General features: G+C 45.6%; 3 protein-coding genes and 1 long non-coding RNA gene across 8 annotated transcripts in view; 2 read left to right on the plus strand and 2 right to left on the minus strand.

Annotated features, from left to right (window-relative positions):
- Positions 1 to 45,228: 45,228 nt before the first annotated feature.
- Positions 45,229 to 176,092, plus strand: CTBP2 (C-terminal binding protein 2). Of its 4 annotated transcripts, none has more exons than XM_053983266.1 (10): positions 45,229 to 45,328; positions 121,294 to 121,453; positions 167,552 to 167,706; positions 169,212 to 169,356; positions 170,807 to 171,013; positions 171,587 to 171,801; positions 172,186 to 172,316; positions 173,196 to 173,323; positions 173,926 to 174,043; positions 175,603 to 176,092. In XM_053983266.1, exons 2-10 carry the CDS (start codon positions 121,396 to 121,398, stop codon positions 175,781 to 175,783), a joined length of 1,338 nt encoding a protein of 445 aa, XP_053839241.1. In that variant the 5' UTR covers positions 45,229 to 45,328; positions 121,294 to 121,395; the 3' UTR covers positions 175,784 to 176,092. The 4 variants fall into 4 exon arrangements, with proteins under 4 accessions (XP_053839241.1, XP_053839242.1, XP_053839240.1 ...); XM_053983267.1 differs by lacking the exon at positions 45,229 to 45,328 and adding an exon at positions 106,778 to 107,186; XM_053983265.1 differs by lacking the exons at positions 45,229 to 45,328; positions 121,294 to 121,453 and adding an exon at positions 136,286 to 138,323.
- Positions 176,093 to 177,561: 1,469 nt separating this feature from the next.
- On the minus strand, positions 177,562 to 221,834 carry ZRANB1 (zinc finger RANBP2-type containing 1). 2 transcript variants are annotated; one of them, XM_053983269.1, is made up of 11 exons: positions 221,732 to 221,834; positions 209,918 to 210,015; positions 208,347 to 209,197; positions 197,558 to 197,745; positions 195,891 to 196,044; positions 193,467 to 193,538; positions 192,173 to 192,371; positions 187,625 to 187,745; positions 186,655 to 186,784; positions 182,679 to 182,908; positions 177,562 to 181,607 (listed from the first exon to the last, which is right to left on the minus strand). In XM_053983269.1, exons 3-11 carry the CDS (start codon positions 209,158 to 209,160, stop codon positions 181,389 to 181,391), a joined length of 2,127 nt encoding a protein of 708 aa, XP_053839244.1. In that variant the 5' UTR covers positions 209,161 to 209,197; positions 209,918 to 210,015; positions 221,732 to 221,834; the 3' UTR covers positions 177,562 to 181,388. The 2 variants fall into 2 exon arrangements, with proteins under 2 accessions (XP_053839244.1, XP_053839245.1); XM_053983270.1 differs by lacking the exon at positions 221,732 to 221,834 and adding an exon at positions 221,437 to 221,608.
- A 300-nt stretch (positions 221,835 to 222,134) lies between these two features.
- On the plus strand, positions 222,135 to 224,340 carry LOC128810751 (uncharacterized). Its single transcript, XR_008438123.1, has 2 exons — positions 222,135 to 222,746; positions 222,872 to 224,340. It is a non-coding gene; the product is annotated as an uncharacterized LOC128810751 (long non-coding RNA).
- Positions 224,341 to 250,639: 26,299 nt separating this feature from the next.
- Positions 250,640 to 253,748, minus strand: part of ABRAXAS2 (abraxas 2, BRISC complex subunit) — a 15,456-nt gene continuing 12,347 nt past the window's right edge. Inside the window, exon 9 of the mRNA XM_053984113.1 lies at positions 250,640 to 252,875. Coding sequence (XP_053840088.1) covers positions 252,406 to 252,875 — 470 coding nt within the window. The 3' untranslated portion in view covers positions 250,640 to 252,405. The remainder of the gene's footprint in view (positions 252,876 to 253,748) is intronic.

Genomic DNA, 253,748 nt, shown 5'->3' on the forward strand with positions numbered 1-253,748 from the left:
TGTGCCCTGCCTCTGCAAGTCTGGGAGGAAAGCCAGAACCCCAGCCCAGGGGTTGTCCAGGGGATGGTTATTCCACTGCATCTCAGCACAAGGAACCCCAGGAACACTCATGGACTAATTGATATCTTATGCATGTTTCTCCTTACAAATCCCAACCCCAAATGTCTCTGTCACGGGGTGGGGAGAGAGGTGGCAGCCCTGTCAGTCTCTAGTGTGGGAATGGGCAGATCTAGCCCATGGGATTGGCCCTGAGGCTCAGTCCCATTCCCGGGGATGAGTAAATTCACAGAATCACAGAACCGTTCCAGGTTGGAACAAACCTCGGAGGTCATCCAGTCCAAGCTGTGCCCAATCCCCCCACCTTGTCAACCACCCCACGTTCACTCATTCCTCAAACACCTCCAGGGATGGGGACTCCACCACCTCCCTGGGCAGCCCCTTCCAATGCTGCTCTTCTAGCACCAGGAAAGTAATTTTTTTCCTTCTCTCTCTCTCCCCCATCTGCAAAGCTGGGTGATGATGATACTGCCCTGTTTCATACTGCTCTTGGAGATTTGCAAATGAGCAGCGATATCATTATTAATGAACCTGTAAATCTAATAATTCAGTGCTGTGGCAGCACAATAGCACACAGTACCTAAAATACAGTCCTTAGGTGGCTGTATGAAACATATGCTGTTGTTATTTTGACTTCTTTGTCTATTTTCTAAATTCCTCCCTTTTGGTAAGAACAATTATGTTACAAAGTTTGGAAACTGTGAAGAAGCATGCAGCGTAAATGCTCAGGAATGACTAATTTGGAGAGTTTTTTGCAACAAAGAAGTTCAAAAAGCAGTTAAAGGCCTAACTGTTAACAAATGAAAAAAGTAATTTGGATACTACCGGCAGTGCAGGAGGTACTTTTATTAGGTAAAGCAATGCAAAAGTTTGGCATGGGTTCAGTAATAATAAAAGAGCAACTATAAAGAGTTAATTATCTCTTATCCCTAAAGGAAGTATATCTTTCCTATCATCATTGAGGCCCTTTGTAGTGCAGTGTTGGGAAAAACAGAGCATTTTGGCTGAGAGCCCAACACCTGGCCTGGGAATCATGTTTTACAGTGGCCAAAGATCATCAGCTTCTCCTAGACAGAGTGCTAATAATGTGAAATTGGGGCTGAAGTTACCTCATTAGGGGCACCACTAATAAACTCCATAGCATTCTTTTATGGGGGGAAAAAAAGGGAAGAGGTTTGGAGTCCTGGTGTTTGCCTTGCTTTGATCTTTAAATAAAAAGTGTCAGTGTTGTTTCCTAAATAAAAATAATAATAATAAAAAAAGCTATGGCTGTTGTTGGCCTAACCTTTCCTTGTCAAGTCGCCCTCACTGCAAAAATGGGACATAAAACCATACAGGCTCATTGTGGTACAAAAAGGGAAATCAGGAAGGAAGAAAACCCTGTAGAGTTATTTGGGAAAAGCTCCCTCTTCTACCATTCACTCCACTGAATATTTCTAATGTTTTTTGCCATAAAACCAGATATTGGTGGAAGATTTTGATTCCTACAGAGCCAGTCCCAGTGGTGCTGCAAGAGCAGAGAGACTCCCCACGCCTTGGCAGCCTGGCTGGGGGCAGCCTTGGTGCTTTCTGCTCCACAGGGATTTGGAGAGAAGACTTCCATGTGCATGGATGAAGCAAAGGAAATTTGAGAGAGGAAATTGTCTGTAGAGCAGGCACACAAATCCTGCCCCAGCCCTGGAAGTGTCCAAGGCCAGGCTGGATGGGGTTTGGAGCAACCTGGGATGGTGGAAGGTGTCCCTGCCCATGGCAATGGGATGAGCTTTAAAGGTTCCTCCCAACCCAAAGCAGTCTGGGATTCCAACTGCATATGAAATGCCTAACAGGTTTAAGCATTATTTAAAAAATGGATTATAAAAATATAGATTATAAAAATAAACATTAGACAAATATACTTCTATGGACACTTTTTGCATTTTACAAGGTGTTACAGTTTGGGGATTTCACAGGCTTTCCCCAGCCCAGAAGGGCTGGAACCTCTTGGCTGAGAACAAAAAGCAGAATATAAAGGAAAGCTGCATGGTCCTTTGCTAAGAAATGGCCTTTTCCCCCCTGTTTTCCAGCTGAATGGTCTCATCTTGCTCATATTACCAGGAAAGTGATTAACCTGCAGTCTTCTCTTAAACCTCCCCTGTGTTGTGGCACTGCTGGGAGGCCTTGGGAGGCCAGAATAGCCAAGGAAGGTTTAGCAAGGCTGAGGATCTCAGTGAGGTTCACACATCTCCAGTAGGGACCAGCAAATCCAGGGCTGTTTGGTCCTCAAACAGGACTTATCAGTTTAATGGAGGGAAAATTAAAAAAAAAAAAAGTAAAATAAAATAAAATAAAATAAAATAAAATAAAATAAAATAAAATAAAATAAAATAAAATACAATAATAAAATAAAATAAAATAAAATAAAATAAAATAACATAAAATAAAATAAAATAAAAGTTTCTTTTTTAAAATGTGACAAATATGGAAAACAATTTCTGTAGTCATTTGCTTTGTTGAACAGTAAGTCTTTCTTTCAAATCAAATGAATAAACCCCAAAACTTAAATTACACACCTAGAACAAATCCTTCCCAAAACAGTGTGAAATATTTGTGTTTGGTAAAGTTTTCACTTATCCTGCCCCTGTTCAGAAATTGGAGTTGGAAAGCAGGGCCACCCTTTATTATGTATGCCAGGCACCCAGTCCTTCCATCCTTTAATAACTGTGTCACAACACCTTTTTCAGATGCTTGATGGTGTAACGCAGAGGTTAATTGCTTATGGAAATGGCTGCTAATGTTAGAAGGATGAGGGTAATTTGTTCCCCCCGAGCGGGAAGAAGACGTGGCAGCAGCACACGAGGCACTGCAGCCCTCCAAAGGCTGCTGTCCCTGCTGTCCCCACCACTGTGGTCATGGGATGCTCCCCTGGTGACTGCCCCCCTGCCCCAGGCTGCCTGGCACTGCCACCAGAGGAGGGGATTTCGTGTCTGTGCTGCTCAGTGCCTCCCAAACCTCCTGAGAGGAGCAGCTGAGCCAGGCTTGCATAGGCCCCCATCCCTGGGAAGGAATTCCAGGTGGCTGCATCCCTCCTGCCCGAAATCAGCCCCATGCCCACGCTCTGGGGATGGCAGTACTGCTTGCACCTCATCTGCCAAGGGCATGCATTTAAGGTCTGCTCTGAACTGCTTTCAGAGCCAAGTTTTCCATAGGGAAAGTCCTCCAAATAGGCATGAACAACAACCAGGTGCAACCTGGAAGAGTTTGGATGCTGTTCTACTTCTTTTGGTATTTGTATTTCCTAAGGGATGTCCTCCCTGTGCTATTTTCAGGTGTCCATGCATGTATCAGATTCACAGAACAGTCTGGGTTGGAAGGATCCATAAAGATCATCCAGTTCCACCCCTGCCATGGGCAGGGACAACTTCCATCATCCCAGGCTGCTCCAAGCCCTGTCCAGCCTGGCCTTGGACACTGCCAGGGATCCAGGGGCAGCTACAGCTGCTCTGGACACCCTTTGCCAGGGCCTGCCCACCCTCCCAGGGAAAAATTCCTTCCCAATATCCCATCTAACCCTGCCCTCTGGCACTGGGAAATCATTTCCCCTTTTCCTGTCACTCCATCCCTTGTCCCAAGTCCCTCTCCAGCTCTCCTGGAGCTCCTTTAAGCACTGGAAGAGTCTCCCTGGAGCCTTCTCATCTCCAGGCTGGACACCCCCAGCTCTCCAGCCTGTGCTCCAGGTGAGCAGTGCCCAGTCTGGCTCTGCACTGACAGTGTACCCTGTTCTGGGGAGATCTGGTACACCTTGAAATCCAGCCTGGTTGGTCACTGTCCCTGGCCCTGACCCTGGGGTCAGTGACTCTGGGCTCTCCGTGAGGGAGGATGCTCCGTGTCGGGCCTGGGGGAGCTTCTCAGTGCCACAGCAGGGCTGTTGGTGGGAAGCATGGCATGATACACGATGGCCAGGGCAGCAGAGGGGTTTGGAGGGGCTGTCTGGGCAGTCTGGACACATCTTGGTGCTGCTGCCCTGGGATTCACCAGGGCTGCTGTTGGGGTTAACACCATGCTGGAACAGCAGCTCCTTAGGTGGGAAGGAGCACATACCTGACCAACTCCTGTGTGCTGTCCTCCCCCATGGTTTAAATCAGCATCCCAAGTGCCAGGAGTGCCAGCTGTACTTCATTCCTGTACTGCATTCCACAGCCTTCCCTGGCTCAGGAACAGGGAGGTTACCTTGGCAAAGGGAGAGTTAACAATCCCCACAGACCTACTTATGTTTATAACATCCTCGTCCAAAGCTTTTAACCCAGAATAACATTTACACGAGGGCTGCAGAGCTCCATCATGCTGCTAATGCTTACAAGATTTCCCTAAATACTTTTCCGGAAGCTCTTCTTACGGAGAGAGCCCAGAGGGAAGAAGTGAGCTGGAATCAGGAATTCTGCTCCTGCACGTGTCCCTCCCAGTGAGCCCCTTGCTGGCCCAGCCCGTTTGGAGCCCCTCACCTGCAGCTCTCATGGGTGGGGAGCTGGGCGGTGCCATGCTCCAGCTCAGGCTGGTCTGGGGCAGGGGGAGAGGCACTGGTGGCTGATCCAAGGGGACAGTGACACATCAGCTCATTGGATCTGTGCACTGGGGAGGGGACAGGGAAGAGGCAGATGCTTGAGACTTCACCAGCAAGATGAAGAGCTCTGCAAGTGCCACCCTTCCAGGGAGGGACAGGACTTGCACAGTGGAGCTGCATGTATTTTCCCTCCCTTACACCTCCAGTGAAAAAAAATGAAGGCTCCTGCCATTTCATTCATCCCTTTCAAACTGACTGAATAAGGCTCCTCTTTCCTCCAGCTTCCTCATTCCCCAGTCCAGTAAATAATGTGCCACTTAAATGTCTGCCTTCCCCTTGTTGACAATTTATTGCAACAGAAACGCTGTTAATTTGGCTGCCTGGCTCCCAGGTGGGGCTGTGCTGGGGCAGCCTGTGCTGCCAAAATCCCTCTCTCCCCAGCTCCAAGGAAATGAGCTGGCACCCAGCGAGGCATCACATCCCTCCAGAGAAGCAGCATCCAGCCAAAAACCTCAGCTACTGAGGGTGAAGTTTGTAATTTCTAACTTTTTTGTGCCTTTGAGAGCTCTAGACATTAGGTGGCAAGGCTGGATCTCTGAATCCAAAATGCAGGGAGTGTGGATTGCTGCAGTAAAACCAGGAGAGCCAGCAGGATTTACATTAACTGAGGATCCGGCCCCCAGCGTGTACTCCAGACCGTGGTAAATTCTTACCTGGAGGCACCAGCATATTTAGTCCTGACATCATGGGAACATTACCTACCTGTAGCAGCTTAATTTACACACTCCCCAACACCTTTAAGATGTTTTATAACCTTGAAAATCCCCTGATAACAAATACACTCTGCTAGCATATGCCAGCAAGGAAACGGTGCAGTGTAGCCATACCAATTAAGCCTGAACACTTCATGTGTCCGTGGTATTTTTTTATTGAGGTACTGTCTATCTTTTTAACTAGGTTTGTTTTTATTGTAGTAAAAACCTGCCCTTTCAGATGAGCAGGCTAGTCTATCAGAGCTGACATTTAGTGGAAAACAAAGTGCAGGCATGAGAAGGTTACAAGAGCTGGCACATGCTTTTGCCCAGATTAGCCCATAACAGAACTGGACTCGTCTAGTTTTGCTTTCAAAGAAATCCTTCTGTCCATAAATTCTTTTCTGCTTGTGAGCAGAGTAGGAGGCCAGAACAGCAACAGTACTCGACAGCTGTTGAAAATAAGGGTTTGGATTTATTCTGTGACACACAGGCCAGAATTGATAAAAGAGCCTGGGGCTGGCTACAGTGGTAAGCTTGGTGGGTAAATCAGTGGTGTCTTTTTTTGCACCAAGAGGGAGCAGATTTGGAGGCAAGGATGGGAGCACTGTCCCCTCTCCAGGACAGAGCATTATTCCCTGTGTCACCCCTGCTGTCCCACGCCCCATCACCCCTGTCACCCCCAGGGCAGTGCATTAGCTCTGCAACCTCTGCTCCCAGCAGGATTCGGGCCCGGGGAGCAGAGCACGTCCCATCATTAGGCCTGGCAGGATGTGGTGCTGCTGGCTCCTGAGTACAGCAAATTTGGCCACAAAACCGTGATCCGCTCCTCGCTCTCTCCCTGCAGCTGCCATTGGGATTGGCTGGAACTTTAAGCTTTCTTAACTGTGGGTTCCTAATGGCCTTTTTGGACCGCTGTAGGTAAGCAGGTTTTATTATCCATGTCCAAATAATACTGAATTAATTATGCAACCTAAACTAGTGCAGTTGATATCTGATTGTATCCTGACATTTACTAACCACCGGGGAAGACTTTTCCTGGCAAGTTCTTTGCGTCGTATGATCAGATATTGGCCCCCAGCTGAAGGGCAAAGCTCTTTTCTGCTCAGCACTGCCCAAAGATGAAGAGCCTGTCCTGATCCCAGCAAGCTGAAGTGCAGCTTTGTGTGGAGATGAACCAGCCAGGAGAAAATCTGGATTAATGGCAGGAGCGTGGCTCTGAAAACCACAGAGCAAGTGGGCTTTGCACGGGGACCTGCAGGAGAACTGAGGGAGAAGTGTTTTCTTCCCAGGTGTTGGTAGGATGTTTTTCTGCAAGTGAAGGAGTTCTAATCCCCAGGCTTTGGAGCTATCATCACTAAGCAGTGTAGTATTTTTGTGTTTGAGAGGGCTTGGCAGCAACACTCCACTGCTCAGTCCCACGCAGGGTGAGATGTAGGCTCAGAGCATTCACACCTTCCTCTCAATGGGGCAGTGGCTGCCTGGGTGAACCCTGTTCCCCAAAAACCTGGGCTGCTCAGAAACTCACCAAATCCACAGAATAACAGTTCTTAGGAAAACATTTCCTTGCCTAAAATTTCAAGTCTGAGTGTATTTGCTTTATGTACAATTATAATTATTTGCTGGCAAATAGCGGAGATATTTAAGATGAATGTTTGGAGGCAAAGCTTTCCCTCTGCAGTTCAGTGCCTTTATCTCCCTATTCATAGACCCAACTTAAAATTCTTTACTCTTAACCATCATCTGTTGTCATAGAAACTATTGCAATACATAAGTACTCTAAATGACTGCAACTTGGTTGAATGGCAAGGGATCAAGATGGACTGTGATGTGAGAACACTTAAAACAGGTACATCTATGGACAACAACTGATGATGAGAAGAGTTGCTCAGACTCTCAACCAAAAAAAAAAAAAAAAAAAGAAAAAAGATACAACATTCATTTTCAGGCCAAAAAAACCCACAGAATGGTATTTATTGAACCTTTTTGTTTATTTTGTGTATTCTTTCCTATGAGACATATAAACCAGGAGCTCTTTGTTTTCTTTAAACAAATCTGTGCAGTCCAGTTCTGGACTAATTTTACCGGGCTTTCTCAGTGAAATTTCCTATGGAGAGTCAGGATTTACGTTCCTAATTCCTTAAGTTTGTGTTTATTTGTACCTTGCTAACAAAGAAATAGTACATCTGCTTGGTTTCCTGTGGCTGAGAAAACCAGCACTGAGCTTTGAATTTCTACACCCATATTCCCTTCAAATGATTGGTGAAATTACAGCCACCAGAGCCAGTTAGGCTTTAATTCTACAGCAATTTATATACCTCCAGTACAACTGCAGTGCTTTAAGTCCCATACATCCCTCTGAAGCCTGTGCAGTTCTCAAGGAGCAGAACAGAAGGTCAGTTACAAGTTACCATTTTTCCCCCTTGCTATAGCTGCAAAATGCCAGAAGAGCTTCAATTTGAAGCCTGAAGAAACTGTTATTCCTGCATCATCTCAGTGGAATGCAAAGCTCAGACAGGTCCTTAGGATGTGTAAATGTCACAGAGATTCAGTTTTGCAGAGAAGTCATTGACACTCCAGTGACAGCACAGCAGTATTTTGCTTCTGGTTCAGTACAAATTACAGACAACTTGACATTAGAGACCTTCAAATGCAAAAGCAGACTGAAATCCTACATGATCAACTGACTTTCCCTATTTGCAACAACACAGCTTTCATTTAGACATCTCTTTGGGGACAAATTGATGGGATGGAAATGGAACGGGGAGAAAAGCCAGGGAAGTTTCTGATTTGTGTGGTACTGCTTGCTCCACGCTGAACCCTCTGAAGTCTGGCTGTGCCTCTGCCTTGCAAGATGCCTCATGTGAGTGTTAGTGGCACATCCTTGAGATCTGCTCTCTGAACTCCCCCTGCACAAAGCACAGAAAGCCAACAGTTAAATAAGGAAAAGACCTTAGCAGCCCTTCCACTCCTTGCTAGTACTGTTTATTCTAGATGACTATCTGTGTTCATATATGTTGTTTGGTGACTTTGCAATTATTCTCTTATCTATCTTTTTACACTTAATAACAGCCCCGTGACCTCTCTGTTAAGGTGGTTGAATGCAGCCTGATTCTGCATTTTAAAGAAGTCATTTGCTGAAAAATAACACAAGGGAGATCAAACTCAGCCAGAAACCCCTGCAGGCCATGGGTTAAAATAATTCTTTGGGCTCTGAGATGAACTAAAGAGCCCAAATGAAGAGTGTTTTGTGTGTAGAGGGCTGAGATACTGGGCGGATGGCAAAAAGACTGGAGCAATGGCTTTAACTTCCTGTGGAGTGAAGATATCATGACGTTCACCCAGCTGAATCTCAGGAGTTCAAAAGACCAAATATTGCTTCAAACAGCACACGAGGAAAAGGGTTAAGAAGGAAAAAAAAAAAAGTGCCAGAAAAAGTGAAGTGTGCTTTTGTCCTAAAGAGCCACTCTGTGACCTCAGTTTATTTTGATTCCCATGTTCAAGAGCACCTGTGCAGGTCCAGGGACACCAAACCCATAACCAGGGATGCAACTTAGTGAAGAAAGTCATCACAACTTGTGGTGCCTGCCTAGCAAAGCTCGGGCCAATCAGGAAGCAGGGTTTATATTGCCTAATTAATTCAACTGTCAGGAAATTAAACTATCATGTACTTTGATATCTGTCTGTTTTCTCAGGTGCAGTTATATTTGAAGAAACCCCACGCCTGTTTAGCTGTGATCCCTTTTGGAAATAATTGGCATGGTTTTGATTGATAATGTGTATTCCTCTTTAAAGGAAAACACACTATTTTTCATAATCAGAGGCTGAATGCATAATGAGTGCTCTGGTGCTGCCTTTAGCATCAGGTCTGTCAAACTGCACAGTTATTTCCATATTGATGCAAACTAAGATATTACACTCCCTCATTACATTGACATGGCACATCTTTCAACAGTCAGCTTCCAATCATACGTTCCTTGCAAACAAAATTACCTTCATTTTCTCTTTTGCTACAGAAGGAACTAGCAGTGGAAATGTGCCCTAACAAGCTAATCAACTAATTTTTAGAATATGTTTGAACCATTTAATATTCTAAAAGAAAACAAGAAAAAGTTGCTAATGGGTATGCTGGCATAAACAGAAATAAATAGACAACTGGTTGACTGAACATTAGCATACTTAAGTTTTATCGAAGTCACAGTGGAATTCATTTTGCAAGTCAAAAAAGCAAGATCTATTTGTATCCATAAGCTGAACCACCTCATTTACTCTCTACATTCTTGAGCAGATAACCTTGGTTATGAAGGTAAAAGAAAAAAAAAAAAAAGGAAACTACCCTTTTATGAGCCAAATACTCCAGGCAATAAATTGATTTTAGTGGGACCAGTGTGTAGGGCTACTGATAATGGGTTGTGTGATGCTAATGGCCCTGCTGCTAGGAGAGAGCAGCCAGGCTCTGGGTTATGGGCTGCCATCCACGGGGTTGGCAGCGAGAGAGGGTGTTTCCAAAGCAACATCCAGGGATGGCAAGAAGGGAGAGGCAGCTCTGCATCCGGAAATCCTAACTCCCGTCCCAAACAGGCAACTGACAGCAGGCAGAGTTGGTGTTTTAAGTGACCCAGTGCAGTGGAAGGGGAAGGGTTGTGGTGAGCAGGCTGAGAGGGACCAAAGGGGAAGGGTGTCGACTGTAGAAAGCATTGCTGAGGCAGTGACACCATGCAGGGTACCAGTGACAGGTGGCCTGAGGCCTCAAAGAGCCCCCCATCCATCCCTGGGAGTTTCCCAGGGACCTTTCCATTCTGTCAGGAGCACATCATTTGTTTTGCTGCAGGAGGGGTACAAACCCTGTGCAGAGATCCTCATTCTGCCTCATGTTGTAAGGCAAAACGGAGCTGAGTTTCATTTCCTACCAAGAGCCAGCTCTGCATTTATTACATATGTTAATTTGCTCTGGAAAAATCGCAGAAAAGCAAATTATTGTCCTGATACAGTGTTTAGGCAAACCTCCAGTGTCTCCACACTCCAGGGTCTGAGTGTGGAATCAGTGACAGTCCTCCCCTGTGGGTGTTTAGGGCCATAGTGGTCTGGGGCTGGCTGTGCCTGAGGACAGCTCTGGGCAGCACCTTCTCCTGAGGCAGTGCAGGAAGCAGCTGAGCCCTCCTCACCTGAGGCAGAGAGGGAGCTGGGGATGTTTAGCCTGGAGAAAAGGAGACTCAGGGCTGACCTCAGCACTCTCCACAGCTCCTGAAAGGTGGCTGTGCTCAGGTGGGGTTGGGCTCTTTCTCCAGGAACTGACAGAACCAGAGCACACAGCCTCAAGCTGCACCAAGGGAAATACAGGTTGGATATTGGGAAAAAGTTTTTTACAGAAAGGTGATAAAGTTCTGGAATGGCTGCCCGGGGAGGTGGTGGAGTCACCATCCCTGGGTGTGTTTAACAAAGCCTGGATGTGGCACTGGGTGCCAGGGTTGAGCTGAGGGGATGGGGCTGGGTTGGACTCGATGATCTTGAAGGTCTCTTCCAGCCTGGTCATTCTGGGATATTCTGTGACCTGCGTGTCCTGTGGGTGCTCAACATCCTCAGGCTGAGCATGGCCACTTCCTACAAAAGCTCCTCTCTTCCCAGACTCACACACTGCACAGGACATGGGCACCACAACTCCCATCCCACTCTGGACCGGGGATTTGCTTCTGCAGTACTGATCACACCCAGATTTTATTCAAGTCATGTGGACTTTGAAGCTTGTGAATTGATCCTGAATATTTCAATGGCCAAATTAGAGTTGTTCCATGCACAGATCACTGTGAGGAATATATGGGGTGATTTACACATCTGAAACCATAACCTTGTAGCAGATCCCAGCTCTATGTCTAAAATTTGGGTACCATATTTTCCTTTTATTTTCCTATGCAAGATTTTAGAATTCAACCCTGAAGGGCATTAAATCAGCGTTTCTGTAAAGCCTTAACATTACTATCAGCTGCATTTTCCTTACACATCCAGGGCAAAATACCTTCCAAAGCTGACAGTTGCACGGGAATGCAGCAGACTGCTCCCTGACGTGGGATTAAACACCATACTGTGCAGCAAGGGAAACATCTGTTTGTTCTCGAGCTGAGCAGCGACCCGCTCGGCTGAGGGTCCGGAAGAGAAGGAGGATGGCTCAAGATAAAAGCTTGCACTTCAGCTGTTGGGGGAAGGAATACATCCCTGGTCCTGTAGGATATTTCTGCTCCGTCATAAAAATCAAGGCAGTGCTATTCCAGCAAATACCCCGGCACCACTGCGGCCTGGCAGCCAGCAAATGGAACTGGAATTGTTTCCATCACAAAAGCACGTCCTGTGAGTCGGCAAGGCGGGCTAGAGAACAGATGTCCCAAGATATGAGAGTGGTTCCTATCCATTAGGGATGTCCCTTAGTCTGGACAACAAAAGGGGTGTCTGGTGAGGAAAGTGGCTGTGGGGAAAAGAAGGGTGGGAGAAGCTCTGTATGCCACCAATCCAAGCATGAGGATGTGGAAGGGAGTGGCCCGTAAATCTGAGGCTGTGAGAGCCGGGCAGGGAGGGGGCTCCATGGATAATGAGGGATCCTGGGTGTGGAGCAGCCAGGCTGCTGTGGGGCATGGCAGCTTCCCTCCCACCCGTCCTGCTTAAGAGGTTCCCAACACGCTCCTCAGCTCGCAGATTTAGATACAAATTTGTACAAAGAAGTGTGATAACTCTCCCTGAAACCTGATTTGATTTTCTCCCTTCGCTATCTTATCTGGCACAGAGGAGATTTAAGCCATGCCAGATTATGAAGTGTTATCCTCTCTACTCAGCCAGAGTATCTGCAGACGGTCAGGCTGCCAGGGCTCAGCTTCAGGTTGCCTCTGACTGCAAGTTTCAGTTCTGAAGGTACTTTTTACCTGATTGCTGGCTTGAAAGAGAGAAACACCAAGTCCTACAGCTGGTAATTTCTTTACATAAATAACAATTCTGCAAAAGATCCCTTTAATGACATCAATTATACGTAACTAAGTGTGCTTTAAAGACTGATTTCTTTTTTTAGGGGGTTGTTTTGAAGCATCTTTGAATTCATTAAGAGTCATTTTCTTTATAAACTGAAAAGCAAATTTCCCGTAGACACCAACCCCCCTGACAGGTACATTGTTCCACTTTCATGTCTAGTTATTTACTTGCCAAATGCATCAGACACAGAGCCTGAGATCAGCCACACAGACATAAAAATACACAAATTACCCTTCCTCTTTCTCCCAGCAGGTGGTTGTGGAACTGTGGGCAGTAGATGGGAAAGAGGATGTGCCCCGTTGGGGGTGTGCTGGGACTGCCTTCCCCTCCAGGGGCTCCCCTGGTGCTGCAGGCTGTATTTAGCCCAAGCTGCCCAAACAGTGAAAGGACAGAAAAAACTGAGAGTAGGAATTACATCCTTTAAAGGTTAAATTTTAAAAGGTGCAAAGGTTAAAGGCTTTGTGCTGTCCCTAATCAGAGCCTCTGATAACAGACCCTTGGTAGGCAGTGGTACATCCTTTATTGAGGTCATGCTCCCCAGAAACATCAAGACCACCTGAAAAGGCAGCAATTTGAGTTTTAGCTCCTGACAGTTTTCCACACTCTGCTTGGAGCTTCCTGCATCTCCTGACAGCAATAGGAGGTCCTGTCCAGACAAAGAGCTCTTTCCCTTGGCACGGCAAAGGAAACCTTTCTCTTGGATTAGGAATGCAAAGCTTCATTCTTGGCCAAAGATCTAAACCTCGACTGTTTGTGCTACATTGTGAGAGGTTGTTTTATGTTGTCCCCATTCGCATTCCCTCTGTGCAGGGAATGGGGACAGTCCTCTGTGCCAGCTCACACAGACGGTGCAGGAATAACAGCACTGAGGGCATGAGGCACTCAGAGCTTATGGACATCTGGATATCTGCAGCAGAGAGAGAAGATCCCGACCAGAGAATTCCCTCTGCCATGTGAACTACTGTTTCTACTTAAAATTTCACTGGCAATCTAGAAAAATGCCATTCAGGCAGAGCAAGATGCCTGTGCATGGAGGATTGCTGGAGAGTATAAAGTAACAGCCAGCCAGCAGCTGATAATCTGCTTGTAAACTCCTGTTTGGAAATAAAGACAATCCCATTTTACAGTAACCAGATGTTTTAACAGAATATTAGTATTTACAAGGGCCTCAGGCTATTGTTTTATACATGTCTGAAGAGGGCTTACAAAACTGGAAAATCACAAGCAAGTGTGCAGTTCAAAGGCCCCTCGGAGCTGTGACGTTTGGTGTGATGTGGAGAGATCCCCTTTTGTTTGTGCCTGGGATATTGGGTGGGATTGATTGCCAAATGTTCTTCCATAACTTACCTAACCAAGTTCCCCTCTGCTCCAATATTTCCCTGTTCTTTATTATCCATAATTGGATAAGTTCTCCAATTTTCTCCTTGGAACACTGAAGATAAGGTTTCTGTTTAATCATCCCACTTTAAGTACTTGCAATCAGACAGGATATTGCTGCTTTTAAAATAAGACAATGACATTTAATGACTTTCATTTCTTCCTATACAAAAGATTAATTTATATGCTGGAGTCATCTTTTTCATTTGAAAATTCTCCCCACTCTGTTTGAAATTATTCAATCTGATTAACAACTTAATTCTCCTTTTATACTTCTGATTTTGTGGCTTTCACTGCCAGCATTCACTTGTCATCTCTTTACCAACTCTAATTCAGCTTTTGTTTCTGAATTAGTCTGAAGTTAAGAAGCCAGGCAAGCTGTGAGGTGTGTGAGTGCAGATGTGCTGCCCCTGTGGCTGTGGTGTGAGGCAGGAGCTGGGAAGGACATCTCTGTGCTGAGCTGATGGAGCAGCACCACACATGGAAACATCACCAAAAGCTCTGGGAAAACAGAGGGATTCCCCTAGCAGCCCTTAGAGGCTCTAAGGACTCCAGGTGAAGGACTGTGGGGTCAGTGTGTGCATCCCTGGGAAATCAAAGGGCAGATGCAGCACTGGGGAAGCAGAAAACTCCTCACTGCTGCTTTCCAGGCTCTTGGGAAAAGCCCCGTGTCAGGAAGCTCTGCAGAGAGGACAGAGGTAGGAGCCAAGAGCTGACAGGGGAAAAAAATCACGTTTTAGAATACACCTTACCTGGCTGTTTTAAACTGCAAACCCACAGATTTATCCTGCCAGCTTTAAACTGTCTCCTTGCGGTGTTCAATGAGTGCTGGTGGAAAGAAAAGTTTCATGCAGGTGCTATGAGCACATTGTCTGGATAGCTCTGAGTACAGATGTGAAAGTTGTTCAGAGCTTTGACTTTCTGCATCATTACTGGTGATTTGATGGTTAGTAACATAAATTGCAATGCAATCTTTACCCTCCAACAAATGAATTGGATGACCTTTAGCAAGGTCAACACCATTTTTAGGAATTTATTTTGGTTTTCTGCTAATATGCTTTAAAGAAATTATAATTTTCTTTACTCTGCTGATCATTGTTTTATTTTTGGACCTTTTCTAACTTGTACTTTGCTTTATTTAGCATCTATAACTTCCTGATTTATAATATTTTATTTTTGTGGTGTTTATTTATGTTCTCATAGCCTCAGAAACATCTTCTCTTTCAAATCAAGCTTTAAGGCATCCCTGTGGCTGTGGGATTAGGATTTTCCATCATAAAGGAAGAGGTACTTGAGCATAACTATAATAAATTTATAAGTTATCTTTATTCTGACAAAACTCTTACATATGCCCAACAGATTTAGCCCCAGTTGTTTTCTGGACTGTAAAACCAGTCCTTCTAACAGACCAAATGTATAAATACAACATTGAAGGGGGTTAGCAGAACCCACTTGGCTGTGTGAGAACTTTGCAAAAGCTCTAATGGCTTTCTCTACATTTCTCTGTCTTTATATGAGACCAGGGGGTGAGCCCAGATGCTTTTCTTTCTCCCAGTCCAGTCTCTGTCCATGCATGGGATGCCCTTCCACCATGTAAATAACACATGCAATGTGGTTTGCATGGAGCTGGAGCTGTAAGATCACATTTCCATGCTCATTTTAGTGCCACACTCAATTTTCCCTTGTGCCAAGATCCTGCTCCCTATCTGTGCCATTGCTACCGAGTGGCAATTCCTTCTCAGTGAAGTGGCATCTTCGTTTTTTGGAGCTGGCACTTTGTTCCCAGCTCATGTGTTATTAATAAAACCTTCGGTGGGGCTCCTGACACTGAGAGCCCCAGAGCAGCTGGAATGTCAGGTGGGATGTTCCTGCCCTGCCCCACACGCTGGTGCTGGCCCAGGGAAGCCCTGCACGTGGGCTGCAGCCCCGCGCCAGCCCTGCCTTGCATGGGAATTCCTTGGGAAAGGTGGACAGCCGTGTGCAGAGTGCCATCAGCAGATGCTAATGGTGCTTCCCATCCCAGCACTGTGGAGCATTATAAGGATGCTTTAACACAGCTCAGCAATCAAACTCTGGAGTGTAATGAAAACAGGAATACGTGTTTAACAGAGTAGAAAAGCATGCAGGGAACAGAATGAAAATGATTCCTCACTTAAGGGCACACACATGTAAATACACCTACATGTCACTCGGCTGATCCATGACACAAACACAAACACCAACCCCACTGCAGCCACGGGTGGCAGTCATACGAAGGCTAGATTGGATCCACTTTCCAGATTAAGATCCTAGTCTTGCAAACAACTTCAGGCTGCTGAAATCTGACAGCCATGTGATGCTCCCCATGTGGCATCTTCCATACCCTGCTGGGGATCGGCTCTGCCCCCGTGTCTGCCCTGTGCCCCTTCCCACTGGGATCACAGTGGGATGAAGCAGCACACTGGGAATACCACAGTGCTGGGCAGCACCCAAGCAAAATGCTTCAGGCGTCAAAGATGATGACAAATAATGAAAAGCTAGACCAGGGTAGGAAAAAAGTCTGTCTCTAGTCATTTCACCCAGAGCATTGCCTCTGCTGTTGGATTGGTTTTGCTGCTGGAGAGGCAGCTTTGATGCTGTTGGTACCCTGAGAGTAGCTTTGGCATGGCCATCTTCTATAAGAAAAAACATTACTGTGAAGTGAATGAGAGTTGACATGACAGATTGTATCTGCTGCGCCTCTTGGCCCCAAAGGCAGTCGTTTGTGGTTTAAAACTCAGTAACTATGGATGTACACAAATGTTTCTAATGGGCCCCAAACAGTCAGAAACACAGGCACCATCCCAGACCGCTGCACAGCAGATTGAAATTAAATAAACACGTGAGGAATGCAAGGTTCACCTGTGTGGAGAGAAACCTCAGACTGGGGAGCAGCCACAGGTTGTCCCATCGTGAGGAAGATCTGAAAAGTCTGGCTGTGATGAAGGAACGAAACCCACACGGAGCTTTACAAGGCGGCTAGAGGGAGGTGTCCCTGCCCATGGCACGGGGGTGGAACCAGGGGGTCTTTAAGGCCCCTTCCAACCCAAACCATTCCGTGATCCCGTGGCTCTGTGAGGACTGGCCAGAGGAAAACCCATCTCCCCCAGCGCCGGGGCCATGCAGGCAGGGAGCTGTTAAACGCACAACCGTGCCCTGTGTGTGCCTTAATCTGCGTCCTGCCTGCACCGGGGGTGTGGGCTGGCTCCAGTGTGGATTTTTATTCCATTCTGAGCGGTTGATTCCTCTCTCAAAGCCCAGCAGAGACCCTTGACCGGGCAGGATGGGCTGTCGAGGCACGCCTGGTTAATGAACCACCGCGGCACCTTTGTTTCTCTGGCTGCCTGGTGCCCTGCTCTCTCTTGTACAATTATTACAAAAATCAGACAGAACGTTGCCTTGAGATATGATTTTCATAGTGGGATAGATTTTATTATACCAGCCGTACAATACCCGCTATTATCATTTTGATTATATGCTCCTCTCATTTGCACTATTGGAACATTATCTGTAGTACATTCATTATTACTTTATAAGAAACCGAAACTACATCCTTAAGATGAATTGTAAGGGAGGATTTCTATTTCCTCAGATAGACACTTTGGCTGAGATCATTAAGTGGCAAACATTATTTGTAAAAGTTTATTTTATTTTATTTACGTAAACTCTAAAAGAAAGAAATAACATAGATATTTCTAACAGACAGAAAAGCCTGCGGCTAGTGGCAACAAATGACTGCAATTTAGAATTCATGTACTATTAAGAAGTTCTGATTAAATTGTAAGTTCCTTTGGAGGAAGGAAGTTGAATAAATGAGAATCTGGCCCAGTGAGCATTGATGGGCTCGCAGGAGCCGAGGGGTCAGCAGCGACTCACAGGTTCCCTCTGCCCCACAACCCGAGGTCTCTGAAGGTCAGATCCATCATGAACCTGAGGGGAGAGGGCAGAAGGCCTGGAAGGGCTGTGTTTAATAGCCCAGCTGGGTTTAAAGAGGTGCTGGATCACCTGTGTGGCTGGTGAGCATCCCTCATCCCTCACTGGAGCGCAGGATGTGCCCATGGGGGAGCCACCCTGGGCTCTGTGTCCACAAACAGGGACGGAGGAGTTTGCTCCCCATCTTTTCTCGGTGTTGTCCTCACCATGCAGGAATCCTCGTCCTTTTGCACACAGGGGAAGAAAAAAACACCAGCCACAGGGACCTTACCCAGCTCTCTTGGTCCAGATCCATCCCTGCCTCCAAACCAAGCTGCCCAATTTCTGCTCAAAGTGCCTGGGCACAGATCCCGACCTTGTTCAAGGTCTAAATCTTCCCACAACTACAATGCAGATTTCTACAGTTCCTCTGTGTGAACAGTGGCAGGAGCACCTGACTCCTGAGGCATTCCTTATTTCTGTGAAGATATCCCTGCTCAGTGCAGGGATATTGGACTAGATGACCTTTAAAGGTCCCTTCCAGCCCTGTGATTCTGTGATTCAAGGACTTGGCAGAGCTGCTCAACTGCCATGGCCAAGTCAGACTTGCCACTCGTATTTAATGGACACCTCTTGTTCCAGCTGCAACAGTGTAGTTAAACCCCAAATTGTGGGTGCAGCTGGACCATCCCAAGGAACCTGCTGATACGTGAAGCCCATTGCATCTTTAAGAAAGATAATTTGTGTCTTCACTGGAAGAGATCACACTTTGCTGTGTAGATAAGTACATTTTCAGGTTGATTGCAAATCATAAATATTTGATGTACTGTAATTACTAGTCCTTAAGTATCATTTTCCAAATTATTATTTCTATTAAATGCATAGAAACTTGGGATGGAAGAGTGAGTTAATGCAAAAACACTTCAGCATTGCAGTTCTGGGTTTAGGGAAGATCATAAGTGAACTTGTCTTTTGTTTCTTCCCACCTACCTGTCTCATAGACCACTGCAAACAAAGCAGAATCAGGTTGAGATAGATGATCTTTAAGGTCATTTCCAACCTAAATCATCCTGTGATTCTATGAACTAGTAGAAACTGAAAACAAAAGTAATTCCCATGAGAATAAAGGTTGGGGTCCTGCTATGATTTTATGCTCCCCTTTACTCCACCTGGCTGCACCATCATGTCTTTGGGCAAATGATCTAATCTCTGTCCTTGCTCAGAGCCATCAGTTAAATGGATACAATTCTTCTCTCCTGGTTGGCTGATGTCTGCAATGCACACTGAGACCTCTGACAGGAGACATCCTGCACAGCGTGTTCACCTTCAGGCTCTTCCAAGCAGGACACAGACAGGGATGTTGCTGGGGGATGAATCACCAGGGGTTCTCAAGGTGCAGCCCTCCTTCACTCCAACAAATCCAGTCTTGACCTTCTTGACAGCCAGATCTCTAAATTTAGTTATTTTTCCATATGCCCCGTCCACCCAATACCAAAATTTCCCCACTTGGTGATGTTGGGCTTGTATTGTAAACGCAGGTGAACCCAGTGGGAAGAAATGCTGATGTGTGACTCCAGTTCAGAAGGCTGAATGATTTCTTTATTATAACTATGCTATAATACATTAATATTTAAAGGAGATACTAAAGCTACAAACCTTCTTGTTCTAACTCCCATATCTAACTCACTCACAACTCCTGACCCTCTCTGAGGGTCCAGCCACAGTGGATTGGATTGGCCACCAGGCTCAAACAATCCTCACCAGAATCCAACCAAGCAATCACCCCAGGTAAACAATTCTCCAAACACATTCCACATGGGAAAAACAAGGAGCAGAAATAGAAATAGTTTTCTCTTCCTTTCCTCTGTGCTGCTCTGTGAAAAAATCCTGAAAGAAAAAAGAATGTCCCTGCGACAGGCTTGGGCTGCTGGTGGTGATCCACGGGCTGCAGCTCCTTCCAAGGCATTGAACAGTGTCCTGCAGCCCCACCCCAGGCCTGGGCAAAGCAGTGGTGTGTCCCCAGTGGTGGCAGAGGTGGGTGGCTGCAGTCCCCCTCTGGCCAGGGGATGTGGATTCCTGGTGTTTGGCTGTTTCTGTCTGACCCCTAGAGCTACCTGAGTGCACCTATGCAGCGGCTCAATCATCACTTACATGTTGGCAAACAGAAAGAAAATATTCCAGCTAATCTGGAATAAGTCAGATATACTTTTTTTCACCTCTGGGGAGATTTTCAACTACAACAATGTAGCTTTGAGCTTCTGACAGATGCTAATGAATTGTTGTTTACATGTTTGATTTACTGCCTAAACAAAGATAAGACATGCTCTTGAAAACACATTGAATGCACAATCCAAACACATCCATTAAATCTGTCACAATAAACATGACAGCTTTCTTCTAACCTAACAACTGGCATGCCTCATTTACATATTAATGAGAAAACTGGGATCAGTCTGCACAAATTGCTTCTATCTTGTGTAGGGGAAGCACTGACTGACAGTGCAGCTCTCCATGGTGTAAATACAGCAAGTAAATACCTCTGCCATCTTAATGGATTTTATTTTTATTTGCCTATTTGGTTCCACGGTTATTGATTAGTTGTCTCTTGTGAACTGCAGTGACAGACTTTACAACTACAGGGACAGGCATTATAAGAGTTCCTTCAGCTTCCCTGGTGCCTGGGGTGTCTGCTGGGCTTTGGGGTTGGCAGCTCCCAAAAAGGCTTGGTTAAAGGCTGGATCAACCTCAAAGTTCTCTATCCCCACGGGGTGCATGTCCCAGGGCTGCAAAGTGCTCTGTTGTCCCTAAAACACAACTTACCCTTCTGAAACCTCTGGGGGATGAGCATTCTGCAGGTGGGAGTACAAAGCACAGAGGGGAAACTACCAAAAAGCCAGCCCTGTGCTATTTCAAGTGTGAATTGGCAGCTAAACCCCTGGAGTTACTTGGATTCCTAATTGTGCAGAAGGTGTACCAGGATACACTTACCCCCTGTGCTGTGAGCCTGACAGTGGCATCTCAGCTGCATGGAAATCTGAGATTCAGGCATAGCAGAGACCTATAAATGAGTTTTTCCTGGGCCCTGGAAACTCTGAAGTCACATCAGCAGAGAGTTACACACCATCTAATGCGGTGTTTTCATTATCTGACCCTGCACTACATTTTAGAATACTTAAACCTCTAATTTACGTGTCTCTAATTGTTTACAAGTTGGATATCTGTCCCACATGGATGCCTGGGCTCTGTCTGTGCCAGTGGAGAAATCTCAGAGCCTACACAGGGCAGACCATGTCACCTACATCCATCACCAGCCTCAGGAACCTTGCTCTCTGCTGCCTGTGAGGAATCCCAGGAAGCCTGGTCTGACTTTGGGACAGCTAAGGGAGATAAGATGAATTGCCCCTTCAATGTCACTGACTTTCCATCAGGCATACATTCTGAAGTGCTCAAATCACCTTCCAGAATGGCACTCAGCTTTTGAAATCAGCAGCTGCTTCTGGCAAATGGACTTGGAGTGTGTATTGACACAGCCCCACACGGCCTCGTGCTGGGGAGAGGCTCCCAAGGCACCATCCATGCTCAGGATGCTCACAGGTAGATGCCATGTAATGGGCCCTAGATGCAGTGTCAGTAAATATTACCAAACTGGGGATCACTCCATTGGACACTGCAGTGAGCCTGAATTTTCCAGAGATGAAGGTTCTTGCAGCAGGGACATGGGAAGTTGCCTGCTCCAGGTCCAAACCAACACAAATCTGAGGTGCAATCCTCAAATCCAGCCAGAACCTGCTAGAACAGGAGGAATACTACATGTTTCCAACAGAAGCAGCTTTGCAGCATTAGAGGCAGAAGTTGTGACCATCACGTGTCTTTCTGAGGGCACTGGGGAGCTCTTTGATGAATTTTGATCTGCCTCTGGTTGTACACATAAGACATAGCTTGGGCTTTGGGTACAGGGAAGTTTCCTCTTGTAATAGTTTGCTCTAAAAGGCTGTATGAATAACACTAGAAATGATCCAAACTGTTCCAAAGGACTCCAGGGAAATTAATGCACTCCTATGCTTTTGTTTTGAAGTTAAATTTTTTTTTTGGTCTCAATGAACTATTCCCTCTCTACAAAATTGTGCACACTGCTTTATTCTTCTGAGGCCCACAGAACCAAACATTTCAGAAGACTAATTTATCTCCTGGAATTTACAGTCCTATTTCTAGATTAAAAGGGCTGTGTTCAGTTACTCTTGGATATAGATTCCTCCTCCTCCTCCTCTCCATGACTCTGTTATCTGACTCATGTCTCCAGACGTTACTGGTTTGCCCCTGAAGTAGTCTTTCATCTGTTTATGGTTGAACAGTTTGTGTGCTACTGGGGCACGGCATAATAACTGAATTTATATTAAATAATTAACATCAAATGAAACAGATTTTTGCTATAAATGTTATTCCAATCCAGTTTTATAGAACTGCATTCAAACAGCTGAACGTGCCCAGAGAAACCCGGGCAGCCTCCTCCAAAATAAAACAAGCCCCCAGCCCCCAAACTTTCTCTGGTGACAAAGACCCTCATTCAGATGCAGAGGCAGAGCAGCCCCGTTCAGGAGGAGCTCTCCCTCACAGGGAGAGGCTCTGGGGAAGTCCATGGGGTGGCTCACAGAAGGAGCTATTGCTCAACCATGCTGAGCACAATTAGTCGTGTACAACACACAAGCAATGAACTGATTTAATTTCCCTGTCAATCAGCAAGGAAAAAGGGCCAGCACAACGCAGAGAGTCGCTTCTCTTCAATCTGAGAAGAGCTTTGGGGGAAATATTGTAAATGTCATAATACAATATGTTAAATATAGTAGTTAAAATACTGTTCTGCAGCCAAATCGTTTCTTAGACGCACACACAACTCCCACTGGCAGGAACAGGAGTTGTGCAGTGTAGCCCCAAATGAGGAAAAGCTGTTCTGGGGAGGGAAGGAGGTTGATCTGAGTGTGTGTGTGTGTGTGATTGTGCCCTCTGATGGCAACAGGGACCTGTGGATATGAAGATATTCTGAATAACTTTGAAGGCTAATGAGGAACAATTTTGGAAGAGTTGTCTAATCCTGTGCTCCAGGACACTGGAATAAATCCTTGGTCAAAGCCAGCATTCCTGTCCCTCTCTACGAACGACTGTGGACTAAGGAAGTGCAGGAGTGAAGCCAAGAAGACCCCAGCCTTAATCCTGACTTTGACACTCCCTGTTTGTGGTGGCATGCAGAAGACCTAAAGCTGCTTATCCCACACTGTGTGAAACCTTAAACATGCGAGTGCTGATAAGGGCAGCAGCTGTGCAGAGGCTGAGCACAAGGACTGTGCTTCCCATGTTCTGCAGTGACTCCTTCTCATCTGAACTTACAGCAGCTGCACAGGCAGAGGTTTGCTCCAGCTACAGCCATTCCTAACCGGGGAGCAGGGACACTGCCAGGTCCCTGACTCTAGCACAGGATACAGCTTTGCTGGGGGGCAGTTAATAAATACAATTATAATCATAGAAATGTGGAATGGTCTGGGTTGGAAGGGACCTTGGAGCCTGTCCAGTGCTACTCCTGCCATGGCAGGGACACTCTCCATCATCCCAAGTGGCTCCAAGCCCCGGTGTCCTGGCCTTGGACACTTCCAGGGATCCAGGGGCAGCCACAGCTGCTCTGGGCACGCTGTGCCAGGGCCTCATCTCCCTCACAGAGACTAATTCCTTCCCAATATCCCATATAATCCTGCCCTCTGGCAGTTTGAAGCCATTAGATACAAAAAGCCATTTATGTCAGGTAAAAACAATTAGAGATTTTTTCCCCTGGTAGTGATGGCTCCAGGCTGCAGCTTCGTCTTCATAACCACCTTAATCTTTGTAACCACAAAGAGATGATGGAGTCTCCATCCCTGAAGTTGTCCAAAAAATGGCTGGATGTGGCACTCAGAGCTCTGGTCTGGGTGACAAGGTGGTGATCAGTGACAGGTTGTACTCAGTGATCTTGAAATATTTTCCATCCTCAATGACTGCATGATTCTGTGTAGTTATGGAAAAAAACTATCATTTTGGGACACCAAATGTGTCCTCGTGCACACTTCTCCTTCCTTATGCCTGCTCCCCATGAGGAGCTAAGGCCATATTTTGACATATCCTCCACATTTGATCAAATTCTTTAGCCACCAGCAGGAAACCACATAAAGCAGAAGCTGCACAGTAATTAGAGAGCCCAGAGCAATCAGCAGATGTGGACACTGAAGGAGGTGTGAGACCACTCTAAGGAGGAACAAGTCAGTACAGCTCAGTATAAACAGAGGAGTGGAAAGAGGAACAAAGAGGCACAATCCATCCTTTGGACTTTTCCCATGTAAGTTTGTCTTATCCCTTTAACACACCTTATCCCTTTGACACACCAAGGCAAATTAACTCCACAATTTAAGTAGGTTTTATGTGGGTGAAAAAAAAAAAGGAGTTCCTGCTATTTGCTTTAACTGCTCAGAAGTTTCATGTGGCAAACACTTACTCTTAAATTGAGTGCCACATAATCGCTCCCATTACACCTCCTCCATGCCACTCAGGCTGTTACAGATCTTTATCATATTTCTCCTTCAATCATCTCATTTTCCAGGCTGAGGGGGATTCAGGGGAACTGCACACAATATTCAAGAGGTGAGCACACATGAATTTATCTAGTGGCATAATGATGTTGTCTGGTTTAGTGGTGTTTCCTGCAGTTGTGATGGTGGAAGGATACAGATGGGTCAGAGCTCATGGACAGATGTAGCACCTTTTATTGCACCAGCTATACAGCTGGAAAAATTAAATGAGCTTTCAGGCACACATGCCTATAGATTCTAGTTGGCTTTTTGTCTGCCTAGGAGCTTTGACTGATGTTTCTTCAAACTATCAGCAGTGGCTCTCAGATCTCTTTTCTAAGTGGTGAGAGCTGAAGAGGAGCTCATCAGTGAGTACACAGAGACAAGGCTGGGGGCTTCCCTTTGAGCTTGGCAGAATTGAATTCAATCTGCTGTTTTGCCACAGAGTCCTTTGGCACCATGGGACCCTCTGCAGCTCTCTGATGGCTTTGCCTTTGCCTTTTGCACCATTTTGTAACATCATTTCATTATTCCTCTGTTTTTGGGAGGAAATTTGTAAAAGAAGGTGAATAAAACAGAGGGGTAGAAATATTCTGTTTTTCTTCTGCAGTCGGGCACAGGTATTGATGGGCTCAATAGCTATTCAGGATGAACAATCTCTCCAACATAAGAGTTTTTACTGAGGCATCGTTGGCCCTTTAAAATCCTGGTTCCCACAGACTTTTTTCCTGCTGGGTCCCGATCATTACCGTTTCCAGCAGTGCAGCTGTCAATTTGGGCTTACCTTGCTTCCAGGATCCCAGTTGGGAAAGCCTTGTTAAACTCTCGCATTGCAAAGCAATCAAACATGTTTGTTTGATTGTTTGTTTGTTTGTGATGATTTATGCTGTGATTAGGCTTTTGATATTACACTGGTTGGGGTAAGGTGCAAGCAAGCTCTTGAAACAGTGCCAGCACTAAGTCAATATTTCATTAAGACTCATTTATGAGAGAGCTGATGAAGGACTAGAGTGAGGTTTCTACACGTTTCACATTCATCTATTTGGGTAAGGCAGCTGATTATTTAAAATACATTTAGATACTTAGTGTGGTTGTAACTGATACAATTCCTAATGTGGGAACAGTCATAATGATCAACAGTGTCTTTTATGAACAAAATTTAATCTGCCTCCCTATAAAAATTAAAAGTGATTATAAATATGAGAGAGTAAAGACACTTCTGTTGCTGTGGCTGTGTGGCTGTACAGAAAAGTTTGAAAGAAGAGCCTGGGCATTATTGAGACCAGGCTGGGCTGCCTGTGGCAGGATTTATTGATAATATTTTTGGCAAGGCATATATTTCCACCCTGGATTTTCCCTTCCACTCAATCTCTTTGCTATTACACATAGCTAATCCACACTGTGGGACACTCACTTGCCAAGGCTCCTCCGTGCCCCCCACTCAGCCCAGGCACCAGAAGAGTTTTTCTCCACCTCAGTAGCACCGTAAGACGCCCTGTGGGGGAGAGGCACACAAGTCACTTTTTGGCCAGCTGAGGAAACATCCACACAATGAATTCCTCAGCCAGTGCCCACTGACAGGGAAGGCTTGAACACCACAGAAAGCCTCGTGTCAAAGTGAGGGAATGAAGTGAAATGTTACTCCAGCCCTGACAAACAGTTGGCACCGGTGCCGCCAGGGAAGATTAATGCCTCCCTTCTCCTTACCTGCACCGACATGATGTTCTCTGACACTCAGATCTAATTGTAGGAGCTGAGGTGTAGGAAGTGTCACCCTCGCTTAAAATGTTATCAGGCAACGGGTCTGTGATGATGTGCAGACAAACAGGAGGTTAACAGATAGGTCTTTATCTCCTGCATGAGGAAGGAGGGCGGCGTGTCTGCCGCGCCGATAGCGATCGCTGCGGGATGTGCTTTCCTGTGCTGCGAGGGAAATTATACATGGAGGTCAACACACTCAATGAGATGCTGCCAAAATATGTATTTCCTTTCTGCAGACCTTTTTTGAAGAAAGGTCTCATGCTGGAGACTGTAATTAATAAAGGAAATATTTATACAGTGTCACAGAATTTACCAGTCACTCTATAAACATAGATGATCCATGTTCCCTGTCCCAAAGCACTTACGGGCTAAAAAAGGCAAGAGACGTGGAGCAGTTTAGATGGGGGAGGGAGCAGGGATTATTAATGGTGAGAAGAAAGAGGATGAGTTGCAGGGAAGGCTTTGGGAGAAGGGAAAGCTTCATCATGGAAATCCAGATGGTTGTAAGTCCAGGATGGAAGATTGAAGTTGAAGATTGAGGCAAAAGTGTTTCGAAGGGGCAGATGCAGATGTGGGCACATCTGGGAGCAGAGGTTCCGCTGGCAATGCTGGTGGAGTGACTGGTGAGAAAACTGCAGAGGGGCTCAACAGCAGATGTGGAGTAAAGGCCCTTCAGGATGTGGGCTGTCATTGCCTCAGCAAAAAGGATGAGCAGAGAGCTGGAGCTCCTGGTGAGCTGGGAAAGTTGCTGGAGCAAGGAGAGCTCAGGGCAAGGTGGAGAGCCAGCGATGGAGAAGGGGAAAAAAAGCATTTCAGAAAACGCTGAATGAATGTGTGGTGGAGCCAGGAGAAGCACGAGCACACCGCTGCAGAGAGGAGGGGAAGTGAGATAAAGGAAAGGAAGTTCAGGCAGCAAGAGTTAAGAACTTTACCATTGATTCTGAGGACAAAGGAGGAAAATAAATGATAGAGAAGTGAGTGGGATTAGGGGAAGTGCTCAAAGATAAGCATGGCAAGAAGGTAGAAAGCAAAAGACAAAGGTAAGCAGGCAGCACAGGGGAAGAATTAATCAGGGTCAGGCGACTGGAGGGCACAGTTAAGCAGTCAAGGAGCTTGTCATTTTTCTCCTCTGGTGGGAAAAATAAAAAAGAAATTAAGATGATTTTCAAATACCTGGGCAATAAAAGTGAGGCATTGCAAGTCCCCCCAGCTTGTAACTGCTTGATTCAGCCCCACTTGTGCGTTGGCTGGGGCAGCACTGGGGTGGGGTTGCAGTGGGTGCTGTGAGAAGCGACGCTGCAGCTCTGCTACGCTTGGTGAAATCCGTCCTCATCCGAAAAGCGCCGAGTTCAGGCAATTCAAATATTCAGTAGTTTCCAATATTCCCTTGGAGAGATAAAGTCTACGTATGCCTGGGTTTTGAAGTAGTAAAATGCCATAGTATTTTTAGTCTTTGTTTGATCAAAGAAAAATGAACCAGATAGACAAGTGAAAAATTACCCAGGAGCTGAAGTCACTGGTGATGTCTTTTATTGCACTATCATACAAATAGGAAGGATGTTCTTTTCATCTGACATAATGAAAAATGTATACCCTTTTCAAACTCACTGGTATTCATTCTGAAGTTAGCCCTCCCCCGCCCCCCCCCCCCCCCCAAAAAAAAAAAAACCAAAACCTTGACGTTACCTAGAACTTGACAAGTTCTGATTAATTTAATAGGAAAAAATCTCTTGATATCAAATACCAGCTACTGTTCAGGAGAAGGAGAAGGGAATATGAATTTTATTTTAAACTCATCTATTACGTACAAGTAATAATAAAGAGCAATTTTCAGACTTTTCTCGTACTAATATTTTTTGTTCATATTACATTAATCAAGACAAATATTCTCAGAAGAGTTAGGGATGGTTCATCCCTGAGTAGTTACAGCTCTGAGCATTATCCAATCAGGTAGGCAAAATAAGGTTTTTTATACCATGTGAAAAATGTGTTCTGCTCCAAAATTCCAGTGCTTTTCCATCACAGAGGTGTCAGCCAGTGCTGGGACCACATTGTGCAAAGTATGTGGGGCACTTTAGGAAGACATCCTGCATCTTCCCTTGCTAAAAGTCCATTTTGGGACCAGAAATGAAATGGTGGTGCTGGAGTGTGACTGGGGACAGACACCCACAGTTCAGCGATGTTCCCAAGGTCGCAGGGGAAGTCTAGGGCAGAAATCAACCCTGAAATCTGATCTCTTGGGTCCCATCCAGTTCCTTAACCAGAAAACACTCTTACCACATCCTGTGCAAGCAAAGTCAAGGCAGTTGTAGCAGCCCCTGCTGAGGTAACAGCAGCTGTGGCTCTCCTTTGGGGTCTGACTCCACACTTTTTAAAGCTGATGGAGAAAGTCCTGCTGAATTGAAGGGCCAACAGTCAGGTGAGGTGAGGTGCTCTCATGCTGGTTATGTCTTTCATTGGATTTTGCACAATGTCAGTGAAAATGCACTCCCAGCACACAGCCCTTTGTGGGTTTGAACCAGTGGTGGCCACATCCAGCTCAGGTTTGTAGCCTCACCTTTGCTCCAGATCAATGCACCTTTACGCTTCCATGAGGAGAAGGACTTGCTTTCACTCCAGATTTTATGGCAGCTCATAAAGGCTGCATTGGAGCTGCTGTTTATCATAAAGCACGTTAGCAGTTAGTGGAATTCTGAGCTGAAACTGGGATGCAAAAGAAGATCCTTCCCAAAATATACTTTAGGGATATATGACTGTATCCACCAAGTGTTCCCAAATCAATGGGACAGCTCCTGGCTGTGCCACTGGGTGGTTTGTGATGGAGGGGCAGCCAGAGAGATCCTGGAGGAACTCTTCTGTCTCTTGAGCACTTCTGTGTGCTTGAATGACTGTTCTGCTGCTTTGTAAGACTAAAAGGTCTGTCTGTTGAAGCTTCTTTTGTCAGAAGAGTCTTATTCCATGCTTTTCCTCCCCTTATCTCAACCAGAATGAGGGAAGTGACAGAAGAGCTTTCTAGGAATTACACTGCACAAACCTTTCCTGTCCACAGGCAGTTTTACCAGCAGATCCTTATCCCAGCCTCTGGGGTGAAGGTTTCCTGCAGGTAGTTGCAGAAACATAACATTTGTGTATTTCAAAGACAAGAGATATTTTTCTTTTCTATCAGTTTTTATGCATAATCATAATCCCCACCACTTTGCAGGATCCTTGTCATAAAAGACTTCTGGGATGGATTAAACTCCTTGGCACCTCCTCAGTGATTAATCAATCTCAACAGGCATTTATTGCTTTGTTCACACCAGCACAGGAGAGATTATCCCTTAAATATACTTGACTCTTTTGGTACCATTCAATTACACCAAAAAGAGCCCCAACACATACACAATTATTTTGAACTGCTTCTCCAGTGAGGAGCAATTGATCTTTGAGAGTCTCTTCCTCTTCTTGTTATGCTGATTAATAGCCTTGGAGTTAGTCCCTGAGAGGAAAACATTTCCAAAAATAGATGACAGCTTCCATCTTCATATTTTAATTCCTCAAGGGCCCTTTGCATCCACAACGAAGCCTGAAGGAATATTCCCATTTCTCCCCATCTTTTTTAACCTTGTCACCTCCATGATGGAGCCACCCAGGTCCCAGTGCAGGGGATGGGAACGGGAAGTCTTGGTGCCACTGAGGGCCACCCCGTGCGTGCCTGTGTCCCACGACAGGCTGTCAATGTCCTCTGGGGGTGCACCGTGGCACGGAGTGCCTCAGAAACCACTGGCTGTGTCATGGGAGAGCCCAGTGCTTCCTGGGCAGCTCTCCTCCAGTGCTGAGGGAAGAGGAGCGTCACCCTCACCTACAGAGGTGGAAATTCCTGCGTAAATCCTGACAGAAACCCTGGGAAGGGGAGAGGGCGGCTGGTAAACAGGGGGAGGACAGTGCCACGAGTGCAGCACGTGGCCTGGGGAGCCCACCTTCCTGCTGGTGACAGGTTGATGCATTTTCCTGCTTTTCAACACGAGCCTCATGGCTGATGCTGCATTCATAGCTGCCCTCGTGGCGAGCACATGAGCCTGCAGTCATTTGGAGATGCCACAAGGCACTCTCATCCTTGGAAATGTTTTTAATGCTATCCCATCCAAACACAAATAGCCAGAGGGAAGAGATGACTCAGAGGAACCTCAGGACCCCTCCCATCAAGTTGGACTGGATGATCTTAGGGGGCTTTTCCAACCTAAAGGATTCCATGGTTCTGTGAAACACCAGGAGAGGAGTGGGGCTCTGTGCCTGGGCTCGGGTCTGTGATCCTGGCGCTGGAGCTCCACATGGTTTCCCTTTACAGGAATAACATGGGGTTGGTTTGCAAAAAAAAATAATGATCTTTTCTCACTTTTCAGGAAATGACTTTTAATATAGTTTATTGAAGCGAGGGGAAAACAATTTAATTGTGAGAGCTGCTGTGAACCATATTTAACCCCCGATGTACTAAAAAGAGGGTTTTCAGATAAGTTATGGTTTTTAATCTAAGTTAAACCATTATGTACATAAGCACTATGTTTTTACTATTCTAATAACTGCCAGCTTGGACTTACCAATTCTTTTTTTATCATCTTTTTTGTCTTCCAAGACAGACCGCTACATTTGAGCTTTAAGAAATATTTTATACTTTATTTATCTTAATTTCTTTTCTACAGTGCGTGGTGCAATACTGAATCCTTAACTCTGGGCATGATTTCCCTCAGCATATGTGTAAGTTACTGACTTTCCTGAGAGGTTTGAAATGGCTGGATAAAATTCCTGCTTTTAAGAAGTGCATGCAAGTGGTCACATCTCGTCTGTCCTGGATGGCATCCAGTGATCTGTTGTTGGTTCAACCTTCTGATTAATAATTTACATACACTTTACTAGCACTTGAAATGAAGTTTCTTCCCTGCAATGATTAATTACAGAATGAACAATATTGAAAACATATTATTCTCATCATTCATTTGCCGAGATAATCTTGGTAAAACATGTAATTAATTATGTGACAGCCACAGAGAGAGCTTTAAGATTTACACTGATTTTCTGCTCCTTGAATAATAGTCCTTAGGTTGCAACAAAACCCTCTACAATTGCAATTATGTATGTGAAATTTATATGTTTAAAAAAAAGGCCATTTTAAGAAAGAAAACTTGACTTTTAAATTCTTCTGTACATAAACATCACATCATTGTGCTCCTTCCCTGTACTTCATGTACCCGTCATGCCTTTCCTGCCAAGCCCCAGCAAAGCTTTACAACCTGAATTAATCAAAGTTTCCCAACAGCCCTGGCCATAGGTTGGGTCACAGTGCCCTGCTGCAGCAGAGCCAGGTCGGGCACAATTGGGTTAAGACAAGGAGGGAAAGGGCAAAGACAAGGGAAGAGCCCTGGAGATTTTTGCAGCTTCACCCCACTCCCAGCCAGGGCATCCTGCAAGGATATATTAATATAACTCCTGTTTATTCTCACATCCTTTGTTATTAAAAAATACATCAGAATCACTCTGTTCCCAGCAAACAATAACCCACAGCAAATTTCAGCAAAACTTATTTTCTCAAGCATTTTATCTACCTTTCCAGAGAAATGAACATTTCTTCCCACTCTAACCTCTTTTCTGACCACTTTTCAAGTGCACTTCAAGGGATGACCATGGTGCTTAGTTCCTGTCCCACTGCAGCACCAGCAGCTACTGGCATGGCCCAATAAATGACAAAAAAAATCTGGTATCACTTCCAAGCCCTCCTCTGTGGGATTTTGGGCCAACTTCCACCTCCAAGATCCCACTCCTCTCTGCAGTTCTGCAGTTCTGTCAGTGGTAGGTAGACAGTGTTTCTCCTTAGGATGAAGTTCCACCTGCTTCAGTTCTCTCCCAGGCATGTTTTAAGTATTCTTAGTCCCCAAAAGATCTCAGACTTTTTTTAAATCTGTGCCATTCAGCGTCCTTCAAGAATGTTATCGTAGCCAGTGATGGTTTGTTTTGAGTTGAAAGGGTCTTGCAAGCAAGACAGGATAATGGGACAGAAAAATTGGTGCTGCCTAAAAAGATTGCTGCCCACACAGGGATTTATCTCTGGGACATGATCAGTAAAAAAATCTATGATGAAAAAAAATACTCTCTTTGGGACTAAACCCATAAGTTTCTAGACTCCTCAGGAGGCTGGAGCCCAGGGACACAACCTAAGGGAAGAGAAGTCAGCGCTGCAGTCGTGTTTCTGCTCTGTGAGTCAAACAGGCTTTGTCCTACACAGCCTTTTTCCACCCTAAGGCAGCTTATGACAACAGTTTCCACCAACAGCAGCCGTGTCCTGGCAGACTCCCTGTCTCTTGCTTGCAGATAAAGATTACAATAGCATCTGGGCGGAGGCCTGGCCGAGGAAACACTTCCCACAGCATCCCCGGGGATGTTCTCCGGAGCCCTGGCAGGGATGCCTGCAGTGCCGGGGGCAGCGAGCACAGCAGCCCCTGGCTCGGGGCAGGGCAGAGCCTGTCTGGGGCAGGGGGGGACCCCAGGGGCAGGGGGGTGACCTGAGGGGCAGATGGGGACTCCAGGGGCAGATGGGTGGGTGACCCCAAGGACAGGTGGGTGACCCCAGGGGCAGGGGGGTGATGCCAGGGGCAGGTGGGTGACCCCAAGGGCAGGTGAGTGACTCAAGGGGCAGGTGAGTGACTCAAGGGGCAGGTGGCGACTCCTGAAGCAAGTGGGGACTTCAGGGGCAGGTGGGTGACTCCCCAGATAGGTGGGTGACCCCAAGGACAAGTGGGTGACTCCCCAGATAGGTGGGTGATGCCAGGGGCAGCTGGGTGACCCCAGGGGCAGGGGGGCGACCCCAGAGGCAGGTGAATGACTCCAGGGGCAGGTGAGTGACTCCAGGGGCAGCTGGGTGACTCCAGAGGCAGGTGAATGACCCCAGGGACAGGTGAGTGACCCCAGGGGCAGGGGGGTGACCCCAGAGGCAGGTGAATGACTCCAGGGACATGTGAGTGACTCCAGGGGCAGGTGAGTGACTCCAGGGGCAGCTGGGTGACTCCAGAGGCAGGTGAATGACCCCAGGGACATGTGAGTGACTCCAGGGGCAGATGAGTGACTCCACGGACAGGTGAATGACCCCAGGGACAGGTGAGTGACTCCAGGGGCAGCTGGGTGACCCCAGAGGCAGGTGAATGACTCCAGGGACAGGTGAGTGACTCCAGGGGCAGCTGGGTGACTCCAGAGGCAGGTGAATGACTCCGGGGGCAGGTGAGTGACTCCACGGACAGGTGAATGACCCCAGGGACATGTGAGTGATTCCAGGGGCAGCTGGGTAACTCCAGAGGCAGGTGAATGACCCCAGGGGCAGGTGAGTGACCCCAGGGGCAGCTGGGTGACTCCAGAGGCAGGTGTTGGCTGCAGGGCTCTGCCACCAAACCGGCTGGCACAGGAGCACCGAGGGAACTGTGTCTTGTTGCTGCCATTTATAGCTGGAAAAACAGAGGTGCTGTGTTGGGATTTGAAATGTAGGGAATTCTTAGAACTTTGGGTCTGTAAGTCAAAGCTTAGAATTAAACACAGGATTTGATCTAAGAATTTGGAAAAGGTTTTTAAACTTAGGTGATAGAAGCGAGAATGTGGATTTACAGTTTAAAACTGAAACATGTTAAGAAGAGGAACTTGAGAGTTTTAGAGTTTAAGATATAGAAAAAATAAAAGCAGTTTTAAAGGTAAACAAGAAGTTTAGAATGTAGTAATGTAAATTTGTTATTATAACATGATTATAAGAAAGCTTATACTGTAATATGAGTCCATAAGATTAAATATTTAAGGATTGGGTTAAAAACATAAATTTCTTTGTTGATAGTGTTTTATTAGTCAATAAATCCTTAAAAGGTTTTGTAATTAGAGGCCTTGTGACCTTTTGAATTATGTGGTGAAGACATAAGTTGAACTCACACTTTTTACTTATGTAGAAGATAAAAAAAATAAATCATATAATTTAAAGTAATTTAGAAGACCTGTTTTTAATTTATTTAAAATTTCTTCATAATTCCTCACAATGCTGAAAGAGTGCAAGGTCATGCCCAGCCATGAAGTACTTGCTCCTGGTTCATGCTGAGTACTTTTTCCAAACCCACCAGTCCTTAAGTTCCTGTGGGAGCAGCCCCAAGGAAATCAGCAGGATTATTCCTGTCCTTACAGCTGAACCACACAGGAGTGCTTTGCTGGCCTGGAGCCAGGAGACTCCGTGCTGTGGGACCTGGGGAGGAAATGCTGAGCCACATTCCAGCATCCCCAGGGGCTGCTCCCCAGCCCTGAGCCCCGCCGTGGCCGTGGCTGCCCAGCAGATAAAGCAGTGCCTTTCTCAGGTTTCTCTGTCTCAGTGCCCTGCAAAGGTTTGGGAAGTGCCTGGCTGGAGGAGCCATAGGACCCCGTGGTGCCTGCCCCCAAAATCCAAACTCCTGTCCTGGTCAGGTGAGTGCCACCCCACACAGAAACTCTCCATGCACTGCTTGTCAGTCCTGCTGTCACATATGCTCACAGTGCACTGTAGTCACATTTTTCCCTCCCTGACCCTCAACATCTCAATTTTCTGTCTGCCTTTGAAATCCTGGCTAATTAGGAGGCTACATGTTCCCTGTGAGACTGGCCTTTTATGCAGAATTTGTAATTAGAGTGACTGTGCAGTGCTCTATTAATTGCAAGAATTGTGATTTTTAGATTAATGAGTTAATTGCTAATATCTGCATACGACATTCCCTCAAGATGTATTACATTACAGTAAATAAACCTTGTGCCTGGAATGGCAGGCATTAAAGGAAACTGCCGTGATTAGTTTGAATACTTTAGATAGCTAAAATAATATTTACTCAAAACACAATGTGTGTGGATTTTAAAACTGGATTTTAAAACTGGATTTTAAAGCTCTTTTTTTTCCCCCCAGCCTCCCTCACTAGATAACATTTCTATTTGATAGCTGGCAGCCAGGAGCTGCCAGGATGCTGCTCTTCCCATAGAGATCCTCCAGCCCTGCCCAGCTCCACCTGGGCTCTCCATCCAGCCCTCCCTCTCCAACTACACTTTGAAACTCCTTTGGACTTCATCCCAAATGCTGCACCTTGTCCTTGCTGCCTCCTGAAGGATGCTCCAGAAGCAGTTGCTGCCATCCCTGTGCACATCCCCAGTACACAGGAGGCAGGGAAAAGCTGAAGCTGCAGAAGTTGCAACAGGACGGGGGGAATTATCCATATTTAAACTCCCAAGCTGCTCCTGCTTAACTGTTGTAGCAAAATCCCGTTGGAAATGTAACAGCCAGAGCTAGCCAAGACCTTGGTAACAGCTGAGTGATTTTCATCAGACAAGTAGCTGTTTGCTGAAAAGTGTAATTTTGGGACAGCTGAAACTATTTGCAAATTCATCATGATTTCAGGAAATAGCCTCCTGTAGAATAAAAGCCCCAAATGAAAAAGTTTCCCAGTCTCCCAGTTTGATATTTTCTAGATTAAGTGCCTCTTTTTGTTTTGCAAATGAAATTTGATTTAGATATTTATCTAAATTAGATAAAAACCTGCAGAGGATGAATGCCAACGTTGGTTTGCACGACACAATCCCTTTGGGGTTGGCTCTGAGTAGTTCTTTCCTTTTTGTACTTTCTGTTTATTTGTTTAAACAAAACCTAGGCCCTACCCAAAACAATTTCCCAGGATTTTAGTTTAGGCTGAGCTATTCACAGGAGTTATTCCCATACTTGCTACTGCACAGCAATAAAGGCAGGATGAGTTAATTCCTGTAATGAGCAACTGCTTAGCTCAGGATCCATACCCAACAGACTTCTCAGAGGCGCAGAGAAAAGTTTATCTGGAAATCACATTGCATTTGTGTTTTATAAAACTCCTGTTTGCTCACACTGCTGAGAGCCACAGCAGCTCAGGGGCATTGCTGCTGCTCCCCAGCTTCTCAACAAGAACCCCTCCAGACTCAGCCCCTATAGCTTTAGGTGCTTGACTTTTCAATGAGATGCTTCATTACACGAACTAAAATTTCCTTAGAAAACAGCATTAATGGCAATTGAAAAATCCTCTTCACTTGTCAAAGCATTTCAGATTTTTTGAGCCTGGCTAGTGAAGACTTCTGCTTGCTTTCCCAAGGAGAGCAGCTGTCCCTATTGCTACAAAATGTGTGCTTTGAAGAGAGGAATTCTGGTTGGAATTCTGCATGGAATTCTGGTTTGGGAGACGTGCCTGTAGCTCAGATACCCACCCAAGTACTGCTGCACCTCCCAGGGCTCTTCACGGTGGTACTGGATGCACTCACCAAAACCCTGGGGATACAAAGGGATTGAGCAGAGCTCATACAGGGGAGCAGGAGGAAAAGAAAGACATTTTCCACACAAGGAAAGATCCCAAATCAGAACAGTCTACACATACAGTTGGTACCTGCAATATATTGCATTATATTATATTATATTATATTATATTATATCATATCATATTAGCTGTCACCATGGAATCCACAGTGCTTCTCAGAACAGGATCAGAAACTTCTCATCCTGGAATCTCCCCCAAACCATGGGAGGAGATGTTAGGTACTAAAAGGCAGCAGAAAGTTGATTGCATTATGGGCATTTCAAAAAGATGCTGGAGCAAACAGGAGCATCCATCCTGTCTCTGTGTTTTGGAGATTTTTTTTCTGACCACAGATCCTGGGAATTGAAGTTTCCTGAGGATTTAATGGCAAAGACTGAAGGCATCTTAGAGGTCTTTTCAAACTTTAATCATTGTCTGATTTCTCTGTCTGCTGTGTTCTGAAGTTTATTCAGGAAATAGGAATGTAAGAGGCCAGATCTTCTGTGCCTTTGATCTTTCTCTTTAAAGAATCGAATTCCTACAGCTTGTTTACTGCCAAGTAAGAAATGAAAATGCTTACTTAGAAACTAAGGACTGGTCTTCACCACAAAAGTCTCTTGCTTTGATAACGTTGCTGTTAAAGCACCAAAAATCCTCCTGGGGACACAATTCAGTTGCTAAAAGAAATGCAGACACCAGTGCAGCTTCTTCCAGTTTGGAAAGGAAAATAGGTACAGGATATGTTTACACCAGAGTAATTATATAAAAAAAGGACTTCCAATGTACAACTGCTTCAGTTTAAAAACCCAGAAATCCTGTCTGTAGCAGTCCCTGCTGTGACAGTGGCTGTTTTCAGGTGGATTGTCCTGTGCCTCAACACACACAACAGCTGGGACTGCTCTGTGATTTTGTGGTTCTGAATTAACCTGGTGACGAGCAGCTTTTGGCAGGGCTGGCTGAGATTTGGCTACAGGGCTTTGGTTTCCCCATAAGAAACCCTTCAGTCCAAATGCAGAATCGGAAGGCTGAGTGCAGGTACCTTTGCTGCCCGTGCATGGGCAGAATCACTCCCAAACACCCAACTGACCTGTGGGACGATGTTCCTTTTTTAAATTCCCAGCCAGATGCAGTGCCAGTCTCATGTGGTGGTGGTGCCCTACACAGGAGCCTGTGCTGGGTGGCCCTGGGTTGCTTGGGTGGCAGTGGAGGGTACAAGGCTCACCCAGCTCAGTCCCCTTTGTACTTGTGTACCCACACCGCCTTATCTGCATTTCCCTCGCTCGCTCCCGAGCTGACACCACGCTTGCTACATCTCTGGTGACCACAGAGATTTAAGACACAATTGTACTATCAATGAAATGCAACTTATGCCTTCCAGGCACTGAAATCCTTGGAGGGCCTCGTGCAGGGCTGCACTGCTTCAGTTTTATGCCAGGAAGTTCCTAATTAGCATAGGAGACTGCAGGCTCTGCTGAGGAGGATGCTGGCCGGGAAGCAGCTTCTCCTGCCTGCCCAGGGACTCTGCACTTCATCTCTGCTCCCCAGGTACCTCTCTGACTCACCAGCCTGCAGGTGCTTTGGGACTGGGATGATCTTCCCAAGGACAGCCAGCACAAGGAGGACGAGGTCAGAGCTGCTGGCTGGGCCAGCTTTGCTCAGCCTCACCCCAGCCCTTGTCTCTAACAGGGCTGCACTGAATGCCCCAGGGCAAATTCTGAGAAACAGAAATATCCCTCCCAGATCCCAGCAGCATGAACCCAGAGACTGTGCCTAGATGGCCCTGGGCAGTAACCCCCGATGGACCTGTATACAAGATTATTTCAGCCCCATGAGCTGATTTGGCTCCGCAGCATTTTGGGTGCACCATTTAATTTTGTACCACAAGAAATGAAGCTCAGATATAAAAGCTGGTACGTAATGATGATTTGATAGATTCTCGTGTTATAAGAATTCATCCTCGTTCCCTATTCCCTCTCCCACACCCTTGAGGGTTTCAGACATCTGTCATACCCCCTTTGGCCAGCTCTTTTGCAGACAGATCTCAGATGATGCCCCAGGCGTGACTGTAATTCAAACAGTGAGTGACAGAGAGAATAAGGCTCCGTCAGTCGGGGCTGAGGAACACAAGCCCACGTTTCACTGCAGGCACCAGCAATGCCCATGCAGGGGCATTCCCAGTGTCTGGAATGCCCAGTCCACCCTTTCATTTTGTAACCAGACAGTTTTCTGTCAATATTAAAACGTTAAATCTCCCCATAACTAATTTACAAAACAATAACAACTATAGAATTAGAGGCTGGGTGCTGTAGAGTTCCCCATTAAGATATTACAGGATGTTGGAAACAGAGGCCATTGAAACAAGCTGGAGTTTATGGAAGGTAAAGGTTGAGGAAGTCCATGATAAGGGAGAGGGAGCAGGAAGTGTCTTTATCTGATAACTATTTGTTTAGAAACACCTGGCACATACATCAAATTAGGGCATCCAAATGCCCTTCAAACTTTAAACCAGACAGATTGATTCAAGCACCTTTCATTAAACTTTCCTGGAAAGATTAAACATCAGCCCTGTGTTCTATCAGCAGAACAATTCTGCTCATGCAGCGATGACATTAAGATGTTTTATGGAGGGGGTGTACAAATGTGCATGCACTCTGCGAGGCTTTTCTCCAGACCTGTAAGAATATAAACTGAAGAAAATGGGAATAAAAATACCCCAACAGTTCTGCCTAGTGATTTCACACACATGCAGGGGTAAAAAAAACCCACAACAGGATTATGAAAAGAGAATTTTGTTGTATGTTGGCATCCTTTTGCTCATATTTGCAAAGGGAAATGGATTTGAGAATTTCCCACCGATTTGAATTCAGTGGCTGTAGTAGGGCAGAAGTAATATGTATTGCCTCGTTCTAATCATTGATTCAATTCAAGAGTTCTCAGCATGGAAATCTTTTTCTTTCTCAATGGGAGTAAATTTTCCAAGAAGGGATAACACCAACATATTATATAAAACATCACCCAGCCCCTAAATTTGTGCAACTTTGTGGAAATCACTCAAAATCTATATTTAATTTGATGTGAGGAAAGTACGATGCCGAGCCCAGATTACAACACAACTGCTACTATTACGATCAATGTAGTGCTGCACTAAATTGTTTTAGATATTGTATTAGGGGATCCCAGGTGTTTTGCTTGTCTTACAGCCCACTTGTTGCTGCAGTCGAAGCTAGGAAAGGCTTCATAAATTCTGATATGATGTGTGGGTACCCCATTTCCTGCCAACCCGTGCTTATCTCCCCACCACAACCACATGCCTGTATTTAAAGGAGAAACGTGGACTCCACCAGGGCCTTTTCTCCCCCAGATCCTGCAGAATGCAGCCCCATGGTTCTGTCACCTCCCCTGCACGGGGCACAGGCACAGTAATACATTAACACGAGGTCATAGCCTGACAAATGCTCCTCAGGCAGCATAACCAGTGCTGCCACAAACCCAGCCCTGCTCCTGCCCCGGCTGCTCCTTCCTCCCACCACAGCCTCTCGTGGCGTGAGCACCCATCCCACGAGGCTGAAGGCAGAACCAGCCTGGGCAACAGATCCAGCTGAAAATAAGGTGTTTTTTTTGGTTTTGTTTTTTTTTTTCCCACTCCCCCCTTCTTTCCCAGGATTAGTGCTCAGCTGGATCCGTTCCCTGATCCACTTCACCTTGCAGCTGCACAAATGCTGGTGCTGGCAGCAGGAGGAGGCAGGGAGGGCTTGGGAGCGCGTGGCCGGGGCCCAGAGGAGCCAACTGCTCCTGGAGGCACTTGCAGCAGCAGCTGAGCAAAAACGGCTATTTTTTTTTTTTTTTTTTTTTTTTTTTAGCGGGCGTGGTTTTCTTTCAAAATTAGGGAGAGCTGAGAGAGTTTTTGCCCAGGCTCCAAATAACCCACACTTTCCCAAGCAGGAGCTCAAAGCCCAGCGTGACCCCGCAGCAGGACATCGCCAGGGATGTGCAAGTCCTGCTCCCAGAGGCAGAGGGCTGGAAGGGCAGGACCAGGGAAAATTTGGGGTCTCAGGACCCTTATGGAGCACACTGACCACTCACAGCAGTGTGGGATCACACATGGGGACCCAGCATCTCAAGCACCAAGGCAGCAAGAGGAGTCATCTCCCGTAAGGAATCCACTTGAGATACTCCCATGGAATACTGAGAACTGTAATTCCTGGCAACTTTCATGTTGAAACCTGCCTTGGCGGTTTCTTTTTCATGATGACAAGCAAGATACACTGTGCTTTTAAAGCAGAAAAAAAAAAAAAAAAGATAAATGCATCTACCCTTCTTCCCACCAAGAGCTTGTGGCATGAATGAGTTCTTTTCACTTGTATTAAGTTACTGTTGTGATAGGAAACTCCAAGTCTGGGTTGAAAATCTTTTAAATGTGAAACAAATAGTGTTGCAGTAATTAAATTCTAAAAACTGATCCTAAAATGGAGGGGGAAGCTGCTGATCTAAGATGATACACTGCCTTTAAGAGCAATTTTTTTCTACCAGTGCAATCCCTCACACTGGATGACACCCTTACAGTAAATAATATAAAAAGTGATGTGAACCATCCTCCTAATGAACTTGCTTTCACAAGACTGATACCAAATGTTGGAATTTTGGCTCCCCACTAGAAGTAATTGTTCTTGATGGTGCTTATACACTCGTGTCAGTCTGGTGTGAGATCAAAACTATGAGAAAAAGAATGCTTCTTCTAAATTTTCAGGTCCAGAACAGTTTACCAAATATGTTTTGGAACAAATCCATCTCTGGTTTGCATCAATCACAGTGAAATGAAGGATGTGCTTCTTTCAATGCATTTTCAAGTTAAAATAGGGTGCTGATATTAAAAGTGGTGTACGTGGGAAAATAAATCAGTCAATTTCTCCATTGATCCAAATTTACACTCACAAAAGCCTTTAAGGAAAATGCCTTACTGTATTCATATTCCTGCTTATTGGAGTTGTATTACAGGCAGATGAACCAAACTCTTGACTTACATTTCTAGAAAACAAGTGTTTCCTGCCACCCATTTGTAAAAAAACCATGAGCACCTTCTCAATTATTGTAATGATTATCCATTATAACCTAGCCAGCGTATCTGCTCCAAACCAGTTACCTTTTTAAAAACTGGTAAAAAATAAATGGGGTATTGATGTTGGTGCTGGATACTCGGTGTTCCTCGCATCCAAATCTCATTTCTAACGATCAAATGCAGCTCAGAAGGATGGAGGCAGGATTTGTGTCTGCCTGTTCCTGCCTAGCACCGAGTAACTAAGTTGCACAAACACTTGGAGCAGTAAAATAACTGGTCTATTCTAGTCAACAGATACTCTAAATCTGCAGGGAAAGAGATGCTGGCACTGAAATTTATGCACTGAGAGTCATCCAGCTGAAGTCACCGCAACTCCTCGCGCTACATAAAAGCGACGCAGGAGCATCATCTTTGCAGGATCAAGGCCCACATTTGCATCTGCAAATCAACCCTTTTATGAAAAGCAGGCTGTAAATTTTATTTATTGTTATTATTTTCTTAGTTCCTCCAGCCGTAGCAGTGCAGCAGGAGGTGCTGCTCCCAGGCTGACGTGTCGGTGAAGGGTAGAGGCAAAGTGTGATTTGCTCCCGGTTGGCGGAGCCTCGTGTGATGGGTGCTCAGCTGCTCGGAGCCAGCATGTGGGTCAGGAAACAATATCCCGACATCACCACTCCCCTGAATCCCCTGCTCAGGGAAAACAAGTTATTCACAACAGAAGCATGTCATCCCTTACTAAAAATAATTACAAATTCATCAAATAGAACCAGTGCAGACACAGGGGCTGCAAACTTTCTGTTATGTTTTAGTGGGTAAAGCTGCAACACTGGGTGAGCAGCATTATTCCAGCAGGGGAGGTGAGCCCTGGCTGGCAGGGAAAAGGGGCATTGTGGAAATCCTGCACCCCAAACACCCAGTTCTCATACTGGAAGAGATTGTTGGAAGCGCATTTTTAAAAGTTCATTTGATTTCACAAAAAATGATGCTGGAAGAGCTTGGTCCTTAATTGTTACCAGGAACTTTTCAGTATAGCTACTGATAAATTAAAATAAATGGAACAGAGGAACAGCTTGGATTTGCTTTGCAGGCATCCCTCAGCGGGACTGTTTTTCTCCTAGCAGGGATTATCAGCACAGCCATCCCCAGTTAGTCCATAAGCTTGGGTGCCTCCGAGATGTGTGGAACCTTTCTTTTCAGTAACTGCCTGAAACATCAGGCCAGAAGTTGGGTAAAAATCTAGAAACAACCTGCAGGAAAGAGGCCAGGAGAGAGGTCTGGTCTGTGCCTGCACACAGCAGAACAATCCTCCTCTTGGGCTGTTAATTCTTCCACTTGTCACAGAACTGCTGCTCCCAAGCTCTGGGAAGCCAAAACACCTCACTCTGAGCACACACTAAATTTCACACGAACCAGTGAGGCGCTGGAGGAACTGAAGCTCCTTCAAGGTTGGACAGCAGCTGAATGGAAGTTTTAAAAGCTGCAATTTGAAGTTAAACCCCCGTCGTTCCAGGCCTCCCACTGAACCCACTGTGTATCTTCTTTCCGAGCATCTCATTACAAAGGCTATTTCACACTTGATGAATGTTCGATCGCAATCCAAATAGTTTGAAGAAAAATCCACATGCCTGAGGATTGCCCCCTGCTAAACTCGAAGATGTGTAGCTTCAGAGCTTTCTCCTTTACAACCTGTAACCTAATTGCTCTGGTAATGAAATAATTATTTGTATCTTTGGCCTCAACTTATGTCAACTGCCTTTGTTTACATCATGAACTCAGGGTTATTTATTGGAAGCAATTGCTGTGCTCCTGCCCGGTACCCCCATACAATTTGTGTGGAATGTTTAACAAAGCAAATTGGGTAAAGCAAAGAGAGAGCAGGGTTGTGGTGTACAAAAATCTCCACTGCAATGCCAGGAGCAAGGCCTTGGTCAGTGCAAATCCCTTCGTCCACTGCAGCCCACGTCCCACGTGCAAAGGAGCTGCCCACAATATTTTGACAGTTAGCAGTGCTGCCCATGAAGGAAATGCAAGAAGTCCCAGTAATACGGAAATTGTGATTTTCATGTTGAGGTTTCCTCCAGGCAAGCGGAGTTTTCCCTTTGGAGGGACTTTTGCCAAAGGGAAAAGCGCAGAATCAGACGCATCTTCCAGCTGAAAGCTGCTGAGTTTTGCTAAAATCACCATTGAGGTGCCTGGCTGTACCCACATCGTGCAGAGCCTGGGTGTCACAGGGTGGCCACAGCTGTGGCCATCTCTGCACTGTCACCACGGGGAATCCTGGTGAGCCGAGGCCACGTGAGGCTCCAGCTTCTGCGGGACAGTGGCAGCAGCCCCTGGCAGCAGGTGCTGGGAGGACAAATGATGGACGTGGTGTAAACATCCACTGAGGACGCACAACGTGCTCATAAGAATCAAGATCTTTAGGCCCTTAACCGTGTAATTCCACCCACAAAAACTGAAGCTAGCTTATTTATTGTGATGGACAATTGAGCTGGTTCAAGGGTTTTATTTGAGTGGAAAAGGAATGTACTGTTTCCCAGGCTGATTGAGAAGCATGGGATATACACATATATATAATGCAGGAGGCTCGATGATTATACAACAAAAAAGATGGGATCACCACCTGCCCACATTCCTGTGATAAGCAGATGAAGAACGTCTGTCAAAACATTAATTCCCAAATCTACGGGGTAACGCGGAACACAAACAGATGCAGCGCCGAGCGCGCTCTCGCTCCCTCTCGCACCCGGCCGAACGCCCCGCCGCGATTACACCGCGCTCACAGCGAACGGGGGGGACGCGGCAGCCCCGCGGCCCCGGGGGTGTCAACACACCCGGTGGCCTCTATTCCCCGGTGGCCTTCATCCGCCGCGGCCGCGGCGCGGGGCCGGGATGCGAGCGCGGCGCGGGGGCCGAGCCGGGCGTCCCCCGGGGCCGGCGGCGGTGCCCGCGCTGCCGCGGAGCCGGGCCGGGCGCGGGTGGCCGAACAAAGGCGGCGGCGGCGGCCGCTGCTGCCCGGCCTCCCCGCCCCTCCGCGGGCCGCCGCCGAGCGCAACAGGCGCCGCGCCCCGCGGAGCCCCTTCCCCGCCCCCGGAGCCCCGCCGAGCCCCTGCCCTGCCCCGCACGGTCCCGGTGCCGGCCCCCACCCCCGGCGCCTCCCGCCCCCCCGCCCCTCGCTCGCTGCGTCTGTTTGTACTTTAGCTGATCCACTAATCCCCCGAGAGAGCCTATTTGTAGTGAAGAGTATCTATAGGGGGCGAGGCTGGTCCATGTGGGTTTGTGTCATTGGTTTGCAAAGAGAGACCCCGCCTATTGCCAAAAAAAAAAAAAAAAAAAAAAAAAAAAAAAAAAAAAAAAAAAAAAAAGAGAGAAAAAGAAGAAGAAAAAAAAAAAAAAAAAAAGCGAGGCAGTGAGAGCCTCTACCTCTCCTCGCTCTCCGCTCACCCAGCGTGGCGAGGGGGAGCGGCCGCTCCGCCCAACGCCGCCCGGGCACTTTCTGGCTTAAAGAAAACCACAAAAAAACCCAACCAAAAAAAAAAAAAAAAAAACCAAAAAAAAAAACACAAAAAAAAAAAAACCAAACAAAAAAGGGAAAAAAAAAAAAGAGCAGGAAAAAAAGAGGAAGAAGGAAGGGGGGGGGGGAAGAACGGCCCTCCCCCCCAAGTTGCAATTAGCATCCTCTCCACTGCTGCTGCGGGGCTCCGGTGCCCCCGTCCGCTCCCGGCGCGGCGGCGGGCGGAGCAGGAGAGCGGGGAAAGGGGGGGTGGGGGGGAAGGATTAAGTTTTTTTTTTTTTTGGTTTTTTTTTTTTTTTTTTTTGTGCGGTGTGCGAGCGGGTGGCGTTTTTAAGGTGGATCTCCGGCTAGCAGAGCCCGGCGGTGGATGCGGGAAGGGATGCGGCGGTGAAAGCGGCGCGGGGCTGGCGGCGGCCGGGAGCAGGTAAGGGAGCGGCGGCGGCTGCGCTTCCCGGCGAGGAGGACAAGGGAAAAGCGAGGACATCTTTGCTTTAGTCAGCCTCACCGGCGAGGGGGACAGAGGAGGCAGAAAAAAAAAAAAAAAAAAAAAAAAAAACGAGGAAGGGAGGGTAGGTGGAAATATGATGGTGGAGGGAGGCGGCCGCGCAAGTTGCGCGGGTGGGCGCGGAGCGGCGGGGTGAAGTGGGAAATCTTTTGTTGTGCCGGGCCCCGCATTGTTTACTTAGTGCCGAGAGCCGCCGACAACATCTGCCGGGGGATTAACGGGGCGGCGGCGGCAGGAAAGTTTGGGCAAGGGGGGAACCCCGCGGTGCGGCGCGGCCGATGCTCCGGGGGACGCGGAGCAGCCGCCGTCTTGCGCTGCGATTTTAATTTTTTTTTTTTTGGGGGGGGGGGAAATAGTGTATTTAGTTATTGCCTTTTTTTTTTTAAAATCTGAATTTTAGGTAGATTACGGGGGGGAGAATTTGGTTCAGTATTTTTATTTTTTTTTAATTTCAATATTTTCAAAAATTATTTTATTACTGCTGAATAACCGCGCTCGCCCCTCAGTCACTTAGCAACTCTCCACGCTTCTAACCCGCGGAGGTGCGCGGTGTCCGCGGGGCCGCGCCTCGCTCCTTCCCTCCCACCTTGTACCCCTCCGCCAGAGCTCAGAATAATTTCCCCACTATTTATTTATTACGTATATTCCCCCCCCCCCCCAACCTCGATTTGGCCATTTTAAACCCTTCCCTGGTATCACCAGAATGGAAAATCAGAGGGGGTGCGTGGATTTAGGCGCTGAGATTGTTCTTTTCACACCCCTCCGCCCCACGATAAAAAAAAAAAAAAATAACATTTCCCCCCCAAAACTTGCAGGACTTGCTGAGGGGGAAAGAATAGCCTTTTGTCCTGCCGAGGGACGTGCCCCTAAGGTAAATCCTGGCTGGAGCTTAGCGCCTGGTACTTTGCTGGGTCCCAGGGCTCTGGCTGTGCTGGGGAGGAGGAAAGTAGGAGATGGAGATCTCAAAGTAGTAGAAGTAATTTCTTCTTTCAGCTACACTTCTGCGCTGCCTTTGAATTGCCTGCGATGAATGTACGTAGCTCTAATTGAAGTACTTTAATCATTCACACTTGATTAAGTATACCGTGACCAGAGGAGAGGAATACACACGGCTCCCCAGAACGGGAGGGATGGGATGACATTTTAATCCTGTGTTTTAAAAAACATTAGTGGGGCAGGAAAAGAAGCGATCGGCGGTGACGGCTCGGTGTAACGGTCCCTTGTTTCCATACAGATGGTGCCTTTCCTTCGGGATGAAATCGCAGTTATTGCAGATATTTGGGGAGGGGGGAGGAAGAAAAGGCACGTACTTTTCGGTTTGTTTAAGCAGAGTGAGGAAAATAATGATAGACGAGATGCCTGGTGACAAAATGCTTTTGTTCCTGTTTCCATCAGTGCATAAGGGCGCCGACCTGCTTTAGCATTCTTTAAAGGTCTCTCTTTACCAAGGAAAATTGAAGACGGTCTCATTATAGGAGAGTGTGTTTGGAATACTATGAGGTATTTATGAATTCAGAGGTGAATGTTGGATCTCAGACATTTCAATTACGCATCCTCTAGTAAAAAAAAAAAAAAAAAAATATTTGTAGCGATGTGTTCTGTAATCTGTTACTTCCATAAAGCTGATTTGTGCTCGAGCTCCGGAGCTGGCTGAGGGAATGGGTCCGTCCACGGGGCTCGAATCTTAAACAAGGATTTCTGTTCTTTGCCTCGCAAAACTTTCTGCTGCAGGGGCAGCCCGAGGTTCCCATAAAAGCGATTGTTTGGGAAACGTCAGCTATGGTCAGTATTTTTCTGGAAAATCTGGCGTTGTGAATGCAGGGTGGTATTTTTAGAAAGGAGCTTTTTATTTTTGGAGGCGTTTGTGAAACCCACCTGTTAGCCATTAGGGGGGACAGAGGTTGGCTTTCATCGTTAGCAAGCTCGGGCGCATCTGGGGGCTGAGGGCTGTTCCTCACTTGATCCAAGCTCTCTCCAGTCATGGGCAATCAAAATATCTTTCCCTTTCAAAGTTACAACCAAGTGTTTCTAAAGCTGAACAGAAAATAAGGTGGTTCAGTCAGAGTGGTGGCACTCTCCTGTGTTTAGGAGCACGGATTGCAGGAGCATTTGACTCTTCCTTTCCCTCCTAGAATTTCAGACTGAGATGCTTCCCTGGTCCAGGGTTTTATTGTCAATTTTATAGTGTACAAGTCATAGATGACATTTTCTTGCTGTCAGCTTTTTAAGGTAGTTTTCCAGCCCACGTGGATCTGGGGGTTTGGCTGGCAGGGTGGCTCTGGAGCTCGATGCCCTGTGGAGCTGCCACCCCAGAGCCTCTTTGCTGACAGCTCCCTCTCATCCCCCCTCTCCTCTGAGGGCAAAGTTGTGCCCTTCTTTCACTCCTGCTTTAGATGGAAAGCACTCAAAGGAATTTCCCCACAGCAAGAAGTGCAGCACAAACTGTCATCTTTAACGCTGGCATTTCAGTACACAGATTTGTCACTGGGGTCTGGTGATAATGTTCCTTGTATCAGGAAAAACATCAGCCTCATCAGAGGTCCCAGGCATGGGCTGGGAGTAACATACTGATGCCTTTGGCCAGAAAAGTTGATTTATCCATCAGGCTGGCTGCAGTTCAAATAAAACTTCTTCAGTTCAGCTGACTCTGGCAAGAATGAAATATACTAATAAAAAAAAAAAACCCCTGAATCTGGGTTTGCCCAACCATTCAGAAAAGGTAGGTTAATTTTCCCTGGGTGTTTCCCTGTAAGTTTCCCTGGCTGTTCACTAGCTGTGGGAATTGAAAGAGACTTCGTGTTTAAAGCAAAAGAAATTGAAAAGCTGCTCGGAGCACAGCACTGGCAATTGGCAAGTGTTTTGTTAAGATCTGGTGGTTGATGCTGTCTCATAAAACCTGATGGGTGTCACATTTACTCCTTACATAGATCTAGTGAGTGTTCCTGTCTTCGCTTTGTATTTTGGTTGTGGTAAGTTAAAGAAGTAAGGAATGGAGCTTCTGGTGAGCAGCTCTTCAATTTGGGCTGATGACTTACACCTGCCTAGAAATTGTTGTTTTGTTTTTTTTTCAGATCCATCTGTCCAGCTGTAAGGGTATTTAGATTATAGACTCTGAAAGGAGAAATGGTCAGGGCTCACAGGTGAATTAAAGGCTAGATAGAGAGGGTGCAAGATGATTTTTGGGGTCCCCTCTTGCAGGGAGCACTGAAAATTTGGAGGGGAGGCTTTGGCAAGTCACTGCAGGTTTTGCTCTGGTTACAGGGATAACTACAACTGTTTTAGGCAGGAGTTGGTGTTTTCTCCATTGCTGTTTGTGGTGCTGGAAGATGTAACTTGAAATGCAGTTTGTCACACCCAGTATGAGGATGTAATTCTAGAATGCAGCCTGTCACGGTCAGATATGCCTGGGCCACCTATCATTCCTTATGCCATGTTCCCATAGTTGGGTTTTTGCCTCCTTCTCCTTTGCCAAAGGAAACAAGATAAGATTTAGGTGAAAGCATGAAAAATGTCATGACCATCCTCTGCAGCAACAAGGTCTTGGAAACCAAATCTTCTCATTGTACCACCCACATATTTTCTCCTTCTGCTGTGCCCCGTCATGGTGAGGAGACTGAGATTTTGGCATTTTACCAGGGAGTCACCACATAACGTTCTGTGTGAAGTCAGCAGGAGTTTTGGTGACAGAGCACAGAAGAATCAGTGTCACTTGTTTAGTTCTGCAATGGTGCTTTATAAGGGTGCTCTCCCCTTTCTTGCACCATGAGCCCCAGAGATTTTTTAAGAACCAGCAATAAACATCTGGAGCTTTTTAGTTTTTGTTTCTTCTCTCTGAAGTGATAATGCAGGTGGAACATTGGAGTTTGCTTTTTGTTGGACTTGATCTGCTGAGGAGGGAGCATGGTGGTGCTGTGTGGGAAGGTCATGGGGGCCCTCCCACCAAAACTTGTTTTTTTTTTTTTCCTCTGTAATGTTTTCATAGAATCACAGAATAATTTGATTTGGAAGGGACCTTAAAGCTCATCCAATTCCAACCCCCTGCCATGGACAGAGACACTTTCCATTACACCAGGTAGCTCAAAGCTCCCCCCAGCTTTGCCTTAGACTCTTCCTGGGTTGAGCTGTGATTTATTAGAGCCTGGTTATATGATTTGGAACTTCCATAGGATTATTAGAAAGAACTAAAGCTGGAATAGTTTGAGGGGAAAAATGTGTGGTGGAAAGTTTTGCACCTGCGTGATCTGAAAGTCAGTGTGGGTGGGATGGAGTTTGCTTTGCCTGGTCTGAGGTCTGTAGTTGTGTCCTGTGTCAGGAGAAGCGTGGTGAAGAGCAAGGGCAGTGTTTTGGGGGAAAACATCAAAGCTGGGGTGCTGCAGAGGATGCCCCAAAGTGCTGTGTGTGGGTCGCTGCCTCGTTCCCATTGATGGTGTGACTCTGGGTGTTTCACATGTTTTATCCAGTGGGAAGATGAGTGTAGCTCCCAGAGTGTGGGTAAGGAGCTGCTGTCAGACCCCTGCAGCAGCTGTGGAGGGGGCTCAGCACGCTTGGAACCAGATTTGATGGACCCACCAACCCTTCCCTGAGGTCATCGGTGCTGCTGCCTGGTGGGGTTGCCAGTTTTGGGGGTTTTGATGGGACTTTTTGCCCATCCTGAAATCCCAGCCAGGAGCAGAGCATGCTCTGGGGGATCGTGGATGCTTGTCCCTGCTCTGTGGTTCTCCCAGGGCTGGGCAGTCCCTGGAATCCCTTTTAGAGTCCCTGTGCTCCAGAGCTGGCAGGAGCTGTGTGTCCATGCATGCCAGGGTTATTTGGGATAATTCAGCTTTGTTTTTCACATACATGGTCTTCCAGGCTGGATCAAGGTAGGCATCTTGATAGGCATCCATAAAATCCCATCTGTTCTGAGACTTCATGTAAGATTTAAATAAAACCCGAGTTACTTGAATGCATCAGTTGTAAATTTTAATTATTAATGATTTGCTCCTCTAGCCTTATCTGGCAGTGATTTCATGTATCCTTTAAGCCAATAAAAAACACTGGTCCTGCTGAAAGTACATGCCCTGTGCTCTTTTCCATCCCTCCTGATGGAAGTAGGTTTTATATAGTTTAAATAAACCTGCTTGGTTGTTGAGTTTTGGGTTCTGCTTCACCCAGGTCCTCTCCACCAGCAGCAGGAGCAGTGTGGGATTAGGAAGGATCTTTGCCACCACAGTGGCCAAACCAGGGTTTACCAAATCCCACCATTTTTTTTGGGCCCGGGTGTAGAGTGCAGGGTTCCTTGGCTGGGCGTTTTTTGAGGTGCTGTAGGAGCCTGGTGGAGCTGATTTCCACAGGAGTTGTGCTGCAGTTGCTCCTGTGAACATTCACTGGTGCAATGTTGACAGACACTCAGCCACTGTTTCTGTGCAACAACACACACCAATTATTACAGAAATAGACCCCTGAAGCAGGCTCGGAGGGAAAACGTGGGGATTACAGACACAATATTTACAAAGAGCCAAGTCTTTAATGAGACCAGGAATAATGCAGATGGATTTTCTGTTGCTAAATATAACAGATATGTAATGGATGCTGTCTATCATCTTTTTTCTTTTTTTTTAGTGATCCATTCACACTGAAAAAAAAAGAGGAGCTTGTGTGCTGAAGAGGTTGGCACAAAATTGTGGGATATTCCAAAATTAGCCTGGCTTTTGGTTATTACTGTAATGCCTATAAACATGTGGCTCTGCAAGGTGTGAGTGACCCTGGCTGGGAGCATGGACGAGCCCCTTTGAAATGCTGGTGGCCTTTGGGATAGTAACAGGTGTACAAGGACTGCAGGATTGGCCCCAAAAGAGGCAGAGGGAAGAGATGGAAATCTGTAAATCCAGTATTTTCCATGCAGCTGGCACAGTGCTGGAGCTGGTAACATCATTGTTGGGTAGAAAATCAGCAAAACCAGCTGCAGGGGTGTGGGGAATGTCCTTTGCTGGGGTTTGCTGGACAGAAAACCCTGCAAATAAATTCCCTTTTAAAAAACAGCTGAGGCCAAATAGAAGAGATGCTGGTTGTACCTGTAGTCACACAGTGTCAAGTTTTTTGTCATTTTTATGTTGAAAAACAGGTTTTCCTTGAGAGGGGATGTTGGAAGGAAGCAGTAAATTAAGCAAAGTAATTAAGCTAAATAGTAGATGTTACATTTAAAAGTTGAGAGCCTTAAGCTTTGCTGTGATTAGTTGTGGATGAAATTAATTTCAATTCAATATCTGGAAAAAAACCCCTTTTTCATTAGTTTTCATTTTCTCATAGTTCTCAGAAGTTTCATGATCCTGCAGCACAAGCTCATGTAGATTTTTTATTTGCCACTTGTTTGAGATCTTCCCTTTTTTTTCATACAGAAATGGTACAGTGAAGCATCAAACCTGGAATTAGGGTGTCCTAAAGCTTAAAACTGGAATGAATACCTGTGCTGACTTCAGCTTCACCCTTTGCTGGGGTGAGATCTCGCTCTGGTCTAGCCACAGGCAGTGAGGTTGTGGCCACTGATTTTTGTTGTGGTTGTTTCTGAAAAAACTCAGTTGAATGATGTGTCAGGAGGGAGAATCTGGTCAGGTGTCTCTTGCTTGCCTGTTCCACCTTCACCCATTCCCATCCCAGCTGGGGCTCTGGGTTTTTTAAGGTGCTGGCTGCCAGATTGGGGTGCTCCAGCTCAGACCTTGTCTGCACATCCAAGTGCCTGACAGGGGAATCAGTAGCAAAAACCAGAAATCAGAGCTTACGGGAGAGGGATGGAAAGAAAACTGTGGCTGGTAGTGATGAGAACAACAAACAGTTCTGTAAGATATTAGAAATAAAACTGGGTTACCATGTGGGGTTAATAGAAAAATCATAAATATTGCACTTTATGATGGGGAAAAGTAATGATATGTTTAGTCCCTGTGAATGTTGTGGTAGAAGTGAATGTTGAGCAGTCACTGCTGTAGTCAGACCTTCGTGCTATCAGCCCTGATACCTCTCACTGAAGGGGTTTACAGAGTAAACTGAGCCAGTAATGTGTATTTTTTACTAATTCTTGAACTACTGAAGAGTTCCTGTGAAGTGTGGCCACGCTCACCTTGTGTTATTCTAGAAAAGCAGGAAATGGGCCAGGCTGAGCACCACAGACCTGTCAGCTCCATGTGAGTCCTGGGCAAGCATTCTGAGGATTTATTTGATGATGGAGGCAGGATGGTGATGCACTCGATTCCCACTGGCATGGGTTTAGGGGCAGCACATCCCTGAGAACCAACTTTTCTTTTTTCTCTTAAAGAGCTCGTGAATAGGATTGATAAAAGTAACTGAGGAGGGTTTGTTTCCTTAAAATTCAGCAAGAAATTCAGCTTGGTACAGCAGCATTCTTTGGACTGGGGATGTGCAAAGCAACTGGCCAAGCCTCAAAATCCGGTGGTAAAACCAGGAATAATTTCCAAGCAACCCTTTCCAGAAGCCTCCCTGAACACTCATTTTTGTCCTCACTCTGCTTAATGTTTGAGCAAGCTGTGATAAGGCAGAGAGTCACCGCAGCTGGAGCTTGAAATGTCACCAAGACTGGGAGAGTGGTAAATAACAAACAGGAGTGACTGCTGGTGACAGCAATTTGTATTGCTTGGCTACAAGCAGGTAATATTTCTCAGATGGCCAACTGTAAATTCCTCTATCTCAGAGCAAACAACTCGGGCTGTAGCTCCAGGATGCTGTCTGGAGAAATCATGTCGTTATGGGGCAGCGGGGAGTCACGAGCCAGCACCACTAATAAGATATTATGGCCAAAGGTCTTGTGTGCTCCTTGTCTGTGCTGGCAGGTGGCTGCCAGGCTGGAGGAGGGACGTGGCAGCCACCCTGTCCCTGCTGCCTGTCCAGGAGGGGCTGGGGAGGGCTGTGGGAATGCCAAAGGAGCCAGGAAGGGATGCAGGGGAAGGGGCCAGGACCTCTGTCTGCCTGACTTATCCAGGAGAATGCTAGAAGGTAATTAATTTAAGGGAATTAGTGTTGTCACTGGGAAAAGAAATTGAGTAATAAGGAGTTCTTGGGTCTAGCAGGCAGAGTTTTAACAAGACCTGAAAGCTGGAAGGTGAAGCCAGGAGAAGAATAGAGCTAAGGTCTGTGGTTTCAGCACTGATGGTGGTGGAGGAGACTGCTGAAGGTGCTGGTGATTTCTCCACCTTTGGAAATGCCAAGTTCAGGCATGTTTGTTCATTGGAGTGAGTGAGGCTCAAGCAGGGATTGATTTGGGTAAGTTAGTGTCCAGCATGTCAGGCTGGAAAATCACAGGGGTCTCTTCTGACCTCAGAATCCATGAAAGCCCATCCTTTAAATGAGAACATCTAGGGATTTGCAGATCCCAAGCATCAGCATGACAGATTTTCTTCCTGAGGGTGACTTGCAGAGAGGAGACCTCTGTCTGGAGGGGGAGGACAGGACCTTGAGCACTCAGGAAAGATCACAGGTTCCTCATCTCCCACCATTTCCTTCAAAAATGCCTTGTATCTGTCACAGGGATGATTACCTCTGTGCCAACACCAGGTGCTTGGCACGGGGTGAGAAGTTCACAGGGACAGTATTGGTCCATTTTGTGGCCAATGCCTGGGTCAGGTGAGAGTTAATTTAGGTGCAGGAAGGAAATGAGGGAGGGAGGGTTCCTTTTTCTGATAGTCACTTGCTGTATCTAATTGTGCAGAATTTAGTCAAGCTCCCAGCCAGCTCTTGGTGACCATGGTACATCAGAAAACTCTGTCCCTGGTGAGAAACCTATGAGCAGAAGAGTGAAAACTGACCAAAACAGATCAAATTCAGATGTAAGCATTAATTGTACATTGCTGGGGTAGTGCTAGGAACGAAAGCAATGCCTTTGTGTGCATGTTTATTTTCATTTTGAAGTGGGGATGTCCAGCTGGATGTTTGCAGGTTTACTCTGCTTTTAGGTGAGTTTGCAGGTGGGTCTGCCCATCTCATCCATCATTCATGGAGGAAGTCTGTGGGATTGCTGGGCTCCAGTCCGTGTGGTGCTTGAGTATGCAGGAGCTGTTATGGCAGGAACATTGTTTCATATCCCTTCTGTATGTGTGTATATCTTTATATATCTGTATCCACCTGTATATCTACCCCTGTATCTATGCACAGAGGTTTATCATGCCCATCTCTATTTAAAAATACATATACAGAGGTCTATATCTGCTGGGTTTACACTGGGTTTTTAGATCTAGAAGTCAAATATGTTAAAAACCAGTGGCATAGAAATCAAGGAGTGGTAGAATGTCAAACTGACAATGTTGATTGGTTTATTTGGCTGCTTGAGGTGTCCCTGTGCTGTCTGATCTCTGGGAGAGGAGCTGGAGCAAAGCAGGAATTTGTTGGTGCAATTAAAAGCAGGACAGTGAGATGGGCTCACATGGTAACACAGCCTGGGCTAATGCCTTGAATTAAGGACATTTAGATGTTTGCCTTTGTATGATTTAGCTTAAACAAACAAACATTAATCTCATTACTCAAGCAAATGAAATAAACCTTTAAGGCACTTAAACCGTGCCGATGGTAGGTGTCTGTCAGAGCAGTGGGACCCGTTTCTGCACAGGGCATCTCCTCCTGCGAGTAACTTACTCCTGGGTGTAAGTGCTCACAGTGTGGGCAGCAGCTCTGGGGCTGGTGGAAGGGTCCCACAGCTGCTCCTGAGCTGGACCCACAGGGATCATCAGTCCAGCTCCTGGCCCTGCAGACACCCCAACAATCACATCCCGCCTTGTCCCTGAGAGCGTTGTCCAAACGCAGCCTTGGGGCTGTGTCCGTGCCCTGGGGAGCCTGCTCAGTGCCCCACCACCCTCGAGGGGAAGAACCCTCTCCTAATACCCAACATAAACCTCCCTCAAAACATCCTCCTGCAGTTTGGGAATGGCTTTGGCCTGGCTGGCAGAGCCAGGGGCACAGAAGGTGAGAGGTTTTGCTGCCAAGCACCAGGCACTGCTCCCCATGCTGGCACAGCCACGTCGCTGTGCTACTTCTTCATCCTTTCATTATAAAAGATGGGATTGCAAAGGCCCTTGTGGGGAATGTAATAAACCCCCCTAATGCTGTCACACACAGCCATGGTTTCCTGTGTGCCACGTCCTTCCATCGCTCTCAGAGTGTAATGGATGTGACAAACCTCAGCCTGGAGACGTTGGGGATTTTCTTTTAAAGTGTCCTGTGGACTGCACTTTCTTTAGAGGAGAATATAAGAAATTTATTAGCTTGGGCATGCCAGGCTAGCCCGGGAATTTTCTGTTGTCTTTCAGTTGGATTTGTTTGAGCTTTGGTTAGGCAGGGAAATGACTGAACTACATGTCATGTTTATAAGATCAAGAGTACCTTGCTATTTTCACACAGATCTCTTAATAGAGATTAAACACAAAATAAAGCAGAATGCATCAACAGTGATATTCCCATAAGCAATATTGTAACTTGTATGCAGTGTAATTATATTTTGTACACTTGCCAATTAAGCAGTTACGCTTTAGAGAAAAAATTACTTTCAAGAGATGGAAGTATTGCAGTAAATCAAATAAAATATACATGGGTTAGAGGGTTTTGTGCACGCAGCTGAAATGTTAAAATTTCCTGCTGTGTTCAGGTTGCAGTGTGCATAACGATGCTCCGTGTCCAGTAGGTTTTTTGGTACTTGAAAATAGCAGATAGAAGAAAAAAAAAGTCATGAAAAATACATTGCTTCCTGGGCAGGATACATACCACGTAAAGCTGAGATGTTCAGTCGGTCCTGACCTCCATCCTCTCTCCTGCTGAGCTCCTGCCAGGTACCCCTGCCCCACAGCAGGAGCAGGTGTGGTGCCAGCTGGGCAGACACCCCACAGCTCATGGCCACTGCAGGGTCACTGCTGCTTCACAGACTCGGGGAATCCCAGAGTGGTTTGGAAGGGAAGGGACCTAAAGCTCATCCCATTCCACCCCTGCCATGGCAGGGACACCTCCCACTGTCCCAGGCTGCTCCAAGCTCCAATGTCCAACCTGGCCTTGGGCACTGCCAGGGATCCAGGGGCAGCCACAGCTGCTCTGGGCACCCTGAGCCAGGGCCTCCCACCCTCCCAGGGAACAATTCCTTCCCAATATCCCATGTAAATGTCTCATCTCCACGGATGCTGTGGGGTTACCAGGATGCTCCAGGTTTCTGGCCGAAGTCAGAGCTCAGCAGCCCCAAAACCTCCCAGCCCCAGAACCTGGAGGCCTTTTGTATTCTGCTTTGTCTCTTCCAAACCCCGTCTAACCCTGCTGGGAGTTTCCCTGGTACACCATGTCTTTCCCTGTTGGCTTCTGCAGAAGGAAAGGGCACTGGGAACAGCATTTCCATAACAAACTGATGTTTGGATGTGAATTCAGTGGCCATCCTTTGGAATCTCTGAGGCCCCCAGCACTTCATATCTGCTCTTAGGGAGTCGTGCAGGTGTTGGCTTGTGTGAGTGATGCCATGTTCATGTGCTACAAGCTAAGTGCCAAAACCCTGAAATAACCTGCACAAAAGTGTACCCAGAAACTCTGGTAATTCCCTGGGAATTACAGGAAACTCTGTAAAGTCATAAGGAAGTTACCAAGGTACTGATACTTACTGAGCAGGCACAGAATCAGTCCAATAGCTGTTTAATTATGCTTCCTAATGTAAACTTTGTGCGAGGGGAGTGTTAGGGAGTTTAAGCTGCCGATATAAATGTGCTAAGAGGTCTTTATTTAAGGATTTCAAAACATTTTGAAGAGCATCAGGTTAAATGAGCTGGCCAAGACTATGGTCAGCTTGGATAGGGCTTGGAGCAACCTGGTCTAGTGGAACGTGTCCCTGACCCTGGAAGATGATCTTTAGACCCCTCCCAAGCCAAACCATTCTGTGATTCTGTGCTGTGTGTCTAAAATGGATGAGAGCCCTGTGGCTCTTGCTCCCCATCAGCTCTGGGAGCCTCTGCTTGTGTAAAATCTCTTGTGGATTTTTTCATCTGAATCACTAAATGAACATTTTCATGTTGAAATCACAGCATTTCTTTAAAAATCACTTTCCATCATACAGTGTTAGGAATCTATCACTTGAAATGCATCAAACAAATATATCGAAGTAAAAAAAACAGCCCTCAGAAAACTCAGGTGAGGTCTGCTGGGAGGGAAATGCTGCAGGCACTTCCCGAGTTGTGGCTGGTGGCCTGGTGGCCATCCCTCCCTTGCTGAAAGCCATGGCATGTGTCGGGCTCTGGGACCTGTGCTGAGCTGCTCCTGCCTCCCTGCACCAACACATGGCTGCAGCCTGGGCTTGGGAGGGTTTCCTCACGTTGTGATGTGTGCTGTGGGGGGGAATCATCTGTCAGCAGTTTAATGGTGGTCCTCGTTGAAGAATACATCAGGGTTTGAAGTTTAATCCCCTTTCACCTGAAGGGTTTAAGCAGCCAGACTAGCTAATTTAAAAAATGAAATAAACCACTTTCCAAGTGGCTCTGCTGTCCCTTCCTGAACTCTGTAACACACAAGCAATCCTGTAGGTGAGATGAGGGAATCCAGGTGTTTGTTTTTGAGGTGTGGCTGCGTTGGTGAGGCACAGGGCTGGCCAGGGGGGTGCTGCTGGAGCTGTGTGAGCAGGGATCTGTTCAACACCCTGGGCTCCCACACCTGCAGCCTTTGGAATGAGCTGGGTGTCCTCTGAAGTGCCCATGTCCTAACTGGGAATGGCTGAGCCTGCCTGGCGTGGCTTATGGTTTCTCTCTTTCAAACCTGCACATTTTCAAAGGCTTACCAAAGGTGTTTGCATGGAAAAACGTGTCACGGGGGTTTTGTGTAAAGATGACAAAATAAAGCAGTGAAATAAAAGAAAATGATGCAGAGTAGGGTTACCAGCTGCCCTCCAGCTCTGTTTTCCTGGACCCTGCCTTGCAGTTTCACATCCCCATATGGGTTGTGGCAGCTTCTGCCTTCCCCAGCTGTGCTCTGGGGAGGATGAGGATGTGCTTGGGCGGGCTGCCACTCACCTGCTGGGATTGCTGTGGGATTCCATTCCCACTCCCACGCATTTCCACGCCCGTGGTGGGTCTCTTACCTCCTCCCCTCTGACGCTGTCCCTTTGCTGTGTTGGATACACAGGGATGGTGTCGGGGCTGTTGTTGCTCCCCACCAGCCCTGTGCCTTTGCATCCTCAGGAGGCTGGCAGCCAAGGCAAGTTTATTTCTGTGGGTTTATTTTTAACCTGATGCTGCTGGCCCCGCTGTTGGTGCTGGCCATCACTCCGTGGTCTGATGGTGTGCAGCAGTGGGGCCGTGGCTGTGGGTGGGATTGTTCCCCTGGGGCATTTCCCTCACTCATCCCTGACCTCCATCCTGGTGGGAATGACCACCAGGTTCTGTCACTGCCCACAGCAGGGGTGGGGAAGTGCTGAGGTTTGGAAGTGCTGAGGGCTAGTTACAGGACAAACTGCTAATTTCGTGGAAGGCTAAATAAATGTTCACCCCACATTGTCCTGTGTGTTTACATTTTGTGAAGTTTTCTTGCCTTTCTACCAACTTTGTCACAGATTGGTTCCTGGATTTATTTGTAGCTGCATTGCTTGCAGCAAGTTTAGGGGAATTGTCCCGGTTCTAAAATCATCTATTTTATTTTTTTATATAATGCACTTCATTGCCTTAAACTGTACTATGAGTCATACTAATAAAAAGTGAGTCTAAATTGGATTTGGCATCACTTTTTTTTACCAACCTAGCACAAAAAGGCCTACCTTCTGCTCAAGATGCAGGACTTTGGTCAAGTTGAAGAGTTTCCTTGTTGTACCTTCTATTTATCAATGACTCATAACCTTTCCTCCTCTCTCTCCCACCATCCCAAGCCTCTCTGATAGTTTTAATTTGAGAAGAAATAAACCGAGGTATGCTCTGAGTATAAGGAGATGATTATCACAACAGAATAATTACGTTTGGGTACTTGATTTGATTTGTTAGCTGGAAGATTAGTTGGAAAGCAGAGAAAAAAATGAAGGCATTGTTGACTGCAGGAAGTTATTTATGAGTTTTTACTTATGTTTAAAGGAATTCCCCCTGTGACTTAAGTAGCAGTGCAATTTACAGCCTCTCACATTGGCTAGCTGAATAAATAAATAGAATAAAGGCAGGAAGAATAAAATGAAATGGTACCAGGTTTTGTGGGTGTAAAGTTTCTGTTGTGGAATGCAGGAAAAGAGATGGCTTTCAAAAACCCAGCTGGACAAGTGAACAAAAGTAATGCCCGTGTTGCATCAGAAGATCAAGATCCCAGCATGTTCTGCATTAATTACGTTGTGGCTGGAGAAATGTTTACATACTCACACTGTTTGGGGTTTGTGTTGTGGTTCTGTATTTTTTCCCTTAACTGTCTTAAGGTATTATTCCTTCCATGGCCGCTTCCCCCATTCCTGCTTCCACAAATCCAGCAAACAGCATGATCCAGGAGGGGGGAATGGTGTCTGTGCTGGACACCTAACACTGAGAGCTGCTGGTGCTGTTCATTGTGGTGGAGATGGAGGAGGATGGGGGTCTGCTGGCTTAGGAAGCTCTCAAGGAGTGAAGGGGCTGCTTGGAAGTGGGGACAGGTTTGGGCAGGACCGACTCCTGCAGAGGGGACTCTGCAGTTGTCATTGGAAAGCTCACGCTGGGACCTGCAGAGAAGGCAGTCTGAGGGCAGTCAGTGTTTCTCCTGCTGCTGTCACAGCAGACGTGGGGCTGATCTGGCCTCTCCGTGGGCTGGTCTCCCGAGATGTGTCCCTGTGCCTGGGTTGCTCACATGGCAGAGCAGAGCCTTCCCAAGGAGGCTTTTAGCACCAAGCCTGCGTTATCACTTGACTGTTAAATCTTGTCACTCCATACTTGGTGTTTTTAAGGCATGTCCTGGGTCAGCAGGGTGCAGTAAAGTGGAAGTAAAGGCAAACCTCCTGCTCTGGCTCAGAAAAACGCGGGTGACGAGTGCGCTGATTCTGTCAGAGGAAATCAGGGATGTTCCTGCGCCTTGGAGCGGGGATGGGAGGCCAGGCCCTGCTCTCTGCCACGCTGCCGTGGTGATGCTGATTTACACCAGCTGGTGACATGCTCCAAAGTTGTGTTTCAGGGTAGCTCAGATGTGGATCAGACTCGCTGTGCTTTTGGGAAGCCCACCGGGCAGATTTCCTGCCTTTTCCAGGTGCCATGTCCTGCACTGGCTGTGCTTGGGGAAAAAATGCCAGACAGAAAGCAGCCTGCTGACATCTCCCAAGGCTGCCATTCATGAGTATTAAACCTTCAGGGACTGAAGGTGCTCTCCTCAGGGGAATGGCCTGCCTGCAAATGCTGCATGGACAGTGTTTGGTGGTTGGTTCCTCCACTCATTCCTTGGAAAGGGAAGGGAGTCCTGCCTGAAGTCCAGACCATTTGTCTTTATGGACAAAACCTGTAGGAAGACCTTATGGAGATTTGGAAAGTAGTGTGGACTGGCTGAACTTGATTTAAACATTAAGAAAGCTTAACTCTTGTGCTCCCCGGCAATCCAAAGGGATTGGTGGGACTGGACTCCACAAACCAAGGGGGATGGATATAACCAGTGCTGAGCTGGTCCATTTACATCTCAGGTGTGTTTGGTTGTTCTTGTGTTTGTGTGTTACCACGTATAAAAGCAACTGGGTACACTGAGAAGCAGAGACAGAACACAAATTCCTTGCTATGCCTACCCTGCAGTTGAGTGTTGGTCAAGGACCTCTTTCCATGTGCAGGGAATGGGAACAACACTGCCTCAGCTAGCCAAAAGAATCTTTGGTTTTTGTGGGAGCAGGAAAAATGCTTTGGATGGGATAGAGAAGGTGCTGTGCTGTCAGGTGCTGAGTGCCCTCACCTGGGAAGATAATGCCATGTCATTCAGGGGGCTCAGTGAAGAAATGAGCTTCTCCATGTGGTGTGAGTTTATCCAGGTGTGGTGGGTGTCAGGCAGGATCTCTGGTGGCCTGGCTCTCTCTTCTGCAGGAGATGTGATTTAGGGGAGTGATGGGAGGATCTCTGAGGGACAGTGACTTACAGTGCATGGTTGAGAAATGCATGGAAATGGATGTGCTTTCCTACGGTGTTCAGCTTTCCCTGGCTGTGTTTAAAGAATGTTTCTGACACTGATCATCAGTGTTGTGTCAGCAGAAGGTATTGACAGACCCATGAACCAGAGAGCAGCTGTTCACCGAGGCACTGTGCTTTGATATTTATGTCACGAGTTCCAAAGCACATCTTTGGGAATCCCCAGAAATCTTGGTCACCAAATCTTGGTCACCCTTTGCAATGGTTGGTGGAGGGAAGGAAGGGCACTGGTGGAAAACGACTTTGTTCCCCTTCACAAGCTGAACCCACCAGTGTGTTTTTTTCCATGGTGGATGGGTAGTATTGGAGGATTTTCAAGCACTGAGTATAAGCTTGAAGACAGCCAGATTTGGTGGTGGTGGTGATTTGTGTCACAGTGGCTGTGCTGTAATTGGCTGTGTTATGCACCAGAAAGTTGAGAGAGCATTAGAATAAAAATCTTTCAATAAAGTGCAACAAATTCTCATCATTAAGAAGTAACTATTGTGTATGATGTGTTGAGTAATTACGGAGTACAAGGAAGATTTGATACAGGAATTATAGCTTAATCTCCTGCTCTTCATTATGTTTTCCCTTTGGAGGTAGCAAGAAATGGGAGGTATATTTTATTTTCCAGTTTGAGTGTGCTTAGTCAGGATGGCCTTGCTTTTAATGTTACTTCACGGGGGAGAATTTACAGTGGGGATTTCCATTAATGCTAATGAGAATTATGCCTGTGCACTTCACTGGCCTGGTGACAGAGGGGGAGAAATAATCATTAAATTCTTTGTCTTTTAAAAAAAATAAAATAACCCTAAAATGTCCAGTATGTCAATGGGGAGCAACTGGGAATGGGAGCTGCCATAGTTTCTGCACTTGGATCATTCTCTGTTAGAAAAGGGAAAGAAAAAAAAATACAGAAATGCATTCTAAGTGGGGTAAATAATGAATAATCTAAGGATAGATATTGTGATTATAAAATAAAACATACAGGTTGCTCCTGTAAAGTTGTTGGAAATGAGTTGCAGTGGGTTTTCTTTATGTGTATGATTAACACACTCTCCCATTTAAAGCCATTAGGGGTAGTGCTGCACTTGATTTAAAGTAAGTGCAGTTAATATTTTTGGTTATAAATTTCAGGCGTGCCGGTAAGAAATCATCAAAAAGTACAATTCTTCATGTAGAGGGAGCACAAATCCATATTATTGCCCCTAGAGAAGAAGAGGTTCTTCTCCTGCAGCTGGTTGGGAAGGGCTGGTTGTGTGCTGGGGAATTGGAGCGAGCACAGAGTTAATGGGAGCTGTTGTGACACATCTTTTGTAGGGGAGTCTATCGAAAGGGAGTGAGGAAAGGGCTATACCTAATCAGTATAAATGTCAGTAGCATATTTTAATAAATTCTTGATTTTGCTTGGACTGTTTGCAATTGCATATTTAAAAGGAATCTGCCATCCCCTTTCGAAGGTATGTGACATTTAAAAGATCTGTAAAGAAGATTGGTTTGACAGCTTCAAATTACATTTGAAAGAGTTTTTTCCTTTCAAAACAGAAAATGAATACTTCCTATTCTAAATGTCACTGCAGAGACATAAACATGTTTAATCAAATTATATATTTAATTTATGTAAAACGTAATTTTTTATTCATGCAAGAGACTCACTTGTTACATTTATACCATCTCCGAAGCTTCGGAAAGTTGGTGAACTGATGAATCTCTTGAATAAATCACTGCTCAGCAGTTTTTCAGATCCTTCCAAAATAGCCTTTGGCTTGTTGTTGGCTCTCCCACATCCAGCTGGGGTTGCCATTCTGCCCTCATGAGCACAGCTGAGGGGTTGGCTGGGTCTTTCCAGGGTGAAGGGAGGAGCTGGTGAGGTTGGAGTGGTGCTGGTGATGGACTTGTGTCCTCTGGCACGGTTGTCGTGGTGAACCAAAATGATGAAGCTGCTGGGCCAAAACTCTGAAGCTTCTCCCAGGGGAAAGGAGCAGCTGTGGGATGTGGTGCTCTGCGCTCCACCTTTCACGGCCTTCGTGTCAAGGGCGGATCTGTGGAGCAGCCCTGCAGGTCTCCAGGAGCTGAGGAGCTCTGGTGCTGGCAGGGATCAGGGTGAGGAGCAGGGTGCTCCCCTGGCTGTGCTGCTGTGCAGGAGCTCTCTGGAGCTGCTCCCTGCTCATCTGTGCCCCTGCCAGCAAAGCCTCCCGGGCTGGGACCAGCAGCACATTGCAGGGCAGGCTGCTTCTCAAGGAAGGATGGTGAGCAGGAATCCTGGGCAGGTCCCCAGAACAAAAAGGGGACTGTTGTCCCAGCCTGCTGTCACCAGCTGTGTGTCATCAGCTGGTGTCACCCGGCTCAACATGGATGAGCATCCAGTGGCTTGGGTTTTCCTGTGGAGAGAGGAAGCAGTTGAAGAGGAATCAATGTCAACAAACATTGGGAATTCAGGGAATTCAGCGGCTTTGTTTTGTTCCTGTTTTCTTGTCTGCAAGCTGTGTGGATTTCCTGGGCAAATACAGAGGCTGAACTCATGCCTGGCCCAGAAGAGGTTGGGACTGTGAGGTTGTACCTGCCGTGGTGTCAGTAGAGCAGGACTTTGCAAACCTTTGAGGATGCCCTGTTGTGTTTCTGCTATGTGACCAGCAGCCTGTGGGCGAGCTGGAGGCTGCTGTGCAGGTTCTAAAAGCCAGGAGTGTAGTCATGTTTCTGGAAACCTCTGAAGGGGGTCAGAGCAGGTCCTGCAGGCTCCTCTGCCGAGTCCTGAGCTGGCAGTGGAGCAGTTTGCTCTGGCCTTGGAGCACAGTCTTGGTTTATACAGCTCCAGTGGTACCATCCTTTTCCATTTTTTGACCTCCTCAGGAGCTGTAGATGGTAGTTGTGGTTTAACTGTTCACTGACCAGGGAAGAGTCACAGCACTGGGAGTTAATTGCAGCTCTCAGGCTGTGCACCCCTGCCAGGCAGGTCCTGCTGGAGGGCAGACCTAGACTAACATAAAACCTTGGGATACATCTTAAAGCAGAGTCTGATGGTTTATTTGGTAGATTCCTGTGTACTCTGGAAGGTGCACAGCGAGGGCAGAGCAAGTACACTCAGCATGGATGCTGGAGGGGAAGGCTCAAAAGCCTGATGGTCCTCAGGTAAGTCCATCCTCCAGCAGGAAAACTTGCAGGGCATCCTTCACCTAAGATACCTCACGTTCTCAATATCTAAAACTTCTCTGTCCTCCTCGTGCTCCAGCAGTGTATTTGTATATAATTATTCATGTAGGACATGGCCAAGCCAGGGGACCTCAAATGAGAGTCTGAAATGAGTCCTGGAGACTGCTCCGTGCAGACGTTGTGGCTGTCACAGCTCTGCCCATCAGGCCTCCCTTGAAAAGGGACACTTTTCTTGGGTAAACATAAATATGTGAAAGAGTTTGGATCTTTCAGCTTTTTTTTTTTTTTTTTTAATAGCAAGAGGGGTTGAGCGAATGAAGTGATATTGACAAAGCTATAATTTCACTAATTAGCCAGCTGTCATCTGTATGGAAAATGACAGGGAATATTTCTTTCCTGGTCTGTAGTTTACTTAGAAGGGAAAATGTATCTCTCTGAAGATACACGGGAACTTTCAGCTTGCTAAAAGCCTTGAACGTGTCAGACAGGGGGAGGCATTTGACACCTGATCCCTCAAAGTGTCCAAGGCCAGGGTGGATGGGGCAGGGAACAGCTTGGTGTGGTTGAAGATGTCCCTGCTCACTGCAGGATGGGCTGGACTAAACAGCATTTAAAGATCCCTTCCAACCCAAACTCTTCTATGATTCTATGTGCATCTTTTTGAGATTCCAGAAGGAGCTCCTGAGTGCCCCCCCTGCATTGCCCTGGTACCAGAATGGTGCAGGAGATAAGAGAGGAGTTTTGCTTTGCACCTGCTGGTGTAAAATTTCCTGATCTTGATTTTCTCCTTCCCTGGGGTTTTGAAAGCACCTTGCTCCAGGGTGAGGGACACCAGGCTGCCATGTGGTGGGGTCAAAGTGTGGTCTGAAGGGTTTGTCCTCTGTCTCTATCCTAACATCAGTCTGGAACTGAAACTGAGGCTGGCCAGATGGATTCAGAGTGTATTTTGTATTTCTATTTTGTTTCATTAAAAGGATAAAAATAAAAGTCTTGAAAATAGCAATGTTTATAGTTCAGACACAGTAGATTGGTGTGGAGATTTTGGACAACAAAGAGCAGCAAACAGTAGAGATTTTCAGTGTATTCCTCCTTTATATTGTAGGGGAAGTGCACAGTCTATAGTTTTTTTATTACCCATTTCACCATGAAATATGTTGCAACATTAAGTTGTATATTTCCATTGAAATATATGGCAGGAATAAAATTCCAGATAAAAGGTAAGTATTTGACATTCTGTATAGTTGTTGTCATGCTGTTAAAATAACACATTGACTACTAACTTGATATGAGACAAAGATGAAGAGGAAGCTGTGTCAGCAGGAATTTCTGAGGAACTCTGTAGTACCGACGGCGCTGCCTTCACTCGCTGTCCCCTTCCCTTGGAACTGCAAAAGCAGAGCTTGCCCTCAAATATTAACATCCTGAGAACTTCAGGGAAATAATCCACCCTGCCTCTTTCAAAAGAAAATATACTTACAGTACATTTCAGCAAAGCATAATGTTTAAAAAATTTGTTTTTACCCCGCATGGGCTCTGCTGTAGAGAGTTTAAATCTAAAATTAGAGGAAAGTGGAGGCAAAGTGCAGTTAGCTGAGTTAATAAGATTTCAGGAGATTGCAGTGCCTCACTGGCCAAAGCCCTAATGCTGTAGAGTGTAGGATTATCCCAACTGAGTCAGCTAAATTAAAATAATTTTAATTTAATTTTTAATTTAATTTTGATGTTGCAGTATATATTTTATCCATCAGATGTAATTGCTGTCTTTAAAGCTTTTGATGACCCTACCATCAATGGTCTTTGTCTCTTGTCAGGACGAGTCTTGCAGTTGCTGTACTCAGTGCAAAGCAGCCGTGGCAGAGGTTACACAGAGCAGCTGTGGCTGCCCCTGGATCTCTGGAAGTGCCCAAGGCCACTTGGAGCAGCCTGGGACAGTGGAAGGTGTCCCTGCCCATGGCAGGGGGTGGCACTGGATTATTTCCTATCATCCTGTGGTTCTATGAAGGGGCAGTGAGGATGGTACGTGGGGCAAGCCTGGCTCACCTTGCAGCCAGGCAGGTCAGGAAGCCCCTGCCAAGCCCTTGTGGCACATCTGCCACGAGAGCTGTGAGCCTGGAGATCACCAACACTATTTCCAAGGTGATTCTCTATTAAAATACTAAAGTACTCAGGGACTAACTGGTAGGAAATGGTGCTCTGCCCCAGTGGAAGTGCTGCCCTGCCTTCTCTGATCCTTTGGCCATCCCGTCCTGCTGGTGGCAGGACACCACCCTGAGCTGTGCCAGCATCATTCTTTTGGCAACTTGGAACGTTCTTTCCTACCCACAGCCTGTGCATCTCACTGTGAGTGTCCTCCTGTGAGCATGTCCCCAGAGTGTCACCCCCTCCCACTGCCCATTGCTGGGATGGCAGGAGGAGGTGGCTCAAGCCCAGCATCGTGGGCTTGCTGTCTGAGCACCAAGGTGCTGCACAGCGTTTTGACACCTGGGATTTACTGTTTCTGTGTGCTTTGAAGTTGCACTGGAGTTCCTGTTCGAGTGCCAAGGTGTGGTCCCAAAGCAATGAGCAGTGTCCCAGCTCTGCTGGTGGGGAGGTCACTGGGAGAGTTAAACCCACCCTGCTGCAGAGCCCTGCCTGGAGAACCTACCAGGGCTGCAAGCAAGAGCTGGTATTAAAAGCTCCTGGAGATAACACTTGTGGCAACCTAGCAGCAAAATGGAATAGCATGGTAGTAAATTAGATTTTTAGTCAAACAGAAAAAAATGTTCATTTTCCATTGTAATGACAAACTTGGTTGTTTTTTTTTTTTTTTTGCACAATGTGTTATTTCTTCGCTTTTCATACACTCGTTTCCCGTGCTATTTATAGATTTACATGTGTGCAACTTGAAACCAGTCAGTTTGAAATGTTCTAATCTCAGATTTTCCATAAACATTCCTGCCTGTACTGAGACCCCTGTGCACCGAGTTTATGAAAACAATCCCCTCTAGGCAGAGATTTTTCTAATTCCCTGAATATAAGGGGAGAAATTTGTAATGAAGTGTTGGTAGGACCTTTGGTATAATGTTGTGAATATTTCTGTCTACAGACACAGGAAGGATTTGCTCTCAAGCCTTTTGCTGCATAAAGGATAATTTCACATTCATATTATTGTTTCTGTAACTAAATTTCATGGAAAACGTGCTTTTAAATATGTGAAGAGTTCTGCTGTGACAACATATACTTAAAATGCCTCATTCAATGTGAAGAATTACTGCAAAATAATTGATTCTGCTCAAATGTCTTCTCTTAAGCAGGTTTAATGTTCGGTATAAGAGGCCTTGTGGAGTGTTATTTCAGATGCACACACAATAATATTAAGTTATTTGGCTTTCTCCCCATATGTTAATACTTAAAGTCTGGCCTGACAGACATTAATGTTATTAAAGGGCTTTGCAGAGGAGGCCATTGCATCATTGCTGCTGCTGCTGCTGTAATCATGACAAGTGTGGGATGTGCAGGTTGGGAACAACAGGAGCTCTCACAGAATCACAGAGTGGTTTAGGTTGGAAGGGACCCTAAAGATGATTTACTTACAACCCCCTGCCATGAGCACAGACACCTTCCACTGGATCAGGTTGCTCAGAGCCTTGTCCAGCCTGACCTTGAATGTTTCCAGGAAGAAGCAGCCACAGCATCTGGTCTTGCAGCCTGGCAGATCACGAAAAATCAGCTCATGTCCTCGGGTGCTGCCAGTGCAGAAGCACTGTTTTCCAGGCTGCTGGTCAGGTAAATAATGAAAAAATCCAGGCTGTGTCCTGGGTTGTCCTTATGAATCAGCTGTGGATTTATTCTGAAGTCCTTGGTGGCTTCCAGGTATTCTGTTGTCTAGAGTTTCCTCTTTCTCCTGTTTTTTTTTTTTTTATTTCTGACAGTATGTTAACAAGTTTTACTGTCCCTCTGGAATGTTTAATGTAATAGGGGCAGTGAGCAGAGTGGCTGGTCCCCAGACCTTCTCTGGAGGCTGCTGGCATTCCCATCATCTGTGATGTGTGCCTGCAGTGTCTGAAATGCTCCGAGTGCCCTCAGCAGTTCTGGGCCCATGGGAAGGGGTGATGTGGCAAAGTGAGGAAAGCCTGAGCATCCTGGCAAAGCACTGGCAATGAATCCATGGGAGAGCTGGGCTGCAGCCTGCACGGGGCTGATCCCACCATGGGTTTGGCTCTGGGTGAGGTGGTGGTGATCTAATTCCTTCTCTTAGTGGGAGCTCTTGTGGCACTGATGTATCAGACTTGAACTTCCTGGGGAGTCCCAGTGGACAGGAATCCTAAATGCACCTAAATGCAGTCTTGATGCTATTCCCACCTTTCTGGAGTCAGCTTCAGGAGACTTTGGCTGCTTCTGGCTGGAACAGGACCATGGCTTGGTCACTTCAGCACCTCTTCAGTCTGCTTTCAACAGCACTTAGAAAATGTTAATTGAAAACAGCATCTGTGCATCTTACCCCAGGCTCCACTTCTGCACTCCCTGAGTGCTCCAAATTACTGCTCCCATCTCCAGGGGCTTCTGCTTGTACAGGGAGGCTGGAGGAGGGTGTGCTTAGAGAACCTTTACAGTAATTCAGCTCCATAATCATGTGAAGAGGTCAAACTGGGATCTCTGGATCTGCAGCTGTGAGTTGGTGCTGCCAGTGCCGAAAGCAGATTCTTTCTGTTGCTTCCAGGGTTATTTTTTAGCTGTCATTAATTGCTCTCATCAGGGACTTTTTACAAGGACATGTAGTGGTAGCACAAGGGGGAATGGCTTCAAGCTGGATGAGGGTAGATTTAGATTAGGTATGAGGAAGGAATTGTTCCCTGTGAAGGTGTAAGGCCCTGGCACAGGGTGCCCAGAGCAGCTGTGGCTACCCCTGGATCCCTGGGAGGATTGTGAACACCAGGCCTGTCCAAGGCCAGGTTGGATGGGGCTTGGAGCAGCCTGGTGTAATGGATGGTGTCTCTGCCCATGGCAGAGGGCTGTAGGTAAATGATCTTTAAGGTCCCTTCCAACCCAAACCAATCTGTGATTTTGTGTTTCTGTGATTTTTAGGGTGACCTAAAGGAAAGGGTCTTTAATTTTGGTTCTAAAGCATATCTCCCTTGTCAAAGAGAACCTCAGAACTGCTTACCTGCCTTTACTAGTTCAGAAAACATTTCCTTCATCTAAGCTGAATCTGAAGACAGCTTTTAAAAGGTATTTCTCTCATGACAAATGATTTTCCTGGCATCGAGTGTTCTTCCCTTCCGCACTGATGCTGCCTCCTCGGTTTCCTACTCCAGCATCCCCACTAGCTGCCAGGCTCCAGGTGCAGCCCAAAACCTGATTTTTGGATGCTAAAATCCTTGCATCAGGTGTATGAAGTATCCATGGCAAAGGGCCCCCTGGAAGGAAAGGTTTGCAGCAGGAGCCGGGAGAGATCCGTAGCCATGGCACTGCCACTGTAACGTGGTGTGAAATCCTGTACCCCCACATGACATTTGGGGAAAAACAAGTGATGCAGCAAACTGACATTTCCCCCTTGGTGTTTGCTGAGTCCCTTCTGTACACACTGAAGCGTGGCTGGTGCTGGGAAGGCAAACGGGGTGGGAAAATAATAACAGCGATGGAAATCATGGCTTGGAAAAGGTAGAAAAACACAGGGTGGCATTGAGGGGGAAGAGGAGGAGTTGGGAAGATCATGCCAGACCCCTGTGTTTAAGGAGACCCCATCTGCAATACCCAGCCTGGGGGGATTGTCCTTCCCAGGGCCACACCCCAGCCCGAGGTGCTGCCCCCAAGCCTCCCCAGGAGCGTTTCCCCAAAGTACTGAACTCATGTATTTCCACCTCAGACACCAGATCAGGGGAGAGGAGCATGGAGATGGGTGTGCCAGCCAGGAATGGCACTGGGAATGGTGCTCCTCCTCTCCTCTGCCCCTCCTCAGGCATGGGAGTGCTGCTGGCTGCATCACCTCGTTCCCTACTGCCTTTGCAGAGAAAGTGCAGTTTTATTGAGCATTAGGATTGAATTCTTAACTGACTAATCAATTTTAGTAGTAAGTTAAAACGCCTGGTATTAATGGACAACTGCAACCATTAATCAGGGTTACAGTAGATTAACAGTTGTCAGCATTTATGCTGATGCTGGACGGATTGCACTCGCCAATTCCATATTTTTCTGAACGTGGAACACTCCAGCTTTGCTCCTATTGATTATTTTCTCCCTTCCTGAGCTCTCCTTTGGAATCACAAGCCTAGCCCACGTCGGTATATGCCTGTTTTGCACACTTGGTTTCATGTCAAAAGAGATGGAAAAGGTTCATTTGTTCAACTATTTGACTGTTTAATTTGATGGAGGATGTGGCTACACCAAGACAGAGTGTGTTTAATAAAACTATTTAACCATCTCTGTCAGCTCCAGAAATCGTAAGGCGTTAGTAAAATATGAATCAAGGAGTTTGGGGGAGGTAAATAAGAAATACTCTTATGATTCACTTAGAAAATCCATCTTGTTTTCTGTGTTTTATCACAGTAAGCAGTTTTTTAAGTCAGTGAAGCAATTTCTTTTTGTTTAAAACCAACCAAAATAGAAATGGGTCTTAAACCTTCCTTGGTTTTGTAAGCATTCTTCCTTCATCCATTTTATAGGGATATTTTTCAGATTGAAGCTTGGATTTCCAAAATCTTTTTAGTCCACAGTCTTCAATTAGCTGATTACTATAGATTATATTCATACACTGGATACCTCATCAAGCTGTCTAATAGCTGGATCATATTGATTGTCCTTCAATTAATCACAGCCCCTATTTTCATTTATCAAACCTAAAATACATGTAATTAACTCTGAAGTGATATAGCTCACCGTAAAGTGATTTTGCTACTGCTGTGGAGATAACTCAGTAGATTATACTAATAGGAAATGCAAGTTGAAATTAAATTAATGGTATCGTGTCCATCACAGAAGAATAATTAAAAAAAACTAAAAGTGAATGACTTTTAGGGAGGAATCCTTTGTAACAGCAGATGCAGATGTTTGTTTTTCTTATTTACACCTTGGGGTCTTGCCATCCTTGAGCTTTTGAACAATTGCCATCAAGTTTCCCAGAGGAGATGCCAGAAATGTCCCTGGTTTTGCAACAGGAAGGGAGAGGGGACAGAGAAGGTGCAGAGTGACTAACTGCAGGTTATTTTTTTCCTATTAATGAGCCAGTTCATGACAAAAAAAAAAAAAAAAAAAAAAAAAGCTACCAGATGACATTGTTTTGTTTTCAAAGCAACTTTATTCATTTGAATGTAATCTCTTCTTCCCCCCGTGCTCATACTGAAATTGGCTCAATGTGCTTAATTCCGTGACAGACTGAATTGTAATAAATAATATACACTATCCCCAACCCAGCTTGCTGCAATTGGCATGGTATTTATAACAGCCAGGCTCCCAATTGCTCATCATGGCTGAGACTTGAAGCTGCAATTTTATTCATAAACACAACGTGTGTGTAAACTCAGGGAGGGCTGAGTATTCCTGTGTATCATCGCTCCTGCTTCCAACCAGAATGGACAGGCTCTGGAAGTGCAGGTTTTTGGGAAAGCATTGGCATGAATCACTGAGAAGTCAGGTATTTCAAAATGATTTTTTTCCCTTATGGGTGGAAATACATTTGTTTCTAGAGCAGAGAGGTTACCCAGCTTATTTGAGGACTTGCACTGATTCTTTGATATCACTCAGAGTCCTGGGGTATTCTGAACACTGAAGAGTCCTTGAAATATCTTATTTGGGGTTTTGGGGTGTTTCATAGCCAGAATTAAGAGATATGTGTTTTAAAAGTGTATTTTAAAAAATTTTTGCTCTGAATTTGGAGTATGCATCATTCAAATAATGCCTGTGATGATACAAATTAAAAATTACTATTTTCTCTCAGTTGGTTTGGGTACCTCTCAGAGAACAGGAATTTGAGGTTGTCACTGGTGCTGTTTCACTACCACTTCAGCTTTCCTGCCTTAGGCAGTTTGTTATCAGACATTAATATCTGCAACAGCAACCAATTATCTTGTAATTTTAACAAAGGCATCAGAAAAGAGAAAGTGCTAGTTGGTTCGATGGTCGTAAATACATAGATCACAAGCAAAGAGCCTTTACTTTTATTATGCAAAATAATGACTATGTTGCCGTTAATGGAATTTACTTTATACTATGACAATTTATACTTGTACATGTCTGGGGAAGAGCTTTCCCACCAGGCTGTTTTGACAGCTCTCTGTAATAATATAGGAGAGTGATGTGTCTAACGAAGTCTCCGAGAAAAATATCTGGTTTGCATTTCAGAACGTGTCATCCAGTGTGCTCTGCAGTGGGAGATAGCATGGGAGAGCTGCCTTGCATCCCATGCTGCCAACTGCATCCTCGGGAGCTGCCTCTGCCCCCACTGGGCAGGGCAGGGCAGGTCCTGCTCCACACTTTGGGGAAAAGTTGTTTTTTATCTGAATCCGTGGGTGCTGCTGTGTTTTGTTGGTCTGGAATCTCAGCGTATGCTGTGGTTCTTGGGGCTGTCCTGTGCAAGGCCAGGAGCTGGACTGGATGATCCTTGTGGATCTCTTCCAGCTCAGATTCTGTGATGTTGGACTGCACAGTTGTGATGCCTTTATTTTGTCATGAAACCTTTTGAGAGTGTGACCGTCTCAGGTGCCGTCTGCAAGCTCTGTGCTGACCCTGTGGACAGTGTGATGCCTTGAGAAGGCTGCCCTGGAACAGAGGCTGGACAGAGCTGAAGAATAAAATTATTAAAATCCCTCAATGGACACACCTTGGGCAGCACAAGAGCCCAGCCAGGGCTGCACCCAAGATGAACCAAAATGGTCCCAAAATGCACGAGCGCTCCCGGGGGCTCTCACTGGGATCAGCTCTGCTCCATTTGCACCTTGCAGTTCATTGTCCCATTCCAGCTTTAGCCCAGGCACTCCCATCCTGCTTGTTTTTCTCTCTCCAGCCCACGCTGTTTGTGCTCCTGGGCTGAGATTTGGATCATTTGTCCTTGGTGCCCAGCTGGAGCAGGAATTATTTTGTCTCCCTGCTCTGTGCAGAGAGCTCACTATCCCCTGAGATGAAGCCCAGACCCCACACACTAAAGCAGCACAGAATGTGAAAAATAGAAAAGCTAAACCTGAGGCATCAAATGGGGGCTTCAAGCTGGGCTGGAAAGGAAGGACCTGTTTGAGCCTATGCATGGGAAAGTGCTGGGGATAAGAGTCTGCTCCGATTACATGTGTATGAAAGGGTGGCTGTTGGAAAAATCCATAAATAATGCACATGTATCAAAATAACACCATCAGAATGGTAAATGACGTGCAGTCCGTGGAGTTTCCCATATTCAGGGGCCAGGAATGTGGCTGAATTTAGGTGTTAAGTTGGGCTTTGTTACTGTTTGTCTCTTCCTTTTCCTCAGCAAGCTTTTCTTCTCTGCTAATCCTCAGAAGCAGCCCAAGAAATGACATTTATGCATATTTCATAATGTGATTTCTGTAGGCACACAGAGCAAACAAATCAATTTCTCAGCAGCACGCTGTTTAAAAGAAACAGCAACAACCTGTGGGATAAGTTGCAGAAGCTGTTAAAATTAATTATAAATGGCAGAAGATATAACATTTGGGGGGAAAAGTGCTAATGTGTGAAGAATAATAAACATTCAGGAGATGAAAAGGAACTCTCTGTCATCTGATTATTTAAACTTCATATATTTATAAATATCACAACCGTTAAAACAATGTACCGCTCACTACCAACAGCACATTACCATTTTATTCTGGAATTGCAGCAGCCTCATCTGCTCTCACAAATAATGACTTTCACCTTTCTGGGCTCCGAGTTCTGCTGCAGATTTGTGTCTGTATGACTGGTAGTGCACTGTAATATTTTTCAAACGAGAGCAGGAGTGGGTTGGTGGTGGTTGTGGGTGGGGTTTTACTGCTCTGTGTGCTTAAGCTGCTCACTTAGGAGATGCTTTTCTCCTAGGCAAGGTCTTGGGCAATGTAGATCTGACTTGCATTAGAGTAATCCAACGTGGCTGCTGTCAGTGGTGGGTGTTTCACTGGTATCTACCAAAGGAAGAAGAAAATGCGAAAGGATCTCCGTTTGAAGTGTGAATTGTGCAGAATAAGCCAAGTCTGTACAAAATGCTGCTGATACAGAGGCGTTCCCTGGGGTGCAGTGATTCTCCTTCAGCCTGTTTCCAGCAGCAGGAGCTCTGCAGCAGGTACAGCCATGGAAGGGCTTGGGACAAGGGACAAGAGGGGCGGCTTCAAGCTGAAGGAGAGTAGATTTAGGTGAGATATTAAGAGGAAAATCCTGGCTGTGAGGGTTGTGGGGCCCTGGCACAGGGTGCCCAGAGCTGCTGTGGCTGCCCCTGCATCCCTGGCAGTGCCCAAGGCCAGGTTGGACAGGGCTTGAAGCAGCCTGGGACAGTGGAAAGTGTCCTGGCCATGGCAGGGGATGGAACTAAATGAGCTTTAAGGTCCCTTCCAACCCAAACCATTCTAGGAGTCTATGCTGAAATGCCTTATTTCTATGGGGAAATGAATATAAATTTATCCCACCAAAGTGGTTTTTCAATGCTACAGGCTTTGGTGAGAGTAGAGTAGGACCTGTGGGTGATGGAAACACTCTGCAGCCTTGGGCTTTGGATCAGATGATCTTTAAAAGTCATTTCCAAGCCAAACCATTCTGTCAGTCTGTGGGTCTGTAGCCTGTTGAAGGTGCCTCTGGAGCACAGCACTGTGGTTGCTTCAGACCCCACCTGAGCTGTGGAGTGAAGATCACTGCAATTTTTACAGATATGGAGAAATGTGGTAACATAAAGAGATCTTCTCTGGCAACCAGGACTGATTGAAGTTGGCTGGGATCCTGTTCCTGTACTGCAGCTGTGCCCTTTGTACAGCAATAAACACAAGCACTGTTATGAACTTTCCTCAGTTTGCTTGTATGGTGAAGAGGTGAGGTTATTGGCCAGCAAAATATGGTCTAATGAGAATTAAATTGTTATTTTTATTATGGTTTTATGGATGAGGTCAATGGAAAATTCTTGGAAGACAGCATGTTCCTGCTTGGGACTTTTCAGGTTCCTGGGTTTGGGAGTGTTTTGGTGGGAGGCTGCTCCTGGCTGGGTGGAACAGCTGCTGGGTGGCCGTGTAGGCAACAAAGGGTGAAGAGCATCTCTCAGCCATAAAAGGGGCTTTGAGAGGTGGGTGGGATATGGAAACCTGCTGACACACTGAGCATCCTCACCCCTTTGCTAAACTCCGGCTGGATTTTGCACCAATGAGTTGGGCAGGGTTTTGCTGTTGTCCCCTGCGGCACAACAGGGTTGGGGTTCCACCACACCCACAAACCTCCCCGTGATTTTAGCAGCCTCTCACTGCAGCTACCTCAAAATCCACTCTTTTAATCATCTTTTTTTCCCCCCCCCGAAGGGGCTGACCCGATAACGCAGCGTCAAAACCGCCGGGTGGCCGTCACCCCGCGGCCCGTCCGATGGGATGTGACACTTCAGCCCTAACATATGTCACTCGCTGCTGGCACCCCGGGAGGGGAGAGCCCCTCGCTTTGCGGGGAGCCGCCTCGGGAGCTCCGTGGTTCCCCCGCGGCCGGGATGCTGCCGTGGCTCTGCCAAGCCCCCACTGGCTCCGTGACCTGCTCGGTGGCTTTGTCCCGGCGCAGGAAGGGAGCCGGGCTTGGGCGGCCGGGCCCTCTCTGCTGAAAGGCTGTTAGATCCAGGTCACTGAGTCCGGGCTGCTGCGTTTTCTGACAAAGTCTAAAAAATGCAGATTTGTAGCAGCCCTATGTTAATGAATTCCGACTGCTTGGATTTCGCACTGAATAATGGCCGGAATTACCAGAGATAGTGACTTATGAGATGTGATTGAATATCATCCTTTTTCTCGAGATTAAATTGATAAAATGATGTAATATCACATTATTTTTATTAGCAGGCTTTGATACAAAATTCTCTGTAGAGCAGAAGATTTTGTTATATTAAAACAAAGGTACTGAAATGAGAAAAAAAATGCAATAAATTTTTAAAGCGTAGTATCACATTTTAAATGCAATTTTGTGCATATGGTGAGTGAATGCAATACCTCTTTACCCTCAGGCCGCCCACTTTCATACATTAAAAATATTCTATTTAAATGCAGATTTTGATTTGCTATCTGGCGTGGCATTCAAGGAGAAGAGACAGGAGAAAAGGAAGAGTGTCTGCATCTCTTAATTTAATTACATGTTTCTTTTGACGCACAAAGGTGTGAGCAGTTGTTAAGTGTAAGGACATGCCTGTATAAAAAAAAAAGATTAAAAAGTGCATGGTTGATTTTTTTAAAATCTGTAAAAGAAAAGGTAATCTCAGCCTCAACAGAGTCCAGTGAGTTCTTGTGGATATAAATATGTAAATATGCATCATCACGTGTGTGTTACAGGCCGGACCGCTGGTTCCCAGTGTCGTGACTGTGTCAGGACAGCGCTGCTGAAAATCAGATCCCAGTTGAAAATAGCTGCCTGCTAAACCAGAAAGATTCTTTTTAGCCAAAATCAGTGCAATAATCTGGTTTTTTTTTTGGCATGGCCCCATCCAGTGTGACAGCAGGATGCAGGTGGAGGGGTTCTCACGAGTCAGGGGTGGATCCCCCTTTTTTTGTTGGCTTGGTGTCATCCGGATGGCTGTGATTTTCTGGAATTAAAACCAGAATATTTCTTTTTAGAACTACCTTAGAAATGCAGGAGATGGACTGCAAGGGGCAAAAGTCATAGTAGTAAAATGCCTTGAACACCATGGAAGTGATTTTGCCATTTGATGGTGTGAAAACCAGGGAGGTGACGTTTGGGCTGAGGACTCTTTGTCTTCATTTGTCTGTCGTGTGGGTGAAAGCCTATTTTCAGAACTGGAGAATATTTGAATTTCAGTGCCCTGGAGCAAATAGGTTGAGTGGTATCAGAGATTATCAGATTTAATTCATTTATTTTAAATGTAAATTGATTTGAAGCCACTGGGAGCCGTTAAGAGCGTGCAGTCGTTGGCCTCCGCACTTGCTGTATATTTTTTCTCCTGCCGTCCACTTCTGTCCATCCCTTCTCCCAATCTTTTATCTGACTGGTTTGTTCCTCCTGTTTCAGAGAGACCTGAGTTTTGGGGCTCTGTGCACCACATAGAGGGTGTGAGGCTTCTTCTTCTGACAAGTGCTGGAACATTCTGGCTTTGCTGTGACTGTGTCCCAAAACATCATCTCCTAGAGCCAGAATTCTTCCCTGCATCCAGCAGCTTCTCTCCTGTGCTTGAAACACAGAGATAATGCAGGTGTTAATGGTGTAAGGGGATGGTTTGACTGAGATGGGTACTGAGCTCAGTGGGGCTGAGAGTAAAAGCCACTGGGCTCCCGCTTCCAGGCTGTGCCAGCTCCCTGGGCACAGCTTCCCTGCTCCTGCCAGTTCAGTGCAAAATCCATGTTTTCAGGGACTCTGTGACTCACCACGAGCAGTTTATAGTTTCCTGTAAATATAAATTCAGGGCTGTACCAAAGAGTGCCAAATGAGTGTTTTTAAGTCTATATATAAAATTATTTGATCTCGCAGGGCATCGCATTTGCCAATTTTTCTCTTGGGCACGTAGATATTAAAATCATATTATGCCCAATATGTGGTTGTAAATTAAAGTCGCAGTGGAAAAGAATATTACAATTTTTCCCCTTTAATGTTAGTCTCAAAGAATGTGTCCTTCTGAAGAAAAGGTTATTTGTCTAATATGCTGGAGAACAGTTCATAAAATTAACTAAGAGTTATCCCCATAAAATGAGCTGTAAAGAAAAAGCAACCAAGGAAACTCTTGGGAAGCAAAACCCCCTTGGTTTTCCAGCATCAATGCAAACTCTAGATTTCTCAAGCATTGTGATTATTAGAGTGGCATTGAGGTGGATTTAAAATATGCCCTTTTGGGAAGAAGGAAATCCCAACACAGAATCACAGAATGGTTTGGGCTGAAAGAGACCTTGAAGCTCATCTTGTTCCACTCATCCCCTGCCATGGGCAGGGACACCTTCCACTAGACCAGGTTGCTCCAAACCTGACCTTGATGCCCCTCTCCTCCTTCAGCATTCAAAAGTAAAAGCATTTAGAAATAAGTATAGGCTTAAAATAAATGTTAATAGGTGAGTAATAAATTTAAAACATCCAGGGAAGCACTGGATATGTTACCTGTCTCATGAGTGCTTAACTCAAGGCTCTGCAATTTCAGACTGATAATTTTAGCTGGTTCTGGGGGTATTTTTTATGGTAAACGTGGTGGGAGGAGAAAGAAAATCACTGGAATTGGTTTACATATTGCCTTAACTACTCTCACAATAGTGGAAAGCTCTCATCAAGTATGTATCAGATTATTTTATGCCAACATTAATATTGGAAGCACACATGTAATCTGGAGTCAGCAGGTTCATACACTACTATCTCATTAAATTTTCAGGCAAAAGCTGCAAAAATTAATTGGAGGCGTGTAATAGTTTAGAATGTGAGCTGGCTTATGGTAATATAAATTACATGAGGAGAAGACAGTTTTATATACTGAGAGAGGGAAAACTGGTTTACTTTAATGAGAAGAGATAGAAATGTGGAGCTATTTTTTCATTACAGATGCACTCTAAACTGTTTGGACTTACTTGATGAATAGAGTTAATTCTCTGCTACAGTTCCAATAATTCATGTTGCACAGTTTAATGACTTCTAGATAAAAACAGGATTGAAATGTTAATTTCTATGAAGAAATTGGAGCACTCTCATACATCAAGCTTTTTTCTATTAAACTACTAGTTAATTTCACTAAACAAGTCTCTTAGAGATATTTCATGCTACATAGATTTTTGTATTTCTCACCTGCTTTGTTTTATTCTGTTAGCCCTGAGCATTGGTTAGTACAAAGCACTGCTGGGATGAGGAAAAAAATCAGTTGTACTTAACCTGTCCTTACCATAATTAATTTTTTTCTGCAACTCACCCTGTGATGTTTAGGCCTGTTGGTGCTTTCTCCTGTTTTTCCCAGTTGATCCATTCTCTGCTGCCTGTGCCATCCAGGCAGAGCTGGTGGCCTTCATCCGAGGAGGGGCACAGGGAGCTGCTGGGTGCTTGAACCTCCTCCTTAATTCAGTTTGACTGCTGGTCTTCTGTGTGCTGCCTAGAGGTTGGGTACTGCTGGTTGATGCTGCGCAGAGGGAACAAAATTGGTTTTTTTTGTTTTGCATACTCTTTGTTTCAGGAGTTTCTCTGCTAACTTGGATTTGTTTCTGTTGTTCCAGTCCAATTTTCATCATCAGAGATGAGTAGTTCTCTCATCAGCCTTGCCTTTCCCCTGTTTGGTGCCATCCCACTCACTGTTGCGTGTACTCGTCCATTCCCCTTCTGTCACTTTGATATTTGCAGTTTCATGTGTGTAGTTTGATATTTCTGGTATTTTGCAACATCTGCCTAGGTCAGTGCTGGAGTCACCATCCCTGGAAGTGTTCAAAAAACATCAAGATGGGGCACTTAGGGATACAGTTTAATGGTGAATCGGTGGTGTTGGATTAACTATTGGACTTTATGATCTTAGAGGGCTTTTCCAACTTACACAATTCTGTGATTCCATGATCTTTACATGGGAACTTCATCATAAAACCTCCCTTAGTAGTAACTGTGGGTGCTACTATGTTTTTTTTCTTTTCCGTGGGATTGCAGAACTCATTCTCCTGCTGGAGGTACCTCTTGCCCGTTCACCTCTAAACCACGTCCTCAAGAGCCTCAGCCAGACATTTTTGAATGTTTCCAGGGATGAGGACTCCACCACTTGGACTTGTAAAAGGGCAGGGAGATGGAGAGCCAGGAGTCACTGCTGGGGGAGCTTCAGCTCCCACAACATGACCTAGGGCAGGGAGGTGAAGGCATGGGCTGCCCAGCACAGGTGGCACTCCCTTGGGATGTTGTGCTTCTAAGGAACAGGATTTCACGTGATATGTTCAAAAAAGGCTGAGTTTTGTTGCAAACAAGAGAAACTTCTTGTACCGACACTTCTCGCGCTCTAGATGCACAATTCCATGGGGTTTTGTGTACGTGGTGAAGAAGGAAACACCATCGAGGTGCAGATTCTTGCAAATTTAGCAGGACAGAGGTGAGCTTGGCCAGTGAGATGGTGGCTGTGGGGACAGCACAGTGGAGCTGTGGGTGGTCTCTCCTTTGGGGACACCACAGTGGAGCTGCAGGTGGGCTCTGCTTTGTGGCCCACAGTGCTCACACCAGCTCCCACCTGCTGGGACGTGGCCGGTGCCTCCTGCTACCCAAGGAGGGAGGAATTTTGGGGGTGTGGTGATGTCAGCCAAGTCCCCGTCCAGGTGGGAAGGTGTGGGTGGGATGGAGCCATGTTCTCAGCCTGGTTCCCCCATTCCATGCCTTGGGCTGTTCATCCTGAAAGGCACTTTTATCCATGGACCTTGTTCTGCATTGTGCATCCCCCGTGTCCAACACCGGATTAAACAAAGTGTCACGCGTGCGAGGTGTACGGGGCAATTATTTTAACCCATTTCGCCTTCTAGTGTGGAAAATCTGCTTAAAATAGGACTTGCTAAAGTCATTGTACCATATACAAAGGGGTTATTAAAATGCACTCTGGAAATAGAAAATAGGATTAGAAGAGACACTTTGGCTTTGAGGCCTTCTCCAGCCGAAAGAAGGCCTCGTGGCCAAAATGTCTCCTTTAATCTCATTTTCTGTTTTGTGGTAGGAATTTTAACTCTCCTCACCCCCTCCCAGCCCCCCTGTGTCTCTCTGCCCACATGCTGGTCTGGCACTGCTCAGCTCCCTTCCCACATGAGGGCTCATAAGACAAAGGGATATTTTTCTCTTGTCATAATATCAAGACATTTTATTTCTAGTCCAAACAAATCCCCCCCCCAAAACCCACAACCTGTTTCTATCAACTGACTTTTGGTTGTTTGCACTAAGGCTCCCATCTATCAGGGTTCCTTGCTCTTCAGTCCTGGTGAAAGCTTGTTGTGCTTCTGAGTCCATGGGACAAAAAACACCTGGAAATCCTAATTATTTAGTGTGGAATGCTGAATTTTCCATCTCTGAAGGTAATTTGGTAGTGAACACCTGTGATACAGATACCTCTATATATCTATATGGTCTTATATCTGTATATTAGTTGAAATGCAAAAGCTGCAAGCTACACCAACAACTTAATGTTTTAAACATGTCCTATAATTTAAATTTGACCTTTCCTGGATAATATCAAACTGATATCTAGTTGCTTCACCATCTTCTAACATTTTTATTTCTAAATGGAGTTTTTAATTTAACATGCAAAAATTTATGCTCCAGATTAGGGAAAAAAAAACCTCCAAATCTTGCTGTAACTCTTAATTACAGTTAATTACTGTATTTCTTAATTAGATTCTTAATTTCCAACTATTTAACTTCATGAAACAAATGGAAAAGCAGCAGTCCACAGAGTGCCTGAAAGAAGCAGTCTGAAGATCTGAAAGAAGCAGTTGTGTTGTTTTTTGTATTTTTTTTGTATTTTGAAGGAGTCCTGAAGGCACTGAATTTTATTTCCATAACTGGGAAGGACAGCGATCTGTGTTTATAATTGTGGCAGGAAAATTCTGAGGGCAAAATTACTCCTTTTGAAAGGGTTTGCATCCATATTGCAGGTTGGAGGAAGGAGAGAGAGGTGCCAGAACCAAATGCAGGGAAATAATCAGGTTACTCATCAGTTGGAGTAATAAGTATTTGAAGAACTTGCTGGTGATTGGATTTTTAAATGTGAAAACCTTTTGGATGTTTACACTTGGAGTCTCAAAATTCCCCTTGGCTGGGTCACATCAGTGTGTACCCACATGAGTGGGTACATTCAACACCTGGAAGTGTCTAAGATAAGGCTGGATGGGGCTTGAAGCAACCTGGGGCAGCGGAAGGTGTCCCTGCCCATGGCAGGGCGTGGAATTAGATGAGCACTCAGGTCCCTTCCAACCAAACCATTCTGGAATTCTCTGAGCACTCATGGAAAGGTCCAGCTCCAGCATTTGGGTTTCCTCAGAAGATTCTTCACCTACCCAGATGCCCCAAGAGCCTCCCCACTCCCAGAGTGCCCCAGCGCTCAGGATTTTTATGTTTTTCCTCACTAAACAAAAATAAACATCAAACCCCCCCAAACCACGTTGTTTGCAAGCAGAGCAGCACCCGACACGAGCGTGTTTCTGCCTCAGGAAGGCTGATTCTCCCTCGGAGGTGGATACAAATGGTCAGCTTTAAACCTTATAACAAAAGGTTAATTTTTCTTCCTTGACGTCTTGCTGACTAAGTCAAACCCCGAACACGAGGTCGTTGGCTGTTTCCTACGTTTCCAAAGACAGCTTTACACACCAGTGATATCAGTTTTGTCTCTCTTGGCAGCACATTGGTTCTGGCACCCCGAGGACGGGGCGCCTTGGCATTCTTGAACTGCCAAGAGACACAAAGCAGATACTGGGGGGATTCAATGCCTTGCCGAAAATACATTAAAATATGTTTTGTACCATAATAATGCATTTTGGAAAATTAGCTTTTTTTGTTGTTGGGTTTTTTTGTTTTTTTTTTTTTTTTTTTTTCTGGAGCCAGTCCTCCCCCAGACTCATTTATGGGTGTGTTTGTAATGCCTTGGCTCCCACTGCCCTTTGTGGATGGACGTGTCCTCACTGGAATGCTGCTTGCCCTCGCCCAGGGGTGATGCCTCTGTTGCAGAGCTGTTTTATTTCACTTTTTCCTATGCACAGGAAAAGGAAGGAAAAACCTAATAGAACCATAAGATGAAAATATTAATTTGTGGGTTTTTTCCTTTAGGGAAAGTGTCCCGTCTTTGAAAGAGCTGTGAATCCAGCATTTTGTTGAGGTGCTTATCTCAAAAATAGAAGAAAAAAAATAAGTGATTTTTTAAAATATTATATTATAGGGATAATTATGATGTGTCTATTAGATATCTTGGCAAAATCTTTAGTGCCTTATGTGCACAACCAGGACAAGTGCTGAAACTGTGTAGAATAATTTATAATGCACGTCACAGCCAAAAATTTACTGTCATTCAATCAGTGAATTAAATAAGCGTCATCTTACCAAGCTTTGAAATCACCCATTTCATTATTGCAGATTTCATTTACAGTGGTGAGGAAGGGCAGCAGCTGGGAGGTGCTGCACAGGCTGGGCTGGGAGGATGAGGATGAGGATGCACCTGGGGGATTCCTGCAGTTTCCTTGCCAGGTGGCCGTGGCCACTCTGATGGGGCAGAGAAGCCACAACAGCCGGAGAGAGCAGATTCCTGCTTTTGCTGGATCTGCAGGTGTTGTGCTCCTGGCTTCATGAGGACCAGGCTGAGGTGGTGCATCGGGGCAAAGTGTGGAAGACCCAGCGTGGAAGAGGCCAGGGTGCGAAAGAGGAGCTGGAGGGAAGCGACAGAATGTGGAATTTGGGTGTTTTGAATGCGGTATGGAGGTGCTTGAGGAATTTGAGGGACGAACAGACAGCAGGGCAGAGGGTCTGGGTGGTTGGTATGTGCATGGCTCTGATTGGAGGGGCTTGGGCAGATGCAGCCACTTTGCCTCTGACCTGGGTGGTGCAGAGTTGTTTGGGGCACATGTGATGGTCACCCGAGAGCTGCAGAAATACCCCTCTGCTTTATGCCCAAGGGTAGATTCTCTTCTCCATGGTGCTTGTTCCACTAGAGACCTCTTAGCTGCTGTTAGGGAGATGCTCATCTGGATTTGCAAACACCAGTGAGAGATGTCTGAGGAGTTCTGTAGTGGCCTTCAGCTAAGAAGGCAGTTCCTCAAGACTCAGAACAAGTGGTGATCTCGGCATTGCTTCCTTTCATGTTAAATGACACAATCCTCTTTCTGTTATTGTCACAAATCTGAGTATTGTTCTTCTTCCCATTTTAAATAGAGCATGTGGGAAGATCTAAATAGGCAACTTACTCTAGTGGGAAGTTGATACACATGCCATCACATACTCTGGTATTTATTCCTCTCCATTAAATTACATTCTCCAGACCATTTTTAAGTGTTTACGTAGCCAGTGTTAATTTCAAGGAGACAGATTTTTAAAAATACATATACTTAAACAGTGTTGGAACCCATTAAAAAAATCTATTTAAAATCAATTGTGTGCGAGAAGAAGTCTACAAACAAAAGGGCAGAGACAGGCATATCAGCTTTAATTTAGTCCTGGATTCCCTTTGACAGGAGCCATTTAGATAGAGGGCAAAAAATTATCTCACTGAAAAAGGCAGTGATTGATCACATGTTGGTAAGTGAATCAAGTCTGCAAAAAACAGAGGTGATTAAGGGACAAAGAGGAATTATCATATTACAATGTTGCTGCCTGTCAAACCTCCGTCTTGTTGTGCATTCATGTGTCACGTTGTGACATTCGATCAGCGCTTAACTCCCCGGGACAAAGGGATGGTCGTTAAAAATCTTTAAATGCTGCTCGGAATTGTGCTGGGGGTGTAAATCCGTGTTTTGACTGCTGACAGAGATCTTTATGCCCGCAAGAATGGATACACAGGACCTGGCTGACAACTTAGTAAGTGGATCTTAGCACCGGGGCCTTTCCAGCTCTTTCTCATCTTTGGTGTTGCTTTGCTGGCCATGGGTTGGGAGGTGCCAGGGAGAGCAGGCTGGCACTGCACATGGGCAGGTAAAACAGCTGAAAATTGGTGAAACCAAAGGTATTAATCTCCAGAAAATGGAAACCGTGGAGGCAGGAAGGGGGCTGCTAAAACCTGTGGTGAAATGGGAAGGATGAGGATGGGGTGGAAGAGGGTCTGTAGGAAGATGTGGGAAAAATGAAAGAAAACCTGTGGGCGGCAGAGCTGTGGGGAGAGTCTGTGTGCTGGATGGACTCCAGGGTTAACAGCAGCCGTGGGTGAGGCTGGAGACAGAGGAGACAGGGCGTGCAGGTTCTGTGTCAGCGTTTTCCCCAGCCTAGACCCAGTTAATGCCTCGCCCAGCTCAGCTGCTTCCTGATGGCCGTGCTGGAGAGGAGCGTGTGGGACGTGGGCAGCGATGAGCAGTGACAGGTACGGGGGAGCCTGGCAGCTCCCTGGCTCAGCACGTTCCCTCCTGAGGTGCTGGTGTCCTGCTCCTGGGACCTGAAGCCTCTGGAGACCACGGCACTTTCATAAACCTTCTCTAGAAACACGTGCAGAAATGTGCTAAATCTTTAAAATAATGGACTGCAGTTTTAAAAAAAGTAACAAATCTTTAGTTTTTTGCATTTTATGGCCTTGGCAGTTGCTCTCAGGGTGCTGCTGGTGTGGCTCTCTCGGTCCTTTGCCACCCATGTGGATCCTCCTCTGGACACACACACGTGGATGTTCAGGAGCTCCATGGGAGAAGCCACTTTGCTCTGCTGAGTTTCAGGGTCATGCTGATATGGGGGCTGGAGTTAGATGATCTTCAAGCTCCCTTCCTAAGTCAGACAATTCCATGATTCTATGACATCTCCTCTTCTTGGATTTTCTGTCTTCAGTATATGCATTTAACTGGGGTCTTGCCTGCCTGGCTGTGTACACAAGATTCACCTGCTTGGAGTTTTTTTAAAGGAAATAGGAATGGAGAACAGTTGTGTGTCTCATCTGAGTACTACACCAAAGAAACACGGTTAAAGATAACCTACATGACAAAGATCAGATAAAAGCAAAACAAAAACCACAAATCAGCAAAGTGGTAGATCTCTGAGAACCAGCCTTTGTGATTTTCAAAGAGCCTCTGTTTAAGCAAGTGTCTTGCTTGGATGAGAACAGAAAACAAGTAAAGTGTCAGGTTTTTGTCAGGGAATAGGTGGATACTAGACTGCTCTAAGTATCTGTGTCATGGCTGTGTGTCTGAAAATATTAATCAATAATCTGGGAAAAAAGGGGTGGACAGGGAGTTGGTGGCACCGAGGCTATGAGGGATTCCATGGCATCTCTGGTGGGAGACAGCCCTGTGCAGAAGGAGGCAGAGCTGAAATTAAGGAGGATCACACGGGCAGATAAAAGCCACCACTGCCAAGCACAAGGTTGGGTGCCCAGGAAGGAGCATTCCCATCTCCTTGCACACGTTGCTGTGCTTTCAATGAACTGGAACCACTGGGAATAAGACCTGAGGGTCACTGCAGACAGCTCGATGAAGACACCTTCTCAGTGTGCAGCCAGTCACCAAAGATCAAGCAAGGCGTGAGACCATGGGAAGAATGAGTGAGAAAATATGGAAAATATGATAATGCTGTTATGAGAGTGCTCGGAGTGTCGCAGTGAGCGTGTGCTGGGGAGGGTACCCCTCACTCTGCAGTTCTTGGGAGGTGATGGCTGGAATAGAATCACACAATCATACAATGGTTTGGGTTGGAAGGGACCTTAAAGACAATTTCCACCCCTCCTTCCACTAGACCAGATTACTCCAAGTCCTGTCCACCCTGGCCTTGGTCACTTCCAGGGATGGAGCAGCCACAGCTTTTCTGGATAGCCTGTGCCAGGGCCTCACCACCCTCAAAGTGAAGAATGTCTTCCCAATATCCCATCTAAACCTTGTCTCTTTGAGCTCAAAGCCATTCACCCTTGTCCTATCAATAGTCGCAGCTTGTAGCTATGTCTGCGTAGTTGAAGAGATTGGGGCTGTTTAGAAAGATCATGTGAGTAAGAGGATTTGTGTGAGAGGTTTTGTAGACTAATGTTTGACATATTTAACCTTTCTCAAAATACGAGAGCAAAGGAAAATCCAATAAAACCAGGGGCGTGCACTGGGCATTCTGCAATTGATGTTTCCCCCCAGTGCTTGCTGAAACACCAGGAATGTTGGGCAGCCCCACACTGCCCCTCAGCCTGACCTGCTCCCTCCTCCCTGCTCCTGCCTTTGGAAGTGTTGTCCCCTTCGCTGTGGACAAGCATATTTTAGCCTGTTTGACACTTTTTGGCAGCGTGTACTGAAACTGCTTTTCATACTGCGTTAGAAATACGGTTGGTCACAGCGTGTTCTCCTCTGCTACCAAATCCTTGCTGAGAATCTGAAATATTTTGAAGCCACGTTCAATTAATGTGACTTCTTTGGGAGCACAGGACTTCTCTCAGCGGTGTTTTCAGCAGCCTCAGCGTTGCCTTTGTCAGACAGAAATGTTTCTTACACTCCAGTCTTGATGGAAGCAATAGGGAAACCTCATAGATCCTGTGGGGGGTCCCTGGTTGGGTATGGGGTGTGTGGTAAGGGCTGGGATACAGGATGGTTGGGCTGCAGCTTTTGTGAAGGGGAGCTCCACACACATTCCTCTTCCTTATACTTTTTCCTTTGAACTCAAGAATTATTCTTGAACTGGCAGGGATGATTAATGCATAGATACTGAGAAACATAGTTGGCTTTTTAAAACTGTAGTTACTTGGAAATATGGGCTGGCTGCCATGGAAAAGGGTACTGTAGGAGTTTATCTGAACACAAAATACTGGAAAGTCAAATTTTACAGTCATTTAATTTGTCCAGTGTTTTCAAATAAGGATACTAAATGAATATATTTAAAACAGTGTTACTCGGGAAAAATATTTATTTGACAGGGTCACTGTGAGTTCACTGGTACAATACTGGAACAGCACAATATTGTTCAAAGTGAAGACGGAGAGAAATCCCTGCTCAGTTAAAGCCCTGGCAGTGCTGCCCCAAACGTGAGCTTGCAGATGGCAGCAAGCAGCCCTGTCCCTGAGATGTGTCCCTCAGAGGTGGCTTTCTCTGCAGGGACAGCTTCAGTGAGTCTCTGGTAGAATCACAGAATGGTTTGGGTTGGAAGGAACCTTAAAGACCATCCAGTTTCAATCCCCTGCTGGCAGAGATGCCTTCCACTAGGCCAGGTTACTCAGAGCCCTATCCAACCTGGCTTTGAACATGTCCAAGGATGGGGAATCAACCATAAGGGATAAATCATCTAATCTGTTTAAAATCTGTGGAAGCAGAGCTCTCTGATGGGCTTTGTTTGGGACACTGGTGTTGGAACAAGGGTGAGTGTTGTCGCAGGTGGGTCACATCTCATGGCCACAGCTCTTTGCTGTGGTCTGGGCTAGTGAGTGCACATCTGGCCAGAAGAAACAAAGGAGAGTCCCCCATCCTGCTGGGCACTAATAGTGTGTTAACAAGCCCTCACCACGGAGCAGGACATGCTCTGAGCTTTGTGCCTGGCAGGGAAGATGGTGGGTGGCTGCTGGGACACGAGCACTGCTGGCCATTGCTGAGACCATTAAAAGGATTCAGAAATGATTTTAGAAACCCTACTTCTGCTAGGAGTCAGGAGCAGCTCCAGCCAAGCCAGCTCAGTGCCAGGAAACAGCTCGGATGGTGGAGTCTCCTGCCGGCAGCACCGCTCTGCCAAGAGCTAATCCCCTGTGAGAGCACGGGAACAAAACAGCGCCGCTCGCACAGCTACTCCTTGGGCACAGGGAATTAATATTAACCCTGGATCGCCGCGAAATTCCCGCTCTGTTTTCCGTGGCTTACACTCCAGGCACACCTCCTTGCCAAGGATCATCCGCCCCAACACGGAGCGCAGAAGCGAGCTCGGCTCGCGCTGCCAGGTTTGCTCGGAGGCAAACAAAACCCTGGCACCTCTGCAGATGCCAGCCTGCCTTGCTTTCTGCTCCTTTGGAAGCGCTGGTTCTCCTTGGGAGCGGGCTGGCCAGCCTGTGGAGGTGTGGGGACCCACTCCGTAGCTCCTGGTCTGTGTGGAGAGCCAGGCTTTGGAGCTCCAGTGCTCATTTTGGTGCCAAACCCAAAGCTTTCGTGCCCAGAGGGTGGATGCGTTGCTTGCTTAGTGAAACGGGTTAATGCTTCGCTGGACTCGGACACGTCAGTGGCTTGGACAGCTCAAAGCAAACAAAATTCCAGTTTGGATTGAGCTGGCCCAAAATGAAAATCCTTGTTTTCTTTTTCCTCCTGGAGTTTTGGGCACATTGTCCCCACACGAAGCTCTGTAGTTGGCTGGAGTGGCACGCTGGTGATGTGACATGATTCTAGAGGAAGAGTGGATAAACATTTTTATATTGACGTGCCTAGTGAAGGGAAGTTTGCAAGTAGACAACCTTTAAATTAGGGCTTAGGTGGTCTCTTCATCTCTGTCCAGGATTTTTTCCTGTTTCCAACTTGTAATCTGCGGGCCAGGTTTGTAAAAGCTTTTCAAAATTAATCCATTCGAAAAATGCAAATAAGAGGGCAGCTGAAGGCAGGTCTCTGCTGCCTCGGGCAGTGAATTTGGCTCATGCTTCCAGTGTTCCCACTCAGTTCCCAGAAGAAGGATTTGAAAAGGAGGAGGAAAAATCCCCACAGCAGAGGAATTGCTGCAGGTGACTCAGAGAGGGATGCTGCTGTTCCATCGCTTCTGCCGCTCCGCTCTCTCTGTGGCACGCTGTATCCTTGCCCATGGACACAGCTCCTCCCTTGGCTCTTCTCATTGTCTGTAAAGATGCTTCGACGTTTTTACAAGAGCAGAAAGGCATGAAACCATCCTTCCTGCCGTCTCTAGTTGCATTTTGATTCCACAGAGGTTCCCATTCTCCAGCGATGGACCATGGGAAGGGTTCTGTGAGCATTCATGGGGTTCTTGAGGAGGACAATACAGTAACTATATGGACCTTCTGCTTTAGTTATTCACAGGTTGCTTTTTCAGTTTTGCAGCCTTTAGGTATAAAATGCAGATGCTGAAAGGAAATCTGTGGAAATTTAGAGACCAGACAGGTTTAGCCAGTGCCTTCTTCATTCACAACTGGTAAACCCTCAGAGTAATTTTTAGCAGACCTAAGGCATTGGAAGGGATGATCATTGAAAACAGGCAGAAGAAAACAAGCCCAGTTTGCACTTGAGAAAAAACTACAACATGAACATCCAGTGGGTGAAAGGAGCTTTAGAATGTCCCAGTTCTGGACAAGCTTTGGTCAGCATTTGTGTGGTCCAGAAGATGTGTGGGACACCAGGTTTCAGGAGCTCCTGTGCTTAAAGAAGGGATTGGTGTTGAGCATAGCTCCCATTGCACATCTGTTGGTGTTCCTTGGGTATGTGTTGCTGCAGTGAGTGGTACTCCTAGGTGATGTGTACATGGACAGCCTGCTCCTAGGAGTATTCCATGTGCATGAAGCCTGTCTCAGAGCCCTCAGCCTGTTTGTTCCTGTGCATTTGTAGCCACAGGGAGAAAATTCCCACTAGCATTGTTCTGTTGAATGCTCTTTGTTTAAGTCTCCTAAGTTTTTTAACCACTTTGTCTCTTTGCTTTCAAATCAGTAGTTTTTATTGTGTAAGCCATGTATTGATAACTATTGGGGAAATTCCCTGAGGCTGCTGAGCAGGAATCTGCCTTGATGACAGAGATGCTTCCAATTTTTAAGCAAAAACAGCCTGTAAATTGTGCCATCAACTAACAAGTATGGGATCCCTGCTGTGTAATGTGTGGGATCCTGGAGTATTTTTATTTCCAGGGTGATACCCTCATGGTAGCATGTGGAGCTACAGCTGGGCCGCCAAGGAGCATCCTGCTTTGGGAAGATGAACAGAGAATATGTTCCTCAGGATTGCCATGCCTAATTAGCCTCAGTTCTGGTATTAGGAGATGTTAATGAGCTGCAGCATATAAACTAACCGCAGGAAAAAACCTTTTTAATGGCACTGCCAGCGGTAGGAAGAGGAGTGCTGCTGGAGGAGCTGACTCACAGCTCAGGACCCGTGGCACTGGGCAGGGGGTGGCCGTGCCCAGCTTGGCCACAGGGACTTTATGGCACCTGTGTTGTGTCCCAGTGGTACCTCAGTCTCTCTAAGCTTGGCAATTGCAGGGAGGTCTGGTCATTTTCTGTAAAACCCTTTAATTAGCACAAAGGTGGCCTCTCTTAGTCCTTATTTTTGTTGGTTTTGAGGATGCATCCCTGGAGATGACCAGTGTATCCAGTAGTGCAGACTAACAGTGCACTTGCCTGCTCCCATTTGGATGTTATACTGCATGTACCCTTAGTTTTCCCCTTTTTTTTTTCCTATAGTGGAGATAAAGGTCTAGAAACAGAGATAGGAGATTTAATTAATTTGCACTTCTGTATCAAAATTCAAAGAGACTTTCAGAGAAGTTTGTTCTTTCTGCTTCATTTTGACTCCTTTGGCACCTTTCTTGAGAGGCAGGTGAGGAAGTTGCACTTCCATTCTCTCTCCTTTCCCCAGACCTCCACTGTGCACTGTTTTACCATACCAGCTATGCTGTTCATTATTTCAAAAAAGTGCCCTATTCATGGGTGAGCTGAGCTGCTGCAATGCAAGATTGTTATTCATCATACTGGAAAATATGCCTTCTTTTTTTTTTTTTTCCATTGCTTTGAAATTGTGTAAAACAGACATGGGGGTTGAAAAAAAAAAAAACAAACCAGCTTGCCAGGCTCTTAAGTGAAATGATTGCATTGAAGAGCAGAGTTGGAGAGGAGCCAGCACAGAACCTCTGATCAGGCAAGAAGGGAAAGGATAACGTGGCCACAGCGAGGGCATGAGGCTGGAGAAAAGCTCTGAGAGGAAGAGCTAATTGAGGAGGGGATTCAAAAAGAAATGTTTAATAAAAGGGTGTTGGTTAGTTAGTCATGAAGAAAAGTTGTGTGTGTCAGGTGGGAATTGGCAGAGAGAGGTGTTAAGAATGCCTCTGTGGAGCATCTAGGAGACCCTACTGGGGATGCTGCTTGTGCTGCTAACCATGACACTGAGAAATTTAGGCTGAATGTAAAAGAAAGTTTATTTTATTTAAATAAAGAGAAAAATTTGTCAAACTTCATGGCCCAAAGGTGTCAGTCAGTGAGGCCCCTTCCAGCCGTGGAGCCCTGGGTTGCTGTTGGGAATTCGCGTTGGGTGAGTGGGTCCTTTGTCATATTTTAGCTCTGAACTCAGAGTGTGTGAGCTGGAGCTCTGGATTATCCTGTTGGACCTGGTGGAGCTCGTCTGTGTGTGTGTGTGCTGCAGAGCTAGCCCTGCAGCAGTAGCCAGGGATGAGCTGCCTGTGTCATCCTCTGCCAGCAAAGGGGACAGCTCCTGATGGCCACTTGCTCCAGCACACGGCCATTCCAGATAGGCTTCGGGTCAGAGTTCCTGCCAAAGCCTGAGACATGCACGTGTTTCCAGGATGGATGATAAACTTCTGAGTGCTCAGTTCTGATAGCAATAACATTGCTGCAGGATGTTCTGCTTGGTTGTTGTGTGGGCAGCACAATGAGGTTCTCTTTGGAAGGTGTCTTCCAAGCCTGACTTTGCACTCTGCTGCTGCCACTGGAGATTCCAGAGGCACAGAATAGTTTGGGTTGGAAGGGACCTTAAAGGGCATCCAGTGCCACCCCCTGCCACGGGCAGGGACACCTTCCACCATCCCAGGCTGCTCCAAGCCCTGTCCAACCTGACCTTGGACAGTGTCAGGGATGAGGCATTCCCCAGCTGGCATGGAGAAGGCCATGGGGCAAATGGGATCCTGATGAAAATGCCTCTTCTGGAGACTGAGGAGTGCTGGGACTCAGCTGTGCCTGCAGGAGGGGAGAGCAGTGGGGAGTGGGGGCCACTTGCACCCCCACCATCGCTGTTGGATGGAACATCTCCCAGAGCTGGCAGCCAGCGTGGAAGAAAGCAAATAAAGAAAAGCCGTCCCCGCTTCAAGCTGTGGTATTTTGACTTAGTTAAAATATTTATCTAAGAAATCTAATGGGGAAATGTAAAAATGTAAGTTTATTAAAGTTCCAAAGAACAGGAAGAAAAGACAAAAGGCCTGGGAGGAATACCACAGTGTTTTCATTATTTTAATGATTATCTGGTGGGTTTCTTAAGTGCTTGGGGATGAAGGACTTACTGTATTGGTCTGACTACAAAGTACTCACAGAGCCCAAGTGTAGCTGTTCCGGGCAGGGCTCATTTTCTGATATCCTGGATTCTTGAGCTCTGTCAGTGTAATACCAGCTATTCCCCATCCTATTTATTGCATCCAGCTTTTTAAGTAATGGGCCAAGTAATGATGGCAGATGCTATAATCATTTTTTTTGTTAGTGATTTAGAGCTCTATTTGCACAATAATTAATTCTGCACAGCTCCCTGGCACAATACAAGAGGAATGCTCTCCTAACTTTTTACTCCACATGGTAAATGAGACTACTGAGCCTGGAGGAAGGTGCAAGGCAGTCCAAGGCTGAGCCTGGGAGCTTCAGACCCAGGATTGTTGTGGCCTGATGGGTGTCAGATGACCTTAAATGTTGTCTGTGGACTGTACTAGATGCTTGGAAGAGCCCACTTCGTTCCCAATGGCAGCACAGCTGGGTTGTAGCTGCTTACAGCAGCAAATGCAGACAGTGCCTGACAATCCCAAACATTTGACCCATCCTTTCTGAGGGGCAGATGGATCCTGAGAGCTCTAAAAACCACTTGAAAGAATCAGCTCTTGGTGTAGAAAAAAAAAAAAAAAAAGTTGTTCTCTGTGTGCCTCCAGGATGACCAAAGTGGTGTTTGGGTGGGTTCTGTTGCTGCTGCAGCTCCTGGTCACTCCAGGCAGGACTGGTTTGGTTCCTTGCTCAGTTTTCCCTTTTGTCTGTTTGGATTTTCAGCTGATGAGCAGAAAGGTCTTGATTCACACTTGGCACAACACGGCTCTGATCTCAGCAGCAGATGCCAGATGCTGCCGGAATACAAAGAAATAATGAAAGTAACCCGAAATGTGAGTCAGCTGTAGGTGTGATGGGGGTGCCTCCTCTGCTTTGTCTTCCTCTGGCATTTCTTCCTCCATCCACTCTGCCTTCAGCTTTAGTCTCAGCTCCTCGTTTCTCCTGTATTCTTCCTCCAGCTTCATTCCCTTTCATCTCTCTTTTCTGCCTTTTGCCATCCTCTTACTGCCCACTCCTGTGCCATGACCACACGGTGGGGGAGTGATGTTCCCCACAATGATAATGAAAAACCTATTTCCATTCCACTTCAGTTCCCTGGCACCCCCAGTACCGTTTTTAGTGCCATCTCAGCAGCATTTATGGAAATTCGGAGTGTTTGTTCCTTCTCTAAACACGACCCTGAGTACTGGTGTCATTGCAGAAGTGCTAACTGCAGCCAGTACCTCTTGGAAAAGCACTGAATCACTTTATTTTTTCATTGTGAATCATTAATTTTATTTTCTCCTAATGCTGCATGGAGTTTCTCTAGTTGTGGAGGTCACTGGAGCCTTGTAAGTGCAGCCAAAAGCGTTTTAAATGGTCATTGTGCAGCGTAGCAATGCCATTAATCTCCAGTGCCATTATTTTATCTAAAAAGTTGGATTTGATATCCATTTTCATGTTTAAAGCAAAATTACTGGCAGGCTGCCATATTGTGTGAGGCACAGAGAGTGGGAACTTGTTCATAAAGGTTTAGTGTGAGTGTGACTATTACCTACTGGTTTGGGATATTTTTCAACAAATCAAGACCTGCTGGTAGCCAGGTGGGTTCTGAATGGGGTCTTTCCTTCTGAATTGGTCTTATTTTATTCTTTCATTTCCAAGCCAGTCTGTAGTCTAGCTCAGCTAATGATTAGATCTTTTTAATTGAAGTCTCATCAGCATCAAATGCTGGCTTGCCTAGAAATACCTTACTTTTTGGCTTATATATGTATATGAAAGAAAAAAAAAAAAAGAAGAAAAAACTCTGAAAATAATAGTGGAATGTAAGTCTGGGACATATTGAATTAATTTCCTGTTCCACTTCTGCATCAGCTAACCAGACAAATAACCAATTTGTTAAGGGCTCTGCTACTTCCTTCAATCACTTGCTCACAATACACTTTTTACATTTTATTTCCTGGTTTTTCCATTTCAATTCCTTACATCCCCTGCAGGTCTCTCTGTTTTGGTGCCAACAGCAACATGCCCAGTGAGGGAGGGCAGGGTGTGATCCTGCACCTCCCAGCTGCCCCATCTGCCCTCTGGATGTGGGTGTTCTGCAGGGACACTGGGGACAGCGAGCTCTTTGGTGCACGTCCCTTGGGAGAATCCAAGTGATGGATCTCCCTGGTGCTGTGTCTTCTTCACTGCCTTGTTGGTGGCAGCAGGAATAGCAGCTGTTGTAGGTGGGTCCCCAGTTTATTGAGCTGTTTCTGAGAGCAGTGAAGTGGGAATATCACTGTGGCATGGCAGGGGGAAGGAGGGAGGTTATCGTGGAATCCCAGAATGGTTTGGGTTGGAAAGGACCTTAAAGCCCATCCTGTTCCACCAACCTGGTGGGCAGGGACACCTTCCCCTGTCCCAGGGTGCTCCCAGCCTCAATGTCCAGCCTGGCCTTGGGCACCGCCAGGGATCCAGGGGCAGCCACAGCTGCTCTGGGCACCCTGTGCCAGGCCTGCCCACCCTCTGTGTAAAGAACTTCTTCCCACCCTCACATGTCAGGGTCTGTACTGGGAGCAGGATTTAGCAATCTTAACACAGGGCTTTCATTATTTTCCTCTCCTGGTGCATGATGGATTCCTTTGGAGACTGGTACAGTGCTGGTTCACAAAGTATGGTGTGGCTTTTTGCTCCATTCAGTGCATTTTGTGGGCTTATATTTGTGTTTAGGAAATTGATTTTGGACACTCTGCCAGGGGTGTTGTTCCAGAGAAATGGAGTCAACAAGGGGAAAAAACCAAAGAGCACTCTGGGTTTCTGGGTAAACTGCCTTAACTGCCAAATGGCTCCTTGCAGAGACACAACCCTATAGGAAAATCTGTAAGAAAAATAAAGATATGTAACCTGAGAAGTCTTGAGCAGAAGTTGCAGAGGGCTCCAGTGTTCTCTGATGGAGAGGGGAGGAAGTACAGCCAGTCAGTTGCAGTGTTGTGGAGCATAATAAACATTTTATTACCACAAACTATCATTTAGTTCCTAAACAGCATGGGACAGACTCTGCTCTTGGATTGTGTCCCCACATTTGTGACTCTGTGAATATCCGTGGCTGAGGGCAGAATTTGGGTCACACCCTGCAAAGTCTGCACGTGAAATATTCCAGAGCCACACTCTCCAGGCTGGCACCATACTGGGGCATGTTAGGGTGGCAGTTGTTGTCAATCTAATGGTATTTTGGGCTTGACCATAAAAATACTTTGGTCTAAGGCTTGAATTTGATAAATAAGGTGATTTGAACCATTTCAGTGCTGATACAGTTTAGGTATATATTTTGAAACACACTACAGCCTTGGCTGTCCAAAAAGGGGTAGATAGAAAATGCTGATTTATAGGGTGAGCTCAGTAGGTGCAGTGGGTTAAAAAATTCTTGTTGGGGGGAAATAACTTGGGCAACTTTTTACCACTTGAGTTTCGTTTTTGCAACAAAGCCAGAAAGTCAGTGGGAAGCTGGGGAGGGAATAAATGTGAAAAGCAGCAGCAGAAATCTCCTCATTTTCTGATAATTGTGAGCTTTCAAACCAGCTACCACAGTAACTTTTACTTTCTGGTTTTCCTGCTGTCATACAGTAATAATTTTAAATTTGTCATGCTGGAGGGAGATGCCAATATCAAACTGAAAATGAAGTAAACGGTTTTGATTGGAATTGAAAAGGAAGTGTTTCCTGCTTTAAGCTAAGTTTTAATTTAACCTAATTACACAATAATGCAATCGGTGTTTAGTTAATCATGAAAGGTGAAAATTCAGCAGCAAGGCAGGAGGCACATCCTCACCCAGCCCATGGTGTGAGCTCTGCAGGCTGGCAGGGAAATACGGAATTCCTGGCTTTGCAGGTTTACATCTGAGTGACTGTCCATGTCCCTTCATGTGCTTTTCCCTCTGGGACTTTTCCAGAGCTGTGTTTAATACAGAACTGCTAGGACACCCGTGAGTTATGGGATAATAATTCCATGTCAGATACTGTGAGAGTGAAGCTTATTTTACAAGAATGCCCTTTGATGGAAGTAGGGCCCCTAATTCAAACTTGAGTGCGTTCTGAGAGACATCTACATGCACACAATAAAATCCAGGGAGAACAATTTGCATAGAAAAGCCAGGAAACAGCTGGGCTTACAGACAGCTCAGATTTTAGGGGTGGTTTTCTGGGGGAACAAGGGAAGAGTCAAGCAAAAGAATTTAAAACCGGACCATTTTTGAGGATTTTTTATCATATTGCATATGTTAGAATAATTTTTAAAAACACAGCTGTGTGCTGGCTGCCTAAACCAGGTGGTTTTACCTTACATTAATATTTAGATTGTTGTTCTTTGTAATTATCAGCCAACAGTAATGGTAACAGACACTTACTTGTCTGGCTCATATATGTCTGTATTTACTCTTACTTTAAATTCTTTCCCATAGATACAATTCAGCACAATCAATGCCAACAAAATTATTTTGAAAGCAGATTAGATTAAGTATCTCATCCTTTACTGAGCTTCCCATTGGCATGTGAGATGATCCTTAGAGAATTAAGATCTGTTTCAGGGACAGAAATGTTCACATGAGCTTGCACAGCCGCTTGCTGGCCATTTTTTCTTTAAATATTTGACAGAAGTGCCTGGCCAGGCTAAATTCAGTAGTTTTTATATTTGGGGAGGTTGATGACTAACACCAGAGGGGGGGGGGGGGGAAGTATCTGGGAAGTGTTTTTTCTCTACAGGCTTGTAGGTGGTTTTATTCCAGGTTGTCTTGTGGTGATTGGGGTTTTCCTAGAAGGATGTCACGGGATCGTGGAGTCACAGATTGGTTTGGGTTGGAGGGAACCTTAAAGCCCATCTAGTTCCACCCCCCTGCCATGGGCAGGAAACCAGGCTGGACCAGGCTGCAGGTCAGGGAAGTGTTGGGATGGGACAATTGTGTGAGCTGGACCATTCCCAAATCCCTGCTGACTGGGTTCTGCATTGGGAATATTTCAGATTTGGGCTTGATTTTAGGTGGAACTGTGCTACTCTTTGGTGCTGATTTAAGCCAAACCCTTGCTGATTTAAGCCTCCCTTGCCCAGGAGGATGTTTTGAACTGGGAGATGAAAGGATGCTGTGGGCAGCTGTGGGTTAGAGTGATGGGATTTGCACCCTGGGCTGCTCCCCAAAATTGCATTGCAGGGAAGGCAGAACAGCCTTATCCCCTTGTTCTTCCCCATCTCCTGGACACCTTAAAGCATCAACCCCATCATCCAGAGGCCTGGGCACACCCACACCTGGTGATGAAACTGTGGCAGCACTAACGGGTTCACTGATGGCACTTGGAAATGAGCCTTTCTTCCTGGGTTTTGGTGGAACTGGCTGGTGTCCATCCCACACCCCTCTCTGCAGGGGTAGAGCCAGGTCTGGTCGTGCCCAGCACGTGTCTGTGGGATTTGGACCTCAGTCTTGGAAGCAGAATCCTACCTGGCCTTTACATTGTGTTAAAGCAGGCTGGTGCAGATTTGTGCCTAAGAAATGCAAAGTCTCAGCCTCCCCGTGTTCTGCCTGTGACCAATCCATGGTTTTTATAATCAAGAATAAGTCCCAAGACTGGAAAACTGCCCACCACAACTCTGGGATTCCAGATGGTTCAGGGTGATAATTTTGTATAGGTTTATTAAGGTGATTTGGTGTCTTTGCTACTTCATGTACTTATTGTAGCAAATAATTTAATGGAAAATGAGCAATTGCTGTGAGTCTGGAAATAAAGTTGGGGAGTTTCCTATTGTTACTGCTTTTGCTGGGTTTATTTAAACCACGAGTCACTCTTCTTAGCCCAGCAAAAAAAGGGAAGGGGGACGACAGAGTCAACAGTGATTTATTTCTTTAATGCATTTTTAATAAGCATACACCCAAGAATGAAGCAGTGATGCATAATTACATTACCCTGGCCACAAAACGTGGGCTGTTCCCACTGTGAGCGGGTTATTTAACACCTGGTGAGCAAAAGTGAGTGCCCTGCTGGGCTTGGAAGCTGGCACTGGCTCTGGGGTTCACATCTATTCTCTAGCAGCAGTTTCTCAGCTGCTGAAAAGTTTTTGCCTGGACTTTGCACCAGGGCTTCCTGCAGCTTGCTGCCTCTCCTGTGTCCCTGCCCTCCCTCTCCTGTACCCTTCGTGCACTTCCTTCAGAGGAGAGGCAGGAGCTCCCTTCCAGATTGCTGTTTCCTAAATTAAAGCAAGCCAAATCGATTTGAATATTACATTTGCCTACAAGGACCTCCCGCTAACTTCTGTGTTTTTCACAATTGCATTTTCCTGGTTTTGTTTAGTTTTTTTCATCTTTATCACTTCCCTGCTGCTGACTAAAGGAGCTACACAACAGGGGAAAGTGTGACTAACTCACTGCCTGCACAGGGGAAAGAGTGAGGCTGCTTCCACACATGCTGGTGATAAATGCACAGAGTAAACAGAATGGAAAAGTGGAGAAAAACAGTGCTTTTTTTTCTACAATCTCTTTTTTTTTTTTTTAACAGCAATGTTAGTCATTCCTTCCAGCAAGTACAGGTTAAAACAGTTTCCATCATGAGATTTCTTGCCGGAGAAGCAGTATCAGCTGAAAATTTGTGCTTCCTTCTGAAATTGTTTTTAACGTCTCTTGTTGTAAGAAAGTCCAAAAAATGTTTTTCCTCTTATTTTCAGTGTCTCCTTTGGTTTGACAGCAAGTCATAGAGATGCAATTTTTCTCTTTCTTCCATGTCCCGTGTCATCTTGGCAGCTATTTCCTATCTCAGCTGGGAGGGAAAGCATTTAATCAATGGGAAAAGGTCAGGGGGATTCACCCAGGAATAGGTTTGAAGCTGGTTTTTACTTAGGTTGAAATGGAGTAGATTCCAGATGATGTGGTCCCTTTAATTAAGGGACATTGTGCCCTTGTTTTAAAGCCTGCTGAAATCAGTGGAAAGATGCCACGGACTGCAACGGGCTCTGGAGCAGGTCCAGTCTCCTTTTGTGGTATAGAAATGCTTCTTCAACAATTTAAGAGCTTGGAGGGGCTGAATCAGAAGCCAACAAGTGACCTGCTCATGTATTAGGTCAGGAAACAGGTCTGAGCTCAGCCCCCACTGATTCAGGTGCTAATGAACTGCCCTGTTTTCCCTTCATGTACTGTTACAGCAGACCTTCTTTCCTATTTTTCCTTCAAGTATCCCAGCAAGGCTTTGGAAAGGGAAGGGAAATTTAATTTGTGTGTAAATACAGTATTGTGGTGTTTGTTTAATGCCTTTGTTTACTTTGAAAGTTCGTCCCGTACTAATGAATTTACAAAACCTACATTATCCATAAAACTGTCGCTGGTGCAGAATCCTCTAATAACTCAGATAAAGTGTTTAAACCACGAGTGAGTTTGCTCTATCCTTGAGTTGATAAATTGTGTAGCTTCATTTGGTAGGAATCAGCAATTTTATGTGGCAATTAATTTTAACGGCAGTAGGGAGCCAAAGGACTGAATTTTTATCCTTGGTTTTCTGCACATGTAGGGGAATAACCTCGTGTTTACTGTTCAGGTTACTGCCCTGGGATACAGTGTGTGTGTGCAGGGAATGTCACTTCACAGCCATTATGGCCACGCTGCTCCAGTTCATGGTCCAGCCCTCCAGATAAACCATTTTGGGGATTTCTCATCTCTTAAAATATGTCAGGAAGAGGGCAGATGGCTAAAAAATCCCTTCCCAGAATCTGTGTTGCTCTACTCCCTCTCAACTGCATGAACTAGCTTTTTTTTTTTTTTTTTGTTGCCTTTTTCATTGTGTAAGTCACCACCATCAGGGATGGTGCCAAAGTCATGAACTTGGAGTCAGAGAGGAAGAGATCAAGTTTTTCTGAAGTGATTCCCATTGTTTGTTTTCCCTTTGCTGGTCTCTGATATCCAGCCTGGAAACATCCCCTTTGTGCAGTTGGCTGCGAAACTGTAATTGTGCAGGATCTGATCTGGGAACCAGGAAAACCTTAATTCCAATCTCAGCTCCTGCCACCAAAGCTACATAGTGGAGCAAGTCATTTGACTTGATAATTTATGTCTGTGACACTGACTGCATCCTCAGCAGTGTGCAGAAAGCACCGGAGTTCCCCTAAAGCTAAAATCTGTCTTGAGGCAATAAAAAATGCCAGGGGAGGTAATTGGAAAGGGATTTATTTAGGATGCTCTTCAGTAACATCCACATTTTGGGGCTTTGCTGTTTATGAAACATGCTGGAGAGATTTGGGGGCATTTCTGGGAAAAACCAGAGAGACATCACTGAACTCATGGGGTAAATAAGGGTTTTAGCCTAGAACCAAAGGTGTTGGTCTCCCCTCCATGACCGTGGAGCTCTGTGGGTGGCTCTGTGGGTGCCACCAGGGGTTTGTCCATGGCTGGGTGTGGATTTCCAACAGCATTTGTGTTACAACACTTCCCAGAGTGGAGTGATGGCTCCAGAATGAGGTTTGGGGGTGTTATGAACAAGGTCGTGAGCCTGATGGAAATTTCATTTTGTTCCATATTTATTCTGCTGTTTGGGGTTGCACAGAGCTACTGGTCTGTAAAATGAGGTCGCAGCCAGGAAAGAAAGTTTGGGAGCTGTTGCTTTAGAGCTTGGGTTGAAATTAATTATTTGTGTACCTCAGAGAGTTGCACTGGTTTTTAAACAAGGCAGCTGGGTTACAAAGCAGTGGGAATTCATTGTGAAACACTTTGTGTGATGGCCAGCACTTGAACCTTGCGCTCCCTTGGTGCACCACCAACCAGAAATTTAAAATTGGCTGCTCAGAGTTGGCTGTGTAGTCACCCAGATATTTCATCACGTTATTTCAGAAATCCCAGTGGCTCCAGATGCTCCAGGGCCTCAGAGGAGTTCATTGTAGTCACAGATGGAAGGGTTGGTCTGGTGTAGCTTGTGTTATACTCCAACATGTTTAGAGAGGAGAAAGGTGGATACAGAAAGGAAGGCCAGAATAATACTGGTTTGAGAAGGAAAAGCCTAACCAGTGTGGAATTGGATGTAAAAAATGCAAAACCAAAGGTGTCAGCTTAGTGTCTTCAAAGGAAAATATTATCTTATTTTTTCTAAGATGAAAACACCTATGAAGTAATAATCTTTAAAAAGCTGAGTCCTCCTCAAACACCAACTCAAAATGCCAATAATTTGCAGAAAGGAAAATCTTTATTTTCATGCACAAAACACGTGGGCTGTGTGGAATGCAAAAATCTGATAAAATAGCTGAGCCAGGTGCTTGAAAGTGCTTTTCAAGGGGATTTCTCTGTCCAGGTGCTTGAAAGTGCTTTCCAAGGGGGATTTCTCTGTTGGGCCCTGCTCTTCCTGACAGCTTTCCCATTACCCATTCCCTCTTTTTTCTGCCATGAGCTCCCCACCACCCTCCTGCTCTCCTGGTACAGTGTTGCAGGATTATTTTCAAGGTGAATGTTTATATGCAGGCCATGTTCATGGGAAATGAGTCATCCGTGTGGCTTTTGAGTTGTGCAGTGCTGACTCTGAACATATATTTGTTTTTGTATTTGTTGCTCCCTTCTGAAAAAAACCCCAAACAAATACTGAAAGGTGTTCTGCTTAGGCTGGAATTGCTAATTCACGTTTAAATCGCTGTGCTTTGGGGATATTTGGTGGAGGGAGGAAGAACAGCCTTCCCTCACCATCCCTGCCCCAGGGATGCCATGTGGGAAGCTGCAGGTTGCTCCCGCTCCTCCAGCTGCAAACTCAGCATTTGAAGGAGAAATTCCAACTCATTTTTATGGTTTGACTTGTGACTTTGTTGTTGCATGTTCTGAGTTCCAAGGAGGAAAATAAATAGCAGGAAAGGAAAGGAGAGTAGGGTTTTCGTTTGCTTCCTGCATCTTGGGGACCTGTGCTCCGTGTTAGCTGCTGATAAGGAGGTTTTAAACCCACAGGCTTTAAAATGTGGCACACGGTTCAGCACCAGGGAAAATAGATGCATTTTTTTGTCTCTAAAATAGCTGTTCCTTGGCAAAGACTGTGCCATTTGGAACACCTCTGCTCTGGAGACAGGCTGAGAGCTGATGTTGTTCAACTTAAAGAGAAGAAGGCTCTGAGGAGACCTTGGAGTCCCTTCCAGTACCTAAAAATGCTCCAAGAGAGCTGGAAAGGGGCTTTGGGTGAGGACCCAGAATGACAGGACAAGAGGGAATGGCTTCAAATTGACAGTGGGCAAGATAAGATCAGGTATTAGTAAGAAATTCTTCCCTGTGAGAGTGATGAGGCACTTGAAGCCCAGAGAAGCTTCATCCCTAGAAGTGTTCAAGGCCACACTGGAAAGGGCTTGGAGCAGCCTGGGATTGTGGAAGGTGTCCCTGCCCATGGCAGGGAGTGGGAATGAGATGAGCTCTGAGGTCCCTTCCAGCTCAAACCAGTCTGTGGTTAGGCTGTAGCTCTGTGTGTATGTGTAATGCTGCTGGTCAAGGTTTGGATAAAACCACTTCATCCATCTCTCACTTCAGTCAATAAAACATGTTTTGTTTAGGAAAGCATTATGTCCATCCTGTTCTCTGTCAGATGCACCTTCCTGGTCCTCAGGAAGGGCAGTGTTCACGGCTCAGTCTCCACACACCTTTGAAATGCTGAAGCCTCCATATTGCTCCTTCCTGCACTCTCCTCTTCATTCCCCAGATTCAGCCTACTCTTGAGAATTTTGCATTTTTAGGGAGCTGAAGAAATTAATTTCCTGGGTTCCTTTGGCGGCGCCATGACCGTGGGTGCAGATATTTATGTTCAGGAGTCCCAGAGCTCCTCCCTGCCTGCAGCAGGTCCACGTTCACGTTGATGTTGTCCAAACCCCAGCCTGTGTGACCGTTTTCCCTGCTGGCCCTTCCGACGGTGCCTGCGAGTGTTGGCAGCCGCGGCACCGGCGCTGCTGCGGGCTGCCCCAGAGCAGTGATTGTGTTCTCCTGCTCCCTAGCAACTTGGTGTGCTGCTTCAATTACAAAGGGCTCGGGAAAACGCGCTCCATCTGGTTTTCCAACCCCAGATGCGACCACCCCAAAGAGTGATCTAATTCTTCTCTATATAGACTTGAAAACTTCTCACCAGTTGGTGGTGCGGGAAATCAAATAAGAGTCCTTAGGAGCAATAAGATCCACATGCTGGCCTAATTGCATATGGAGCTACACTGCTGCCCCTGCTCCAGTGTGTTTGCAATGCTGCTCTCAAAGGCGTATTGTTAGGCGAGAGGAAAAACCCACAAATCTTAATTTGAGAAATAATTTAATGTGGGCCAATAATTAGCTATTCACGACTGGGGCCCCTTCGTGTCTGGTGTGGTGTGTAAGGAGAAGGTGGGCAGGGCTTACAGGCAGCCTTGGTCTGTAGGCCAGGGGATGTGGAAAGGGGTGATATCTCATCCTGCTTTTCAGTACAGTCCTTTTAGTCTACACTAGATCATCTGAGGGTTTTATTCTTGCTTTAATGTGGTTCAAGCTTTTTTTTTAATTAAAACAAAAAAAATGCTGCTGCTTTCCCCCTCTGCAGACTGAATCAGGATGGGACAAGGGGGAATGGTATTAAACTAAAAAGGGGAGATGTAGGTTAGCTATTTGGAAGGAATTGTTCCCTATGAGGGTGGTGAGGCCCTGGCAAAGGGAGCCCAGAGAAGCTGTGGCTGCCCCATCCCTGGAAGCATCCAAGGCCAGTTTGGACGGGGCTTGGAGCAACCTGGGATAGTGGAAGGTGTGGAAGGGTGGAGCTGCATTATCTTTAAGGATCTTTCAAACCAAACCCCCTATGGTTTTGTGATTGTGGGGAAAGAGAGGCAGAACCCAGCCTGAGGAGTTACTGAGGAATGGGAGAGTATCACACAACCTTGATGGACTGCTGAAGCATAAAATTTCCTCCCTCCTCTGTTCTGCAGAAGATGCCGTCCTGAAATTCCTGGTTTAGGAATTTTTGTTGGCTTTAGGGCTCGGGATCAGACCATTATCATTTTAAGCTTGTCCCGAGGTGCCAACAGCTCGTCCTGCCTGGCCAGCATTGCGCTCTTCTACGCGTGAAGAGCAAGCGAGGGAAAGTCTGAAACCAGTTTCCTGCGCGCTTAGAACTTCAGACTGGGCTTTAAGGAGGGGGTGCCAGCCTTAAACACTCGCCCTGCGTGTTGGAGCGAGCCCCGGTTCGCAGCGGGGGCCGTTTTCCGTCGGGGTTTCCTGTGGGATCCCCGTGGCGCGCACGGGAAGCGCGGCCAGGCCCGCGGCCATCGGCCTCCCACAGGGAGCGGTGCCAGCCCCGGCCGAGGGCAGGAGAGCCCCGGGCAACCACGGAGGTGCTCCCGGCAGTCCGCAGGAAAAATAAAAACCTACAGAAAGGCACGACCCCTTGGGACCCATGTTTTGTCAACAAATCAAGCGGGCGCTATTTTAAGCCGCGATGTACCTCACGCTTCCTGTTTTTCAGAAGAAACTTCTTGTTTTTTTCGCTTTTATGTTGATGGATTTATTTTAACGGCTTGTTCCTGAGCCGGTGTGAAGGACTTTTCCCTCCCACGAGGGGGGAGTGGGGCTCCCTGGGGTCTGCCAGGGGGAAGGACAGCCTCATCCCCCTCCCAGGGGCTGCTCAGAGGGTTCCTGGGTGCACCAAGAGGACTTGAAGGTGGGCAGCTGTGGGGCAGCTGTCGAGGGGACGGCGCTAAGCTGAGCCATGTGTGGTTCTCTTTCGAGGAGCAGTGGCCCAACCAGTAAGGACAGAGTAAATAGTGTTCATTTCCTGCTGACCTTTTAACACCAACAGATGTTTTCTCTTACAAGTACCATAGGCCGCTTCAGTCCCTGACCTCATCAAGTGGGCTGCTGCTGTTTTCATGCTCAGCAGTCTATAAAACTCCTTATTTAACCTGTTTGGCTGAGACCTGCCTGCAGAAGTGGATCTCCTACCTTGGGCAGGACCTGTGTGCTTCTAATTCGAAATGCAGTATTTATCTTTCTTTTCTCTGGATGGACCAACCACTTCCTTCTGATTTTTGTCCTCTGTGGAGGATGGCAGATGTTTCCTGTGATGGGCTCTATCAGGCAGCTGGGGGAAGTGAGTTTCCCTTTATAATATTTTCCCTAGCATTCCTTGCACAGGTTGGATTTGAAACCCCATGGCTGGAGCAGTACGACCATCACCCTTATCCCTGTTTGTGGTGGTTGAGCAGGATGATTGGGATCTTGGAATCACCTCCAAGCTCAAAAAGTAAAACAGTGGCAGCTGGATCTTTTATCTGTGTGGAGCCATCCCAGGACCTGCTGGTGCCTTCTCCTCTCTTCCCCATGGGTCTTGGTCCTGCCCAAGGGAATCAAGAGGATTTCAGCTCCATCCCAGTCTACTCTGCTTGGAGATTGCATTGGTGTTGATTTTTTACCACAGTGTCTTCCTCCCTCCCACACCACCTGTGGATGGTGATGGGTGGGGATCTCTGCAGGAACTGAAGCAGTTTGGAATGCAAATGTGGTGGGAAGAGCAGTTAAGCTCTCATTCCTGACAGGCCAAGTAACACGCAAGTCTGGCCATGACTTGTGTGCCCAGGAACATCAGAGATGCCTAGTTCATCCAGGAGACATTTAAAGGTGATTTCTCTGGTGGATTTCCTGGTCAGAGCCTGTGTTCTTCTGCCAGTCCTGCCTGGAGACCACGGGAGCAAGCTCTGCAGTAAGGTAATAATGGAGGAGGGAAGAGTGGAGGCTGACTGGTGTGTGTGCCATCAATTCTTTGGAGACCTTTCCCTGTTGGTGAAGAGCCTGTTTCCAAAGCTGACGTGGCAGTAGTGTCTCATGGGATGTCATCAAGCAGGATGAGGTGTCTCGGTGATGAAAAAAGCCCCATGTGGTGCTTTTGGGCCAGTTCATTTGCTGTGCTGTGCAGTACAAAACTTGTCCTGGGTTCAGAGAGCAAATCCCATAATCCTGCTTTGTTTTGGAAGGAAACTTAAAGCCCATCCAGTCCAACCCCCTGCCATGGGCAGGGACACCTTCCACTATCCCAGACTGCTCCAAGCCCTGTATAACCTTGGACACTTCCAGAGATCCAGGGGCAGCCACAGCTTCTCTGGGCACCCTGTGCCAGGGCCTCACCACCCTCACAGGGAAAAATCTTTAACCTTGCCTGTGGGGTACATTGGAAGTATGAAAAATTAGCAGTATGATTTTCAGTTACTCTGTTATGCATCTGGAAAGGGATGTATGTTAATCCAAAGTTCACAGCTTTACCTGTAAAGACTCTTTTTTAATAGCATACTGAACTTAAGTTATTTCCAGGTTGTCACTTGTTGGGTTTTTTGTCTTTCTCTAAAGAGATATTTTGTTTTGTATTTGTTTTTTCAGTACTCTTTGTTTGTACTTGGTGAAAGATGTTGAGAAGTTTTACTTCATGAGTTGTGATTCTATCCAAGAGCAGCATTTCTGTGCAGGACAAGGGGAAACAAACCCTCTGTGAGTCAGGTTACCCTCCTTTTCCTGTTAGATCAAAAAGAGAAGAATGCAAATTCTTAAAAATTCCTGACTACTACCCAAACATTACCATTTTTAGAGTTTCAAGTTTAGAGAAAATGACTCACAGGCACTTTTAATAAAGGATTGCTCAAAATAGAGTGGAGTGTGATTCACATTAAAGAACGAAGACCCAAGAGAGGCAACAAAGGAGCCTTTCACCTGATGCTCACTCATCCCCATGAGGATGTTGGGAAGGGGGGATGGCACCTGGTGTTGTGGGAGCAATGTGCAGGGATCCTGCCCATCTTGTTTGTTGGGTTTTATTGGTCAGTGTAATTAGGCAATGCCTAATTGTTGAAGGCAGCCCTAAAGATGACACCTTTGAGGGTGCAGATCTAGAAGCAGATCAACAATTACAAACCCACCCAGCACTGTTCCCCAGCACTGAGCGTGTGTCCAGCACCACACTGGGCTATTCTGAATTTTAGGGTCACCATGGCAAGAGAGATGTCCCATCCACAGCAGTGTGCTGCCTGGAGGGATTTGGAGTGCGGAGCCAGAGCTGGCTCTACCTGAAAACAAGGACCACTCACAAAAATCTTGTAACACAAGCCTTGTGAGAATTGTTTAACAAATAGCCAGATAATCTAGTTTGCCTTTTCCACAGTGTTTTAGTTTGCCCTGCACTGGCAGTCAGCCTTTCCCAGGTTTAACCTTGCAGAGATTTTATCTTGCCAGTCTGCAGAGGTGGCTGCTGATTGTGGAAAGCATCCCTGACTTACCAAGTGGATTACTGGGCAAAATTGATTTTACTTGGTACATTCATATGCTGAAAAGCAACATAATAGCGTCTGCTCTGCTTCCACGCCAGTGAGGGGGAAGTGCCCCAACATGTGCTGGAGACCCTACACGAGTCTGAGAGGCAACTGGACCATATCCATCACCAGTGTAATTCTGACAGCATCGTTTTGGCTGACTGAGCAGGACCTGCAGAAATGCCTTAGGTGTACGTGCTGATGTATATTTTGTGGCTGTCTCTACTTAAGTGCTGTACATTCCCCGTGAGCTATGAGAGCAGAGACCTTCCCCGTGCTCCTTGCAGCTTCTTCAGTTGATATATGGTGTTTTCCCTCCTTTTTGTCAAAGTGTCCTCTGTCCCAGAGATAATGCAATTGCTATTCAGTGCCGTGCAAATACTCTTTTGTATTTGTATCTCTTTTCTATTTAATTACACTGTATAAATGTCCTCGGTAAATTTGATAAGTTGGGTGAAGGATATTGATTTTCGAGTCTCTCTTGTGCTGGGCTCCTTGTAGTAGCAGCAGCCGTTCCCCAGGCCTGTTTCCTGAGGAGGTTTTGAAGGTTCAGTGTTTAAGTAGCTATGGATAAGAAAGGAATTCCTTTCTCTACACTCACATTTGATCTGCTGATTGCAGGGTTTAAGGCCAGAGAGAAAACATTAGCGTTGGGTGCTTTGTTTTTTAAAACCTTAGACTCACATCTTCTGCAAAAGCGGGTGGGAAGGGAAACCAAGAATAGAGCCATTGCCTTCATTCCTGTAAATAAAGCTATGAGCTTTGGGATGAAATGAGAGAGGGATGCTCCCAGGGTCAGATGAGGTACTGGGGAGCAGTGGGAGGACCCTGGAAGGGTTCAGAGGCAGGTTGTTTGGGGCTTGGAGCAAGCTGGTCTAGTGGAAGGGATTTGGAACTAGCCAGTGTGCAAGGTCCCTTCCAACCCAAACTGTTCTCTGATTCCATGATTCTGGGACTTGCAGCTGGGCAGGGCCCCCCTCACCCCTCCATCACCCCGTGGCTGATGACAGGGCAGGAGGGGAAGGAGAGACCAGTGAGTGTGCAGGGAGGCAGAGAGGAGGGCAGGGAATTTGCAGGGCTAAAAGGGGAGGACCAGTGGTCTATTTTTAACTGCAGTTTTGAATGTGAAGTGTCACCGATGTTAAAAAAAGCTCCTGGTAAATGTGGGGAAGATGCAAAGCCAGCTGCAGCTTTTTGAAGAGTTCGCTGATGTTTGTGAGGAGGCTGCAAATGCTGCAAATGCTTGATTCATGGTGATGTCTTAAATTTTCCTTTCCTCAGCCCCAGGTCCAGGACTCCCTGTACCAGTGACTTTCTTTAAACGCTACTTAGTTCTCAGCCTCGTAAGATTATTTTTGTTCTTTAAGAAGCAAAGAAGAGAGAAATACAGATATTTGTGCACTTTCCTTTTGCGCTTGCTTTCGTCGCATTCTCTTGGAACATAATTTTTTTTTTTTTTTTTTTTTTTAATGCTGAAAATTGGACGCTGATTTTTTTCTGGCTAATTTCCATGTATTTCTCAGACAAGATTTTTAGCCTTGATCTGTAATACAGGCCTGTGGCTGTTCTTGCTAAAAGTTTGATCCCACCAGGACTTTCATTATAAATCCTTATTTTCAGTAGCAAATTGCTGTCTGCAAATGCCACCTCTCAGAGGTTTGGGTGGCTCGTGGGGCACTGTCCCTGTATTGACAGGTCCTGCACCTCTCTGCCATCTTCCCCAGGGTTTGGGAACGTGCGGTTTCGGCGTGTTTGCTGCTGGCTGCACTGAGGCAGGAGGCTGGAGCCATTGCTGTCAGGCCAGTGATCCGTGGGATAATGCATCCCCAAGTCGTGGCCGTTTCTGTCTATTGTGTCACCGATCCGCGCATTAAAGGGACCCCGAGTAGGTGTTGCTACAATAAACCCTAACAGCTCTATAGGAGCCGTCACAGTTCATTGCATCAATAATCTGTGTATTAAGGAGTCCTGAGCAGGCCTGGGCACACAATGGACCGTTATGGCTCCAGATGAGCCTGTATGAATTTAGGTCAGTAACCTGAGTGTTGTTAAATCCCAAAATTGCCCTGCCACAGAGAGCTGGCAAGGCTCGGAATAAAAACGTGTCGATTTTGCAAACCTGGTGGTTGCGGAGGATACTCTTGACTAAAGGTTGGTAGTGGGAGAATTATTTCATCTTATTTATTGCTGTTATCGAGACCTGTCTCTGCTCACGTGGCTCCCTCCTTCCCTCTCCTTTGACTCGGTGTGAGTGATGCTGGAAGCAGCAGGGAGAGGCAGGGATGGAGGGGTGGGATGGGAGGGGCAGGAGGAGGCAGCGTTCAGCAGTTGAGCCGTCCCGGAGCCGCCCCGCATCCCGATGGGCTCTTTCCCACGGGACTTCATGGAAACACTCACACATTTCCATCCTGCCTGTGCCTGACCCCGTGGAGCTCAGTATTGTCTGGAGCATGGCAGATCCCTGGGGGCTCCCCAGACCCTTGATTACTCCAAAAGCCACCCTCCATCCTCATTGCTGGCCCATTTCATGATCCAAGCCCTCCTTGGTGCTCGATGCCCCAACACCTGGCTGGGCTCTTCTCCTCTCTGGTGTTCTTTGCATCCTGCCCCTTCCTTCCTTTCTCATTTCCCTCAGACAAGGCCCTTTTGTGGGTAGGTGGAGGGAGAGGAATGCCTCCAGCGCCGGCCGGAGAGCCCAGTTCTCATTGTGGGTGTACGCCTGAATGGAGACGTAGCCTTGAACTCTTGAACTCTCTTTTTTTTTTTTTTTTTTTTTTTGTCGAGTAAAGCTGCTGTGTGCTGAAAACAAACAGGACTCACTCCGATGGAAAGAGATTGTATAGTGGGAACAGGTCTCAGACCATGAGAAAGGGGTTTTTCCATGTTTCCATTCTGAGAGTTTCCATTTGAGATTTCGCCAGCAGAAGATGAATTAGCTGAGCTGTTAAAGGTATTACACGTGTTTCCCCCTTCCGAAACTTGTTAGAACATATTTTCTTCAGTGATAGTAATAAGTGTTACAAACAAACCACAGTTTTCCCCTTTGAATATTCCTTTACACAGAGCATCGTCTACATTAAAAAAATAAGTACGTTAAGCAACATGAATAGCTTCAGGCTATTTTATTTCATGTTGCTAAATAAGTCAATGCAGATGAGTGCTTTTTATGTAAGAGTGGCTTGTAAATATAAGCGCTAAGATAAGGGCAAACTATAACTCCAAAGATTTCCTGGAGACAGAAGAGTGTCACTGCTGCCTTTCACTATTCCCAGAGTCCAGGCAGAGATCCCAGGACAAGGATTCAAAATGATTGAATTTGTGCCATGTGTGGGGGAGTTCAGTGTGCTGGAGGAAAGCTGAGTCTCCTGGTTTGCTGGGGCAGGAGGGGCTTCATCTTTGCTCTTTAAATGAGTGAGGCTCTTCCTCTGGGTGAATGGTGGCATCTCCTGCAGGGCTGAAGATTCCTCCTCTGGGCTTCCACTGGGATTTGAAGAAGTGGATGGTGTGATCTTTTCCCAGCATATGTGGGTATTCATGTAATATTTAATTGCTTGATCCTGATTATGGAAGAATTAAGAAATTAGGAGTGAAGGCTAGAATTCCAGAGTTGGAGACACTCCAGCTGTGTGTCCTGTACATCTGTAGGGCTGAGATGTGGGTGCCATCATGTCCTTGCCAGGTAATGCAATGCAGCAGCACCTGGTTACAACTCAGGACACTGAGTGTGCCATGGCTTTGCCTGTAAGGATATCCTCATCCTTATTTTATTGTTTCTTTTAATTAGGAGTAGTGATACAGAGCCAGGGACTTGCAAGAGTCTCACAGACAAGTGGTCCTGGTTGTAGTCTTGGTACTTTGGCTTGGGATCCCAAGGGAATGTGCTGACCCTGGGGTGGTTTGGGTTTGTATTGCTGCTCTTGCTGTTTTGAACTTTCTACTGAGGAGGAATTCAGGAGTAACTTGTGAGTAGTGCAGGAGTGTTTCCTACATGCAGATGTTCAGTCACACCCTGCAAGGCAGGAGCTCCAAGTGCTGCTGTGGTGCCTCTGCAAACCCTGAGATCATGGCAGGAGCTGGGCTTGGGGGATCAGCAGCACAGAGTTGTGGGGATGGGAGAAACATGGGGATTCACAGGGCATGGGATGTGTGTGGCAGGAGGGGGTACAGAGGTTGGCTCTTGGTACATGTGGCTCTTGGCCCCATGGAGATTTTGGTATGCAGCTCATACTCAGGAAGTTCGGTCACCCTGATTACAAACATACGTATATTTGGAGATGTATAGTGAGATATCTGCCTCTTTCCTAATTTGATTTGCATTTATATGGGGAGAGGAAAACCACTGGAGCAGGGGAGTGGGTGGCTTTGTGTGGTTCCCTAGCCAGCAGAAGCTGAAAGCAATTTACAGTTCACATTTAGCTGTATTAGTAGTAACCAGAAGGAGACATCTGAAGGTAAGTGGCCATGTCCTGCCTCTTGGCACTGAGGAAGCTGAATTTGCCTTTGTTCGGCTCCAGAGACGGATGAGCTCTCCCATCTAGCTCCAGAGATGGGTAATGATGCCACGGCACAGTTTGCAGTTGTTCTCAGTTAATCATGTTCGAAATTTAAAACATAAAATGCTATTTGTGAGAGTGAAAAGGATGAAGTTTGCTGTGTTATAGCTGGGGGGGGCGAGAACTGAACAAAACCAAACCTTGGAAGCAACAATAACTGCACACCAAAGGGTTTATTTAAGCAGGACTTTTTTCATAGCTGTTTCATCTTATTTTCTTCTTGTCCTTGCTCTTGCTTGCTCATCTATATGCAGCATATGGAAAGGTTGAAAAGTGGCAATTACTAAATGAGAGTCGACAGAAACTGTTCTCCAGCAGCTCCAGATGGGGTTAGTGATGCTGTTCCCAAGCTGCCGGCGCTTCACTCCGCAGTATAAAATGCCCTCTAATGGACAAGTAACTGCATAACTCATCCAACAAACCGGCAAATACTCATTTTTCTCAGGATTTCTAATCTGCTGTGCTGATTTTGGTACAGGAGCAGCTAATGGCTTGAGTAGACAAGAGCTTTTGCTTATCCAGATGTGCAAACAGTGAAGGTTCACCTTTCTCCAGTGTTGATCGTTACGATTAGTGCAAGTCAGTAATTTGTAATTTAAGGAATTTTGTTAAAACATAGAATGTGATTTTATTTTACAGTATGGCAGGGACCCCTGGAGAATGTAAAATTATTTATGTACCTTTTCATCTTGTTTCATTTGAAAACTTAAGGGTAGTTTTCCAGCCCTTTACGTGCTTCAGCAAGATCAGTGTGCATGTTATCAGCGTCAGATACTTAGAAAAACAAGATAAGAGAGGTTGAAGGAGGCCCATGATTAATTAGCAAATAGATTAGGCACTCTCAAAGCTAAGTGGGTAATTGGGGTTCAGCTCCTGGTTATTGTTTTGCCCGACACCAGCCTCTGAAGGCTGTTGGTGCAGGGTAAGCAGAGCATCAACCTGCTTCACTTCTGGTGCCAGAAAGAGAGATGACAGTTATTTTCTTTAAAGCAATTTTCTTGCTGTCTGTCGGGGTTGCTTGTTTGTACTTCAGCTTTAGGAATGAAAGGAGTGCCAGTTCTGGTATTTCCTAGTTTTACTTGAAAGCTCACAGAGGATCTGTGGAGGGCTCTTACTACCTGGCAAGGGAGCATTGTCTGGATCTTCTTTTCTCAAAGTCAAGAGCAAATAGCTAATGTTGAAAATTGAAATAGGTAAAAGAAATTGAAAATAAAAGGGATGTCTCACTCCCCTCTTTTTTGTTCCATGACTATTGAGGCAACCTGAATACTGTCATTTCAATTGATCTTCATAATATCTGTCTGGCTGCTGAGAACCCAGCCTGAAGAGGAATTTGTAGCCTGACACACAATTCTTGCAGAAACTTTTCTAAAAATCCAGTTCCAAACAAAAACCTCTCTTGTGCTTTACGCATCATTAAAACAGGAAGAAAAATGCTACAAACCCATATGTCTTTTTTCCCTTTGAAGGGCACCTATATATAATAGTGATTCTCCTTCTCCCGAGTCAACAAGTAGCTTTGATGGAGTAGAACTGCTGAGGAATAATCACTGTGACTTTCAGAGTCTGTAAGGGATGCAGGATCAGGCTCTCTGTGTCATCTTTGAAGCGTCATTATTTTGGCAGAGACTATATCTCGTTGCATAGTGTTTTAAGATGTGGTCTGCATCATTATGTAGCGTGTTTAATTTAGCAGCAGATGTGCAGGCTCATATGCCATTATGGTACATTTTGTTCACTCATATAATAGCAAGTTCCTCAAAATTGTTACCACTTCTTCAGCACAAGACTCGTACAGGGTGTTATTCACCTTGTCTGTGTGATGAGGAGTGCAAGAGTCCTTTGTGTGCCATCAGCAGGTGCTCATGTGGGAGTGCTGGTTCTCCATGAACACGTTTAACCTGCTGCCTCCCTGTTTTCCCTGCATTCAGGGAGTGCACCTTCCCCAGCAGGTTTTAGGGGAAGGCACCAGTCAAACAGTTGAAGGGTTGTTAGTTTTCTGGGCTGGAAAAGAAGCTGGACAAATAATTCTTCCTGCCACCCCCAGCAGCATCCAGGCATTCCCACAGAGAAGTCTTAACACAGAACATCACCCGCGGCAGCAAAATCATGATAATAACTGCTAAAAACATTAAACCTAATTAATGGCTTTATAGCAGGAGTCCTGCCCTCACTCTTTTGAGGGTGATGATGGTCTGGGGTGGTTGCAGACTGCTGGGAGGGTGTTGAGGTTTAATCCCAGCCGGTAGCTCAGTCCCATGCAGTTGCTTACTTCCTCCTGAGGGATGGGAGAGAGAATTGCAAGCGTAAGAGTGAGAAAACTCGTGGGTTGTGATAAAGGCACTTTAATAGGGAAGGCAAAAGCCCTGCATGTAAGCAAAACAAAACAGGGAATTCACTCCCCACTTCCCATGGGCAGGTAGGAGTTCAGTCATGCCCAGGAAAGCAGGGCTGCATCATGCATAGCAGTGGACTTGGGAAGACAAACACCAACACTCCAAACATCCCCTCTTCCGTCCTCTTGCCTACTCTACATGCTGAGCATGACACCACATGGTCTGGGATATCCCTGGGTCAGCTGGGATCAGCTGTCCTGGCTGAGTCTCTTCCCACCTCCGTGTGTCCCCCCAGCCCCCTCCCTGGTAGGGCAGTACAAGACCCTTGACTCTGTGTAAACCCTGCTCAGCAATAACAAAAACATCCTTGGATTATGAACCCTGTTTCCAGTGCAAAGCCAAACCAGCACCCCACACTGGTTACCACGAAGAAAATTAACTCTATCCCAGACAAACCCAAGGTGTGATTTACAGCCAGGGTAGTTCTCCCAAAAAAAAAAACGAGAAAAAGCCTTTTTTTTCCATAGCATCATATTTCACATACAATGGATGAACATGTTCAGTGGAGTGGGAGAAGTCAAACCCTGGCCACACAGAAATGCTGTGATTCCTCTTCTTCCCAAGTGAGGGGTTTTATATCTCTGAGGCATTATTAAAAAAAAAAAAAATTTTTTTGGGTAATGCAATTCTGTGTTTGTTCTCACTGTTTGTATAAATGTTTAATCTGTTTTTGATTCCTACTGGGCTATTTGGTTTAATGGTGTCTTAACACTGTGAGCTTCCCGTGTTGTCTCATTGTGCTTTAAAAGACAGTATCCCAAAATCCCATCCCCAGAAGGACCGTGCTGTCTGTCCCTTCCCTTCTGTGCTTCCCTCCTCCCCTGCAGTCTGGGAGGGAGAGGCAGGTGATGGGGGCTGAGCAGGGCACTGCACTTAGGGCTGGCTGGGAGGAGGGATGACAGAGTGTTCTCCAAGTGCTCCTCCTGCATTGTGCCGTCTCCTTTGTCCGCTTCCCTCCCCTGTCATTATCTCTGCGTGTCTCCTGCTTTCTTTTCCCTGCCTTGCCTTTCTTACGCTGAACTCTGGTTCCCAGCCCCTCCTGGCCTCCCCAGGCAGCTGAAACGCTGAGCAGTGGGAATGGCCAGAGCTCAGGATAGTGAACACCCAGGGATGCTGATGCAGGGCTGGAGCAGTTCACAGCTCCGAGGGCTGTCCTTGCCTTCAAATCTCAATTCAAATTTGATCAAGCTGTGAAAAACTGGGCCTTTACACAAAGGAGGCTACAGGGAGAGCTGCCCGTGGCATCAGCAGATACTGACTTCAACAGTTCTGCTTGGGCATCCTGCTCTGCTTCCAGCTGAGAGGACTGACGTTCTGCAGTAATCATGAGTACAAAACCTCATCCAGAAACCTCTCTTTTCCTGAGAGCCTAAGAAATATCCTGCAGTACCATCAAAACATTTGCACTTGTTGAAGTAAGGAATTGTACATGTGAAAGCAATGTCGATGTGAGGAAAGAAGGATGGAATTTTTCCTTTGCTGTTTGGAAGTGGGACCTTTTGCAGTTTGTGGAGCTGGTAGTTTTCTGTAGTAGAGACTCTCCATTTTGTTGCTGCCATATTTCATAGAGGGTAGAAAATGTAGTCGGTTGGTTTGTCACAGAACAGGGTGTAGGGGACACCATCCTGCTTTCCCAAGGCTGTGCACAGACAGGGAACGTGCGAGATGTTGTGTCTGGAGCACTGGAAAGGGCACATCTTAATCACCTGCCAGGTGCTGGATGGTTTGGTGGCAGTGCCTGTCATGGATACTCTCAAACAGATGTTGCCCACTGGCACAGGTTGCCCAGAGAAGCTGTGGATGCTCAATCCGTGGAAGTGTCCAAGGCCAGGTTGGACAGGGCTTGAGGCACCCTGGGACAGTGGAAGGTGTCCCTGCCCATGGCAGTGGGTGGCACTGGGTGATCTTTAAGGTTCCTTCCAACCCAAACCTTTCTGTGGTTCTGTGATTGATGTTTGTGCTCCTGTCCTACCTCATGTGCCATAAAAAGATGATACAAAAGCGCAAGTTGAGAAAGAGCTTAGAAGACAGGATGTTCTTCATGAAATCACTTTTCTCTTGCTTTTATCTAACCGTGCATCTTATTTTGGAAGATCACCTTTATTTCTTTTCATTTTCCATCAAAAGTCAGGATAAAAAAAGCCCTAATACAGCTTTCTCTGCACTCATTTTCTGGCTCATGGATTGTGGTCTTTAACGGGCAGTATTTAGAAGCTATTTAAATGTGTTACGTCAGGATTGGGGTTTTTTTTTCCCTAAAGTGTTGTATTTAAGTAAATTCCTTCCTTAAATAAATAAATAGCTATGGGCTATCGTCGTGTCCAAGGGTTTTCAAGAAAATTTACATTTTGAAAGACACTGTTGGAGGCTAACACAGCCATGCAATTACTCTATGTAAATCACTTCACTTATTTCCTAATCTTGCTGAGGATGAAGTACAATTTTTGTGCGTGTGCCTCTTCCTCTCAAATTTCCTTAGACAATGAGGTTTTCTTGTCTTTTAATTGCTGGCCATGATTTTTGTTCTGCCTAGTCTGATTGTGTTTATTTTATGGTGGGGGACCTTTATCCCTGGGATTGTTCTGAGATTGGGTTGGCTGTAGAAACCATTGGGGATAGATTGAAGTTGGGTGCACAACTAATTGCATCTTCCATCCCACAAATGGAAGAACTGCTTTCTTAATTACAGCCTCATGCAAAGGCTGGGGAATATACTCTTGTTTCTGTGCCTCACACATCTGCTTTTTTCCATTTTATCCATCCCTGCCAAATCTGCCCAGCAGCTCCTGCCACATTTTTAATAAGTCTTCTGAGCTGGGCTTTTATTGCTGGTTGGTACCACCACAGACACCTGTCAGACAAAGATGGGGCAGTTCATGTCATTAGGAAGGAGCTCATTCATGGGCATTACATTAAGCTGTGTGGGGACTCTGATGAGCAGTAATTTCTCTGATTGTTATTAGTTTCTTTTGTAGGAAGTTTTCCTCCAGGGAGTAATGCAGGGAATTGAGATGGCTGGGGGAAAAAAACTTTAATGGATGCATTCGTCCATCAGAAAATGCACTCTGTCAGAATTAAATACACTTTGCAAATTGGTTTTGTTTGGGGAAGTAAAGGGGGAAAGAGTTGCAGCCCCAACGTAATGAACCACTTGAGTGTTCTCAGAACAAAATGGTAACTTTTTCTCTTCTTATGTGATATTTTTCTATAACCTGGTATTTCTCCCTGAAAGTGGAACGGGATGTAATAGAGGTAAAAGATCATGTGTGTGCCTGTAAATGTTGATCATGGAAATGCCACTAGCTATTTGGGCTGTAGCTACACTAACAGCTTAATTTTTGTTGCATGAAATATTTTGACTGTACCAAGCTTCTGCCTCCGGAATGGAAGTTTTCTGCATCTTCTAGAATGTTGCATTAATTTTTAATATGAGTGGGAATCGTGCTCTTTAGCATCCCTATGTTTTAAAAAAAATCAATTAATTATTGCTATAAATCTCAGTGATTATGCTGCACTTGTGCTGCTGGGAAATTGGCCATTAACTACCAGGAAATCGCCGATCATCCCTTAGTTGGAATTCAGCTGTACCGACACGAGGCTTTTCCTTTTGGAAATTAACTATCAATGTGATGCATAATTGATAACCATTTATAATAATAACAATAATCTCCATGAAATTGTCATCCCTGAGTGCAGCAGCTTTGTTAGAGCCTTTACCCCTTGTGTGCTCAGCCTACTGCACTGGTTAACTGGGTTTTCTGGGAAGTTATTGGAGTGTTTTTAGGAGAGCCAGTGCTGGTGTAGGAGAATAAAATGCAAAGTAGAAATGCCTGACTGGGCTACATGAACCTGCAAGGGTGCTCCAGAGGATGGGTTAAGTGTTGCTATTGCTTCCCTACACAAGGGGATGCAAAACTCCAGGTTACAAACACTGCCCAAGGTCAACTTGTGGACATCAGCCTGGATTTTCTCGTGTGGTGTCTTCTCTTGCGTCCTGCATTTCATGAACCTGACTTTTTTTTTGGTTTGTCACAAAAATTTGCTTTGCAAATGCTGCAGTGTGAAAATTCACCTGCTGGAGAGGAGCTGTTTGGGAGTCAGTTTGAATGAATGGTGCCAAGTTTGTGGTTACTGCTGGCTTTTCAGAATTTTTTTCAATTTTTTTTAAACCACCCTACTGTATGTAGGCAGAGAGGTTGGGACTCTGCAGGGTGATACAGATAGCCACTTGCTGTGCTTCCACTCATTTCTGCCTTCCTCTTCCCCTCCTCTCTGTGCAAAGCTTCTGAAAATGTGGTGGTGCTTTGCTTTGCCTCTAGAAATCACAGATTTGCACTAATTCTGTTCTTTTGGTGCCTTGCAGTGAGTGGTGGATGGCTGGGGGGTGCAAAGGCTTTTTTCTTGAGCAGGATCCCTCCTTGGGAAGATTTGTAGCTGTTATCAGCTGTTATCATCTGTCTTCACCTTAAAATACAAAATAGGATTTCGAATCAGCAGTCGCATAAAATATTAGTGTGTGTTATGTTGGATTGTTGGAATTCAGTTGTCAGCATGAGGTATCTTCTTCCATGTCTTGATTCATGAATGCTATTGTGGAACTTGCTTTGAAAAACTCTCACCTGGGTTTGACATCCAAAAAATCAAACCTGGTAGAAGTACCACAACAGTGACCACAGTACCACAATTTGTGGAATTCAGAGGCTGCAGCTGAGCTCAGCTCAGTGTTCAGTGATTAAACAAACCTTTGGCTCTCTGTAGGAGCAAAACGTGTCATACCTCAGAGCATCCATTAAGGGACTTCCTCTGTGCCACCAAAATGCAGAAAACCTTTAGCTGCTGTCTCTTTGGAGAGCATTTCTTGTTAATCAGCCAAATGTGTGGCTTCATGGATCATTTTATCTCCCTGGCATTGAAAATGTGTGCACTAGAAACAGCACCTGAAGTTTAAGGTTGGCCCTTATGAGGGCAAGGACAGGCTGGGGTGACAGCTGGAATATACATCAAGGTCTTCTTGTAAATTCAAGGTTCATTGATGACTTTTACAGGGCAGGGTTTAAATATGAAAGTGTTTTGTGTATGAGAGTACTGGCAGAGCAAGAACTACTTCCCCTGTTTTATATACTCACTAAGAATCTTTCAGCATCTGTGAGCCTACAAAATAACCTCATGGATTTTATCCACTAGGAATAGATTTTTCAGTCAGAAATAAAACTGGGAAGCCCGTGCAGTGCTTTGGCAGTTCTTGTGTGTAAGGCTGGTTTTCTGAATCGCAGGGAGGGTAAAGAGACTGAGTTGTGGTGCCAGATGTGTGACTTGTGGGGTGCAAACTCAGGGTTGTCCTTTCCAAAACCTGCTCTGCTGTTGGGCACAGGCAGATCTCACCTGGTGTACTGGAACTCTGACACTGGTTTGGGGCTGGAAGGGCTTTAACCCCATCTCCTTCCATCCCCTACCGTGGGCAGGGACACCTTCCACTATCCCAGGTGTTGAGCCCCATCCACCCTGTGGATTGGGCACTTCCAGGGATGGGAAGTGAACAAATCTTACGAATCCTCTCCTTTCTCTGCAGGATCCACAGTGGCGGTATGCACGCCGATTCCTGTGAGTTTTCCTAAGCTCCTGGGGGACTGCTGTGCTTTTTGAGTCAGAAAGTTGCAAAATCCCATCAAGAATGGCACTTGTGGATAAACACAAAGTCAAGCGGCAGCGACTGGACAGAATCTGTGAAGGTAAGAGTGTGCTTTCATTTTTCTGATGGATGATTAGGGTAGAATATCTGATTTTTTCCTTGTTTCTTTCAGTACTTAGGCATAAAGAGATCCAAATCCAGGACTGGATTCCCTGTCCTCTCTGTAGGCTCAAAATACATTCACACTGCTCTGGTTACTCACTTGGAAGTCATGTGTAGTCCTGTGAAGAAGATTTTTGTTTAATTACCAGGTCACCTCCTTTTATCCTAATTTCTACTAAAACGATTTGGTCAGTCCCAATTTAAAACATATTTACTATTGTCCTGTAAGAAAATGATGGAAACTGTAAGAGTTGTTGTTCTTATGGTTTTGAGCACATTGTTGTGGCAGCTTTTATTTGGTTGGTGTGTGGGGGTCAGGCAGGTTTGCTGCAATTCTTCATTCATGGTTTGTTACAGGTGACTTTTACATTCAAGAGTGATTTTCCAGCAGAAAAAGTTTTTAAGGAACATTTTCTATTGTAGCTCACATGGTGTTAAGTTACTTATGACAGAAATCAAGTGATGGCAAACAAGATCTGACTTTTTGGTGTACACTCCAATAATTCTCCAGTGCTCGTGTAAGTTCTGCCATCAGCAACAAGTGCAGAGCAGAGTGTTATTTTAGGAGGAATATCTCATGTGCTCAGCTGCTCTTAAGGAGATGGGTATTGGCCTGCAGGCTAACAATTTACAGTATTACTTGAATGCCAATAAGGTGAAATGAGATTTGGTGGTGGATAAAAGCACAGAGCTCACAGGGGAGTTGTGCTGCGCCCATTTGAGCAAAGCGTGTGGGGCTTTGTGAAGTTTCAGTGTGAAATGCTGATCAGCAGGACAAGGATAGATTTTGATTTTTCTGTGTTATATATTGCTTACTCCACACTGCTGCTGTTTTGAACGCATCGTAAGTTACTTATCTCTTTTAATTTTGCTCTGTTAATTTTGGAAAAGGGGAGACAAAGCAGAAGAGGTGAGTTAGGAGGGAGTATCCAGGGTATGCTGCAGTGTGGAGTTGCCTCTTTCTCCTACTGAATGTCATAAACGCTCAGGTGTAGCACACTATCTCATCTTCAAAACTTACTTTGAACTTGACTTAAAAGAGTTCTATCAGCTGAGCCTGGATTTTCAAAAGCTGCCTTTGTGGTTTGATGTTTACCATCAGATCTAGTTGCTGAGTGTACAAGAAATTCAAAAGGATCGTACGACAAACCTGCTAACGGAGCTTTAGATGTGATTGAAGTTTAGATTATTTTTCTCTGATATATGAGCTTTCTTCTTCTTTCTTGGTCAAAAGATATTATTTTCTAATCTGTAAATGTGCAGGAGACATAACTTTTTAAAGTATGCTTTGTCATTTGCCACTGGGTTTGTAATTTGATGGAAATGATGGGAGACGCTGTTGTGTTGTATTTGGAAGCAACAGACAAGGACTGAGTGTGAGAAGCATTGTAAAAATTACCTTGAAAAATGCAAAAAGCTTTGGATTTGCTAAAATACTAGATGTGTAGGACAGCTGAATACTCTACTGGCCTCTCTGATGACTATTTTTTACTATAGGCTCCTAATCTTGGATTATAGCATAGAAAAGCACTGAAAGAGGCCATCCCAGATGCTGTGAAAACACACTTTGAAAAAAAGAGATCATTTTTCCAGAAAGGTATATTGAATAATCAGTGAAAGATGATGAGAAATTAGGGAACTAGTTCAGCAGATGGAGGAGTCTTTGGAAACAGAATTGTGTTCAGTGAGATGAATCTATTGCTCCATCAAGCTTAGGGCAATGTGGTCCAAAATAGTTGCTTTTAACGATTTCCTGTTCTGTGCAAGCACTTAAGAAGCTTTTCCCTTTAAATGTGAATGGCGTACAAAGCTGCATTTACCTGATGAAAGACTAAATGTCTGCCAGCACAGAGGCGGATTTCTGTGCTTTTCCTGAAGTTGCATATACCATCCCTTTTACTATTCCCCACACAAACCCTTGCAGAGTTTGCTAGGAATTGACTTTATTCCGTGCAGCAGGATGGTGGCAGGTCTGGAGGTGAAATATCCTCGGGCTACATGTTGTAATCGCTGTCCAAACTGCCAGACAGATTCTTCTTCTTCCTGCAGGCTTACTGAAACCATAACCAGACACATGTTGAGGGAAATGCCTTACAAACTGTCGGGGCATTAAAAGAGTTTATTAAGGAGTTGCAGTGTTCGTATTACTCTGTTAAACGTACATCTGGCGTGGAAAAATAATCCAAGCCATACAAGGAGGTGGTATAGTTTAAAAAGCCAGTTCACAGCCTTTACAGGCAGGTTTATGAGTCTTCCAAAGAGAGGAGCTGTGCAGTCTCAGTGCATGGCTCAGCTTCACCAGCTCCTCTGGTTTTGGTTTTCTAAATATATATTTATGGCATCTCTGTGTGACAGCGTTACTTTTTGCTCTGAGCAGGCTGGTTTGAAGACATAAATTTTTTGACCAGGTCACAGATTTTGATCTGTAGAGGAATATGGGTGGGATAAAGGTCCAGACTTGAGGGGATAAAGGAATTTCAGGGCAGCAGCCTGCAGCAAAGACATTTTGAATAGTCTGTCAGCAATTAAGTGGGTTGGTGATGCCCACCCGAATGAAGTGAAGTTGGACTGTGCTCACAGTGGTCTTGGCGTACCCATTTCTTTCTCTTCTGGTTGTCCCAGAGACTTTGGGTGCCTATTCTGTAATTGGATCCATATGGGTGGTGGGATGGACCCATTGAATGGCTGGGGCTTTTGCAAATAATATATGCAGAGTGGTTTGCATAATTCCTGTTTGTGGAATTGTGTCTTATTCCATAGTGGGTCAAAGTATGCTTTAGAGGTGGAGCTGCTGGTGCTGTGAGGAGTCAGACTTCTCCAGCAGCCCCTCTTTTGGGTCCTGTTCCCATGAGCTTGTGATTTTGCCACATTTAAAATTTGTTTGAGCTGAAATTTTCTTTCCATGACGGGTTTTTACCTCAGGGCGAATGAAAGAAAAAAAGAATTCCAGCAAAAACTGTGGAGCCGCGTCCGAGTGGGAGATGGAGAGGGAGGGATGTTGGCTTTGCTGTGTGTGAAACAAAGCCGAGGCACAGTCCTACAGCCATGGATGTGGAGCTGCCAGACCTGCCTGCTCTGCCTGGGATAAAAAGGGCCTGAATTTTGCAGCCAAGTTGCTGTGTGTAGGAGTGGGCTCTGTCCCAAACCTGGTGCAGTTTCCAGCCTTTCAGAGAAATGGCAGCAAAAGCCCTCAGGGCAGAGGCTCACCTGCCTTTCATTTAGGAAACAACAACAGAGAGATTAGATGTAATTTTTTCTTTGCTACCTGTGGTAGAACAAGGTGCCTGACAGTGCCTCCAAGAAACCCCACACTCAGAAGACCATGGCACTCCTGGTGTGTGGCATCCATCCCTCCCACGGGACTCCAGTGCTCGCACACGGCATTCCCGGCAAGGAAATAACTTGCAGCATCATTTTTGCTGCTTGCTCAGCTGATCTTTATCCTGTGCTTCTGTCAATATGGTTAAACAAATATTAAGCATCACCAGGGGGTAAGCAGGGAGTGAGAGCAGCCCATGCACAGTTGCTGGTTGTGTCTCTGGGAGCAGACTGGGGAGAAAGTGCTATGGCACTCTTGTTGAGTGTCAAAAGGCAGCAGTGGTGGCACATCCCGATTCAGGATGGCAGCATCTTGTCTGTGTGTAGAACATGGGTTTCCCAGCACCACTGAATTCCTCTGGGATGATCCCAAGTGCTGCCTCTGCCCCAGACCATTGCAGCTCTGCTAGCCTGTCCTCACCACCAGTGCCATGGAATGGGAAAGCCTGGCTTTAGAGATTGTAGCTTGCACTAACATGTATGAGTCAGTAAAGCCTTCAACACATGCCCCAAAAGTGGCAGCCCTGAGATGAGCCAGAAGCAAAGTGAAAAAATAATAGCAAGGCCAAGCAAACACAGACATTTTCTGACAGTTTTTGCTCCAGGATTTGTTATTATCCAGTGGGAAATCATGTCCTTACGTGTCAGTTTGTGCCACCAAAGTTGTCTGTATTTTGCAGAATAGAACTGTTGCAGGGCAAACAAGCCATCCATATTCTTTCTTTTCTTTCAGATCCTTTGATATGTCTGATGGCTGATAAATGCCAGCACAGTCACATAATACTTTTCAGTGCTTAATGCATAAGTCTCTGGCTTTTTGACTTACTCCCTTACATTCTGAGTGGCACCCTGGTGTCCTGTTCAGCTGAGGCTTCTGTGGTGATACTTCCTGTGGGAATTCCTCCTGTATTTATCTTCCAGCCACTGTAGTATCTGTGTGTGGCCATGACTCTCCACAAATCCTTGTTTCTCTGTAGGAATGTGACCCCACCGTGGTTACTGAAGCCTCTTGGGTGGGTCTGAGTCCTTGATGCAATAATTTCTTGCCAACCTTGAATAGGCACCTTCCTGTGACACACTGTCCAGCTGGGATCATGGAATTACAGGGTGGGTGAAGGGGCTGCCTGGGGAGGTTGGGAGTCCCCATCCCTGCAGGTGTCCAAGGAAGGCCTGGGCTGGTGGCTGGTGACAAGGTGGGGATTGGTCACAGCTTGGATTCATGATCTCAGAGGTCTTTTCCAACCTCAATGATGCTGTGAAACGGAGGAGGGAATTTGGGGTAGGAATTTATGTTTTCAACATCACTGAAGTTATCTCTGCTGTGGCTGTGTTAGGCTGGTTAATTCATCTCAAGGGTGGACAGCAATTCTGTTTTCCACTCTTCCTCCTGTGACAGAAGTCAGTGCAGACCATGTCCAGTGATATTTGAATAAATATACTGTGTAATGATAGGTGCTCTGGTACCTACCTGGATCCATGGCAGGGGTGCTTTTTACCCCTTTATTTCAGTTTATCCTCCACAGAAGGGGACTTAATAATCACAATGTCAATTATTGTTTATTGTGCACTTTCTTGTTGTTAAAAAACCCCACACTAACCCTCAACAAAAGTGCCCCAGAAGACCTGTGATATTTCTGGCTTTTCAGGAGTATTTGAACAATGTGTCCCTGAGGTCTGGGCTCACACACCACTAACAGCAGACTGTGGAATAGGTTCTCATTCAATAGCCACGGTCCACTCATGCTAAAAAATAGAGGAACCTTGCTCCTGGAACCAAAAGGGAAAATACACATTGAAGCTACGGCTCTGGAAAGTGGCTGCCTCCAATTCTTGCTGCTTTGTAACAGTAGCCAAAATGAGTACATTTGATATTTGGGTGGAGAAATTTTCTTCCATTCTTGCAAATTTGCACACCAAGTAGCATCTGATAATACTTATTTTTAGTGCTTAGAAACAGAATCTTATTATCTCAGGAAATCCTTATCACCACTAGGCATTTGATGAGAAACAATGAGTTAAAGATGATATCAAGCACGGAAGAAACCGCTTGTCCTGAGTAAAAGTGACTTATTTAGAATAAATGTAGACCTTTTTTATCTAGTGGATTTCAGTTTCTTTGTTCCATGAATATAAAACACAGTACAAGGATTTCCCCCCCCTACAATAAAGCTTTTTATACTTTTTTTTTAAGTTTCCACCTCAAAGCACATAAACTATCAGGCTTTTAAGGAAGGGTTGTTACCACATTTAGCCTAGAGAAAAAGCAGTATTAGCTTGTCAGATCTTCTGCCATTGCACCCTGTGCTGATTTATGCAAACTGAAGATCTGTCTGGCTGCTCCTGATGTTTTGCTTTTCCAAAATTAAGTCTTTGGCTTTTATGGAGGTTTCAGAAAATCACTTCAAATTCCTACAAAAGCTGGATTGCACCTCTTGTTACAAGTGAAAAGTAATGTTCTTAATTGTCCCTTCTCTTATAGAAGCATGGCATATTTGGGAATTTAGAGTCATTAGTAGGTTTGTCATTAGTAGGTTTTGTTAAAATTTTAAGAATTTTTAAAAATCAGACAGTATCCTGTGGATAAAGAAAGTTCAAGCAACCTCAGTGGGTTTACAGATATTATTCAAGCTTATTGACCTTATTCCATGCTTTTCAACCCTTTTGCTCTGCTGAATCAAGAACTCTCTATGCTTGTATGAGTCCTTTTTGTGCTTTGGGATGGAGCTCCTATCCAGGGGTGTGCTGTTGTCCTTGCATGGATGCACAGGCTGCTCCAGTAGCTTCCAGTCCTGTGTGGATGTTTTTCCTGCACATTCCCTCCTGTGATGTTCCGTGGGGGAATGTGCATGACAAGATGTAGGACTTGAGCCAGATACGAAGCCAGCCTGACAAAATGCCCCAGGCATCCAGGCAAGAGCGAGACACATTTAGATAAGTTTACAGACAAAAATTCCATTAATTTGGTGTGCATCATAGTAGATGTGTGGCTCTAGCTGTTGCAGGAGGGGGAGCTCCCCTTTCCCTGGATTTGAGGGCCATATGCACCAAAATAGGAAAAAATACTTCTGTTGTGTTCTCATTGTGTTTAAACCCACATTGATGGGAACTTAATACATGTCTAACTCTTAATTCTGCCTTGTATTTTTCCATTTTCACCAGCCTCCAGACAAGGTTCCATGTAACACGCTTTACAACTTCGTGTCATTAATTAAGAAACAATTACAGCTGATGACTTCAATACCATCAACCTAATTTCCATCCTTACCACATTTCCCGTTTAAATTAACTGGTTTAGGGATTAACATGTTGTCATCCTATCCAGGTTGTTTTTTTTTTTTTTTTTCTTTCTCCTTGCTCTAAATCCTACTCCTGCATTTAAGGATTACTCAGAAAAGTGATAATATTCCCAGAATATTCAGGGCAGGGGTTGTTGGAGCAGGGGCAGCCCTGGTGCCTCATCCTGAGCTCTGGAATGCTGCAGAAGCTGCCTCCAGCATCCAGGGGTTGGAAGTTGGCTGCTTCCAAATATGTGATGAGAAATGATCAGTCCTCGGGGACAGATGAGAACAGGATGGGGTTTCCTTCAAAATACCAGGAAAAAAACTTATATCTGACTCCTAAATTACACTGTTTCAGGGACTGGTGGTGTTTGGATCCAGACCAATCTTTTCAAATTTATCCTGATTTCCTGAATATTTGCTGGTAAATATTTTGACAGGAGTAGGACATCTGGCTGTACTAAAATAAAGCTGCAGGGAAACATATTACACAACTTTTCTTTTATATTTTTTGCTCTCCACAAACAGATGTAATGGATCGAAGTGCCAAAACAGTGAAGGTTTTCATTAGAGAGCTTTCTTCAAAGAGCAAGTTTTGAGTTGGTTTTGCAATTCTTAAAATTGAAGGACATTGATCATTTCTTAGTGACACTTTTATACAGCCCATTAGCTTAACACTATTAATTTGGTTTTTCGTTTTTTTAATTATCTTTTTAATTTTTATTTTAAACAAAACACTCTCTGCTGCCATCTAGCACCTCAAAACTTAGTAGTAAACAGATGAAATTCACAAAATACCCTTGGTGTAGATTGACACCCGTTTTTGAGAAAAAAACTGTGATGATACAGATATTTGATTGACTCAGCAAATGAACATGAGCAAGGATGGTGAGGGAACACAGTAAGATATAACTCACTTCTGATGGTTTGCAATACAACATCACAAAAGACCAGTCTTTTAAAAAAGCAAGACATAAATGCTTTTTTAGCTAAAGTAGTATTTCCTCCTGTTTGGTTTTGGTTTTTATCTGCGATGGGCGTGAAAGGGAAGTACATGTTTCAAGCTCTTGGCATCATCAGGGGAAGTAAGGCAGAGACACCCTGAACCCCAGCCTGTTTATTTCCCCAGGCCTCTGTTACAGTCTAGTAATTAATTATTTTCTACGCAAAGCCCAGGCATGCATGGCAGAGTTCAGACTTACAATATATACTCATTTAACAGTGGATTTCTCTACTGCTTTCTGGGACAGATATAATTCCCATGCTTTTCATTACACATGCTGTTCAAATCTTGATCCTGAATTCTTATTAAAAATGATGAGATTTGACCTCAAAGTCTAATACCCAGTTTTGGAGACAAGGTGCTTGATGTGATTTCTGGAGGATTATTTTTAAGAGCATTCGTAGATTAGATCTTTGCGAATGGTTGAGGGATGTGCCCAATGAACCTTGTCTGCAGCTTTTCACCCGCCTTTCAGCATCCAGATTGATTTTTATTTTGCAGTCCTTGAGACTGTGTGCTGTAGGGATACATCTGATATTTTTATTATCCCTTTGTTGATGCAGGAATGTGACAGTGCTGTTTCTGCCAACTTTTATTGGAGTTTCCCCATACTTGAAGGCAAAATGGTTTCTGATTGAAGTTTGAAGAGCTTGTAAGGCTCATTGCAATGTCTCAAAGTGTGTCTTACATCTGCACTTCTCTTTTTTAGCTGCAAGTGTGTTTTAGATGATTGCTGCCTTCCTGCATTTGTTACCTGCAGTTTGATTTTCTTCCTGGATGGCAAATCATGGAATGGGTTAGGTTAGAAGAGACCTTAAAGACCATCTAGTTCTACCTCCTGCCATGGGCAGGGACACCTTCCACTATCCCAGGTTGCTCCAAGCCCTGTCCAGCCTGGCCTTGGACACTGCCAGGGATGTGATATCTACAATATCTCAGGGCAGCCTCCAAGGTTTTGCCGGGGGAGCAGGAGAACATGAGGTGATAAGTTACCACGTGCCCACTGGGGTGCTTGTGGCAAATACCTCATTCTGAAATAAATAGAAGATAATTCACAGAATCACAGAATGTCCTGAGCTGGAAGAGACCCACAGGAATCGCTGAGTTCAGCTCCTGGCCCTTTACAGAAACCTCAACAAACCCATCCTGTGCATCCCTGAGAGCGGTGTCCAAACACTCCTGGAGCTCTGGCAGCCCTGGGGCTGTGACCATTCCCTGTTCAGTGCCCACCACCCTCTGGGAGAGAACCTTTTCCTGATACCAAACCTGACACAGCTCCAGCCTTCCCTCTTATCATAGGGAAAATTGGGGTAAGGCAGGCAGCTGGGAAAGGGAATATCCAGATGGAGAGTTGTTGTGTGGCAGTGATTGGAGGCATGGCTGGCTGGCCATGAGGGTGGGAAGGAGAACATCTCCCACATCCAACCCCTTCCATGCAGAGATTAGCACAAAACAGCAGTGGAGAGGCAGCTCCACAGGGGTAAAGGGAAAGGTCACTCATTTCTTTTCATGAAATGCTTCTGTGCACCTTCTCAGCACGATGTGGCTGGTGGGAGTGGAAAAGGCCTCACATCCTCTCTCCTCACCTTGGCTTGTGGGGTTTTGGGGGAATTCTTGAGGAATGACTCAGAAGGGCACTGCAATATGGTGTCACCAGCTTGGAGAGGAAACGTCTGCTGGCTTTGGCATGGGAGGTTCTTCGGGGTGCATTTGTTGGGGTCTCATACTGACCTCCATGTGCCTGGGCCCATGGGAGGTTCTTTGGGGTGCATTTGTTGGGGTCTCATACTGACCTCCATGTGCCTGGGCCCAGCTGTGTGTCCCTGCTGGGGATGGCGACTGATCCCAGTCGCGGTTTGTGCGTCACATTTCGGGGCAGCTCGTGTGTGCTCGTGCATTCCTGGAGCCCATCACGCCAGTGCTGGTGGCACATTCTATGCCAGCACTGAGGGACTGAGTTACAAATGGACATAAGCTTTTGGGTTTTTTTTTGCTTTAAAGTCATCAAAATGCAGCGTTCCATGAGGCAATGATTGTTTAATAACCGGCTGATCTTCAGAGTGTTTTGTTGTACGGCACCGAGTTGGTGTTTGTGAGGGTTTTGTTGGAGTTACAAAGCATCGATGCTTTTGGTTTGGAAATTGGTAAAAGCATGTGGCAGGGCTTCAAGCTCTGAGTGCTTTCAGATGCTGTGCTGCTCCTTTGATTATTGAAAATGATTCCAGCACAATCCTGCTAATTTTCTCTTTGTGCTCCCTTAATTTCAGGAGACTGTTAAAAAGTCCATCTAGGCAGAGTGCTTATTGCCACTGTGAGGGAGATTTTGCAGAGCCAAATTTTAGCAAATGGAGTAGTTTCAAAGGATTTGGAACATTTTCTTGCTGCTTTTCCTCTCTCATTTTTCTTTTTAATTTTGTTTCTTTTCAGTTGGTGTGCATGCATGTGTGTGTGTGTGCATTACTCATACTGCGTCCCATTCCTCTTCTTCTCCATGGTACACCACAGTGCAGAGCAGCTCATTTCTGCTTCCCTGGCATCCTGCAAGCTGAACATGGGAGAAGGATGTTCAGGAGAGGCTTCCTGAGCTTTGGGGGTCATTAGGCACAATCACACGCAGTCCTTGAAAGCCCAGGCAGGGAGGGCAGGAGCATTTATCCTCCCAGTAGCTTTGTGCCTTGTCACCTGAAAACATATGACAAACACTGATTAATCTTAACACCATCCGAGTGTGAGAGGTGTATATTGTTATATCCCTCTTGATGGAAGGGGAATCAGCAAGTAAGGAATTAAGCAATTTACTCTCTGACAGTGGCAGAGCGAGGTATAAAGGCTGGGTGTCCTGATACCTGCTCTCTCCATTTACAAGAGATGTATTTGTTCTCCAGAGGATTTTTCACTACCAGGGGTAGGATTCCTTTGCCTTTGAAAGAGAAATAGCCTTTCCCAGACTGCTGCATCTTACAGTTTTTGCCAGAAATTACATTTGGCACGTTGTTTCTGTTCCACTGTCTCCCAGAAGAAAATAATTGCGGAGAAAACATCAACATCTTAATCTACATTAAAAATATTTTTCCCCAGTATAAACAGGTTTTAAATTTATAGTTGAAACATATTTTACAATAATAAGAAGCAAAACTAATCCCAATCTGTATTATTTTGCTGCACAGAATAATTTTTCCATCAACGTGCTTTCAGAATAGGTAATGAAATGTTTTATATCAATATGAATGAAATTTTTCAGCCAACCTCTCCTGAGTCAGTGCTACGGATTCAAAAAATATTGTTTACAGAGTTGTGTTGCAGATTTAGCATGCTAATTTCCTACCCTGGGTTTTAGGTGTAAAACACTTTCCTCATGGGAAGAGAACAGCCTTTGTAGCATTGCTTGTTTCACGTCCACTGCAAGAGGGTTCCAGGCTCAGATTTCTTGCTGTTGCTTTTGAATGCAGTGTCTCAACAATGGGCCCACCTTTCTTCTGCTCTATCATCACCTTTTTTTCAGAGCAGAGTTCTGTGGCCATTGTATTGTAACCAAATATTGTGGCCAAATTTACCATGTATGAGATCAATGCTAAACTGAAAATCGGGGTATTATTCAAAACACAGCATTTTTCACGTGGTCTGAAATACCAGAGCATTTAATCTCTTGATCAGCTTTTTTTTTTTTTCCCTTCTGTGTGTGTTATTTTTTTCCTTTCTCGAAATAACTCTAAAATTAAAAGGTAAAGGGAGAATAAATTTTCTGCCTGTTCCACAGTCCTTGTCTCCCCCTCATGTTGAGGATGTGGGTGCTGGTGCCTCCTGCACTCCCAAGAAACACAATGGGATCAGTTACATCAGATTGGGCCCCAGGGCCTCTGTATCTTCTCCTGGCCATCCTGCTTGGGTCTGGATGCAGAAATAGGAACAGAATCAATTCACAGAATTTCACAGAATCACAGAATGGTTTGGGTTGGAAGGGACCTTAAAGCTCATTTAGTTCCAGCCCCTGCCATGGGCAGGAACACCTTCCACTATCCCAGGCTGCTCCAAGCCCTGTCCAACCTGGCCTTGGACACTTCCAGGGATCCAGGGCCAGCCACAGCTTCTCTGGGAAACCTGTGCCAGGGACTCGCCACTCTTACAGGGAAAAATTCCTTCCCAGTATCCCATCTAACCCTGCCCTCCAGCAGTGGGAAGCCATTCCCCCATGTCCTGTCAGTCCATGCCCTTCTAAAAAATCCCTCTCCAGCTCTCTTGGAGGACCTCTTCAGGTACTGAAAGGCTGTGATAAGATCATCCCAAAGCTTCTTCAGGGTGAAGAAGCCCAATTCTCTCAGCATTTCCCCATAGCAGAGGTGCTTCAGCCCTCAGATCATCTTTGTGGCCTCCTCTGGGCTGCTCCAACAGCTCCATGTGCTTCTTACATTTCAGTCCCCAGAGCTGGACACAGCACTGCAGGTGGGGTCTCACCAGTGGAGTAGAGGGGGACAATGACCTCACTTGCCCTGCTGCCCATGCTGCTTGAATTTGCAAGGGGGCTGCTTTCAAGACTGCAAAAACCAGAAAAGGACAAGACCCTTCCTGTGCCCATCCATAAATATTTAATTCTGATCATTTCTTATTCATTTCTTGGCTCACTGGGGGTGTAACATTTCCTTTGCTGCCATGGTGGCACCGGAGGCAGCCCAGCTCCACAGCTCCTGGCCTCCTCTTCCCCACTGGATACAGCTCTTGGTCAACAAAAACTGGGGCCAGCAGAGCCCTCCAAAGAGGACATCTAGCCCTTGGCTGCAGGGAAATGTGCAAATCCTGCAGCCCCTGATCCTGCCTCTGCTTGGCTTGGAGCCCAAGAATAATCTGTTTGTTCCATTGAGGTCAGCACTCACGGGATGAACCATCCATATGCATGAGTGTTCCAGTGGCAGGTCCCCAGGTAGGGTTTCCTGGCCCCTGTGAAGAGCTGGAAGGAGAGCACATCTCCTGCCCAGGCCTGTGAGGGCAGGCTGGTGCCAGGGTGGTTCCCAGAGCCCAGATGTGCTCCTGTGTGGGGGATGGAGGGGGTTTGGAGGTGGCTTTCCGTGTGCTGCTGTCACCCATGCGTGCCCTGGGCAGGGCACGGCCACCAGTCACAGATGTGTTGGTTTGGGTGAAGTTTCTATTGTTAAAGCCCTTGCTTTTTTTCAAAGGTAGTAAATGCTTCAAGCTCCCTTCTGACTTCCCTTGCAGTTGTTGAAAATAAGCATTTTTAAAATTTCGTTTCCCTATGGCATGGTTTTTTCCATTGTCAACCAGGGCTTAACATGGCGACTGTTAGTGATTTCTTTGAAGACAATGGTGGAAGATGCCCTTGATCTATAGACCAGGATTTTATTATTTTGTCATATACATTTTTGGTAGATTTCTTCTGCTGCTTCAGAACAAATGGCACCAATCTCACTGTATCCAGTTGGGAATACATTTATTCTTTAGCAAAATGTTGTTGTAATAAAATGTTTTTGTTGGTTAAAATACACTCTGCTTTATTTGTAAGCCACAAATGTGTCTTCCCATCTTGACTCTCACAAAAGAAGAAATTTTCCAGTGTGCCTGAAGTTTGTTCGTTAATTCAGTATAATGCCAATCAGATATTCTCTGAGAATTGCATAAATAATATTTTGGGCCCCATGTTTTGCGTGTCTGTTTAATATCCAGCATAATTTTCAAGATCATGATTCTTGAGGATGGAACTGGAGGAGAGAATGTTTGAAGAGGATTTGTAATATTTACTGCAATAAAGAAATTTAAGGATTACTCAAAGATCCTGTCAGTATTTGGGTCAGAAATATAGCCCAGAGGTATTAGTATGATAGGCAAGTTTAAGCATTAGACTGTATTAGTGATTTAGCTATCATAATAGCACAATAGTCCATCATGTGATGGCTTGTGCACGAAACATTTATTGTGGATTAGCCAGGAAAAATGCTCAAGCTGTCTTGCAAACAGGCCAGGGAAGGTGACTATTCCTCCTTTCAGTGGGTCTGTCCTGGAAGGGGGTGTATTGGAGGGGAAGAAATCTGTTATTGTAGCAGAGAAAGGCAAAATTGTTTCCATCTGAGTTTTTTAATTAAAAAAATGTTGCCTCTGTAGCAGTGGTCAGATAAATTAGGAGTAGTGGAGCTCCTTTGAAAAGGAGTATTTGAGGGTGAGCAGCCTGTCATAATTTGGGTTACATGTTTTGGGGAACCATTTCAATATCTTCTCTGAAAACAATGACTCTATATGGAAATTTTTATTACATTCCCAAATAACAATTTTCTGTGCTGTGATTTCATCTAAACCCCTTGGCCTACTCTAAGTGTAAAAAAAGCTTAATCCACATGAATGTTGAAATACTGCTCAGTACAAATTGAGTTTTGTGTGATGTTTCTGAGTGTTTTCCTATTTCATAAACATGTACTTTTTCCAAAGGAAGCTGGAGATAATGGGCAAAATTCTACTATTCCTTTTTGCTTTGTTAGGCTGGGCTTTAGATCCTTTGATCCTCCTCTCCTTCTCAGTGACCTGTGCTAGGGTCTTAAAATTATACATTCCAGATTACACCTCCACAATTTTCTGTCCTGGGATGATGAAAGGATTTGCGTATTATGGTAATATTATAAAAAATCTTTTTGGAGCCTAGTTAGCGTGGCTAATTTGAAACTACAAAAAAAAAAAAAAAAAGTAATTTCCAACGCAAATTATAATATTCATAAAGTGCTAAACAGATACCTAACTAATTTCTGACCGCTCTCGTATTCCCAAGTTATCTTGCACTGGCCTTTTTTAGGCCTGTCGGCTGGCTCCCATTTAATTTGTCCTTAGCTGTGTGCAGTGGATTAGCATTTCATCAGGTTGGATTAAGATTGAGCTGACACTGAAGCTTTCTTTTTTATTTTTACATGCGCCTGTGTGGGGCCGAGCGGAGCCGCGCACCTTCCGTTATCCCGCTGCCCATCCCCAGTGGATGCTGGGACAGCCTCCCCCAGCACGTCATGGGGGGAGACAACCAAAACAAAGGAAACACACATTAAAAAAAAAAAAAAGAAAATTAAAAACAATCAAAAAAAAAATCATCATTCCCTGGGGGAAAAACTGCATTGAGGTTGCTGGCTGGGTCAGTACGTGAGATTTCATCGGGCTAAAATGATGTCACATGGAGCGAGGGCTTTAGTGGTTTTATTTAGCTCCTAATCCCCACACACTGCTCGGCCAGTTGTCCATGTGCGCACGCCGTCCCCAGCGGCACAGGATAAAGCATCTGGGCTGAGCGCGGCCGCTCTCCTGCGCGGCTGCAGCGCACGGCCAGGGGCAGCCCCTCCGCCGGCCGCCGCATGCTCTGCCTGCTAAGGTTACCGAGGATTAATAATTCAGGAGACGCTCAGAAAGGCAAAACCGCCGGCCGGTGGTTTCTGAAGTCCCGGGAGGGCTCAGGCGCAGCGCGGCCCGCTTTGGATGCGTGCCGGAGAAGCACTGAGAAGGAAGGCACCTCCTCTTCTCCGTGTCAGCGGGAGCAAGCGGCCTCGTGGTGATGCCCATCCCCAGCAAGCACCCCAACATCGGCCGCTCGCAGAGCTGGGACGCTGCCGGCTGGTATGAGGGAAACTGGGAGAGCGAGAACGCCTTCGAGTACCAGAGGCCACCGGGCCGCAGGAGCTCCCTGACCTATGGCGGTGAGGGCAGCTGGTACGAGGCACCGCGGGCAAATGATATCATCTTGCAGGGCGGTGCGGAGCTGAAGCAAGAGGCGTACCCGTACCAGGATGCCACCTTCGCGCCGGGGCCCCTGAGGAAGGGCTCTGTCCCGGACTTCACCTACTGCGACCGGCCGGCGCCCATGGCGGGCCGGGGCTCTCTGCCACCCCAGGATTACTACAGCGACCCGTCGCTGTCGGCGAGGTCACCCAAGGACCCCCGCTGCTACCGCGACCACGTGGCGGGCAGGCCGCTGGCCAGCTATGGAGCGCCTGGCAGCCGGCTGTCCTGGGACCAGGCCGCCGTGCGCCCACCTGCCCCACCGGATGCCGCCCGCCTCTACAGGGACCCCAAGCTGGCCCTGGATGGGCAGCGGGTTCGTGGCAGAGATGTCTCCCCAGCGTGGTACGGCACGGAGCCCCCCGGCCCGCGGTACGCGGCAGAGCCACCCGCCTTCCCCAGCAGGCCAGGCTACAGCGATGGGGCAGAGCGGGCTCCCGAGGCAGCGGCGGCCAGGCAAGCCGTCCCCACCTGCCTGGTGGTGGATCCCACCACCAGCACCGGCAGCAGCTACGGGCCAGGCAGGGAGAGCGCCGGCGCCAAGGGTCCCTACGACAGCTACGAGGCAGCGGTGGCGACGCCTTCCCACCCGCCGGTGCCCCCCGCCTTCCCTGGGCCGGAGGGCAAGAGGAGCTTTGACCCCGAGTTTGTGGCGCTGCTGCGTGCGGAGGGCGTCTCGGAGAGCACCTTTGCTGCCCTGCTGCAGCAGGGCTTTGACTCCCCGAACCTGCTGGCCATGATGGAGGAGAACGACATCAAGTCAGTGGCACCCAACCTGGGGCAGGCCCGCGTGCTGTCCCGCATCGCCCACAACTACAAGGCAGAGATGCAGCTGCAAAGACAGGAGCGCAGGAGCGGGGCGCTGCGCCCCAGGACCCGCTCCAACAGCTTCAGCCACCGCAGCGAGCTCCCGGCAGAGTACGGGGTGCCCACCGTGGATGGCCCTGGCACCTCGCAGCACCCACCGCCGCTGCAGCCGCTGTCCCCAAGAGGTGTAGAGATACACCGCCGGCCCTCCAGCGCCCCGACCCAGCACTTGCTGGAGACCACCACCTACCCAGCCCCCGCGGGGGCTCCTCAGGGGCCGCACTTCCTCCCCGGGTCGGGATACAACATCCCCCTGCCTTGCAGCACCCACCCGCGTCCCGCCTCTGCCTACTCAGCTCCAGTCGGCTTGCCCGTGACGGCGGCCAACCCGCACGCCAGCCCCAAGACGGCGTACCCCACCACCTACACCGTGCCCATGGAGCTGATGAAGAGGGAGCGGACAGCGGTGGCGTCACCCGCACCCAGCCCCCACAGCAGCCCCCAGCTCCTCCGCCGGCCGGGGACAGCAGGGGACAGCAGCCTGGCACCCACTGGACCCGCCTTCCCTGCCCAGCTCTCTCCATACCCGAAGCTCAGCAGGCGCACGGGGCCCCCCGTCATCGTCTCCACCATGGCGTCGCCTGAACCAAGTAATTACTGGAGGGGCTTAGTCCATATAGTAGTTTAGAACCGCCTTGTTGTTGCTTACTTTACCCCTCAAAAAACCCACAGTCAAATATCGTGGGGGTTCGTGCCTAAATATTAGACACTGTCCTACACAGAAAATGAGGTGAAGGGGATTTCTCTTCAGGGCTGTGCTGGCCGTGCGGAGCTAAAGATGCTGGTTCTTGCACAGTGGTTAAATTCCAAATATTGTATTTGTTTAGCCAACTTCAGTTAAATATGAGCGGTATCTCAGATGCTTCCAGGGTTAATCTTGCCGTTCCTGTTGTTTGTCGAGAACAGGAGATTAGACACTGTGCTGGCTGAGCAATTAGGGCTACAGGGTTTGCTGCAGATTGACTTTTTACCGCTGTTACCAGGCACAAATGTGTCCCTCCGAGGAAATGGTTAGCATTGTTTTGACTAAATTCATCAGATAGTTAATAGTGTTATTCGAGAATCGACTTACCTTTGGCCATTACCTAAGGCTTTTCTTCTTATTATTAATTTGCTGTTTTATCAAGCATACAAAATAAACCCCTTGATTTCCTTCTCGAGATGCCTGTAAGTGAAGCGATAGAGCTGTTAAAGTAATAGGGCTGTGCTTAAAACTAAAAGCCTGTCATTAGCACTGGAACAATAAAAATGAATGGTGGCTCCTAGACTTCCCTTCCCTTTCTAGAAACGCTCAGGCTCTTGGCTGCTCGGATGAAAAGCTGAACAATCCGAGCAGGCTCTGCTCCTCCACTTTGGAGATCTGGCACTCAAAGCCTGATAGAAACTAACCCCCGAAATCACCCAGAGAAATACGAGGGAATTCATCAAATCCGTTCATTTGTGCCTTGACTTGTTTGAAAAAAAATGTAGAAAGACACCCCTTGAAATGTCTTTTGCTGGTAATGACTCTGTGAGCAGGGAGTTTTCTCCCTGGGCAGCGCAGCTGAACTCCCATGCAAACGATTCCCAAATAATTTGCTGTACCAGCACACACACACAAAGCATTAATAAGAGGGATACCATTTATAGGCATCGAGACAGTGCCAAACTGGTGATGCCATTCCACAGGAATCTAAATAAGGAATGATTTTGTGAGTGGAAATGATAAAGTTGTCAAAATGCAGACACTTGGCACACCCCTTTCCCTGCCATACCATAATTACACAGCTAGGAAGTAAATGCCGGTCTTTTCATGCTTATGAGTCCTTTATGTAGCTGGTGTAATGTATTGATTTCTGAAAAATGCTTCAATATTAGGCAACATGTTCTGTGTTGACATGGATCAGATGCTAAAGTAGTACATCCAGGCAGTATTTTTAAATAAATGCAGCTAAGAAGACGAACTGGCATAATGTGGGGAACACAAATATGTTCATTTATTTGTGCTGTGTCTGATTGAGCGGTCGATGCCGACGCAGCGACAGCTCTGGGCTGAAGGACCTCCAGAGCACAGGGATTGGGAGCAATCTCCTCCACCATGGGAAACAGATCCCTCCTTCCCTGGTTCTCATTTATAAACTGCAAACCCCGTTCTCTAAAAATCTTGAAATTATCCCTTCCCTTCACCCGAATTACTGGTACACAGCAAGAGGAAGCCAGCAGCATTTCTGTGCTGTTGAGCTCTTTCTTGCTACTCAACCCTCTTTTTTTCTCTTTTTTCTTCTTTTGCCCACGACCATCTCATTTGCATGAGGATGACATTTGTTGCTCCAGTAATTTCATCTGATAATGGCCAGCTTGCAAAGCGGATCTGAAAACATATTCCTTAATTATGTGTTGCCAAGCAACGAGAGGGTTTGGCCATAATCACAGAAAGATTATCTTCTCATTGAAGGCCCTGAAAGGTTTAGCTGAAGTAGGACCTGTAAAATTGTCTTCATTTTTATTTATTTCCCCTTTTTCCTTTCCAAATAGCCTGAGAGGTTTTCTTCCTGTTAAACTATATTTTTAAAGTAGAAGCCAAGGTAAGGCACATGGCACATGGAAAGATTAAAAATGGGGAAGTGTGTGGTGGTTTGTAGATGTTTGAGCTGTGTTGAGCAGGAGTGTTCACACTTACCCACGAGGGGATAAGCTGAGGTTAGAGATATGTTAAGATGTTTTAAAGCTTTGAGTGGATGGCAGAAATTGACTAAATCCAGGAAAATTGTATTTGCCAGCCACGATGTGTTTTCAGGAGTGATGAGCCTTCTCTTGGCTGTACTTTGGCTGTGGATATTCGAGTTAGAAGGTGAAAGCAAATTCAGTATTAAACTCTGTCTCCAAATGGCTGCAAATATTTTCTGTCAGTGTAAGTTAATGTCTGCCCAGCCAGCAGAGGGTTATAAAGTGCACGTTACAGCCCAGTCATGTTTTGAAGCTTGTTATATGGATAAGACCGTAAAACAGATAATTTTGGGCTTTTTAAAGTCTTGTTAAACTATGCATTGTAGTCTTTCTACACTGAGTTGTTCCTAAACACCCCATTTGTCATGTTATGCTGAGTTTGACACTCTGAGTGCATTCTGCACAGCTACTGTTCACTTTGGAGTTTGCACAGAGGGTTTGCAGGAGGAAGGTGTCTTCTCCTGCCTGGTGGTAGAGGCAGGATCCTGGGCAGGGATACAGGCACATGCCACATGTTTATGGACCTCTTGCTTTGGCATGATCAGAGAAGGGAAAAGGAGCAATGAGATTTTGCGCTGCAACTGCTTTGCTTTTCTTAAACTAATTAGTACTAAGTCGGGTAAATTGCCCTTCCTGGGAGTTCCAGGGCTGTATGAAGAGGAGGTGGTGAAAATGAGCACCTCTAGCCCTTTGCTGCGGTGGTAGAATGACGTCTCCAGAGATGAGCCAGCTTCCCATGCCAGGAATTCCCCTGCCACGGCTCTGGCAAAGCTGCTGCTCTCCATGTCATTGAGACCTTGTCAGGAAGAGCTGAGAGGAGTGCTCCTGCAGCCTGGCCATCCAGAGGATCACCAGTAGTGAGCACACCACGTCAGCTCAGTGGCGAGCAGGAAGAAAGCCCTGCAAGGTCTGAGTGACACACACGTGGCAGTAGGAGGGCTGAGCCAGAGCGGGTTTGTGGCCAGCCCCGTGCTGAGCTGGGAGGGAGTGCAGGGAAATAAACAGTGCAGGTCAGCAAAGCTGGTGAGGGCAAACAGTATCTCATGGTCACTGATCACATTGCTGCAGCTCCGCCTCCAAATTTTGCAACTTCAGTTTTTGATGTTTGCTAGTATTTTTTATTATATTACTTTTTTTTTTTTTTAAACCCGATGTTTTAGTAGTAAAGCATTTGGCAGATGAGAAGTCTTGTATTTTTGTAGCTAGCCTGGACTTCTCCCAAAACAGTGGTTGGTCCAGATTTCTGTTTCTGATGCTGGACTTATGGAGCTTAAATGAGAAATGGTGATTCATTGCAAATATGTGTCTTCGGTGGTTTATCAAGCTCTCGTTTACACATGAAGATATGAAAGCAAATTATCACAAAAGGGAAGATGCTTCCCACAGGGATGAGGAGCAGGCCTGCCCTGTAAAATCAGGTGGCTATCATCAGGAAGCAAGAGCAAAATTACTTGACTGTAAGATTTGGTTGAAAGCCTGACCTTTTCCTGAGCAGGGAAAGCCAGGCTGAGGGCAGCTGCCCTCCTTGGACAAGTTGTTCTCTCCAGTGTGAAGGGAACTCATCCTCTCTTTTATCAGCTTAGAGCCCAACTAGAAATGCCTTTCACTGTGATTAGCTCAGCTCTGCTTGTACTCCTTAACACCTCGTTGTGATGCCTTTTATTGGTATTTCCCCCTGTGACAGATAAAAACTGTGTTAACCACACATAGTTGCCAGCTGAAATTCTGCACATGGGCAACCCCCAAAGAGGGAAGGGCATAGGCAGGAGCAAGAGCCTTAATGGTTCTTAAAGAATGGTTAAAACAGCCCGTCAAAGATGGTTAAAAGACTGACATTTGCCCAGTTTTGTAAGCTATGAATTCTTTTAACCTAATTAATTTAAGCTAAATTGCCACCGTTTTCTATGGACAAAGTCTAGCAGGATATTTCCTACTCAATATAAATTTCCTGAGCATTTGCTGATGTTGATTTATTCTTTGCCCAGTACAGAGGACAGCTCAGAAATCGACTTCAGGTTTTCTTCTTTGTGTTTTCTGTACAAACCTCAGCATGGAATCACAGTGTGTCCATGTAAGGCCTCTCCATTAACAATCCGGACTGAAACAGCACCAAGGGAAGCTCCGTGCACTGAATAAATCTGATTTAATTTGCACATTGACCTGACAGACCATAGCATGTCCTTGGAGCCATTCCCAGCCAGTGTGTTAGTCCAGGTAAACCCTGCACTGCACTCACTAACAAAAACATGGAGTAATGTTTTTAACTGGGATCATAACTACCATACAAAAATACAGGTTGAAATAAGCAGCCGGGTCTTTCTCGTGTCTGCTGTCCCAATGGTCACAGCATCCAGACACTAATATGCAAAATGATAAGGGAAGGAGCTGGAAAACTCACAGTGAGTTTATGAAAGACTTTGAAAGGCTCAGAAGGACCCTCACCAACCTCTGCTGAGCACATGGATCTTAAAACTGAAGGGACCCCAACTGCCCACCTTAGTAGTGTGAATGGATAAGGAACAGAATGTGCAGGAGATGTGCTGTTGATTATCTTGATATAATGCTGTCTTGGCCAATCTGCACGTACAGTTCATTGGTGGCAGAGAATATGCTTTTAAAATACTTCTTTAAAGGCTGAAATACGCTTTTTATAATGGTTTTATCAAAAGCAATATAAAGTGTCAAACTCATTCCAGTTGCAATTCATTGACTTTAGTGCCATGGCAATAAAAATGAATTTGGCCTGTCAAAGGAGAACGTGTTGTCAGATGCACAAGTGTTGTCATCTTCAATTTACACTTTTCTTTCACCCCATGTCTCTGGTTCTCCAGCATTGTTAGGACTTTCATATATCCAGATCATTCTCTGACTATATTTGCTGACATTTTTTAGCCTTCTCATAAGTAGTTTCCATAGCTACAAACTTCATGTTCACAGAGAGGAAAAAAAAATTTAAAGGTTTCTTATTATTATTGTATTAAACATTTTTTATATTTCTTCTCCTTGTCATTCTCATATCATCACACTGCAGCCCAGTTTAATGAAAATGCTGCACAACTGAATTGCCTGTTATTTTTAAAAGCAAAGTAGGTGCTGAGCTGAATCCTTGAAAAGCAGAAGACCAACATCATTAAGCCACTGATGTAGAATAAATGTTGCAGACATAGGACTGGTATTAGTAATGTTTATAGATGGCAACTGGCAGGCGAGCTTTTGACTTCTACACCTAAATAAAACCTGATATTAACAGCATTCTGCTGGATTTTGGTAAAAAAAAAACAAACTAATTTTTAATCTCTTTTGTCTGCTGTTGGTAGTGTTTTGTTTAAGATGAAGTGTTGCTTCTGGCAGTGGCATTCACATGGGTTGTGTTTCCAATATTTGGTTCTGCCCCTCTGGTAGGGAGGTGCTGGAGCAGCCACGTCCCGGGCAGGGCAGCCTGAGGAAGGGTTTGGGCAGAGGTGTTGGCCAGCGGTGCTGGAGCAGCTTTGTTCAGGAAAACAGGAGGCTCCGAGTGCCCAGTGCTGTGTCCAGGGTCTTGCCTTCTGCACCCTCAATCCAATTAGCTGCTCCAGAGCAGATGGAGCAGATTAGTGCCTGGCTCTCCTTCCTCTGCCCTCTCCCCCAGTGCAGGGGGTGTCCGGCCAACAATCGGCTTAACGTGGGTCGCGTGGCACAGCCCCCGCCCTGGCACTCTGTGGGGAACCCTCTCAGCTCTGGGGCTGCTGCCTCTCATCCCCTGGCCTGCTGACTCCAGTTCTTTGGTAGTTTGGAAGCCCTTGACCTAAACTCGTTTGCCAGGCATGAATTCCATTTTGTCTGCAGCATGGCCACCAGGTGCGTGAGCTGTGCTCCACATTGGAACAGCCGCTCCAGCAGTGGGGTCGCGGCTGGAGGGTCGTGGTCCTTTCCCACCTGCAGAATTCCCTCCCAGAATCTCAGCCAAAAAATGTTGTGTGGCCAAGGGAGATCATGGCCTCTTGCCTCATCTTGTAAATGAAAGCAGTGTCAGGCAAGGAGAGGCTGGGAGAAGTGACACCACAGGACTGTTCCTGCAGTTCCCAAAAGCATCACAGTCCCTGGGAAAAGGATGGTTTAGGCTCTGTAATCTGAGACATGAGCAGCTTGTCACAATAAGAAGGAAACCAGCAGGGCTTATCTGCTGGTGGAGATCCTTGGTAAATACTGGTGTGAACAGCCAAGATGGCATTCTCATGTTTTATTTATGTATGCAGATATGTATAGACATGAAAATGGGGAGAAAAAAAATCTCAAAAATATAATCAGCATCTCAGTCATTATCAATTTGGATCAGTGCTTCTGCAGTCTTCATTGTTTGCCAGAAGTGTCTTGTTTTGGTTATCAAGCAATTTATTATTTCCTAGCTTGGCGAGCAAACAGGCAGACAGGACTTTGTTTAGACAGAAAACACAGTGAAGATAAATAATTTAGGATATACTTTCCATCTAAAAAGTTAGAAAAAGAGGATCAAAACTGAGGTGTCATGGAAACATTTGGCAAGTATTTTCCGGATATGAAGGTGGTATCTCCAGGTGGGTTCCCTCCATCCAGGGAGCATCAGGAGGTGTAGGGTGATGGGATGCAGGAACCTGGCAATACCCACCTGACTCCCCTGCTGGTCTTCTTAACCTTAACACGTTTCCTGACACTTGTGCTAAACACTGCAAATCCCTGAGCTGCCTCCTACACATTCCCTTACTGACCCTATAGATGATCAGCCTTTTCTTAGGATGGCCCAGTCTCTTATTGGACTCTCTCACTGTTACCTGCAGAGTGAAAAAAATCCCCAGGAATGGAGATGTCAACACATTTGTTTTGTTCTCTGACATCTTCTGAGTGTTTTGTTAGAAAGGTTTAAATGAATATTGAAAAAGTACAGTAGTTCCTGGAAGTGCATATATTTTGTTTTGTCAATGCAAGGAATCTTGATTAATATTGTGAAGCATAAAAGGGAGGATTCAGTGTGGACAGCAGAGAGCTTGTCAGTATCTAGATCATCCTGCTGGGACACTGAAATAATCAAGAATGCTTAAATGTCACTTTAGTTATCCCACCTGGCCAGCAGTTCCCGTAATCTCTCCTATCTGAGCATCTTTGAATTCTTCCTCATGTTGAATAGACCTGCATAAAAGTGGGAGCTGTTATCTTACCAGCTGAAACATTTGGCTTAAGAGTCTTAAATTTCCATTTCGTTCTTGTCTGCAGTGAATGTGGTCTTGTTTCATCTGCAGTCAGGGCTAAAAGGTCCCAAAACCAGGATTACTAATAACTAATAACATCAGGGCAGTGCCAAACAACTTGTCATGGTCTGCAGTGGAAATTTTCCCCTTGGGGCTCATTTTTTTTCAGCAGGGAAGGTGTTCTCTGTATTTGCTGTTCATCCTAAAAGCCCTTGGAGCAGTGTGGCATCTCCCATACCATCCTCTGGCCAGAGGGAGAGCCAGGGGAACATCTCCCTGCTGTGAGATAAGCAAGATACAGAGGTACATCCCATGGCCCAGCAGCCCCATGCTCTGGCTCATCAGCTCTTTTTCACTCCAGTTTTCTGTTCCTGAAGCTTGCATGAAAAACGCCAACAAAGTGATTATAATTTTTGTAGAATATCTTTCCAGAGGAGCAGTTTCCAAAGTAGGGCAGTGAGTCAAGTTCACTTGAAAAATGGTGATTTTGTCATTAATTTCAATAGGAGAAGGATTTTTACTCTCTCCTGCAAAAGGAACCAGCTCTACATCACTGACTTTTATTGCATTTCTTAAAATTGGATCTACAAACCCAATGGTTCCTTAAGCAGGAGAAGCTGTACGTTTCATGCATTGGAAGCCTGTGCGTTATTAAAAATAATAGGATAGATTTGTCAAATGGATAATGAGTAGGTTTCTTTCTCTGTTTTTCAGTGTTTTAATGAGTGCAGGAAATGTTTGCTATTTATTTGCTTTCAGGTTTTACCAAGGAGCTCTGGAGATAATTGTCAAATTTCCAAGTGTGTATCAATATTTCATGAAGCTCTGTTTTCCCGCTGTACATTCACAACTTGGGTCATTAGCACTGGGACTGATATTAACAGCCTGAAGCAAGGCATGAAAAGGAATTCCACCAAACCCCTGCAAGTTTGAGAATTTCTGAAACAAAATTCTAGTCAGGTCTTCTGGGTAAAATAAATATTGGTGATATTGCGTGGTTTCAAATGTTAAATCTGTCGGAGAATTTCGTGTTTGATCTTGGTTTCTGTGGTTTGTGGACCTGATCCAGAGAACACCAAGGCTTTGTGTGTGTGTTCTGTTTTGTGTGTGTGTTCTGTGTGTTTTGTGTGTGTGTTCTGTGTGTTTGGCCTCATGCCCAGCACTTACCACAAATTGGGGTGTACCTTACAGAGATAGGATATCCATCCACGTCATCCTTCGGAAAAAAGCAAATTCCACCTTTCCTACTACCAGCAAATTAAATTGTGTTGAATTATTAAAGCTGAAATTGCTTTTAGATGTGGTACCAGTCATCACTGATGCTGGCTATTTAGTTTGCTGTTGGCTGTTCAGTTTTGGGTTATTTTTGTGTGGTCTTTGAGGTGCAGTACTGGCCGTGTGTTAACTACAATTGTTCTGCTTTGGGCATTTGCAGTTTATAAAAGGCTACATTTTGAATGTTGAATGTTTCTTTTTTCTTAATTTCTGGCATTTTTATGTAAAACCATCATATCCCTGTTCTCATTCTGGTTAGGCACCTTATCCCAGTTTTGTTTTGCTCAGACTAAAACTCTGGTGTCAGGCTGGCTTTTGCTCCTATTCATGATTTAACCCAACTAGCTCAGTGCAGTGCTCTCAAGAAAAAAAAAAAAACTCAGGAAATGAAAATTATTTCTAAATATGGACCCACTGTGCTTTGCTGTAGAGAGGGTGCAAAATTAATTGATAAATTATTGTGGCTTTTTGACCATTCTAAATGGTTGCCATAAGTGTTTCACCAGGCACAGCTGTGTGGTAGCAAAAAGTGAGACTTCAGATTTGATTGAACTACACAAAGTCTGGAGAGTTGATGTGGAACTCTGAAAGTGCAGAGAGCTGGAAGGTGGATGGAAGGAGTATCCAGGGCTTCTGAAACACAAAAGTGCTTCAGAGTTAGAAGTGATTAAAAGCAGAAAGGGACCAGTGGTGCTTCCCTGAAGAGGGAGGGATGGAGTTCTGCAGGGAGGGCAGAGCTGGCTGTTTGACAGAGGGGTTTGAAGATCCTTGGAACTAGCAGATGTCAGAACTGGCCTGTCTGTCAGTATTTTGGGATCATTTTAGGATTTGTGACACTGTGGGCTACAGTAAAGCAAAGGAGGTCACTTGTGAACACAAACAGCAGTGTTGTTGATCATGGTAGCAGCTCAGGAGGAGAAAGAGAAATGGCAATAATGTAATACTGACACAACAGGAGTGTGTGGAGATAATGAAATTGGCCACAGCTCGATATGACAAAGTTCCAGACTGTAAACAGAAATATTTGTCAGAGGTGAGACAGTGTTCAGGGTGAAAAACAGGTGCTTTGCTAAGTAAAAATCACCTTGTAAAGGATTTGCAGCTGTAGGGGGTTTGGAAGAGAAATCCAGGGCAGGTCCATTTGACAGCCTTGTCCTTCTAGGAGGAAGTTTGGAAAGTTGGTGGTAAATAGGTCTTGTAACTTGTGCTTAGCCCTGAAACTGAGCTTTTCTCTGAGCTGGACTCAAGAAGACAAGAGAATTTGCAATAAAGAAGACAAGAGTTTGCAATGCAATTCCCACTCAGCTTTTGGTGTTTTTTTGGTTTGATCATTGATATGTGCCACGTGCCAAGGGGACAGGATTCATCTATGTGATGCTTCCTGGAAGAACCTGGCCTTAGTCTGGATAATTTCCTGGGGAATCTCCAATTTCCTTTACTTCCACTCTGGGAAGTTCTTAGGCACACTGACTTAGTATGTCTCTTACCTATTTGTTTGTTTAATCTGTTCATAAAGCACTCAGAGCCCCATGGTTCTTTGAAGAAGCACATCCTATGGGATGCTGGAAAGCCCAGGCTGCAGGCAGTGCTGAGAGTAGGCAGGGCTGGAAACTGCCCCACTGAGTCAAGGGGAGCAGCTTTCCTCCAGCACAAACACATCTGGAGAAGTAGGAGAGGAAGGAAGAAGGTAGGAGAGGAGAACAAAGATGAAAATACTGGAATCAGCAACAGTAATCCAACCAAAATACTGCAGCAGGACAGAGAGTGCCCTAAAGGTAGCCAGTTTCTAGGAAAGTATTCCATGCTTGGGAAGAATGGTGCTGGTAACAGTCACAAATGTTTGTGTTCCAAGTTTTTGGTACACTTCCCCTCTCAAGCTGGCACAGTTACACGCTTTGTTTGTTTGCCTCCAGCTCCTACCCTTCATGGAATTAGAAATACTCTGATTCAAGTCCATCCAAATACAGCAGTGCCATGCTTGGTAAGTGGGTCATGAGCCCTTGGGGTCTGAGCAAAAATTTTCAATCAGAATTTGGCAAAAGAGCAAGGTAAAATTCTTTTCAAAAAACCTCTTGATTCCAAGATTTTGCTTTAAGATTAATTTTCTTGTAAACAGTGTGTGACCTGTGCTTTGATGCCTTGCATTAAACCACATGGAGCTCCTGGGTGTTGGTATAAGGCAATTTGGAGTTCTCCTGGAGTGATATCCATATTCTCCTGTCAAGTTTGGGAATATTCCTTTTCATCTCCTGCCTGGAAGTGCATCACAAGGATGTCCTGAGGTTTCTTTTTGGAGCCACACTCGGAAAACTCAACCTTACTGCTGCCACTGCTCTGTGGTCACCAGTCTGCAGCTCCTCAGCCTCTCACATCTGACACTCGTGTTTTGTTCCATTCTGTGGCTGGTATGGAGCAGGAAAACCCAAACCCCTCATGCTCAGTTGAACAGGGCTCCCATCACTCCGAGGAGCGTGCGCAGCCCTGGAGGCCACGGCTTCACGTTCAATTACAGTGAGAGCATCTCAAGTGCAGCCCTGGGAACAGTCCATGACCCCTGTTTCTCCTTGGCCAGAGCCCTGTGCTGAGGAGGGGCATCAGCATGGTGGTTTTCTAGTGCAGCCAAAGAGTCTTTTCTGCTCCCTTTGCCTTCCCAGTCTCCCCAGATGCTGCCTCTTCCGTGGGAGCACTGGCTTGGCACTGGGCATTGGAATTTCCATTGAGGGATGTTCAGTTGTCTCGGCACAACAGGTATCAGCTTCTTTCTGATTACAGGTGTCAGGTGCTGGTCAGATTGACAGATCACATGTGACCAGCACAGGGAAAAGCTGCAGTTTCTCTGCCTGTGTTTTTTTTCCCTTTTCTGTGCAGTCTTTCTGTCCCTGTGCTGGTTTGAGAGACGCACACGCTCTGAAATGTCTGTTCTTAGAGAGTTTGTTGTGCTTGGGATCTGGTCTGCTGTTTAAAAAAGCTACACAGCCTTCCTGGTTATTTTTTTCCATCACCAAGCAGGGCAGAGGCTGAGAAGACCACCCACCACTGCTGCTGTGCCGACAGGGATTCTCAGATGCTGTTGAGGATGGGCTGACTGATTCTCTCAGAACGTGCCAGTCCTCTCGTGGACCACGCTGGGTGGTTGCAGCCCACCCTGTGAAATGCAGAGCCACAGTGGGGATGACCAGGGGATGGAGTGACAGCTTGTCACAACTAGACAGCAGTTCTGTATTTGACATCTTGAGGTCAAAAACTGTCAGTTCCTTATTTTTTACGGTGTCTTAAATCGCCTGGAGAGTGTTTTGAGTCTTGTCAAAATAAATTAATTAAGACCAAGTCATAATCACAAGCCTGTGTTGGTCTGATTCAGCAGCAGGACTGTGCTTGATTTTCAGTCTAATAAATACAAATGGTTTTGGAGGATTTGGGGGGCTGATAGAGCCCATTTGTGTTTCCTCCAGAGCTACATGTGCTACAGTTTTTACTTGCTCTTTGCCTTGGCAGTCTGTAGCATTGTTTTCCTCCTCCTTAGGAACACAGCCAATTTTCTAATTAAGGAAATCACTCTGCAGCCATTGTCGCTGTTCATTTGAGTTCTTTGTCCATACCCAAGTTTCCAGCTCCCCAAAAGATTTGAAGTCACTCCTTACTACAGCTGGAGGAGGACAGAAGTTGTGGCTCAGGGCAGGCTCTTCCTCTAACTCTGTTAAGAACCAGGCATCAAGCACCTCACTTCATAAGAGCTTCAAATCCACCTCTGGCTATGACAAATACTGCTGAGGTTATTTTTCTATTGGATTCATATATTAAAAAAATAGTTATGAGAAATAAATATCACTTTCTGCTGGGCTTTACTGCTTACTGGGCTTTGAGCCTAAAAGGATTTAAAAGTCATCATGCTCTAAGGGAAAGTTGTAGCGAGAAGGAGGATGTGGAGGGTTGCTCCAGCCAGCTGTTGTGATTTGGGAAAAGGCTTGTCCTGACTGATGGAAAGGAGACTGGGACAGACAGAGAGGCAGCCAGGGCTGACACAGCCACGCCCAGTGGGATTAGGACCAAATTAGAAATTTGGCTTGCAGGGGTTTATAATTTCCTTTATATTGTGACATTAATAAATGGAAATCTTTATCTTCTAGTTGTTTTCCTCCCTTGTATATTTTGTTAATGAGCATTGTCCCCAGTTCAGGCTGTGCTGATAACTGGATGGAGAGGATAGAGGCATTCATGTGCACACATCCATGTGTGTTCTTGTGCTGTGCAAAAACTACCTGGGGGGGTGAGGAAAGGATGTGGGCACTTCTCAGGGTCTGTGTGCCAGCTCCTCCTGTCAGCCTGGAGTTGGACAAGAATCCTGGAGACAATGCCACGTTAATGCAGCACAGTTCAGTGCTTTTGGTATTTCACAGTGCAGCAAAATAACTTCTTTTCTCATTTTGTTTCTGAAGTGCATCAAATTCAGAACATATGCACCATGTCAGGGCTGCTCTTGCCAGTGAGCCCAGAGAAAATGCTCAGATCAGGCCTGGTTGGTAACTCAGAGGGAACTGCTGAACTGAAAGATGGTGGGTTTAGATTAAATATTGGAGAGAAATTCATTACTGTGAGGATGGTGAGGAAGCTGTAGCTGCTCCATCCCTGGACATGTTCAAAGCCAGGCTGGACAGGGCTTGCAGCAATGTGGTCTAGGGCAAGGTGTCCTCAGGGTGTTGGAACTGGATGAGCAATAAAGTCCCTTCCAGGCCAAGCCATTTTGTGATTCTGTGGCTCCTGCACAACTTGGCTTCACAGTGGAGGCCACAATGGCCTGGTGCTCAGCTGGGGTTGGGCTCTCCATCCCAGTCGATGTGCTTTCCATCCTAGATAGGTCCCATATGGAAGGGAGCTCTCTACTAGCCAAAATAAAGACACTCAGCAATCTGCCAGAGCCAATTAAAGCATGTAGTCTGTTTCAGGCAGAAAGAAATACAATTTGGGGTAGAGGATACAAAATACATTTGCAAGGCATCTGAGCCTGATGCTAAGACATTCTTTCTCTCAATGTTGTTGTTGCCAATAGCTTCCCTTGTGCTCAGACCAAAACTATTTAGGGTGGAACATTTGCTCCCTACTTTCTAGCAAGCCTGGTCACAGGAATGAAGAATGGATTCTTTTAGTGCCCGCAGCTGGTTTGAATGATCCCCACACTGAACCCATTGAGTCCAGGCACTCCCCATGTGAATCACAAGAAAGCAGCAACTGGGATTTTGTTTTTGTGCCTGACAGGGGCAGAAACAGCAGAGCAGTCACAAGTTGATTGCTTGAACCCAGGCAGAGGAGGGCGAGATGTGTTGCTGTCTGGGTGTCTGTGCTGCATCCTCACCCACACCTCCTGCAGGGTCCCCAGAGAGGACAACGTGGCTGCACTCGGTGCTGATCCATCCTGTTTGTTCAGTGAGAGCTGGAAGAGGAGTTCTTCAGGGATTGGGACCCTTGCATTACATACAAAACAAAAAAAAAAAAAAAAAAAAAGGCATTAAACCCTTCAATGTCAGTTGGCAAGACCTTGAGCAAGGCTCTAAGATGGAGCTGGACCTCTCTCAAGCTCTGCTTCTTCTGAGGAGCAGCAAAATAGCTTGTTTTGGTAAACTCAGGGAATCATTTCCATGCCCTGTGTCAAATCTACGTCTCTTTTTATAGGGAATCTCTCTGTTGGTTTTTGAGCTGAAGGAAAGTCAGTTTAGATTAGATATTGGGAAGAAATTGTTTCCTGGGAGGGTGGCAGGCCCTGGCACTGGTGCCCAGAGCAGCTGGGGCTGCCCCTGGATCCCTGGCAGTGTCCAAGGCCAGGTTGGACAGGGCTTGGAGCAGCCTGGGACAGTGGAAGGTGTCCCTGCCCTTGGCAGGGGGTGGAGTGAGATAGATTTTAAGGTCCCTTCCAACCCAAACCATTCTAGAATCCTGATTTTATGTTGAGTGCAACTTCTAGTAAGTTTCTGCACAAGAACCACCTTCCTTTTCCCTTCCAAAGGATAAGGGCTTCGGGGAGACAAATTTTATCTGCTTGCAGAGAGGACAGCAGGTCAAGGAAGGCGACTCGTGTTGGGCTGAAAATCAGGGACAGACTTGGGAAAACTCTTGCTAAAAGTAATGCTACCAAATAGAAAGAGGTTTGATGGTAATTAAAAAGCCAGCACTGTATTCTTAAGTATTCTTGGGAAAGTCAGCTGGCCACGTGCTCTGGGTTTTTTTCACAATACTGGGTTTTTCTTTGTATTACCAAAGGTATTAATTAGAGGAATAGATTACCCTGAATGCTGTACAATTATCTCTTGGGTATTTGTGGAATGAACGGTGAAAACTGTGTGAAATTGTAAAATGCTCATTTAGCTGGGTGTCTTGATGAGCACCATGTCTCACTTCCCCTCTTTGCCACGTCTCCTGAACCTGTTGATTACAGCCAGCAGGGTGGTTTTGTGTCAGTGGCAGCTCTTGGGGGGGCTTTGGGACCCCCTCACGCAGAGGCACAATGTAGGATTGTTGTTGCTGCAGGAGCCTCTTTTTCAAGATCACGGGGAGTTTTCTCAACACACTCAGTTTGATTTGGTTTGTTTTGTAATCTGTATGATCTAATCAAGTGTATAAACATCTAGACAGGGGTGGGATGCATCAGCATCCTTCTTTGCCAACTGCCTTCTGCTGCAAGGCAGGAAATTTTGTCAGCTTTCTGAAGTTTCAGTTCAAGACTCCTTTCCCTACCTTCCCCAATCTTATTCCCAACAAAGAAATTAAACCTGATCAGGTCATTTTGCCATACCTCACTTTGGTGGGTTCATGGCACAGTTTTAAGACTAAATAAATTAACTGAGACTCACCATACAGTAAATAAGCTCTTGGGTTGATAGGTGATGGGTTTTATCGAACCAATAAAATATAGAAAATGGTTAGAGGAAAAGAGCTTACTGCAGTGATATTGTTCAGTGTGATTTACAGTTTTATAACTGTAGGCAAATGTGAAATATTTTTCACTGTCTTGGGTATACATTATTAGATAAACCTATATCCTGTGCTTACCTACATCAGCACTGTGATAGTGAAGAGACATAAAAATGAAGACATTTTCAGCCCATTAGAGTTAACGTGGTTTCAAGAGCAGTCAGTTTCTCTACCGTTTGGATTTTATTTGTCTCTCAGTGTGCTGAGGATGCCTGCAGGAAATGCCTCCCAGCAGCTGTGGGAGCTGCACTGTAGCAATCCTTGGCATGCACAAGAAAATGAGACACCTTAAGTATGAATATTGTTGGCCAAAACACCAGCTCATGAAAAACAGAGGGAAAATACAGATCTGTGCAGGAGTTCTTTGTGGAGCATCCTGATCTGTCTCCTTTAACTCTTGTTACATTGCTGAGGAGAAGAGAAAAGCCACAGGGGCAAGGGCAGGGCTGCTTCAGGAGGTCCTTAAAGCCCCTTTCTGTGGCCAGAGGAGCGTAGTGGACTTTGAGGGCTCCTGGGCCACAGCCTGGATCTGGGACAAACTTCCCAAGGGAATGGAAGGGCAGGAGACACCCCTGGAGCTCCAGGGCGGTGGTCAGCACCAAGTGCTTGGGGTAGAGGTGGGTATTGAACTGCTGTAGCACAGGAATGGCTCATCATTCTTGGAATTGAAAAATAAGGATGTGCCAGTGAGTTATCTGGATTAATGAAGATGAAATGTGCTGTATAAATACATCAGGAGCGTGATCATGCTGTTATCCCTTGGGCTACTCTGGCTCACAAGGAGAAAAGGTTGATTTGTATTTGTAGATGATTTTGCTTGCTCTGCCAATGCTCATTTTTGCTTTAGTATGAAAGCCAGGGAGTGTGTGTTTCTTTTGCTCAAAGACGGAGCAGATTAGCAAAGATTTTTCTAGATTATCATCGTTTAAATAGCTCTGGTTTAAGATAAATTTGTTTCAACTACAATGACTTATTAGTGATACGATTTTAAACAGTGATGATAAATTAGGGAGGTTATAAGCTCTTTTATTCAAGGATCTGTGCAATATTTGGACATTGAACATGGTTTTCCATAAACCAGAAGGCACTGGCGTGCAGCTGACCAGGCTGAGGGCCCTCTGGCTGGGCTGGGAGAGGGCGAGATGGAGCAGCTTCAGGGGCAGGATTTACAAAATGATGAGAGTTTAATCTTGCTTTGACTCCAGCCCACCCTGGGCACACAGGAAAGCCCCATGTGGAAGCCCTGGATGGGGTGACCATCGCTTGTGCTGACACACGGAAGGTCACAGGGTGAAGGGGCACTTTGGTGTCACAACGTTGGTGATGGTTTTCAGTCTGTTTTAATTTGTGAAATGTGTGGCTGGGGATTATCACTAATCCACAGAAAGTTTTAGGGTCAGGGATAAGAAAAAATGTTTGGTATGTTCTCAGTGCATGCAGGCCCCAGGAACAGCCCGGCTGGGCAGAGCTGGAGGGGTTTGCTTCAGCCTCCAAAGCTTTGGGAACACTGAGAAGGTGACGTGGGGTGGCCAGAAGCACCTCAGCTTCCTCCTGGGTCCTTACTCAGAGCTTCTGTCCACTGTACCAAGAGAAATCACATCCCAAATGTCATTTGAGAATTTTTGGGAGAGTTTTGGCTGGTTCCAGCCCTTTTGGGTCCGCAGGCTCTTGTCCAGACCTGCAGCCCATGTTTTGCAGCCAGGCAGGAATGCGAGTGGCCAGGAAAAGGCTGATAAAGAGGGAAAGTAGAGAATGGAAAAGTTAATCATTGAACTTTTTGTTATCTTTATTCAGCTTGGAAAACTGAAGCCAGACAAGGTTTGCAGGGGGAGATAATACCCTTTATTAGAGCAACTTCTGTAGTTAGGAAAAACCCCACGTGCTACTGGGATCACATGCTTTCTCAGATCTCCACAATTGCACATTGCATTAAAAATAAAATAAATTTAATTTTCAAAAGGTTCAGTGGATATTTGAAAGAACTGAATTTAAAAACAACTTAGCAAAAAAAAAAATCTCATTTGGTTTAATTTGATTTGAACATTTCAAGAAAGATTTAATAGCCCTGAATTAGAAAAGACTATTTTTCTGGCTTGAAGTTTACTCATAGGAACATGACATCTGTGTACCAAAGGGCAGTGGTGGAGTCCCCAGCCCTGGAGGGGTTTAAGAGCCATGTGGATGTGGCACTTGGGGACATGGATTAGTGGTGGCCTTGACAGTGCTGGGAATGGCTGGACTCGATGATTTTCAAGGTCTTTTCCAACCTAAATGACTCCATGATTCAGTGAAATTCTACAAAATTTCTACATTTAGCCTCATTTTGTGCAGAATCTCCATGCCCATGGTAACGCTCTCATTTCCTCCTGAAATACCCACAAGGCCCTTGGCACCTTCAGGGTGCCCTCAGCACAGGAGTTACTGGTGAGTGAGGCTCTGCAAGGTCAGAAGGGTTCAGAAGGGTGAGTTTGATGTACAGAGTTCCCTGCTCTGAATAACACTTCTTTCTCCTCAGTCTAAAAATCTGATTAAATGATAATATTCTAAGATGTGTGAGTTTGTAAATAATCAGTGTATTGTTATTAATTAAGGTAATTTCTCTGTTCCAGGAGATAAGACATTGTTATTAATAAGCTTTCCAGTGAGAGGTTTTGTGTGCTCACCCTGACCTCATGAAATCTCCAGCATACAATTCAGTTTCGTGTTGTTTCCTTTTTTCATTTCTGAGTGGGTTTTTTCTTTTTTTTTTTTTTTAATTTTTGATAGCCTTTTACATCATCCAGCAGACCAATTTAAAATTCCCTCAATCCAGCTTAGTCGCAGCTGTATTAATGCATGGCTCGAGGGCACAGATAGCTAAAAAGGGCTCTATTGTGTGGCATCTCTAAAATCTTTTTTCTGAGAAGTTGGATAAAGTGATTGAGGTTTCTCAGGGGGGTTTTGGATTGTTTTTTGTTTGTTTTTTTTTTTCCCAGCTGAGTGAGCAGCCTTGCAGGTGGCTCAGAGAGGAGATGTCAGGCCAGAAGATGCTGCTGGACCCCGTGTCACCCCATTCCTGTTAAACTTCCCAGCAGAAAATGGGAAAATGTTAAACTTCCTACCTTCCTCTGGGAAGGTGGCTGCAAGCAGAGTGTGGCATCCTTCGTCATTTTCCTGATGTATCTCAGGAGACAGCTTTACAACAATATTGAAAAGAATCAAATACATTAGTTAGGGAACATGGGTTGAAGCAGGAGTGATTTTCTCTTCAATATTTTTTCTAGGATATCACACATAGAACTCTGTCTTCTTAATACAGTCATGCTTGGGAAATCCTGCCCGAGGTGCAACCAGTGTTTTTCAATATTAGTTGAACCAGAAAATACTGGAGTTCATGGCATCATTGAATCGTTTGGGTTGGAAGGGACCTTTAAAAGTCGTTTAGTCCAATCCCCTGCCGTGAGCAGGAACACCTTCAGCCAGGCCAGGTGGCCCTGAACCCCACAAGGTGATCAGACTCCCCCTTAAACTGTTCCTTGAAGGATACAAAGGAGAGCAGCTGGGGTTTGGTGGTCACTGCCAAGCCCGGAGCTTTGTTTGCTCTGTTTTTATGGTTCTGGGCTGCTTTAAGTGTCAACAGGAATGTAAAGTGTGCCCTGTTTGTTTTTTTAAAGTGCAACCACGATAAAATCCTATGATAGACCCGTAAAGCTTTTGTTGTGAAAGTAAATCAACTTTAATAGCAAGTAAGTTGTAGTTAAGTGCTTTTGAATGTTGGTATTTAGGGGGTTTTTCTCACTTAGTTATAATCCGGTGCTACAGGGAAGTGAGGGTGTTTATCTCAGGGAAATGAGTGGGATTTGCAGCCATTCAGCACCTCCCAGGACCTTCCAGGGTTATTCCCCTGCTCACATACTTCACCATCCTTTCTGCACTTAGAGGAATTGGTCTCAAATTCCTCAAAGAGCGATGGGAGAGCACAGAGGAGCTGCGGGTGCAGACTGGGATGGGGAAAGAAATGGGAACAAAGTGAAGCAAGAAACTAGGACACGAGAAAGCAGGAGCAGGAGGAACATGGCAATACTTGTGCTTCCTGGCCGTGCTGAGGGTTCCTCTGCTGGATCTTTGCCATGGAAGAGGGGTGGGGATGTGAGAGAGGAGAAAGTTGCCAAAGGTCCAGTGGCCTCAGCTGCAGTGTTCCCCCCGTGGGCTGAGCCGTGGCTGTTGGGGTGACCTTGCAGCGGGGTCACTGAACAGACGGTTCCAGCTGGCCTTGTGCTCTTGGCCAGCGCCCAGGAGCTATTTTAGGAGGTCTTAGAAGGGACGAGGCCTTGGCAGGACCTGAGGGTTTGCAGTGAGCTCTGCAGGGTTCTCCCTGCAGGGGCCAGCGGGCATCATGGTGCGGGCTGTGGAGGAGCCCCTGGCAGCACACAGAGCCCAGGGACAGCCCAGGGACAGCCCAGGGACAGCCCAAGTGCCCCTGGTGTGGCTCATGTTGCTCAGGGACAGCCCAGGGACAGCCCATGTGCCCCTGGTGTGGCTCACAGGGCTCAGGGACAGCCCAGGGACAGCCCAAGTGCTCCTGGGGTGGCTCACAGGGCTCAGGGACAGCCCAGGGACAGCCCATGTGCCCCTGGTGTGGCTCATGAAGCCCAGGGACAGCCCAAGTGCCCCTGGTGTGGCTCATGGAGCTCAGGGACAGCCCAAGTGCCCCTGGTGTGGCTCATGGAGCTCAGGGACAGCCCAGGGACAGCCCAGGGACAGCCCATGTGCCCCTGGTGTGGCTCATGGAGCTCAGGGACAGCCCAGAGACAGCCCAGGGACAGCCCAAGTGCCCCTGGTGTGGCTCACAGGGCTCAGGGACAGCCCAGGGACAGCCCAAGTGCCCCTGGTGTGGCTCACAGGGCTCAGGGACAGCCCAGGGACAGCCCAAGTGCCCCTGGTGTGGCTCACAGGGCTCAGGGACAGCCCAGGGACAGCCCAAGTGCCCCTGGTGTGGCTCACAGGGCTCAGGGACAGCCCAGGGACAGCCCAAGTGCCCCTGGTGTGGCTCACAGGGCTCAGGGACAGCCCAGAGACAGCCCAGGGACAGCCCAGGGACAGCCCAAGTGCCCCTGGTGTGGCTCACAGGGCTCAGGGACAGCCCAAGTGCCCCTGGTGTGGCTCACAGGGCTCAGGGACAGCCCAGGGACAGCCCAAGTGCCCCTGGTGTGGCTCACAGGGCTCAGGGACAGCCCATGTGCCCCTGGCTGCCTGGCACAGCACTCACTGCTCATGGTCTTTTAACCCTTTGAATGAAGGTGCAGGGGGTGTCCAGGTGGATTTGAAGGCCCCTTCCCTTGGCCTGGGCCAGGCCCTTGCCTGCTCCCTGGCCCATCAGCAGCTGAGGAGCTGAGGCAGCTGCCAGCCATTCTTGGCCAGAAATTGCTTTGGGGAGGCTCCTAAAGTCAAGCTGAGCTCTCACTGAAGGCTCCCGCATTGGCCTTATGGAAAAAGTGTGAGGTAAAGCCTGGGCTGGATCCCTGGGGGGTTGTTGTCCCTTCTGGCTGTAAATGAGTGACTTGAGATGAAAACAGCTACAGGTGGACATGAAAATGAGGATTTACCTTCCAAAAGGCTATGCAGGCTCCCACCCCAACAAAGCAGTCCTGTCTCTCCAGAGACAGAAACTCCTCCCATGCTGTCTCAAGCCTCTTCTGGGATCTAAAGCTCCAGCAGATCTCAGGAATTGCAGCAGTGAAGCAGAGATGCTCAGAGGAAGCCCAGTTGCTTAAAAGATCGAGAGCACTTTCCATCCAGCATAGTAGGAAGGACTGATGTCAGTGGTTAGCAGCATCATTTAATTCCTACAACTAGCTCCCAGAGTGGCCTTTTCTTTGTTTTCCACTCAGAATCTTTCATTATCAATGTGCAAATACAAGTTCCAAAGGTGCTGGTGGCACACAGACAGCTGGTGGGATTGAATCCTTTCTGCTTCCCAAAACTGGATCCAAGTGCTTGCTTTAATACTTTACCATTTTTTTTTAATATGAGGGAATTTCTAGTCTAAACCATAGGGCTGTCAGGGGTCAGTCTGTGTGCTGAAGTCAGGTTTGCATCCTTCAGTGCTGGTGTGCTGTGGACAGCCTGGATGCTGGTCTGGTGGGGGTCTCAGGCAGCAGAATTCCAGGCTGTCCCCATGCCAGGGCTGTCACTGCCAGTCGACAGACTCATCTTTAGCCTTGATTTCAATATCTCATATTCCAAAACGTCTTTACAGCCTCTGAATCCCTCGGGGCAATTTGAAGTTTGAACAGCCTCCTGCCCAGATGGCCGATATCAGCAGCTCTCCCCTGGCAACAGCATCCTTCTCCTTGGCTTTATTTATTTTATCTTTTCAATCAAAAAACTTTAAATCCAACTAAAAACCAAAACAATGAAAGCTGTCCGTTTCCTGGAGCAGCTCATTTTTTTTTTACTGCTGTAGTTTGTTTCTGTTTGGATGGAAGGGGAAAAAGATAAATGGATAAAGAGGACAGGGAGGGACCCAAAGGAGAGCTGGCATGGGATGTTGTCCCTGGTGCATCATTTCATATGGCTGGAATGTGTAGCTCAGAGGTGAACGTCCCACCCATGAAAAATAAAGGATATATCCTGCAACTGAAGTGCAGCACGGGAGGGAGTGCTGGATAATATCAGGAAAGCTGTCCAGTGAGCACCAGGAATACAATTTGTTTCCAGCACTGGGCTTAGTAATGGAGCATACTCAAGGAGAATTTATTGGGGTTTTTTTTTTTTTTTTGCTGCTTTCTCCGTGGCTTTTTTTTATAATATAAGCTGCAAAGCTCAGCCCTGGGCAGTGGGAGAGTTTGAGGGTCCGTATGGTGTCTGAATCATAACCACCAAACAAACCCTAACTGAGCTTTTCTCCTCTTTCTCCCATCCCTCTCTTAAAAACAAAAAACAAAAAAAAACACACACACAAAAAAAGAAAAAGAATACAGGAATCTGAGCTGCTCTGAGCAAGCAGTTTCTCTCCCAGGTGCTTCTTTTAGCTTTCTTGGTAGCATCTCTCCCTCACCACCCCATATGGCCTCTCCCATCTGCTCTGCCTCTCCGTGCCCTGGCAGTTCCCAGTGCCTCCCTGGTTTTGCCATCCCTTCCATCCATGCCCTGCTCTGCACTCCCCCTCTCAGGGTGTCTGCGTGGCCCTTGGGCCAGCACATCCCTGGGGCACCCCTGTCTCCCATCCCCTCGTGTGACCATGAGGAGTTTGATGTTGGACCTTGTTTAGCTCCTCTTGAAGCCACTCCTTGGTGTTCACAGACACGGATTTGCCAGCCTGGCAATGTGGGAATAACCCCAACACCCACATTTTGATATAGAGCAGAGGCCTTGCACTACTCTCGTTTTACTCTTTCATTGCATTAACACCAGTTCATGTCCTTGCAGCTCTCTGTGCAGTGCTCCTGGGGGAGATTTAGTTCAGCCCAGAGATCATTTCAGACACTCCAGAGTTTTGCAAAGCCTCTGTTTGGCTTTTGTGCCCCGGGGCAGCATCCCCATGGCATCAGCAGGGTATCCCAGTGCTTTAATGGTGTTTCTGCTGTGTGTACCTGCAGGAATTCAAATAAGAATAAGAAAATGCCATGTATATTTAAATTTTAACTGAGCATTTCTCTGTGCCTGCCGTGTCTGTAGTTCAGCTGGGGACTGTAACTGCAGTGCTTGGATCAGCTAATAAGGATATTGTTTTATATGGGAACATGAATTTTTAAAAATACTTTCTTCAAGGAGCCCTGGAAAGTTACCTGGAAAGGGAACTGGCCAAAATCCAGCTCTTGTGTGCTGACTGGAGGAAACGTGCTGGAGAGGTCAGGGCTTTGCACAGGCTCTTCCCAACAGCAGGTATGACTTTTTCCCTTTCCAGCAGGGCAGGATGGGCCTTGCTGCCTCTTTGCCCATCTCTCTGGAGCTCAGGAGTTTCTCTGAAACACAATTTCCCTCACCAGAGGGGACTTCCATGAGCCTGTGGGTTTTTCCAGTGGGCTGGAAGTTGCCTCCCCTTTGCAATCATCCCTCTTCCCCACAGCAGCCCTGGCTGTGAGCCTGGAGCTCCAGCATCAGTTCAAACACCTGGGTCTCCACTGAAGGAGAGGATTCTGCACTCCTTCCTGGTAGGGTCCTGGCAGCCTCAAAGACACTTTGCTTTTAAAATACAAAACAATCTATGATTGTTTATAAAATATATATTTGATGTCACTTCCTAAACATAATGTTTGTGTGGCTTCTGTCTGCATAGTACCAGGTGCCTCCAGAGTATTTATAGTTAGAAAAAACACTAAATATCTGTTTGGGGTTTTCCCCCTTCTTTCTAAGATATAAGACTTGTGTCCTATTTCATTTTTGCATATGCATTCATTATCAGAAGCATTTTTTTAGCAGGAAAAGTTGAGTGAAAGAAAGAGCATCACTGGCGAGCACGTTGTGGTGGAGGAGGTTGGTCCTGTGGGTCCTGCAGCATCACAGTGCTTTCCCAAAACATCCCCATCCTCACAGAGTCACTCAGTGGCACCTTTGCCACTCACCTTTCTGCTTTCAGGGAGTGGGGACCCCTAAAAGGGCACCTTGGGACCTTGGCTCTCCAGTTTGCAATGCAGAGGTGATGGCTGGGACAGCAAATCTGTGGGGAACTTAAATGTTTTAGCAATGGTTTATGCTCAAGAGAAAGATGTGCCTAAATCCCCTTGTCCTGTAGTCAGAGACTGGATTTTAGGGAGACTGACAGGTCTTTTGATGTCAGTGTTACAAGTCAGTACCAACTCCAGGTAATGAACCTTTGTTCTCCTTATTCCTGCCCCCTCCTCCAGTTGCAGGACTGCCCTGGGCATCCTGAAGCTCCCTGCAGGATGGGCAGGACCCTGTCTGCAGCGGGCTGTGTGTGCCACAGGATGATGCTGTTGGAGCCAGCAGGATGGTGATGAAATGGGGGCATGGTAACACTGTGGAGAGGCAGTGCTGATGGTGTTGAACCAGACTGAGGTGCAGATTTTTTTCTTATTTCTTGGATGGGGATTGTCTGTAGCTGTTGGTGCTGTTGGCAGTGAAAATGGCAACTGGAAAGAGGGAAAAGCAGCTGCTCCAACAACTGCTCCAAGTCATGCTCTGGAGATGGGGCACTGCACAGGGACAGCCTGATCTCATTCCCCACACACACAGCAGCAGTGTCCTACATACTCCTGACAGAGTGGGGGATTGGGTTGACAGTTATAAAGTCATAAAATATCCTGAGTTGAAAGGGACCCACAGGGATCATTGAGTGCAACCCCCAGACCCCTCCAACAACCCCACCCTGGGCATCCTGGGGAGTGCTGTCCAAACTCCTGGAGCTCTGGCAGCCTCAGGGCCGTGCCCATTCTCTGGGGAGCCTGGGCAGTGCCCAGCACCATCTGGGGAAGAACCTTTCCCTAAATCCAATCTAAACCTCCCCTGACACAGCTCCAGCCATTCCCTCAAACAATGACGTGAGGGTGCTTTTACCTAATTGGGACAAACTGGGCAGGACCAGGAGATGGACGTGTCCAAAAAGATGTGAATCCTGCCAGCAATCAAGTGTAATTTCTGATGCTGAAAATCAGTTGATTCACACATCAAGAAAGAATTTGGCCCTTGTTTTCTGGGTGCAGGTGAGATCAGCACAGCCCTTGCTTTCCCCAGTGCTTTGTGTTTGTTTTCGAGGTGCTGCTGCTCAAGGCTATCAGCCTTTTTCTGCAGCCACGCTTGCATGGAAAGAAAGGCATGTTTCATTTTTAAGTTGGAAAAAAAAAAAAAAAAAAGCCACGCACACAAAAAAAAAACCCAAACAAACATAAAACGCAGTGTGGCACAGATTAAATCCATTTGAGACAACTTGGAAAAAAAAAACCCTGTCATATGTGCAAGTCAATAGGAGGAGGGGAGTGGAAGGGGGAAAAGCAACTGTGACATATACAAACCCTTTAGTGTGCATAGCATAAGATTTTTTGGCTGGCACTCACATGATTTTATTCAAGGGCTGGGAAAGAACTACGATTAGTTAAAAGCTTCGGCAAAGTCTGGAGGGAGTGCTCTGAAGAGTTGGGAGCCGCGCAGAGGTGACTGTAACTCCTCTCGCAATTTCAGACCATTCTTCTGGGGCTCAGGACAAAAGCCTTTTCTTTTCCCTCCGTGTTCAAAGAGACATTTGTCTTGAGATGTTGCAGCTGTGGGCCGCGGGATCGCTTGTTTGAAGATACCCCCTCGTAGACGAAAGGAGAGGCACCGCACTGAAAAGTGGTAGTATTTTATCGTGTGTGGGTCCCCCCTTCCTCCTCCCTCCCTACTCCTCCACTGCCATGTGTGGTTTTTAATAAGAAGAAGAATGTGGAGGCAACATTTTCCAGGCAAGGGGAAATTTCCTGTTTCTTTTCTGTTTGTTTAATAAAGTGTGTAGTTGACTGTAAAACTGTAGCTACTTGGTCGTGAGCGGGTAATTCAGGCGAGTGTCAGGATCGCTTCTTGATGCACTTTTATATACTGCAGGGCAACATGTTTAAAGCCTTTTTCTCTTTTCTCCTTTTTTTTTTTTTATTTTAAATCTGCGTGGCGAAGGCAACTGAGATTAATAAGAATTAGGCAAATGGCTTCTGCTTTTGTTTCGGTGAGATAGTACCAGCCGTCTTGCGGTCACACAAAGGCTGCCATTTAGCAGGGAGCACTCCCTAATTCTCTTGGCAGGGGTGCCATTGGGATCGGATACAAGTGGGTGGCAAAGGGGAGGAGCGGCAGCAGGAAAGGACAAGCAGGCTTTGTGTATTAAAAATGAAACAAAAGCACTTTATACGCGGGGCTGCGTGCAACAAGCGGCGCTGCCTGTGAGCTGGGGTGGAGTTTGAGTTCTCTGTGGCTGCAAAACCTTGCTTTTTTGCCTCTTCTTTTTTTATTAATATTTTTTTCCCTTTTCTTGTAAATCCTTGCTCCTCTCCCTCTTTCTTAGCAAGCTTTCCCCACACTGCTGGCCAGGCTCCGCAGGCGGCTGAAAACGCCTTTAAAAAAAAAAAAAAATGTATTGAACAATACTTGCCCCAACTTCGCAGGAACAGCTGGGGGGGTTCTCAGCAAAAATCAGCTTCAGATGGCGTGGGAGGCACCAAAATTGGGAGGCACCGAAATTGGGCGGCACCAAAATTGGGCGGCAGAGCTGATCCCAGCCCAGCCCCGAGGAGAGCTGGTGATGCTCGCGGTTTACACAGCGCTGTTCCCTCGGTTTGGCAGAGCGAAAGGGTTAATGGCTGCGATGTTTTATCACAATTTCGGGAGGAGTGGCTGCTGTTTAATTACTTTCTGATCCGTGGCATACCTCGTTCTTAATGAAGCAGTCGCCTGCAGAACAAACGTGCTGTATGAGCCGGGTGGTTTGGTTCTGTCAGTCCAAGTGTTGGTTTGGATGTGTTTGTGCAGAGGTAGGAAGGAACCAGGACGGTGAGGAATGGATGCAGGACGGTGAAAAGGCTGCAGGAGAGGTGGGCAAGGAAAAACAGAGCACAGTTTAAGCTACAAACCTGCCAATGGTTTTCATTAAAATGTAATTTCCATACATTATGCACCTCATCCTGTATTGATTTGCTTCAGAACTTTCCTTGTCGAGCTGAAATAAATTCCCTCCTTGAAGTAGGAGAAACAAGAGCAGTTCCTGTGAGTACCTCACGGGTTCCAGCCACATTCATCCTCAGTGACTGCACTTGAGTGTGTGGGCAAGGGTGACGTGCCTAAGAAGCCTGTGTCATCATGCACAATTACATCCCTAATCCCAAGCAAAGACACAGATGCTGTTTCAAAAAAAAAAAAAAAAGAAAAGGAAAAAAAAAAAAAAGCTGTGTTTTGTTTGACTTTCAAAGAAGCTTATGTAAGGGCAGCATAATAAACCCATTATTTTGGGGCTTGGATTAAATGTCAAAGTTTCAGATAACCTGTGGTTTCATCTTCCACCTGCCACACTCACGGGAAGGCACTCCACCCTCTGTGTGCCCACTGCTCTGCCTTGAGGATGGTCCTGGTCCCTGGTGGGCACTGGGCTCCAAGCTTGGGGACAGGGCTGGTGGCCGCTGGGACTGGCACAACCACGGCCACCTTGGCCCTGCATCAGATTCCTTTTTGTTTGCAGTTGTGGTGTGAGGCTGGCAGGTGATGCTCTAAGCCTCGGAGATCATACACATTAGAAAGCATTTAAGTCAGTGTTATAATTCACTTGCTTGTTAACCTGAGAAAATAATCTAGCTGGGGTGCAGTGCTGTCCAGAGGGATTGTGTAAGCACTCGGAGATTTGGGCATGTTTTATTCTTGCTTATCTGCTTATCACAAGCTTCTTTCCCTTATCCAGATCGTCTCGGCACTCTACCCTGCCTACTGACACACTTGCACTCCCATCTGGATGAAATGCATGCAAACATAATGGATTACTTCCAGTAATGGAGACCTCAGTAGGGAAGGGGGAGGGAAGGACCAGTTCCAAAATCGCCCACCTGTAACGCTGAAAACCTTCAGTCAGGTCTGCTGGGCTGGTTGGTTCTTCATTTCTTTAAGCAGATGAAGTAGAAAAGGAATGGAAAGCCACTAAACCCACTCCATTAAACCTGCCTGTTTCCATGGAGTTATTTTTTCCCATGTGAAGTGAGTGTGGCTGTGTGAGTGTAGCAGCAGTGCAGGGTCCCTCCCCGGGACCACGCTCTTGGTGCTCACAGGTCTGGGGTTCATCGCTGTGGCCAGCAGTGCCCATGTCTGTAACCCCCACATCAGCTGGGGGGAGATTCCCCCACAAAATACCCCAAAACAGCCCCATGGAGTTCCCTCAGCCAGGCCCTGGGCTTGTCCCCCTAACCAGCACAACCACTGCATTTAGAGGACAGACAGAAGTTGGCTGGTAGCCCTGGCAGGTTCTTGTGCAGAAGTGGGGTTTGGTAAGGAGAGGAGAGGCTTTGCTAAGACTGCTTGTGTGAGGGTTTGGAGACTCAAACCCAGACCCTCCAGCTCCAGCCACCTCATGGTGCAGCAGCAGAAATAAAACATCACAGTGTACCCAGAGCACCTGGTCCCCTCACCTGTGCTCTGCCCAGAAACTGCCTGGGCAGCTGAGAAAGGTACCTGAGATATTTCATAGGGTCCTAGTATAATAAACACCTTTACTGGAAGTGATGTGTAGCGATTTCTAAGTGACTTGTCCCAAAATGAACCAGTTAATCCCCAACAGAGCAATAAATAGAATATAAAACTCAGCCTTCTGTGGCCCTTGGTGGTGATCAATTCCTTCCTCATCTCAGAGGAGAATGTTGGGTTTACAAAGATGAACTTCGCTGTTCCCATGAAACCTTTGGTAGTTGGTAATACATCAGAGTATTACCTTCTGTGCTAAGAGGTTTTCAGTGTCCTGCTCTTCCCGTGAGTTTTCCAGTAATCCTATTTTTTGAGCGATTCTCTGTTTGGACTTGTTTTTCTGAGGTGGTCAGAGTGGTAAAGCCATTCCCTAACAAAACGGGGGCAAAACCACAGCTGTGTTCCCAGGGAGCATTCAGCCCCTTGGCCAGACTTCAGCCCGTGTTGCTGTTAGCCCTGACCCTGCTGCATCACCAGGATGTCACCAGGTGCTGCTGGCCCTGCCCTGACAGGGACCCCGCTCAGGGTAAATCCCGCTGTGCCCGCAGGTATCCGCCCGCAGATCATGAACGGCCCCATGCACCCCCGGCCCCTGGTGGCACTGCTGGACGGCAGGGACTGCACCGTGGAGATGCCCATCCTGAAGGACCTGGCCACGGTGGCCTTCTGTGACGCACAATCAACTCAGGAGATTCACGAGAAGGTACCGGGAGAGGTGGGGCGGGCTGGGGGCAGCGGGGTCTGGCCTTGCCCTTCCACGTCTTCAAAGCACCTTGCAGGGCCTGAAGGGCTCCAGGAGAGCTGCAGAGGGATGGGGAAAGGGATGCAGGGACAGGACACAGGGAATGGCTCCCACTGCCAGAGGGCAGGGATGGATGGGATATTGGGAATTAGGAATTGTTCCTGTGAGGGTGGGCAGGCCCTGGCACAGGGTGCCCAGAGCAGCTGTGGCTGCCCCTGGATCCCTGCAAGTGTCCAAGGCCAGGACTTGGAGCAGCCTGGGACAGTGGAAGGTGTCCCTGCCATGACGGGGGTTTGGAAAAATGAGCTCTCCTCCAAACCAGTCTATGATTGTTTGATTTTTGAGCATAAAGTGTACAAAGCTGCACTTTGAGTCAATCAGCAGATAACACCAACAGAACCCACTGCAGATTAAAATTCATTCAGGCTGTTTTAGAAACCAGATGTTATTTTGGAAAAAAAAAAAAGTCGCTTTATCTCTTTGCATCAGGTTTTTCACATCAATGTTATTTAACGTTTCTCATGTTTTTTGAAGTCTGTGGTGCTGCTGTGTCTTTGCTGACACCATCCCAGCTGCAGCTGGTGGGTCTTCCCAGGTGCTCAGCGCACCTCCAGCAGCTCCTCCCTCTCCAGAGGGAGTGGAGGAGGTTTGGGAATCATTCAGGTAGATCCATGCAGTGTGGATGAGTGTTTCTGCTTGGAAGCTCAACTACATGTAAATACTTCCCATAAAAGTATTATTTTAGATACCTCAAATGAGGTTTGAAGTGATCAGAAATCACTTCCAAGATCTGGGAAAGAGGAATACAAATAGCATCAGTGCTGGCCTTTGCAGATATTAAATCTGGGAGAAGAAGAATAGGAGTTTTTTGTGAGACATCAATAGATGAGCCAGGCTTGGGGGGGTTTGGATGGGTCTTGGGTTTTTGGAGCACTGAGGTAGCTTGTGACAAGGACAAATGAAGGTCTGGATCTTCACTGAAGGGGACAAAGCCCAGCCCTGTGTGACTGTGCAGCCTCTGCAGAGATTCTCAGGTCCCCTTGAAAGGTAGATGTGACTGGTGTGGCCAGAGTTTGGACGTGCACAAGGAGGTTGAGGTGTTACAAGTGTCACACAGTCCTGTTCAACCCCAACAGACACACCTGCAACACCTAATTCCTTCCCAAAAGCAGAATTACTGCTGCTTGGAGGCAGAGGGGTTTTTCAGATAACCACCTGGAAAACCACAAATGTGGTTTTCATCTGCTTGGTCTGCTCAGATGTAACATCATAATTTTCAGACATTCACCAAATCCAATCCCCAAAGCTGTTGGTGGGTCACAGCCCTGCAGGGTTTGGTGACACCTGGCTCAGACAGCAGGTCAGCAGTGAAAATGTCCAACTCACCGTGTCATATTCCTGATTCCTGAGCTGCAGGTGTCCCCCCAGGTGTGCTGGTGGCTCCTGACTCCTGTGTTGTGTTGCAGGTGTTGAATGAAGCTGTGGGGGCCATGATGTACCACACCATCACCCTGACCCGGGAGGACCTGGAGAAGTTCAAGGCCTTGAGGGTCATCGTCCGAATAGGCAGCGGCTACGACAACATCGACATCAAAGCTGCTGGGGAGCTTGGTAGGTCCCAGCTCTGCACCCTGACTCCTTCCCCTGTCCTTCCAATCCTTTAAAATCAGCACAAGGATCTGCTGCTTCCATGGGACCATGCTGGCACAGCAGAGTTCCAGGCAAGACCTTCATTCAGCCCCTAAAATTACAGGTGCAGTTCACAGAGAATATTATGCCAAGAAACCTTGACCATGAAGTGAACAAAACTGTGCAGTTTTAGAAGGCAGCTTTTGGGTTCATATCATGTTAAATTTGCCCTGTTTGAATCCCTCATTCCTGCACTGTTCCAAGTTCCAGGTGCCCCTCAAACAGCTGGATATTTGTATGGCTGTTCTATTTCTGGCACAACAGCTTTAGAAAAATTGGAGGAAGGGTGTTTTATTATATTTTGTTAGGCAAGATCAGTCTCTTGATCTGAGCTGGTTCTCTGAGTCATGCCCGCTCCACTGGGAAGGAAGGCTCTGTGTTGGATGGTGGAGCAGGAATTGTGTGTTGGGTTGTTGCCACCTCCTTTGCCATCTCATCAAAGGTGCCTCAGGAACTTGAAAAGGGCTTTTAGTGTGGATTGCCAAAAATAGGGAGGGTCATGTTGTAAGACACTGCTGGGGCCACCCAGTTTCCAAACTGGTTTGGGTGGTCACAGAGCCTTCTGGCTGCACACCCCCAGCTTCAGGAGCTTGATTGTATCCCTGGTTTCAGCAGCTGAGTTACAACAGGCTTTACTCATCTGATCCCAAGATTCAGTCTGTGGAGCAGCCTTGCAGTGGTGTTTGGGATGTGTTGTATTAAAGGTTATCTCTGGGGAAGTGAAGAATAACAGCCATTCCACCTGAGCCATTTTACAGAGATAATTGCGACAAGAGAGTCTCAAATAGTCATTCCTAAAAAAAGCAATTCTCAATATAGTGAATTGTTTTCTTTTTTCAAGAGGAGAACAGTGTCTCCTCAGTGTAATGGTTTCTTCATGTTTTTAACTCTTATTGTTATTATCCATTATAACAATGTTCTCAGGCTTTGAACATCAGGAAGGAAAAGATATAACGAATAAAGAAATGGGATACTGCAGCATAATCCTTCTTTTTTTTACTTGGCAAATTGGGTGGCCAAATGATGTGGTTTCGAGTAGAAAATGTAATGACTCCCCACAAATGTAGCGTAAAGTTTAATTGGTATTGCTTTCCATAAGGTGGTTTTTAAACCGTGCAGTCAGTCAATGACCAGTGCCTAAACATCGGTGCCAGGGCTGGGCTGGGCACCAGTTTGGACCCACTAAAAGACACCCCCAGAATGGGATGATGGGGTTGAGCCATCATCTGTGGGCGTTTAAGGGGGCACAGAGTAAACACCAGTGTAAGGAGCTTGTGGGAAGGGCAGCAGGGATTCATCCCATTCCATAAAAGGGTCCCTTAGCCAGGGGACAGGAGCTGGCAGGGCTGTGACCTGTGTGTGGCCTCCGCAGGGATCGCCGTCTGCAACATCCCCTCGGCCGCCGTGGAGGAGACGGCCGACTCCACCGTGTGCCACGTGCTCAACCTGTACCGGCGGAACACGTGGCTGTACCAGGCGCTGCGCGAGGGCACGCGGGTGCAGAGCGTGGAGCAGATCCGCGAGGTGGCCTCGGGAGCCGCCCGCATCCGCGGCGAGACGCTCGGCCTCATCGGCTTCGGTGCGTGGGACAAGGGCGGGCCGCTCCTGAGGGGGCTCAGTGCCTCTGCGCTGCCCTGGGAACGACCCAAGAGGAGCATTTCCAAAACCAGAGCCACCACAGTGGATCGGTGTGAAATGGACAGAACATCTCGCGTGGTGTTTTGGGGAAGGAGCTGCTTTTGAGCTGTGGTTGAGTCCTTGGAGGAGCACGGGTGAAACATAGTGGTGTTTTAGAGGGACCACAATTCTAGAGGTAGTGCTGCTGTCCTCTCCCAAAAATACCCCGTCCCTGAGCCACAGCTACACCAACCCAGCCTTCCTGAGCCACTCTGGCTTGCACAGTGGCAGGGATGTGTAAAACAGAGCTTAAGTTCAACCACAGCTGTAGAGTTTCACTGTTAGAGGTGGGATCAGCTCAATGGGAAAAGCTCGTATGAGCATGTTTAAATGGGGAAACTGAGGCAAAGCAAGGGAATGCTCGGGAAGCCCAGCAGCCCCCAGGGGACAGTCCTCAGGTCCTGCTGGGATCTCAGCCTCATGGACACAGGGGATTTGGCTCAGTTAACTCCCCTGTCCCTTCCCTTCGGCACAGGTCGCACTGCGCAGGCGGTCGCGGTCCGAGCCAAGGCCTTTGGCTTCAACGTGATCTTCTATGACCCGTACCTGCAGGACGGCATCGAGCGCTCCCTGGGCGTCCAGCGGGTCTACACCCTGCAGGACCTGCTCTACCAGAGCGACTGCGTCTCCTTGCACTGCAACCTCAACGAACACAACCACCACCTTATCAACGACTTCACGATTAAGCAGGTAATTAATGCACCTCACGTGCAGGGCTGAGGAGAGCTTTGGTGGGCAGGACCTGAGTGCAGGAGCTGGCCACAGATCCCTCAGCTTCCCCAGTGAGCCAGCAGCTCCAGAAGAGCTGCTTGCACCCAGGCGTGTCTCCCCACAGTGTTGAGGGGGAGCAGTGTCCTGCCAGGTAAATAATCCCCATCCCTGTGGCGCAGAGGTGATGGCAACGGTGAGTTTTGTTTGCCAACACCAACCAGAGATGGAGATCCCATGGAAAACCCACGTGCAGCGGGATGGGGGTTGCTCTGGGGCTGGAGCACAAAAAGAGGGGGTGGGGGGTGAGGGCAGCATGGGGTCGGTGCACCCAGCTGACCGTCACCCCTCTCTGGGCCGGGGCAGATGAGGCAGGGGGCGTTCCTGGTGAACACGGCCCGCGGGGGGCTGGTGGACAAGAAGGCCTTAACCCAAGCGCTGAAGGAGGGCCGGATACGAGGGGCCGCGCTCGACGTGCACGAGTCGGAACCGTTCAGGTAAAGCTGCGGCTCGCGGGGCCGGCCCTGGGGTGGCATCGCTGTCACCGTGTGTTCGTGGCACAGCCGGGGGTACCCAGCACCACCCACGGAGTGTCACTGCCCCTGGTCACGCCGCCCAGCACGGGGGGACAGGGCTGCTGTTGTCACCTTGCAGCAGCCATTGGCTCTAGGCCAGCACTGGGGTTATGTGTGCACAAAGGGACGTTGGGAGCTCGGAACAAGAACCCAGCCTGTGTTTAGAAAAAAACCCAGAACATTCTCTAGCCCTTGAGTACAAATTCACTGCACTCAGTGCTGGGCAGTTTTGCCTGCAGCCTGGGAAGGGCTGAGTTGTAACTGAGAGTGCAGCTTCTCTCACCACAGAAATATTTAAAGAACAAAAAGTTTGCTCCTACACAAGGAGAACCCCAGTGTCCACCATTCCCATCCTGGGATGACCCACAGCCTGTCCCTTTATCCCCACACTGCTGCAGACACCCCCAAACATTATTCTCATGGGAGCATTAAGTTCAACCACTCCATGGGTTGGTATTTAAGCTCTTTTTTGGTGCATTTTCAGAAGCCTGCATTTTCTGAGCCCTGCACAGAAGTTATGCTTCCTCCCCAGCACTTCTGTGGCCATTTTGGGCTGGCAGGACCATCAGGCCAGGGAATCAGGGAATGATTTGGGCTGGAAGGCACCCTAAAGCTCATCTAGCTCCAATTCTTTGCTGTGGGCAGGGACATCTTCCACAAGGGCAGGTTCATCCGAACCCCACCCAGGCTGGCCTTGGAAGGAGTGTTGCATATGCAGAGGGCAGGCCACAAGCCTTTTGCTGTTCATCTTTCTTTCTTCATTTTAACATTGATTGATTGTTCATTTTCCCCTGCTCCCAGTTTTGCTCAAGGCCCATTGAAAGATGCTCCCAACCTGATCTGCACCCCACACACAGCCTGGTACAGCGAGCAGGCGTCCCTAGAGATGAGAGAAGCTGCTGCCACCGAAATCCGACGTGCGATCACAGGTACCCAGCCCCTGGGACACTGGGCTTGGCTCCCTGGGTGCCTGGAACAGGAGCCAGGAGGAGCAGAGACAGGGATTCACCCTGCCCATGGGAAAGGGATCTAACCCCAGTTTGCTTCCCAGTAAAAGAACTGAGAACCCAAAGTTCCCTGTTTAGTTGTGACTGGGTGACAGGTTTTGTGTTGGTCTTATTTTTTTAATGAATGGGCAAATAGTGGTGTTGGTGGCTGGGAAGAACAGGACAGGGAAGCAGTAATTGCTGCCCCTGTTACTGGTGCTGACCCACACAGTGGTGCAGACACAGCACTGCATTCCAAGACAAAATCCCAAGGTGGTGGGCACAATATTCCAGCAAAAGAGTTCTTCTCTTGTTCTGAAAATCACCCTCTGAAAGCCAAGTGTTGGGAGTGAGGGTGGGAAACTGGTCTCCAACCCTGCACCCAGGACAGCCAAAACATCCTCCTGAAACAAGGAACGTGGGATTCTTTTTCCTCCCATCCTTTACACTGACAGACACAGTGAAATTATAAGCATTGCAGCTCATTAGAGGGTGATGAAGCTGGGCCCTGCCTGACACAGACTCACCTTTCTCACCAACTCCAGGGCGCATCCCAGAGAGCCTAAGGAACTGCGTGAATAAGGAATTCTTTGTCACGACGGCTCCGTGGTCAGTAATAGACCAGCAGGCGATTCATCCCGAGCTCAATGGTGCCACGTACAGGTGAGCGGGAGAACGGGAGCACCGGGACACCGGCAGCACCCGCGGCCGCTGCACGGCACGGATGGGACAGCGAGGGGGATGGGACAGCAAGGGTGACCCTGGCTGCTGTCACCCCTCCCTGGGGACCAGCACTCACAGCACGGGGGCTACTGATGGGGTTGAGCCAGCCCCAAAGGGTGGGTAAAGCCTCCCTTCCCAGAGCCTGCATCCCTGCTGGGAATCACTGGGCAGCGTCTCTGGAAGTGGCAGGACCCCCCCCCACGAGCTGGATGTGACTTCTGAACTGCAGCAGCAACTCTCTGCTCCTGTCCATGACCAACCTCTGTGAGCCAGGCCCAGCTCGTAGGTTAACAAGCCAGGGGAAAAACTCCAAATATAGGGCTGTAGTCAGGTGACCCAATTTCCACCTAATCCGAGATTAGGGGTTACTTACTGCTCTGTTTAGATAGCTCCAAGTATGCTGGTAGGAGACATTAGGCTCAAGGAGCTGGAGCATGGGCTCGTTCAGGGTATCACCACTGCCAAAAATACTCTGAGCTACAAAATACCCTGCAGGGCACATCAGGTCATGTCAGGCAGAGCCAGGCCAGAGTTACCCAGCAGCAGAGCCCCAAGACAGCTCCTGGGCCATGCAGGCCACAGGCACTGAAAGCTCCCTCTGACCACCAGAACGTCCAAACCTGGAAAAAGCCTCCCCTGTTCCCACTCTTGTTCCCAAGCAGTGCCAGTACCTGAGGACAAGCCTTGGCTTCCCAGCTTAACCTGTCTCTGCAGGGAGCCTCAGCCTGGCTAAGCTCCCTGGAGCTGCAGCCCTGGAGCCCCTGTAAGCTGGCTCAGCTCACCACCTTCATGGACAGGTAAAATTCCCTCCCAGCTTCCCAATCCACCTTGCCTTAAGGCAGTAAAGCTGCAGGGAAGTGGGAGCCCTCAGGCCTCACATGGCCACAGAGCTCCACATGGTTTTGTCCTCATTGGCCCAACATCACAGATGAATAAATTATTTACTATTATTATTATTATTATTATTATTATTATTATTATTATTATTATTATTATTATTCAAACTCACTGTTGTCTATTTGAATGTGTGTAATTGCTCTTGGAAAAGCTAGATTAGATCTGATCCCATCTCTGAGCTGTGCTGTTCCACAAGGAAGATGCAGCTCCAGGAAATAATTTACAAACCAGGTGTAGGTGTTCAAGGTATTCACACAGAGGGATGACAGGGTCAGCCCACCAGCATCTGCACTTTCAGACAGCATTCCAGATGGTTCCTTACCCAAATTTCCAAAGGAGAAAGGCCTCCCCATGGTGCAGGAGGCTGAGAGAAAGCACAGAACAAGCTGCAGTCCTGGTGGTGTAGCAGAGGACGTTTACCCAAGGCACAGCAGTTAATGTTGAACTCTGAGCTCTCCCTTGTAACTTAAAAGGAAAAGCACACCTGGCTCCAGGAGGGAAGTGGGATCTCTCTGCTGAGTTTTCTCCGCAGTGGTGATGGGCTGATGATGTGTGATGAGCTGTGCTGTGACAAACCTGCCTGTCTGTGTCCCCTCTGCCAGGTACCCCCCTGGGATGGTCAGTGTGGCACCAGGAGGAATCCCAGCAGCTATGGAGGGCATCATTCCCGGAGGCATCCCTGTTACCCACAACCTTCCCACAGTGGCACACCCTTCCCAAGCTCCATCGCCCAACCAGCCCACAAAACATGGGGACAACAGGGAACATCCCAACGAGCAATAGCAGATAATTTAAAAACCATTCAATAAACTTAGGACCAAGAGACATTGGAAAAGGAGTTATACATGAACTAAAAGAGAAGAATTTGATACGAAATTTGTAATGTTGATTTTGGACAGAAGCATCATTGATGTTCCAGTGTTCTCGACAAAGCGACAGCAGCCAAGACTGGGGAGAAGCCCTGGAGAAGTCACCTGCTCCCTGCAGTGCTGAAAACTAGGATGTGATACATTAATGAGCAACTTCTGTTATTGTGTGTTGAGTTTCCTTCATCTGTGCATCAATCACATGAATAAAAATGAATTTCTTTTCCCCCTCTCAGCTCCTTGGGAAGGACAGGGCTCCTGCACTGTGTCCAGGCCACTGAATTAAGCCATCTTGACAGAGTTAACAAGAAATCATTGTGTGGCTTCAGCCCTTTCCTTTCTCTTGCATCTGGTGACCTCTCCTAACAGGGGGCAGCAGTCCTGGCTTAGAAGTGGAAGGAAAAAAAAAAAGGAAATACTCCTCCTCCTCCTTTTTGCAGTGGCCAGTGCCGTGTAACAGAAGTTCTCCTGCCAGGTCTAAGTTCCAGCCATTCCAGCTGGGATCTGTGGGATGGGAAGGGCAGAAAGGGCTCCTGGCAGTGACCACTGCCCTCCCAGGCTAAGGAAAACCAAACTGCCAGTCTCTTCTCTGCCCAATACACTGAATAAAGTAGCTGTGCATCCACCTATGCCCTGCAATGATGCAAGAAAAAATAAAAGAAGAAAAAAGAAAAAAAAAAAAAGGAAAAAAAAAGAAGAAAGTATTAAGTTTCACACACTATTTGTACTCAGATATATTTTCTCAGTTTTAAATCTGCAGCTATTTTATCAAGTGGAAAAAGTCTTGAGCTGGAAAGGGTTCAAGAATAATGTTGCATTTCCTTATGTCTCAGGAAACACTTTTTATGGTAACTTGTCGGACTGTCTATGAACAAAATCCACTTTTTTAGACATTGATAAAAGTCTTCTTTTCTTCACGTGATATTTTATACAAGAACACTTCAAGATGTGTTATTAGATGTGACTGATTTTAACAAATCCTATTAGATTTGTATCAACTAGTTACATGTTATATTCATAGTCTTTTGTGAATCACCGCCTTTTGTTTTTAAAGATGGCCTGTTTTGAGCCTTTGTATGGGTACATTCCTGTTTCTGTGACAAAAAAAAAAAAAAAAAAAAGAAAAAAAAAAAGAAATCTTGAGCTGTCCCAAACAGACAAAAAAAGAAACCAATGGCTATCAGTATGTTTTGGTTTAGTGTGTTACCGTTACTGTATTTGTTTATTGTAAAGGTGGACATTTAGCGTTCAGTGCAGTTTTCAATAAAAAGTGATAAAATTTCTATAATTTCTGAAAGGCAAGAGCTCTCGCTGCAATCTGGGGCTTGGAGACACTGAGAGGTAACCATAAGGTACAGAAACATAATTCTGGTCACACTTAGTGAATATTTACAGTCCAGTGGGAGAGGGGAAGGTCCCTTCCAACTCAGACCATTCTGTGCTGAAGAGATCACTGTGGGCCACTAAGTACAGAGGCAGCTACAACTCAAACAACATTTTCTGTACATTCTCAAGAGCTGAAGCATTATCAAACCATTGGAAAATAAAGCCAAAAAGTGCTCAAGAGGTGCTGCTGGCTCTGAGCCTCACTGGGCAAACGGCCTGTCTGTTCTTGTTTCCACCCTTCTTTCCCACTGTGTCCAAGTGCCACACACATGGAGTTAGATGAGGACTAAAAAAGCTGAAACCAAAGTGTCCAAGTTACAAAACTCTGTATTTTGTTTGCTTAAAATTAAACTGAAAACTTGGTTACCAGCTTCAAACATCCAAACAAGAGGTCACCTGTTACAGAGTGATTGCTCCTTGTCAGTGCTCAGCACAGCCCAGCAGTGAATTATCTGTGACCTTTGTGAGAAACTGGGATAGAACAGGTCAGATACAGGGGTAGTATTTGGAGACACCAAAATGACCATCAAAACCAGGAGGAAAACATTTAATTGATGTTAAGGTTTAGAGTTGTTTTAAAAATAAACGAGCCCTGGTACTTTGTTTCTCAATAATCCGGTCCCTCCCTGCGCCGCAGGATCCGTGTGCCAGCAGTGACTCCGAGCTCAGAAAATGCTGGAGCTTTCATCCAACACCCAACTTCCCTTTCAGCCAAAACCAAGGTCAGAAGTGCCACAAGCTCAACAGGAGCAGAGGTTAAGCCATCCCAAAGGTTACAAGTGCCTGCAGGGAGAACACCAGCAAAACATGCAAAGATTTGAGCCGTGGAAGCGGAAGGGGAAGAATGTCATCACAGCTGGGAGATGCCGGAGCACCAGGAACTGCAGCTCTCAAATGGGAAATTATTGGGCAAAGAAATGGGAAATGAACAGTTGTTGCTGAAGGTTTGTGGCTGACAGAGCCATGCTGCTGTTGTCCCACTCAGGGAATGCAGACAGGAAGGCTCTCCTGGGATAATCACCTCCATCTCCAGGGAGAACTCCCAAGATGTCAAAGGAGCTGTCAAAACAAGCAGCTTCAAGGTGACAAACACTATATAAAACCTTTTAAAAAGGTATTAGGGAAGTTACTGAATAAAAGGGGGAAAAAGGAAAAGCAGAAATTAAAGTCTTCACACACACAAACCAACCTGGGTAATGGAGGAAATGCAACTCAGGAGTATTTGCCATAAGCCATGCAGCAGAACTTTGGAAGAATCCAGAATTACTAAATTTTAATATATTAAAAAACAAAAGAAATACAGGGATTTTCACTGAGGAAGTCATAAATAAAACCAGAAAAAAATCCTGACCAGCTGTAAAGGAGGTAGCAATGAAAAGCTAAATTCTATGCTAGGAAAGCAAGTGCTGCTGTGAACGATATATGAGGAAAATAACATTGAGAAACCCAATTTTTTATATATATATTCATGGCTGAAAGTGCAGAACTTGCTGACAAGCTGCAGGGCAGTGTGTGCAGATTAATCTCAGTGTCTGTAAACTTTCAGGTGTGTGACTGAGGAGCCACTGACATACACTGACTGCGGTGCGAGCACGAAGCCGGGGGTTGCAGCTCTTTAATCTACAAGTACAGGAGGTTTGGATTACTCTGATTCTGGAAAAGACACTTCACCAGTTCCCAAAGGGCCTGTGAAGCATGTGAACCTGAACAGACCACTGTACAGCACATCAGAACAAGACAATAATGATCAAGGAAGCCAAGTGATCCGAAGTACCAGGACTGTCCTGTCGGAGCAGAGTGAGAAATTCATCGGTGCATGCGTTTGAGAACAGCTGAACTGACCACGGGGACTCCACTGCTCGGGGGACAGGGGCACAATGCAGGCTGCCCATGGACAGCAGGAGAGCAGGGCAGGAGAGCTGGGCCAGTTTGGCTCAAGGTAGACTTTCACATTGGTAATTCTCCCCTCGGGACAAGGAAGCTTTGCTTCCGTGAACAAACGGCCAAAAGAACACGGGTGGGAGGTGAGAACTCCACAGCATCCTCGGAGCAGCCCATGGAATCAGGGGCTTTTCCTCCTGTCCACAGGGCAGCTGGTCAGGGGCAGGCTGGGATCTGAAGTTACAGGTCTGGCCACTGAGAGCTCCTCAAGCTGGCTGAGTTAGGATCCCCGTGGTCACAGCACGGCACATCAACCACTCCAGGCACAGTGCACACCAGCTCAGGGCACGGAAATCCTCATCCCAGCTTACCCTGCATTCAGCTCCCCGGACAGAAAAGCTTTACATCCTCAGCTAGACAAGGTATAAAAGGATTTCACTGCAAGGTAAGGATAAAAAAAATCCCAATTTAGAAAGGGAACCTGAACAAGGACTGTGTGCTCGTGAAGAACCCCTGTAGTTCTGGGGTTGGGTGGTGAATTTGAGTCACTCACACATGGCAGAGCAGCATTCATCCTTCACCTGGAAATCTGGGCATGCACCAAGCAGAGGAAATCTAAGGGCCAAAAAAGGTGAAGACATAATAAACCTCAGTGGAATCTAGGACGGGAGAACTGCAAAATTAATACAGTACTTCATTATTTCTTTACTTTTGGTGTCATCACCAAGTTTCTGTAGGAGTTGTGCACGTTTCAACACCATCTAAGCAGCATTTGGAAGAAAAAGCAGCAACTTCCTCAGGCTTTCCATAGCTCTGAACTACATAAAAATAGGTGCTATGGGGCTTTTTTCCAAATTCTAATTAAAACAATTTCATCTACTGCAAAATTTCTTATTCAACCACCACACCATCAAAAGTGCTTTTCAAGACAACCTGAATTGCACTGTATATGTAAAAACTGGCATTAACCTTTAGTGTTTCAGTGATTTTAGATAAACTTTATCCATTACAGGTTACATGGCTAAAGTTATCAAATATAATAAAATTTCTACTGGAGAATATACTCTGAACTTACAGTCTTAGGAACTTACATAAGTTTAAGTATGGCCACATCAATCAACATGCAAGAAATTCCCAGGTTTACATACTGAGAAATATATAACAGTGCTTTTAAACAACTTGAGCATAGATTCTTCTTTTTAATTAGAACTGCCAAGTGGATTCTCACTAGATTTAGTGACTGAGGAGTAACCTTTAAAAAGGTGTTTTTCCATTTGCAATAAAGTTTGAGTGATCAAAGAATAAATGATAAAAATGATATAATTCATAACACAGCAAGACGGAGTTTTGACAAGATTAAATTCTCAATTGTGTTCAAGTTCTCATATTTCACACAATTTTGTTTAGTGTATGCTCACAGGAATAAAATCCATATCTTTTAGGTCACTTCTCTGAATAAATATCCTTATGTATACTGAAAGGAATCTATTAACTATTAGAAGAAAAAAAAAAAGGCAAAAAAAAAACCCCAAGAAGCTTTTTCAGGAAACAAATCATTTCACTCAATGTAAATTTAGCTTCTCTTCCAGTTTGTTCCGTAGAGTTTAGGCTTTATTACGTGGGCACAGCAATAACTAAAATATTAGTAAAATAATGAACGTATTTTTGCTTATGACTTGCTGCGGATATCTGTGCAAACAAAAAAAACCTCTCACAATCTGACCTGGGCACTAGTGAGATTTCACAGGAAAAGGCCTTTCAGGGAAATGTGTCAGAGTATCTAAAAGGTGATGGACAAAACCAGGTTCTACTGTAAAAGAATCTCAAAGGGAGGAGATATCCAGCTCACATGTGCTTTCAGAAGTGCCCTTAGTTGAAAAATTTCTCTGCAATAATTAAGATGCTGGTATACGTTTCCTATTACACAACCTCTTACACAACCACATGCGGTACATTTATAGACAGATTTACAGTCAGAAAGAAAAATGGGGTTGGTTTGGTTTGGTTTTTTTTTCCGTCTTGATAATAAAATTAGCTGTTTTTTGTTTCTTTTTCGTGTTTTTATACAAACTGTAGTCCAGCCCACTTGGCTCTCTCCAGGCAGCAGGATGAGCGTCCATCCTCTCCCCGTGCTGTCGGAGAATCCTTCCCAGCAAGTATCCCCTAGACCTGGGTCGTTCCACACCCAACTGCTACAGCACAACGCTCACTCGGGGTCACGCACTCTGCGCTGCTCATTTGCACTTTATTCCCCCTCACTCATCGTCGTCATCCTCGTCCTCCTCGCCGTCGGACAGGGACGTGCAGGGCCGGATCTGGCGGTAGCGGTCGAGCCACTTCTCCACCATCTGGGTGACCAGCGGGTGGTTGCGCCGGCGGGAGCTCTTCTGCATGGCCACCAGAACCCCTCCCTCCGTCACGCAGCAGTCCAGCCACTCCCGCAGCAGCTTCTCCTGCTGCTCCTCGTTGCCTATCTTTGGGGCACAGAAAACACCAGGAATGAGGCTTCCCGAACGCCCAGCACCGGCCCCGCTCCAAGCGCGGATTCCCTTAGCCTTGTCTAGGATTCTCCTCAACTGTCTTGCCTCTGCTCTAGGTAGCCACCCCAAGGCATCACACCCAGAAAAGGAAAACTGATGCCCACTGCATTTTCAACCAAAGCCTCTGGAAGTTCTCTCCAGCTCTTCTCCCCGGTTTTTCACATGTATATTTCCAGTACGGCCTTCAGTTATTTTTAAGCAATTATTTATCTCCAGTAGGCACCATATATAAGAAGGGAAGTCCTAACAGAGCTTTCTGGCTTTACAAACACATTTTTAGGTGCCTAAGTTCTCAGCATATTTTCTCTTGTAAAATATAACAAATATCACGGCTTGCTGAAGAAACATGCCTTTCTAGACTTGAAGCTCATATTTTTCTCCTTTTATTTACAGAATGCCCACTTTCTGCAATTACTACAGTTTTCCAGCCCTCCCTTCAGCCATGCACACCCTTTAGTGAAGCAGTTCCACATTTTTATCATAGTTATTAAAGCAAAAATGAGTTGAGTTTCATTAGAATAGAAAGTGGAAAATGCTGCAACTATGGGTCAACATTTGTGCTTCATCTTTAGGGAAAAAAAAACCCCAAAAGTCATATTTCAGTCTTGCCTTAGTGACAGAACCCTTATTTTGGTGTTCTTTTCTAGGTATTCTGATATTTAGTGCTCTGAGGCACGGGGTGGGATTGTTGGGGTGTCCTGTGCAGGGCCAGGAGTGGGACTGGATGATCTTTGTGGGTCCCTTCCAGCTCAGGACATTCGGTGATCCTGTTCTGTGATTTACGTGGACAATGAAGCTACATTCTATTTAGAGAGCTGTAAATACGCATCAAATTTGTGGGAAAATACCTTTCAGAATCACCTGGAATGATGGGGAAGGGAGCAGCATTAATTCACCAGAACAGCACACTCCCTGTAATTCTTTGGACACCAAAAACTCGGGAGGCTACAGAGAATGCTCAGCTGTGACAAAGTCACCACCACACGCCAGGTGTTTCATTCTTACCTCTTGAGCAGAAAGGAAGTGAATGTGCAATAATTTCCTCTCGCTGTCCACCAAGGGTAGAAAAGTAACAGTAACATCATCGTCAGTGTTCAAATTAGCACCAGCGCCTCGATTGCCATAGCCGTCATTCTCCATGGCAACCAGGGCGGAGAAATGGCCCCTCGTGTAGCCCAGAGCTATGGGACTTTTCCAACAAAAACTCTGTTCCCATAACAAAGGCAAATACACACCTGTGGGGAAGGAAAGCACAGGGTAAGGCTCAGAACTGCTGCTCAGCAAGGAAGGATTTTGTTACAAACCGTTGTGCTTTGGGCCAAAGGGAAGCACATCACATTATAAACATCCATGGTTTGTCTGCACTGACACAGGCCACACTCTTCAGTAGAGATAATTGTTGTTAATTAACACAAGTCAAATATCTTTGCAACTGTGCAAGTTTAGACACAAAAGATTACAATCATAACCAATACATTACCACAGCCCTGAAATTTATGGTCTGTAGTGCAGTGACAAACGAAAAGCAAGGTTAGAAAAGCAGCCTTTTATGTTTGATAATTCTTCTTAAAACTGAAGAAAAAAAAGATTCTGCATGACAGAAATAAAGGCTACAGTCAGATGTCTATTTTTACCAGAGCAAAAATTCCACCATCTGCTCACAAAACTTATTATTAAAAGAACTCACTGCACAAAATGTTACTCAGCAGTGATGTAACCCCTCCCAGAGAACGGGACTGCTCATATACAGCACTCACAGATTAAATTAACACACATCAATTATTCATATCAATTTAAGAAAAAAAGAGAAAAAAGCACCAAAAAGCTGATACTACTTTGCTCAGCTACAACCAACACCTGATGTCACAGATTCTGAGAAGAACTGCACTTTTTCTCATCACCGTTTTTAGCAATAAAGACAGCAATTTGCTCGAGGTCTCAAAATAAAACTGGAACTCCTTTCTTCCAGGAACATAAATAATTCTTGGTGTGTACTGCTGCAAGACAACTTAAGCAAAAGCACAGCTCACCTTGTGACAGGTTAAAAATAGCCCCACACAAACTGAAGTGCACATGTAGCATAGCAACCCCTCCTAGTACAGCTGCTGCTGCAAACACAGCTCCTCGACAGCCATGGAGAGGGATGGGCAACGCTAAAATGGGAATCTGAGGCAGGAGTGGCTTTCGAGCTTCTGCACAAGTTTTGAGCTCATCTTTTTGTACTGCAGTAAAAATTAGTAGGGGCTACCACTAAATAATGCCTTTTTCCTCCCTGCCTTGTTTTTGAATTAGCAATAAAGAGCTACCTAGAAGTCCTGCCATTTGTTTAAAATTAAGAGTCACACAAGGTTTTACAACACCTTGATTTAAAGACAGATCCTTTCAATACCTTCTTATCCCTCCCTCCTGTCCCCATTATTAAGTCTCAGTCTAAAGCAATGTTAAACACTAAAGGTGAAGAACAGAGGATAAGCGTTCACCAGAAAGTTTCAAACTTTTGCATTAAGAGAAAGAACCAAACATCCAGTCAAAATTCAAATTTACACTGAAGATGACATCCAGTCAAATGTAAGGAAGACAGTCCCTCAGTTCCTGGGAGCACAGCTTTGTGACCTTTCAGGACTGAAACTCATCTGTTTGCCTCCATCTCTACACTGAAATTCAGCAAGTGTTTGGAAATCTTGTTTCACCATTGTTTTATCCTGGTGAAAATTCCACACTAATCATTTCCCCAGGACAGAAGGCTGTGCTGCACTTTCCATTCCTCCTCAACACCGTGATGAGCTCCACAAGAAAAGAATTTCAAGCACTGCCAGGGAGAATATCTAGTGCTCTTAAGAGTTATAAAAGTCACTCTGATATAACGCCAGAAGGTCGTGTAACAACAGTTGACATGAACACAAGCCACAGAAATTTAAAAGTATGGGCTAACCCCTATCCTGAAGCCACCCACAGAGGATTTCGTTTCTCCAGCCTGACCTGATGATCACTTCAGTCAGTCATTTTTTTTCCTGTTCAGTTTTAAAAGCTGTATATTTGTGCCACTAAATACATGTGGCCAAACCAGGAGGGTCTGACCAAGGTCACAGTTAGGGCTTGAGCAAGCAGATCTTCCATCACTGAGGCTTTAGTACTTAAAGAATTAACAGTCAGCTGGAATCTGGGAAACAAGGAGGCTGGCAATTATGGGATTCACAGCAGCTACAGCATGGATGCCAAGCTGGGACAAGGAATCCCTGGGGAAAAAAATTCCTGTCAGGGAGAGTATTTTAGGGGGTGGCTAACAGGGTGCTAAAAACTGAACCATGATGTTGAACAAGCATTAAAAAAATCCAATTCCCCATTTCTATTATAACCCAAAATTACAGAGTGGGTTGGGTTGGAAGGGACCTTAAAAGCCATCCCCCAGTTCCACCCCCTGCCCAATCTTCCACATTCCCAGGTGGTTCCAAGCCCTGTCCAACCTGGCCTTGGACACTTCCAGGGACTTTTCTGGCTGATGTGATGTTAAACAGAGGCAGGGACACCCCAGCACTCCCCAAAGCTCCAGGTGCTGAGCACAGCCCACACACAGGCCCAGAGCAGGAGCCTCCTCCTGGCAGCCCACCCCATTCCCAGTCCATTCTGCTGGGTTTCAGCTATGCCAGTGGCATTTGATGAGCACACATTAACCACAAAAATGTGGCTGGGCAGGGAGAGGAGCAATTCCAGGTACTGGGACACAGGACTCCAAGTTCACCTGTTCCCAGGGCTGTTTCCATGTATGGATGGATGTGGCTTGTGGCGAGCAAATGTCAAGTCATAACTATTTGGCTGCTTGAATTCCTGGAAACCTGTGTGCAGTAAAAGGGTGTTCCAGGCACCCAGTTTCCTTCTGGCTCACAGAGCAAGAAAATGTCAGCACATTTAGGCCATGTAACACTTGTCTGCCTCAATGACCAATCTAGGAAATAAAACTATTTGCAAACCACTAAGCCTTGGAGTTAAAAGCAACACAAAGCTGGAGTGTCAGATTTAAGTGACACAAGTAACTGTTCCTTCCCAGCCTTTCATCATCAAAAGAAAAGTTAACATCTAACTACAATGACTACTAAAGTTTTAGACTCTTCACAAAAGTAATTAATTTCCCTACATGGAGTTTTGTTACTGCCCCAAACTTAGAAGCCAAGACTTTAAATAGTTATAAAGTAACATTACTGCACAGCTGAGGGTTTTCTATAGATCATGGCCTTGCCTCCTTCCAAAGTGCCCATATTTTTTTATTTAAAATCAGAGAGATGTTTTGGGAAGTCCTCAGCTAAGCTATAAATAAAGAGTGGGTCATCATCAAGCAGATGTACTTGAAGCCAGGAATATGAACTGTGGGCAAAACAAATGTCCCAACCCCCTGGAACACACACAGGTCCTTCCCCATGGGTTCTGTTTACAGCTCAGTTTGGGCAGATGCTCCCAATCCCCTCTCATGTTTTATTATTTGAATAATAAAGTATTAGCATGTCACAGAGGGGAAAGTTGCCCAAACACAAATTTGGCTTGCAAAGCAGAAAATGCATCTTTAAAAATCTACAGATGTTAAGTCTAAGCAAAACTGGACTGAGTCATCTTCATATTCATCTTAAGGACAGTCAGGCTGTCCTGAAGATAAGGAGAAAAAGTCAGAAAGAACCTGATCAAACTATGCAAAATTACAGAACTAATGAGAAATAAGTCAGTATTCACACCACACTTGCTGTAAAGTGTGAATCACTGAAACACAAATAAATTTTAAAAACTCCCATTTAAAGTATCATGGAATTCACTTTTACAGGCACCATGCCCACTATAAAATGAAAAACTGCAAGTTTGGAGAGCATTATTTTGTTCTTTTGAATAGCAAATGAAAATTTACCTACAATAGCATTCCATCCTTTTTCATACAGTCATTTCACGTCACTACTGATTTACAGCGCAACCTTGTGAATTTAAAAAATGAAAGGCTTACCTTGGAAGCGGGTATATCCTAATGTTTCTCCCCGAAAACTCTTGTAATATTTTACTCCATAAACTATAATTGGTCTTCTAAGAATATGTGCAAGTACAAAAATGTGTGTCTGCTCCAAACTCGCTCCAGGCTGAACCAAACACAAAGAAAGACATCACTCGAAACAGAACATACAATCCTCTACTTTGAAATTTGAAAAACAGTTTTCAAATTGGGAGAGAAAATGCTTTTAAGAGTGATAAAGCTTTGACAGGAAAAACAAAAGACTGGAAAAAATACTGGAAATAAGGATAAACATTTCAGCTTGTCAGCTGTCAGTAATAATTCTGTCCTATTGCCCAGATTCAATGTAATGGATTTCATTCCCCACTTAGAAGTGAAACTCTGCATATTGTTAGGTCTAAAAATAATTCCTTCATCTGAGGGCACTTTAAGGCAAATACCTTTTGATAGGAAAAGGGCACATACAAAACAAATCTCAAAAAAATAGCACCAAAATCATGTTTATACTTTAAAAGAAGAGCTAAAAATACTCCCATAGCTGGAAGCTTATAGGAATGTAAATCTCATTTTGGAGGGGAGTTATAAAATCTCAGCTTGCTGGAGTTTGAGCAGTGTAACTGACAGATTTGGAGGTGGTTTGGGGAGGTTAAAGTGCTGCAGGAGCTGGATATTAAACATATGATTGATTGTCTATGAGTCTGTTCTACAGACTTCACTCTAATACCACAATTCTTTTTTTGTGTTGCACTGCTTAATAGGGAGCTCAAAAATTATAAATTCAAATGAACCTTTTCTACACTGGCAGAAGAGTTTACCCAGTAAGATTTTAAGATCATTGGCTTAAGAGGAATGTTCTTCCTTCATACAGAAATATTCTTATTCCCAAAAAACTCTTCTAGTCCTGAAACTTCTTTCTAGATATTAAAATATCTTTTCCAAAAGCCCTGTGACAAAGGAGTTTTCTTACCTGGCTTGCAAGAGAGAGAATGAATGCCCAATCTTCCTGCCACTGTTCCTCTCGCAAGGAGAAATGTAAACCAAAGCTTTGGGAATACCACGATTCCCACTCTTTCCAGCGTGTGTAGAACCTAAAATGTTAACAGAGAGAGAGAAAAAAAGTGGTAAAGGCAAAAATATTTACTCAACCACCATAATCCTGACAGCAGTATTTAACCCTTGTAACCCTTCCTCCCAAGAAGGGGGAAGAAACAGAGGAAGTAGCAGGAAAACTGGATTTTGTTTTTTTATCTTCAGGAGACTCCATTTATTAATCTTTATTTAAGAACCACTTAAAAAAAAAAAAAAAAAAAAAAAAAAAAAAGCAATGCCTACAGCAAGCATGATCCAAGCTCCTACCAGGTTCCTGCCTATTTTAATACTTCTTGCAATAGGGTTTGTTTGGGTTTTTTTCAGTCTTATTTAGGTTTATTTAAGTGTTGATATACAGGGAACATAAGTAAGACATTCCATTTCATACAGGAGGAGTTGCTCATTCTTTTCACATACACACAAAAAAAGGTATTTTCTATTTCTAACCACATCCTGAGTCAATTAACCTCAAAGTACTTGCATATCCATTTCCAACAGCCCATAGTTAAGAGGCAGAATCTGTTTTATACCAGATTTTGGAGCAAAGGGGTGGTAATTCCACATTATATGGAGTTGTAAAGCAGTGTGGATAAGAATCAAATATGCAAAGTGGGATTTAGTTTAGTCATGATATTTTATTTAACCATTTACCAAGAAAAATGACACACTAAAAGGCAGGTGTTTGCTTTTTAAAATTTTTAACTCTGTCCAATCACCACACGATGGAAAAGCCACAACTTCCTATTAGGAACCAGGATTTAGGGAACAGTGCTAAGCCAACTTTTAAACAATGGCCTTTACTGTGAAGACAAAGAAACCATTCTGAAGTTTCAGCTTATTAAAAATGTCACTGAAATGAACTCATTTAATTAAAATCTGAGAATATTAGCAGGCAGTGAGTGTGTGTGGATAAGATCTTTCCTGTGCTTTCAGTGAAGCTGTAATCACCCTAAAATCTTGGTGTGTAGGACAGCAGCCACCAACCAGGCTGGTTTTCCTGACTCCAGCTAAAACCTTTGCATGGCTTAAAATTCCTATGATTAAGATATTTGGATAGGTCTGAGCTAATTGACAGTTATATCTACAGGGAATCTTCTGGATCTATATTCGTTTTTTATCCAAACAAACTTCTACCTTTGAACCTCATAAATATTTTGCCTGTTTTCTCTCATAAATTTCTAACAGCACTTAGTGCTAAATAAATTCATTCCCAGGTTTTCTGAAAGAAATTTAATCAGATTCTGGGGGAAAGAGAAGAAATAACAAAGCAAAACAACAACAAAAACTCCCACACCACCAGGATGAGAGAGAAAGCCCAGAAAATCCAAGGGAAAAAAGAAAAAAAAAGGAAAACACCAAACTACTCTCTAAAAGCTGAATTGTGAAAGTGTTCTCCTAAAGAAGTTTCTTCCCTGAGTTAGTCAGCCATAGACAAGATTTTGATCTCATTTAAAGTAAAGGTTTCAGGTTAACACAAGAGAACTGAATGCATCCATTAAAGAATAAAATTCTGAAAGTCAACTTAGGGCATGTGCCTATTCTCTAGCAAAAGCTAATGTGGAATACAAAAAGGGGCACTTCAGAACACACTTTTGTGTAAACTAAAAAAGTGGAGTTATTGAAAGGTGAGTGGAAAAGACTCCACAGGCCAGAGCCTCTGGGAACTTCTCTATGGAGCTTTTTCTGAGTACCAGACACAAGACTGTCTCTGGCAAATAGATTTTTCTTTGTTCAGCATCTAAACAAACATAACAAAACAAGGTCAAATGAGTTACATGAGTGTTTTCTGTCTGACTATAAAAATAATAATTTTTAAGTGTCTTTGTGAAGGCTTTGAAGAATAATTCCACTAGTTAAAAGTTTAAGCAGGGATTGCATTTAAGAGCCTGTTCCAGTGACAACATCATTTCCTATCAGCCACATCCTAGCCCACAAAATTAAATGTATCTTCTCAAATGGAATCTATACAGCACCTATAGGATGTACAGAATGACCAATTTACAACAAAATCTGGCTACAAGACTTAGTCTAAAGACTTTTTCCTAACAAGGAACATGACTTGTTCCTTGAAGACTTGTTCCCTTGAAGGAACACATCAATCAGTTAAAAATTATGCTTCTAATAAGTATAAAGATTACACAAATTCAGAGTAAAATGAAAATTCTGTCTAGACATAAACTAAAAAGCTTAACAAGACTGAGTAGCCTCTAAGTGAGAGTTATGTTAAGATACAGCAGTAAGTCAGCCTCAATGAACACCAACATTTTGGGAGATTTGGTGCAAAGCTCAGTAGTTTGCAGCTTGTTTTTGGACACCATGTTTAGTTTTGTTACCATAAAGAACAAAACCTGATCTATCCTAAATTTCTGTTCTGGCCTCATGGGAGCTGCCTGTGATGCCAGGGACATTGCTGCATGGTTGAGATGCACACTCCATCTGAACAACTCCACAGCAGTGACAGATCCTCTCAGACACTGGTTCCTAGGAGAATTGCTACTGAAGCTCCACTTCCTGGAATCCAGCTCTGCATGATAATTTGGGGAGCTCTCCCCCAACAGCACAGAATTTATTTACAGGTACCCCTAAATTAACTGTTGTTGTTGATCTCCTGTACAGCAAGAGGACAGGGACAGGCTCTTTCTGCAGTATGTGCTGACAGTGTTTATCCTGTCCTTGACTACAAGAACATCAAAGAAATGATCACCTGTGACTTGGATTATCAGTCTTTATCAGCTCATCCCTTAGTCCAGGACACCCTGGAGAGCTGTTGGACACCACTGGGGGTCCAACTAAGATTGTCCCTCTAGCAGAAGGAAACCACAGTATCTGACTAAAGAAGGCTGTCGGTGGAAAGCAACAAAAGTTGTTTTACAGAATGATAAATCAATTTTATGGCCAAATGACAGAACCAGTTAAATGTCAACACTCTCTGCTTTACTGCCATTATTTTAGCAGACAGAACAGGGATAAAAAGAGCAATCCTGAGTAAAGTCATAACTAAGCAGATGGAATGAAAATACTGAAAAGTTTATAAAGAATAAAAGGCTATCTTCTACTAACAATCTCTGCACAGCTCGCACCAAGCAGCAAGGCATGGCATGTGCATGATTTACATTGCAAGGACACAAATTCCAGCTCCAGTAACTGTGGTTAGTGCATGCTTGACAAGTATAAAGCGTTTTAGTGTTTGCAATGCCATTTGCTGAGCATCACAAACCATCCCCAAGTTAACAGCATCCAAGTTTCCAGTGCTCCTATTTAAAACATGAGATAAAGACCCCAGCTGGGACCACGGTGACTGGACAGCTTTGAGAAGTACAATCCACAGGTGTCTTAGGTTGCAATGCAAGATGTGGCAGGGGGTGTGTATTCTACTGTCATCTGTCAGAGGTGGGGCAGTTCTCTGCTGTTCATTGGGCAGTTTTTTCTTTATCTCTCCCACAACCAATCATCCCTCCAGGAGATCTCTTCTGTTCATGGGCCATTAATTATTAATTATCTTCTGTTCCTGGGCCATTGAGTGTCCCTGCATGGCTGATAAAATTCCATCATCCCATGGGGAGATGCTCTGCCCAGGGGAGGAGCCAAACATTCCTACCTGGATACAATCTGAGATCCTGGGACACCACAGCAGCCTTTGCCCACTGCATTCCCAGAGGAGCAGCTTTCTGCCCCACTGCATTCCCAGAGGAGCAGCTTTCTGCCCCACTGCATTCCCAGAGGAGCAGCTTTCTGCCCCACTGCATTCCCAGAGGAGCAGCTTTCTGCCCACTGCATTCCCAGAGGAGCAGCTTTCTGCCCCACTGCATTCCCAGAGGAGCAGCTTTCTGCCCCACTGCATTCCCAGAGGAGCAGCTTTCTGCCCCACTGCATTCCCAGAGGAGCAGCTTTCTGCCCACTGCATTCCCAGAGGAGCAGCTTTCTGCCCCACTGCATTCCCAGAGGAGCAGCTTTCTGCCCCACTGCATTCCCAGAGGGAGCCCAGGCCCATCCACACCACCCCTGGAGCTTCAGAGGAAAACTCCAGCCTTGTCCAGGATCCCTGCTCCAGCAGAAGCACAGCTGGCCCTGCAGGAGGGCTGAGCCCCCATGGAATGGCACTGCTGCCACACCCTGACCCACAGAGTGTCAGGTTGTGTTCTGATTCTGTCAGTGGTTTGTTTTTTTTTTTTTGTACTATTAAATTTGTATGTTTAATTTACCTACTAAAGAACTGTTATTCCTATTCCCATATCTTTGCCTGAGAGCCCCTTAATTTCAAAATTGTAACAATTCATTGGCAGGGGGTTTACATTTTCCGTTTCAGAGGAGGCTCCTCCCTTCCTCAGCAGACACCCGGCTTTTCAAACCAAGACACCAGGGAACTGGGGAGGGGTGGCTGTGGGGTTTTGCTGCTCCAGCACATGAAGAAGCTGCCCTAACTCACCAGTGGGAGCAGTCGTGTAAACTGTCGTGCAGAGCCTTGCGCAGCACGGAGTCCTTGTCGTAGATGCCCCAGGTGGCCTGGAGCACGGAGTCGAGCAGGCAGTCCCCGGCTGTGCGGTTCCAAAGTGCGTACAGCCTGCTGTCCAGGCGTGTCCCCAGCTCCAGGGACCAGTTAATGATGGGAGACTCCTCTTCCAGCTCTGCAACGGCACAGCCAGCTCTTAAACAAGCTCTTATTTATCTCAGAGAATTCAGACAGCACAATAATGGCATAGTCTCAATGATCTACCCCTTTGCATGAATAAAACTCTGCTTTCCTTCGTACCAAGGGGACCAAGGACAAATATGTTTATGCTCTTCAGGCCCAAGAGCACAAACAACGTGGGCTGAAGAGAGAAAAACAAGAAGGACTGCATGGGCTAAAGCTGGAATTGGACAATGAACTCCAATATGCAAATGGAGCAGAACTTACAAAATTTCTGGAGATGCTGTGACTGGTTGTGCATTTTGGGACCATTTTGGTTCATCTTGGGTGTGGCCCTGCCTGGACTCTTGTGCTGCCCCAGGTGGATCCATTGAGGCCTTTTAATAAATCCTTGCTTTATTCTTTAGCTCTGTCCAGCCTCTGCTCTAGGGCAGCCTTCACAAGGCATCAACATGAACAGGACAACTACACTGGCTGAAGAAATTTCTTCTACTGTCAATAAAATAAACCAAAACCAAACCACAGCACCTGCATCATTTGTTTGGGGATTGTTACTGAAATTATTTTTTCCAGTTTTCCTTAAAAAGCTTGTGACTCAAAACTGACTTTTAAAGATTTTTTAAAAGCTCTACAAATATGATTTCTACAGACTCCATTCTCCCTCTGCCTCATAAATAGACTGGAAATGTTAAAATTAAAATAATTTTACATGGGCATGTAGTGACAGGACAAGAGTGATGGCATCCCACTGCCACAGAGCAGGGTTAGATGGGATGTTGGGAAGAAATTGTTCCCTGTGAGAGTGGTGAGCCCTGGCACTGGCTGCCCAGAGAAGCTGTGGCTGCCCCATTCTGCAAGTTGCTGGTTTGGAGCAACCTGGTCTAGAGAAAGTCTTCAAGGTCCCTTCCAGCCCATTCTGTAACTTTATGAATTCCAGGGTGCAGAGCCAGTTGAAAGCATCCAATCTCTATTTAAACCATGTTCAGGGACAGAGCCACATATCTACAGACACATGTAGTTTATTTTCAGTAAGAGGCACATTCTCTAATGAAAAGCCTGGAGTGATCCCAGCTGTTCTCAGTGCATTTACCTTTCTGAACATCTCTGTCAAGTACTTCATCAAATAATTTTTCCTGGACTGTGGGTGGTAGATCTTCAATATCTGGAAAAACAGAAAGCAAATACAAGAGTCACTGAATGTTACTGTAAAAGAGACATCAGCAGCTGCTGCTCAGGAGAACTCACAGAACAGCTTTTGCCCTATCAGCCCTAACACCTCCTCTGGAAAGCTGCTGTCATATGTGACCCAAGGTTTGGCAGAGCTGCTGAGGCAGGTTTGCATCTCAGCCTCACTGTCACACCTTTGATGCAGAAAGGATCATCACAGCATGGATAGGGCAAGCCTGGATTTCTCTGAAGGAGAAAGTGGAGAACAACCACTTTGAGGTGAGAAATATAAAAAAAGAGTATGTTTACTTTCAACCCTATTGTATTTTAGCACAGCTTCAATCCTAAGCAATGGTTTTCCACCCATCTGGAATGGCTTCTCATCTGCAGTCTATCCCAATGGACTGGTACAGCTTGCCAAGGGATGTGTTTTTCTCCAGAACATGCCCTTCCTTTGTGATCTCTTTCAGGCTTGAGAGAGAAATAGTTCTGAGAACCCCAATGGTTTGCAGCAAGTTAAAAAACAAGAAATGGGAAAACTATTGAGCTATGCCATGGAAAATGCCAGTACTGACAACTGCTCCAAGAGCATTACACACAGAATTTGCAATTACCTCATAAAAGAGAAGGAGAAAAAAAAAAAGGTGGAAAACTGTATAATGGACAGAACTCTTTTGTGGCTGCTGTATCATTTAAAACAACAAACACTGTCACACATTCTAAAACTCAGCATGTGCCACACAGTAAATATTTGCTCCTGGCCTGCATTCCAACAGAGGATAAGCAGTAAAGGGTTGCCAGGCAGAGCAGCAACCAGAGAAACTTTGCTGGTTTCAGCACAATTATGAAACTTAAGCACGTGAAAGTTAAGGCAGTAAATAAAATAGGAACAGGAGCATCCAGCACCCCTTCAGGCACTTTAGGGGATAAGGACTGGGGCCTAAGTGGTATTTCAAGGACACAAAGATCTCTCTTAATTGCAGTGTGGTAGCTGCCAGTCCTGCTCAGATGTCCAATACCCCAGGGCTTTTAAGTCCACATTTAGGCACATGAGTTGCTACTGAAGCACATTAATGCCTGGTGCAGGCAGGGTGATGTGGGGTGGTCTTTTTTTTTTTTTGTATGATTGATTGGGGCTTTTTAAGCTAAAACTGCTTGCAGTGACCTGCAATCAATGTAAAAGCTTTGCTCTCAAACATCCAAGCATTGGCTTTTCAGGAGGCTCCAATATGTTTATTTGAAAGGTGGAGTGGAAACTAGTTCCTAAAATACATTGTTCAGGTAACATCTGACCAGGATTGTGTGATTTATACTTCTGTCCTTGGAAATGCTCTCTGGAGCCAAACTGCAGAAGATGTGCAGTTGGCAAAGCGTGAGGAAAGTGGAAAGTCTTGATGCACAAAAGCTTTTGAACAGCTTTATTTTTTAATTACTAAATGGCTATTACATGAATCAAAAAGCTGCAGAGTACTTTAAGAGGTCTCTCTTGAAAATACTAAATAAATTCTTAAGCTCTGGAGAGAACATTTCTCACATGTTATGAAATCCTTGTTGCCCCTTTCCCCTCTCTCCCCTAAAAAGCAATGAAATTTTAGTCTCCCATACACCCACCCCACGTGCCTCTCACACAGAATACAACTGAATACAGCACCTCAGTCAGGTGCACAAGTGGTAAATATTATCCAGAATTTTGAAGAGATGAGGTAACACTCCACCAAAGGGGTTCCAAATAGAATTCTTGCAATGTTTTATAAAAAAGACAAACAGATCTGCTGATTGGCAGAGTTTGCAGCTGCATGTTTTCTGACTAGTGGTAGCATTTCTATAAAAGGAAAGAGCTTTTGAAAATTAAAAGTCTTCTAATAGCTCCTTGTTAATAGGTAAACATTCCTTGATGTCAGAATATTCAAAAAGTGCTACTGCTACAACTAGGTAAAAAGAACAGCTCTGGGCCTCAACAGAAAGAACTGAAAGCTAAAATAGCCATGTGAAAAGTCACATCATGGACCAGAAATGTCTGGGCTCCCATCTTCACTTTAAATTCAGCCTTTTCTTAGAACACACCACTTCTCTTCCATTTCTTCATGTCTAAGTAGGACAACAGATGCTCAGTTCACAGGAACAATGTATGGATTGAAGTGTGCAAATACTGAGTAATCAAATTAAACTACTAAATGTGACCTAATAAAATAGGTCTTAATAAATAAAACTCTTAATAAATTAATTAACAAGGCTCTTAATGAATAAAACCTACACACACATCACCACCAGAAAGTCAAAATACATCCTTTTCAACTGGTGGCCAAGCAATAAAATCTTCCAGGAGGAAGAAGGGTTTTGTAGCTACCTGCAGGCAACGTAAACGTCACAAGGTCAGTCAGAAAATAGCAAGCAAAGTCTCCCTTGCGCTGATGGAGAGATGCAGCAATTTCACGGCGGATTTGCTCCGTGACCTCTGGACACACCATGGCAGGAATGCATTTGGCTGCATGTTGGGATACCTGTAAAACAACACAGTTACTGCACTCAGGATTATCCCATTCAACATAAAGGTTTGGGAGGGATGACCACCAGCAGAGAGTATTTGGTTAGCAAGGAATGCAAGAGAACTGTAAACACTGGCACCTTGAAAGATCTAAAGTTTAGTGACTCTTAATGAAATGTCTCATTTGTCATGGAACTGATAACATAGATCTGGTTAAAAAACATCTTTAAATTGAAGAAGTGAATTAACAGGTGACCACTTCCAGCTGAAAAAGAGGAAAAAAACAGGTAAGAGCTCATAATAACATTAATCTCAAATCTCATGCATGAGTCAAGTCTAGATTCAACAAAACTTCATTACCACTGCACAAGACAGTTTCCTACAATCTTCCCAAAAATTATGAAGCTAAGATAGTTAAATTTCTCCAGTTCTAGTCAAAAACCCATTAAATGATGAAGGACAAGTGGCACAGGGATGACACCAGATGCATATTAAAAAAACACCTTTAAGACCCACATTTTCACTCATTCATATCCTAGAAAAGGAAATTATCACTGGGGCTCAAACACTACTAAGCACTCCCAGAAATGACGAGTCAGTATTCCTAGGCACTGAAACAAAACCAAACACAAAAATTCCTAAGACAGTATTTCAGTAAATTAACTTGTTTTAAAACATGCAACTCCATCCACAGAGTTATGTAAGCAGCACAAAGCTACTGATATTAGTCGTATATAAATATATATATTCAAGGCTTTAGCTACATTTGTCTTGCTTCATCTACTCTTTTTAATTATTCAACACTAAGCATTCCATCATCTTTATGTGCTTTGTAGGCAAACAGCAGCTTTCAGAATTACACTAAGCATCAGGGAAGGAGGCAGAGTAAAAATCTGGCCCTGATCAGGTGAGCAACCAGAAGTCTGACTTGAAGAAAACAGACAAAAAAAAAGGTAACAGAATTATTTACAGGGAGAAGATGGAGAACAGCAGAGGTCACCAGAAGTGAGGTGACACAATAGAACGTGGAAGAGCAAATCAGAGGAACCAGCCAGTCTATAAAATGGGCAAGGAATAGAAAAAAATGCAGCCATTTTGCAAAGCAAGAAATTTGCCTCTCTCTGCAAGAGAAGCTCCCACAAAAGCCAGGAAAGCCAGCCCAGGTAGACTTACTCATTAACAAAGTCAGAATTAACTACGCTGTCATTGATGTCAGTGCTTCGCTTTGAGAGCATTTCATCTGCCTCACCCAGAGCACAGGAAGCCTCACAATAGCTCACTTCCACTGCCAGTAAAGTCACAACGTGTGCCAAGACTGTTCATTAATGAGAAAGCTGAACATGTTCAGGGTCATCACAAGGGAGTCTCTTAAAGCAAACTCACTTCTTGAGGAGAAATCCGAGGCACAAGGCAGCGATTCACGTATATTCTATCACCACCACAAATCAGAGCTGCATGCCACTGGCTGCACACAGGGGTGCAGTTACCTAAAGTGCTGCTCCATGCCTGCAAGGGCCAGGGGAGCTCACCTCAGTGAGGAGGATGGCCAGCATGTCCTGCCTCTGGAAGCGGATGGCCAGGTGCACGAGGGTGTAGCCCACGTCGAAGGCGGACGGGCGGTTCAGCAGCCGCACCTCGTCCGCCGTCAGCTGCCGGGCAATGTCCCCTCCAGACGACTTGTAGGCTTCCACAGCAGCCAAATCACCTTCCACAACTCCTGAGGGCAGAGAAACAACACACGGCTCGTTTTAGACAGCGAGGGAGCATTGTGGAACAAGCCACCTCATTTCACAGCTCACCTGTAGCTGTCCTGTTACAGGCCAAACAGACGATGATCAGCTAGCTGCATAGCAAGAAACTTGCCAATATTTTATTATTTTAGGCAGAAGACTACAAAATATTTACACTTACCTCATCTCTCAGACTATTTCTATTACCCACATTAGCTGGAAAGTGTAAGAGACCAAAAGCCAGCTCAGAAGTGGACCCATGATGAAACACCAGCAGTAACATACACACAAGTATTTCATTTGACCAGAGAGAAAGTCATTTCTTCACAGTACAGAGATTAGTTTGATTATTTTATCACAAATTATCAGATCATAGAAATAGGATCTATTGAAAGGTTTTTGGACTAAAAGTTTTATTTTTTCCAAACAGTACAAATGGTATGAAGCATAAATTTTTCTCTTCAGCTCACCATCTCTGCTACTAATGAAGCATGAGAGTTTCACTCAGGATACTCTATTAAATATGAATTAAGGAGAAATTAAATACACTGTGTGTATCTTCTAAAGCAAGATGAGAGGAACAATGCATGACCCCAATGTCTTCTAGAGTCCCTGGAAATCTTTGATTTCTGTGCCATGCTTCCTATGAAGACCAATCATGCTGAATGTATTCCTTAGCTGCAATTATCAGAATACACCACCAGTAAGATGTGGAGCTGTTAACAGGATCTGTTCCAACATAACACTTCCTAAATTTAGAAATTCCTTCAAATATATTCTATTTTAGGTACGTGGTCCACAAGAGAACAGTGCAGTGCTGAACTGAGGAAACAGAATAGTGTCCCTAAAGCCATCTTTACTGGAGCAGTAAATAGAATCTCACTCCTGAGAAGCAGCCCCTGTTGCAGCAGCTCAAGCAGAGAAGAGCACAGATGACAAATGAGAAAACCCTGTCCCTGTTTTCTGCAGCTAAACCTCCTTCCCAGCTCCTGAGAGCCAGCAGCTGAGTGGAGGCTGGAGATTGAGACCCAACTCCATCCTCCACTTCATTTGCTCACCAAGACATAAAAGCTGATGAACAGGAAAGGTCATCAAACCCAATCAGGACAATCACTCCCAATCAGGACTTGAAGTTAAATTAAAAAAGGAAAAAAACACAACACTTCCCGCCCCCTCAGCCCAAACAAGTAAAAATCCCCTACCAAAATTAAACAAACTCCAACACAACACACTGAAATGGCTGCTAGCAGAGAAGCACACCAACCACTGACTTGCTGGTTAATCCAGGATTTAGAAAAGCATTCTTAGCTCAGCCAAAAACTGTATTTTTGAATGCTGAGATTATAAAGCTTTCAGAAGAAACACAGGGGGAAAATGGATTATCAGTGCAAGACATTTCTCTACGAAGTTATCAGCTGTGCTGTGTAAGTGTCCACAGATAACAGCTTGATTATTCAACAGAGGTCTGAAGCAGAGAAGTTCCAAAACAATTCAACTGCAAACTTTAGTCCTACAGTGTCTACCCACTCATTCCAAAGTCCTAACGGGCCAGGGCAGAAGGAAAACCATACAGACAGTATTTTGTAGTTTGTGCTGCGTGTGTCTGTCTCCTGTAAGGAAGACATTCCTGTTCCTCTCCAGCACTACTGTCTCATTCAGTGCCTGTCCATGTATTCTCCCCTGATGAGGTCTGTCTGTCCAATTTTAGTTCTTGCTCTGTAGGAGTCAGAAGTGCCAAGTGTAGAACTTTATTTCCATGCAAGCAACATTTTTGCCACTGATAAGACAATTCCTCATGGCTGCTGCAATGATCATTCTAACCAAATACTCCAAACTGATGTTTTGTGTGTGTGTGTAAATTTGTATGTGTATCCAGATAACTGATCAAATTTCCCATGACCTGCCCTCTTAAAACAAGTTATACCAGAGCTTTGGCAAACCCAAAAATCAGAGGAAAGAAGAAATGTGATAGTAGAGCAAGTTCTCTGCTATCTTATGATATTTTATTATTATTACATTAATTTCAGAGAAGCACCTTGTTAAAGGCTAAAAGGCACATCAACCCTTTTTGTATTTTAACCTCAGTCCTATGAGACTCCTGTTACCACATTTGCACCTTCCACCACGTCCCCCAAGACAAACACACCAAAGACCACCCAAGACTGGTAGGTGGCCAGTCTGAGAATCCAAATATCCACAACTGATTTCAAAGTCCAAACAAATATCCCTAAAATGATCTTTTGGTGACAGATGATCAGACCCAAATCACATTCCGGCCAGCCAGCCTGTCAAGCAGTACATTTTACTACAGCCTACTACTGGGAAATTCATCATTTTAATTGTTCTTCCAGTCCCCCACCCTCAGCTGCTTATTATCATCCCACTCTTCATCAATCCTCAGCAACAACTGAGATCGAAGGCTGATCCTGAGGTGGTCATGTGAGGTTTGGAAATGCCTTTTTCAAGCACTAACTACTACAAGCTGCAAAAAGGATCCAAATCAGTGACATGTGCTCTGTGCAGCGCTGCCAGTTCTGGAAGTTTATTCCCACGTCTTGCAATACTTGACATTCCCACAAGCCCCATGTCCTAGAATTACTAAAATTGTTATATAAGCTGTCAGTTAAAAAGTGCATTTCTAAACTTTGCTGATGAGGTTTAAGCTAAAGACCAAGTAATACATCCAAACCAGGCAAACTGAGTATGCTTTCTAGGCCTCATTTAAAAAAAAAATAAACAAGGAAATGTATTTTTAGTAGTATTTTAGGTATAGGGTTGGTGTGCTGCATGACACAAACCAGCACAACTACAGCTCATGGAGAGATGGCAGTGTGACTGTGTGCATGAATGCTATCTGGTCATCCTCTGTTCTTTAATCAAAACAGGTAAAAATTACTCTTTATAGCAGGGGGAAGCATCAGGAAGTTTTTGTTTGTCTAGTCCAACTCAATACTGCAGGGCTGCTATTCCATGGGCATTACAAGCCTCCTTGGCCCCTCTGAGCCACAGCAAGAAGTTAACATTTCTCTTTACCTGTTCTACCAAATATCTAATCCACTGTAGCTACTTCAGAACAGGGAAAATTCCTGACAGCCCACCACGTGCCACCCTGCTTACAGAGCCAGTCTATACAATCCAAGGCAGCAGTGGACACAAAATATAGTAGTAACAGGCAGACTGTCAGAAATATGAACCAGAAAACACAAATCTTGCCCCAAAACTATGAGATGAATTTGCCTACATGCACCATGCCTGCAATTCTGAAATTCAGTATCGCCATACTAAAATGAGACCTGAATATGCTCGTATTGACAACAGGAGGCACATTCCTACAAAGGCTCTGATTTCTGTGGGATGAGCCAGAGCCTCCAATTCATTAAGTCTATTTAAACAGAGCTTTAAACCCCCACTGTTTATGAGAAATACTACAGAAATATTTACTGATGTTATAATTCCTTGCATTTCACAACACAGAAGTGCCTCATTACTTACACAAGCAGACTGAATTGTGTCCTGTGCCAGTTGGATTATTCCCCACTGACACCCACTGCATTCCCCACACTGGTGAAATGTCAAAAGGAAGAGTGGCATTTGCCTGAAGATTGTTCCCAGAACACTTGGGAGCCTCCAGGAGCTCAAACCCTTGTGAAGGCAGAGCCCTGATTGGCTTCAAGAGCAGCACAAATGCAAACACATCCCAGTGACTCAGTGCCTGCTCCTGATCCACACAACCACAGCTTTCCTTTAAAGTGGACTCCAGAAGTGTCCCTTTGCTGTTACCCCTGAATAGACCAGACTTTGTGTGCCCCCTAAAAAATTCTGCTTGGCCTAATGTAAAATCTTTGACTATAGTCTGACATCCTAAGGGAGAGGACAGATTGTCAAGTGCTGCACCCAAGTCATGAGAAAATACAACTACAAGTCAGAATTCTGCATTTACTGGTTCAACTGTGCTCCCATTTTGCAATTCAGGCATTTCCTCTTATTGGAAGACTTTCACAGCACCAGGAGCCAAGGTTTCTTTCTTCTTCTAGTAAAGGCCTGCCTGTTATGAACAGCACAGATCAGACATTTGCAATCTTAGTATATATTAAATGACAGAAATTTAAAAGGGTATTTCAAAAGACTAAATTTTAAAAAATATTAACCACCCAATTACAACTCTTACCACCTTGATCCTCCTACAGCTTTTACAACTTCCTTCTTTATTAGATGTCAATATTATCCTCATATTAAATAAGCCAGAATTAGCTGCTTAAACCAAACTATTCCAGCTTAAGGTGCTATTGTGTTTACTCTTTAGAACATGTAAATATTTATAGGGTTTAGTGCAGTTATATAAACTTGGAAAATATGCAAGATAGGCTTACAAGCATTACTAGAAAACCAAGTCCTGCTTTCCCTTAGTGCACTTTTCCAGTGGCTTCAGAACAGCCAGACAGAAAAGTTCCCAAGGAAAATACTACAGCACAGCCTTTATTGACTTCAGCATCTTTCTGATAGTTGTGGAGCACTGGCTGGCACAAGCTGCAAATGAAGTAGGCAAATTCTTTCAGCAGACTGCTGCAGTTGTGACTAAGCAAAGAACCACCTGGGATTAGGGATTTCTGGGATTCAAGGAGGCAGCAATGCCTCCAATAACCGTGTTCTTCATCTGAGCAGACTGCAAAAGGAAACACTTCATCTTAAGGAGGTCATTGTGCCTCCTGTGAGGGACAATGCCTTGAACTGCTTGGCAAGAGAAGGCAAATTGCTCAAACAACCAAGTCAGACATTTTAGAAGTCGGAAGTGGAGACAGCTCCTGCTGAAATATAAAGCAGATCAGAGACAGAGCCCTGTGCTGCTTCTCTTCTGCCACAGATACAACTGCAAGTGGTCTGTCATAGATATGCTCTCATTTACTCATCTAAGGACTAATCCTAAGATTGGTTTAAGTGCCAGCAAGACAGAGGCTGATCAACTGACCCACTAAAACCTAATTCTGACACCTGTTAAGAATCTCTTCTCCTCTAACACAGACTGCTGAGGACCTGTGGCATTCTCTGGAGCTGAGTCAGCCCTCAGGCTCCTCCAGCTCTTCACCAGGGGCTCATCAGGTGGCCATAAATGAAGTTTTATTGATAGTAAGTGACTCACAATTTCAGCCAGAGAAGAATTTCTCCTGAAGGACAAACTGCTTTGCAAGCAAATGTGACACAACAATTTATAAAAAAGAGGGGTTGTCTGAAAAACCTTTATGGGCCTTTTACACACCCTTCTGTCCCTTCTCTTTCTTGATTTCCAGGGCCTCCCTTGTCAGTATTAGTACACAATCAACAGCAGGCCACTCTCCAGGTAATGACAAACTTCTGTATATTAAGGTTTTTTTGATTCTTCAAGCTCAGCAAATTGCATCAGCTAAAAAAAAAAAAAAAAGTAAATACTTCCAAGAAGGCATATACCTTAGACTTGAAGCCATCCAATGCAAGAGAGGATAACTGTTGGTTATTCTTTGTTCCATGCAAACAGCTCTTCTCCCTACATACAATCCATGTAGTATGTTTTGAATATATCATTACAAGATGAAGCAGCACAGATGTAAGAACAACTGTTTAAAGATGTCCTTCTCCCTCTCCAATCTGTCACAGGCATCCACACCCCTTGTTACTTGCAGGGTTGTACCCCAAAGGGAGGCTAGACAGTGGAAAATCATTAAAGTTAATAATTAAAGTTAACCATCAGGGCTTCTAAGGGAAATTGAAATAATTGGTTTTAACATGATCATTTATTCAATTATTTGTAGCATAAAATATCACAGTGTTTAAGAAAAGTAGTCAGGAGACCAAAGTAAAAGGAGTTATCATTTTCTGCAGGCAGAGTTCTCCTTAGTCTCAAAGATATAAACACACAAATGTAAAGCATTTACGACAGGACAGATGTCCAAGGCACAATGACAATCCACAGAGCTCTCCCAGCCAGGTGAGAGTTGTGATCTTACATCACTGCTACCTGGCACAGCAGCCAAGTCATGCTTCCCACTGTCCCAGGGGAACAGGGAAGGAGGCTGGGCTGTACAAATCACACCAGGGACTCTTCCCCCTCCACCCATCCCCACAGGCACCGTCTGAGTGCCCAGGCACGGCCAGCGTGGCAGGGCATCACCTGGCAGTGAGTAATCCATGCTGCACTTCCCTAAACAGCTCCAGCCCAGCCTGACAGCTGCAAGGAGAGGTGCATGGCCTCTCCTGGCCTCCAGCAGCCTGTTCCCACCCACACACTTCCCACTCCCTAGCACGGCACAAACAGAAGCATCAAGGTTCAGCTTTACCCTGGATGTGATGAGGAAGTCAGTCTGAACTTACTACACCAGCAAAAGGAAACAAAATCCCTACAGCCCCCACAAAAAACATCCCCTAATCCAGCTTCATTTTCAAACACCCAGGAGGACAGAAAGGGGCACCTGGGACGACTCTGGGTGGCAGTGCCAGCTGAAAGCACCTTGGTCATGTCAGTTCAGTTCCTTCAGGCTGCCTTTATAAATACTCAGAAGAGCCAGAGGCTCTGCAGGACAGAGCAGGAGGTGCCTCCGTGTCTCCCGGAGCTGCAGGGCAGCCTGGGACACAGCCCAGCCAACTCCATACCAACGTCTGGCCAGGGAGACTCTCCTTGCCCACAGGGCTTCTGAAGGCCTGGGTAACATATCTGGCACTAATTCAAAACTCTAATGGCATAAAAAAAAAACCCTGTAGGAGAGATAAAACAGTTGACAAAGGAAAAACTAAGCAGACATATGTAGGAATACTAGGAATGAACTTACAGTCCTTTTAAGGATGTACTGCAAAACAAGATTCATCACAGATTGCTCTAAATATTTTGGATTTGTTTAAGAAACACACTCTTAGTGGTTTCTTTCACAGAGCTAAGAAGAATGTGTGCCTACTTGATTTGGGAGGCACCATCCCCACAGGGAGCTCTGGCCCATGACAGCAACACCCACCTTACTGACCTGAACCAAGAGAAGAACACACTCTTGCAGCAGGTGATAAACAGGTGGAGGAGAAAGGAAAAGGAGAAGAAATGCAGTTTACTTTTAATCTAGCAGTTCAAGCTCAGGAGTTGCACTCACAACTCAAGAATCCCCAGCAGTGCCCTGCAGCAAACACACTCTGCCAGCAGCACTGTCAAATGCAGCCCTGAAGTGCCAGGAGATGGGAAGCTCCAGGGTAACACCCAAGCAAACTCTGGATGCCAGAGAGGTTTTACAGGCACAGCCATTCTCATCCATTTGTACTCCTTAAACCCACAGCCAGCCGAAACCAGCTTCACCAGGCCCCCCAGTAACTCCTGATTGTTGCACATGCCATTCTGTAAGTCCCACAGGCCACCAGGACTGCCTGACAGTCTCTGCCACAGGTACCATAAGTTATAGAAAAGGTAATAAAAGTTTAATTTAAGTATACATCAGTTCCCTCCCCTAAGAAATGAGTCACCTTGGACTCAACATTAATCTTGTTCTAGGCCACTATGGTAGAAAACATTGGTGTCATTGCAGAAACCATTTGTAATTCCTCTTTGTAATTTAAACTGGCATTTGGAGGAAGCCAGTAAGCCACACTTACTCCAGTTTCTGCTAGGATTTTAATAAATTTTAACCACATGAATCAGTTTAAAATCTCATCTTTCTGAGAAAGAATCACCCAACAGATACAATCACTCTGAAAAAAACAGGTCAATAAAAAAAACAAGTACATTCAAGTACATTTGCTGGCAGAGTTTGAATGGGGCAATACCACTAATCCTTCTGATTTGGAAGGAATACCCTCCATCAAGGGAACTATTCATGCTGAAAGGCAGGAGTTGCACTCATCACATTTTGTCCAGCCTGGATTTGCAGGGAATAGAAGCCTTGATGACATGTTTACTTACCGAGGTAGGAAAAGCATTAATGGATGCCTCCAACAGAACAAAAAAAAATACAAACACACATAAAAATACAAACACACACACACCTTCTTAAATCTACTTTATACACATCACTCCATGTTTCAGCTAAAAAAAAACAGATGTGGAAAAGAGTGGTCTAATATGTGTTTTTTAATGAAACTTGACATTAAATTTAAGATCTAGTAAAAAGAATTTTGTACTGGAGTTGAGATGTGAAGAGGGATTTCAACCAAACAGCTGTCCTAAAGTATCAGACATTTTCCTTGGTACCTTCTGACAGATAATATCTTCTAAGAGAAAAGAAAATAACCACTCTGCCAAGAATTCCTCCTACTCCTTTAATCTTTATTTTTAACTTCGGGGTTTACTTTACAAGTTAACTTTTTAACAAAAGATGGATTCAAAGCAAATGGACCCTCCATAACTGACTGAGCTTAAACTTGAGAGGTTTCAGTCTGAAGCCCCCAAATCCTTGTTAAGCACCATCTGTCAGATGGAGCAGGGTAACACACAAACTCTTGGCCATCAATGTTCACAAATTTACTTGGTATTTAACATGAACTTGTCCTATTTTATAATTTTGCTTGGCTAAGGACTGACAAGTGTTCAGCTCAGCTAAAACTTCCCAAGAGTTCCAGATGGCAAACAAACAGAACTCACTAAGTAACAGTGACCCACTTGATTTCAATGGTAAAAACAGATGCTTTAGGCAAAAAATATTCAATTGACAGTTAAACTGGTTTAAGTACGTCCCACTAAGATCACAAGCAGAAATTTAGCTTATTGCTTTAATGGTTACTGGCTAAACTGGTGTATTTTTCTAGCACAGATACAGTACACAACAACCAGAGACAAGCACAAGAGAATCCATGCAACCTCCATCAATCTTCCTATCGTTATTCCTATTACAAGGAGTATTTTGGGAAAAAAAATGGTATCTGCAATATGCAAAATGAAATTCTGAGATGAAGGAGAGATAATTAACAGCTTTGCTGGTTCCTCTGCCCCCATCATCCCTCTCCCCCAGGAGTACAGTAGGTGTTAAAGTTAGAGAAAAAAATCCATGAAAGCTTTCAGCAGGCAGCAGTAACAATCAGCACACAACTCCACCTGCATTCTGCTTTTCTCACCAAGATCCCTTCAGACCAAATCATTATTGCATTACAAAACTTCTAGGAACATGGTTTTGGGTTTTATGTACAACTATATAGTCACAAGCAACATCAAATACTTGCAGACCCATGTTCTTAAATATAAATACAACCCTTCCCACACAGGTTAAATCAGAAGGTGTGAAATATTTTAAGTAATATTAGAATAGTCAAAAAAATCACTTTTGAAAAACCAAAGGGAAAAAATAGCCTAATATTTAATACAATTGTTATCAGAATGCAAGATAAATACCCTTGTAAGGCAGAGGAACAACCTCCAACAACTGACCCTTGGTACTCAATAACTTAAAAAAATACCACACAGAATTTCAGCTGCTTCATTTCAGAAGGAAAAAATGTTGTAAGGAACTGGAGGTATCAGGAAATACTGAGGCATCTCTTTCCAAAAGGAAGTGTGCATGTCTAACTACTCACACAACACAAAAATAAACCAGAATATTTATTAGCTCAGAGAAACCAAACGCAGCATAGCCACAAAAACATTTACACCTGATCAAATATGTTAAACAAAGCAGCTCCACTAATTAGCTTTTTGATTACAACAACCATGAAGTGACTTTGTGAAACATTAAGGAACAGCATGAGACATACTAGTAGAGCCAGAGTTTCAAACGAAGTGTTTTACTCTAAAAATAGTTGCATATTTCAAGTGTTGAACCTGCTCGTATGCTGGGGCACACGATATCTGCTTCTGGGAAGCTACAGCACAGAAGTTAACTCACAAGGTCAAGAACTGAAGAAAACCCTGCTCTCACATGGCTCTGTTCTTTAACAGCACTGCGAGAATTATCCAGCATTTCCTTAGGAAAGCACTAAAATACAAAGCAAAATTGGTATTTGAATGTTTTTTGAAGCAGCTGACTACAAAAATACTTTCAGAAAGCCTGTAAACATTTACAACACAGTATGTGTATTAATACAACATTATTACTTTCAAGGTCAGTATTACACATGCAGTTTCTTGGAGCTACATATTTTGGTGTTATTTTTAACATCTGACAGAGCATCTTGTACTGTTGCAAGCTCTACACTGTTTACAAATACTCCCAAGCTGCAGCTGCTGACTCTACAGAGCATGTCTTGCCATAGCAAAAAGAAGAGTAATTTTAATTATCCATTAATGGTATTTTTTACAGTACTACATGTACTTGTGTTCTGTAGATTTGATTTGTAATTTTTCCACCTTTTGACAATTACAGGGAACAACAAGCTTTGGTTACAAGAATATCCATTTCTACAAAAGGTCAAAAAAGTCCGAGTACACTTGAGAGACACGTCTAACCCTGTTCAGATTATGGATGAACTTCACAGCCTCTCTCAGCAGGTGCTATTTCAGGAACCTCTACATTAGGCTTACTTTTTTAAATGGAAATGCAGAGATAAAAAAAAAACCTGGTTTGAAATCAAATGCCAAGTTTCTGTTTTAATTCTTCATCCTCCCAAAATATTTAACCACCAGCACAAGAGCAGAAGGTAGCAGTAAACAACTTACCCACACAAGCATTTAGGAACAGCCAGTCAGTCTTTTTCATTCTATTTTTTATTTGCTTTAGTTTTTTGAAGTCAACTTCAAGCTCCTCCTTGCTGCCAACAGCTCCAGCCAATTCAATTCTTTGGAAGTCCATTTTCACATCAGATTCACGTTTGGTTGTTGGTGGAGATCTTCTTTGGCTATTACCACTACTACAGCTGCCTCTCCACCGAGCCCTGTCTTGCTCGTTTATGATGGAAGAAGCCTCTTCTGTGTCTGCCAGTTCTATTGCTTCAATGTTGTTGGGTCTGGGGTGGTCACATACAACACATTTCCTGGCCTTGGCCCAGTTTTCATATGTACAAACAGAACAAGTCCAGTGCTGAGCCCTTGTGTTTAGTTTATTTCTGTCATTGTATTCCTCACACGGATCCACAGAAAAAGGGACCGGTCTGGAGCCGGAGCCTGAAGACTGAGGGGACTCCGTGGGACTCCTGGTCCTGCGCTGAGACAAGCACTGGGTACACCTTATAGCTCTTGGCCAGTTCAAGTACGTGCACATGTGGCACGACCATTTATTTGCACTTTCCATACTGTAGGATGATTTAACCCTTGGTCTTGCACTGGAATCCGGGCAGATCAAAGGACTGCTCCCTCCTTCAGTGCTCGTAGGATCCCAGTCCCTCCCGATATCACTGGAACCACTTTTGAAAGGATCTTCTGTGATAATTGTTCCACTGGGTCTCTGGGCACGACACATGGTGCACTTGATTGCAGAAGGCCAATTCTCATATGTACAATACTCACAGGCCCATTTAATTCCACGCTCTGTCATCGTGCACTCCTTGAAATGAACTGCGGCGAGCAGAAAGCTGAGGAGTCAGAACACACCATCAGTACACAGTGCCAGCAAAGGAGCTGCTCAAAACAACAAATGAATGAGATTTAACCCCGTGGATATAAAAATCAGGCTGGCCTAATGGGCAATCTTTTTTATTTCATATTCTTACAACATCTAAGGGGAGTAAAATCATATGAAAAGGGTAAGACTTGACCTACCGGCATTTTACATGCAGATTTCGAAATTTACAAGTGCAAAAATGAGAAAAAACCTCAGTCCTGCATTTCTGAAACTCTTCAAATTTGCACAGAGACTTCTAAACAAATTCAGAATACCCATTAAGCACTGACAATACTGGAGAAATGACCGGTACAGCTACAGAAACAAGTTATAAATATTAAATTTTTAAAATAAAACTCCACGTGAACACAGCAGTACAAGAAAAGGAACACAGAGTCTAAGTCCTGTAACAGACCTCACAGGATTTGGAAGTACAGAGTGTATCAGGTGGGCAGTTACACAGTGAGTAAGCAGTTCTTTCAGAAAAGGAGGCTGTTGGAATTTACATAAAATATTTACAATTTGAAAACTTTAGAAATGTGCTTAACCAAGACTTGACTGGACATCACCCATATCAGAAGTATCACAAAGTGAAAATGCCACTTGAAAGCAAGCACAAGCACTGTGTGTTGGCAGGCTAAGACAGGATTTTCATGCTACAAATTCAGATTTCAACTCAATTCCAACTCACTTTTTCTCTAATGAAGAGGGGATTCTGTCTTCATGCTGGCTCAGACCTTTTCTTCAGATTGCTGAATATAAAGGATGAGACTAAGCAGATAACTATTCCTGTAAACAAAATGAAAACAGACTCATTATAGGTTTCCTACTGGACCTGAGTAACCAGAAAGTTAATTATTAAATGCCACACCTATTCTAATCCAAATTTACTTGGTTAAACCCAGTCATGACCTGCTGAGGCCACGAGAGACTGGTTAAAATAAACCAGTATTTATAAAAAAAACAGTGGCCACACAAAGTGATCAATGTGCTGAAGTAAAAGAAGTAGATCCAAGCAACAAGTTCACACCAAAACATCCATGAACACTCTTACTGCAATCTGAAACTCTGGATGGGGAAGGCAGAAAAAGCTTTGTGTAGAGAGCATAATAGAGGGAAAGGGTGAGGCAGGTAGATAAAGGACAACCAGACTAATGTACACAGCATTTCCTCCCCTACCCCAGAATAGTTACCCAGAGTGTAAAACTCAAAGTGCTAGTTTTAAGAAGACAAATACAAATTTTAAGAAGGCAAATACTGATTAAATACAAACTTGTCACATCACTTGACCAACACTTCTTATTTATCATATTGCAACTCTCTCAGCTAACAAAACCACCCAGAGCCCAGGAAACTAAAACTCACAAGCTGCACAACAGGATTAAATTCAAAACAAGACACATCAACCCAAAAATTAGTTAATACCTGTCCCCCAATTAGCCAGTGTTTTATGAGTTAGTACATTCTTCACTGAAATACCTTCACACACACCTTGCTCTATCAAGGCATAGCTGAGACTTCTACTTAAATTTGTCAGCCTTACTCCTACTGTCTCCTCCTGAGGACTCCAGCACTGAACACGGGTTTTTTCCAAGAGCTCAAGTGATCTATTCAGCAGATCAGGTGGCTGCATGAATGAGGGGCTATCGCATGGCCAGGACAGAGGAGAGGGCAGCACTATCCTTTTCCATAGCAATCCATATTTATGCTGCATGAAAGCTCAGGAGCAATCAGGAACACAGAAAGCTCTCATAGAGCTCGGGTTCCATAGTACTGGTTTGAACAGCCTGCAGAGCACTTCACTCCCACCTCTACATTATAGAACTGTGTCACACTGAGGAATGTGCTGAAAAGGCAATCAGATTTCCTGCTGCTTCCCCTCCACCATTCCTGACAGATGTCCATGCCCTTTTATAATGGGGAAAAAAGGAGCTGGATCATATCAGGGACCCCATATCTGTGACAAAGTAAGCGAAAAATGTATACATATATACAGGAGAATACAAAGTTAATTTGATTTTACTAAAGATGACTTTGCAAGGAAGACTTTTTGGGAATTCTAAGGAAAAAAGATTTCTCTATTTTGCCAAAGCACCTCCTATATTAATACACTAGACACCAGTTTTATCTATTCCATTTGGTCAAAGCTTTTCCCCCAATTCTAAAAATAAGGTTTTTAATTACTTTCTTAATAAGCTTCTTCTCTCTAGAAATAAGAGTTTTTTAAGGAATTAATGTTTTGTAGTTAGAAACATGGGAGAGTTGAACAGGGTTTTCAGAACAGAGAAGGCAGGAGCACATTGTCCGTGCACCTGCCCCCTGCCACCAACAGATTGTGCCACTAAGGACCACCAAAAGTGGCTGTCCCAATACTCCAGTGCTTGAGAATAATTCCTACTGGAGCAGAAGTTGGTTAGGTTAGAGTAGGTGATGCTTCCCATCAAATCCATAAACAGTCTGTGATGGGTATCTGTAACTGTACATGGTTCCTTCCCTGCCCTAGTTTGTAAGGCTTTAAACAAAGCAGTTCCCACTGCAGACAAATCTCAACCCACATTTGGGACGGGGCATGAAAACAAGACATCATCTGTTTTAGTGATATTAAGACTGGCACAGGAGATTGCAGCTCAAGTTGGAAAGCAGCTGGCTGCAAAAACAATCTAAACAAGTACTGAGATACTACTTAGGAAACAAAATAGCTCAGGACATCCCACATTACAGGAAAGCTTTCATACCTACCACAAGATCAGCTTTTTAGCTGCAATTATCTTCTGTGCCCCTTAAAAAGCAGATGCTCTCAGACGTAATTCTTAGAGAAGCCGAGTATCTGCAGCTTTGAAAGCCTCTGAGGTATGAGCTCACCACCCCCAAACACAAGGCTTCGGGTTATTATGAAGTAAAGAATATAAAAAGGCTCAATAGAGCAACACAATTTCTCTTCCTTGACAGCTCTGCCAACACCAAGTACAGTGAGGAAATTCAGCATTGGTGTTTTTTTACTGTTTTTCACTTGATCTGACCTCCAATTCTACCCACCATGGTAGCTACCCATAGATGGATCTGGTGGGAGCAGAGCTGGAGGTCAGAGACACCAGACCCATCCAAGTTTGTTTACATCAGGAACTGCAGTGACAGGACAAGGGGAAATGGCCTCACATTGAAAGGGAGTAGGTTTAGATTAGGTATTAAGAATCAATTGTTCCTTGTGAGGGTGGGCAGGCCCTGGCACAGGTTGCCCCAGAGAAGCTGTGGCTGCCCCTGGATCCCTGGAAGTGGCCAAGGAGTCTGGAGCAACAGGGATAGTGGAATGTGTCCCTACCCATGGCAGGGGATTGGAACAAGGTGAGCTTTAAAGTCCCTTCCAACTCAGACCACTCTGTGATTCTCTGATTTACTGGTGGTACAGCATCACCATCCAGCCGCAGAGTTTGAAGCTTATTACATTTTTTCCCAATTACTTCTTTGACACTGTTTTCAAGTCAACTTGTTATTTTAGATTCCTCACAGAGGAGAAGCTGAATCATGGAGCACCTCCTCTGACAGAGAAATAGCAATACAGTGACTGTGAAGTGCAGGTGCATGCCTTTATGCCCAAAAAGCACGAGCAGGCAAGAAATTAAAACCCACAAAACTTCAAACAAATTCCAGTTGATCAGTTTAGACAGTGTGCTGAGTATCTTCTGGCCACACTTGTAGAGTAACTCAATACACTGAATAGAAAAATATATTAAGTTCTGATAAATAAGGAACAAAAAAACAAACAAACAAAAAAAAACCAAACCAAAAAAATCAAAACCTTATCAGATCACCCTTTTACTACATGAAGTCAGGTGTAAAAGTTCTCCAACAGCACTTTTATGACAGGATATATCACGCTCCCTCAATTTAATTATTCGCTGTGTCCAGAAGTTGTTTTTCCTTTGGCTCAGACAAGGAACAATATGGAGCTCCACTTCATTAAACTATCAAGCCCTCCCTGCAAACAGGCCAGATGCTGATTTAGACCAGTCTACACCACGGATTTTTGTTGGGATGGTGCTGGCTGAAACCGTACGTAATTACACCGATCAAATCAGTGTTCCTACCTCCAGTTCACTTTGTTCATGTCTATGGATGTTCAAATAAAACTGCTTCTGTGTTTAGAGAGAAAAAGGGAGCCCAAGGTGCCAGCATCAGCCTTCAGCAAGACTTGCAAGGCGATTCAAGAACCACCCTCCTTCCCCCCATGCAGCTGCCTCTCACAGGCTGCTCCAAAAAGAAAGGCAGGCTGGTTTCTTTATTTTAAAAACATTAAAGCAACTTGTCAGATGAAAAGAGAAAAGGGATCTCTATAACCAAATGCAGAATCTATTAACACAGCACTTCAGGAGTATTGAAGTAAAACTCTTCACAAATCCTAGCCTTATTTTCCAAGGTGGACATTTACTGACCTTCTTCTCGTAACTTACCAAACTTACTCCACCTTCAGCTATTTGCTCTTCTTTCTCAATAATTCAGTATAAGCCTCCACAGATCAGAATATTAAAAGCAGAAAGCTTGAACTTGGGCTTCTGTAGTTTGATGGGAACTAACAGTAAGCTCCACTGTCATCTCCTCAAATTAATTTTAATAAAATTAAGAACCTTGACCTCATCAATGGAACAAACATATCAGATCAGCACTGAATCTGGAAGCTTTGCAGTGGTATCTATGTATTATAATAAAGAATGGAAAGATTATTGTGAAGCCACAAACACAGAAGCATTTTCTGCATTAGACTGAACACACTGAAGCAAGGAATTTAAAAAACAAGCGTAGTTTGCTTTGGTTGTTAGGACAATTCTTTAAAAAGGCAATGATTCAGTCCCAAACAGAGCAGCAGAAAGGAGAAAACACTCTGTCATCTCAGCAAAAGAGCACTGGAATAATTTTCTGCAAGCTGCTCTATGAGGTGGGGGTTGCACTTAGGAAACGTTGATTTCCTTGAAGAACCCCAGCTGGCTGTGCGCAGTGCCGACAGCAGGAACTGGACCCACACTGCAGCAGCCACAGAACGCAGAACCCTTCTCACCAAACACATGCAAGCAGGGTTGGGAGGCTCTGTCAAACTGCATCATCCTCCCATCCTCAGGGCTGCTCCAAACACACACTGATCACCTCTGCTCCCCTGAGCTGCTCCTCTGCTCCCCCCAGCACCGGCGGCAGGGACGAGGCTGCTGTCTCAAGAGCAGCATCATCCAGTTAAGACTGGCACAAATCTGAATTCCACTGAAGAGCCAATCACTCCCATGCACATCACAACACAGTTCATAAACTACAGCAGTAATGGTGCATGACAAAAAAACCTGTAAATAGTTACTCAGTTCCAATTAAAATATTTTCAATCTAGCATGTTAAGTGACTTCAAACATTTTCTTCAGTTTTGAAAGCCCAGATCACCAAAAATACTCCTTACTGCAGATTTTTAGGTATGACCTGCCTCACCAGCTAAAACTTTTCCTCTTGTAAGTGGGGAATGAGTTAAAATCCAGGAGACCTCAGCTCTCACAAAGAAACACAGTGCAAGAAACACAGTTCTCTTAACCAAAAAAAAGCAAGAAAGTAAGAATTAACTTCTGAACATATTCAGAAGTCTGTTCATTGGGTGAATTCAGATGGGTTTCATTTACATAAAATTAATAAAAATGTTGTTTTCATTCTGCTTTATGGATTAGTATCTCATTTCAAAGCATCTTAAATCTACTTTATTAGGTATTTATGGTATTCAGAAAAATTACGCTGATTTTGCTTCAGCTTTCTTTTCAATATTCTATTCACACTTCCAACCCAACTGCTGACTTTTCATAAGCAAAAGAATTGATATGCAGCTTTAATGCAAGAGGATGTCCAATTTTGCTAATGCTCCATGCACTAAGAAGGAAAACAGCTGGGAGGTTTCTGATCTTTGGAGACATCTGAAATACAAGACTGACAATGAACTTTAGGTCTACAACTTAATGTAAACGGATGTGTCTGCAAAAGCTGGAAACTCATACAGAATTAAGAGATATTTGAGAATAGTAAATATTTTCTCTTTCTGCTGTCTTTTTTTAAATTTTAATGTTTATCTTTTGAAGCATTTCTGTGCTCTTAGCCACTACAGTTAACCTTCTTGTGTAATTTGCATGGTGAAAGTTTGCATTTTATTCATTACTCATCTCAAACTCCATCTAGCTCTATTACATTTGTGACTAAAAGCTAAGAACATCTTAACTGCTGAAAACAACCTATAAAAACCCAGTAGCAGCAGCTTGCTGTTCAGTTCTCTTTCTCTGCCAGGGTTGCTTTTTTGTTTTGTTTTAAGCTCAATTAAAAGTGAACAACTGTCCAGATGAGATGTTACTACACATTAGTCCTTGGACTAAATACAACCGACTGCTTAGAAACCACCACCATTTGGGCAAACAAGGGTAAGCAGTTTAGCAGTTACATAATGCATCTCCCACACAATACTAATCAAAACCCAACAAAATGACTTAAAATAATGAGCTATGGTAGAAGATTTGCATAAATACTGCCAGCAGTGTTTAATGAATTTGACCATGAACAGCAACAGATGAATATCGACTTAAGATCTACAGTAACAAACACACACAATAAAACAACAGAACTGTTAAAACTTCATTTTTATAAAGACATTAGCCTTGGACAAAGTACAGAAGTTGAACAAGATGTTTCTTTCTAAAAAGTGAGGTCAAATACAAAAACAGTTTATCTGTGTTTAGACTGTGCCTCAAACACCAGACCCATTTTTGTTTAGCTCTCAGCCATCCTCACACACAAGGAGGAAAACCAGATGTCACGCTCTGACTGAAAACACACTGTGGACTCAGACATCAAAACCCTGAAACACTTAAACCTGTCCAACAGCAAGAACATTACACCAAGACTTGTACATTTTCTTGTAATTATCCCCTGGACCTCCTCAATACTGGCTGACCATAAATTAGAGCAGGGCTACACACGAAGTCACCATTTAGAGGAGGAAAACCACCTGTCTCCAAAGGAAGCATGGAAACACACGCTCAGCATCCACTATTGGGCAGTTTGCTCCTAATTAATGACAAGCCACATTCACACACAGCCAAGGACTGTCTTTGGTACAAGCATTTCCCATTGGAATACACTTAAGGCAAGTCCCAGTTCAAGTGAGCCAAACAAACTACACTCATTTTATCCAGCTCTTCCTAAGATGCTGGCAAGGCAGCAAAGTATCAAAAAGAGGAAAAAAAGAAAAAATAGTAGCAAAAATGGTATTATCACAGCACACAAAGTCCACTAGCATGGATGCTGCTGCTTAACACAGTGCAAAGAACTAGTATCAAACACCACAGGGAAGACAAATCCAAATTCCTTCTAGAGACACTGATACTAGTTCTGTTTTTTTTTTTTTAACCATGTGATTAGTAATCTGTATTTTATAATTATTATGGATTATTTCATAATCTACATCTCTGAGTTAATCACTGCAGGGCACTCTGCACTCCTGGAAAGTTTCAGAGTAACAGCTCTAAAGCAGTACTAACAGGTTCTGGAGTGGGAGTAAGTTTCTACTAAAGGCAACACTGAACAACCTTCTTTAAATAAGCCCTTTAAAAGCCACGAGGTGACATTTCTTTTCATCCCTACAAAGCTAAACAGCAATGGAGAGGTAAAAAATAAAAAAGTAACTAGTCCAGCAGCCCATCTCAGCCCTTCAGAGCAAGCTAAAAATGAGCTTCTCAGCAGGCATCAAGTAAGGGGAAGCCACTGCAGGTAAAACCTGAGCCCACTGGCCCGTCTGTCAGATGGTGTCAATGACAGGCAGAAGTCCAGGACAGAACAGCCCTGACCCACCAGGGCACTGAGAACCAGTAGAAACCAGAAGTTGATCATCAACACTTCTTGAACTCAAGACCTTCAAGAACTTCCAGGGGAGTACTGAAATAACAGCAAGGAATAAATCTGCCAGCTCTACAGTCTCTACAGATCCCTGCTTAGATACTGGGAAGATGATTGGAGACTCAAGGAAAACTTTCAAGCCCATTAACCACAAGTCAAGCTCTCGCAATGCACTTATGGTCCCAACAACCACAAAAAACAAGATTCTCTCATAAACCAACATTCATAAAACAAACTTCCTATTTTTTGCTGGAATTATACACATTTATGAGATTTATGACAGATGTTTTTCTTCCAAGATAATCAACTGACTGTACCAAGAACCACAGAGTTTTTAAATGAGTGGACCTATAAAAGTGTCTGTGAATTCAAAGTCACAAAAAATTACTGATCAAAATAGTTCTAATACACTGAAAAAAAAAAAAAAAACAAAAAAAACAAAAACAACAACCAACCAACCAAAAAACCAGATCACTCAAGTTCATTTTTCCTTCCAGACTCACAGAAGTCACAGAAATCATGGTTCTGACAGCTTTCTTTAGCTCAGGAACCTCAACTCCTGAATAAGTAGAAGTTACCAAGAAAACAAACATACCTTCCCGAAGTTTCTTAATGCCCACAACTCCTCAGTAACCCCAACTTTCTCTGTTTTATTAGAAACAGCTTCTCAGGACCAGATGCTAACTCAAACTGAAGTCAAAGAACCACGTGGAGGATTTTGAAACGTTAACATTTGATTACAGAAGTAATGGCAAAGATAACCCAAATAAAGCAGCACCGTGCCTTGGCTTCTGGCACAGCGGGAGGGAGGGGAAGAGGAGAAGGCTGCAGCCTCCTTGCTCACAAGTCACAGTTCCAGACACAAGTCCTACTTACACAGCTCTATTTCCACGTGCCAAAGCAGACACAAGTCCATCCTTCCAGCCCCACATTCCCTGGACAGCAGGCTACATGTCTATTTTCACTCTGTACCTAGTTCACAGCACTTCGTGTATTTTCAGCTCAGTTCTGAACTTAAATACAATCTTAAATCCTGTGTCTTCTCCAGCACTTTTCTTAGAAGTAATAACTGTCCTTAATGTAAAATTTGCAAGCCATTCTCAGGAAAAAAAAAAATCCAACTTAGTAGATCATAATAAAAAATAAACAATCAAAAAAAACAACAACAAGGCATGCAGTAGTATCCTTGTCTTAAGAACATGCAGAACAGATTACATCAAGACAAATCCAAATAACCAAAGAGAAAAATGCCAACTTAATTTTATCTCCTGTACAGTAGAAAATGCAGAAGGGCTGCAAATTTGGCTGCTTCCTAGGCAAGATGCTCTGCACATACCAGTCACTACCAATCCTTCCACTGTATTACCTCCACATATTCCTTGTAAAAAACCTACTATTCCTGCTGCTTTCTTGAGCCAGGGACTCCATATCAGCTCCCTCCTGAAGACAGTTCCCTCTTCAAACATCACTGCCCTCATTCCCTGCTCCATCCCCTCCACACCTCTCCTCTCTCTCGTCTACACCAAGTGAGTTTCTGCATAAATGGGGCAACAGCAGAGGAAAAAAGTTGTTTTGAAAAATGCCAGGTGGACACAGCTCCAGTTTGAGTACAGAGCTCTTGAACACCTGCCTATGCCACAAAAGAAGGAAACACAAAATCATAAATATTATTATAGATTAACACACTCAGAATTCTTGTTGAAGTATGACAGTTCTTCTCTTTAAGCATGTTAACTGGTAGGCCCCAAAGAGGTAATTATTAATCTTGCACATCAAGAAAGCTCCAAAAGCATTAACTACATAGAGCAGCTGTGCTCCAGCCAGTGATGATGTAAAAACGAGCACAGTCACAATCCTGTGCAAGCTGAAGCAATGACAGCTACACAAGAAATGCTATGAAAAGTACCAGCAAAGTGTCTGGATCCCAAATGTTTGAAATCTTAATGTGAAGACAAACGTTTTAAGGTGTAATAAATTCCATTCAACTGACATGACAAAGTTACAATTATCTATGTTACTAAACTGATTTTACCAAGCTACGCCATCTGACAAGGGAAATGGCAAACTCTTCAGCAGCTGTGTTGAAAAAAAATTCTCTTTTCAACTTTGCCTTGTTTCTCTCCTCATACATAGTACTATTTAAAAAAAAAAAAAATTAAGAACTCTGTTACAGCTAAGCCAGCCATTTTCAGCTGCCAAACTGAAGTTTAGTTCCATTTTAGTACCAGGAGACTGTGGATCATAATTCATCTAGTTAAACTGAGGATTACTTGTTGACATCAATTTTGAGCAGCCCAAAATAACCCAGTCTTCAAATTTTGGGGGGAGGAAAGGGCATGAGATTATTAAGAGAACTGGCAGTAGCAGTTTAAATGCTTTGCTGTGATTAGCAGCGAGCACATCACGACAAGGACTGTATTGATCTGAAGTTGTGCTAGAGCTGATATGGCAAAGAGAAGCTGGAAAGAGAAACATTAACACCCAAGTTAATACCACATGAAGGAGCCAGTAAATCTCACTTTAAAGTGCCTGAGAGAACATTTGATTATTTGATTGACTGTATTAAAAATAACCTCCCATTCAATCAGTAAAGTATTTCCTACTTACAATTCTGACTTATTTACAGATCCTTCTTGCAAAGGGCACCAAAGATGAGTGGGAATTCCTGTCCCCGAGGAATTTACAGGTCACACAACATACAATGAGAACGGCCCCACACAAAGATAAAAATGTCCCCTTGACCCATTCTGAGCTGGAATTAGTCTCCAATTAAAGTCACGCTTCTGTGATGAACCCCGTTGATGCTTTTTTGCCACTCAGCATTCCAATTACATTAATATTTGTAATTATACTTCTGAGAGAATGCTAATAGCTCCACACGAACAGATCACGGCCGCGCCGGTGTCACCCCCACCTGCCCGCCCTTGCTGAAGCAGCACAAGGAAAGTAAAGTACAAATTTCTTTTTCCTTCAAGAGAACTACACCACACAATTAGGAGTTTCACAAATCCCATGAAATGCAACGCATCCAAAGGCTTTATTCCCTTCTGAATGCTGTGAGGGACTTAAAGCAGAGGTGATCCTTCACATATGACATGCCAGCCTCCACATGCTGAAACACCAACTCAGCTTGGCCTTCAGAAGGAGGCCAGCAAAAGAGTTCCAGAACACCTCCTGCTGCTCACCTGTCTCCCCTTGTCTGAGTAATTACTGAAAAAGGGGGGAAAAAAATAAATAAGCCTCACAGATATCTTCTGTGAGACCGATAAGCAGATGGAAAAACAAAACTGATTACAGCAGATCTCTCCTGAACTACTGTTAAAGTAGTTAAGTTCTGTTCACAACAGTGACCTCTAAGAAGAGAAAGAGAGACTAACTACACAGAAGACATCTCACCTTTCAATTTTTGCCCCAACAAACACATCAAAGCACTAAACTCACATGCCAGCTCCACCACTTGTGACACGGCAGGCAGCTGGTGAGCAGAGACTGTTCAAGCACAGCACAAAGCCCGTCAAACAACGTTTGTTTACTACATCAACCCCCAAGAATTCCAGAAAAAGTTGCCATTATTGCCATCGCTGAAAGTCACCGTGGCAGCAGAAAGTTCTCAGCAGGCGGGCTGTGCCAGCCGTGCGGGACACCCGGATCCATCTTCCCCAGCATTTCTCCCACCCGCTGCTCCCAAGGGAGCGGGGACTGCTGTGGGGACAGGCTGATCCTGTCACTCCCAAGGAAGGACTCACAGACACATCCATGACCTCCGCAGACAAGTTTATCTTATCCTGCCAGGAAGCTGCTGCAGTCTGGGACCGTGAAGGCAGACAGGGAGGCGCTGGCAGCGTGGATTAACAAGGTCTGCCTCGCTCCTTAATCCAACTTTCCCAATTTTTGTTTGGACTTCGGCTCCCAAAGACGAGCTCGATTTTGAAATACTTCTCACACTGTGCTTCACTTCTGATAAAGCATCGACAATAGGTGATCACAGAATCATAGAATGAATCACGGAGTGGTCTGGGCTGGAAGGGACCTTAAAGATCATCTTGTTCCAAGCCCCTGCCATAGGCAGGGACACCTTCCATTATCCCAGGTTACTCCAAGCCCTGTCCAACTTGGCCGTGGACGCTTCCAAGGATGGGATAGGCAATATCATGGAAGTTCTGCTACCCCAAATCCACAGACACAACCCATCACTGCCGTCACCTACTCCACCACCGCGTGCAGATCCACACAGGCACATCCGACCACGAACAAAATCAAAGCAGGAGGGTGGGAAGAAGTGGGAGGGAGGCAGCACAGGCATGATCTCACCAGGCACACTGAGGCACCACAGCCCGGGGTCCGGAGCAGCAGCCACGGGAGGAAAAATCCGAGTTTCCTGCCTTTGTAGCGAGGCTGTGCCAGCCTGCCTTCCCTCAGCAAACCATTCCACGCGGGACAGCGACCGCAGCGGGATCCGGGGCCGCGCTGGAGGCGCCTCCTCACAGCCCCCCCGACCCCGCAGCGGGTCCCCGGCCGGCTCCGGCTCAGCTCGCCTCCGTTCCCCCCGCGCCCCCTCGCCCTGCAGCGCTGCCCGAGGAAGGCAGTGAGAGCACAGGGGCTTTACCTCTCCGCCGGGATCCGTCCCTCAGTCCCTCAGGAACACGCTCCGAGCACTGGGAGCCGCCTGCGCCCCGCGCCGCCCCCCCCCCCTCCCGCGCTCCCCCCCCCCCCCCCCCCCGCTCACGACATGGTCTCTCCCGAGGCGCCGCGGCTGCCGCGGCCGCGGGCGCTCCCACTCGGCACGGCGGGGGGGGGGGAGGGGGGGAGGCTCTGCCCGCGCTCCTCTAATGGCGGCGGCCGGAGCGGCCCAAAGCAAAATAAACCCCCGCACGGCCCAGCAGCACGTCAGCGCGGCCTGCCGGCCCTGCGCGCCGCCCATTGGCTGGGCCCGCTCCTGCCTCCCGCCAATCGGCGGGCGGCTCTTTGCGCAGAGCGGTGATGTCATGGCTGCCGCGGGGCGCCGCGCGCAGGGCGGGCGCCAGGGGGCGCCTCCCGGCCCGGCCCCTCAGGGCGGGACCCGCGGGACCCTCAGGGCGACCCCGGCCCGGCCCGGCCCGCTCCCCTGCCCGCTCCCCTGCCCGCTCGTCCCCCCGGCACCCCGGCACCTTCCCCGAGCCAAACGTGCGCCTGGGTTGCCCGAGGTAACGCGAGAGCATCCTCCCCGTGGCTCCCCACGCACCGTGGTACGGGGTATATGGACACCGGAGGGAGGTTCCTGTGGGAGTAATCCCTCAAAAAAACCTCCTTGCGATGGCACATGGCCAGGCAGCGGCGTCGGTTTGTGGCAGGTGATCGCAGAGTCACTGAGGCTGGAAAAGCCCTCTCAGCCCGTCGAGTCCGAGCTGTGCCCGATGCCCGCCTCGCCCCCAGCCCACAGCACTGAGTGCCGCATCCAAACCTCCCTGGGCAGCCCCTTCCAAAGTCTAATCACCCCTTCTGTGAAGAAATTCCTCCTGATGGCCAGCCTGAACCTCCACTGGCTGCAGCTCAAGACTCTGTCCTCTGTTTCTTATCAGCACTCAGGAAATACTTCGCTACGGAACAACTGAAGGAATTCATGGGAATCCAGAATCCAGCAGGTGCCGTGGTCAGGTTGATGTGGTGGTGTTGGGTCATAAGTCGGACTCAGTCTCAAAGGTCTTTTTCAATCTAAATTGATTGTGTGAAATAAATTTTAAACATTTCCTCCACATGTTGATTCCAGCCGTTCCTGACTCGAGGCAGTGAATGCGTGGGATTGGAGTTCAGGATGTCACCCTGCCCAAAAGGACTCATCCAAGCAGCAGCCCCGCCGTGCAAAGCCCATTTATCTTCTGAGAAGAAAAGACCAACAAAAACAGCTCTGCCAGCCCTTGGGTTCAGTCCTTGTGCTGGCTTTGCAATATTTTTTTTTTTTTATTTTTTTTTTTTTTTTTTTTTTTTTTTGCTTTCCACTGAAAAATTGCGAGACTGCATCTTCCTTAAGCTGCCCTTGTAGGCTCACTGACAGAAAATGTGTATTTCTCCACATCCTTGCTTTTCCCTCATGGGTTTTACATCATTTGATACATGATTTTTTTGTTCCCCCTGCTACATTTACTACTTTTTATTTCATGCTTTCTCAGATGTTTTAGCACTTTCTTATTTCCATGGTTTCATTCCCTATTCCCAGACTCTGTTAGACAATGCCTCGGGCTTGGTGTTGCATTGGGAAACTCATCCTGGACCAGCTGCATCCACCCCTTCTCCCTCAGTCAGCATAAAAGAAAAGCACCTGAGATGTTCCAGCAGAGCAGGGCTAGAGAAAATCCCTTTGTCCAGCAAGCAAACAACCAGGACTGGAGTCAGGACAAGTAAAATGTAATTACTTATGGGGACTGAAATAGAAATTTGTCTTCATTTGCAATTAAATTAGTTCCCTATAAACATTGAGAACTGTTGCAGGGGGAAGGTAATGTGATTTCTCTCTCCCAGACTAATTATTTACTAAATTCTCTTTCTGACTCCACTGAACAAGTTGGTGCATTTCTCAAAACATAGCTGTAGAAAAAAAGGGGGACAATTTTTTTTAATAAGACTTGGATAAGTCATGTAAAATAAATATTCCTTGTCTTAAGGAATTTTACCACATCTGCACTTAGAAATCATCCAGAAAATGAAAATGTATCCCTTGCTCTTGGCATCTAGGCAAGATGATGGAGGAGATGTTGGGGTAAATTCTAAATGCTGCCTCAACTGTGCAACAATGGAAATTTCCAGAAATAATTGTTATAGATTAGACTGCATAAAATGATATAAAAATACAAGGAACATCTTAGAACCATAGACTCGTAGAGGGGCTTGGGTTGCAAAAGAGTTATGACCAACTGAAAAAAAAATAACTCCAAAGAATTCTATGACTCTAAGAGATTTTAATCTCTGCAGAACAGAAGCATTCTGCGTAGTGAAAAGGGTCCCTGGATAGTAAAAGAAGGAGAACATGTGGGCAAATTGAATTTGAAAATATTTACCAGAGCAAAAGCAAATCCTGGGCTGCATCTCCCAATGACCTGACGTTTTGATGTTGCTGACTTTATTGCTAAGGCCTTGTCTTTGGCTTTAGCTCAAAAATCTGCTGGTGTCTCCTTCCAGGTTTACCTTGTAGGAGTTTGCCATTTGTTCTAGACTTAAACAATAAAATACAAGAGGAATGACCTTTCAGCAGTTTAGAACATTGATATTTACACAAATAATTTATCCAAGAAGAGCTTTCAGACTTCTAATTTGGAGACAAATCAAAATCTACATGACTTGATAGTCCAGTCCTCAAGAGATTTGGTATTTGATTATATTTTCTTTTTTTTAAATGTCAGAAAGATAATTCTATTTTTGTTAGATGTGGCAGAAGTTGTAAGCAAGTACTAATTTCCTATATCCCACCCAAAATTTTCATTTTCTTTCACCAGTTTAAGGAGAAATTTTAACTCCCTATGAAGGAATTTGGAGCAGTTATACTCATTTGACAGCTGAAGCTGTTATTTTGGGAGCCTTCCTTTGCAGAGCTGGATTTGCTCAGGCCTTGCATCTCGTGTGCCTTCACACAGAGTTGTACAACTGCCCTTTGTGCCTCACAATAAACCCAGGGCAGAACCATGAGATAAAAATATCATTTGCACATATACGTGTTCCAGCTTTCTCTTTCCCCCACTTTTCAAACATCATAAATCCCTGTTCTTGTAACTCCCCACCTTCCTTAGCCATCCTAACTCCAATCTCCTTTCTTCCTGTTCCTCCAGAGCAAGAACTAATAGTAAATCTGCTTGTCAGAGCTCACAGATTTGGTAAAACCCAAGCACCGTGCACAAATGCTGTGATTTTGCAGGATTATCCAGCTCAGGGCCCTGCTGGTTCCCATCCTTGCCAGCCTGGAGCTGCCCCAGCAGCCTGGAACCCTTTGTGCCTGCGAGGTGTGAGCCTTGCAGGCAGCCAGCGAGGCAGATGGCTGGGAAGTTCCCTTCCTTTCCTACAAAGGATTTATAAATTTAGGATTTTTTTGGCGCAACCCTGAGTTGCAATTTGCCGCTGTCTCCTACGAAACACGAGCACTTTGCCTTACAAGATGCCCTGATTTTTTACAGTCCTGATGCTTGCTGTTAGTAAAAGGCCTTTCCCTCAACCCTCCCTGACGTTTCTGTTCTGATTCACCCTGTTTATGCCCGAGCAAATGATACCCAAAGCTATAATTAGAAAGCAAGCGTTGAAACATTCCACAGGAGCGCATTTGTTGTGTGTAGTAGCTGGGGAGACTCAGCGACACAAAATTGTGCTTCAGGTAAGCAAAAAAAAAAAAAAAAAAAAAAGACAAAAACCTAATTATTTTCTGCTGGCATGGAGTGTTTTTGTGCTGCAGCAGAATTACCTCAGCTTGAGTGCAAAGATTACATCTAGTTAGTGATGTCTAAGTGCAGATCTTTTATGTAATTCTCTTTACCCTGGTAACTCTTGGCTCTCAGGCAGGGCGCTGGCTCCCATTAGGAGATTCATCCTCAGCTTATCCAGGAGCAGGGATGTACATGCTCACCAGATGGTTATTTCTCACTAGCTGAACTTTGGATATGCAGAGCTCCCTACTCAACCAGCTCCTCAGATCCTGCTCTTGCCGTTGCTTTATCCTGTGTTTCCAGGAGCAAGGAAGACTAGCAACACTTAGATAAAGGGCGAGGAATAGAAACGCACGCAAATCCAAAGGAAGCACAGGTTTTGGATTGAGAACAGGATGTTTTAAATGGTTCACTGATTTGTTACCAGTTTTTCATCCTCTGAGTCAGCCCGAGCCTTTACACCAAATAAATCCCATCCTTGGGCTGCTGTTCTCAATTTCATTTGAATCATAAAAGTATTCAACTATAGCTAGATCACTATCCCCCCAGTCCAGGCAAGGCTGAAGTCAGAGGAGGCTAAATCACAGAACCATAGACTGCCTTGGGTTGGAAGAGACGTGAAAGAACATCCATGGAGCCAGCAAGAGACCCCTCACAGCTCTCCAAGCAGTCAGTGTGTGGGGCTGATTGTTTCAGGGACAAAACAGCCAGGAAAGATAGAGAACAAATAAACCTATCTTGGAAAAACTGGGCAGAAATGTCTCTGAAGTCTGCACCCTGAAATGTATTTCAGTAGCAGAAAGAAAAAGGTTCAAAGTGGTGGGCACTTACGTTGAAAGCTTCCACGTTCTCATATTTTTCCTGCTTCCTCTCTGGTTCCACATGGAGCAGAGGAAGGGGGGGAAGGAGTAAATCCATCAGGACGGGGCTTTCCAGCTGAAGGCTTTGAGCCCTGTGATGGGGGAACCTTAGAGGCTTTCCTCAGCTGGGCAGACCTTGCTGGTGAAGGAGTCTGTGGGCAGCAGAGAGGCAGCACAGGTGGAGAAAAGCGGGGAGCTGAGGGGCGATGGTGGGGCCATGTTCCAGCACTCAGTGAGGATCTGGAGCCTCCACGAGACTGCAGGAGCTGCCCGGCCCAGATGGTGAGCACAGCGTGGCTGCCGCCGCTCCGAGCACGCATCAGCAGGTCTGTCACAGCACAGGAATGCAGCGGGGAGGACAGAGAGGAGGAACAGAGAGAGGGAACCCAGGAAAATGTGAGACAGGGTGGCAAAGGGGAAAGAAAAATAGAACTGCGAAGAGCTCTTTGGATGCGCTCTGAAAGTCGTCGGGGACGACAGTGACAAGTCACAACGCAACTCTGAAAGGACACAGCAGCCTGAGTCCCTTCAGGGGCGTGTAAGACATTTGTGAGGACTCGAGACAAAATCCATTTTAAAAATGCACTGAAATCCATAAACTTACTGCTGTGCAGAAATGTCAGGCCTAAAGATGGCTCTGCACAATGGCCACTGTCTCTCTCTCCATCAGCACTGACACATTTAACTACCACCAACCCCCAGACCCCTCCAAAATGCTTCTGGCAGCAGAAAATGAAGTGTGAGGTCAGCATAACACTGACTCCTCCAACACTGCCAGCTGGGGCTGGAGGAGATGAAAATACCACATTATGCTGCCACAGGTTTACATGCTGGGTTAGGCAACCCCCTCCTCTGACTCTTGGCTTTTGTGAGCCCCCAGTGGCACCACCCCTCCCCAAACATTGTATAAAAGCCAGAGATGCTAAGCCCAGTGGCTGTGGAGCTGAGAGGCAGAAACTCAGAGATTTTTCTGCTTTAGGAGAGGCCAGCCCTTCTCCCGTGCAGCAAGGCAGCGTTATCAGGTGGCTTTAATATGCCCCAAAGTTGAGCCAAAGCTGTTAGTGGTCGGCAAAAGTGAAAATGGGATTTATTATAAATAAGGCTGTCCAGCAGCACACAAGGCAGCAGAGAAGGGACATTCTGTGTCTGGTTTGCAGAATACAGTGCATCATGCCCAGCATAATCAGCACCAGATAATCAGATTATTTGATGAGCCAGAGGGAGCAAAATCTATCTTTGAGTTGACGTAATCCACCAACAGACTGCTTAAGGATTCTGGATATTTTCATTCTGTGTCTCAGAAGCCTTTCTCTTGCCTATTTATTGAGACTTATCCTTTTTATGAGCAAATCTAGGATTAAACACAGACGGCTCAAATTGAAACCAGAACACAAACCAGGTAAGAGTGAGATTCCAACAGAGCAGTGCCAATTACCACACTACTGGCTCAGCAGGATGGTGAAAGAATATCAGGGATATTTTCGAGCCATTAGTGGAGACCTTGGATGGTAACTGAGGAAGATAAGGAATACACAAGTCTGGAATTAAAATGGGAAAAGGACTTTTTTTTCTGGAACATCATGAAATGTTGGATGAGATTTTTATTTTAATTCCGGCCTAGCCTGATCCATAAATTCTTATCCCATTAATATGATTTAATATATTTTAGAGGTGTGTTCTGTAAAAATCTGTACCTTATCTTAGTCTTCTTCATCACTAATAGGCAATTTCAACAACTGCATAAAAAGTAGCTTTCCATTTTATTCCTAATTTAATCTTGCAGAAAGCTGTCTAGCAGGGTACCTCATAATGCTTTGCCTTATTTACAGATACAATGAGGGGAACAGAAAAATAAATCATTTTCAAAACAGATTATTTTTCTTGAAGGACACTTCTTTGCTTGCTTTTATTCCTGACTTTAAAAGAAAATAATTTAGTAATTATAGATTGAGCAACTATTGTTTACTTGTATCAGGCCTCACAAAAGCTGCTGTGCCTGCCTTTCTTGTATGTTGTGTTAAAAAAATGGGTAGAAACAGAATAAAATAATTGCAACAGAACATTGCCTGGCATCCCTGTCTCCCTCCCACTGCACAAAGAGATGCTGGAGCAAAGCTGAGACATTTATTGAGCAGCAGGAGGTCATTAGCTTGTTGTCAGTCCTCTCTCCATTGACAGCTTGACGTGGCTGTCTGGTAGGTAAGCTGCATTATAAACAGGCTTTTTGTAGCACTCATTGCTGCTTTCATATGAAAAGTATGTTTGCTGTCTCCCAAATAATCCTTGCCACCCTGAGAAATTACAGATTTTGTGTTTCAGTTTTCCAGCCACATGTCTCAGCTGCATCTGAGTTTCTCTTGCCTAAGTCTTTTGAAAAAAGTTTCAGCTTCAAAAGCTTCCACTTGTATGAGAGAGCAGCTCTGGAGCTGCCCATGTCCAGGCACAGCTGTAAATTTAAAGGGCTCTAACACCAAAGGACAATTTAGAGCATCTCTGGGGTAGTGTACAGCTGAAATTGCTTAAATATTACAAGGACCTGGATCTTCCTTAGAGGTCAGAGTGAGGACTGAGGATCAAAGAATTTGGGAGGATATTTAACTGAGGAGTAAACCATTGCTGCCCTAAACCAGCCAGGTCCATGTGCAATCATTCTCTGTCTATCTCATTACTGCCCAAGCACCACAGCAGCAGAGAGGCCAAGCCACTGATTTAGCTCTGCCCAATGCAATTCAGCTTAATCAATAAAACCAATTTTACAAAATTATGCAAAATGTTGAGCTGCTGCTGGAATAATTGGAAATTGGTGAAGCTGCTCAGTTTCAGGAAGGTCACATTCCTTCACTGGATGTGGAATCTTCAAAATCCTTGGCCAGGAGGGATTCATGTCCTTTTCTTCCTGGACATGGCTTTCACATAGCCCAGTTTCCCCAAGACTTCCTATGGTTTCTGCCTCTGCCAAGTCAACTTTTTCAGTCAAGGGGCCTGGGCAAACACCCAAGGCCCATGTTAAAGTCCAGATTTGGCCCATTGCCTACAAGCCACATTTCACTGGTACAGAAAAATCACATTCCATTGGTTATGTTAGGAATATTGCTTACACAGCTGATCACAAACTCACAAATTGGTTTGCCTTGGAAGGGACTTTAAAGATCATTTGTTCCAACCCCCTGCCACGGGCAGGGACACCTTCCACTGGACCAGGTTGCTCCAAGCCCCATCCAGCCTGATGAGAGTCCAGGCTACCCATGTCAGAAGCAGAGGCTGTTCAGATGAATGGGGCTGATCACCTGCACCAAATTAGGGAGCTCATTTCTCAAATGGAGCCCAAACCTGTTTGGATTAGATCTTTCCAACTGCTCTGCTGAAGAAACAGAAGATCTGTCATTTCATTTTGTTGCTGTTTCTCTTATCTTGCCATCCTGGCTTTGAATTTTCACTCTCTTATTCCAAGTGCACATCTTGCCTGATTTGCTGGATCTTCAAGAGTTTTCCCAGTGTCCTCAGGCACTCAGGGAAGAGGCCAAGTGAGCTGGGCTTCCCTCAGAGCACACGGCTCCAAAGCTGAGCTGTGTTCATTTCTTGGCTGTCTTCCTCTCACATCAGAGAATATTCCAAATAAGGCCTCACTGGTGTTGCTCAGAATGAAAATAGCTCCTTCTTATTTAGGTTTGATAACCCCTGGAGAAAAGTCCCTTGGACTTTGGCTTCCCCTCAGAGCTGTTGACTGCCTTGGCATATGGTCCTGTTAGATCTTCTCAGTTAAACACTGTTACATCACACTTCTGTCAGCTGTCAGTATTTTAATGTTTTTCTTGGAATGTTTGCTTCTTGTCCTAGACCTTCTACCTCTAGAGTCAAGTGATTAAGTTAGAATCTGAGGTTTTATTTTAAAAGTAGATTTCTAATCCTCAGTGCAGCACAGAAAAGCATAAAATATCGACTAAGTATAAATAAAAGGTTCAGAAACTAAAAGCAAAGACCAAAAGAGACCCACAAATATCAGTTCCTCAAACTCATTAGTTAAAAATATAATTCCAGTGTTTTAGAACAAAACAAACCAGCTGGTTAGTTTTTTTTCCTGAAGTTTCTGACTGCCAGCTCCAGAGTGCAGAAGGCATTTCTGTTTGTGCCAGTGCTGGATCAATATCCCAGCTCAGTGCAGAGGGATGAGTAGATTTGCTCTCACCAACAGCTCACTGAGGCTGAGTCCTTACATCTAATACTGATCATGGGCTTCCTGAAACACTCCAGGAAAAAAAAGGAGTATTAGCATCTGTGTTCTGGGTGACATTTTGGGTAGATATGCCCTGTTTAGCTGATTTTCCTCATCTAACATAATCCTTTCCTTTCCATACCCTCAGGCACTGCAGTTGGATTCCTGGCTGCTGTAACCCATTCCAGAGGCTCCTGTACAATAATTTTTGTACTTGTAGGTGTTGTCTGCAGGGCTTTGGAGTTAGATGTGTATCAGAGAATGCCACAGAATCCCAGAGGAGCAGGCTGGAAGGGACCTCAAGGATCCTCTGGTCCAGCTTTTCTTGGCAAAAGCATAGTCTAGACAAAATCTGGTCAGATCAGGGCCTTGTACCTTTGAGTCTGAATCCTCCAAGGATGGAGATCCCACTGATGGCTTCTCTGAGCCCCGTTCCAGGGTCTGACTGACACTGATTATTCTTTTCCTGATAAGCAGTCTGAGCTTGCACTAATTGTCTCCAAAACATGCACACTCTGCCTCTTTTCAAACCCAAATGAAGTTTAATTGAGTTGGTTTTCCTTGAGAGATAATGTGACTAGAGAGCATGAAGTCCCAAATGTAGTGAGACTGTGTGAAATAAAAGAGATTGTGGATTAGAAACACAAACCATTAACCTAGAACGCCGAGAACAGTTTTGGTTTCTTTTTCTGCCAGCCTAATACCAGAAGGGCCATGAAAAAAAATAATTTAATTGATATTTCTCATTCAAGTTAATAGCTAGAGCTGATTAAAAGCCTCTATTTCTTTTGTGCTTCAATTTTCAAAGTTCTAAAATACTTAATTCTACAAAAGAGGTAATGAAAGTCATGAAAACTATATAAGGAAAACTTGCCAGAAAAAGAAAAATGTTATTTAAAACAAAAACTATCTCAGAATTTGGAGCTTTTGTAATTTATCCAGAAACTCTGAAACTTGCTCTCCAAAGCTCTGTGGGATCTCCTAGAGCCTGTGGTGTCCAAGCCAAGGAACGAGGCTGGAGGTGGACCCTGAAGTGATGGGGGTGCCTCCAGAAATGGGAGTGTCCCCAGAGACACCCTCCATCAGCTCCAGGTCATCTCCTGGTCACCCTGGCAGCACTTTGAGTGTAGCTCAGAAACCTGCTGGAGCTCCTGAGCTTGTGCAAGCCAGCTTGGCTTCAGCACACCAGCATTTACCACAGCGTCTCTATCTTTGGAAGCTGTCCAGCCAGCAACATTTCCCATCTAAAAGGAAGAGTTTCACTTCTCCTCCAGCAGCCACCTCTCCAACTTGCCTGCCAGCTGCTCTGAGCTGTCCTGTCTTGTGAAGGCAGGGAGAAAGCAACACCTGCAGCTCACCACACCTGAACACGTCTCGGAGCGTTTCAGTGCATCTGAACTAGGCTAAACAAGTTACCTCCCAGGCACACTGACCCCTCTGGGGAACACAAACACCCTAGTTCAGACTACACTCGCATTATGGAGACCTAATTTAGTCCTGATGTTTTGAGATGCACATGCAAGCTGCTTTTTACAAGGTCACCCCCAGCAGAGACAGGGAATTTTTCGTTATTAGTGTGAAGACCTTGAGTTTTGAAAAATGCTCTTGGCTTTCATCATCATCTGCAAGCTGTTTTTTTCCATCTTCCTTGCATTAAATGGTCAGTAGAAAAGGCTGTAATTTATGCAGCAGTGCTGACAGTTTGACTCGGGGTTCTGTGCAATGAACCACCTGCATTTTAAAAGCTCTTTTTAAATAAATGGTCTCAAAACCACTGTACAGTTTTAAAACTGAAAAGACAAGGGAGTTTATGTGGTACAGAGGGGAAACCTGCATTTGGTGACAAATTAAAACATTCAGCCACAAAAATGATGGCTAAGAGAAGATGAAGAAAGAAAAGGTTAAACAATGTTAAAGGAAGATATTTTGCTATTTAGACACATTCTCTCTCTCTCCTTGCATAGGAAATGTTTTTAAGGTGAGTCCTGACCCTGTTTGTCCTCAAGTGTTAATACCAAGTGCTTAGACAGGAAAATGATGTCGATCTGCCAGTCACTAATTGCCCTTGGGTGCTCTGTTTTTCTCCATGGCCCTGACAACTCTTCCCACGCCAGAGGAAATATTTAGCTCCCATCTTCCTGTGGAGTAGCAATTTCCCTATTTCCATAGCTTAAGCCTTCCCCACTGAGCAGCTGCAGTGTCTGCTTGAACTGGGAGTATTTATTTTGTGGAGGTTTTTCTAAGTCCTGATCAAATTAATTTGAGAGGAAAGATACCTACAACGTCCTAAAGAACAGCTGTTCCTGACAAATCAACCCCAGGAAACCTTTTGTCTGTTTATCCTATGAATTGGCAGAACATGGGCTGCTGTATCCTGAAATATTCTATCATCTCCCATTAAATAAATAGGGAACTGAACAGTTCCTAGCTACAGATCACAAATGGAAGTGGGAGGAAAGTAAACATCCAGGTTAGCTTTCACCTCGGTGCATTGCTGGTTCCAGCTCACCTGAAGATTCTCAATAATATCCGTAGGAAAATAGGCAAGTACCTAGAGGGGATTTTCTGTTGCTGGACATCAATTTCTCTGAAGTGCTCACATCCTTCTTGTCTAAACTTATACATTCTACATGGATAAAGACATCTGCAAAACAGGGAATCATTTTCCAACCTCTGCCCAGCCGGGGGCCAAAGGCAGCTGTGTGATGTTCAATCTTACATTCATACAGTGTGGCATGAAAAAGAAATGTACAGGGGAACTCTAAGGGGCTCAATCAGCCACTCCTCAGGCTGCTTTTCAATACTTTAACATGAAAAATTTTCCCTTCAGTTTAAAAAAAATACAAATATATGTATATATGTTTTATTTTAACTCGGTGACCTTGGGGGATTGTGAGTTTGGGGTTCAGAGGCTTTTTCCCCCTTTAGCATTTCAAATGATTTCTAATGGCAGCAAGGATTCCTGACTCCTGCATCCACAATTTTAGCTGCAGGCAGGGCAGCAAGGACAGGCTTTGCTCTGTCAACCTGGTAATGAACAGTAATGACAGACTCTAAGCTGTCATAAGAGGATATGACCAAGTTTGGGAATGGAGAACTCAGCCACGTCTCGTGACAGCCAGGATGAGAGAAGGGACCTGCCCACAACAAAGAACTTTTTGCCTACTCACAAATAAATCTAACCCCCCATATGATGTTCCCTGCTTCTCCCCCCTCTCCAGTATCCTTTCTCTCTCCTGTTCCAGAACAGGTGGTCAAATCTGGATTAGTTTTATTGTGTCCTAAACACAATGTTAATTCTGTGCTCTCACTAGACCACAACTTGCGGGGAGGAGGGAGAATTTTAATCCTGGTGAGATTTCCTACCCTTACAGATTCCCACATGGAGATTGCAGCAGCCTTTGTGCAAGTGCTGGAGCTGCTACAGGCTGTGGGATTTTGGGGAAGCAGGGGTGATTTACAAGCCCTGAAATAGGAGCTTTCCTGCCCTGGGACCAGGCTGAGCCCCTTCCCTGAGCAGCAGGGCAAGCAGCATCCCCAGTTTTGTTCAGGAAGTCACACTAATTACAGAGCTATTGCCTTCCTCATTTAAGCAGGCAGTTAATCCCAGTGCTATTAAAATCCCAACATTTCCAGCTTCCCTGAGGAACACTGAGTGGCTGATTGAGCAGCCTGTTCATGGAGCAGGCTCACACCACGCTGCTTCTTCTGTGGTGACACCAGGCAAGAGACAAATGCTGCACAGTCACTATAAATTCATATTTTGCTGCCCTCCTTCCCTAGGAGACAGGTCAGAGCAACCTGGGACAGGATCTGTGCTCCTGCTTCCTCCTGTGACAAAGAAGGTGCCACAGGAGGGCACAAGGAAAGTGAGTCATTCTTGTCATCATTAATTAATTAGTGTCCTGCTGCTCCTCCAGGCAAACCAAACAGATTACACAGGGCAAAATTGACATAAACAAGTAGAAAACTCTGCTTATAAAGGAACTTGGGAAGACATTCAGTCCCAAACCTGCCAGAGCTCCAGACAATGATCCAGTCTGCTCTCTTTCCAGGATGCTCTTGGGTGCTTGGATCCATTCTCCCTGATGAAGGTGGGGTTCCCAGATTAAAGGATGCACAGAAGTTACTCTCCCTGATGAGATAAATGTTTCTGTCTCCAACCTGGATGGAGCTTTAGGGTCTGACTAAACCAAAGCCAAGATCCCCACTTCCCAGCAGGTGCTCCATGGCAGTCAGTGCTTCCCCAGGTTCCCAAGGAGCCTGTCTCCACATCCAGAGAACTGGGGGCAGCAGGACAGCATCATTCCCATGGTCAGGAGCCTCCAGGTTTGCAGAGACCACCTGGAACAGGGCACACAGGAGCCCCTGCTCTGTCCCACCTCCCTGTGCTCGAGAGCTGTGTCTTGTAAAACTGCTCCAGACAGACACAGGTGCACTTTGCAATAAAGCCACTAAGAAAAGCCAAATCTCATCTGGATTTGTGCACTTCCTTGTCTCAGCATTCCTTGCCTTGGACAGCAAAAGCAGCATTTCAGAATATGGCCTTCCCTGCTGTCCCCTGAGCCACCCCACAGGAAAAAAACTCACCAGAAAAGGCAATATTATTTAAAAAAAAAATCGTCCAGTCTCTAGAAAGAAAAAAGAGAAATCTTCCAGTCCCTCTGCTCAGAGAAAAGCTGTCTGGGGGTGTGCTCAGCCAGAAGGTCCCTGCTGCCTGCCCTCCTGGTCTGTCCCAGCTTTCTGTGCCTGTCCCCAAAGCTGCTGGTGGGGGAGGCTGAGCAGAGCCAGCAAATGATGCTCCCCAGAGCGTGGGCTGCCTGCCAAGGAGCACTGCCAGGTGCTTGCTGTTTAAATTGCTTAATATATTGTGTTAAACAAAGATTGATATCAGGAGCATGAGCTCCAGGCCTGTCTTGGAGCATGAGCTTGTCCAGAGCTCACAGCACCCCCCACAGCTGGGCTGAGCACCCTCAGGGGTTCAGGGACCTGAGGCAGCTCCTGCTGCTCATTGTCCACCTTCCCCCAGCCACGTACAGAGAGTTACTGCTCCTAAACTGACCCTCTGCAAAGCCTGGGGTGCTTTTCCTGGCCTCAGCAGGGAATCAGGCAGGGCAACCCTGTGATCTCCATGTGCCTGGTGATGGGAAAGACCTCAAACCTCAGAGAAGGGTGCAGAGCCCCAAACTCAGCCCAGCGAGGCTGTGGGAGGTGAAGTCACTTTGGGGCTGATGGATAAAGCCACGAACCCTACTGTTAGTCCCCATAAAAGTGAGTTTGTCACTTTTCCAAGTGCTGTGGGCTCGGGTCCAAGCTCTAATGGCTGCATTGTTGTCGGGTTACAATGGGCTGTGATAAAATCTCCAGCTCCACGGAGCATTTCCTGGCAGGGATTCAGAGCAGCCAGCACACCTCCATGGGAGCTGTGGCAGAGCACCAGTGGCCATCCACTGTCTCAGCATCCAGGGCACAGCCACCAGATTCCTGTGGCTCTGCCAGGTTGGCAGTGATGCCTCAGGTTTCAGCTTTTATATTATAAAATTTTATATAGCTGCTTTAATGTGAGGGTCTGAGCTTCATATCAGGGGATGCTGAGCTCTCTGCACAGAGCAGGGAGACAAAACAATTCCTTCTCCAGCTGGGCACCAAGGACAAATGATCCAAATCTCAGCCCCAGGAGCACAAACAGCGTGGGCTGGAGAGAGAAAAACAAGCAGGATGGGAGTGCCTGGGCTAAAGCTGGAATGGGACAATGAACTGCAAGGTGCAAATGGAGCAGAGCTGATCCCAGTGAGAGCCCCCGGGAGCGCTCGTGCATTTTGGGACCATTTTGGTTCCTCTTGGGTGCAGCCCTGGCTGGGCTCTGGTGCTGCCCAAGGTGGATCCATGAGGAGATCCTTTGAATAAATCCCTGCTTTATTCTTCAGCTCTGTCCAGCCTCTGCTCCAGGGCAGCCTGCACAAGGCATCAGCAGTAGCCACACAGCACCAAGGATGGCAAAATCTGTTCATTAATAACTTGTCCTGGGCCTCTGAGTGAAGGATGATGTGCTGTACTTGGTAAGTAAAGTGTATGAAGTCTCCCAGCTACCCTGGTTTATTAATTTGCCTTGTTAATCTAATTTGCTACACTCTTTTGGGAAAGATTAAATGAATCATATGTAGGCATAAAAAATCAGCACAAGGGGAAGAAACGAGGAGGTCTGGCACAAAAAAAAAAAAATGAAATTCAAAATTCATTTTAAGAAATTGAATAAATGTTTGTGGCGACCAGAAGCTAAAATAACAAATATTTGTTATGAGGAGGAAAATCCCCCTTTCCTCTGTAAATAGGTGGGAAATCCTGTGGAAAACCCCATGCAGGACTGAAAATGAGCAGAATTTAAAGATCTATATAAAGTGGGAACCACAAATTGCTGAGGGGGATCTGTGATACACTAACATTTGTGCCTCTCCTTTTGTTTTCTCGAGTACAGATATGGCTTTGCAAGAAAAAAACAAAATTACAACATGTGCAAAGCAAAATGCTCAAACAAACCTTGTGGGTAGGTCACCACAACCCCTGGTAAGTCAGATGTGAGATAAACTTCTCTTGTTTACCCCATCAGTTATGTGTGTGGTCAAGGGCACATGATACTTTGTTATTTTCTGTAAACCAATCTGGGGGGAAATCATACTTGCGGATTTTCAGTAATACAAATTTTCCAAATTTGGTTTTCAGTAATAGAAATTTTCCGCTTATTTTTTTTTTTTATTTTAGCAGAAATTCCCTGAAATAAGATGGAAGCTGTTCTCTGATGAAGAGCCTAAAGACAGGTTCCAAGTCCAATTTACCTGATTTAGAGGTGCCTGAGACACTTGACAGAGAGATGGGTTTCAGGATTTAACCCTTAACCCCACAGAGGCCTTGGGAAGACCTGGAGCAGGGCAGGGTTTTAGGGATTCTCCCAACCAGAGGTTAACCTTTGCTTTGTTTAAATTGGGAATTTCCAAAAACCTCATGCAGGACATGAGAGAATAAATTTCTAGGCTGAGCCTCCCTGTTTTCTTCCACAAAGCAGGCTCTCTTTTAGCAGTTGTTATGTTTAGCTGTTTTGCATGACTGAATTTCCATTCCCTAATGGCACATGATGTCCCAGCTTGGAACTGCCACCAGTTTGAGACTTTAAAAGGACTGCTCTCTCCTAGATTTCAGAGATTTCAAATTATAGCTTGTCAGATAACTCCCACCCCTGGTCCAAGTGGCAGATCAGAAGTTTTCCTCCCTTTGCTCCAATGTAAACCTTTGGAACAACCCTCTGAAAAGCACCAGGTCCTGGACTGTCCCCACAGAAGACAATTAACCCAAGGGTCAAGACCTGGTCCCACCTTCAGGATTTTGCAATCCTTTCATCATTATGGCACTTTAAAAGTTCTTAACTCTTTAGCTCACCTCATTTTCAGAAAGTTTCCAGCCAGGCTGAGTGTCTGCCTCATCGAAATGGAGCATCACCATCATTTCTCACTCAGATGTCTCAGAGGTGCTGGACCATCTCAGCTTCTGCTGCAGAATATCTAATACCTGAAAATAATTGAAAGGGACCTTTCTGAGACAGATCCTTTATCATCTGGGAACGTGTGGATGGGATGAAGCATTCCTCAGGCCCCATATTCCAGAGCAGATTATAGAGGATTAAAGAGCTCAGGTGACCAACACAGTCCTGCAGGAACAGAGTGGGGACAATAAATGCTCCTTAAACCAGTGAGGGCTGCAGCTCCACGTTGCCCTGGCTGGCAGCTGCAATGATTGCCAGCATCTGCACTGGCCATGTGGCTTCCAGATCAGTGTCCAGCCCTGCCACTGCTCCATGTGGTGTCCATGTCACCTGCCATCACGTCCCCAAAGCCTTCCTGCCACCCTGGCACCCTTCTGCTTCACTCTCCCTTAGCTCTCCCATTTTCTCCCCCTAGGAATAAATCACATTTTTTTCCCTGGAACGTTTTTAAGGCTTTTGCTTTGCAGAGATCAATGTTTTCCCTGTGTGAAGCCCGAAGCCTGTGAAGGGGTTGGCTGTGCCAGGCAGGAATGTGTTTATTCCCAGGTGGAACCGATGGGATCCACCATCCCCTGCCTCATGCTTGGTGTTTCTCTGCAGCTGCACTGTAGGAATATAAAAAAGTAAAAGACTTTAGAAAGTGCAAAAAGGCCCCAGAATGTACACATAAAGCTAAGAAAGGCTGGGAAATTTCACAACCTTCTCATGGGAAGCTAGGAAATTAAGAACCAAGTGAATACATTTATATTTATCATAAGAAACAAGAAAGAACAAGAATTGATTGATAGTTTAAGATGTGAAAAGTTCCAGATATATGTTTTTTAAAGATAGAAAAGGTTTCCAGCTTAAATAATGAATTATTGTGTATTGTTTGAGGTTCATAGAAGTCCTTTTGTTAATGTTAAACCCACGTGAGTCCTTTTCTTATTAGTTAGAGTATAATGACTTCACACCTTTTCTTTTATGCTATTGGTTCAAAGAATATGCAGAAAAAGGCTTTGCATGGGCTGCCATCTGGTCTCTGATCTGTGTTTGCATGGATGTTTTTGTTGTTTCCCTGTGTCTCTTGCTTTTTGCTTGCATGATACAGACAGATAATAAATCCTAAGTCTGCAACTCTGCACCAAGCTGCAGCTTGAAACATGGGACCTGCTTGGCTCTCCCACCCTTCTGAGAGGGATTTTAGTGTTTTCTTCTGGTTCCCTGCTGAAGCAGCAGTGGGATGAATTCTGGTCTGCCCAGTGAGGGGCAGGCATGGTGCAAGGACTGTTCAGGCTGCCTGTGGAACCTGGGGACAAAGGGGATTGCTGGAGGATCTCAGGGAAATGCCTGGGAACTAACACTTCCGAGATCCCCAAAAAGGAGGTGAGCACCAGATGCCAAATTCTACTCCCTGTCCCGTGGCAGCCACTCAGTGATGAGTTTTAGGGTAATTTGTTTTTCTCTCTGCCCTTAGCCACATGAAGTGATAAATGGTTCACAATCAGAGATCCCAAGCTGGAGAATTTTAACAGCTTCAGCAGAATATTCAGCCCTCAGTTTGCCTCCCCCAAATCCACAGCAGTGGCCAGAAGGGTTGTTTCTGCACATCCATCGTGCTCGGGCAGCCGTGCATCCCTCTGCATCCACACCTCCCTGTCCCTGCTCTCCCACTGCAATAATCAGACCTTTTCCAAAGACACTTGCTAGCTCTTTCCCTGTTCAAAATCCTAAAATAATTGTCAGGAGCTATTTAAAGCCCTTCACAGCCCAGCACACCGCAGGTACAAACAAAACCCTTCTGGGTGAGCCCAGCCTGGCTGTTTATAGCAGGACACAAAAAGCTCAGTCACATTGCCCCTGGAAGCTCGGGGACTCCTGAACATGAGCTTTGTGTGGCCCAGCCCATGGATCATGAACCTGCACTTCAATAATCTGCCCAGGTCGGAGGCAGAGCAGGTTTGGGTGGTGCTGGGTCACCCTGGCCACGTTTCCAGCTTAATTGGTGAAAATGCTTCAGCACGAGGGGCATGTGCATCCCACAGCAGCCTGCAGGAAAACACAGCAGTGCTGTTCCATGTCAGGGTCTGGAGAGGGAACCAGGCTTTGGATCTGGAGAGGAAACAGGGAAACACAGGTGTGGAAAACAAGCAAGGGGTCTGAGTGAGCCACGGAGGAATCCAGCTGTGACATCCAGTGGTTTACTCAACAGCAAAACAGGCTGCAAAAACTTTCTCAGATTGGATGGGGAATTGGAAACACAGGGAGTTTCTTGCCACAAGTGCTCTACAGCGCACAAATGTCAGCAGACAGTCTTCCAAGTGGCTGTAAGGTCATTCCTATAAATAAATCATCCCGGCCCTGAGGAGCCCTACAGAGCTTCCTGGGAAATGTGCATCCTGGCAAATTGGATCTGAAAGAGGAGAGAGGTAATGACTGCTCCTTTCAATGCTGCAGGAACGGAGAGCTTAAACAGGGCCAACAATAGCTCCTCCAGTTTGTCATCTCTCTGATGAATAATGCAGCACATCCCATGCGGGGATGGGCAGAGGGTTCCAACAAACTGACACCGAACACCAGCGGGGCAGGGCTGCCTGCTCATCCACAGGATAAAAGCAGGGATGGATTCACTGCACAGGAGTTGTGTTTGCACACTCAGGTGTGCTGGGGTGGGTGATCCCTGGCTCTTTAACCAGGCATCACCCAGTGCCCACCTGCAGCTTGACCTGGATCCGCGCACAGGATCCTTACTGGGATCCTTACACGAGGTGAGGAAGGGAAAAGGGCACTAAATTATTGCCACACAGCCCTGGGGCACACCCTGCAGATGGGCCATCCGTCTGCCTGGCTGAAGGACCAGCAAAGAGGCAGCTGCTTCTTTTCTCCATGTCTGGGGATTGATCTGCAAACCAGGCCCCTCGCAGGAGGTGATGTCCCAGCCACAGGAACGCGTGACAAGGGACAAATCCCCCAGGGCTGCGTGGGCTGGGCTTGGCTGCATGGCACACTGTGCCACTGCTGAGAGCAAAAACCATCCCTGCAAAGGAAAATACAACATGTAGGCAATCATCTGATTATATGTTTTAATATTTATGCAGCACGGAGCTTACTATAAACTGCTCTGCAAGCAGAACTTGGTGTGCTGAGGAGGGAAGGCGTCGGGGCTGGTGCAGGCATGGGGGGCCATGCAGGGTTTGCATGTCTTGTAATCTACTTCCAGGGCCATTACATGAAAACCACCCACTGTTCTTCCAGGAAATCACTGGATTTCAAAAGAATAAACCATAATTATTCTTTATCCTAAAGCTTCTGCTGACCTCCAACATCACAGATCAGATCCATGTAACACCCTTTAGCCTCAACCCACTTTAAAATATTAATCCTCATGCATGGCACAGCATTTTTATCCCCTTTCCTCTGGCAGGAAGATGGGATGAGCTGCTGGTGCTGCAGTGAGCAAGGGGAAAGCAGGAAGGGAGAAAGGATGTGCTGGGCAGAGCAAGGGGCTGGGACAGTGCTGAGCTCTCTGCTCAGCTCCCAGGGCAAATCCAGAGGGATGGCACCACGCCAGTGCATGGGAAGCTCTTTGCAGGACAGAAATAACACCTACCCTGTTTGGGGGAAAACTGTGTGTGTATTAAAATACTCCCATGGTAAAATTATCTGTGCCACTTTTTTGAGTTAACAAAAAATAGCTACATAGGAATGCAAAACAACCTCTGATTTAATTGTTTTGCTTCGGAAAATAGAAGGGATGGGGAAGGTTTCCAAGTGAGGAGAACTGCACTAAGAGAGAGTACACGTGCTTCATGATTTTTCATAAAGGATGAAAACTGTTGACTAACCTGAAAATACAGCAGGAAAGGTTCACTGTGGACTGAAAGGGCCTTTCTCTCAAAATGGTTTAAATAGAGAATTTCTGGTTGACACCAGTTTAGATTCTATAATGAGCTCAGCTGGAAATGGGTGGCAGACACGTTCCCATCCTACAGGAGCAGGAGATGGATGAGCCAACCTCCTCCTGCCTTCCCACTCTCATCAGGCACGGCATCCCAGAGATGTTGCCAGTAGCAACAATGAGCCTTTCACCTGCTCAAAGCTCTCTCCCCTCTGCTTGAGCTGCTTCCTGGGCCCTGCTCCTGCTGCCACCCAAGGCTCTGGGCCTCACACTCTGTCCTTGCTTCGTCACCAGTCCGTGGCTGGAGCTCCCTGGGGCTGGCATGGACCTGGACAAGGTGTCAGGGCACTGCACGGAATCACAGAACGTTTGAGCTGGAAGGGATCTTCAAAACCATCTTGTTCCACCCCCCCTGCCATGGTCAAGGACACCTTTCATCATCCCAGGTTGCTCCAAGCCCCATCCAGCCTGGCCTTGGGCACTTCCAGGGATCCAGGGGCAGCCACAGCTGCTCTGGGCACCCTGTGCCAGGGCCTGCCCACCCTCCCAGGGAACAATTCCTTCCCAACATCCCATCTAACCCTCAGGGTGAAGCCATTTCTCCTTGCCCTGTCACTCCAGGCTCACTCCAAAGTCCCTCTGCAGCTCTCCTGGAGCCCTTTCAGGCACTGAAAAGGGCTCCAAGGTCTCCCCAGAGCCTTTTTCTCTCCAGGCTGAACACCCCCATTGTGCTCAGCATGGAGGGGCACTGTGCTGTGGGGCAGCCCAGCAAAGCCAAGCCCCTGGTGTCAGGGTACAGGGAGCTGCATGATCATCTACCCCACCTGCTCCGGCGTGGATCAGCCCGTTAAAAATCAGGAGCTCCAAGAAGAGACTGAGTGAAGCTGCCCAAGGACTCAGTAACTCATCCATCCTCCTAGCCAAGGAGTCAGAGAGTACCAGGTCACACTCTGAGAACAAATGTCCACTTATCTGTCATCAGACACAAGCCAAGTGATGTGGGGACCTTACCTCACCCCAGCAGCTGAGCTTCAGTCTTGGTGTCTTCAAACAGATCCCATTCCCTGGGCTTCAAATACTTGTTGCTGTCACTGAGTGTTCTCTGAAGATTTAAGTAAAATCTAGAAAACAACATGAAAATCTAGAAAACAACACGAAATCTGCAGCTGGGATTTTTCAGCAAATAAAGGACATTAATAGTTTAAAACCCTCAAATTAAATAGTTTAAAATATTTTTAAAAAACCCTCGTTCCTTTTTAGGAGTGGGTTTTCAGAAGATGCTCTGCAGGGCTGCAGCCTCCCCCGAGGGCAGGCGGCCAAAGCCTTGCTGCAGAGAGCAGCTGTCGGGGCAGGCTGTGACTGAAGCGGGGGCAGGTCACGCAGGGCTGTGCAGATGGTGACAGCGCGTCGCGTTTCCCTGGCAGATCGGCTGCCAGAGCCTGCGCCGGGCGGGCAGCGCCGGGCGGGCACCTACGGTGGGTCACGGTGTGTCACGGTGTGCCACGGTGTGTCACAGTGTGTCACTGTGCCACAATGTGCCACGGTGTGCCACGGTGTGCCACAGTGTGCCACGGTGTGTCACGGTGTGTCACAGTGTGCCACGATGTGCCACGGTGTGCCACGGTGTGTCATGGTGTGCCACGGTGTGCTACGGTGTGCCACAGTGTGTCATGGTGTGTCACGGTGTGCCACGGTGTGTCATGGTGTGTCACGGTGTGTCATGGTGTGTCATGGTGTGCCACAGTGTGCCACAGTGTGTCATGGTGTGCCATGGTGTGCCACAGTGTTTCATGGTGTGTCATGGTGTGTCATGGTGTGTCACAGTGTGTCACAGTGTGCCACGATGTGCCACGGTGTGCCACGGTGTGCCACAGTGTGTCATGGTGTGCCACGGTGTGCCATGGTGTGTCACGGTGTGCCACGGTGAGCCATGGTGTGTCACGGTGTGTCACGGTGTGTCACGGTGTGCCACGGTGTGCCACAGTGTGTCATGGTGTGCCACGGTGTGCCACAGTGTGCCACGGTGTGCCACGGTGTGTCACGGTGTGTCACGGTGTGTCACAGTGTGTCACAGTGTGCCACAGTGTGTCACGGTGTGTCACGGTGTGCCACAGTGTGCCACGGTGTGTCACGGTGTGTCACGGTGTGTCACAGTGTGCCACAGTGTGTCACGGTGTGTCACGGTGTGTCACAGTGTGTCACAGTGTGTCACAGTGTGCCACAGTGTCCCACGGTGTGCCATGGTGTGCCACAGTGTGTCACGGTGTGTCACGGTGTGCCACAGTGTCCCACAGTGTGTCACGGTGTGTCACAGTGTGCCACGGTGTGTCACAGTGTGTCACAGTGTGCCACGATGTGCCACGGTGTCCCATAGTGTCCCGTGGTGTGTCACTGTGTGTCACGGTGTGCCGAAGTGCCCCACAGTGTCTCACAGTGTCCCAGAGTGTCTCACAGTGTCCCATGGTGTCCCACAGTGTCCCATGGTGTCTCACAGTGTCCCATGGTGTCTCACAGTGTCCCACAGTGTGCCCCAGTGTCCCACGGGTGGCTCTGTGCCCCTGCAGAGCCAGCTCCCAGGCAGCCCCCACGGCTTCTCCTGCATCCCAGCTCCCCTGTGATTCCATTTTTGGTGGAACTCTTCTGTGCCTTTCCTCTGCCCCCAGTGCAGCACCAGCTCTTCCCAAACACTGCTGGGTTTTCCTCAAGGTGTGATCCTTGCCTAAAACACCCTGAAATATGGATTCTGAAGGGCTGTTAAAAGTGCAGATCTCCTCTTCCAGCACCTGTGAAAAGTTGTGCTTGACTTCAGTACTTCTGCATTCTCTCACCTTCCCCTGAAAAAAAAACCTCTTTTTTTTTTTTTTGTTGTTGTTGTTCTGAATCCATTTCTGAAATGACAACTCTGAAAGACGTGAGTCAGTGCCTTTTGTAACTGCAACTGAAAAAAAAAAAAAAGAGTAGATTAAATATCTGCAGAGAAGTTTGCTGAAGCTAAAAGGACCTCAGCACAATAGCAGGTGTCAGTCTGCACGGGTATTTCTGGAAAAGGGAAAAGCACGGGGTGTTCAAATCAGAGACGTTGTGATTATCATTCCCCCCCACAATGACTGTGCAGTTACAGCTAAGAATTATCCAAAGGTATTGAAAATGATCATTGCCAAAAGCAGTAGGAATAAAGAAATGGTGAGGCAGAGCAGTGGAGGGTCTGGCTGTGCTTGCTCAGAACGTCCCAGATGGGGAGGCCCTGGTTGCTCACAAAAGCTGTGGCTGCCCCATCTGACTTTGTAGTGCCCTCAAATCAAACCTAACCATGAAATGGAAAAATAAAATCAAAACAGTTGTACTTAATGACAAAGACATGAGCCATGAAACAGAGAAAATTCTCTTGCAGCTGTAGAGAAGCCACGTGCTGTGAACTGCTGGCTACCAGGGGCTCGACACCAACCCAGTTCCCTTGCAGACAAGGGAGTTCTCAGATGTGATTCCCAAGGGCCAGGATGAATTAGCTGCAGTGGAGTTTCTAGGACAGCTAGATAAAGGGAATCACTCAGCTCTCCCTGCAGTGCTGGGTGTTACAAAGGTGCATTTCTGGGGTACAGGCTGTAACCTGTGCCAGCTTAAGCTGAAGATCAAAGCAATGCCACAGCTCTGCCTCATCTGCCCTGGTCACTCACTCCAGCTGCAGAGGGACTCTCTGCAGGACTGGGCCTGCCACTGGGAGCTGCTGGGCTCTGGAAACCACAGTTTGAGGGAGGCAAGCCCATCGAAAGCCTGGGGGTTTAATTCCACACCACCAACAAACATTCGGTTTGAAATTACCCTTCCCATGACACTGAAGGCCAAGGCTGATTTTTAAGCCTGGTAAAATCAATCTGCTTCCTCGGGAACACCAGCACAGAAGAAATGCCCAGGATGAGTCCCAGCCCCTGTCCCCATCGATTGCACACAGAGCACCCACACAAGCTGGAGAAATGATCTCTCACTGCTTGATAGTTTTTTATTGCTTCACCTGCTTTGAATTGCAAGTGCTTTGATAAATGAACTCAGAAGTTCCCCAGCTTCTCTGTTCCATGGGTGAACAGCTCAGTGGGAACTGCCAGAATTAACAGGGTGATTTTTCACAGCAGTGCTCACTGACTCCCTGCTAAAGCCTCGATGCCTTTTCCTGCTCCCTTATCCTTGCAAACTCCCTCCTCTTCCAGCAGCAAGGCATGGATACATTATACATTTTTGGGGATGGGCTCATTGGGTATAAAAGGATCGATTTAAGGATTTTTGTGCAAAATCAACAGCTCAGAAAGCAAACATTCCCTGGTAGCAGCCTTTGGAGAGCAGTTAAAAATGGGAATAGCAGTACTGGGCTTCGGCTTCGTGCATCCCTAATAGGGAAAGGCACTGTGGTTGGTCTTGCTGGGTTAAGATCCTTTAAATGTGCCAAAGCCAACAATTCACCTGGGTCTGGACAATCCACAACCATGTAAAAAATGGCAGAGCAAGGGCAAACCCCCCTCAGCCAGCAGGAACAGGTAAGAAACCTGCTAAAGTAACAGCCTTAATCCCACCAAAATGCCTGGATCAGGCATTTATAAGGATAACTGGCACATCCCTCATCCCACCCTAGCAGCACTTCAACTCCAGGATGGAGTGTGAGGGCTCTGTGCAGGAGTGGGCACTCCTGGGACCTCAGTCCCTTGTCCCTCTGCTCAGACTTTCTTCTCAATCTCTGTGCAGGGATTTATTGTAGGGCACTTGGAAATTGAAGTCAGGATCCAGGATTAGAAGAGCCCGGGGTCTCCCTTGCTGAAGGGGGTAGGAGTGTTCTCCTGTCCCTAATCCAGTTTGCACAGAGCAGGCAGATCCCGTGTGCAGCTGTGACACTGCTGGTGCAGTGCCCAATTCCCTCCTGTGTTCCCTGTTAAAATAACTGCCCGTGGTTCCCGGGGCTTCCTGCAGCACCCACCTGCCCTCAGGAGCAGGGATATCACATTCCTCACGTGTTCTGGGACTGCAGCAGGTCCATCAGGGACGCAAAGTGCAGCCGAGCGCTTCCGATGTCAGAGGAAAAGGAGGGACCTGCTCAACAGCACCTGCTGAAACCAAGGCTCCGTTGCTGTGGGAATTAAAACTCCCTCTCTGCACGGCTGATGCACTCACAGGATGTTCAGCTTCCTGTTCTTCCAGGTGTCCAGGCTGTATGAAATTTAACATCCCTGCTTTAAGGGTTACTGCTAACAAGCGACAGCTACTTCAGTGTGCCCGAAGTCAGCAGAGCACTCGCCTTCCTGCATGCCAAAACCTTGCATTGTTGGAGACAGTGAGCTTTAAACATTCCCTATCCTATGATCCAAACCTCTCTACAGGGTTAAGATAAAAACTTTGCTCAGCACCAAGCAGTGCCTTCTGTGCTACCTCTCAGCTGAGAACTCTGGCTGCTCAGGCTAAAAAGTTACAGCCACAGCATTTGGGTGATATCATCCTGTTTAAAGGACTTTTCCCTAAGTGCTGATGAGGAACATTTTATTTAAGATTACTTCATTTATGGCTAAAATTGGCTATTCATTATTAATATTACAGACTGCCAATGATCCCTGATCACAGCTACAGCAGCCTCTTGCTCTTGAAAATGTGTTAAAAATCACAAACTGCCACCAAAAGAATTGTTGGAACAATCCCCATGGTAGAAATGGGCCTTCTGAAGGGAAAACTTTCAGCAGTACTATTTTTCCTCCTTTGGAAAAAAAGTCACATTTGCCCAAAGCAAAATGTTGAGCAGGAAAATAAATTAGGTAGAAGTTTTTTAAAAGTGTTATAATGGAAGAATTTCAAAACACCTGTGTGTTTATTCTATTACTGACTTGTCTCTTGGGGCTTTTTAGATTTCCCTTCCTAACACCTTCTTCAATAAAGCCAGAGGAAATAAATACATGGCACACAAATCCACAAGAGGGGAACAACCAGCTCTTCTCCTCAATACCAGGTGAGTACTGAGAGCCCTGGTGCTGGCAGAGCCTGGAGCAGGGAACAACAGGATCTCAAGAGAGCTGGAAATAATTAAAGCAAACTCCTGCAGTGAACTGGAGTGGTGCAGAGCAGCAGCTTTCCCAGCCTTGGTGGCCTTGAGCTCCTTCTGCAGAGCTCAGCAGGCACCTCTCCCTAATAAGCCTGGAAAAGGCAATAAGGTGTTTTGTTTTCTCTGGATGATGCCTAGGGAAAAGACAAGCATGTGCAAGTTACCATCTTATTTAAAGGTCAGAAAGAGGAAAAAACTACTTTCCTAGGTGGAAAAAGCTCCTAGATTTCCACTGGCACACAGCCTGCTGCTGGATTTACTCCTGACCCACCCACACCACGAGCTGATGGGATTGTGATGATCCTTCTTTCCTGAAGGTAACTCTTACTGGATCCGGCTGACCTGCTCTGACATCCAGCTTCATCTGCAGGGCTTGCCCTGGGAAGTCGAGCCTGAAATTCTCTCAGAATAAGGAGAACAATCTCCCAGGCTGGAGCTCTGGTAAAGTGAGGTCTCCTGAACTTCTGCTCTCCCTGCCTTGGAAGCCTCTCTGCTCCCACCAGTGGGAATAACAGCGGCCGCTCCCAGAGGGGAATCCAGGTAATTTTGTTCACAGCAAAGGAATCTCCTTTTATCTCCTTTTTGGAACTTCAGCCAAGGTGCTGCTACACAATATAAGGCTATTTATAGGTAAGAATGAAAAGCAAGAAAACCCAGGAGTCAACAATTTGAACATTCTTGCTCATGGTTCCATGAGGTGTGACAGGTGTAGTGGTGAGAGTCTGCAGGAGCCCCCCAGGGGGACAAATGGGGATTTGAGCCACAGGATATTCCTTTCACTGTCCTAACCACAGGCTGGGACAGCTCACAGAATCCCAGCATGGTTTGGGTGGGAAGGGACCTTAAATCCCATCCAGTGTCACCCCTGCCATGGCAGGGACACCTTCCACTGTCCCAGGCTGCTCCAAGCCCTGTCCAGCCTGGCCTTGGGCACTGCCAGGGATCCAGGGGCAGCCACAGCTGCTCTGGGCACCCTGTGCCAGGGCCTGCCCACCCTCCCAGGGAATAATTCCTTCCCAATATCCCACTTAAATCTTCTCTCCTTCAGCTTAAAGCCATTCCCTGTGTCCTGTCCCTCCAGGCCCTTGCCCAAAGCCCCTCTCCAGCTCTCTTGGAGTCCCTTCAGGCACTGGAAGGTGCCCAAGTACTTAGCAGTTTACTAATGAAACTTTAATCAAATCCTGTTTTCTTCCCAAATCTGTAAGCTACAGAAGCAGAACTATAAAGGTACATGCCAATACCCCCACAAATCTAACATGACAGAGAAATGTATGTGTGAAACCACAGATATCAGAGAGAAAAGAGAAAGCCAGAGGAAGAGTCACCTGAAAGGAAGGCAGAAACCAACACCTTTTTAGCTGCTCTGCAGACTGCTCAGAGGCAGAACCAGGGAAGAACCGAGCAAAGCAAGCCTGTTATCAAAAAAAACCAAAAAAAAAAAAAACCCCCCAAAAAAATCCTTAAAATAAACTTTGCAGCACCAAAAAAAGCAAAAGTTTCAGACTGATTCTAGTTACATTCAGTGTACTCAGAAGCATCTTCCCACTTAACAGGAGTTTTATCAGTTTGCTTATCTTATCTTGATGCTGCACCAACAGTAACAGCTTCTCTTTACATTTTAACTCAGGACATGTCAGAGGCAGTGAAATGTCCCCAGAGATGCGAGACATGAACTCCAAACCTGCACAGTCGTGAATATGCCAAAATGAACAATGCTCACAAGTCTTTCTGCCAACATGTTCCATCCCATAAGCAAAGACAGGACTTGGAGACTCCCAGAGTGTCAATCCAAGCTAATTTCAGAAATATTTGATGATGCTTCCTTTCATAAGCATATGTGATAGTTCTAATTCATTGAGGCTTCCCATATGGTGCATCCCTGTTCTTCTTACTATCAACTGTCAGAGGGGGAATAAATTTGAAAATAAAGGAAACAGCAGTTACAGGTTTCCAGGAAACCAGGAAAACTCCAGGAAAACCAGGAAAACTCCAGGATTTGGAACAGAAGGACACAGAAGCCAATTTTCAGTAGCTTTTCCTCAGTGCTGCCTTCCTTTTAGAGGGAGGACACAGCTACAGGCCCTGCTCCTGGGAATCACCAACAGGGACTGTCCAGGAGTCAGACTGGAACACAGGTATGAAAGTCCTCAATTCAGGATTAAAGCTGCTCCCTGTGGCCTTCTGACAGATCTCAACCCACCATTGTTGTTTTTAACAGGACTGTCATGAAAACTGCAAAGTCTAAGCAGGTGTATTTTTGCCAGAATATTACCTACATTAAAAAAAAAAAAAAAAAGCCACACCCTTTGTTCTTATGAGTCAACAGTTCTGGTGAATGAAAATACCTGCAGGTAGGCACTGGCTGGAGGGCACGATGACACACCATGGAAAACCAAGCAGAACTTTTCACATTTTTTGTTAAATAACCCCAGAATTCAAGGATCTTGTATAAATGTGTGTCAGGCATGGAATGGTCCCTCTGCCACATCCCCTCAGTCCCCCAAGCAGACCAGCCTGAACAAACCACTTCAGTGAGCTCCTCCACCAACGTGGCACCTGACAAGCATTAAAATCTATGGTAGGATTAAATAAGATTTTATTGTCACATTTAACTGCTTTCTCAGAGATGTACATTTTGCAGGTTTCTGTGCAGAATAAAAATGAAGAGGGTGGCTGCCAACCTGTCAGTTCTGATTCCAGCATCGACACGTCCACACCTGAGCCACAGGTGCTCACAGGTGGTGACTCCACAGCAAGGACTCTGTTCCAGGGATTGCAACACTCCAAAACAAAAATCCATCCAGTTAAGGCTAATGAGAACAATGTCAAATAGTTAAAACCAGAGCACTTGATGTTTTAAAGATGGAACAACTCAGTAGAAGAGTGGCAATTTTAACATCTCATTTTTTTCCCCAAGTTATTTTGCTTAATTTAGTTCAGGTAAGGAGAGGGTAATGAACAGACTTTTGCCTAAGGATATGATCCAGAAGACTAAAATTTCAGTGAGTAAATTTGAGATATTTAAAATTTTTAAGCAACTGCTTTGCTGTTCTGGGTACAAATCAAAGAAGTGGCTATTGATACCTCAAAGTGATAAATGCTGCAGATAACCTCATCTTAAAATGTGTATTTTCTCATTTACACATCAGGGATAAAGTCCAAGAATACAAACTTCTTAGTGGCACAATTTCACATATTTTGGGCAACGTTAGCATACAAGCAGTACTTAAATAAAAGTAAGTGCATCCAAACATGAAATTCTCTAAATATACCACACTTCATTTATCCCAAACGGCAGTTTTCTGACAAGAGCTGCAATTCAAATTAAAATAATCATTTACATGTTTCACCCAGAGGAAAAGAGGTAATAAACCCAGGGGACTCTCCAAACAATCTTCTCCTACCCTATCCCCTATTTATCACATAAAATAACTCATCTAGAAGCGTAAATCCAATACTCAGATGCAAATAAAATGCAAGTAGCAGTCTCTGATGTTTGCAATTTGCAGACTCCAAAGTCCAATCATGATGGAATTTACTACTTCTGTCGGTCATTTACTCCTGTATGTGCACTTCATATTTATGCTAAAAGAACGCATGAGACAATAAATGAGGCTAGTGTGGCGTAAAGTCATTGTAAACCCAGTGAAACCAGAATAATTCTATTTATGACATTCATCTGGATGATTTACCAGGCATCCCACCCCCCCAACATCCTTTACAGAAAAAAAGGCAACCATCAGTTGAAGTGAGACACATTCTGTTTGTAAAAAAGGTCAAACAAACCCCTCCTCTGATGAGGGCATGCCCACAGAAGGAGGCTGACCACATCTTTTCCAATCAGGCTTCTCAGAATTATCAAAATTTCTTTGCTTGCAAAGGCCAATTTGGCTTACCATAGAAAGCTATTCGGAAGGCGGCTGATATATTTATTATTCCCTTTCAAAAATTAAAATTCAAGGCATGATAGTGCAAGAGGTAAGTTTTGATTTGAGAACATTATCTGTAGACTAACTGTGCTTAGTTACTACATCCCAATTTATTGTCTTAAAGAAAATATGGCAACAAAAGCTACAAGATCTCTATAAATTTCATTTTGCCTAAATTTACCAGTACATCCATGAACCTCATCAGTATTAGTACAACTTGATTATCCTAATGATTCCATTATAAAACTTGCAAAATGTATCACAAGGTGAATAAACCATCTAGTGCAAGTCTTCTACATTTCGTGTGCACAGTAATCCTGTGTAGTTCATTTCCTCCGGGTTAAATCCCCAAAGTCTCTCGGTAACAATTATGAAAAAAACAGTCTCACGTGGATTTTTTCTGGTTTTGCCCCCTATCAAATCTGAGAAGTTTGAGTGTTCCTGGAATCACCGTCGGGGTGTGCAGAAGGTCGTGACTCCCTTGTCTGTGAGTATTCACTGTCAGAGGACTCTGTGGGTTCAAGCAAATTCTCATAATCACTGTCTTCTGATTCGTCAACATTGTCAGCGAGCGCTCTTTGGGAAGATGGCATGGATGCTCCATTGCCAGAATATTTCAATCCTGCAGTTGTGGAAACATAACTGGAAGAACCAACAGCCTGAGGCCGAGGCATGAAGATGCTGCTGCTCTCCAGGAGCCCGGGGCTGCCAGAACTGTCTTGAGTGCTTGTGTTGAAATCCGAGTACGGCGGGGGAGGATCGGAGACGTCGGAATCTTCAAGTGTGCAGCCTTCCACAGCAAACCCAGTGTAGGACATTCGGGGAACAAACATGGGCTCCACGTTATCTGTTGGCATTTGCCTATTTAAAATTGCCTGCTGCATTCCTACAAAGCAAAGAACAGGAGGTACTTAATGCTTTCTTGGCAACGTGCTCCACATACCTGAGCTGCGACCACCTCGCCTGCCCTTCTTTCTTTCTGCTTGTCATCAAATGCTCATCCCTGGCTCTGCTTTCCAACTCCAGCACTGGATCCTGTCCTCTCAGTCTGCTCTACTCACCTTTCATACCCCTGATTTTAGGTCAATACACTACCCCTGACCATCACATCAAATCTTAACACTGCATCCTACTCTTTGAGCACAACAAACTCCCCTAAATTTAGCAGTGCAGCCTGAACCTCATCAGGATCAGCACAGCTCAATTATCCCAGTGATCCCATTTCAAACCCAAAATGAGTCAGAAAGCAAATAAACTGTCCAAGTGCAAACATGCTACACTTTCATGTGCACAGTCATCCTGTACAGATCATTTCATCCAGTTTAAGCTCCCAAAAAACACAGCTACAGGATGTTTCCACAGCTTGTTGCTGTTTCCCTCTCATCTTTTCTCTGTATTTTTCAGCTCCTTCTCACATCAAAAAGCACCTGTGTTAGGGCTCAACCTGCCTGTTCCTCTCTATCCGTGTCTTATTCAGCAAAACTCAACTCGCTACTCATCCATAATTGATATTTGAAATTGTATCTTAAAAGTATCACTTTGTACTTTCTCTTTCAATGCCCCCTGTGCTAGGGGACAATCTCATAACACCTGCAAAGAAATCACCCTGTCTTCTTCCCTCAAATTATTATTTTAATAACTGCACTCACATTAAACATTTAAATGATGGAATTACAGCTGGGAGTGTAGCAGGGCATCAGAACAGGAATGTGAAAATCATCTCAAATGAGCTGATTTGGAAAATAATTTGAGGAAGATG

Source organism: Vidua macroura, chromosome 8 (genome assembly GCF_024509145.1).
Source record: "Vidua macroura isolate BioBank_ID:100142 chromosome 8, ASM2450914v1, whole genome shotgun sequence".
Taxonomy (NCBI): Eukaryota; Metazoa; Chordata; class Aves; order Passeriformes; family Viduidae; genus Vidua; species Vidua macroura.

Bases quoted from the DNA above. Each gene is read 5' to 3' on its own strand.
- CTBP2 (XM_053983265.1), top strand. From the start codon at position 136,643: ATGCCCATCCCCAGCAAGCACCCCAACATCGGCCGCTCGCAGAGCTGG. The intron at 171,802-172,185 runs GTAATTAATGCA...GGGCCGGGGCAG, and splicing joins ACGACTTCACGATTAAGCAG to ATGAGGCAGGGGGCGTTCCT. The intron at 173,324-173,925 runs GTACCCAGCCCC...CACCAACTCCAG, and splicing joins AATCCGACGTGCGATCACAG to GGCGCATCCCAGAGAGCCTA.
- ZRANB1 (XM_053983269.1), bottom strand. From the start codon at position 209,160: ATGACAGAGCGTGGAATTAAATGGGCCTGTGAGTATTGTACATATGAG. The intron at 196,045-197,557 runs GTGAGCTCCCCT...GTTGTTTTACAG, and splicing joins TGGCCATCCTCCTCACTGAG to GTATCCCAACATGCAGCCAA. The intron at 193,539-195,890 runs GTAGCTACAAAA...CTGTTTTTCCAG, and splicing joins GACGTTTACGTTGCCTGCAG to ATATTGAAGATCTACCACCC.